Source organism: Trachinotus anak, unplaced genomic scaffold (assembly GCF_046630095.1).
Source record: "Trachinotus anak isolate AG129_WGS33_773 ecotype Australia unplaced genomic scaffold, CSIRO_AGI_Tana_v1 ptg000002l, whole genome shotgun sequence".
NCBI lineage: Eukaryota > Metazoa > Chordata > Actinopteri > Carangiformes > Carangidae > Trachinotus > Trachinotus anak.
This window is the reverse complement of record NW_027273853.1, coordinates 20793906-21074152: the sequence shown is the minus strand read 5'-3', so window position 1 is coordinate 21074152 and position 280247 is coordinate 20793906. Positions and strand designations below refer to the sequence as shown.

Here is a 280247-nt window from a genome sequence, read left to right as displayed (position 1 = left end):
GTTTATCTCCCTTAAAACCTCTTCCTGTCCCCTTCATCTTAGTGTGAAACAGAAATGTAAGTATTCAGATATTTTACTTTTTTACACGAAAGAACAAGTCCAAGTAATTATAATACCTACTTAATTAAGATTACGTTGATTACATTGTCTGTTGTGGCAATTGCCTCTTGGCCAAAAGGGGATAAATTACTGTTAAACATTGAAGGCCGTATTGGCAGGATGATTGACTGCATTCATACAAATGTCTGATAATGCTGTGGTCTTCATGTGGCTGTAGCAACAAGTTCAGAAGTAGATCATCAGACCCTGAGACCGACTAACAAGCTTTGCCTTCCTCTCAGTCTCCCCCTCGGTGTTATTTCGTCAAAAGGTTGACTTTGTAGTCAGCGAGAGGCACTGCGTCACTTGCTAGGGGATAAAACTGTAATGAGGATGGAGGAGATAATAGGGAACTGAGATGGTGGAGTCGAGAAAACAAGGTATTCAAGCTGCCACGTATACCAATAAGTTCACTGTGCACAGAGGACAATAGAAAGACATGTTTTGAAAATATGAATTTTTAATTGTTCTTTGAAGCAGTATTATACCCCAAATTAAATAGGAAACAAATCATGTAACACAAAAACCCCTTCTTTGGCAGAGAGGCAGGTTGTAAAACTTTTAATACAAAATAAAATTCCCAATCTAGGTTCAAACACACAATATTACAATTACTTGGTTTGCACATTGCACTGTTTGTAGTCTGCAACTTCTGGAAAATGAGCATTTTCACTTTCTGTCACAAATCCCTGGAGTCGGCAGTTTTGTAAGGTGGAGATCACCACTTTTTGCTTTTTGATTGTTGCTGTTTACCCTGGTGTGGGTGGAAAACAGTTTCTAGGTTACAGGGATGATGTCCTGACTATATGTTTCCCTGAAGCTAATCTGCGATTGCTCACAGTCGAGGATTGTGTCTTGACCTTCAGGGTGGTGCCGGTTAATCCCGTTAGCCCCAGGCAGACACTGTGGAAATCGCTGCACACCTGTGGTGGCTGTGCTGCACTCTGGATCTCTACACCACCGGTATGCAGAGCCACCTGTAGACGCACAGGTAAGGAAAACAACTCTATTATTCTGTACACAAAGAAATACACAATGTATGTGGATTATTTGAGTCGTAAAATCAGTGCCTGATCTGATCTGTGATTAGTGAAGCTGCAGCAGAAATGTGGTACTGGTAAAAGAAATGTAGATAAATTTCTAATAGCTTGTGGCTTTTGCAAGTGAGACTTTTTGGCCTTATTTGGTGGCAGTGGAATTTATGGATGCCTACAGCCTGAACCGATCAATCCTTCCAACTCTATCAGTAGATGAAGAATTATATCTTTATTTATGCTCTTTTGAAGACTGAAAATGATCTAGGCTGATGGGGACATGTCAGAAGTTGTTCCAGGCATTACATAGTGAGGAAGGCTGTAGGATAGTTGGGAGACAGAGCTGCACTATTGAATACAATGCTATGACAGTGAGATTAGGCCAGGGAAGAGGCCCCTGTGATCTCTGATTGGGACATCGTGTCGGGAATCACAGCGGGATCACAACAACAGATCAAACTGCTTTGTAAAGAAGCCTTGTATGTGGATTTTCCATGAATAGATTCTTCATAGAAAACCTATCCTATAGCTAAAAATGTGACAATTCAAACATCTTGTAGGCCTTCAGGTCATGAGCCACCAGGCAGACCCAAGGGTGGTCTTTTAGGCCCACCTGGTATTCCCTTGAATGAATATGATGTAGACTCAGATTTTTGTATTCAGTTAACAAGTTTTATGTGATGCCAACGAGCAATGCAAAAACAAAATATACTTTTAAACTGCAACAACAAAGGGGACTCACACATTTCCAAATTGTGATTATGATTGATTCTTACATTTAGAAACAATCATTGTATTTGTCTGCTGTCCTGGTTGGCTTGTGTTGGAGCTGTGTGCTGTGGTCCGTTACCAGGACATCTTGCAGGTTCAGTGGCTCTTTGTACTGTTGCTGAAGTGGATTAGCTCAACAGGCTGATAAACTCTCACAGTGGATAATATGCTCATTTGAGATTAGGTCAGATGAGTGGCACTCCTGCTGGCTCTGTAAATCTGTCTTGTATTTCTATTAGTTACATTTTCCTCTTTTTCTGCATTTGTGACAGGCTTTTCTCTGTAACTGATTTAACCCTCCGTCACCTGTGGCACCTGCTGGTAAAGCAGCTTATGTTGCCTATGCCCCTCTTCTGACTTTTGACCTGAGACAGTATCCTGATTTCAATCTCTTCTCTGAGTCACTAGATTGAGAAGTCAAGTCTACATTACACATTACAAAGCAATGTATTCAGTTATATATGACCCCATCTTTTACCTGACTTATGCTTGAATCAACAATTTTCTAACTCATACTACAGGCCCCACATACCACTGTGAATGTGTTTAAACCTCTCTGATGAGAACCTACAGACAATTTTCAAGATTTACATGGAAAAGTACAGTCGAGACCATGGAGAGAAATTTCTGGTTGGGCCAAAACTGTCCCGTTAGATAAAAGCAAAACTGAAGCAGGTCATCAGACCTCATTAGCTCCAGTTAAGGGCTCTCTGCCTGACAGATGAAGTGGCTCCTTTGATGAACCCACCAGAAAAGAGTTATTAGGAATTATCATCAGCATTATCAACAATGTTTGATGAAGGGCTTGTTAGGAGGCTTACTGTGTGTGTGTCCATGTGTGTGTGTGTTTTCAACAGGATGTTTAACTGGGTGGTGAAAGTGGTCCCCCAACCCCCTGAAGCTTCCGGGACAGATGACGCTGGCAACACTACTGCAGCTGTATGATAACATGCTCACACACACATTATCATCTGTAGAGTATATTTTCTGAATATTTTTTCTCACTGTTTTCTCTCTCTGTCTCTCTTTCATTTAAGGACCCCCCCAAAAACAGAGGAGGTGAGGATTATTTTCAACTTGTTTTCTACTTTTTATGCACTGTGGATTTGTTTACAGTAGTCATCTGCTCACTGTATGTGTAAGAATGTATCTAAAACATGAGTTTTTTTAAAACTTATCCTACAGTGAAGAGTCCTCCACTGAAAAACACAAATGAGGTTTCAGAGGACAGGTATGTTTCACTTTCCACCAGCTTCTTTGAATGTGTCGATGAGTGTGTGTTAATGAGTGTGTGTGTGTGTGTGTGTGTGTGTGTGTGTGTGTGTGTGTGTGTGTGTGTGCGTGCGTGCGTGCTTGTGCGTGTGCGTGTGCATGTGTGTGCTCGCGCGTGTGTGTGTGTGGACACACTGAATTCTTCCCATCTTTCTTGACCTCCTCTACAGTCAGGCCCAGGCTGGAGTATTGGGCTGGCTGTCTAATGGGTTCGTGAGCTCTCTGCCACAGCCCTCTGCCTCCCCTCGACTCAGCAGAGCCAACTCTGATGCCAGGGTGAGTGTATAGTGTACATGTTGTCCTCTAATAAAGAGGCCAAAGTGTATTTCTACTACAAATTAGAGTCTTTACAGAGACAACTGTAAATCATGGGAATTTCATAACCAGAGATATTTGCTTTATACAGCCTTCTTCCTTCACTTCCCACCAGCTTCTTTGAATGTGTTAATATCAGGCTGATATTTGGTTTTCATCAAATGTCAGATCTTAACCAGCTATGTCAATTGTGATGAGAATGCTTCTTGAGCATAGTTTAAATTGCCCTTGTACATTGCACAGTCATCCACATGTTTCCTGCCTTGATGAAATTAACAAGAGGAAAGCACTGAGACAATGGTGATTGCATTGTCACAAAACTATGCTATGAAGTACGTGGAGTGGCCTAATGTGGAATGCCGCAACATTTTCCATCATTTAATTTTGGTATCACATTTTAACACTTGTTTTCACTAAATTCAGCTCAGTATTTCTCATTTCTCTGTTGTATTTCTCATTTCCCCATCATTAAAGAGGCTGGTTCATCAAAAAGTTTATGTCAATGTTTAGAAAATGCTATGAATTCTTGTGAAAAGCAATTTTAACAAAGGAGTTCTTTCTGTGTATTAGTATTGTAGTTGTAAACAGTGGGGAGGAAAGAGTACAGTAATATGAGAAACAGAGAATTGCTAGAAATTAAGTGCATATTCTGTCCTGTGAAGCATTTGCTGCTTAATTTTTTCTGCTTTCTTTTTTCCTTTTTTCATCTTCTTGTCCACCCACCAGTCAGGAGAGGATGGAGAGAGGTACAGTATGACTGATTTTAAGAATAAAGAATATTTAAAGAAAATTATGAACTTGCAAAAGTTAATTAAAGGTCATTTCTCTTGCAGGTCTGGAGTGATCGGCTGGGTAGCTCAGGGTCTGACCAAGGTGCTGCCTCAGCCTGATGAAAAGTACAGAGAGACTAACGACATAAACAACGAGGAACACACTGAGGTGAGATGTAGAAGACTTAATTTATTAATCTCTCTCTTTTTTTTTTTATTTATAGTTTTCCTAATATGATTAAACACGCTTCATATGACATAATTAAAGGAGAGGTCTTCAATTGACCATGTAATAGCACTGTTCAGTATTTTCTCTTCAGACCTCATACATGAGTAAATAGATGAATCAAACCAAGTTATTCTGTGAACCAACACACGTCAAGACAATTGACGTCTTTGAACCCTGTGACACGTGACTCAAGCAACTTAATATTGTCCCACAGGCTTATAAGGCTAACCATGAGTAAGGAATAAGCTTCTAAAGGTATCCACGGGGGGTTTAGCCAGGTTAAACCTCTCCATTAACTTCACTGCTATTTAAACCAGGCTCTTAATTTCGAGCTGCAGTGATAAACATCCAGTCCACTATGTTTCTCAGACAAAATTATATTATATATTTAATGTTTTCTAGTGATTTTATGATTTATGTGATCCAGTAAAAGTAAAAAACACATAATCTATCTCTGCTTTAGGATTGAATTAAAGAAGGGTTTAATTGACATCTAAACTCTTCCTACGTGTGAAATCATCAAATGACTGTGGCAGATAACACTGTGCCGATAAAAAGCATTAACCTACATACTGTGAGAACAGCCTTAGCAACAGGTCAATGTGGGACCTGTGGATGACCTCTCACATTGGCTCCTTTTGTATCCTTGTTGATGGCTTAACTTTAAATGCATTTTCTCTCCTGTCCTAGGTCTATGATGTAGCAACAATGCCAGGTATGTTTTTCCTATTTCCAAAGCATGACGATTGACTGGTGATGAATGCATATTAATGTGTTTGAAAGTGCTGCATATATAGGGCAGACACTAATTTGAGAAAAAATTGATGAATATATATGTGTGAATAACATCTCTTTCTTTTGTAAACATTTAAAAAGTAATCAAGTTATGTTAAATTAGAGTAAATTCATCACAGGTCATGAATTTCTCAGTAATTTCTCAGCCTAACAGAGCTGTGTGATTGTCTGTCTGTGCAGATTATGATCCCCTCCCACACATCCCAGTGGTGGAGATGGTGTCAGATGACGAGGTTTCTGAGGTAGAGAGTCTGAACCCTCAGTTCCCTCCTAAGTGAGTGTGAATCGCCTCTTACCACACATTCACAGTTATTAAAGCTGAAACTTGACACACCAACATATGATCAAAGTTTCCAAAGTATAGTTTCGATAGTACAGTTTACTTGTGGTTAAAAGAACTAAAAATGTGTTTCAGGCTGACCTTTCTCTTTCTCTGTTGCAGCATGGTAAATTGGATAAAGCAGATCATCCCTCAGCCAGTTATACTGCCCCCTGGTGCTGTGCCCATAGAGCCATCAACCAAGTCCCCGCGCTCCTCTCTGGACAAAAGTACACTTACACAAACACTCGATCTGACACACTCTCAAAAATGTAAACATGCGTGCAAACACCCACGGAGACCAATAAAGTGGCATTTGAATTTATCCACAGCACAAACACATGTACTGTAAAGCACCTGAACTTTATGAGTCTGAAGATGTAAATCATAACAGACACTTGTTGACTTTGTGGGATTGATGATTGTTTTGTACAGTATTTTGTACAGTGACCATATGTCTCTCTCTACTCTACAGTTCTGTCTCCACCACCTGAGTCTCTCAGTGGGATCTCACTGGACACTGACAGCAAGGCCTCAGGGTATGTTTTGATCCGTCTCTGTCCTTTTTGATAAGAGGACGTCATTTTCTTCCCACAGGATAAAATGACAGTTGACTGATCTTCTGCATCTGATTGTGTCTTTAAAGTAGTGTTTTTATAGGCTGATGACAGTAATTGTTCTTGCCTAGAGAGTGCAAGTCCATAATAGACCATTTCACAGCAAACATTTTTGACTTGTCATAGTAGACAAAGCACAAGTGTAACTGATACCATCAATGATGGCTCTGTTATAGTCAGCACATGGAGTTTCAGATATGAGGGTTTTGAGTTAATTTGTCATCCCCAGACTGCACTTAAATGTGTAACAGGTTAAGTACACACAGTTAATTAGTTTGTCTCTTCACAGTGTGGTTGGCTGGTTCGTGTCAGGACTGGGCCTGAAGATGCCTCAGCCTGCCATTCAACCCAAAAATGATCCCGAGGTAAGTTTTTGCTTCTTACTTCCTTGAACTCTTCTTGCCTTTCAACCTGTCAACCTCTCCTTAACTATCCTTTTCCCAGAACTATATTAATAGCAATTCAACCCATACAACTGCTGTTTCTTTTTTTGTTTTTGCTCTCAGGATGCAGCTGAAGTTTTACAGAAAGGTGAGTTTAATCACTTCATTGTGCTTTCCTGACATTTTCTTGCCAGTACCACTGTGTTCACAAGTGCCACACTTCACAGTTCAATTAAGTGGATCTACATCAGGTGGCCTCAGAAGAGCATTAACCTGCTAAGTAACCGTATTTACAACAAGCATAAAGCAACTCTTGAACAACATGGGATGCTTTTTTTTTTACTGGTGAAATATGCTGCATTTTCTCCTTTTGAGTAACTCCTGTGGAGCTGTGTGTTCTCTGTTGAAGCACCCTCTTGTTTTTCCTCCCATAGTTTTTGAAGAGGTGTTTTGGTCGGGTGGTCGGAGCCTAACTCAGTCCCTCTTCTCCTTCTGTTTCAGGGGGGAAGGCGCTGCGAGCCCCTTAAACAGCAGGAGGAGACGACTGGGGGATGCTCTGATTCCCACAGACAGACACCAGTAGACATAATGAACTATTGGCATAGCCAGAGTGTGCAGCTCAGTACAGAAGCTCTTGGCAGCTGTAAAATACTACAAGAATATAGAGATATATTCAACTCACCTTACTGTACTCAATACAGTTTCATATGAATGTATGTATGTTCAAATGTGTGCAGTGATAAAACTGAAATGTGTACTGTATACTCGGTAGGTAATTAGATTTGTGTTTGTCTTCATTCTTTGTGATTTTGAATTTGCACATTTTCTGTTTGACACAGAAATATTTAGTAATTTCCATTTGTTTGAAATTACTGTAGGTTTCTTACGCAAAGGATTGCAAACATTATATTTTTCTGTTACTTTATTGAGCTATAGCCTGTGGCAATGCGCACTATATATTCATGTTGCCATCTTCATATCCAGCAAAAGAACATATCCAGAAAAAGAGTAAAAAGGTGATTTACTGGTCATACATTTAAACATAAATATAGTTTTTTCCCCAAATCTCTTTCCTTTCCCAACAGAAATCTGGAAATAACGATTAATTGGCAGCTATGTTAATTCATTATTGTGTTATATGTGGATAAAGTGTAATCTCTATCAGTATTTATACTTGACATTTTCTGTAGAGAAAAGTCTTATTCCTTAAAATCTGTACTTTCTGTGGTCAAAGAAAGTTGAGGTCAGTTTGGGTCCTGATCATGTTAGAGTATGTATAAGCTTTTCCAAGGGTTGAACTGAGATTGTACGAGTATTGCGTGCAGTATTAGGCCTGCTGTGATCCACTTGATAACTATGTTTGGCCTTGAACTGTGAAATGTGGCCTGGGTATGTGGCGTGGTGTTGTTTGAGGAGGTTTGGCTTGATTTGTAAGAAGAATACTTGCTTACATTCAAAATATTTTGACTGTCAAACAGACAGGTTGGTTCAATACATCAGTATAATGATATGCTGTAATGTAAGGACACTGCAGGAATAATAAAGACAAAGTGTGAAAAAATTATTTATATGGTGGTTTGTCTGACAATGTCTTTCCTCACAAACACCTTTATTTACCTCCTTGGGTCCTCAACACTATTTTTTTTGTCATAAGCAGACCAGTTCTGTCTGAATCCCCCTAAATACAGTAGATTTATTAATGATGGCTAACGTGTCCTCACATCTGGAGAATTAATGATTACTATAATTATTACCCTCTCATAGCGTCATCCAAACTCAAACCCGACATGGTACTAGAAGACTTGGAGACAGACGAGTGTCAGCAGAAGTGTGAGGATCATTCCAAAGCTGCAACACCTTCCACATCACTGACTCCACCGTCACCGACAACACACCACGAGCATGAGGCAACACAGCAGATAGAGTCCAATTCACTGGCCATGGCATCCATGCAGTCCCTGAAGTGCGGTGATGCCAGTCCAGTACCAGAACCGTCAGAGTGTTTGACAAAAATATCTCAGGAAGATGCTGAGACCCAGACAGGCCGCTGGACACCGTTTATTGAGAGCATCAAGAAGGAGGCTGAAGATGTAGCTTTGGCTACCATGGAGGAACGGTAAGAGAGGTGGAGAACAAGAGAGTGGAGGAGGCCAAAGCTGGAAGTCCAGTATCATATCAAATAATAATTTAAATAATTGCAAGTTAGTTAAGAGTATTTGTTGAATCCTTGATTTAAGTGCAAGCTGATATTACTCACTTGGCTGGAGCAGTAGATAAAGCTGTCACGCAGTAGTCAAAATGTACTGATAAGACTAATTGGATTGAATGGCTGGATTGACTAAATTGATTGCTGCAGGGCCTTAAGGTCTTGCTGTGGGATATAAAGTCTCTGCAATAGTGAAAAAGACATAAAACATTTAACTTATACATTTTAATGTAATAACCACATTGCAAACGTTGCTGCACAGCACGTGTGATATCATTGTGTCCTGTCTCTCTTTAGTCTTATGCAGGAGCGCTTGGAGATGGCACGTATGGCTGAAGAGGTGGCCAGGCACACAGCTGAGATGGCCATCAGGCAGATGGCCAGTGAGGGACAGTCCATCAAACTCTCACTGGGCAGTCAAGAACTGCTGGATGAGCCTGAAGCTGAGTAAGACCATGAGCCCTGTTAGAGAAAGACAGTGAAAGTTTGTGTTTTGTTTTTGTGTTTTGGTGTTTTTAGTCCTTGTGAAGTGATTTGATAATGTGTGTTCACTGTGAGCAGGCTGCCAGTGCCACAAGAAGACGAGAGTGAAATAGAGCACAGTAAAGTCACAGAGTAAGAATTAATTTCTCCTTAGTTAACCTCCTTGAAATCCCCCATAGGACCCTTAACCCACTTTGTCTTTCACCTAGAATTTGTATCCTACTTCTCTTGTGTTGTGCCTGTTAGATAAAATGTAGTATTCATTTCAAAATATTTGAAACAATGATTTTATTTTAAGTTGAAATTTCTGCATGTCACTGTCCCTGCCAGCATAAGATTTTTGATTTGGTGGTGAAACTAGCAAGACACCCTGTGATGGAAAAAGTAAAAATAGCAATGCTACAATGTAAAATACACAAGTAAAATTTTATTTCAAGTAAAAATACATTTGTACTACCATCAAGATGTTATTACAGTATCAGAAGCAAAAGTATTATGAAGCATAATGACTCCTTAATGTAATATTGTGGAACAAGATTATCACAGGTTTTCCATTTTAAATCCTCATATGCAAAATAAGAAACTCTCAGATAAATGCAGTGGAGTAAAACGTGCAATTTTTACGTTTAAATGTAAAAGTATAAAGTAGGCCAAAATAAAAGCACAACGCAGGTGTGCAGTTAAGTTCGGTACTTGAATAAATTTACTTAGTTACTCTCCACCCCTGGAGAGACCCTACAGCCCCAGCATCCCCAGTTCCACTTCAGCTCCCTCTCTCAGGCTGATCCAGCCATAGACGCACAGCTGAGTCTGCACCACAGTCATCTGGCTGTCAGGTCTCTCTGCAAATCCCGTGGGTTCTCGTTAAGTGATCTCTGCCTCAGCACAATACATAAAAGCATCACACCACCGTGCCATAGCAACCACAGCTTCCCTTGGCAACAGTCGCCCCCTCCCACTCTCTCTCTCGGCGGTTCCCCCGGTAACACCTGCTGCTGCTGCTGCTGCTGCTGCTTCACGTCCGGAGACGCAGGGGAGATGATGGACGGAGATGTGACGGAACATTTTCCCTCTGTTTTTCTAAAAATGTCAAACTCTTGATCTCCCCCCGCAGCCGAGTTTGCGTTACTTGTCGTGTCTCGGTGCTTGTGTACATTTTCAGTCGGGACTGTTGAGGATTAACGCAAGTGAATATTGACTGAGAAAGTGAGTATCGTGTGACAACGTCGCATTTAGGTAATGGATAACCACATGCCATGAAATGAATGCGTTGAACCTATTACTTATTATTAATTAACTTTATTACTATTCTGATTTAAACAGATATTATGTCAGCTGGTCTGTTACAGGTTGCCAGCGGTCACCGAGACAGTCGTTTTATGGTAACTAAAGAGAGAAAACACTAACTACTTAGTCTCACCGAGCAGAGTTCATACTTCCTCATTTTTCAGTATCCAGGTAAAAGTGTTCCAGTCTGGGTGGATGTTACATCTGTTCTTTGTTTCAGTGTCTGGTTACAGAATAAGTTAATAGAGAACCAATGTTAATGAATGGTCACATGTTTCATGCTATAACCATTGCAGTGGCAGTCTATAAAATGACCTGTCATTGTTATCACATCTGTGTGCCTCAATTGCAACATCAATTCAACACATTACATGTTAACTAAATGTTTTGAAACATACAATAAATGTGTTCTGAATACTGTCGATAAGTAGTGCTAAAATTATGCATTTTAATCTGTTTCTAACCTGCACAAATTCAGCCAAATCACCATTTTCAGAGGGGACAAACACGTCCATGCAAATAGAGACTAACTGAATTAATCAAGTGTTAATACTTTGTAAGAGTATTAAGATTTTCTGTATTTGATATATAGCCTTCCACGCTGCCAGACAGTCTGATTAAGGAACTGTCCAACTATTTTGTCCCCTGCCCTGTCCTGCAGGAGGGAGGAGAGCATTGCTGAGGAAGAACAGAGGGAGGAGGAAGAGGCTGAGGAACCTACCATCACAGAACCAGGTAGAGGTCAAGACATAAGAGTTGCAATTCCTTTTGAACTAAAGCAAAAGAATGAGGCTGGAAAACTCAGAAATTTTAAGTAGATAGCATAGTGCTCTGCAGTCCAAGTGCACACACTATATAGATTTTTGAAACTTGTGTATATTTCTATTTCGACAATAACTGTTATCAACATTGGACAATTGAGTATTCCATTATTTAAATGTTATGAAACCTACAATTGAAAAAAATCTAGAGCCAAAGGAGGAAGCAGAGCCACAGCGGACCTCCCCCTCTCCACCTCCAAGTCCTGAACCAGTTAAGTCCTCTGAACCAGAAGCAGAGTCTGAAGCGGAACCAGAACCAGAAGTGCAGTCTGAACCGGAACCAGAACCAAAACCAGAACCAGAGACTAAGACCGAGGAAGACAATTCTGAAGCTAAGCCTGTAACTCAGCAGCCGCAGAAAACAGAGGAAGGTCGAGGCACCAACAGTGACAAAGCTGCTGAAAAAGTAATGTCCAGGGGTTGAAGGTGTACTGTGATGAATGCATGTGACACTTAGTTTAACCCTCTGAACTGGCCGAACTTATTCATCAATATGCCTACTGTAAAATACCTTTACAATTTATTGTGTTGCATATTTATATTATCTTGCTGCCTTCATGCCAATTTCTCTCATTATTATCCTGTTCGGTCCTGCCCCACATTAAAAACGAGCTGGGATCAAAAGACTTTAAAACAAAGTAATGTTAAACTAAAGATACTATAAGTAAAGTAAAAAAAAACAAAAAACAAAACAGGCATACTACTACAACCTCTTTGGTAAAGAATTCCTTCCCTCCCTTTTGCTGAACAAAAAAAACAATTAAGACATTTTTATTTTTCAATTATTTATTATTTCTGTATTTAATTTTTACCACTATACCTGATGTTCATATACCACCGTTGTTCATCACTCCACTGCCATTCATTAACATGCTTTGTGTTTTTTGTAGGAGGAAGAAGCTACAGGGGATGAATGTGGTGGTATGTACCGTTTAATTTCATTATGTTTTTCTTTTTTTCATCAGGAAAATCTTTCTCGTTACAGATTCTGTATATGGCTGTGATTAGAGCTGTCCATATTACTGCGATAATTAGCAGTTTCCTGCCTGTATGTGTGACTGACTGGTTATGTTGTGTTGAACTCTCAAGTTTCTTAACTGACTGTCATTCTACATGCTTGTCACACACATACATCCACAGAACCACCACTGTATTTGATTTCATCACTGCATCTCTATGTCAGTTAGAATGGACGTCTGTCAGGCTCAGATTTTTACTGTACATGTCATCTGGTGATTGCAGGCATAATTGTTATCTATCTTCCTGTCTACTAGAAGTCTGACATTGTCATTCTGACTGACTACATTGCTGTTTGACTGTCAACAGTGCCCAACTCCCATCTTGCTTATATCCTGACTGTATTTCTGCCTATCCACCTGTCTCTTCTATAGCTCCAGTCAGCTGTGATGCATTTAAGAGTTGCCTGATGCGCATTCCTCACACCTCTGAGTGCCTCGGCAATATCAACGCATTCTTCAAAGAGAACGGCATCTCCCCCCCGAAAATACCCTCCATGCCAAAGCTACCCACCCGATTCTCTGACATAACCCAGTACTTACCCACCCTACCCCCTGAGTTACGCCAAGAGCTCTCCCAGATCAGACTCACACAGGTCCCCCGAGATTTTGCCCAGACTCTGACTGAGTTTTTGCCCAAAAACTCAGAGGGTTCAGTCAGCCCCAGTCTGTCTAGTCTTTCCCAGAGCTTTTCAAACATCCCGCAGAAACTCTCCCAGTTTCCCAGCCGAACGCAGCAGTACTTCCTCAACGTCCGGAACCGCCTCAACAGCCTTATGCCTCAAGATGCCTAAGAAACAGCAACAACAGCAAAAACAGAAGCAAGATGTAGAACTCAACCAGCTTGTCCGACACTCCCCTCTCCCTCCTCCTCACTATCCTCAGCTCCGGTCCCGCTCCCCTTCTCCGTCCTCCCCCAGTGGTAGTGCCCTCGAATTGCCCAATGTGCCATCCTATCCGCGTCTGCCGCCAATTGTCAGCCCCCCATCAAAGCAGCTCAACTCCCCATCCCACCAGCTGTCTGGTCTCTCTAACCCAGCGTTCTTCATTGAAGATGACTCAGACATTTCAGCAATAAGACCTGCAGGTGAATCTGCAAGCAGTGGAGAGTTAACTGTCCTTGTGTGATTCCTTTCATACTATGTACATTCATGAACTCAGTCATAATGCAGGGACAGTTGTCTCCTGATATGTGTAATCAGAAGAAACTGATTAATTATCTACCACTAAAGTTAAATTAACAGCTGATTGACACTAAACTGTATTTGAAAATGTTAATCGAAAAAGAAATGTACAAAAAGTAACTTATCAGCTGAGTTCAGATGTCATGGCAGATTCACTGACAACATGTTCTGGAGGATGAACATGCTGTCAGGAAAAACGGTAGCTGTTTTGTGCTGTGCTAGTGGATTTTTGTATGTTTTTGTGTTGGGTTGGTACTGTTTTTATTGAAAGAAGAAGTGTGCCAGTGTAACCTGAGCCAGATTAGCCAGACTGAATGTCTTGCTAGACGAGTAAACTAGTCCTCTCGGCTATCAGGGCTCTCTTATACATGTCCTAGTTCAGTGGTAGATCCTCTTGCATTAGTCCGATGTAGGTCCTGCTAAATCTTCCTGTCTCCCTGTCCTACCTTGCTTTCGCTTGTAACTGTGACCTGCTTTGCGTCTCGCAATGCTGCACATGTAACATTCATGTATTATTACAGTATATCACATCTTTGCAAGTGGACTTACCTCAGTTTTTTTCCAGCGTTACTGTACTGTTCATACCATTACTGGTGATGCCCTTGACTAAATGACAACAAACATAATGTGTCTGTCAACCTCTCCAGAGAGCTCCAGCCTCAGCCTCCGTCCGGCCGTCAATGTTGAGGACGTTGACTCGGACCATGATAGAAAAGAAGAAGGAGGAGCAGGAGGAGAAGGAGGGGATGTGGAACAGAGTACTATCCCCCAAATTCTCACCCCGCAGGATCCCAAACTTACAACCCTCACTGTCCCTGTGACCCCTTCTGGAGGTCGTCAGAGGTGAGAGATAGCTGCTTAGGCAACAAATGACATGAGTATGAAACATTTTACTCTTACTTTGGGGTAAGTATGTTATCTTTGACAATTATGCTTTGTGATATGTAAACACAACATAACATTATTAACAGGCTAATATATGTCACATTTGAAAGATGTTGACAGATGTTGTACTGAAGACACTGTCTCTGAAATGGAAATTCAAGAAATTTAAATCTGGGCGTGCACTAAAATGTTTCTCATCTTTTTCTTTGCCCTTATGCTCTGCATCTACAGTAAAGGAGATAAAGAGTAAGGAAACTTCATGGATTGTCTGGGTTGTAGTTGCCTTCAGTGGGGAGTGCTTTTCATTTTGTTTCAACAGTGACCAGTTCCACCAATAAAACAGATATACACATGCATATCTTATTTACGGCAAAATCTTTCATCATAGAGAAAAGGAAAGTAGCATTACTAGGATATATATTTTTTTGTCATGGTGCTAGCTTCTCTTATTGCAAGTGAAGCATTTTGATCCAAAAGGAGATAAAATCTAATATTTATAGCTGGAAAAATATAGCATTTGGTCACTAAAAAGATGACAATTTTAGTTACAGAATCACGTCCAATCATTAGTTATGGATTTAATAAGTCATTACATTTATTATTTTGGAATGAAATAGCTTCACAGTCTTCACTCTGTTGTGTTGTGCTGTTTGAAATGACTTCTATCGCCCTCTACTGTTCATCGTCTTGCTGTACAGTCTGTCCAGAGCCGCTAATATAGCACACACAAGCCGACCAGCACATTGTTTGTGCAGAACACGACAGTTTATTGTATGAATTATTGTTTGGAAAGGCACTGGGTGTTTCCTGTCCTGTGTTGTCCTCTGTTGTGCTGTTCTTTTGTGAAATGGGATGGTACTGTTCATTTTTGCATGACTTTTCCAGATGTGTGTGCTTTTGGCTGTTGTATGGATGTCAATAAACAGATGCATTTTAATCTTGCACTTGCATCTTCACTGTGTCACCTACCTGTAGAGTACTGTAGGTGATTTATCTTCACATGCTATGTGTTGGATTAACTTCATGCTTTCCCTGACACGCATGCACGCACACACACACACATACACACACAAACCCTCTCTCTCCCTGTCTTCCTGCCCTGACCATGCACAACAGTAGCGGAAGGAATCGTAGGACCATCTGGACGAAGATGTAAGATATCCAACCCTTATAAATATCCCCATATTAGTCATCCTTCATCCACATATTGTGCCTTGTCAATCCTTACATTTCATTCACGCATTACATTATCGTTTTCAGTGTTTGTTCATCTGTATTGCTCACAGTCACAAATACAGAGTGAGCATTAATGAAGCATGTGGTTTATTTTGTCTTGGACAAAATCTGTCATTTTTTTAGGGCGCACTTCTGCGAATATGAGAATAATGCGATTCTGTGTCCCTTTAACATTTACAAATACCACTTAACATGGTGCACATTAAAGCCACATCACAGTGGGTTTTAGTTTAAGATAACAAAAGCAGTATTGTCTTAAATATGAACTGATGATGTTGCTATTTCTACTTTAACAGTAGGAAGCTGCAGTCTCAAAGTGAAGATGATGATGATGAAGGAAGCATCCCTGTCAGAGCCTGGCCTAGCCAGTCTAGTCTGCACAGTACAGATGACGTGTGAGCGCTGTACACACACACGCGCACATACACACACAAACACACAGTGATGAATGTTCACAAAAATAAAATAATATTTTTGCATCATGTTACTTTTTTTTTAACTTTACTTCCAAGTCTGAAGGAACGTCCGGCATCTTCAGCCAGTCAGACCAGCACGGTGGTGAACGACCGTCTGCAGGAGCTGGTCAGGATGTTTAAAGAGAGAACAGAGAAGGCCAAGGAGAAACTCATTGACCCTGACAGCTCAGATGAAGACAGCGTCATCTCCTGTGAGTGAGAGTTTCTTCTTCTCTCTGTTACCTGCACACTGACACTGAGCTCACATGCAAAATAACTGTGAGATGTGAAACAAGTCGGAAACATATAATTAGATCAATCTTGTATAGACAGTAGCAGGTGTTACAATATATTTCAATTCCAGGTTAAGAGAGTTGGCCTTGTCCAGCCAGGAAGCCACCCACTCATACCCAAAGTCATACCCACACCTTGGACTACCATTTAGATACACAAAAAGCTTAATGAATAAGCTGAAACTGTCCACTCACAACTGTCCACTCACTCACACAGGTGAGTAGAAGCAGTAGTTGCTTGTGCCCAGCCATCATTCCCATCTTCCCCTCATTCTTCCCTAAAATTGTACCACCAGTGTCGCCCATTAATCCCTTAATGAATGCTTTAGTCCCATAAAAGCATCTTAGCATTACTGAGATCAGTGCTTCCCTCAGTAGGTGCCAAGGGTGCGTTCAGATTTGTTGATTGACATTTTGTACAGAACATTTTTAATATCCTTTCCCCATAGCAATCTAGGAAACACTTGTATGAACACATTTTTATATTTTTATTATACATACAACAACATGTTTCTTGCCATGAACCCCACCATGGGCTGTGTCCTTGATAAAGATTGGATTGAATTGAATGCAATAAACATTAAATTAAACAAATTAAAAATCAGCAGGTATGGGTTTCCAAGTGCAGAACAGTCAGAAATAGCAAATGTCACAGCAAATGATGGACTATCAAATAAATTCATATAACAGTTATCCGTGGTGTCATTTCTAGCTATGGAAGGCTGCATGTGTATGTGTGTTGTGGGGATTGGCATGAAAAAAAGACCCCCAAAACAATTTGAGAATCACTGATTTAGGGCAGGATAATCTTATAATAATTAATGATATGAATGACTTTTGTAAGTTACATATCATTCATAGAGTACTAAGAGTGCACATTTTGCTGTACGGATGGTGGACGATGTGCAGATCCAAGCTGGAGTGATTTTTGTGCAAACATTATCCAGTTGAAACACTTTTTTTATATATACTCTTGAAATTTTAAAATGTAATACTGCTCTTTTTCAAATGTAGTATTTGTGCCTGGTCTGTCATTTGCCAAGACAGAGTCAGCCTGTTGTTAGCTGCAGTGTACATTAGTAGGATATGATCCGTAGCACATTACTTGTTCCTGAATGTTTTTCAGAGTCATTTTTTTGTTTTGTGCTGTTTCTATACAGCTGAAAGACTATGGTTTGCTTACTAAGAGAATTCTGCAAATTAATTTATTTTTTGGACAGAGAACTTCATCACATGGGCAAATATCCTGCTGCATTTTTTTAGCATCCTATCTTTTAAACAAGGACTCCAGGTCTGCAACACGTTGTAATTTGGATTGCTAAACCTGGTCCTGTGTGCTTTCAAAATCTCTGTCATGGATTCATGTGACCTTTTGACCCCTTTGTTCCCTCACATGTCCCTTCAGCTCCTCCTCAGGCCTCAGCTCCTCAGCCTGCTCCTGGAGTGCAGCCGGAGGATGGGGGCGAGAGGGAGGCAAAAGCAGGTCCATCAGGAGGAGGAGGAGGAGGAGGAGGAAGAAGAGGAGGAGAGGAAGGCAAGGTGGAGAGTGAGGCAGAGGAGGAGCAGTCTAGCGGCTGCTGCAAGGTGAAAGCTCCTCGGTGGATACGAGCCTGTATGCACTACTGTTTCCCTGCCAGCATCGACCCTTTCACCAGTGAGAACCCAGCCGAATACGCCACCCCCTGCCACCTGCTCCACAACATACAGTGCAGTAGAATCTTCTTTACTCAAACTACTCAGATGATGTCTGTTCTCAGACATTGCTGACTTGCAGTTTTTAATCACCAAAAACAGAAACACTACACACATTATTAACTTCAAACTTTCTGCATAATCACTCAAAGAGTTGAACAGCTCATGCGTGAAAGGAGAGCTGTGTAACTCATCTCTTTCTACCCTCAGCCACAAACTTATCATTCACTCATTGTCATTTTTTATTCTAAGTATTATTAGGTTTGAGTGAAGGTGAATCTACTGTACTATTCTGTTGCAATACAGACACCCGCCTTATTATCTGTTTACCCTTTACCCTTTTCTCTTCCATTACTTTCTATCTTTTCTATTCTTTTTCCTTAAGCACAAATAACATACATTTTGCTTGATAATAATACAGATAAGATTCTGCTTATTTGTCACGCTCTTATTCCTGTCCAGCTCTAGTTGTAGCAGTGTGTAGTGTTAGTTGGTGCTTGCTTTGTGTATCACCTCTGTTCTGTGAATACAAAATGATTCAAGTTTGTCCTGACTGTAACTACACCTCTGCAAATTCTCCTGTCATTTAATTCTCTAATTCCTCTCTCCGCAGACCTAATGTATGTGCTGTGGATGTTTTTGGTTTCTCTTGCGTGGAACTGGAACGTATGGTTCATCCCGGTGCGCTGGGCCTTCCCCTATCAGACTCCAGACAATATTTACTACTGGCTGCTGACTGACTACCTGTGTGACCTCATTTACATCCTGGACATCACCGTCTTCCAGCCACGTCTGCAGTTTGTTCGTGGAGGGGACGTAGTGGTGAGTTGGACACAGGAAGCTTTTCCTGTAATCGAGCAACATGTCACGGTTGGACTAACAGAAATTCCCCTGTCAGAGAAATTGGTTCCTGAATTAATATTCCCTGAATTGTAATGAACAAAAAATAGTTATCAGCAGTTGATGAGACATTTACTGCATTAGTATACTTAATTTTAAGATTATAATTGGTGCAAAGGATAATTGGTCTGTAATTTTGTGACTTTGTTTTCATCACAGAGTGACAGAAAAGAGATGAGAAAGAATTATATGAAAACCAAACGCTTTAAAGTAAGTTAAGTCGATTTTATATTCTGCTTCCCTATGCTTCACATATTAATTGGTGAATCCATCGTTGAAGCAATTTAGCAATTTATTTTTTGTGAGGTGGTACCTTCCTGTTTTTCAGTTTGATGTAGCCAGCCTTGTTCCCCTGGAGCTCTTCTATTTTAAAACTGGCATCAACCCTCTGCTCCGACTTCCCAGGCTGCTGAAGGTGAGGCTTTATTACTGTATTTTCAACTGTATATTAAAAGCCATTAAAATCTGTTAAAGTATTAGCATTCAGGCAAGCAACACACAAAGAACCCTCCCACTTTTTCAGCAGTAACGTAGATCACATTTTCTGAACCACACACAACAGCATCACAAGGCCAATATCAAACACAGTGTCATGAAGTATGGCACCATTGTAAAGGAAATGTTTATTTCCAAGGCTTTATGTATTCATTATGGGAAATCACCTTTCAGTTACTTAGATTTCACTTTTCCAAATGTTTAAAAGCCCAATTTGAAACCGGACAATTTTTTTTTCTCTTCTCTCTCTGCATCCCAGATCAACTCCTTCTTTGAGTTCAATGAACGTCTTGAGGCCATCTTGACCAAAGCCTACATCTACAGGTTAGCTGCAACCTAATACTATCTAAATATGGTGGTTGCTGCCCTGTCCTGTTCTTCCTCCTCATTACATACTGGTAAAGTACTGGCAAGAACCATGAAGACTGAAAATAATACCTCTCTGTGTCCCCCATATTAAGCATCACAAGAGAGAGATCCCAAGCAGTGACACACTTGAACAAATAACTGGGCTCAGATATTCAGACTCTTCACAAGTATTGCTGTCTCACTCTCTTAGGGTGATCCGTACCACCACCTATCTTCTTTATTGTCTCCACTGTAATGCCTGTCTCTACTACTGGGGCTCTGCCTTTACAGGACTAGGATCTACCAAATGGGTGTACAACGGCGAAGGCAACAGGTTGGCAGGATAAACGCATGCACGCACACACATACACACACACACACACAAGGGGGGTTAACACAAAAGAGCAAAGTGCAGACAACAGTGCAGGATGTCTGTTTAAATAAAGTAGTAGTTGCAAAACTGTTCATTGAGTCACACGCACATTCCCACCTTGGTCTATTTTGGTTACATCTTCTGACTTTTGTTTTACATTTATCATTTAGTTAAAACCCCTGCCTATTGCATTGATTTGAAGCTATTTTCTTGTTCTGCCTCTTCCAATGCCTCCTGTCCCTCTCTCTGCTCAGCTACATTCGCTGTTACTACTTCGCGGTGAAGACCCTGATCACCATTGGCGGGCTGCCAGACCCCACCACCCTGTTTGAGATTGTCTTCCAACTCATCAACTACTTTGTGGGAGTCTTTGCCTTCTCTATCATGATTGGACAGGTAGATATATAAATATAAAGGAGACATTTGTGCCCTCCACATATACATATTTGACAGTAAAAGCTGCAGTGTTTTATTATTCAGCAAGGACACCAATACATCATAAATGTACAATAATGGTTTTGAATTAACCATAACTTTATCTTTTGATTGTCTAATTTTGACTCTCAGATGCGTGATGTGGTTGGTGCAGCTACAGCAGGTCAGACCTACTACCGCATGTGTATGGACAACACTATTAAATACATGTCCTCCTATCGCATCCCCAAAGATGTCCAGAACCGTGTCAAAACCTGGTACAACTACACGTGGCAATCTCAAGGCATGCTGGGTAAGGAGAACATACTGTGACATCCCTGTATATCCTGTACATCTGAGCTTTCAGTCATACTATGTTTATTGTTGTGTTTTAAATCCAGATGAGCAGGAGCTGCTGACTCAGTTGCCAGATAAAATGCGTCTGGACATTGCTGTAGACGTCAACTATTCCATCGTGAGCAAAGTCCCTCTTTTTCAGGTAAGAATTAATAAAAACAAATTAAAAAACGGCATAGCATACTTGCTAGAGAATGAATGAAAACAGTCTTTTTGCAAGATCCAGTTGTGATGGAACGCTGGTGTACTCGCCATATAAAGCTCAACCAGAGGTTTTCAGAAAGTGTAGCTTTAGAAGCACTATTTTCCCTCACTTGTCCGATTTCCCTCTTGACAGGGTTGTGACAGACAGATGATCTTTGATATGCTGAAGAGCCTGCGCTCTGTTGTCTACCTGCCAGGAGATTATGTCTGCAAAAAGGTACGTGCTGTATGCAAACTTGCCTGTATTTGGTTTGCAGAAGACTTGTATTGGTCTCCTCCTCTCATCATGTGACTCTGCCTCTTCTCCCTCTTTGCTGCTTAGGGCGAGGTGGGTCGGGAGATGTACATCATAAAGGCAGGGGAAGTTCAGGTGGTTGGAGGTCCTGATGGGAAGACGGTGTTTGTCACTCTCAGAGCAGGATCAGTGTTTGGAGAGATCAGGTAACAAGGTTTTTAACCCTTTAACCACACCCCCTGGTTTCAGCTGTATAATCTACTATACTATATTTGCTACTATATTTTGACAATGACCACACTGATCAAAACACATAAGGAGACCAAAAGAGTCTAATTTCTAATGTTCACATTCATGTAACTTTCACAATATTAGCAGTCTATGAATCCTGCGGGCAAGAAAAGGTATGATTAAAGGCAGGGCTGAAATGTGATTCATACATACTTCATACATATTTTCCATATTTCCAAAGCAGCAAATTTGGAATCCAAGCTGCCATTTCTAACATTTCTAATCTAAAAATGTGGCGAAGAATATGCATTTGTTTGACTTTCGCACACACAGAGTCTGTGTTTGTTGGTGTTGGTTTTAGATATCTTCCAATGAAATCACCAACTTACTGTATAGGTGATGTTTGTTGTCCTGAAGTTTTAAACCATGCATATCTCCTCTCTCTCTGATTGGCAGCTTGCTTTCAGTAGGTGGGGGAAATAGGCGCACAGCCAATGTGATTGCTCATGGTTTCGCCAATCTCTTCATCCTGGACAAGAAAGACCTGAATGAGATCCTGGTCCACTACCCAGAGTCCAAGAAACTCCTCCGCAAGAAGGCCAGGTTAAGAATTGCATTGCACATTACTATAACAATCACAATCATTAACTGTCTGTGCTCTGTATTTGTCCTGTACTGGTGCTGTTTGATTTCCCTAAATATTGCACTGCCTTGGAGACTGATAACAGCTTTGGCTGCATGTATGTAGTTATTAGAGTTTCCTTAAGTCTGATTGAAGCCGTTGTCTCAAACACAGGAAGATGCTTACCAAGGGGAAAAAGCCTGAGCCCAAAGAAGAGGCTAAGGAACCCCCTCAGGCACCGGCAGCCCCTGTCAGGCAGGAGACTCCCAAACTGCTGAGAGCTGCCCTGGAGATGACAGAGAAGTCCTCTGGACTTAAAGGAGCTCTGGCTAAAGTCAAAGAGAAGACCAACAAGTCCAGCATCTCACTGCAGGTAAATATACACAAAACCTGCGCAAACCGAGGAATAAACTTATGCACATGTGACAATAAAAAGGAGGGGGCAGGGAGTTCATCTCAGACACATATGCACAAAGCACTGACTCTTCTCTTCTTTCCTCTTCCAGCCCTCCATCTCTTCCTCCATCCCTCCCCCTTCTCCCACCTCCAGCTCCGGACCTGACAGAGACATGGACACGCCTTCACCCATCTCTGCCAGCTCCACAACATTTCGCTCTGCATCCCGCTGCCACAACAACAGCTCTGTGGATCACTCTGGATCACAGTGCCCAAGCGACGCAGACAAAACGCTCGCTGTGGACCAAAGAAAGGAAGATGTCAGTGAGGGTAAAGGGAACGAGAGCGGGAAGAGGAAAGAAAAGAAGTTGTGATATTTTTCTGCAACATGAGGTGAAGGGAGTGGTTGGAGAAGTTAGGAGGGAGACTACGCTTGGAAAGGGAGGGAGATAAAGACAAAGAATGAGGACATAAAAAGAAGAGAGTGGCAGGTGAGCGGAGAGGGAGAAAGTTAGAGTGAAGAAACTGCTTTTAAAGGGAAAATATAGGAATAAACAATGCTGAGTATATCCACTGGGCACTGGCTGGATGGTGGAATGAAAGACACAGGAGGTGTTGTACAAACACTGTAATGTCTTATTGTCAGACTGATCTGTTAAAGTTGTGTGGAGCAGCTTCACTGCAAAATATCAAAGTAGTACTGTATTCAATTATGACCCATGATGCACTTATCCATTTTGTACATTATAACCAACATATCTACAGCATGCCGTGCAGTTGTAAAATCCCTGTAAGTTAAACACTGATATATTTTGTGTCAGACAACAGCGATGCCCCTGCCTCTCCCTGGTTTTTCAAGTTGGAGCAAGCCATTCTTCGCCAGGTTACCTCTTCAGAATTCAGGCACATTTTCATCACTTACACTGAGTTTACACAATTGAATTTCCTGTAGCAATGACGAGTGGATTTTGTGTGGGATGGCTTAGTTAAGTCATAACAGTTAACTCAGATCTGCAATTTCTACAGAGCTGAACTACTTGGACAACATCCAAAATGAACAAAATGAGAAAATGTTTTTGCTGTTGTTGTCAGCTAAATGTTTACACATTCTTTTGTAAACTTCAAAGTAGAATGTGCCTTATATTTTTGTCATCTAATTTTGTGTTGTGTTGGTGTGAGTAGCTTGCTCTGCTGATGTTTTCACGAGTTGGTTTGAAAAACAGTACAGACCTACTAAAACTGTTTTTAAAGCTGTAACAACAGGATCAACTGCTTCTACCATAAAATATGTTAGGAATGTACGTTGACAGGTCAATGTAAAGTAATCTCAGATTATTTTATGCAGATTCTCAGTCTTTCTTTTTTTCATCATAGCAAGCTCAAAAATCATCTATCCTTTTATTGCCTCAACACTGAACTTTACATGCTAATGCATGCTTGAGTATATATAGGTCATCTCAGAGGGATCTATATATCACTCACGTAAAAATGTAGCCATCAATACATGTAATACCATTGCTTTACACATTTTACAACTACAGTTAAAATTTGTATCTTCATTTTTTTGTACAATAATGTAAATATATTTGTTTTTTAAAATGTAGATGATTTTCCTGCTAATGAAAAAAACACTTTACTGCTTTGCAGTGTCACAAGATGTACATGCATGAATGTTTAATTTGTGCTGTGAATTTGTTTATGACTTGTTTATGATGATTTTTGTATAGATGGTTTGATTATTGACACAGCCTCAAAAGATGCCCATAAACCAGCTAACCATACTGCCAGACAAGTTGTAGAAAGGAATACCAATGTTGTTTCTCCTGTATGGTTGTGTGTGTGTAGTGAGACAGAGAGAGATGGTTGCATATAATGGACTTTATATATATGTACATATATATATGTGTGTCCTCAAACTCTATTGTGTCATTGATGTAGCCCTGTCTTTTGTGAATTTTGTTTAAATAAATGACTATTTGCCGCATGTTTTATGTCTGACTGGCAATCATCAATTTGAGTCAAAAAGCCTGACAAACAACATGATAAACTTAAAACCAACCAACCACATTAAGAACTAAATAAAAATAGACTTGTGATACATGTGCTGCTGGCTAGTCGTTCTGAATTAAGATAGAATATGGTGACTGGTTTAACCATCTAACTGCCATATGAGCTATGTATAGACTAGGCTTTTTTCTAGTTAGTGCATTGATATTAACTAATTGCTTTCACAGTAATCCCACTAATTAATTAATATCAACATATAGTGGGACTGCTGTGAAAGCAGATGGCTTGGGGTTTAACGTCAGGCTGAGTGGGGGCAGGGATAGAAATACTCAGATGAGGATTGTGGTGTTTATTAGGCTCAAAAGTCGCGCAGGCATCATCATTGTTGAACACACTTAGCAAAATTTCCAAGCAGCATAGTGTACTAACTAATACAAATAGTAAACACCCCCCACCCAGTGTGGATTGCACTACAAATTAATTCTGTATTCAACAAATGTATGCAGAGGTCAGAAGCTCCCATGCCAGCAAACTCTGTGTATTTATGTCTGAATGTAATTTAGTCTGATCCCTTGCTCAGTTCCTTATTTTTTATTTGATTTTTTCTTCGGTTGCTCAACTTTCTCTGCTTGTGTATTCCCTTCAAGTTATCTTATTTCAAGATTTCAGTCCTGTATGTTTTTGTGGTTAGGAAAGGAATATATATATATATATATATATATATATATATATATATATATATATATATATATATATATATTGTCCTATAGTTATAAGGTTATAAATAAAGTTGGTTTAAAAAGAAAAAAGTCTAGTGTAAATACAGTCAGGTTTTCTAGTCTCTTTATGAATTTTCCTTCACATCATTCCTTGACTTCATGACGTTTTCAGTAGCGGTCAAGGAAAAGTGGTTGGGAAAGGAAATTATTCTACAGGCCAATTCTCACTGGACTGACCACATGGAGCCATTATAACTGGCAAAACGCTGAATATAATTCTGCAGACTGGTTAGAGATCAATCCCAGCTGATATTTAAAAGACCCTCCTCATCCACATGTCTACTCAGGCAGACTGCCTACATTTGTACTTAGAGTCAAATCCCTGAGTATGAAAAAGAAAGAGAATTGGACCTTTGAAGCCCATATCTTATCAATTAGTACAATTATGTCTGTAGGTATTATCAATCACCTTACCTAATGTGATTTTGAAATTAAGTGAAGTAATAATATTTAGGTTAGTGTATAAATAAAACTGAAAACCTACACATTTGTCTGTGTTAAAACATTGAAATATGCATTCGACATAATTAAACTGTATTTTTGTTTATTCAAAAGTGAAAATCGAACAGAACATGGATCCTTAGGTTTAAAAACAGACATGTAAATGACAAATATGGTGAAGATTACTGTCTGAGACTTAACAGACCAAAATATAGGATTTCTTTAGGTGACAGGAAATTATCAATTCAAAAGCATATTCATAATTAATTAATGAACAAGTGTTAGGTCTTGTATCCAGACGTACGTTATCCAGGCGCAAAGTAAAAATATAAATTTACGCCAAGCCACGCTGCCCCATAAACGCCTCATCCACTGGCTTGTATTTTGCCTTGCGTGTACGTCACTCATGGATGACGTCACTCCACCATAGACAGCTCAGACCACCACTGCCGGGAATACGTCGTTGACGTGCCGGTGTTTTGGCCCGTACGGTACGCCGTAGTCGGAAAGATGGCGACCGTAGCGCTGGTTAGCCGTCCTGCGAGTGTCCTTCCAAAGATTTCAAGTGAGTAACGTCAAAACAGTTGCTAGTACACATGCATATGTGTGTCTGATAGTATGATATATCAGATTTGTACACCTTTTCCATTTCAGCACACACTCTCATCAGACTGCACACAAGGGTTGAGTGACCTTGCTAACCGGCTCGGCTAATAACCTGCTAGCAAAGGCTTCAGCTAGCTAGTATCTAGCATTTTGGACCTTTAAAACATGTCAGTATAATTTGGTACCGAATATCCGAATCCCCGCATCACTTTGTGGAATAATAAATGAAGAATAACGCGTTAAATGTGTACTGAGCTTCGGCTATCTCCCTCTCCAGGCCACCGTGACGTGACGTCTGTTACAGAGACTCAAAACACCCTGTTTTTATCAATATGAATTAACATCACAGGAGATTGTTACTCTGCATTGCAACAGTTTTACATGTCGGACTGATCTACAAGTGGCGAGAGTTGTAAATGACTACGATGCTGACAGTGATATGTGTCTGCACAGTGACACATTTAGCGATAGTTGCTAACTACCGCTGTCATGTTCATGAAACCATTTGGAGAGACTTTGTGACATGTTGCATTGTCATGCTGGTAGTAGCCATTAGGGGATGATAAATTAATAATAAAGGGATACACGTGGTCAGCAACAATACCCAGATAGGCTGTGGCATTCAAATTGGGATTGATTGGTATTAAGGAGCTCAAATAATGCCCCATTCCCCACGCCATTACACCATCACCATCCTGGACAGTTTACACAAGGCTGGTTGGGTCCATGGATTCATGCTGATGCAAAATTTTGACCCTACCATCTGTATGTGTCAGCAGAAATCCAGACACATTAAGCCAGGCTACATTTTTCCAATCTTCAGCCGTCCAGTTTTGTTGAGCCTGTGTCCACTGCAGCCTCAGATTTCCGTTCTTGGCTGACAGGAGTGGAACCAGATGTGGTCTTCTGCTGTTGTAGTTCATCCAGCTCAAGGTTCAACACACTGTGCTTTCTGAGACGCTTTTCTGTAAAGAATGATTATCTGGGTTACCAAAGCCTTTCTTGTCAGTGCCAGCCAGTCTGGCCATTCTCCTCGGACCTCTCTCATCAACAACGTGTTTCCATCCATAGAACTGCCACTTACTGGCACATGTCTGAGTAAATCACTTTTTTTTAAAGAGTAAAAAAAGAGATTTCGATTCAATGTTATTGTCGTAATGGGGGCTGTAGTTTGTGCTCATGTCGAGTTGTATGGCGTTAAACTGAGAGGTGTTTTTAATATTTGTTCACCCCATTTGTATCAACAAGGGTAACTTACAAAAGGTATTAGGAATATCTCTTATTGTAGTGCCATACAGTTAAAGAACACCACATACAGTTTCATCAAAAACTGAACTTTGAACTGAACTTAACATGAAAGTGGGATTTATTTCAGGGCTGTTGTGTTAGACTGAATTCATTTTAAGTTACGTGTATCTAATTATTTGGCAACTGAAGATATCCTCCCTTTTGATGCTGAATGACTGAATGTTGCCTGTGTTCTTTTCCTTTCAATAGGCAGCTGCTCCCCTGCTGTGTTTTCAGCTGCCTCTGTCTCCACAGTTCAGCAGAGGAAGCTGCACCATGCCGTCATCCCCAAAGGGAAAGGAGGGCGCTCCTCTTCCAGTGGGATAGCGGCGACGGTGTTTGGTGCCACAGGTTTCCTGGGTCGTTATGTTGTCAATAGGCTGGGTGAGCTCAAAAACATAGCATAAATACTAATGGTAAACTATACTCACATTGATATTTACTTTATCTAGAGAAAACTTTGAGCTAGTGTTTGTAGACATCATATCCTGTGTCCATTATCCCAGATAACATATCATCTCAGCTAAAAGAAATACTATCTTTGATGCTGACAACTTGTTATTTTATAAAAGAGAGTTGTACTATATTACAGCAGGGATTTATGGAACATGGTTAGTATAAGTAGTTTAAAGATGATTTGGGTTCGATTTCTGCGGTTTCTTTATACGTTGGAGTTATGGTCTTTGATCAATTGTCTAAATAGAAGTGGTTGATCTGGATCAGACAATATATCAATCAACTTCTGTTCTGTTAAATTCTCTGGAGTTAGCTTTGGCAAAAGTTAATATTTTAATGATTTATTGCTATGAATGGCCAGTTAAACTGTTTATAGAAACAATTCAATTTCAAATTGATGATGCATAAACGTGATTGTATATGTTTATTTTCACTGATGATCTGCAGGTCGGATTGGCTCTCAGGTTATAATCCCTCACCGCTGTGATCAGTATGACCTGATGTACTTCAAGCCTATGGGTGATCTTGGACAGATCATGTTCATGGTAAGATGTCCACTTTGCATCTTGCAGACATATTGCAACACTCACTAATGGTGGAATCTTCAATTTGCGAGTACTTAAGGTGCTTAAATGCAGATGTATTGTCTCTGTTCTGTCATGTTGCAGGAGTGGGATGCCAGGAACCAAGACTCCATCAGGCGAGCTTTGGAGCACTCTAATGTGGTCATCAACTTGGTGGGCAGAGAATATGAGACAAGGTATATGGGGAAGACATCTCAAAGCATTTGATTTATATTATATTGTCTTTTTCACATGAGGAAGAATTTTAATCCTCTCCCACTATGGTACAGTGTGTGTCACTGTGTTGTTATGGTCTCACATGATCATAGAGTAACTTTAAATATTCTATTATAACATTTCTTGTGTATAGATTTTATTTTCACATAAGGTGACATTTGTTACCTGCAGTCGTGATATGAATGCACGGACACTGGATGTAGGTATAAGCTGACAGTTGGAGGACTTTGCTGCATTGGTCTGTAAATTGTAGGTAAGCATTCACATGCAAGCTTTGCTTTTTCCTGCTTTTTGGGTAAAGGAACTATCGCTTTGAGGACGTCTTCGTTTCCATCCCTCAGCAGATTGCCAAGGCAGCCAGAGAAGCCGGCATCACAAAGTTTGTCCATATGTCTCACCTCAACGCTGACATACGCAGCCCATCCAAGTATCTGAGGAACAAGGTAGTGGGCTGTTTCTCTACATACTGCACATCTCCCCCACTCAGTCAAACTGGTGTATCTCTATGTCTGTTGTAGTGTATTTACATGTCAAAGCCAGCGCTGGCTACATTTAAATGTAGGTGATGATTGTATACAATGTTCCTTTACCATAGGCTGTAGGAGAGACCGCGGTGAGAGACGAGTTTCCTGACGCTATCATCATGAAGCCCTCTGAGATCTTTGGGAGGGAGGACAGATTCTTCAACTATTACGCAAGTAAGAAGTTGTTTGTGTGTGTGTGTGTGTGTGTGTGTGTGTGTGTGTGTGTGTGTGTGTGTGTGTGTGTGTGTGTGTGTGTGTGTGTGTGTGTGTTTGTGTTTGTGTATGTATATTTGTGTTTGTGTTTGTGTGTTTGCGTGTGTCGGAAGGAGACCATGAGAGCAGTCGGAGACTGTGATTGACCAGTACACCAACATGTCAGTCTCTGTGTGGTGGGAATGAGTGTGAATATTGTTGTGCTCGCTGTCAGTGATTGTGGTTAGTTGCTGTGCATTTAGTGTTCCAGTGTCTGTACTAGCCTGCTAACCAGCTAGCCAGTGAAAATTTCATGTGTGGCTTTAATCCTCTTTCAGACATGCGCTGGTTTGGCAATGCTGTTCCACTTATTTCCCTGGGGAAGAAGACGGTGAAGCAGCCAGTATATGTAAGTTTGTTGAAAGGAAGGAGCTATTCCAAAATGTATTCTAGTTAAGCCATCTTTGCCTGTACAACAGTAAGTTAGTAGCTTCACAGGGCTGATTCAGTGTTAGGTGGCTAACTGGCGTTTGATGACAGGAATGTTGTATAAATTAATGTTGTGTGAGGAACAGGAGATTCACATCAGCATGCTCCCAGTTTGGAGAAGCAGCTGGGAGCACCAGCACAGAAGTTGAGCAATGTGCTGATGTGGACAGAGCCATCTGCAAACACATGTTTTAGCCACTGACAAAGCTAATATCAGTTTAAATGTATGCTATGTTTAGCGTATAAGCTATAAGGGCTAACTGAAGGTGCGCTTGTGCATAGGAACACAGTAATTCAACTGTGAAGAAAATGAGGTTCCAAAGTAAAGGCGGAAAGATTAAGTGGTGAAAATATTAAAAATAAAGTGTACATTTAAACTTGTATTAGCTTTTTTTGTGTGGGCATGTTTTTAAGTGGCTTAAATGCATTTTTTTTTTTTTTTGCTGTTCCCTTCCAGTGCTCCTGCTGCTTCTCAAAACTGGCAGTGCACTGATCTGAATCTACTACAAGTGATACTATCACTTTAAAGTAGTAAATACAGTGCTGGCATTTTTTTTTTTGCTACATGACTGCATAAAAACCTGTTCCTAATCATGGCACTTAATTGAGTAAGTTCACAGTTTTGTGAACTTTGTAACATCTTACAAGTTCTAGTGGTTATCAGCATTCTCACAGCTGCAATTATCAAATCACACTGTACTTGAAGTAAGCTGTCTAACTTGTGTTTCCAGTTTTTACATTTTCAGTCTGTGTTGATAAGTAGCATGTTTGCCCAAGGCTTAAGGAAATAAGACACTCTTAACAAAATCACATACCTCACTGCACTCACAGGAACCTGTGTAAACCTGCGAAACTGTCCCCTTCCTCCCTCAGGTGGTGGATGTGGCCAAGGCCATCATCAATGCTGTCAGAGACCCTGATGCTGATGGAAAGACATATGCCCTAGTTGGGTAGGTCGTCACCTCTCAGAAAATGTAGTTTGAAAACTTGTGCCTTCAGGTTCAGCAAATGCTATTGTTCAGGCACTTTAAGCAAATTAAATTAAATAAACATTGCACTTCAATGATAAATTTGTGGTTGTAATTTACATGTAATCTTCCGAATCACAGTGCTTGATTAACAGTCAGTGAAGTTTATATCTACCAGAAAGTGTAAAAAAGCCTTTCAAGAGCTTGAACAGTGCAATAAGAAGGCACACAAGGATGGACATTTAATACAATGCCTATGGAACACAGCAGAGCTAAAATACTCAGAAATCAAGCAGGAAGGTTCCCCCAGTAACCAAAACGATGCAGCTTACTGAAAACAGGTGTACCTTGTTACAAGCAGTGTTTGGTGGGTGGGGCGACTGGTCTAGCCTGTTAGTTTGAATTCGATGAAATCTATGGCACTGATGACTGTGCTCATATAAAGCTCATGTAAACATGTTGGTCCATGAACCATGTTCTTGTGAGCACAGACTGACACAGTGAGGATGTTCCTACACAGACTGGTTTACCTTGTCTTTTGTTGTTGCCTAGCCCCAACCGTTACCTCCTTCATGACCTGGTGGAGTACGTCTACGCTGTGGCACACAGACCTTTTGTGCCCTACCCCTTGCCTCGCCCGCTCTATCAGTAAGTTCCTCATGTTCATCAGCATTTTTCATCTTTTGTATGACTGTCTCAAGCATTCAGCCACACTGAAGGCATGTTGTTGAACTAAACAAAGAAGATGGTGGAAAGATTGAAAAGTACACTCCCATCAGTACGCAGTTTTTCCCGACAGGTCCTTTTTCTCATTAAACAGAAATGTTTGTGGTGTGCATGTGCTAATTGAACACGTTAAAACATTACAGGAACCCACTCATTTAAATATTCCCCCACAGAGCCACCAGTAATCAAACACTCTACAGGGGTTTCTAGGTTACAAATGTTGCTACACACTCATGGGATCACCTGTGTTTTAACTTTTCAGCCTTGCGGCTCGTATTTTTGCAATGAACCCATTTGAGCCCTGGACAACCCCAGACAAAGTGGACCGGGTAAGAAAACCAAGATTTTGGAATTGTGCCACCAGTTGTGGAGCCTCTACTGCACTATTTGTGCTTATTATAGGCAAGGAATGTACAACCTATAATTCTGTGCTGTGCTTTCACCTTCCAGTTTCACACAACAGACATGAAGTACCCAGGACTTCCTGGTCTGGAGGATCTCGGGATCACTCCTTCTAGCGTAGAACAAAAGGCAATTGAGATTCTGCGTCGTCACCGCCGATTCCGTTATCTGGAAGCTGATCTGGATGACACAAAACCAGCCAAGACAGTCAACTATTGATCTACCTGATAAAAAATTTCACCATCGCTAGGGCAGCCAGAGGATGTCAGTATCTCTGCTTTGTCCTTTTGTCTTTAACTGTATTCTGTACATAAATAAAAAAATTATCCTTTAGGGGTTTTCTTGTTTTGAGTGTTATATACTGTTCTCATTCGATATTAGAATGTTGTTGTTACAATCACGGTACCCCTAAAGAGTATTCACCTGTTTTTCATGTCATTCATCACTGTACTTTGATATTTTGTTTTACTTCACTTAAATTAAAGTTGTTATAATTAAACAGCAGTGACAATACCAAACCCTGCAGTGGTCTGCAGGAGAGTTGCTACCTGGGAGAGGAGCAGGTTTGCAAAGATGAATGAGGACAAACTAAAGTGTTTAGAGGTATAAAGCTAATATATTGAGTGATTTATGAAACTGAAAATGTTAATGTCAAGTCATAGAAATCACAATGGATTAATCAGATCAACAGCGACTATAGGACTGTAATCAAAACTAACTTCAATGCATACCCTACACAATGGTAATGAACTACTGATTGATATAGAATCTATTTATTTGGACCCTAATTACATGCACTGTGTAAGATGAAACATTCAGATCATCTGGGGGGAAGGTGAGCGAAATGAACAAGGTTTGCAAGCACAGTAAATATTCAAGTGTACTTTGAAACCTCTTTTATATTTCTGGTGTGATAGCGTCAAATGAGTCCATCCCTCCACCCTCAACCCAGTAAGGTAGTATTATTTGTAGGTATTGTGGAATCCTTTTAAAGCAGAGTATTTGCAGTCTGTTTGCGCAGCCTTGTTAAACTTTGAATTTTAACAAGCTAATAATTGTGAAGTGAAAGACTCACACAAAACAGTCCTTGAATGTGCATTTAGTGGGAAATGTTATCTTTGAGATAAGGTGAGTTATTGAACAGCTTGAGCTGTAAAGTCTGTGGAAAGAAGAATTGCTGGCATGGCACAGAAAACAGAATGACATTGATGGGACCCTTCATGAGAAGCCACAATGAAGCCATATATGAGAAGAACTTGGATAACTGGAGCTTTTTTACTTTTAATATATATCATCATCTACATGATCGGGAGTTGGGGAGCAGGTGAATCTTTTCCTGGAGGAGTTGCAGCAGGTGTTTCGGGGAAACTGGACCGGATTGAACAGAGTCTAAACAGGCTGGGTGAGTACCAACTCAGAGGTAACCTCAAAAAGATCTGGAGGCCTGTCCAGATTCTGTAGATTCAGAATGAAATTAACCTTATTTGTTGAGTATGTGATGCTCATGGGTAATGAGTAATTTAACAAGAAGAAACCTGCTTTCATTGATTACTTCCGCATAAACAAGAACTCTTAGGCCAAGAGATTGTTAGTCACTTAGATCCACATTGTGAAATCAACCAACCTGCAAGTGAATCCTCATTTAAATGTATTTTAGCTTTCTGCATCTGTTGATATCATGATCTTGTCTGATGACTCGGTGGGATATTTCTGTTCACAGCAAAGCTTTGATTGACAATTCAATGACATTCAGACACTGGGTGAACTCATTTAACTTTTGGTTGTAGTGGACCGGACATTACTGGGTTTTTACTGATAGTTGGCATCTGACTAGCTCCAGCACTCTTTCTAACATGTTTTTCCATTTCACCAAGTGCGGAATCAGAACAAGACTGTAGCTCACACATTTTTATCAACTTCTCTCATGTTTGATCCATGTCATTATTACTGATAATCATCACAGGCTCACTTGACATCCAATTTAACATGCTCTCAAACAATACCCCTAAAATGAAACAGCTGCTACATGTGTTGAGGTTGTTTACTTTAGTAACTTGAACAGTACTGCAAGAAAAATGTCTATGGCAAGTTAAAGTCCTGCATTCAAATCATCCTGTTATACTGTCCATTACAAACCTGAATGGACATCTTCCAGGCAAACAAAATAAAGAATTCCCAGTGTGCATGGTATAAACCTTAACGGTCTCTTCAAACTGGATACAAACTTTTAAAGACACAAATATATGTGTGTGTGTGGACACTGATATAAGTAACATCGCACTTGGCCAATTGAGGCAAAGACGTGTCTGCCTTGGCTCTACATGTCTCAATGTGAATGATAAATTTGCACATTTCCTGTGGCTTTATGATTCTACTTCTGTCAAATAACATGCGGAAACAAGAACAGAATAGGAAACACTGAAGGAAAACACAAAGAACTTTTGATGTCAGTCATAAACTGAAACAAGATGTAAATTAGCTGATTTGACTGAGGTAAGTATTAGATGAACATGCGGCTGTATTTCCAGACAGATCTGTACTTCTGCTGAGAGACTGTCAATAAAACTGAATTATGATCATAATTTCCATTGCCAACCTTCTCTGTCTTTTTGTGAACGCCATCAACTAAAGCAAAGCTAATAGAAGCATCCGGTCAAAAAGGCTCCACCAATGAACTTTTTCAAAATGTGAACCAAGAAAAACAGAAGATTGTGGTGCCTAAGTTATATCCAGACTCCTTCCTATTTGCCAAGTGGGGCGATGGCCTGTCAGAAGATGAACAGAAAGAGGCCGAAGCTCTGTTTCAAATTTATGGCTACAACGCCTTCCTTAGCAACCAGCTGCCACTTGACAGGAAGCTTCCAGATACAAGAGATAAAAGGTAACTTCTGGTCATGTGACATCCTAATATTTACGGGGAAGTTTGAGTATTTTGTGTCATTGAAAAGAAAAATCTACAAAGGGGTCAAAATGACAAACTTGCTTGATAACTGAGTGAGATATTAACTAGATTTATTCACATCTGTCACAACATCACATTTCACCATTTAGATGTCTGACAAAGACTTACCCCAAAGACCTGCCAAGCATCAGTGTGGTACTCATCTACATAGACGAAGCTCTTTCTATCATTAAGAGGGCAATACGAAGTATCATCACCCACACTCCTCAGCACCTGCTCAGGGAGATCATTCTGGTGGATGACTATAGCACTTACAGTAAGTTTGTCATACAGTATGCCAATGCTCCTCTCAAATGTCTGTCTCCTGATCTACATCAACTAGTGGTTGTAGTCATCCGTACTCCTTTATTTATACATTTGACTGTGGGCTACATTTTTAGATGACCTTCGAAAACCACTACAAGACTACATAGATCAGATTCACAAAGAGAGGCCCGGACTCATAAAAAAAGTGCGGCATAAGCGACAAATGGGTTTGTCACAGTCACGGAACTCAGGTTGGAAGCATGCCACAGCTGATGTTGTGGCTATTTTGGATGCCCATATTGAAGCTACAGAGGGATGGTAAGCACATGATTCAAATTTAGGGGTAAACTCCTTCATTGTCTTAATTTCTGATTATAATCCTACGCAAATGCTGTTCAAAAATGGTCAATTTCGCTACCTTCTCTTCTTGTGTGCTATTTTATTTTGGTGTCCTTTGCAGGGCAGAACCTTTGCTGGCCAGGATCAAAGCTGACAGGACGGTGGTAGTGTCCCCCGTCTTTGATAAGGTCCATTATGATGACCTACATGTAGAAAGATACTGGCCATCTTCTCATGGCTTTGACTGGGCTTTGTGGTGCATGTACGAATCCTTTAGCCCAGAGTGGTTGAAGATGGAGGATGAGTCACAGCCTGGGAAGTATGTGAACAAGCAATACTTTATTTTTACCAGAATACAATGAACAGGTTGATTATGTTAGACCTTGAGCTAGAACACCTGCCCAGTGGGGACAGTTCCTTTTACAAACCTTATCTCACTTAATGACCTTACAAGCTGTAAATCTGTGTGCATGTCATTTATGGGAATATTGTTTCTTTGTATAGTGTCATGTGCATAAACATGATGTAACATTGCAACCACATTTTAATCACTGCAATATTTTTTGGCACAATGCAAGTGGCACTGTAATGTTGGTTTGGGACAGGAGTCCCTCTGTTATGGGAATCTTTGCAGCAGACAGAGGCTTCCTTGGAGAAATTGGCGGGCTTGATGGTGGCATGACAGTTTATGGAGGAGAAAATGTTGAGCTTGGGATTCGAGTGAGTGGCCAGAACTATTATACTGTTATAAAAATTGCCACAGTTAAATCATTTATGGTTAAAGTTTTACAGAATTGACCATCTGGTGTGTATCTTGCCTGTTCAGGTGTGGCTGTGTGGAGGAAGTGTCGAGGTTGTGCCTTGCTCCAAGATAGCTCACATTGAGAGGGCACACAAACCGTACGCACTTGACCTCAACCCTACCATGAGGAGAAATGCCTTGAGGGTTGCTGATATCTGGTTGGATGATTACAAGAGGAATGTCATGATTGCCTGGAACATTCCTCTTGAGGTTGATGATTTATATCCCTGGAGCATATAGAAACGTTTTCATCAAATACATAACATTAACTAAATGCAGTTTTGTGAAGGATTCATTGTTTTAATACAATGAATAGAGATTTTTACCAAATTTCTGACACCTTCTGACATGACATGTGACACACAGGATCATGGAATTGATACTGGCGATGTGTCCGTGAGGAAGAGGCTCAGAGAGGAGCTTCAGTGTAAAACTTTCAAGTGGTACCTGGACAATGTTTATCCAAGTCTGGAAACATGGGATAACCTCTTGGGGTATGGCGTGGTAAGGGCCAATTTCAGTCGTCAGTTTGCCAATATAACAATTAATCTTATATGATATGGTATAAATTATATTATTCAGCAAATACAAGATCAGAAATCTGGTGTTCAAAGACCAACTGTGTTTATTGTGTATTATCTTCAGCAGTTAAATGTGCTGTGGGAAAACCGTAAAAATGAAGCCATGCAAAAGTTGAAAATTAATATTGCATTTTAAAAGATAAAAAAACACATAAATGAGTATTCACACTGTAGACAAACACAGAGGAAGTAAATAACTCCCTTACAATGACACCAACATTTACAGCTGAAGAACACATTTTTTGAGCAGTATTGTGTGGACCAGGGAGCCGTTCCAGGAAACATCCCCGTCTTGTATGAGTGCCACTCCCAGCAGCCGCAGGTATTATATAAGAAGACAGATAAAAAGGAAACTGATACAGAAGCAATTATAGTGAATCATCAAATCATGCCTTATCTTTCTCACCAGCACTGCTACTACAACACAGATGGCGAAATCATCATTGGCGGGATTAAAGCTCATAAATACAACCATAACCGTTGCCTGGTTGATCCAGGCTCTGACAGCACCCCCACCCTCCATGACTGTCAGTTGGCAAAGCTAAATCAACTATACATGCACTGGGACTTCAAACAAGTAAGATCTTAGCTGGGAGCAGTCAGACCAGTGACTTTTTGAACAATCCAGTTTACTTTACGTCATTTCAGATAGTATCAATAGAAAGCACCAACCTCAGAAAACTTACACATGAGGCGCTTTAAAATATTGTTTTAGAGGAACTTATGTAACCATTTTATTAATGCTCTCTATTGATCACACTTTGCAGGGCCAAGCAATCAGAAACAAAGCAACAAAGAGATGTCTCGAGGTCGCCCAGGGAGAAAACTCTTACTATGAGCTCATCATTCAGCAGTGCAGTGGACAGAGCTGGAGGATTCAGCATCTTGTAAAAAGTTTTTAGTTCAGTGCTTAATCTAAATGTATAATGTATTAAAGTAGGATCATTTCAAATTGGATCTTATTTTCCTTTTTTTGATTACTACAAATTAAAATCTAAACTCCCATGCTGTGTTTTTGCAGTAATTCCTTTGACTAACTTAAAAAAAAAACTTAAATTCCAACAAAGTATTTTTTACGGCACTGCAAATTCAAATGGCCGTAACAGGCATGAAAAAATCCAGGATGAATCGTATATGAGCAGACTGTGACCTTGCGGGAGGATAAATAGCTACGGGATGAACATTTGTAATCAAACATTAATCAAATCAGACAGTGCACTGTAGAAATAAGCCACAGTCATTTTCAACTCATATGTTTAGTCAGGTCATATGTTTTCTTGTGTGTTGTTTATATCTCATCACGTTAAAAATATTTTGTGCAATATTTGCCATAAGCATTCATTGGGACATTATGTCACAATGTCTACATACAAGAGGTTACAGGTGCCAGCATTTAAAGACGTCCACTTCATGTTGCACTGTCTGCGCCATGTTGTTTCTTGTGTCGTTTAATGCATGCAGGCACACCTAATATCAGCAGCACACAATGCACAACAAGCCAGACTTTCTTGAGGTGCCACACCCAGACACAACACCCACTGTGTGACACATCCATGAATGAGCAACTTCATTGTGCAGTGACCCAGTTTAGCTACAGCATTTAACTGCTTCTTCTGGATTATGGGAACATACTGTCTCTTTGAGCCAGCCTCTGTTTTATGTTTGTTGGATCAGGGCAAATAGAGGCATATTTTGATTGCTTTATTCATTTTGTGTGTGTGTGCCAGTCACCCTCTATATTTGATGTCTACAAAATATGTGCTGTGATAAAGATCTTTTTCAACACTTTCTCCAAAGATAATCTTTATTCGTAATGGTTTGTGAGCTTGTAAATAAATTTTGATTTCTTTATAACTAAGACTATAAATTAAATTAAATCAAATTAAATAACAGGGATTTAATATGAACAATCTTATGTGAGCAAGGAGTGGTTGTCCGATCCATTCGCTTCCTACTTACACATCAGCAGGACGACACCTGCATCAAAACCTGTAACACACAGGGAGGTATCTGGCTGCTTAATTAGTATATTTTTATTATTAGCAGAAGTTTGTATTGTCATGCATGTCAGGATGCTGATAGTCTTAATTATCATTAATTTCCTTTTCAGTTTGTGTGTCGAAGTGACGCTGTATTCAGCATTGTTATCAAAGCACATTAAAGTGCAAATGTCGAAGTCCAGTGAGAGGCTCAGACTGATTAAAATAAATAGATTAATACATATATTCAATTTAATACCTGCTCATATATAAAACAGGGGCAACACAGCTAAAATACAGTGTCTCACTCTCATACACATACACACACCTTCACAACTACAGACATATCTAAAGTAGATGTGACCTTCCTATCTCTGGACAGAACCTAAACAAACACAATCACAACATGCAAATGTCCATGGAAAGGACATGGCTTCCCGGTTAAACTGAAGAACATCCTGCAGTGAGGGGAAAACCCCTTTTAAAAATTACTGAAATATACTAAACATTAATTTACTAATACTAACAGGTTGCATGATTATGAAAATATTATTGGTTTATTGTAACAAGTTATGCAAATTTTGTGTAGTTTCCCACATGTACAGTTGTCACAAACCATACGTCATAACTGTCATAACCGCTGACATAAAACAAACCGTCTGTGTGATGTTGGTGCACAGAATAGAACTCACACGTTCAGGTCTATGATTTGTTCAGGCCCTACTTCAATCAAACTTTGAATGCAGGACTTTTTCCACTGTAGTACTGATGGGGTGTTGTTTTTCTCCATTGTTTGGATGCATTCCTAAAAACAATTATGCTGTGTTTTGGAATAGGAGATGAAATCAAAGTTTCAGTTTGAAATGCAGCAGATGCTCAGAACTGTGTTGTATTTTCAATATTCTAATAATTTAAAAAAAAACACATAATGTTATGTGACATAATAGCATAATTTTTGTCCACACCACACGTACAGTATTCCCACTATGCTGACACATTGGATTAAATCGAACACTAGGAAAGTCAATAATTTTCTACTTTTGCATAGATATTAAATGTGGGAGCATGTCATAAATGTTTAACAGCATTTTCTTAGAAACCATTATGTGATTTCGTTAAAAGAAACATTTTGAAAACACAAGTGCATGTCAGCATGCATTTTCTTTTTTCACAAGGTGGTTGTGCCACCTCTTATTGTTTGAAACAATGGACAACACACAAAGACAGACAAACACACACCAACAGTCTTCACTTCACCTGACTTCTCCACATCAAGGATGTATTCGATTCCTGTGATACATCCATCATCCATTTTATAGACCCCAGCTGGCAGTTTGAACCAAGGACATTTTTGCTGTGACACAATAGTGCTACCCGCTTACTAAACAATGACAGGTGTGATTCGATACACTGCTTTTACAGTCGTGTTTGAGGAGTTTTTTTAGAGGTTGCACATCTCTGGTGTTCCCAGATGTGAGCTCTATGCTGGTCTGTCGGTAAAGCCAGTACTTTGGTCTACTGAACAGATTGCCATGAAGTCTTTTAAGAACATTCACGATCCCCAGAGGATGAATCCCACTGACTTCTCCTATGACGCCATCAATAGGTTTCATACTTTTAGTGAAACCTCTGGACAACTATTGGATGGATTGCCATGAAAGTTGGTTCATAATAATCCATCTAACAGACACACTTGTGGATGAATCCTATAACTTCTTTTGTGTGCTAATTAGTAAATGTTGGCATATTAACTAGTCAGTTAACATCGTAAACATTAGTTGTTAAACATTGTCATTGTGAGAATGTTAAATCAAATCAAATCAAATCAAGTTTTATTTATGTAGCGCCAAATCACAACAGAAGTTATCTCAAGACACTTTCCAATTGGAGGAGGTCAAGACCTTCTCTATAAAGTATTGGAGAGAAAGAGACCCAACAATTCCCACCAAGAGCAAGCACTTGGTGACAGTGGCAAGGAAAAACTTCCTTTAAGAGGCAGAAACCTCAGGCAGAACCGGGCTCAGGGTAGGCGGCCATCTGCCTCCACCGGTTGTGAGAATGTTAGCATGCTGACATTAGCATTTAGCTCATGGCACTGATGAGGCTATGATGCCGTGATCAGATAAGAATGTCACTTATCTTGGTGTCTTTGCTGCACCAAAGTAGAGTTATTTTAGGCAATTGTTTAACAACCTTTATTACATATTGGAGAAAATACCATGGTCAGGACCTCAGTGACCTTTATGTGGGTATGGCCCATAGACTGACAATTGCATGAGAGTCAGCAGCCCTATGAGAAGACTGAGAGAAAGTGATGGAGATGAGAGAGGAACAGCGGGTACTGCCAATAGCCACTGTGCCCAGGATAGGATTATTATGTCCCCATTCTAGTCAACACAAACAGAAACTGACTGACCTGATCACATTCAAACAATGTAGGCCAAGGTCAGCAAAGTTATAGCAGCGCTGCAGCACTTATTTATTGTAAATAAATACCAGGGGAATCTCCAAGCAACCCCCAAGTTACTGTGGTGCAATGCAAGCAAGTCAGGTCGAGTCCTGTAAGTCAAGCAAGACATGTCAATTCATTGCTCAGATCAAACAAATCACCAAGCAAGTCAAATGATCAACCCCCCTTTCCACATTTAAATCAGTTAAAAGACAGTGGTCCTGAAAAGTTTAGTTTAATTTCCAACATTAACAAAAACTGTTGCAACCTGCTGACACCTTATAAATCTTACTGATATTCCACGCTTTGAGGCAATGTAGAGTCCGGATCTGTGACTGCAAGTCACCCACTGCTAAGTATTATTATTATTATTATTACCTCCACCAAGGAGGCTGTTTTCAGCTGTGTTTGTTTATTTTCAGCAGGGTTATCCAAAAAGTACTGAACCAATTTGCAATAAACATGGTGAAGGGATGTGGCGCCTGTCAGGGAAGAACCCATTCAATTTTGATATAGATCTGCTTAAAGGGGTGGATACAAGAATTTTGAGAAATTTTTTTTCCACTTTCTTTAATGTGTATAGGATTGTTTGAGGTATGCACGCTACTGAGTGTAGTCTAGTATATTTATTTATATTATTCATATATTTAAAAAAAATTTAACTTCTCAAGATCTAGAAAAATCAGTGTTGGTCATGTGAGTATCAAGTCCTCAAATTTGTGACTTTAAGTCTGACTGAGGTCAAGCCACTGTGCATGCAAGATATGCAGGTTATTTATGTCACCAGCAGCTCCTCAGACTGGTTTTCATAAAGGAATGAAAAAGGGTTCCCAAAGCCCATTCATAAATGGACATAAAATCTTAATTTACTCAATATTTTACAGTAAATCCCGTTAAACCGGTCATTGTAGTGATTTTACTTGGCTGTTATTTTTGCTAATTGTTTCACATTACCACATAATTACTACATAATTAACAGTCTGCTTAACTGTTTGGTCTATTTCTTGGTCATTTCCTTACATTAGTCCACTATATAATCACTACATAATTATTATTTTTTTATTTTTATTATTTTATATGGCCGTGTCAATTGAAGCCCAGTATGAATTTGTCGTCTCGTCAGTCCCCTGCAGCCCTGCAGTCAGGGTTAGGTGTGAAGGTGACGTTATCGTGACGTAGGGCACTAATCACAGGCACCTGCGCCTCGTATGGACGGGAGCCGCAGGTCTCACCTCATGTTCAACAACTCACAACCGAAAATATGCACATGTGCGCCTCTCCCGCTGTCTGGCTGAACCTGTCTGTCGAGTAACCCGAACCATCTCCGTGCGTGCGGGAATCCGAGGTTTTTATTCGCGTCCCTCGGCCCCGGCGGTGAGTGATCAGCATGAGAGCGGTGTGGCTGAAGCGGCCAGCCCTCATCCTGGTGGGCATTGGGATCGTCTTCTACGTGGGCACTTTTGTTAAGAATGGACATGAACTTACAGTGGGGACTGACAAAGCGGTGGACTCATCGCGAATGATCAGGAGTTTTTCGGACCTGGAGGCAAGCATCAATAATCTCCGTGAGTTGAGGCAATGATTAACCTTTATCCTGCAGTTCATGGACACACCTTACCCCTCGATTTCCCTTAGCGTCGAAGAGAAAATAAAAATAAATGAGATAAAACGGGTCAAACCTGAACGAACTTAACATTGATACTAGAAAGTTAAGTGGACGGAGTAAATGTCGGCAGCAACACTATAAAAGCTCCTTAGTTGTGTACTGTGCTTATATCATCTAAATGTTTCAAGACAAAATAACAAATTCAGAGAATATTAGTGTGAATGTCAACAATTTTATTTATTTAGACAAAGCAAAAATGCTTGGTCATGTATATGTCTATACACACACACACATACACACACACACACACACACACACACACAGGTTACTGTACTTGTACTGCTGGAACACCTTATTTTCCTCTGGGGACAAATACAATTTTATCAGTCAATAGAAGAGACAAGCGTTGAATCTCAGTGGAAATGCTTTATTTGATTTAATAAATTGACAAATAACAGCAAATGCAGCCTAGAATATATATTTAGCTACAAGTGATTTGTTTATTGAAATACATTATTTACATTTTCTCTCCCCTGTCTCCTTGATCTCTCATAATTTTTCAAGACAATGTACTCCGAGCTTTTGAGCAAAAGCAGGATGTCATGCAGAAAATGCTTGAAGAAGACAGAGACAGGACGAGACTCGCTGCAGAGGTCCAAAAGCCACCAGCCCAGAAACAGCCAGAACAGAAGGAGGCAAAAAAGTCCAGTAAACTGTTCCCTGACTCTGCCCTGTTCAAGGACTGGGGCGAGAATCTGTCTGAGGATGACCAAAGAGAGGCGCAGGGTCTGTTTGAGAACTATGGCTACAACGTTTTTCTCAGTGATCGCCTTCCTCTAGATCGAGTTCTTCCAGATACCAGGGATCCAAGGTACAAACGTCACAGTCATTTCATGTGATGTCAGATCTGTCATTGCACTTCTTACCCAGTGAAGGTTAAAGGAACCCTCCTCTGTGGAGACAGTTCCTTGTTTGCTATTTATACCCTTCAACTTTGTCTTAATGCCGTTTGTTGTTAGGGCATTTGCACAACTTTCTAATGTAAAAGACAGTTGTAATAATAAGAGTTTTAATTAAACATTATTCTGTTTCTGAATAGGTGTGCAACAAAGAGCTATCCAAAAGACCTGCCAAGTATTGGAGTGGTGCTTATCTACCTGAACGAAGCCCTGTCTGTCATCAAAAGAGCCCTGCGCAGCATCATCGACCGCACCCCTAAAAACCTACTGAAAGAGATAGTAATGGTGGATGACAATAGCTCCAATGGTTGGTTATGCAAAGGGTCAGACTGCGCAAACACACCTGTAATAACCGAAAGCTCATTTAGTATTTATAGGCTGCACAGAATATTGTGAGGCAAGAAAGGCTGAAAAAAACATGTTTCATGGTGCAGATATCACAGCGCTCATATTCCCATCTCAGTGTTTCAAATGTCTAACCACGTAAACAACCACAGTCACAGTTAGTGGTGGCACTTTACCATAGAAATGTTAAATTTAGCTTTAACACAGAATAAAGCCATTTTTTCTGTGAGATGTAGAGTACAGCTCTAAACACGCAGCAGCTACTGTGAATAGTTTGTGGTCAGATTTTTTATTTCAGTTTTATTTATTTATATATTTTTTAATCCTCTACTGTTGGGGATGTAATCTATGATGTCATAGCTATTCCAGATGTTGTTTTGTGATTATAAATGACATTTTTTTAATGTATGTACTTTTCTCAAGTAGTATGATAAATCTCCGTCTTTCAAATGAATGTGCAGTTTTAAAGTAATGGTTTGACATTTTGGAAAATATATTCGCCTTCAGTCCAGAGACTTTAAACTTCTTCATAATATAAGCAACAGTGGTCACATGAACATCAACCAGCTTGGACGTTGTCTTGTAGCCGTTATCTTAACAATGCTTGGTAAATATTTTCTTCCCTCAGACAATCTCTTCTCTCTTTTTCCTTTTGATGTACACATGAAAGAAAGTGAAGTAAAAGTTTGGCTTCAGGACAATTTTTTCTAATCCGTTAGATGGCGGATAAATCAAAGGCTAAGAAATTGATTGATAAAAATGCAACTGGCATTTACTTTACTGTTCATGTGTGGTACTGTGACCCACAGTCACATATAAGTGTTGGGCGCTTGGGCAAAAATATCATGACTATCTTTTTGGGTAGAATCACAATCGGTGATCTTAATCATGATCTGCATTCTGCTTCCGCTCTGATTTTGTTGTGAAAGTCGTGACTGGAAGTTGTAATTCGTAACTTTCCACCACTTTGTCGCTTCTTTCAGATGTTTGCTTGCCATTACTCTGCACACTTTTTGCTTAGTTCATGTGGAGTACCCATTTGGAAAGCACTGTTATTTTTGAGGGCTTCATTATATATTATTATTATTTATGAGGTGCTATATTTAAGTGTTGTGAAAGCCAGTTGAAAAGTAGATCATATACCAAAGTAAGATTGTCAACTCCTTCTCACATATGCGTTTGACTGATTCGCGGAACTGGTGTTAATTTCTCCATAACACACGTACTATGACTGCTATTTCAGAGGTTTGCCAGTAACAGAACTTTTCAGCATAATAGCTCACAATAGCTTGAAATAAAGCATTGCAAAAAAAAAAAAAGAAAAAAGAACTTTCTTGTGCTTTTATTTTGTAGGTAGAATCGCTTAAGAGGGCCAGTTTTGGCCCTGCCAGCAGTCAGTCGCCAACCTCTGGCGTAAGGTTACCACCAACACTATCAGCCACATGTGTATTTACCAGACACATGAGAATGGTACTGATCTCATCTTACTCTTGGCAAAAGAACAAATAAGCGTATTTCCAAAAATGTCAAATTATTTCTTTAAGAACACATAAACATCTGCACAATGTAATACAGTTACTCAAGTCTGTAAATGGTGGTGGTGGATTGCAATGCACAAATACACTGGTGTTAATCATTTGTTTGGACCAACCTAATTGAAATGTGTGGGTGAATGGAACTGTGGAATTCAACATGCCTTGTGTCTGCTTTGCATTCTGGTCAATAAGTAAAAACTATTTGTCCAGCCGGTTCTCCCCCATTCGGACAATATATAACCACATTCTCCTTTCAACTCAGAAAACCTGAAGGGGGACCTTGATGCGTACGTGAAGTCACTTGAACAAGAGAACCCAACTCTTCGTATCACTAGAGTGAGGCACAATGAGCAGCGAGGGCTTGCCTTCGCCAGGGCCTCTGGGTGGAGAGCTGCTACTGCTGATGTGGTTGCCATCCTGGACGCACACATAGAAGTTCATGAAATGTGGTAAGAATGTGACTTAAATACTGTATATTCTTCATTTTATATTTAGTTAACATTTTCAAACTTACCACCTGCACTGGCAATAATGTAATGTTGAGCACACATTGATTACATAATAATAATCTCACATTTTAGTTATTGTTTAACCAGGACAGTTTTGCTGAGAGCAACGCCGTGTTTACTCACTTTGCCTGTTTACACATTTGCAACTGCCCAGTACGACCACGCTGATGGAGCAACCAAGTGTAATAATGTGGCAAACTGATTTTTAAATTCACCTGTATCTCTGCATCACTACTAAACATTTTTCAGTCTCAAGCTCCCTGATGAAGGCCAAAACACAATAAAGTTGTTGTTTACTCTAAAGGTGTGTTTTAAACTCTCCACCTTATGTTTTGTAAAAGTTTATGATTGTTCCTTCCATAGAAAAAGCTCTGCCGGTTTTTAAAAAGCATAATCTCAAAATCCCTTGAGGTGGCTTCCACTGAGTTTGCACTGGTCCACAACATATTCCAGATACCACTAATTCCAATCACTGTAACTTTTGCAACTGCTTCACTGGAAAATATGCAGTGAGTGAGAATGACACATTGTAAATGGCATGTAACAAAAACCCTACTGTGTGCAGCTTTAAATTAAAGAAGCGTTTCTCTCTGTCCTTTCCCTCATGAAGGGCTGAGCCCCTGCTGACACAGATCAAAGCCGACCGAACAGTGGTGGTGTCCCCGGTGTTTGACAGAGTCAACTTCGATGACCTCAAGGTTATTCAGTACCTTCCAGCAGCACACGCCTTTGACTGGGCTTTGTGGTGCATGTATGAGAGCTTTATGCCCGAGTATTACAACCTCAGTGACAGCTCACTGCCTGGCAAGTAAGTTGAAGTGAGATCAATCACTGTTGTTCTGATTATGTGTCAAACAAATATAACCCCATGTTCTCATTAGCCGCATCTTGGATGATCCTATGGTTTCAGTTTTTTATTATCAGTGGTTGATATGTTTTTTTAAATGACGCAGTAGTAACAGTTTTCATCTTTCACTTCAGGAGTCCATCGGTCATGGGAATCCTGGTTGCTGATAGGGCGTTTCTAGGGGAAATTGGAGTCCTCGATGAAGGGATGAAAGTGTACGGTGGAGAAAATGTTGAGCTGGGAATTCGTGTGAGTAAACCTCTGTCTAACACCAAATCCTAAAGAGTACAGTTGTTGAGACAGAGGATAAAATGATTGCTGCTGTAAACTAGAGTTGTAAAATCCCGAGAAGAGCTGTGAGGTGTTTGCCATTTGCTAAATCTTGAAATCCATGCATTACTCTAATGGACCTCCCTGAATTCTGTTGTATCTCTTCTCGGGTGCCTGACTTGAAATGTTGCCTAATGTACGCATAACACAAACAAAACATGGTATCCTCTAACATCAGGTGGATTGAGTAGTACCACTGATGAGTGGGCCCATTGTCACTTTAGAAGTAGTAGGTCTACTCAATGAGAAGTAAAAGCACACAAAAAACAAGGTGTTCAGTAGTGAGTTACCACATTAGTAACTCTCACAAGTCAGTTCAGTCTCATAACTGACCAGTCTTAACTTATCAGCTTCTGTCTCTTTCTCTCTTACTCTGATGTATATGCTGAATGACCCACTGATGCCTATTTCAATGCAAAGTGTCACTTGGACATTTTCATTATATGGCCGAGAAGGAGAGACTGACCTTCTGATGTATATATAGTCTTACTGTCGTGGACAGACTTTTTACACTGTGTAAAAAGACTTAACTGCTGCCTGGCAGCTCAGAGTCAGCTTCTTAAACCAGTGTTTACAACTGGAGCTCATAATCAGAGCTTTCCTCTGTCAGTATTAGCATTTAGAGCCATACTCTGTGACAAAACAAAATGTGGGGCTGATAAGTTTCCTGCAATAGGTTTGTGTTTTTGAAAATATGCTTGCTGAGAGTTAGGTAATACAGCTCACAGCTAGTAGCCAGTTAGATTGCATTACTTAGTATACAGACCTACAGTTTACCTACAAGCACCTCTAAAGCTCACTAATTAACATTGTATGTCACTGAAGTGTAAAAAGGATAAGTTGTCTTTAACTTCCTGGAATCTCAGCTGGTTGCCTGGCAACATGGTGATGGTGGTGATGATGATGATGATGATGATGATGATGATGATGATGATGATGATTATGATTATAGGTGATGTTGCTGTTGTTTACTCACTTTTTTCAGAGATGGGTTTCCTACAAACAATATTTAAAATGCATAGGCTATATAAAGAGGCAGAACATCTAAACATCTAAATTAGCTTGTTTCAACTCTTGTTTTTACTCATGTTCTTACAGGTGTGGACATGCGGAGGCAGTATTGAAGTAGTTCCGTGCTCTAAGATCGCCCACATTGAGAGGTACCACAAGCCCTACCTGCCGGATCTGTCCCCAGCCATGAAGAGAAACGCCCTGAGGGTAGCGGAAGTCTGGATGGATGAATACAAACACAACATCAACCTGGCTTGGAACTTGCCATTTGAGGTACTTCAAAATGTCATACTGCGCGCTCCTAAAAATGCAAGATAACTGTTCATTCAAAAGAATTTCTCAGAAGGAGTTATGAGTGCACTGAATGTCTTTTAGCACTTAAACTAAAAGAAGTAATGAATATTTCTGCAGTTAAAATATCACAAACAAATCATGTCAAATTCTTCGCTTCTGCAGAATCATGGAATTGACATCGGGGATATATCTGAGAGGAAACAACTCAGAGAGAGGCTGAAGTGTAAACCTTTCAAATGGTACCTGGAAAATGTGTATCCTAAGTTGGATCCCTGGGACAACCTGCTTGCCTACGGAGGAGTAAGTTTAGTTTTATCCATTGCTTGTGAGTTTTCAAGACTTACCACCACCTGTTATGATGTTTGATAAAGTTGCACTGACAAAATGATTAATTCATCCTGACAGATGAAGAATCTTGATGCTGACATGTGCCTAGACCAAGGCCCAGTGCCAGGCCATACACCCATTGCCTTCCATTGCTACTACTATGGACCTCAAGTAAGTGAGGCAGCTAAGGGGTGTCTGTAATCAGTAACCTAGTCTCTCTGTCGTTGTTGGCTTATTTAATTGCACAGTCTGCTTTCTGACCATTTCCTCTTTTTAGTTCACTTATTTCCGCGCAACTGGTGAGCTCTACATCGGCGGCATCAAATCCCACAAGTACAATGACAACCGGTGTTTAACCGACATTGGCAAAAAAGAAACTGAGCCTGGACTTTACAACTGCAAAGAAGCTATGCAGAAAGGAATGGGCATATACTGGGACTTCAGTCAGGTACTGTTTGAATAAACAAGCATATGAATGTTACAGAGGATGTTGCACAATGATATCTGTGTAAGTGGGTGAGGCACAGTATAGCAGGATGAGTTTATTGGGGACTCATATATCTTAAAATATTTAAATATGGTTGCCTGAATATTATATGATTAAATCCTGTACATCAGTATTCTTGACACTTATTTTCTTTTCCAGGGCAAAGAACTGAAAAACAGACAAACAAAAAGATGTCTGGAGATTAAAGATGGCAAACTTCTAATACAGGAATGCACTGGCCAGAGATGGGAAATCCAAAACATAATCAAAGCCTTTTAAAGTGTCTGTGTGACAAACAAGAAGTGCACTTCTCTGCTCATCGGTCAGTGGATGATAACAGCTGAAAATATTATATAATATATAAAAAATCTAAAAGAAAGTCAATGAAATGCGGTTACCATTATGACTCTAATTATTTAAATAATCTCTTCATTATGGATTGAAAAAAAAAATTGACTTTGTCAATCTTAAGTGAAACGTATTGACTTTTCCCTAAAAACAGAATTTTGTAAATTTATTTAACATGATATGTGCCAACATTGAGGCTATAAATAATAATTCTTCACTATTAATCAATGACTTTTTTTTATCAACTGCTTAGTCTAAGTAATTAAAAAAAAGATTAATACTAACCATGAATTACTTTAATCCTAAATGATGTTATGATGATGATTAATGATGTTAATTTCTTTTTGTTGCAGGCGACTGTGAAAAATACCAAAGGTTATTTACAGTAGGAAAACTGAGATAAGTTAACAAATCCCATATTGTTTGGGTCCTCTTTCATGTTTTTGGGTCCAAAATTTTGACTAATGATTAAATGTGTCTGTGTGTTTTACCAGCTCTGTTGATCAGATAATTGTATGAAGAACAGCATTCAATGTTATATGATTGCCATATGACATGGGAAGAGCAAAGTCCAGGAGACTGCTACTCTTACATCACTAAAATAATCCAGGACAGTTAATGACTTAATGTCAACCAGTCATCTCACTAATTTTCATCTCGCAAACTAGGCACACAGCAACTTACCTCTTCCTGTTTATAAAGGCACATTATATTATCACTATTATTATTATTTATTAATGCAAATTAATTCTTTTTTCAGTCATTTAATCTTTCCACTTGAGGACACCAAGTATATATGATCCAAGAATAAATGTTAATGGACAATTTTTGGAAATCATTTATATCGAAGCCTGTAATGTCACAAAGCTATGGGTTTAAGCCTTGCCTTGTGTTGCCGTTTTAAATAAAGTTTTGGCAGTAGCGATCACATAAAACAATAAATGCTTTTAGTGAGATGTAGTTGATGACTGTTGTCAAGCATTCACAGGACCTTTGATTCAGTTCAGTATGAGCTGAGAGAAAAATTAAATTTAACTTACAGGTTTTAGTTTGGAACAAATAGCCAACTAATGGAACAAATGCAACATTTACAAGCATTTTTCCAAATTACTTGAAGTGCTTGGTGCTTGGGTGAATATCAGGTTTAAAAATTTAATGTTATTTTGTTATCTATTTCTACAAGACTGTGCATTACTGACCTACTCTACTACTCTGTTAGGGAAGTAGCTTTCGTGCAGAGAAAGCGAGTTTGTTGTAAAAATCACAGCAAGAGATTTGATAATTGATGGGTTATTCTTGTACAATAGACACATTTTTTGTTAAAAAAAAAACAAAAATAAAACAAAAAACATAATTGTACTTTAAGTCTTTAAATCATTTGTTATTGTTTGGCTTTCTGTTGTCTGTCTCCTGGATCTTGATTCTTTTATTTGAAAATGTAACATATTTATGGTAAAGGTGTGGTGTGGGTGGTTGTTATAACAATGTCCTATTGTTAATGTGAAATGAAAGTCCCACTTGAACTGACTCTGAGGCACTGTGTACATTTGAATATATACTATACTGTGTATTATTTAATTATTGAGTGTATATAGGATCTTGGTGTTTTATCAAAATTTGTTGGACTAAAATAACCTATGGCCTTAATGTCTCCTGGAGATCCCTGACATCTCTACTGTGAGGAAATGGGACAGGATCCATGGATTTACTGACTTGGCTGTTAGGTCTGGCCACAAGTCCTTTTATTTTGAGCACTGCTCAGTGGAGGCCAACATGGTTTTGTGTTGTGCTCGGACAAAAGCCATAAAAAAAAAAAAAATCTAATATTTAAATTTTCTTTTTGAATTTGAAAATAAAATTGATTTATGAACGTAGTTTATGTTTGAATTCTTTTTTTCTAATTAAGTGACAAGTGACAGTTCTGGCATAAACCTAATCTGGTGCAATAGGCCTATAAATTATAAGTATCCATTATCTTATACAGTAGTCAAAGCCATTAACTCCAAAATTCACAATGGTAAATGGCTGCATTTATGCATCACATGAATCCAGAGACAGGAGAAGGTGGCAATTAAGCCACCAACCCTGTGATGTGTGCATGACCAGTTCTACCGGCTGAGCCACAGCTGCCACCATTGACATCTCTAAAAGCTGCCCTTATGCTTAGTAAACTCAACATGCCTTTCACAGGTGCAGAGGTGTGTGGTTGGTATTGTCATAAGATGGACAGAGTGACAAATCAGTGCAGTAACTCATGCATTGTATAAGGTCATTCGTGCGGAGCTCAGTTGTGCAAATCATTGCTTGAATGAACTTCCTCATCACATCCATCAGTGTGCTTTTTCAAGACTAAGGGATTAACTGAAAAGTCTGTGTGATCAACTTTGTCAGAGAAACGAAAGCAACCAACACCATTTTTTTCAAACAGCTCATCAAAAAATCATGTTGCCTGAGTACAAGGGGCAACACGTGGGAGCATTTTGATAACCTTAATGATCTTGTTATGAATCTTCATCAAGAGAACAAGATCTGCGCTGCAGCCAACCACCTTAGGAAACAATGACTTCATATCCTGTGTTGTTTACCAACAGATTCAGTTCAGAGAAAACTGTTCTGGACCTTGTGGGAAAACTTTCTTATTCTTCAAACCAGTCATGCTTCTAAAAGAAAAAAACAACATTATGCTCTGAGGGTGGTGCTTAGGAAAAAGACACTGGGACAATGTAAATCACAAGAGTTTATCATATTGAGGACATGGTGTTATTATAATAGCATTGCAATCTAACTAGACCATCACATTAGGTAAAATTAGAGATATATATATCTTGAACCATTGTCTACAAATGTGTCTGCCAAAGAGTAACAAAAGGTTTGTTATTGTTATATGAGGTAACTTAAGGGACTGTGTTTCCATTACGTTGTCTATCCACCAGAGACCACTGGCAAGTCTGTAAAATCACTCTCACTAGATAAATATAAAACAAGGGACGCTTCACAGAAAATGATCTTATTTAAATGTTATGTATTCATATGATTCATTATTTTATTTCATGTATTTATTTAAGCCTCAAAGATCATTGAGGTTTCCCTAATTTGTAACGATGTCAAGATACACAGAAATACAGAGTTAAAAGAGGACAATACTCAGTGAAAGCATTTGCACACTGAGGTGAGGTGGTATGAGATCTTTAAGGTTTTCCACGTTCAGAGTAAAAAAAAAATATTTTAAGTAAGAGTAAGAAATATCTCTAGCATTAAATTTTAATTTCATGCTTTTAATTTAATAAAATGACAGTAATCTAGCAAGAATGATACATGCTGCCATGGTCTAAAGAGGCTTTCTTTCTTTTTTTTTTACTTTTAACCATCGACTGTATGACGTCGAACACCGCGGAAAAAGCCGACAACTTACGAAGACAGACGGAACTCTGGTTTCTTAGCAACCAGTGTGTTTGCAATTTAAGTTTGCAATTCAAGAAGTGCGGTCCATTTTAACGCAGAGCTGAACATACATAGTCCGTCAAAATGCTTCGGGGTGATGTGCAGAGGCGTCGCGACAGAGAGACAGAAAGACAAGAGCGGATTGTTAACGATAAAGTGAGAGCCGTCGGGGTAAGTGGCTAATCGTTTCGCACCCCAACCCGTCTGTGACTCTCGCAATTGATGCTAACATGTAGCGTGGCTCTAGCGTTAAAACCTCAAACAGACATTTTAACAGACATTTCTGCTGCTGTTTTACAGGTTGACAAGGAAGCCCTGGACATGCAGGTGACAGAGAAGAAGAAACGAGAAGAGGCAGAGAGAGAGAAACTAAACGCATGGGGTGAGTTAAAGGACGCTGCTAGTGTTACCTGGCCTCATTGTTTTTATCACTGAGCATCGTGTGTTGTATGAGGACAATTTATCACAGAGAAAAACAGCATAGCTTTAGTACAATAGGTAACTTGAATAATATCCTATCACTTAATGACAGAGAAGTGTCAGTACTTTGGACATCCCCATACTCATGCTGTGCCACTTATACTGTTGGACATTAATATTTTCTAATGTACCTTGTGATCTCTGTGTGTGGGGTTGTGTTTTTTCTCTATATAGATGCTGATATGCAACATAATAGCAAAGTAGCTTGCATTCTCCATAGCAGAGAAGTGAAGAAGAAGAGGGCCATGGAAAAGGCCATTGTCAACTACCGCCATCAGAACCAGCAGCCTTGGAGCCAGCGGGAGTATGACCTGAACGAGCCAGACCGCTGTAGAGAACCAGACAAAGAGGTTGCACAGATGATGCCCCCAGGCCTGGTGGGCGAGGACCCAGAAAGTAAGAACAGACTGCAGAGGCAGAGGGAGCAGCTCAGAGAGTGGCTCATCCAGCAGCAAAGTGAGCGGGCGGCAGAGAGGCATCAACAAAAGTTGGAGAGTAGGTTGGTCCGATCCCATACATGATATACCCCCTCAGGTCATACACACAAAACATAAGCTCACTTTCACCCTCTCTACTGGCCCTCAGAGCAGCGCTATGACCAAAGCAGAGTAGAGATGGACAACAAAGCTCTGCAGCTTCAGAGCCTTGAGATGGAGAGGAGAAAAGCAGAAGCCATTGCCACTAAAGAGTATAATCTGGCCAAGGTAAGTCATCCTGGTTATTGCTCAGACCAGTGCATGTTTTTTTTTTGTTAATGTCATGTGGTGTTAAAATGTATTAAGTTATTTTAAGTTTAGACTGAAAATTGAGAGAGAACCCAACTGACATATTCCATCACTCTCACCTTTTCATTGTGTATGTTTGGGCAAAGACTGAAGAGAAGCATCGTCAGGAGCACAACAGAGCAGACAACATGAACCAGCTGCAAGGACAGCTGACAAGTGCAGATGTCAATCCCACCCTGGGCGTGGTGGGATCTTCCAGCCTCTTTCCCAGCAATGATAGGAGAGCCTCTCTAGAGAGCCTGCAAGAGGTCATCCAGTTCCAGAAATATCAAATAGAGGAAAGAAAGGTAAAACAGGAACTGGTGGCACTCAAAACACAACCTCTTTTTGATAATTGAAAAAGCAGTCTGTAGGAACTTGTTTACTCGTTGCCTATCTGTCTGTGCGTCTGTAGAGGATAGAATTAGAGAAGAAGCAAGAAGAGAAGCTACATGATCACGTTCGCTTGGCCTCGGCTCGTACGGCTATGCTTATAGAGAGGCAGCAGGCAAAACTGAACAAGCAGCTGAGACGACACATGGACAGCACCAACATGAAACTGTCCGAAAAACGCAAACAACAGTCAGTAATGTTTTAAAACACATAAACTATTTTGTTAAATTCTACACAGAGTATATTCACTGTATATCTAACTGTGTTTCAAACTCATTTTATTTTAAGGAAACCAGACATTGAAAGAGGATGCATCGATGACAGCTTCTTCTCCAAGTTCAACACCTCCAGCAGATGACGGGCGACACACTGTACTGATGGTATGGTGCTACATGACAGAAACATGGAATAAACAGAACCACGGAGTCAATCAGTAGTTGTTTTTAATTATGTCAAATACAGTTTGGAAACTTCAAAACATTTAAATATGTCTGCGTGATGCCAACAATTGCAATATGAATCTTGGCTATTGCTTCAAAAATAGCAAGCAGATATTATATACTTTCTTTTTTCTTGTGCAGTTTTTTTCTTAGATTTCTTAAAGTGTGCCTGCATTAGCAAAGATCATGCCCATTTATACATTCATGACAGCTAGAAAAAAATTTAAAAATTCCATCGGAGTAAAAAACCCTATAAAACAATGTAAAACAAGAAAAAAATCTGTGTCCTTCAACAATAGTATTTCAAAGCCCACAGCATATAACACCCATTTCAACAAGCAACATATTACACTCTTACAAATGAAACCACAAACACACAACAAAGAGAAATCAAACAGCATTTAGCACCTCAACCAGTTAACAGTGGTGTCTGGAACTGTTACAGTCCACCAAAAGCCTAGGCAAACCTGAATCTTAAAGTGCAAATACACTGAATATTTTTAATCAAACTAGACATAACAAGATGCCTTTGATAGAAGCTATTTCATATGTGGAGCTCAAGTAATAACCCTAAATCTTATGGGACAAGGCTCAGGCCTATTTCACATTGGCCAAATCATCATTAATTTTATTATTTATCCCTGTGCTTTTCCTACTGTGACATATTGTGTCTTATGTCTTTTGTCATCCTATTTTTGTTCATACCACAAACCTGATCACCTTTGCAGCATTGTATTTGTTCTCCATTTCCATTTATAATCCACCTATGCCAAAAGGCATTTCCTTATCAAAGAAAGCATGAAGTCAAGCATGAAGACTGCCCTGCAGACAATATTTAAGAAATATATATCTAAAAGGCATTTTCAGAGACAAACTTATCCCATCTTCTCTGCCACAGAGCCAAGGCTTCCTCCTGCTGCTTTGGAGTCAAAGAACTATACCTGAAACATAGACAGAGAAATGTCAGAGAGCAGTTTGCTTAAAATTTGTATTTGCCAATATGTAAATTTGTAAATCACATCTCAGCTTAACCTCACCTAATAGAGTTCATGGCCAACTCTTTGAGGGAGCCTATGTTGGATCTGAGGCCACCAAAGCCCACAAAAGCTTCGTAGAAGTCATAAGAGAGGCCAGAGGAACCAAACATGGCAGGGTCATCAGAACTGATGACCATTGGGTGGTTCTCTGACATCAGAGCAGCTGCTGGATGGTTTCGCATATCATTTACCAGCTTCATCACCTGAATGGGAACATGAAAAGAGATATTTGTTTGTAAGATGCAGTATCAGTTCAATTACATTGAATAACACTTAGTAGCTGGAAAAGTATTTTTATTGTAGAGCAGTGTTCAGTAGGTGGCAGTGTACCTGGTTGGAGATGGGGCAAACTTCCACAGCCACCCCTCTCTTCCTGTATAGATCTTTGGCCACTGGGTGGCGAAGCAGAGCAAATCCATGGCCAATGCGTGTAGTGTTAAATAAAAGAGCATCCAACAAGTTCTGGTCGACCTCCGTGCCTTCAAGATCTGCATGTAGTAGAAAGAAAAGAAAAAACATTGTTCTGTAGATGTTATTATGAATAGAGATTTATGGTTGTTAAGTGTCTTATACTGGCTTTCCACTTGGTAAAGACTGCGTCTCTTTGATTTGGCTGCAGTTTGGGCTGCAGAAAAGAAAATTAGAGAAGAAAAAAAACCATTTTTTTCCCCAAGTTCAAACGTTTAATTTGTTTATTTAACTCTAAAACTGGTCATGGTAATCCTAAAAACAAAATGTGTTCTTTGAGTGTGTGATAAATAAAACATTTGAACAATCAAATGGAGCTTGTCCTTCTCCAAAATTTATCAGGAAAGTTTTTTTGATTGTAAAAAATGTTTCTTCAATGGTATATCTTTAAAATTATGCTTAAAATTTACACAGGGAAAAAAAATATTACTATTAGTTATTTCTGCTTTGGCCTCAAGATTCATTCCTGTGCTACATATACTATATGAAGTTACTCCACGCATCAGGTACTGATGAGCTCACCGGTCTCTCCAGCATGGAAAAAGAACGGGAGTGTGATCCCTCTCTCTGCTGGCAGTGACAAGGCATCTCTGAAGTACCACAGGGGCCTGCCTGTGTCCTCACGACCCACCTGTACATGCAGGGACAAAGTGAACACTTTTCTCAACAAATTATATCAGCCATGTTTAAATAATGTTTCAGCACGTTTTGTTTTCTGTAATTTAAAATGGTTGTGTTACATTTTCACCATTAGCATTGTAAGTGAAATGTTACCACCGCCTCCTAACGCTATAGATACAATAACTGTTGTTGCCTCTCACCAGGTCAAAACCAGCCATGATATCGGGGAAGTCTCTCTGTAGCTTCATGGCCTCCTCCACAACCCCAGTCATCATGGATATATTTACTCCCCTGAAGCATACAGTGTTTAAATGTGATCAGTGATCATATCAACACCCCCTGATGTCTGCTAGTGAGACAACAAGCAGTTTGGGATACTATGGCAAATTCATTTGAAAGGCACTCTAAGCAGTCACCTATGGACTGTGAAGATGATTCTCGCTCCATAGAAGTCTGGGTGGTCTGCTGTGAACTGTCTGGTGACCTCCTGGTAGGTCTTCAGAGTCCAGGCTTCGTCATGAGTGCTGCCGTCCAATTCATATATCTGAGTACCAAAACAAAAAGAACCTTAAAAACAATGATAAAATATACATACATATATATCTATGTGCTTTTTACTGGAATTGAAATAGTAATTGATTATACTATTCACTACTGGGAAAAGTAAGATTATTACTGTTAGCACTGGTCTCCATGTTATTATTCCTGACAAAATTAACCTCTTGATTGTGTGAGCAAATCATCAGCAATCATGAATATAAAAGGTGAGTGACAATAGAGCAATTTTCAAAGATTAGGTTGTGACACTAACAGTAAATTTTACGCTGCCCCAACAGTGACATTGTTTCCATAATGACTGATGGTATATCCATTCATTAGTCTACCAATGTTAGACCTACGCTAACAACACACTGAATGAGTGTGTTAAGTGTGTTAACTTTGAGTTTATGTAAGAAGGGCCACTTGGACAGAGCCTTCCATTTAAAAAACAAAGCCAAGTTTCAAAATAAAAGCAATTACAGCACCACCATCTGGCCGATTGGGTTCACATACAGTCATCCAGTTATTGTGCCAAACCCTTCTGGGTTAGAACCCTAATTTACAGATAGGTGAGTGCACTGAATACACCAGGCATGATATAAATTTACCTCTGGGAGTAAAGCCCGGAGTTCCAGATACATGATGTTGTCCAGATAGAACTCGGTGAGGCCTTGGTAGTAATAGTCTCTGAACACAGGAGCATATGTGACCAGACCCCACATTGCGAGGAAGGCCTGTTCAAACCTATCCCATACCACATCCTGACTGGGGTACACTGTTTCTGGATCCTGATCAGTGAAGAGCGTCAGGTTGCCCATGATGCTGAATGTGTAAATATGAAGACATAGAGGTTGCGATCAGATTATCAGTGTCACTTCTGGTCCATTTACTACTGCAGACAACATTTATTTCTTAACATTTCTTGTGTAGGTGGTCTTCAGCTCTGTGGAAAAAACACTACTTTCTTGAATGACAGTGCATCTGCAGTGATGACCTCATGTTAAACTAAAAAGTAAAACCAAATCAAGTCATCAATAAATGTTTTAACAGTCCTTCCTTTATCAAATCAAACAGCCTTTCTTTTTATAAGTAGTCCAACTGTTTACACTGAAGACCTCTCTTTTTGATATCCTGCCCCAACATCTTGTTTCAAAAGGAAATACATTACATCAAAGCAGTAATGACATAACTTCATGGGACCTACCAAACCAAATGTATCGTTTTAAATAAACTGGCAAACAAATAATAATGAATGTAACGACAAAAAGAGTCATTTGTTTAAGAGATTATTGCCTGGTAGAGACTTCCTCTGTTCTGTGTGGGATTCAGGTAAAGTGACAGAAGAAGCAGGGCGTGAAGATACACTGATCTAAAGCCACTCAGTTCCGACAACAAGATATATAAAAAACAGGAAATTAATTCACCTGTCGTCTAGATCTGTGGTGTTGATCATCTTGGCCCTGAGGTTTTCCAGTAGGGTCCAGGCAGAGCAATGTGGCACAGGTTTGGGCAATCCAGACGAGAAGATGAACCTGATGGACTGGTTGTCAGTGAAGCACATGTAGCAGTGGGGTCGATAGGTCACGTTCTTTACCAGCCACTCTACATCAACCATGGATAAGTCATGGACATGGAGAGCTCCCCCTGAAACAGTGAATTATAGAATTATTAAGAAACAAAACAATGGGGTCCTTAGTACAGTAATATGTACATATGCTGTATATCCTGAATGGGGAATTCCAGATTTTGTGAATGTCCAGCATCTTCTGAGAGCACTATTAAAGTAGGTCAGTGTCTCAAAGGCAACTGATTAATTGTTTATTTTCTAAAACGTCCAGCAGTGGTGAGACATTTTCATCCCAGAGTCCAAGGTGACATTAACTAGGAATTCATAGGAATTAATCATCAAAATAGTTGCCAATTTCTGTCTATTAACTTACCAGTTAATCAATTAATTGTTTCAGCCTGTAAAGACACATTTCTTTAATAAAAAGAAAGGAATTTTTAGTGATTAAAAAAAAACAAAAAACAGCATCTGTTGCTATCTGATAGTCAGACCAGGTCATTTTTAGTTTTGCAGATTATGCCTTGTGTTCTCAGAGATAAACACTGCGACCAGGTCTTTATGTTAAAATCCTAATGTATCTGTGCCAACTCAAATGTTGTAGCAAATGTTAAAGGCCAAATATTTTCATAAGCAATTTAAGAAGATAGTCACTGATTCAGAAGAAAACAACCAATACTATGCAAAGACGATGTATAAACCTGTTTTTAAATAGGCTCCGCTTCGAGGTGTGAGACTGAACATACCTTTGGGCATCTTCTGCAGCAGGCTGAAGATGGGACTGGTCTTGATGAGGCTTCTGGCCTTGAAGAAGTGCATGGCGGGAGGGCAGTCTGGTCCCACCATCTCCCTCTGTTTCATCTTAAGCAGCAGAGAGTCCAGCCTCTGTTCAGCCTCAGTCAACACCACCTGCCCACCTGTCTGCATCGAGGTCTCCAGCTGTATAAGGGCCTCTCTTAGCCTCGGGTCTGGGATGGACAGAGCACCGGTCAGGCACTGCAAGATGAGCAGGCCGACCGCAGCCGCCTGGGGGCGCTGCAGATCGACCGCCATGGTCCGGAGAGTGTGTGGACCTGGATGTAAGGAGAAACATAACAAGCGTTTATTGCCAAAACAGGGAAATCAGAAAGAGAACTGTTTTTAGAGAACTGAAAACAGCTGTTCCACACTATCTGGGGTAAAAAAAAAAAAAAAAAAAAAAAAATCATTCAGCCTCCAACATTAGCTGGAATAGAGTAAAAAAGGTGCCAGGTGTGTGTACAATGTTTACATATCCCTCCGCCCATAGCGAAGTTACCTTCAGTCTCAGCTTCGTGGCCCCTGATGAATGTGAAACACTGTGTTTCAGCAGTAAGACCACGATATGTAGCATCGACAGCTGACGACGGCGGTTTTGTAAACAGACTAGCAGACTGTTAAATAGCGGACCAAGACAAAACTTGCTGCACGGTGTCAGCTGTGAATACGTGTATATGCTTTTGTCAAGTAGCTTACTTTATCACGACAATGTCACGAAAGTAAACAAGCTAAGAATTGAAGATCGCTGGAGGGTTGAAGTGGTGATCTGCCCGGTCCATGTATTCAGTGTTTACTTCCCAGCTCCAAGCCTCTCAGACAGCCCCTTTTGTCATTGTGCGCCGATGTCCCGCCTCCTTTGCTATGATTGGCTGAAGCCGAGCCTGGTGACCAGCTGATTGGTGGATTGTGGAAATATAAAATAAAGATTAGGGGGAAACGCCCATATCCCCCGCTGCACGGCTATCTATCCAAGAAAATGTCCAGCTTGTTTACTTGTTTTTGGCAGAGACCCACACTTACGCATTTATCAATTAATCCAAAAAAAAAAAAAAAAAAAAAAAAAAGCTATAGTAATAATGAAAAGAATGAAATGCATTGCATGCTACAATCATCAAAAAATAATTAAGCATGTTTCTATTTGACATATGTACAAATATTAAACTAGAGAAATAAGATGAAGAGCAGAACAAATATCGCCAAGTGATATGAAGATGAGGCACTTCCTGTTGTTACAAACTTAACAACTGTTGTTGTCCTGCTGTTGAAATTTAGATCTTATGGAATAAAACTAATTCATATCAACAGACATTAAATATTTTAGATGGGATAATGAATAAGAAGTACTTGTTTGTTTTCAAAGAAAATCGAGAAGCATATAAAATGTCTTACAATATGAAAGTTGCATCAATTTTTTCCTTTGGAATTGTTTTTACATTGTTTGTTTACTGTTGTTCCCCCATTCTCAATTTAGTTTTACAACTGGCTTGATTAGGCTAAATTAAAGTACCTTAATTACATGCCTCATTTGCATGTTTCTACTGCCAATTGTGTCCTCATTAGGGTTGAACAAAAGAATAGATTACTTGTTAGCCCACAAGGAGCCCCTGAAGGAGGACTCAGGAGCCATGGTGCTTCTTCCTCTGCTGACGTCACATGACATCACAGACTCCTGCAGACATGAGAAGGGTCAGAGGAAGCAGCATACGATCTGTGGAGGGTGCTGTCAAGAGGATAAGCACTAATTGAAGGCGATGGTGTGAGCTGCTCCAATAGATTAATGCATTGTCTTGCACTGGCCCTCTGGTTCGGCTGTTTGCATTTCATTACTTTTGGCCTTTCAGTTTCTTTAACGGATTATACGTACATGCCACATTACTCTGGAATTGCGCAGCCTCTGTCTATTCATTCACAGCAGTAGTACTTAAAGAAGGACTGTTGCAAGTTTCAGATCAAATGAAGGGAGAAAAAAAAAAATCACTGATATGCTGTGATAATGAGATGATGTGAGTAGAAATGGAAAAAGTGTGTTTTTTCCACAAACAAAGGACTTCTTTTAGACAATGATAAAACAAACTCTTGTTCAAGAAAAGTTATTTATTTCTAAGAAATGTACAGTATAGAAAATACTCCATTCCATTTCCAAAATAATCTATGTCAGTCAGATAAGAACATGTAAACGTCACTTAAAAATGAAACGTACAGATCTTTTTTTCCGATACCACCGTGCTACTGAGGTAAAAGACATCCGCTTAAAAATAACATCAAGAAAAAAGGAAACACACACCACATTTATATTAAAACAAGTCCAAAAATGTACAAAAATTCTTAAAAGAGCAAATAAATATGATTCACATTTAATCACGTCTAAATGGTTTTCACTAGTGCAGAGGGCTGACAGCAGAATAAATGAAGAGTTGAACACAAATTTCCAATCATCTTCAAAACACCAGAAACACACACACACGCACACGCACACATGCCATATCTGTACACCATAAGACATCACAACCTCACAGATCTTTAAAAACAACACTGCCCTTCACACTTTAGATAGAGGGAGTGAACGCACTACCTCCAGAGTGGCCCTATTAGGCTCACTAAATATTGAGACAATTCCCTATTTTAACAAAATAGCAAGTCAACCATGACAAGTCTTGTGTGACACATTTATAAAATAGTCTCACAGTTTCTAGCATTTTTCCTCAAATATATTTCCTTACAATGCCTTATGTACCTATTACTAAGGCCATTATAATGCTGCCAAACTCTAAGAAGTCTATTAAAGACCCTAGACTGGAATACAGCCTACTCTGTCTAGTTTCAACAACCTGTAGGCGAGAAGGCATGCAATCTGTACAACTAAGTTCCAACTTCAGACATATGATGATATATTTGTCCATCATACTCCAACAATGACATTAAAAAACTCAGAGCCAAAGTACCCATTAAAAAGCGTACACTTTCAAGAATTGCTTTGTTTACAGAGCACCTGCACTCAATGACAAACTGACAGCTGAATAATCGCGACAGCTACTTGTTTGAAGATCAGTGAGCACCGCATTTGAGTCAAGTTGCACAGCAACAAGACACATAAGATTTTCTTCCAAGATGGAAAGGTATCGTAAGGCCTTCTCGATATCAGTTCTGTAAGCCTGTAAACTGAAGGTGGTGCTAAAACATCAGCTCATCATAAAATGTTGAATCACAGGAGTCTAACAAAGCAAGTGGAGGAGGCTCTGTAGATGCCACTGACTGGCTAGATGAGGTAGATTCATTTGCTGCCATCACTTAACTGCACAAGGGAGGTCTCACACGTGCAACTTTGATATGATAGGGTTAAGGATGCAGGAGAAACTAAATTGGTTGCTTAAGGCCAAAATAAATGTTGATGACAAACAGTATAACATCCAATCATGAGGAATGTAGAATAACTCAGATAAGATCTGTTTCACTTGCAATGAACTTTGACAAAAATGAAAAAACTAAACAAAAACAGGGATTTAACAGATTGGCAGTGAGCTAAATATTATTAAAGACAATGAGCACAGACCCTTAAAGGCCAAGTTCTTCACATGCAGTGGACTGATTTGCCACAGTCCCATTTTCCTTTTGCTGCTCCTCTTTCAAATAGAAATTCAGAAAAATACCCGTATATAGAAACTGTACACCCTGAGGATATGTTTAGTATGACATGGGGACAAGGAAGCACTCAAAGAAGCAACCATGCAAAGGGCAGGGCTATGAATAAACAAAGAACTTAAGCTACACATCTGTAGGTGGAATGCAAAAATGTCACACTTAAAAGATTAAAGATAAAATCACAACAGCAGGATTTGATGTGTCTGTATTTGTTCTGTGTATGTGCATAAACCAGCTCGGAGGATATGTCACTGTGAGAATTTTAGATTTGCCTCATCTGGGACAAGAGGTACATCTCTACAGTGAAGGGTTCATTAATATATATATTTTCATACATATATATGTCAACAGGCATTGACTAAAAATAAGACTATCCAAGGCCTCTCGATTCCAGAACGTCTCGACTAATGAAAACCATATAGTGCATAACAGAGTCAGGTATAGTCAGAGTAGCGCTATCCTTGTCGGTCCCTCTCCACTAGTCAAAGACATTCTTATCAATGAAGGCAGCTATGAAAGATGCATATACTGTGTGTTTGCTCCGCAAGTAGAGAAACACTGCTAAAGTTGGGCATGGAAATGGACAGTAACTGGGCCTTGTCAGGACAGTTTATGCTTCAGACAGATGACCAGTGTGATCATGTGCCCTCTCACATGCAGCTACTGTGCTGCATTTACACATTCACTCATACATTCACAGAGGAAACCAAGGCAGTTGTAAGGGGGCCTGTGAGTTGACTGGGTCAGGGTGACAGTCTCATAGTACCTCCTTTTCTACACCTGAGTTTTAAAGATATGGTTGCAGAAAATAGTAGTAAAAATAGTAGTAAAAACAACAATCCCTTTCCTCTTCATCAGAGTCCTCCTCAGTTCTGTCAGTGGATTTACAGTAAGTGAACAAGATAGGCAGCCTGTTCAGCCATCCATATTTTGACTCCTCAAAGAGGAAAAGGCTGTCCAGTGTTCTTGAAGGCAGCGTTCCCTGTATTTGGCAGGTTGGCCTAGTGGTTTCAAATGCTGCCCCTCTGCTGGAGGATCCAAGTTCAGATGCTTGTGACGGGAAGCAACAGTCCTGGTGAGGTGTCCTTGAGCAAGTCAGTGAATCCTCACTTGTTCCACACAGCTATTCTGTTCCTGTCCACTGAGAGCTCTGTGTAGAGAAGAGCAGGGAAATTGTCCTCCAGGGCTCAATAACCTTTCACATTATCATCTTAGTAATACCAGCTGCCTGGTCGGATCTTCAAGTCTAGTGGAGGGTAAAACAGAGCCAAAGGTTTTCGTCCAGTGTAAGTATATCACTAAAAGATGTATGTGGAGCAAAGCATCCTCTCTGTAGTCTCTGTCTGCCAGTCAGCATGTAAGTATCTTCTTCCTTTCAGTGCTGAAAGAAGAAGAACAATCAATTAAACATCTAGACTTTGAGTACATTTAGGACTAACATACATGGCTTGATAGTGTCATGGTAACAGATCTGTGTTTTGCTCCCTGCAGAGACGTATAAAGGCCTTTTGGCAGCATTGTCATGTTCTTAGAAATAGTTACCTAAGGTATAAAATAATTAAAGGAAGGATGATGAAATTGGAAATTGCTAAAAGCTGTGAGACCCATTTACATATAATGTAATGTATCAGAAGGTATTTTCACTCACTCTGATCACATGGTCCTTCTCACACTCCCTGTTTGTTGCTAGGTCCACCTGGGGCAGCCATCATTTGTTGCCTGTGAACACACACAGATTTAAAAAACAAAACAAAAAACAGTAAAAATCAATATCATCATCATCAATAACCTGACATATGCTTTAGCTGATTCATGTGGTCAACAGTTTAAAAATTACTGACTCTGGTGCTGAACAGAGAAAAGTAGCAAAACAAAAACAGTCACATGATAACTACAGGTCATTAGGTGGTTGTGAATGAGGCGTTTGTGACCTGCCTGTGTATCCCCTTGTAACTTAAGACAAATATGGTACTTAGTTTCTGTCACAAAGCCATCTTTTTGCACATTTTAGAGAAACAAATTTCATTTTATTGAGGGCATAAAGAAAGCCCAAGTTGCAGTCTCTGGAGTTCCAGCATATGTATAGAAACAATACTAGTTGCAAATGTTATGAATTTAATGATTAGGTATATACAGTATACAGGTAAAAGCAGAAAAAGCACAGATATGCTAAAATAGAATAAATTGGACTCAGACTAGGACTACAATTATAAAAGGTTTCAAACTATAAACTACACAAGAGCAGATTAACTATTTTACCCTGGGTGCAAAAAGTGTTCTGGTGCCAGGCCTCTCTGCTGAATCATCATGCCCTGGAAGTGCCCTGTAGGCCGGGGATGTCGGTACATGGCCATGCGTGTCTGACCCGGGGTGTAAGGCAGTTGCTGGGGCCGCTGAAGAGCCTCCATCAGGTGTGGGTGAGGTCTCTGGGCAGCATAGCGTCCTGGATCTGGGTATGGCTGGCCAGGGTAAGGGCCTCCGTTTCCAACACCTCGAGCCTGAGACATCATATGTGGTGGAGGAACACCGCCTTGCTGCATCCCAGGGTGCATAGCCCGAGGGTCGTACATGAAGCCAGATGCCATGTGTGCAACAGAGGCAGGTGGGTGTTGCTGCTGAAGTGGCAGGGTGCTACGGCGGCGGGCAGCAGCGTTATGACTATCGAGGTCTAGGATTTCTTTTGGGCTTTCAGGTTGCTCTGAGTTCTCAGCATGAGCCTGTTTTGCTGGACTGCCGCCACCACCACCACCGCTGCTGCTGCCTCCACCTGCCTGCACCCTACTTTCACGCTTCCTGTCCTCTAGGCCTCCAGGGTGTGGTCCTGCTTCCGACACAGGCCCAGGGGACACTAAACTAGCACTACTGGAGCCTTCAGAGCCCATCGGCGACACACTGCTCTCCTTTGACTGACTGTTGCCTCTGGCATTGGCTATAGGTTGGTAGGCATTAGGCGGCAATGGCAGACGAGGCTGATACTGAGGCCGATGCCACTCCTCTGGAGGATAACCTGCTCTACTGTTGGCTTGGTTATGGGGCTGAGCTTGTGGATGGGGCTGAGGGTAGTAGTGTTGCTGCTGGTACTGATGAGGTGGGTACATGTTGGGATGGGCCTGAGGGTGCTGTTGGCCTGGCATGTGGTAGGAGTACGCAGACCCTCCCTGCCCATGGTATGTGGGGTGGTTAACAGGATTGTGGAGGGAGTTCATGGCCTGGTTGTGGTAAGAGGGGTGAGCAGATGGAGGCATGGACCTGGTCACGTTGGTCTGGCTGTAGTGTGGATGTTGAGGGTTACCCATGCTGTATGGACCCATAGCTCCATTTACCTGGCCTTGGGAGTGAGGAGGCATGGCTGGATTGTAACCAGGTGAGGGCCCTCTCTGAGCTTGCATACCTGTGCTACTACCCACCAGCTGGGTTTGATGGTGGTTGGTGCTAAAATCCTGGTGTTTATAAATACCATTTGGAGGCCCTGATTTCATCACTGTGTGCTGTGGAGGAATGGCAGTACCATCTGTCTCCGCTCTACTCATAGGCTCACTTGGTCTTTGATTTCCATGGTCTGCTGGGCTAGGCTGGGAGGGTAATAGTGGGGTAGGATGACTGGGTGGCAAAGACGTAAGAGGAGCTGGTTGAAGAGGTCCAGGCTGGGCTCCTTGCGTGGCACTCTGTGGCATCCCATGCATGGGGCTGTTCTGTGGCAGACGTTGTGGAGAGATGTTTTGAGGAACGTGACGAGGAGGTCGCAGAGAACCATGCTGCTGTGCATTCTGGGTCATCAGCTGAGGAGAGCTAGGAGGGTGGCACTGAGGAGGGGTACACTGAGCTGCCTGAGGTTGCTGCTGCTGTTTTTGGTTGTTGGTGTCCTCTGATATTTGTTGAATGGGATTTTGAGATGCTGACACATGCAGTGGCAGTATATTATGGGGAGGAAGTGCAGGGCTTGGAGCATTCTGCTGTGGACTGTTCTGTGTATGCTGAGGGGGGTTGGGTGGAGTGGGATCAGTGGAGCTGTTGTTACTTGTGTTGACATGGGATGAAACAGTAGAGGCACTATTGTGTTGAGGAGGACAGTGGCTGGCAGATTGTCTCTGGTCATCTACCTCCTGCTTGTGGCTCTCTGTTGAACTCTGTGGGAGCTCTGGTCCAGACTGATTCTCCTGTGATCTGCACAAGTTAGGGGCCACGGGGCTCTGCTTTCCCTCTGCTGCCCCACTGTGGTGTCCTGTGGGACTAGGGTTGGATGGGTGCTCCTGATGAATTGAAACACTGTTTTTGTGTGATGAAGCCTCATCTGAAATGCTGTTGGCAGCCACTTTGTTCTCTGATGTTGTGCCTGTTAACATACAGAATGATGAAAGAGGGGTTATCATAAATGAATAACAGAAGGAAGGTTAGCATTAAAGATTAATTGACTATAATTACAAGAACAACGCTGTGTCAAACAATATAGAAAAATATCAAAACAACACAGAAACAACTGTCATTTTATGCTACTTGCTCATACCAAAAATGCAAATGATAATCCATGTCCTGTTCCGTTCCTTTACCGTGAAGACGCAAACACATATGTAAGATTGCTAGTGAAGCATAACTGATCACATGTCATCTCCTTTGTACCCTCACAGCAACCAGCAAAAAAAAAAAAAAAAAAAAAAAAAAAAAAAAAAATCACTAAACTAATGAATATTCAGTTCGCCACTTACTGTGAAAAATAATCTAAATCAAATTACAAAAACCACTTGACAGGGAGGACAAGAAACGATGTGTTCTCTGCTGATTAACAAACTGAGATACTTCAATCTAGAAAGAACATTTGCGTAGAAAAAGGTTAGATTGTGCTTGGGTTCCTTCATGCAGAATGTATATGGCTGGTGAAATACTACAAGAGAAGGTCAGGTCTACCTTTAGGCTGCATGTCTGTCTGTTGAGAAGGCTGGCTGTCTGGCCCATTGTCTCTAGCAGGATGCAGCAGCTGAACCTCAGGGGCAGGGGGAGGCTGCTGAGAGGGCTGAGCTGGGATGCTGCCAATTCCTGATGGGGGCCCAGGCTGCTGAAAGTTGCCCATGTGCTGATGAGGGGCACCAGCAGGGGGTCCAGAGGAGGCTGACAGCTGCTGCAGGGCCAGCATCTCTGGGCTTTCCAGCATGGAAGCCAAGCGTGTCCTGCTAGAGGAGTCTGGGTGGGGAGCAGGGGGACGTGAGGACATGGGCCCCTGAGAGCTGACCCCTGTAGACATGTGATACTGGGCATTTGGAGAAGGGTGGGGATATCCAGCAGCTTCTGGCCATGGTTTGTGCCCCACTGGAGGTGGGACTCCACCGTAACTATAGCTACGCTGGTTCACCATGTTGGGATCTTGCATGCCCATCCCATTGGGTCTCTCCTGGTGACTCATACCAGTCCACATGTTGGATAGGCCCATACCAGGAGGCCTTAAGCCTGGGTAGTTGTGCTGAGGTGGTCCATCTGGCCCTGAGAATCTGTTGCCCATGTGGTGCATGGTGTGCCCCTCTGGATGATGGTGGGATGGGTACATGCTGGCTTCAGGAGGAGGTCCAGGCTGTAGGGCCACGGGACGTGGGCCCAGAGATGGGCCATGAGTTGGACCCATGTAGGGGTGCTGCTGCTGGTGTGGAGGTGGCTGCTGGTTAGGATGTGGACCCATTGGATACCTGGGACCCATGTGATGTCCTTCAACCATGCGATGCTGAGAAAAACAGAAAAAAATGATCAGTATACCTGTACATCACTCTGTTTTACCACCATCAAGATACAAAGGTCCCTACTATAATATCCCTCTCTATGTAATTGTGGACAGACTGTTCTTGCTAACACATAAGTAAACATACAAGTCTATAATTTGTTGATGCTAAAGATAGTTAGTTAGTTAAAATACTAGGATAACTGAAAAGAACAGCTGATGATTCATTTCAATAGGAAGAGGGAGCTAATCTAGCAAACTTCTTTTTACTTGAAACAGTTTGTTAAGATGTGAGAAATTTGTACTTTCCCAAACAATATTGCAATAATTTATACCTGCATGTTAAAGTTGCGAGGCAAGCGATTCAAGTTGGGGTCTCCATGCCTCGGAATGTGAGCTGGGTAGGCGAAGCGGGGATCCATAGCCATTCTTTGAGCATACATGTGTGGACCATGAGAACCAAGGGGACCAGGAGGACCAGGGGGACCAGGGGGACGACGGAGCTGGTAAGATAACAGAGAAGATTCACTATTCAAATTTTTCTTGTACAGTTCAGACAGAAATACAAGAAAAAAGATTAAGGCAATACCTGTTGCCCTGGGTGGTACATGCCCCTAATGTCTCCTTCATGGATGCGTTGTTGGTTTGGAGGCAAGCCGTGGGGATGAGGGGGGCCATTAGCCCAATGAGTGGGATGAAGTGGTCGTGTCAGCCTATTGTCCTCTTCCTCTAACGGCGTGCTGCCCTTGCCCCCCTGGGAGTATCGCTTCCGTTGGACTTGCTCAGTGGCCTTGATCAGACTTTCAGGTCCCAAATGTTTACTGCCACGATGGCGCTTTTTGTCCTTGCGCTCCTTGTCTTCTCGACTGACGTGGAATTCCTCATCTGTGTCGCCATCCTCTGACGGAAAGTGTTTCAACAGGGCCCGACTAAAACACCGTTCTAGGGACTCTGCCATGATAGTGTACTCTGGAAACAGTGTGACATCAACATCAGGTATGCTCATATACAAAACATAAGTTCTTCCACACAAACATCTCCTGCACCCACATAATCACAAAAACACATACCTGTAGCACAACCCATCATATAATTTTTCATTCACTCCCTCCCTTTCACACATATGCCCCTCACTCATCTCTAAGTTACTCCCTACCACTCAAGCACTGCAGACCAATTTACATGGCATGTACCCATAGCCACACACTTGCTCCTCTGTTCTCGGCTCACACTGGCCGACTGACCAGGTCAGAGGGCGTAGGTTGACCCCTGCTCTTCCAACCCCTTCCTCCTCCTCCACCCGGGCCCCACGGACCACTCTCCTCCCCCCTGTCTCTAGGGAGAGTATTCAGTTGGATGGATGACTCCAGACAGGGGGCTTAGGGGCTGGAATGTTTCTCTGGCACTGCAAGGCTCAGATCCCCCTGAGCACTGCAGCACAGCTCAATCACTCCCCATTAATCACTGTCAAAGCTGCCCTGGCCCCGGCCCCAACACACCACTAAGTCCAGCCCTCTTTCTTTTGCTCTTTCTCCCACTCTCACCCCCTGCCTCTCACCCCCAAAAATGCATATATGCACTTCTTTGTTTTCTCACAACACACACCTACTAAAATTGATTTGGATGCATTAGTCTTAAACCGAGACAAACTGTTAATGGAAGGAAGTGGGGTTTTGGAGTGGATCTGGTTTGTGTTCATTTACCACTGTCTTCTCCATTGTACTCCATGCAGTTTTCAAACATGAGCTTCACGTCTGCAACAAACTCCTCCTTAGCAACATACTCCCCATCATTAAGCTTCTTCTCAATAGTGGACAGGTCCATGGGAGTCTGAGGGAATTGGAATAATTCAATTACAAACAATTAAAACCTCATGCAGTATATGTATTTGCAGTTGACTACATTAAGTAGGATGTGAACATAAACTTAGTAACACAAACACCTTTTATGAAAACAATGACAGTAATTTGTACCTGGATGATCTCATGGTAATTGGGGGCATAGGAGTCATCCACAGGCTCCAAGAAAGGCCAAGCATCTTTATGGGCTTTCAGGGCCTCAAGTACTGAAGAAGAGAGATTAGATCAGATCAGACATTAGAACAGACATTAATGTGGTTTGAGATAAAGAAATAGCCTTTGGTAACCATTCTGTGAGCATACCTTTGTATAGAGCAGTGTAGTCGTCATCAATTTCATAGCTGTCATGTGGAACATAGGACATGTCAATACACAACAATGAGTCATAGAAGTAGAAAGCAAACTGATGACAAATGTACAAAGCCACATACAACTCTTTATTCTTGCGTGTTCTGTGGACAGGGGAAGAAGGCTCCAGATTCAGGAGTTCAGGTGGCAGGTCTTTTCCTTGAGAGAGCAACCAGGCCCTTTCCTCTCGCATCTTCCGTCTCTTTGCTCGTTCTGGGAGTGAAGGATGAACACAGAGAAATTATAGGCACAAACAATAAAACACAGCAGTCTCAGGAGGCTTCAGGCAAACAATCTTTTAATTGCTGTTTCAGGCTCTTAAGTCACAGTTTAAATTGCACTTTCTGCCCATCGAGGCTGTCGGGGGAGTCAATGAAAACCAGGCCTTAGCCATCAGAGACAGCAGCAGCTCACATAAGTAAAACGAGAGACTCATCAGCCATCTTTTCTTAGGCCCAACCCATCAAAAGACTAGAACAGAGCAGAGAAAGTGCATATGTATTGCTGCTTTATCTTTTAACATGAAAGGCAGAGAGGCCTGCCAGTCCCCCTGCTGTGTGGATTAAAGATGTTTGAGGGAGGATTCCACATATGCAATCCACACAGAGAGCAGACCAGGTCCTGCTGTTCATCTATAATACATTAATGAGGCTCCTCCACTGAAGCACAATCAGCAGTTCATTAACCCTTGACAGATGACATCAGAGGGAGGGAGAAGAAGAGAAGTGATCCTGTGATTAAAGGCCCTGAACATTCCCTCTCACAGTCTCTGTGTACTATACATAAATCACAAGGCTTCAAGTGCTGCTATGCTACTGGAGATTTTTCAACCATTAAGAGCCAAACTATACAGCAATGGAAATGTGAAAGCCTGTACACGGGGTGCCCTTCACAATCCATTCTGCCCTTGATCCCAGAGTTGGAAGAAGAGCATGAAAGCCCCCTACCTGCTGCTGTCAGGTTGCTGATGAAAGAATATGAAATTATTGCTGCTCTTTTATATTTGACTTTTGGCATTTAGCTTCATTTTTCTTCTGTATGCTTTCTGCATATAATACCATGTCTTCAAGTATATGAGATTGCTACAATGTGGACCTGAACTGAAAATAGTGGGGTTTTTTTTGCACAAACAGATGTTGTACATATTTTCATTTGTGTTCCATCTGTCTGTGTATCCATCCATCTTACCCTCTACAGCTTTGATCTTCTCCATCTTCTCCCTCTGCCGTTCTTCCTGCAGAAGCCTCTCCTCTTCTCGTCGCTGCTCCGCCAGCAGGACCTGCCTGTCCAGCTCTTCATCTTTCCTCTTCTCCACCTCTGCCACAGCATTCTGATTGTCCTGAATACATACACACAAGCCTGTTCATCTGCTCTGGACTCATAGTAGGATAGCTTGTAATAACTATTGGAAGCTGAAAGATGGATCTCTCTATATCACAAAACAAACATCTTAGTGCATGGGGATGTATTGCACTAGCTAAAAACAAATAAAATCAATCCCTAAATTACTAAATAAACAAATAAATAAATCACTACAAATGATGTCTGCAAATATATTTATAATGCTACTGCAGTAGTATACCTACAATCTTCAATACAATACCAAAAACATGTACACAGACAAAAACAGACTTACCTCATCCTCTTGCTTCATGTGTTTTCCGGAGAACCGCTGTGATATGCGAACCGGGGTTGGGTCCAGTAGTTTCTGTTTCTGCTCCTTCTCCTTAGGAGGAAATAAAGAGAAAAGACAGATGAAGTGCAGCCCTACTCCTTATGACTGTTCTGTGATATTCTGTGGCCTTGTTCAGACCTGATCTCAACATCTGTCTCAGGTGATCTGATCACAAGTGGACAGCTCTAAGTACAGGTGTGAACACACCCAAGACGCACTGAGGACGCATTTGAGATCTTATCACTCAGACCTACTCAACTGACGTCCTAATTAGTCATGTCACAATTTCATAATGAACCCAAAATATTTCACAATTTCAATTTCAAAAAAATTGAAAAAGACCGGTCTGACTGAAAACAACAACACATACATGTCTATATGCATATAAAGCAGGGAAGTGAGGTGGGATCATTAGTGGTTACTCGAAACTAATGTGTAGAACTGACCACTTGTGACTGGATCACCCGCAACGCATGTTAATGCCAGCTCTAACATCTTGTTTCCTATTCGACTGATAGACTGGCTTTCAGTGAGCCAGATAAAAGCCGACAACTAAAATTATGTCTTTTAATGTAAAAGGTGATTTTGCATTGACACAAGTAAATTCATTTTATGTTTTCAATTCTCATTTTCCACCACAATCCCAACTTTTTAAATTTCTAAATTACATACTCTATGTGAAAATTCCTGTAATTCATATAGGCAACAAATTACTGATTGAGCCTTCAAGACAGATCGACAGACAACCACCACACAAGCAAACACACTGACAGGCCCTGGGGAGTTGTGGAGAAGCATTAAGTATTGAGAGGTCACTGACTCTGCTCTACCCTCCCCCTCCAGTCACCCTCTCTATTTTGCTGTCTACATTCCCTCACCTTTCCCTGGGGTGACAACCAAGCTTAGGGGAAAAAAAAAAGTTAAATCATGTGTGGCCCCTGTGACGCTACCAATCATATGTAATGATTAGAGAGGGTAGTGCATATAAATGCATGCTGTCCAGTTTGACAATTGCACCAAACAGTTGTGTAACACCCAACAGCAAACCATGGAACTTTTGATCAATATTTTTAATTCTTAAGGATGTATCCTGAAAATTAAATCTATAATCCTCATTTGAATCCACATTCATGGCATATCCGTGATGCAGGTCCAGTGCACACAGTAAAGGAGTGAAACAGCAGCCAACAGAGAACTCAAAGTAGATCCCTAGAAAGCCTGTCTATGTCAGGGACTGGGCTCTGCAGCTCATGTCAGAGTTCATCAGGGAGGCACGACTGTGAATAACTGTCAGCCCAGCACAGCTAACAACACTGAGAGGTGTCACAGTGTGGCTTCTGGCCATCCATAAAATAACTGTTGGAGGTCTAAAAAATGCATGTGCAGTTGTGCAAAGCTTGCATATGTGAGCAGGTGAAATGGCAGAGAGAAAGAAAGATGTGGGTGGGGAGTGAAAGGCAGAGAAAAAAAATAAGAGTGAGAGAAGAAAAAGGACAGATGTTCACATTGATTTATACTGCCCTCCACAACTCTTCTGTCCCCATTCTATCTCTGCCTTGTCTTACTGTGAAGCACTGGCATATCCTGGGGCTACACAATTCCTCTCTACATTACTACTAGCACTAAATCCCCCCCTCCAACCAGCACACACCAGATAGAGTGCCTCTGGTATCACCACTTAGAGAGGTCTAGAGAATCCTGCAGCACAGCAGAGCTGTCATTCAAGAGGCTCCATTCTGCCTCAAGGTGAGCTCCCGCCTGCTGTGTGCCTCGTGAAATGGCTGGCGACAGCAGCACGAGATATAAGGAAGGAAGGATTCAAAAGACCATACACACTGTGTATTGGACATGCTTGTATGCACACACCCACATAAAGACAGATATATTTATGGATAGTATATACACACACTGACCACAATACTGATATATAGGAAATATTTAAATCATTCAACAGGCAAAATGCTGAACATTTGCTGGTTCCAGCCGCTTAAATAGAGGGACTGGCTTTTCTCTTTATATATATATATATATATATATATATATCATTGTAAATTGAATAACTTTTCCTATTGAACTGTTCCTGACACAAAACCAACAATTTGAAGACATTACTTAGGGCTCTGAGAGAGGTGCCCTTGATCACTTCAAAGCAGAAGGGGATTATGGGAGGATTTAAGTAGTTTAAACATTACAATGTCTGTAGTCTTTCATTAGACACCACTCAATACCAAACAGAAAAAAAATATGACAAAAATATGAGCTCACTTTGTTGACTAAGATACATTTGTTCTTAAATCAAGGATGGACAGTACAGTGCTACAGTGAAATGTGTTGGTGTAATGAACATAATTAATTTAAATTACTTAATTGTGATCTCCTGCTACGCGACATCTGTGGAATTCATTTGCATATAAGGTGAACACAAGAGGAATGCACTTCCCTTTGAGTCTTTTCTTTGAGCAAAGATTAAGCAGCGCTTTTTTTCACACTGTAAAAATATTGTAGTCAGTTTTATATAAATCTGTATTTTCAAGCCTAATGTGGTGTAGTGGAAGATCATGCTATCAAATGAATCCAGATTAAATACAATAGCAAAGAACCACAAGAGTGCTTTGATCATAATCCTTATTGGGAGAAGCAACTGACAGAGGGCCGTCTGAAGGCCATATATAAAGTGAGAGTTGTAGAGTTAATGAAGGACAAGACCACATTCATCCACTGACCGTTTGTGATAAGTGAAGTGAGTGACCCCTCTGTCGCCACCAAACAGCCGGCAGGAGTCTTAACTTCCCTGCGGCTGATGATGGAGAAAGGCTAAGAGGGTTTCTATAGCAACAGTTGGTGCTGGGTATATATCACAGGAGTAGAAAGAACCCACCCATATTTACACAAAAGGTAGGATAAAAATCAGGGACCCACTCCAGCTTTGAATAACTGCACCACTCACTCACAGAAATGACTTCCATTGCAAACTATAGAAGTAAGTTGGAAGGAAAACTGGGTGGCTAGTGTTGCCTCTAACTCTTACTTGCTACAAACAAAGCAGAAAGTATGTCTATAATCTGCTCCTGAGGTACTTAACAGATTCCAAGGAAGATAATGATAGACAGAAGAGCATGACCAAATGTGTGGCCAACTACAGAACTTATGCACTCATTCTGCCAACGAACATAGTTCTCCACAGTCAGGCTTAAGTTAAAGGCCTGAGGCCAACCTCATCAGCAAGCAGGTGCGCAGAATTAAGAGCAAGCACAGACCAGCTTTCCTTCACTCCACCTGTCCTGCAACCATCCCAGCTAAGACTGCAGGATCCCAGAACAACTACTGGAGGAGGGCTGAACATTAAAGCAGCCAAATGGAGATTGTGTTCAATCTTTCCAGCTACATTACTCAATAGTTCAGAAACTATTTGTAATATCACAGAGTGACTTCGACCTCAAATAACAGTTCAGATAAAGTTAGGATTTGTGAATACAGTTGATAGCTACTGCTTTTGCCAGTAGTCAGAACAAATAAAACAGTGGCAAATAAACAGAAAGAAAACACAGTAAAGTCAGTAAGTGTAGGAAGAACAAATTCAATTTGCATTTTTAGATGTTAACTTATCTGTTAACATAGTTAGACTTGCTGTTTATCAATTGGTATTCGGACACACTGCTCTGGGTAGCAGCTGATAAAATGACATCAATGTTAAATTTGTGAAAAATGTAAACATAGATTTAAGAAGACAATATGAGCTGATGTAATGGGGACTAATGGTAATGTCTCTTCTATGTCTGACCTTGTGCTCAATCATGTTGCTGATCTCAGGCAGGAAGTTCTGGCTGATGACACGGTAGAGATGGCGGTCCTGTGGGGAGGTTTTGTCCTTGATGCTTTCTGCAAGTCTGACCCACTGTTCCTCTGTATCACAAACAAGGGACCAAGTGCCTCGCTTATGGCCTGGTAGAAGCAAAGTGGAGAAACATTGGTTTATTGATTCAAAAGAAGATGTGTAGAGACTAATAGGTCAGTGAATCTAGTGGTCAAAATGTAAATAAAGCACAAAAAGATTCCCTGATGTGGTCAACATCAAAATAAATTGATTATATTGCTGAGATCCTATCACCTTTGCTTGGGGGGGAGTTCTGCAGTCCATTTTCTGTCTTGACTTCTGACACTTCTCTTTCCACCTCACTGACAAGAAAATATAATTATTGGGTTAAATAGATCCACAACATAGCTACAAAGAACAAAACGATTAACCAATGCAATTGTTCTAATGAGATTCAGATAAGTCAGGAAACTATAGGTCAGTCAACAGTTTACTGAGGGCAAAGGAAATGATACCACAAGTCATCAAAAGCCTGATTGTGCATAATTTTCCAGGCCTTGAGAACAGTTCTTTTTTGTTCCAATTTTTGTTTTGTAATTTTAGATATGACTGTATGAAACCCTAACTAATGTCTGATATGATATCACTGAAAGACCGCATGGCAAAACAAACCAGCATGGCATCCGCTGTAACAGTTAAATGCATGTATTCTCTTAATGTAACCAGTACATCTGAGCAACACATGCACAACAAAATCATCAACATCTCTGCAATATGCTGTTGGCAATAACAACAAACAAAATAGGTTTTTACCTTAGCTGAGGGTCGTCCAACTTTCTCTTCTTTGGTGGTCTTCCCCTTTTCTTTTTCTCTGGTAATGTTAGTTCAGGGGGTTCAACGCTGAAAAAACAACAAAAGGTGGAAAGAACTCTTTAAAATTACAGCCTGTTAACAAGGGTAATTTGCAATGGGAGAACCTATAATTAACCCTTACAGGCCAGTAAACAAGTATTAAACTATCACTCTAATTACACACTCACCACATGCACTAGTTAACCACAGAAAACATGACCAGTGACATAACATTCATTCTTTGTGTACCGGACAGATAAACAACAGTGCCCAGTGGAATTTACCTGCTCCTGTCTGCTTTCCTCTTGACTGGCTCCTCTTTGTACATACGAGTGCCGTAGAAATACCAGTAGAGGGCTCCATTTCCATCTTGCCCCAGTGGTTCCACCCTCAGGCTGTCTGCATCCAGTCCCTGAGGGAAGAAAGGTTGGGGGTGGGGACATTACATTTCTTAAATCATGTGTAGGACTGTATTTCTAAATCTTAAGTCATTAGTGGGTGATGTCATTCAGTCCTTTCAGCCTACATGGCTGTGAATCATACACAGACATGAGGTGCTCTCAGTATCTTACTGAGTGCATTCATTAATTCAATCTAATACATTAATTAAAAAAAATGTTATCTCATGAGAAAACATGAAAATATATGAGAGGACAATTATAGACTGACAGAAAACATGGGGATAAAACTGTCAAGTTAATATTTATCACACCTTTGTTTATGCCAGTGCATACATTTGCCAATATTGTGCTACTGTACAGGAGGTTCTCTTTGTTACGCTGCTACATTCTATTATAAATCCAAGTTTCAATATACATAAAAAATAATAAACCTCCTTCTCATCCCACAGTAAAACACTCCCCTAGAGTTATTACATGATTAAAAAAAAAGAAAATTCTTACAGCACTTTACTACCACACGAAGTAAGGTGAAAACCTGTGGTTACGCATTAACTATGTAATCTCAGTAGAGTTTTTGCAAAGCCTTGAACCCCAGTATCATCACACACAACTACATGCTGTGATTTCAGTTCAGTTGTTACAAAAACAAAAACTCAACCATAATGTCTGGGGTCTTTTAGCTGATTGTCATGAGTTGTGTACCTTAAGCAGGTCAAAGACATCAGCAGCATCTAGACGGTAATCACAGAGCCGGTGTAGCAGTTCCACCTGAGTCCGAGGGGGGAGGTTCTCGAAGGGCCCCTCTCTGAGTGGGTTGGGCTTCCCCTCTTCCAGTTCCCACCTGTAGCTGATGATGTCGTCCAGGTAACTGCTAAATGCCTGAGGGCTAGAGAGCAGAGCAAAACAGCAGGAGAGATTGACAGGAAGTGAGCGCAGCATGTGCTGTGTTTCTCAAGACCACAAAAATACATGACTTCAAACAGTCCGAAAACATTTTCAAAAGTAGATAAAATATCTTAAAATAAAATTATTGACTTTTTTTGGTAGTTTAGTTTAGCAAATTCATTTGAAGTCTTTAAAAAAATGTATACTCTTAGTGCCATGACTAGTACTATATCTATAGAGGAAGCAGCCAGTGACATTCTTGTGGCTGATATACTTTTATATGATCACAACCTTTTGTTGTTGTTGTTTTTGAGGTTGCCGTTTCTCGCGTGTGCCTGTCAGTGTCTATTCTTCTTTTTCGTCTTTGCCAAATCTGCAGATTTCTCTCCACCTAAGATCCTTAATTTGTTACTTGCTGGTATGAAAAGTTGTGATGGATTAGTGTCCAGCTTTATGTGAGGGTCTCAGGTTTGGTGTGCTCTATAAATAACTTCTTTTATAATTTGGTGCTATGGAAATAAAATTGACCTAACTCAAAAATCTGACTGTTTAATGATCATGGATCATGAAGTTATAAGGAACATAATATATGAATGTATGAACCGTGAATTAGGATGTTTGAAAACTCTCCTATGATGTTTATTTGAACAAACAATGAAAAAGAATTCAGACAGAAGGTTTTTTTGGTCCATTGAATTCTGTCAGTGTGGATAAATGCAACCAATTCAATTGCAAATGCAGTGTGAACATTGCAAAGCCGAGACACCAAGTTTCAATATCTACTAGTGCACCATTGTAATAAATAGCTTAAGAAACAAAGTTCAAACTACCATAGTGGCTGTAGAGAGGGAAGAGGTGGGGCTGAAGGAAAAAAAAAAAGTTTCTTTGAATGGGAGTTGATTTGTATTTCTGCAAAGAGTGGGAGCTGGTGAATAAATGCTGTTTCCTGTTCAGGTCTACCCACTTAAACAGTAACCTTCACTTCCAAATCAGACTAACAGAACAACAGCTTGGGGCAGGAGTGAGCATCTATGCAACAGCAAAGAGAAAGTGGGACAGAAAATATGGCTTATCTTGAAAGAGCAGTGTGCACTTTCTACACAGCTGCAGCCCCCCCCCCCACTGCCCCATCCCTCTCCTCCTTTCTATCCTTCGTTCTCTCCAACATCCTCCCTCCCTTCTTTCCCCCGCTCCGGCAGAGCGTTTAACGCGTGCGGATGAAAAGGGCAGCTCTGTGAAAGGCCATTGCTGAGCAGCCACCCCCAGGATGCCAGCGCCTGTCCAGTCCAATAAAGCAGCTTGTCCTCCTGTTACCGGCTGCCTGGATGGAAAAACTGGATCACTCCTGCCGCTCTGCTTATCAGTTTACTTGTACCAGTATGCTACTTTCTAATGATGTGCTAGAGCAAGAGGTGTACACAGGGGAAAGCCCTGTGAGAGATAAAGCAGGTTTGTGGATTTGAATAACAACCTGTGCTACATACTCACTTTCTCCCATCACTTGAGCAGAGGGAGGATAAAGGTTTCAGTGGCTATGCTGTTCCCTTTCATCACAGCAGTAGTAGAGAATGATTTCACCACAGCCTTTAACTCATCATATGGTGAGTAAATTCTGACTTCTCAGTGAGTCATACTGCTGGTGACACACACTTCCTATGACGGTTCCTGCATGTTCTGACTAATTTGAAGTTGATGGAAATACTTTAACTTTGGCAGCTCCAAATAAAAATGAAAAAAAAAAGTTCCTTGAATCTGTCCCTGATGTTAAAAAAACTAACAATAGGGATCCAGCAGCATTTGCTGCTCAGAACCCTAAAAAAAAAACACCTGCAGGTAATGTTTTAGGCGCTGTGCTACTTCTGCCAGGATTAAGACCTAAACATAGGTCTGTTGCACCTAATTCAACAAGTCAGAGCAGGTTAACAACTGGTTTACGGACATTAAAACAGTAGGACATGTGTCGTCTTGTGCCATTTATCATTGCTCGTTCTCCCTCATGATACATTGGTAACCAGTAAACTTTCTCACAAAAACCATTCTCTTGTGAATGCACTTTAACAAGGCAGGGTATCAAAACTGTTATGTAACCAACGCTGGCATCATCCAACCCATCAGTTTCATAATTTACTTGTATTTGATTAGATACTTGTTTAACCTGACACATTTCTAATTTTAAATTATTCTTTATTTAGAATTTTGGATTCTTTTGTTCAATGAAAAATGATTTTGAAGAAAAACACTCTTATATTTCTTTAAGCAAGGTGCTAAAAAAGTATTGTTTTTGTATTGCTGCCCAAACTTATCAGTATTTTGCATAAAATTTCAAATGATTCCCAGCCATGACTCCTGTCCTACCGCATTTGACTCAATACCTACTCTGTCTGTTGGGGATGCCAAAACATATTGCAGTGAATATATTGACATTAGTATCAACAGACTTTGCCAATATACCAGATACTTACGTAATGTCAGTGCGCTGGTAGCATCCCTGCAACAGGCAGGCAATGAGGTCTCCAAGGAAGTCCAAGTCCTGCTCTGACAGGGCTTTCTCCAACTCCTGAACACAACAAAGGACATACTAGAGTCAATGCACCTAAGAATTGCTCTGCAAGTACTTTTATAGAGGCGTACAAAAAATCTCTACAGACTCAAATTCAAACATCAATTAACATTTCTTGTAACAGCTCTGTTTTTTTCCTGACATGAGTTGGCCTCGCCAGCCCTTTAGATGGCTCCATGTCGATTTGAGCAATGTAAAAAGTAAAGGAAAAAGTGATTTAACCTGCCCCATCTTCATTGAAGGCAAGCGTTTGGGCACATTTGGAGCTTGATGAGACCCAAGTTATGTGCAGGTTTTAGATACATTTTTAAATACTTGAAAACCCGATAATTAGTAAAGCGTACGTCATGCAAGGGAGCTAGTAAAAACGAAATAGTAATTTTGACATTAAGGTGTATTGACTGATTTCCAGACCTCAATCATGCATTAAGTAACCCGCAAGCAAACATTCCACCTTAAAAGTGTCCGGTAGCTGCCGGTAGCCTCTGAGCTGCACAGTAAATAGTAGTAAAGATGGAAAGGCAGAAAACATCCTTTCTTTCATCATTCACTCTTCTGACATTTCTTTATTTGTGGTGCATTTACAAAGAAACATGACAAAGGTAGCCTGTTACACTTGTACAGCTTGTGCTGCTTCCACACTGCTGCTGGAAATGAAAGCTAGTTTAGCTACATTCTGAATGGATGTGACCTCATTCGCTCTTCACAAGTACATGAAATTAAAACACCAACTACTTGCGTTCATTCACCTGCTGCTTAATGCCACGCTGATTACACCCTACTACATCTATGGTACAGTCTAATATTACTGAGCTGGATGTTTTCCTGTTGCATCATATTCTGACGTTAACAAACTGTTCATAAAGTCAGTCTAACATTTGATCACGTGGTCGTAGTTGACTGATGTATGTAAACTTGCCACCGTAGAACAGTGGCTGTAAGTTTATGCATCAGAAGAATAAGACATTTTATTAGTGAGGTCTCAGCATACGTGTTGGTACCAGTGTGAGGTAATCTGGCAGAGGCAGACGGCAGGAGGGAAGGTTGGAATTTGCAACTTGTCTGATTAGGGCTTCTTGGTTTGCCAGTGGTTGTTTGGCTGGAGCTGAGGTTCAAGTTCAGCCATGACCCCTCTCCTGCCTGGCATTGTGTTTCAGCCATTGAGGTTTTATGAAGCGGCAGTAACCAGCCGAGCAAACTCTAAAAGACCTGAAAGCACCAAGGAGAGATGGCAGGCAGCAGGGGCCTAGAGCTACAACACAGCCATGCCCCCTCCTCTCCTCTGCTGACCAACCCCACACAGCTTCCCAGCTACACTGCTCTCCTCAGTGATACCCACCCAAAGGCTTGGGTGTAGAAGAGGCGGGGGGAGAGACAGGGAACAGGAGGCTGAGAGGGCAGAAATGCTAATGCAAAGTGCTCCATCAGCCAAGTGTCCATTTCACTTAAAGCCCCCTTTTTTCAGGATGCAAAGCAGCCCCTTCAGGCTGAAGCCCGACCAGTCGCTCTTCAGAAAAAGAACATGGCTGCCTGCAGCTGACCACTCCTCACCCCTCTTGGTGACTGCTGTCTAACTAACAACAAATTCTAGTCTATAGTATCCTCTCCTCCCAGCTTCAAGAAGAAGAAAAAAGTGGACGCGGAGGCATGTTTAATTATTCTGCACTCACTCTTCTCTCCACTGTCTGCCTCTCTCTAGAGAAACCTGGGTGAGCTCAGAGGTCAACAAAGGTCAGCATACACACCTCCCGGCTATGGAGGACGACGGAAGCCAGGAGCCAACAAGTCAGCGCGATGAAAAACAGAAGAGGAGGAGGGGAGGGACAGAGAGGAGGTTGGGAAAGAAGTTGAAAAACAGGATAAGATAAATGTTTCTGCTTGAGATTAGAAGAGAAAACCATGAGGAAAACACTGGGGACAGCTTGCTCCTGCTCCTGACTCAAGCTACTGTAGAAACATACCAGGAAAACGAGTTTGATGACTCATGACTCAAAGGAAGAACAGTTCAAGTTTTATGAGCATATTCTAATGATTTTAAACAATTTAAAAGCCTACAGATCAACATGCTGACAAAGGCAAACAAGACAGACTCTAATGGATCTCAGAATAATTCAACAAGACTTTGACAGGATGTCCTAAGGTTATGGGATTGGTGCGTGCATGTGAGAGTAAAGCCAGGAGAACACCAAATGTTATTTAAAGTGTTATGGTAGCAAAACATTTCATATTTACTGACCATTCTTCCCGTTTTGCCATGGCAATGATGCATAATGACAAGACAACTCAAGCAACATTACAATTTGCAGTTAGACTGACATGGGATTTGAAGACAATTAAACTTTATAGGTAGTGAATGTATCCCTTATATTGGCTGCAAAAAAAACGAAAAGAAGGATTCATTTCCTGTCATGTCCTGTCAACCACAAGCTAAGAGATTAGTGCAGTCATACGTTCACAGAAAAAGACCAAAAGCCCAAATTTAGTGGTCAACACAATTTTACATACCCCTGAATTAGACTCTTAATACTGCTGCGGCATTGCTTGTGCACACACTGGCAAGTACGGAAAATCTAGATCTCACACCACAAGAGCAACAGTTAACACAACAAACACATTATGGTTCTGGACATGCTACACTAAAAAGAAAGGAGAGACAAGGTATGTGCTGCTGTTCTCACATTAACATAAGCAACAGTGCTTCTTACGACACATTGGAGGTTTTCCTCAAATCTTGACAATTTGATTGGCATACCTATCTAAACTACAAACTATTTACTGTACATCCAGTCTAAGACAAAGGAGGCAGAGCTTTAAGAGCAAAGAGGCACTGACTTGAGGTTTAAAAGAGTTACTTAAGCTAGCACATCTGTCATGACTTGTTCGCGCATATGTGGGTGATCCAGGGGCAGAGCTCTGTCATAATCATGAGCTCTGATCATCTGAGTCTATCTATCTATGCCTATCTCCGTGTGCACAGGATGGCGAGAGATCTTGTGTCACGCTCCCTTCCACTTCCCAGTCCCCTGTCAGGCAGCCTCTGGGCCAGAGTGAGCCCATCCATCAGACACAAACTGCACTTTGATCACAGTTCGAAAAAGCTGTGGGGCACATCTGGGGGAAGAGTGGAGAGTTGAGTACAGCACAGCAGAGTGGAGAGCTTGTTACAGCCCCTGGATTAACACCACCCTGCTCCACCTTTGAAGTGCCACACAACAGCTCAGATGGCAGAGGGAAGGGGAATTAATGTGGTATCCGTGCACTTTCTTCAGCCATCCATCCAGCCGGCCAATCCTTTTGGTGCTAACAAACACTCAGTTTAATGAAGGGCTGCAAGGGACGCGGCAGTGCAGCTGGATATGTCCTGTGGCAACCTTTCCCCTTGATAACCCCATACACACAAGAAGCAGCACCCAAACTAATACACTATGGGGACACGACTCACGACCTTTGACAAACATAGTCAACAACAGAAAAATACACACGTTTTTACTGACATTCATTCATACACGTGTCAACAGAGTGCATTGCCTTAGCTGCTTCACATTAATGATCAATGGGACTCAAAGATAAGAGAGCTGGATAAGTGATAAGCTACAAAGAGTAGAAATCATAGAGCCAAACTGTCGGATTTAACACTGAGCTACTGCTGTGAACAAAACAGGCTGTTCATATTCACACACTGAGACAAAGATTGAAGGGTGAGTCGAGGCTTAGTCAAAAGGTGTGTCATCACCACAGCCCCTCTGTAGGCCTGACTTGAGATCAGCAGTTCACCCCGAAGGTATTTGCCACTTCTCTCACCCGACTCCCCTGCTGTTTCTCTCTCTGCTTCTCTCACTGGCTTAACCTCTTATTCCTCTCTTCCACACCATTTTCCTCCCCCTGTGTTGCTGCCCAGTGTCTATGAGGGCCTCTGAGGCATTCTATTATTCCCCTGACAACACCCTCTCTCCACCCCATTCTTTCCCCTCTCTCCTTCTTCCTTATCTCTCTTCTCCCCACACACATATTGTCCTTACTCCGACCAGTTGTCGGCTCCACTGTAGCTGAGGACACTGCAGAGTCTTCATAGTAAAGGAGAATGTAATTGGCAGTGATTCTCCCAAACTCATTCCTTGGCAAGGTGGAACAAAATAAAGCTGCATCTAGCCTAGACATCTTTGGAAATCTCCAATGAAAACACCACAACATGAGGCACTGTCTCACATTTATTCAACAGAATAACAAATAGTGCTAGAAGCAACACCTGTGGAGTCTAAACAGCATGCCACCCTGTCTAAGGGGACCTTGTCACAAATAATACACCTTCACTAACTATAACAGAATAGAATGCATGTATTTTTCCAGTAAAGTTAGCTTTACTGAGTGTGTGAGGGGGACACACTCGTGCACCTCACGAATACCACTGTGTCCTGGTGTTGTTCATGTCCACTATATGTATGTAATACTTCAGAATGTATGCCGGTATGGAATTGAAGCACTTCTGTCATGTAATGGTCTGTCATGTTGCACCAACTACTGCTACCATTGTTTTTTCATCTCCCCATTTACACATGAACTACCGTAATTTCCGGACTATAAACCGCTACTTTTTTCACACGCTTTGAACCCTGCGGCTTAAACAACGATGCGGCTAATCTATGGATTTTTACGGGCTAACAGCCTCCAGGAGGCGAAAGTGACATTGAGAGCGACAACGAAAGAGAGACTGAGAAAGTGTGTGACGAAGTCATTCTGAGGCTGTTCAGTTCCGACACTGAAGACGACGACTTCAGTGGTTTTAGTGCGCAGGAGGAAGATGAAGATAGGGATCAGTGACTTTTCTGGTAGGCTAACGGCCTACGGCTGGTAGGCTGGTTATTTTTTTTTTAACCAGTCGTGTTACTGCTGTGACTGCTTGTTACTGCCGTGTTACAGGCACTGTTCGGAAAAAAGCACTTATTAAAATAAAAAATAAAAAATCTTTCTGTGTAAATATCTGATGTTACAACGTGGACACCTGCGGCTTATAAAGAGGTGCGGCCTATATATGTACAAATTCTTTTTTCTTTTTCAATTTAGTTGGTGCGGCTTATATTCAGGTGCGCTCAATAGTCCGGAAATTACGGTACTACCAGCACATTGTTGTAGAAACTCAAGCAAAGCCTGCATCGATTTAACCACACCTCTTCACTCTTTCTAAACCCCGATCATGTAATTTGCAAAAGGCTAAGTTATGTTATTAGTGTAGAGTCCAATAAAGATAGAATTTGAAAACCCATTGTTTTTCAGCCTTATTGAGCTGGTATTGCGTGAACCTAACTAGATATCCAAATGGCAGTCTAGTGGTATTGTATTGTGGATGGGAAAAACAAACCTTTGTAAAAAAAAAAAAAAGCATGACAGCTTACAACATTACCATCATGTGACTTCAAGTGTCTCAAGGTCAAGTGGAACCTTTTTTCCACTGGAGACAAATTAAAGCCACTCCTTCTTAGCTACGCTTAGGCTAAACCCATGGTAAATGTTACAGACCCACAGCACATGTGTGCAGTTTGTCAATGTCATGGAGGCTCGAAGCTGTCAAAAGAACTTAATAATGGAAGAGGCAATCTGCTTCTAATATCCTCAAACTTAATACGAACTCTCACAATTGAGAAGAGAAGCTAAAGATTTCACTTCATTGAAGTGAAAGAGAATCAGCATATGAAGTCAATAAGCAACAGCGCAGAGGATGGGTAGGATGCTGTTAGGGCTGGAAATTATTTAATGATATTGACTTTTAAATGTTATTTAACTGACTCTCTGAAAAAGCTAGAGAGAAAGAAAAAAGACAGAGAGGAGAGAGAAATAGAAAACATGCAGAGCAAACAAGAGAAGGAGCGTGCACGAGGACAAAAGATAAGACATGAAAGGAAACAAAACTTTTATTGCATACTGATCCAATACAATTCTGGATAGATGTAACAGTTGTTAAATAAAAATGGACCCAACACAAGTCAAACACACATTCCGTAAAACCACATCATGCATGCAGGGTTTAATAATACCAAGCTAAAGATGAGCATCACATGGAAAGCTAACCACCAGGTCTCCATCTGATTTGAGTACCCAGATGATAAATAAAGTGAGAGGAGGAGAAGGCCTGACTTAAAGAAATGAGACATCAAGGCTAAACTGATATTAAAAAAATTTTAAAAAAAACTCAGACATCCGGCAGAGCGGACCATCTGCATTCGCAGATAAAAGTGAAATGTGCTTTTCTCAGTGGACAATAGGGCCCCATCATGTGTCACAAACCATATCTGCAGAGACAGAGAGAGAGAAAGCAGAAATAAAATGTGTGTATTTGTGTCTGGCCCATGCAAGCTGCAAGAAAGAGAGCGAGAAGGGGTTGCGATAAGCAGTGCAGCAGCTCCAAGGCTGTGGCAGATCCACAAAGCCTGTAGTATCAGGGGGTTGGCCTCTGGCTATCCTCACAGCAAACACTTTCCATGCCACTGCTGTTAACAGCTCCTCCGGGGTCTATATCACCAACAGTTGGAGAACGTATGCACGGATAGCTGGAGGGGGAAGGGAGGCCTGTTTGTTGTGTAAAGGCTCCTCTCTTCCTCTCCTTTGCGTCTTTCTTTATTTCTTCCTCCCCCACTCCCCTCCCACTTTCTGCTCACACATGGTTCCTCCAGGAGCCATCATCTGACAACACCCTCCACCCCCACACGTAACCACCTCCTGCCACATGACAAACATGCATACACAGCCATAACACCACAGGAAAACGCCCTCGCATCCTCAGGATGTACTGTTCATCTGATCATCAGAGGAAAGCATCAGCATCTTTTGAGTTACTGCCAGATATATCTGACTGACTGCATCAAAACAAGAACCTGTTGGCAGATTTGCCTGCAAAGTCATTCATGATTAACAACACGTCTGTTTGTCATGTCCTTCACATCTGCCACAAACAGCATTTTGACGCATTAAAACAATTAGAGCCTGCAGGCAAAGGACACCATTTGCTCATGAAAACATGCAAAGAGGAAGAACGACTACAGGTTGTTCTAAACCAACCACAACACCAAGTGGGAACAGTGACAAACACCAAATATAGCTTATACACTACACAGCTGTAAGGTCAGTTTCAACTTTCAGTTGTGCTTTATTATAGTGTCAGTGTCAGGGCCAGGTGGGACAGGTGGCTGAGCTTTAGTGAGGACACGTATGGTGGACAGATCCCTACGGACCCAAGCTCTCTCCACACTGACGGAGACCCTTTGCCTTGGCCTGGCTCTCTGGCTATGTGGGTGAGGTTCATTAAGCACAGGAGATGGGAGGCCACCCACTGCAACAGCACGTCTCATGCTTCCAGCCAGCTCTCAGCCAGCTCTGAGGAAGTCCCATCATCAACTTCCTCATATAAAATGGAGCTTCCTGCTTCAGCCGACATCCCAGTGGTCCCATTGTCTGACTTTATAAACATGCTCCAGTATATATGTGCATTAACACACACAAACACAAACAAATAGACAGTTAAAATTCAGCCTGCTGGCAAGTGTGGTTGTGGAGTCTTAAAAAAGAAGAAACATGACATAGGTGACTTGCAGCCTTGGAGGTAAATAGCACAGGCATACATGAAGAGGAAAGGCTACTTCAGTCTTCAGACTTCAGTATTTCAGACAAAGACTGTGACATGTTGGGTGAACACCTCTTTGTAAAGCATTACAACAAAAACAGCTTGTTGTGTCTGCAAGTGGGAAAGCTGCACTAGTGTCTAATACTTTTTTCAGAATGTTTAATCGGCATCAGATAAAGACGGAGAGTGTGAGCTGTTTGACTAGCTGTCTATTCAATCAGTGATTTCAATGCGACGTGAAGCCAAACTTAACAATGCCAGTTGCATTTATTTTATCAGACATATTTTCAAATTGTATCCTGACCATGTCTGCAGCCAGCTGGCCATTGGCTATAGTATTTGCACTGTGTTTAAATGCAACATTTAACAGAAGACATGTGGTGACACAGCATTGAGGCTTGTTGGCTCTATTTCTTTGAAGTCAGCCTAGCGTGTCAAGGTCTTGACATTCCCAAACAACGTCGCAAAGCTCCCAAGGCGCTTTGGCCACATTCAGACCGACCTCTGTGAAAAAACCCAGCCCCCTAATTTAACTGAATGAGACCACTCCATGATGTAACAGGGGTGCCAATGCAGAGGGCTCCAGCAGAAAAGCAGGCTGAACCAGTAAAAAAGTTGAATCAGGCTCAGCTTTTCCTGGAGCACAGCGCTTTATCTAGCCAAGGTGCTGCGTTGGCCAATTAAATATGTGTAAACACACATTTCTGGAGGATTACTTAGTAACATCCGTGACATATTACTACTATTCACCTGGGAATCATCAGAATGAAATATAAAATGACTGTCACCGTGATAACTTGTTGTGCGGCAAATGATAAGCCTACAGACTCATGGGTGTATTACTAAAACCGGCTTTCCTACATTGTATTTCATCGTGTCACTGGTGAGAGGAACAACATGCCCCGACCTTTTTTTTTTTTTTTTTAAATGCTGAGCCGTTTGTGGTCTGAACACACATTCAGATGTAATATTTCCAAACTCCAGTGTCATGGGTCAGAGAGCAACAACAACAGGACAAGCCCACATATTTTAGCACTAGTTAATATTACTTTGCTAATCATGCTTCCACCATGACTGAATGGATGGACAGTCAATATTTTGAAAAGTGTAAAAAAGTGTGAAGAAATATGTTGGGTTTGAGAACACTCAGAGTGTGCTAACCAGAAAACTTTATTTCAGCCTGCGGCCTCCTGCAGTCCATGTATTCAGCAAACTGTGTGTCAGGCAGGACCCTGCTAAATCCTTGCAGATCAAGATCCTTCCTCTGCATCCCCTCGTTCCACCTCAGACAGATCTCATCAGCACTGCTCTGAATGTTTCAACATCTCAGTGCTTCCACCCTCTTTACGTTTTACTTTCTATGCCTACTCTCTATTCTCTATAGGAACAAACAGAAGCATGTTCCAGGATAGATCTCTTTATTACCCCCTCTTACTGTAATGTTGAGTCACGCAGATACAGACACACACCAACGCAACAGAAAACATTGTTTCTTGGCAGGCTGAGCACATACATTAACCAGTAAGCTTTCCAGGGCTCCCACTGGATGAGACCTGGTTTGGTGAAGTTGTCATCACTTAGGTTGTCTCACTCTACTCATCTCTGCTTCATAATAAGCTGCAAACACACAGAGGGAGAAAGCAACACTGGAGGGATGCCGCCCCAGACTGGAGACAGAGAGAGGGAACCATGGGGAGCTGCAACAATGGAGCTGGCTGAAACAAACCCCAGTGTATGTGCCCCCTCTACCTCCCCCTCTGTGCACACACTCCCCATGTGAAACCATCTGATGCATGTACTGCTGCTCTCACTTGTCAATCACAATTGGGGGAGGGGCAGCAGCCTCTTACAAAGCTCCCCTCACAGTGCATGCAAGGGAGGGTATTAAAAAAGACATGCAAAAAGGTTCTTGATCTTCGAGGGGTATTCACAGAGTGTGAAAAAGTTTTGAAGGCATTATGCGCAGCCCGATCTGGAAAGGAAAGTGTCAGAGGTTGGTGTCTGTGAGGCTGTAAGAAGGGCTGAGCTGGGGATGTGTCAGTGGGTGGGACAGAAGGAAAGAAAGGGAAGGGATGCGAGGGATGAGTGAGCAGTACAGATCTGGGATGAGAATGGATCATTGTTCCAGTGGGGGGGCTCCAATCTGGATTTGACAATGAAGGTAAAGCAGGCCAAGGTCATAGGTAAACATATTTTCTGTGATTTCAGTCACCAATCCCTGGTCTCTGATGATGATTGAGAAGATATCACAGCCCATATCTTCTCTAATGTAAAGAAAAATAACTAATTCCAAGCTCTACTTGCTTTTGCTGATGATATGCTGCCACGCATCTTCACCACAACCAACCTTGGCCCTCACATCAAAGCCCCCTAATTGAGGCCAAACTGGCAACACATATTAAGTGACTGCTATCTGCAGTTATAAACCACAAAAACTGGGGATCGGCAAGAGTGTGTGTCTGTCTGAAGTTGGGCCATGATGGAGCAACACTTAAGCCTTGATCCCATTCCTCTTGTTAATCCATTTGCTTTGTAGACAACAGAAACAAGGACGTGCTCACAGGCAGCCTGCTCTCGCTTATTTACCAGATCTAATAGGACTAAATCTTCTTTTACAATCACACTGGGGGCTTCACAACAAAATAGGAGTCCCCTCCCCAGAAGGGCTGCAGCAGCAGCAGCTAGCACCCAGTCACAGTGAAGAGCCTCCACCCTTCAGGGGGAAGGGAAAGAAAGAACCACCATCTGGGGTTTAGTCATGGTGATGCCAGGGGCTGAGGCTCAGGGACAGGGAGACTGCTGGGGCTAGAGAAGGGGATGGGGTAGAGGGACTGCTAATGGGTACGGGGTATTGGAACATGTGATGTCGATAAGGATGGGGCTTGGGGAGAGGTAGACAGAGAGACTAGTTGTTGGACATGCTGGGTTGTATTTTGATAGGTAATGATGATTGAGAGGATATTACACAATCAAACAACAGGAGTAGAAAAAAGAATAAATGTTAACTGAGATTGTAAAGGCTCTGCACACCCAAACAGGTGTTTTCAGTTACTCTGGCTGATCAAACATCTAGTTAGGTTGGTGTTATGTGTTCCTTTGAGGAGATTTATGTCATGAACTAATTACCATAATAATTATGTAAACTGTCCCACCCAAGCAGGTGCAATAAAACAAACTGCCTGTACACACCCACACCGTCCTGACAAGAGGACTAATCGGGCAACTTAAGTGAAAATACCTGTGTGGGTGGAATATGGGTGTGTGAGGACTTTAAAGGCACAGGAGATATTGAGAAAAAGAGTCTCAGCACAGCTTTAACTTTATCAAAACATGGGAATAGGAATAAAGGGATACATAAAAAAAACTACAACTGGCTTTTAAGATTGGCTGCCATAAAAAAATGATTCTCTGCCCAATTTGAAACAGCAGACATGGAGACAGAAGCTGGTTTTCATCTTAAAAGTTAGTGTCTGCTCACTCTTTGAAGTAGACACTAAAGAAGAATAACAAACAATGGGGGGAAAAAAACCTACTTTAATGGCTGAGCTCTTTGCCTGAGGCCATCATGAGCAGTACAACACACCAGTACACACCAACACAAAATAAAGAGTGATTCCAACATAGACCAACAAGCTCCAAATCCACCAATTACAAGGAGGAGGAGGTAAAGATGTAAAAAAGTGCCATTAAACAATTACAAGATCATCATTTGAAAAATTAATATTGCCATTATGTAATAAATCTACACCACACTGAAAATAAGTTATCCATTGGGGCTCCTGCAACCAAGTGTTTTTGAGAATAAATTTAACTTTGGGATGAGAATACCAAAAAAGAGAAATAATGAGATAATGTGAGATAAAGAGAGAGACAGAGATAATGATAATGAACAAGAAATTGAGAGTGACATTTAACTACTGTACATGTGATTCCTTTATTGTTCAGGCAACGGTGCTGACATCAGACACTGCTGAAATGTCACTGATCAGAGTGACACGATTTGCAAGATCCCTTATAAACATCAATTATGTTTGATATAGATGGAATTTGCACAGTTGCAGCATGTGGAAACAGCAGGTGTCATCCTTCTTACACCAGGGTGGCAATGACCCCCTGCCAAATGTGTCTTTTGTGACTTCAAGTCTTCTGGGACATGATTTAAACCAGACCTGATGTAAAAGAACAGCAGCTGTGACACAAATGGCCCACAACCTTCAAATTTAAGGTCAAACCTAGACCCACATTTTGATATTTCAACATTTGAACCCATTGCAGCCGAATAGACATTTTAAGTGTTTCACTAGATTTCTCTTGATCCACACCATGATGGCATCTCCTTAACAGAAACCATTGCTGTGATCTTGTGGGGAACAAGTGATCTCAAGACTGCTGGCTGGCTTTGTCAGCACACTGCTGTGTAATTTTCCTTTTTTCAAATTAAAAGTATATGAACTAAGCAATTAACAACTGAACAGTGTGTTTCCCAGAATATTGCAAATGGGAAGTGCAATGTTTGTAAACTGTACAGGAAAAACAACCAAAAACAAGCCACAGCTGAAAGGCTTATAAATTTCTCACGTGTCTTAGCTCATTGCCACTTTAATAATGAACATCTCCAAAAAGGAGCTCAGACAATATAGATGATGACAAGCAGATGATGAAGATACATGGAATAAATGCATGAGGATGTGCCAAACAGGCTGCCAGCAGAGCATGGAGTGGGAAGATGACAAGGACAAAGGTCCTTGGCATGAAGGGCTATGTCTGGCAATAAACAGCACATCGTTGAGGATCCAGCGACAGAGGCCTGTAGCGTCTGTTGGCTGTGGGATTTCAGGCATCATTTCACAGATACATAGCCAAGAAATCAAGCATACGCCACAGAGACTAAAAGCCAAGGGAAGGGGACAGCCATGTTGACCATGGGCCTCCTTCCTGGAGATCAGCCTCTCGCTCTTTCATACTAATGTCCTTTCGCTTCCTCACTCTCCATCTCTAGGACAATTTTCTCCACTTTCCCTCTTTTCCCTCCCTCCCACTCATTCTTTCTTTCCTCTCCATCTCACCCACTTCTGTCTGTCTGTCTCTGTCTCTGTCTCTGTCTCTGTGTGTCTCTCTGTGTGTCTCTCTGTGTGTCTCTCTGTGTGTCTCTCTGTCTCTGTCTCTCTGTCTCTGTCTCTCTGTCTCTGTCTGTCTCTGTCTCTCTCTGTCACTCACACACACACTCACACTCACACTTTCTAGCTCCATGCCCACAGCCTCAGGAAAGTGGAAACCAGTGACAGTGAAGTGTATCAGCCCAGGAACAATGTGCAGGGGGCTGTTTTGTAAGGCTAGCCAAGGAGATTGGGGGAGACTCCATTATCACTGACCAGGACCGTAGAATGAAAAGAGCTGCTCCAACAGTACCACAGCAGCACTGTCAGACTGGATCACTGACTTTGTCAATTTCCACCCTGGTAGCAGTTTCACAGGGTACAAAGCATTGTAGTCTCAAATGTGACATTTCTTACAAAAGTCTCCACTATCAGAAAAAACAGGTGTTTCAGTGACACTATTACAGTAGTCAGTAGTTTCTGACATCTTAAGCTTTCCATACTTGTTATTCCTTCACTGAAGGTCAAAACCACTAGTTCTTCATGTCTTCATTGTGAAGAAATATGCCAACAGACCCCAGACTAATTACAATTCCATGACAAACCACTCTCCCTTATGAATCTCCCAAAGCTGACACCAGAAGGAAAAAACAGCATAGACAACAGAAAGAAATACTTGACATGCAAAGTTGGTTGAGGCCTTCAGCAGCCACGACATTAACCTCTGCTGTGTATAATAAAGAGGCCAGGTGGAAAAGCCTGACAAAGGTCGACAGCAGCCAATATAAGACACTGTGTCCACAAGGATGGACTGATGGTATGTCAGAGAATGTTGACACTAAAGCCCCGACCAGAGTGAAATCACTCAACGCCCCTCACTCTGTCATGACCAATGACAGCCACTTCCTGCCCCCTTTCCCAAACTCCGATTCTTAGGTAATTTAACCTGTACATCCAGAGCCAGGATTGCCACTGGAGCTGACTGACATCACCCAACCATTCTCACACAAGCACAGCAAAAAGCATCTTGTGGAAGAAGACAAAAGAAAATTAACTTCAAGTTGAAAGACTTTGTCACTTTTCAAAAATTATTCTGATTGATAATTTTCATTAACCTAAACTATACAAATCAAGGCAAAAAGTGTAATAGTGCTTGACTCGTGACAGTGCCCAGGCCAGCTTGTCTTGTTGCTGGTATGTGGCATTAAGCAAAACAAACATGTCTCATGACAGTTTCCTCTTATTTCAACACAAAGTCCTCAGAAAGTAAACACATTGGATCCAAATGTCCAGACTCTGGAAAAAGCCATTGCTGACTACTGTTCTACCTCACTGGTGTACCAATAGTCAAACTGACTATTTGATTGCAGAGATCACAGTGCTACGAGACAACAAAAAACAAACTCATCAGAAAGGACAGTGTCAGCTTATTCCTTTTATATCGGTATATCCAAAGTGTAGTGACTTGTGGGAAGACTACCTGTTAGTATTGGCAGTGCAAAAAGACAGAAGGTCTGATTAAGGTAGCCTGTGTCTCCTAATTTTATAACACCCTAACACTGGCATCTGTCCAAAAGCATGCTTTACACAACAAATGGAAAAGTGCACACAGGTGTAAAAGCAGAGCTCTAAGCACTCTGTACACTTGTTGCCACAATGAGAGGTGGGGTGCTTTTCACAATAAGAGATGGGGGAGTGTGATCGGGACCGAGTTCCAAATAACAAAAGGGACAGATATCAGCCGAACAGTGAGACTCCACCTTTAGATGCATGTTACGTTTCCAGATTGCACAACAGATCAAATAGTACAACACAAGTGACAGAATTGGGCCTTCTATAAATAAGATCTGAACTCATGACTGAGCGCTTATCTTGATAATTAGTGGAACAAAAGCCTCCATATAGACACAGCCACTTTAGATTTAGTCAGATTTAAACTTACTGGTATAAAAAGAGACTGGATTTGTGCTTTCTGTAAAACTAACAACACGTACTTTAGTTTATGACAATTTATCACAAGTACATCAATTCAGATCTGTTAATGAAAGACACAAACTAGTTTGTTAAATTGTCGCTTTTGCTATTACATATCAATAACTTTGTCAAGAGCAAAAAAAAAGTACTAAACCGTAAGTCTGTGTTTTGAATATCAAACATGGTGTGTATGCTTAGAATATGTTTTTTTTTTAGGTTAATAGTTTGTTCTTTCATAGAGTTGCAGTTGTGGTTATTTATACTGGATTCTAGTGCTGTTTTTATTGCATAAAAAAATAATTCTTGGTAGTGCTTGGTATGTTTAACATGCTGATATGTTCATCGAAATATTGTGACTTTTAAAGCCCATGGGGGATGAGACTTTGACACTCAAAAGATATATTTTGTGTGGAGTATCACAACGTAGGATCCAAGAATGTCATGAGGCCAATTTGGTACCGTTCACAATCACCCCATGTCCCAGTGGACCAACGACAGGGCTTCCAAAATTCATTAAGTGATTCAGACTGAGTGCTGATACTACAAATGAGTGACAAGATGGGATCAATTCAATACCATGTGCTCTACTTGTAGTTTTTCCCACCCAAAATAGTTTTGTGTAAAGCGGAGGTTTCTGCATTGATACTTTGATCCACAGACACAATATTGCTTAATGGTTCTTAAATATAACATGTACTTTCCACTGGCTTTGCATCAAAAACCTAAAGCAGTCACTTCTATTACTGCTTACTATCTAGCCATTATTAAAACTACAACTATAGGTAATTTTATAGCGAATTAAAGGAGTTAAAGGAGACCTTTAACATGTGCATCTGATTAAGATGTCAAAGTAAAGGATTACAACATCAATCTCAATATTTCCTCGAAATCCAGCTGAAGAGCCGTATCCCCCGGTGATTCGCTTAGTGATGCGGATAAAGACGAATACATCATTTGCACTGACGAGCAGCTGAACGACCCTCGTTACAAACAAACGGCTCAAATAATGCTTGGCCTACAGAATCGTTTGCAAAGTCAAATTAAAGCAACTCAACCAATCAGCTATTTGCAACTGGATAACGCAATATTGGAATTAACAACTCGTATTTTACGTAAATCCAAGAGTAAAATAACATCATAAGACCCTCAACTTTCATGTAAACTAAGCGCAGCCCCCCCCCCCCCCCATCTGGCTTGCACCTCATTTAATAACAAAGCGATGCCTGCGCGTGTTTCTCTCTCGAAAGGGGGTGGGGATGAATGAATGATGGAGGCTGTTGATGCGTAATGTTGACCTTACCAATTTCTCTAAAGTGCAATCATTCTTCGGAGGACCGAACAATCTCAATTAATTATGATGTAACACTTGAAACGACGTGTGTTGAATTTAGCTGTTATATATTTCAAAGAGCGAAGGCGTCGAGTGATAAAGTTTATTTATGAAAGCGTGGTGTAATAAAATGTGTTTATTCGGTGGCACGACGAAGCGCCGGGGGACGGTTTTACCTCTGTAACTTCTTGTGGCCGAGTGATATCGAAAACTAACGTTTGAAACGTCGCTTCTTGCAACAAAACGGGACTTGGGTGAGCAAACAATGCCCGAACAGCATCTGCGTCCCTATGGCTACCCAAGCCAGATGGCTTGCAACTGCAAGACAATAAACTCGACCCACACGCCATGAACTTAACTTTATCTGACAGAAGAAGAAAAAACAATACAGCAGCAAAGTGCATCCAGTAAGTCCAGTCAGTGCACGACTTTTCGCTCTTTAAATCAATTTATACAGTCGCATAAATAAGATGATCTAAATGAGGTTACATGTAAACGTTCACACGTTTCGCATCTTTTCGTCACGTTTCTCCTGAATTATTATTTCGTCTCATTTACCTTTTGTTTAAACGACAATTGCTAAGGTCGCTCTTCAACACAAACATGAAACTCTAGCCAAATAAAAACAAACGAATGGCACATGGTTCTGAAGTTACTCAGGGACACCGAGCATCCTTAGATTCAGAAAAATCCGCAACGTTACTATGGACATCGGACCATAAAATTATATGACTGCTATATTCAGCTGGCGTCTCCTGTGACATTTTTTTCAACTTTGATGACCAGCGATTAGCTGATAAAGCTAGCTTTCGTTAGCTGTGCTAAAGAGCTGGCTAGCTCGTTACCTAACAGGATTGCCTTAGTAACGTTAACGTATGAGAAGTTCAGAGAACACTGTTAATCTGGTTTATCAAATAGCTAGTTGAACAAAATTCGCTCCACACATCGCGTAGAGAAAAAAGCTGACACAAACAACTTTTCATTTCCGTCATGAAAGACATTCATGTGACTGAAAGCAACCACAACATTAATTTACCTCTATTTCAAAGTCTGGAAGGTTGAACGCCGTCCTGAACAGCGAGCAGAAGTGGGCTATGGCGGGGACTTCCCACCAAGACTGGATCTCTTCCACAGACACTGTACATCCCTGGGACATTTTCGGACTGGAGAAGTTGTGTGACGTTTGAACCTCACATTAGAAAGTGGTTTCTTCAGCGACTTATAATGTCTCCTTAACATTACAAATACGACAAAACTTGCTGCTGCCGTCCTGTGCGGACAGTTGCCATTGCGACCCGGGGAGCACTACAATCTGTTTCAATCAGTCTCACCGGAGCTGAACAGATGGGGAGGGCGATACCACCGAGCGGCGCCGAGAGGGGAGCGATCACTTAGCTCTATACGTTAAGGCACATGTGAGCATAAGGGGACCTTATAGCGTCGAGTCTGTTCATCTCTTATGACATTAAAGTACAATTATCAAACATTTTTTTGCGATCGAATTGGTCTGTTCGTCATAATAACAAAAGTTTGTAGTCAGCGGGACCCCGTCGGGGTGATAGTGCGGCGTCCGTTTAAAGGGAATGATCGTGAACAACAACTGAAAGGTTGACCCAGGTGTGAGTCACACGGCGTCCATAAAGTTACGCCAGCGTGCTTTTCCTGTTTGATTGATTTTAGCTTTTCACCTAAATATGCTTCAAACATTTGGCATATTCTGCTGTAAGGTTCGTCAATTCCCTGTAGTTAATGTTTTTTATAACCATCCATTTATTTTTTATACCTTTAACTACAATTCTGAATCCCAAAGGCTCGTTCAGCTGATCATTGTTGAGTACAGTGACTTGTCAGGTACATGTTTAATTTTGTAAACAACATCCTTTTGAAAGTTTTGGGTGATACACTACACAGGGGCTCCCCCCATCGCATTATGTGAGAAGTGCATGCTATGAGACAGCGAGCGTCGAGGGCTGGTTATGCGCTCATGTCCATTATATCCTGTTTTAAGAGCATAAAATATGAGACTTGACACTTGTGTTTCCCATGCTAGTTCAGGTGCGTGGCATGGGGATAAAAAAAATCAAACACCATGACAATAGAAGTGTGCTCAGACAAGACCAGATTTCAGAGAAGAAAAATCGTAGTAGTGTTTCCGGACATGCCTCAAAAGTTAAGTTCCCCTTTTTATCTTTATGAAGCTCTTCCTCATGTAGCTTATATAAACACAACAACTTCATTTAATGTATACATTTATATACATAAATAAACCTAAATAAATAAATCATGCATGCATGCATACATGTGGGTGGCCATCTTTCCTGTGCAAATAAAGGAAATAAAATCCAAAACTAGAAGATCCCTAGTAGTTGCATAGTTATTAGCCCACATAATATTTGCTCTTACCCAACAGTTGTGCAAAAATTGTAATGTTTGCCCTGAGGGTGGCACTAGAGGAAAGGTAATGGTCCCCTTATAATCAAAACTTCACTGGCATGAAATTACACTACTAGATTTAGGAGAAGTGCAAGTAGACATTTTGTCCTAAAGGTGGTGCAAGAGTGAAGCTCATGAATTCTCCAAGATGCAAAGGGTTCACTATCTTTGGAGCATAACAGGAATATACATGCTGTAGCTATATGTTATAGTGAACCATATATATCATACAGTGTGTGCTGAGTAACCTCAGTGGCAAGCACTTAACTGACAACAATTCAACTTGGACCGAAGCTGTTTCTATAGTAACAGGTCCAAAGAAACATAATTGCCTTGTGAGTAAATGCGGCTTTGAAGTACAGCAGGGACGAAGGAAAAGAAAAACCTTGTATGTTGTCCAAGTAAATTGTTGAGCAACCACAAAGAGGATAGCTTCAATGCCCCTTGACATGGATTCTAAGTCTCTGAATGCTAATGGAGGGAAGAACACCATTCTTCCAAAGACATTCCTTCATTTGGTGTTTTGATGACAATGGTTGACAGTGGCGGAGCATGCTTTTATAGGTGTAAAGCTGGGTGGAGATGTGGCAACCAAGCAGACAGGGGCTGCTACAGCGGATGTGATGGCATGATAGTAGTGCTGGACGAAGGGTTAGTGCTGCACCGCTATAAGGCGATAGCAGCTGTCAGTGGGAAAGGGCATTAGTGGTCAGCCATCACAGTCCAGTCAGTGTAGTAAGAGCTTACTCTGGGTTATCAGTCCCAGGTTATTGATGTTGCTAGGCGACAGAGGAATCCAGTATCTCCTCAGAGTAAAACTGAGTGACTAAGACAAGCTTAATGGTCCAATTTAAAACTCAAAGTATTGATTTTCAAACCATCAACAGTGTCTTTGGAGGGAATTCTGGGATTCAGGGAGGCTGTTAAGAGTGCACTGTATCTTTAAATAAAAGTTTGTCTTAACCCTGTTTTGTGTCCCTGGATTCCCATGAACTTTATCAGAAGTCTCTTTAATGTATATAATTATTCATTAATCAATTTGATTACTTTGGTTTATTCTCATTTAGGATCACTGAGTTGATCTTATTATTAGTCACTGTAACCCTGGCAATGTTGGTGGCATGTCCTGGCCAGCAAACTACAAAACCCCAAAGAGGAGCTGTCCAATTGGATCATTAGTACAAGCTAGGGTGGCAGAAAGAGCTGTGGTTAAGCCTTTCTGTGAATGCAATTAACTGTCTATCTTTACAGAGTGTGCAGAATACAGGGAACCACCTTGGTCTGATTGCCAGTTATTCCCACTGATAATTACACTCATTTTTTGAGAGAAATCAAAAAGCACATTTATTCAAATATTGGTCATCAGTACAATTTTGAACTTTACTTAAGTATTTCTGTGTTATGCTACATTAATTACATTCTTCTGATGATACTTATGCACTTGTACTTAAGTAAAATTTTAAATGCACGACTTTTACTTGTAACAGAGCATGTTTATGCTGTGGTATTGTTACTTTTATTAAGTAAAGCATCTGAATACTTCTACCAATGCTTAAGGATACCAAACTTACCAAGCTTTAGTTTCCCTATTGGCCTTTTTCACAGCTGATATTTTGACATGTCATAGCAGGAAAATCCCAGTTTATTGTTGTAATTAAAATAATAATAATATATATAAAATATATAATGATAATAGTGGTGTATAACCAGTTCAAGGATCTTGGTGCTGATGTTGGCTCACTGCAGTAGTTTACTGGGAACTGAGCCATTGTTAATGTTATTACTACACCTGTGTGTTTCCTGCTATTAGAAGACAAACTGTCTACTGTGAATATGGTTCACAGAGCCACTCATGCCCTTTTGGTGTTGAAATAGTACATATATAGTTGGTCTGTCTTTTTTTGGTTTGTTTGTTTGTTTTTGCTTTTGCTTTTTGTGTTATATATCAGTTCTGGAGCTACGTTCTATCTGTTACAATAAAACTGACAATTGTTTCCTTACTTGGGATATTTCAGTGTGCTAAGATACTATATAATGAGAAGATATAACTAGTATCTCTGAACCTAATGCTACTGTGTAGTGTAGAAACCTTCATGTTTCATGCATTTATTATATAATTTTATAGAGTCAAAGTTTATTCTTATATATTCTTTTAGTCTACAGTTACAAACATCATTTTATACCTTAATAAAGATTTCTTTTCTTCATCCGCAGTCCAAACGTTAAGAATAGTTGTCTGTTGCAAAAGCGTAAGTGACTGTTACGTTTTTGGACAGCATTGGCCACAAGCAGTTTTCTAGTTTCATAACATAATCTTTTTTTTTTTTTTTTTACACTTTATGGCATAACCACATGATTTAAATGTTATTAGAAAATATCAACTTTAATGAAAGATTTTCACTGCTGATGAGTGACATGGTCACTGATAGTAATTGTTTTTCCATCAACAGGAATCAATGTATCAATCAATGCTCAAAAAAAAAGTCTAGGGGCAGGGAGCACTTGCTGTGGTGGTCACATGCTCTTATTGTTGATACCCTTACATAACTTTTTTTGTCCTTTAAGTATCTTCTTTTACATACTTTGCAATTGTAAAAAAAAAAAATCCCAAACAGTGATCATCACACTGTTACCTTAGTAGTAATTGTAAATCTGTGAACATTTGTGGTATTCAGTGTGTCCTGAGGTCTTATGTAATACCAGGGCTGTTGAATAGAGAGCTCATTAGGGATGGGCAGCCTTTTATGTTTCTGTTCATGTTGTCTATATATCCTTAAAGCAATACACACTGAGTTATAATAGTGGGTATTTGTCTCTGCTGTGTCTGTTGCATGTGTTGAGGCTGCAGCTCCACAGGCATGAGTTTATGTCGAGTTGTGTTAGTGCAGAGCAGTGTTGCTGTGGCTGTGTCACACAGGGAGTCACCACGAGAGGGAGGGACCACGAGAGGCAGCAGGACAATGCTGGTGTTTGTGCAACGGCCCCTGAGTGGCGGCTGGCTCTCTCATATCGCTCTCGCTTGACTACCATTGCTGCACGCATTGTTGAAGTCAAAGGAAAGTGGACAGCTTGATCCTGTCTGTGGGATGCACCGACAGAGGTAAGACCCCTGTTCCCTACTGCTATGTCTGTGTGATGGAAGAAAATGAAGGCTTTTTTGAAAGCTGTCTCGTGGGGCTATGCTGTGTGAACTGTGTGAGCAGGGTGTTCTAGTGCAATTTGGGGTTGGCTTGGGGTGAGGCACCCTTGTCAGTGTTTTGGCAGGGTCACTAGTGTGTGTGAATGGAGCTGAGCTGAAAGAAAGTTTCACAGAAAGAGGCTCAGTGAAAGGCATGTGTAGAATATGTGACTAGGATCGAGCATTGGAAAAGACAGAGCTTGAAGTGGGACATGGAGAGTAGAAATATTTGGAGATGGAAAAGTTGGAATGGTGACTGACAAACGACACAAATCAAGATGAGAAGATGAACAAACCAGAAAGTGACTGTTTCCGATGCTCCCACCACGGCAGACAGGCAAGGATAGAGTGAAGGTTTACAGTGGTAAAAATAGAGACAGAATGGAGGTGGAGAGATTAAGAGAGAGATTAATTAGGGAGCTGAGAGAAGGGGGAAGTCAGGAAGGGAAAAGGCAGAAAAAGAATGGAAGAAACTGAGACTGTAGTAAAAGAAAGCAAGAGCTGTGAAGAAAAGGTTTCAACAGCATTTGTATTACCTATAATACACAATTCTTAGGCTCGACCCCCAACTATTGTACTTCCACAAAGAAAAAGAAAAAAAAAAACTTGTCAAACAAATTTACCAACCTCCATTCAAATCTTCCTTACAGTCCTTTGTAAATGCTGGACTTCAAATGCAGTAAAAAGAATACCAGTAAGCCACTCATTTTCAGTTCTGCCCTCCTTCCTAGATCAAATACTCTTATCCCTTTTAGCTGGCAGATTAGAGAGACTCAAGATGTTCTGTCTCAGTGTGGTAGTCCAAGGATATGCCTCTATTCACATTTATGAATGACTAAGTCTGGATTTTATAGACTCTTATACTCAATGTGAAATGTGTCATTCTTCCATCACAATCATGCCCCCCCCATTTCCCTCTATCTTATAAAGCCATCACAAATGTCTATTCAACAAAAATAAAAATACCTATGTGGGATATAGGCTAGAGGCACACAGGTGTCACTTGCACTCTACTTAAGACGTATTTAAACCACATTAACTGCATGTGTTTCACTGTTCCAGGCAGTGGGAGGGGGCTTGGTTTTTGGTGTGAGGTACAAACAAAGCAGAAAGGCTGGCCAGAAGACACAAATCCAACAGCGGTGGTTTTGGCCACAACAGAAAAGAGGGCGTCCACCCCTTCCATACCAGGGAGGAGAAGAAGGCTTTTCACTGCTGCCGCATTACAGGAACCAGTGAGCTCCATTTGTGGCGTGGGTGGGCAGGTGAGGGTTAAGCTGTGGTGACAACTTTGGGCTGCGTGCCGAAGTGTGGTAGGGAAGAGGAAAAGGAAGAGGAAGGAGAAGAGGAGAAGTAAGCAGAGGAGGAGGAAGAGGAGGAGAGGAGTAGCAGATCTGGGCCTGGAGCCCAAACACGAGCAGGATGGCGGAGAAGAAAGTTAGGTGAGTATCTTCATTTTGTTTGTTTTTCTTGGTGAAGAGGTATTCACCAAGTAGAAGCAGCAGCTGGCTTAACGTCAGTGTTTTACATTCTCTGTGTATGTGTGTGTTTGTGTATATGAATTTTTGACTATGAATGGATGTGTCATTTGCATGGCTTGCATTGGTGCTTACTTGTAAATGGATCTGTGCATGTGTGTGTCCATGTTGATCCCTTTGCAGCCTCCCTGCTAAGCTGATTAATGGGGGCGTGGCAGGCCTGGTTGGTGTGACATGTGTATTTCCTATTGACCTGGCCAAGACCCGCCTTCAGAACCAGCAGGGCGTCCAAGTCTACAAAGGAATGTGAGTAGGGCTCCCCCTGGCCCAAGTTTACCCACTACTGTTATTGATCCGTGACATACAAAGACAGGACTTTCACATTACTACATATTTTTGTCTTAGCATCACTGAATGATGCTTTGATTGTTGCTTCTGCAAAAATGCAATAAATAATAAATAATCTTTATCTTTAATGTTGGGGAAGGGCTGCAGACAAATGTTTTCTCTGCATGGATATATGTGCAAAAACAATGTCTAAATGTCTGAATCTGTAAAATCTGTTAGAAAAATATCTGCATCCTTCATGTTGGTAAATGGTTTCACATGTGCTCTCTGGTTAACACCACTCTCTAATTTGAGCTACACACAAGACAATATTATTTAGATCACCACATCTTGCATAGTTTTCATCTGAATCCCAGAGGGTGAAGCAACAGAGCTAAACACTCCACATTCCCATATTTGGTCCAGGGTTTTGGTGAGACTGTACAAAAGTCATTCATGGGTTTATAATAGTGTACTGTGTGTGTTTTGATGGACTAGCAGTTCAGTTTGATCAGTTTGTGGTTACATTTGGATACAGCTAATTTGGGGCTGCAGAGAAAAACTGATTTCGTGTCCTTAAAAGACAGCCTGACCCTGAATTTTTAACAGCACACATCTGGGCATCAATATTACTGTCTGACTGGGTGTGGCCATCCTGTGTTTACCAGACTGCAGTTTTCCACTGTGAGTCAGAGATGGAAAAATTGAATAACTTACTCTCCGCAAGGCGAGTTACATTGCAAAGAAAAAAGAGATTTCCAACGTAACGGTTAACACAGTTCTTTAACACCATTGGCCCATTTTGATCAAGGGTCATGGTGTGTTTGGGTAGCAGCCAGGTCAATGGCAATTGTGAAGATGACAAATGAAGCATAATACTACTGATTTGACTTAAATAGATGTCAGTAGAGTTGATGGTGAAAGATTTGACCATTGTTATGTTGCATTTTAAGACTCAAACAAAAACAGACAAAAAGTCAGTTGTTTTCTTTTTGTCTTCAAAGGCTGGACTGTCTGGCAAAGACGGTACGCTCGGAGGGCTATTTTGGATGCTACAGAGGTATTCTTTGCATTTCCAATCCCTGTTACAAGCAATGATACAACTGTGCTTTACTATAAGCTTAATCTGGCCACCTACGCTGTTGTTTGCCTTCTGAGCCCTCAATCTTTTCATCATAATACCTGGTGTCTGCTGCCATTAGCCCATGGTGGTGAGCCATAAGCTGCTGTGTAGGTCTGTTCTATTTGTACACCTTAGCGGAAACTGTTGAGTGTCACAGCCATCAGCCTGTTTGTCTTCTCTAGGTGCAGCAGTGAACCTCACACTTGTTACACCAGAAAAAGCCATCAAGCTGGCTGCCAATGACGTCTTCAGACAGAAGCTGTCTAAGGATGGGTAATTTACCCTCACTGATCCATCACATGATGAAGCTCAAAATAATCCAAAAATACAGAATAGGTCAAACTAAAACACAGCCTACTGTTAAAATATTACATTACAGAGAATAATCCCAGAGTTCTGCCAAAAGCAAGCGTGATATTGAATTTATATTAAGTTAAATAAAATTAGATTTGAGTGGTCATTATGGGTTATTATAGTAAATTAAAACTACAATAAAAAGTTCAGTACAGAATTTGTTTTGTTTTGCCTTTGTGGCGTCTTTTGTTGAATGGTAACACCATGCTAACACCAATGCTAACTTGATGACTCCTGTTAAACCATTGAGAGAAAAAGACATACACGTGTTAATGTAGGATTCTTTTGGCTATTTGGTACAAATTAACACTGCTATTGTATTCCATTTGTGTAACATGCCTCAAATGTGGTAATCTTTAACCTAATCTTAAATAACTTAAAAGTGATGTTTTGACTGTATTACACCATTCCAGTACTTAGACCGAGAACTAAATCTAAAATACCAATTCTGAACTTTTCTTTATTATATAGTACTTTAAAGAAATAGTATTAATAGTCTAGTCATATTGTTTTATAGAGAAACTATAAAAGCTGAACTAAAACAACAATTTCTAAATCAAGTAATACATTGTTGTTGCTTTTTAAACAAAACAAAAGTTTAAAAAAGGTTAAAAACTTATTTAGGGGGGCAACTACAGAATCCCCACTATTACCCATTCTAAATTTCTTACACTTGTTTAGTTGCTCTCATAATTTAAGACACACTATATATGTCACCGTCATTGTGTTTCCAGGCATTTGCCCCTGTGGGGGGAGGTGCTGGCAGGGTGTGGGGCTGGGACCTGTCAGGTGGTCGTCACCACTCCTATGGAGATGCTTAAGATCCAGCTGCAGGATGCAGGAAGGCTTGGTGAGTTGGCCACTGGATTTGTGAACACTTTCTTTTTTTATTTGATAAAAGTTTAGTCATATAATGTGTTCAATAAGCCAAAGCTTCTATTGACTAAATGTTTTGTTATAAATTTGAAAACCAAACGGCTGGCATACCCTCCTGTGACAGAAACAAAAAGCACACTCAGTGATGGCTGCAGGGTTACATTAGTCTGTATGTGTTTCTAACCTGGGACAGTCTGTGTTTATCCATTAGCTGCACAAAGGCCTGTGCCAACTGCAGCTCAGGCTGCTGCTCCGGGTCCAGCTCCATCGCTGGTGGCCCCTCCATCACAACCCCGGCCGACCCCTCCACGGCCCTCAGCTACTGGCATCACTGTGGAGCTCCTGAAGACCCGTGGCCTGGCCGGCCTCTACAGGGGGGCAGGGGCCACCTTAATGAGGTCATACACACAAGACATAAACGCACACTCACCCCCACATACTCACAAATAGTTTTCTCCTTTGTACTTTTAATCTACATATATATTTAGTTACTATTTTATGACTAATGTAAAAAGCCAGACTGAGAGTTATATATTATTATTTATTATAAGTGTTTTGAACTATTCCACACATACTTCTTCCAGTCTGTTTCTGGTGTCCATTCTATGTCACTTTCACTTATTGTCACAGGTATCCCTTGTGTTGGGCTTGTGTTCTGCAGCTCTCTCTATCTCTTCATTCAACTCTATCGTCTCTGCTTTTATGAGTTGATTTTAGATGACATAATTCATGCTGCAGTTGGTGTATTTCCTGACACCTCCACCAATCGACAGTGATCAATAGATTCCTGCAGCTATGTCTGGCTGCTGTAGTGCAGTTGAGGCCATGTCTCTCAGTTTATCCCTACCTCTCTTCTGTGAATTCACCCCCTCCCACACATCTCTTTCCCCACTAATTCTCAGGCTATCCAATTTCTTTCTCCTTACCCAACCTGTATTGCAGCCTTTCTCCCGGGTTCTTTCCTTTCCATCTCATTTAATCTGACCATTTTTTCTGAAATCAGGGATGTCCCCTTCTCAATGATCTACTTCCCGCTGTTTGCCAACCTGAACGCGCTGGGCCAGGAAAGAGCAATTGGTCATGGTGATGTGCAGGCCCGGGCGCCATTCTGGCAGTCTTTTGTGGCGGGCTGCACCGCAGGCTCAGTGGCAGCTGTGGCTGTAACACCACTGGATGGTGAGTGGGAGAAAGAAACAGAGAGAAATGGAGGGCAGGGAGTCGCATGTGCATGGGGCCTTAAGTCTATACTACTCACGAAGACGGCAGGGTGTGTGCACCTACCAAGTGTTGCAATGCTTCATTACAATTTGGTGTGTTCCGGACAAATCAAACTTCCCTTTAATGTTATATCTTAAAATGAGATTTAACTTTTGAAAGATTGCATAACAAAATCTTTCTTTTACAAAGGAAAAGTTGAATTCATAAGCATTCAATTCAACACACAGCCTCACTTTGACTGGTAGCGTCTTGTTGCTAACATATAGAGTTCAATTCAATATAGGGTAAATAGGGAGTGGTTTCGCACACGGCCATTGCAATTTAACAGACATTATTGACTTCTCTACTTGTGCTACTATGTTAACATTTACAATGATCCTGTGATTGCCATCTGTGGCCACAGTGGCTGCTTTAACTGACATCTTTCAGCTTATGCAATGACGGTGCATCCTTCTTTTCAATACCCATACAGTAATAAAGACTCGTCTGCAGACCTTGCAAAAAGGAGAGGGGGAGGACACATACAGAGGAATTATTGACTGCACAAGGTATGAGTGTATGCTACAATAAAACATTTGCTGCCCTAATATTTGCAAGTATAAAGGCCCAAGTAACAACTGCTTGTCCCAATTTTTTTTCCTCCCATTGACCTCTCTGTATACTCTTGCAGGCGCATCCTGAGGCGAGAGGGCCCATCAGCATTCCTAAAGGGTGCAACATGTCGTGCTTTAGTCATCGCTCCTCTTTTTGGCATTGCACAGGGTGTCTACTTTCTTGGGGTAGGGGAGATGATGCTGGGTTTGCTGGGATAGCAGTGCTTGGCATTAGTGGTGGCAGTTGTGTTATCTCTGTACACACACAATCTGCAGTGAATGCATGACACCACTGAGTGAGCGGTGAATACAGAGAGGGGGAAAGGGCAGCAACAATCTGCTAACCAAAGGAGGAGGAATGGTCTGGGATATGAAGAGGCTCTATTTACTAATATGTGGACCAATCGGTTTACACTAATCAAGTTTCTGTAGGTTTTCACATGCTGTCAGCAGGGTTCTGTAGGCCAAACAGGGTCCTGTGTATGAGTGTGTGACGAATCTGAAGGTATGTGTCCCAAGTTGTGTGTTTTATCCCTGCGTGCTAGCTGCAATATGTCTGGGGCCCTTCCTTTGGTTGTTAAGAAAGGGCTGCTGCATGTTGTTTGAGGCTGCTAACTAAAATGCCTACCAATCTGACCATTTGTATGGTCGGGATGAAGAACTGTGCATCAACCAATATTAGTGACAAATTCCCCTTTCAGTCTTTATCAAACGCTACTACTGTCTAATGTTTGACCTCCGAGTCTGAACTGGGTATTTGGCTTGACCATCAAATGCCAGTCATTTAGACTTCAATGTTCAATGTGTTTCTCTGGAAGAGGAACTCGATCTCCTTCGGCCTACTCCGTTATGCATTCCTCCCACTCCATCCGTGAGGTCTGAGTTGTAATCTTGGATTCACTGGATTGGGAGATGGTGCCTGCTTGTGTCTCTAAGGTCATTTGTTAATCTGATGGTAATGCTTTAATCCCTGTATTAGCGTACAATATACCCTAACATTCAGCTCACTTCCTGCCCAAAGGCCACAGGTTAGACTGCTGGGCCACTGTCTCATAGCATTGATTTCCTCCCCTTCAGAGCTTGGAAGGGTTTAAATAAAACCTGTGAGAAGCCTAGGGCTGATTTGACTGCTTAGTTATACATAAAACAATATGTTGCTTCAAATGATGTGCGCACAATAACTTTAAAAGAAAGCAATTAAAGCCTTATCATTGCTGATAGTTCTAAAGCATCAAAACTGTAAGTCTGAAATGAATTCAGCAGAACTGGTGGTATTGAAATTGTTTTGGTACTTGAGTCCAATTTAGCGAGGACAATTATATTTGTTAGACCCATGGAGGTAGTATGGCCTGTCTTGCCAACTGTTTGCCATTACTTAAGTCCACTGGGTGGCACTAAAAGCGTTTTTTTTTTTTTTTACATTTTTAATGCAAGACAAATTTTGATGTGGCTAGTGTACCTAGGCTACTACATTTTCCTCATTGTAGAGTGAACATAGCCTGAGTAAACTGTTTGTTTACGAGCTGTAAATAAAGATATCTCATACATGCAGATTTCTCTGTGTCACATGCATTTATTTCTTTGGTTTTTGTGTTTAAGTGCTTCAGAACAATTATTAACATCCTCTCTCTGTCCACACACACTCACACAGTCAAACTGTTAAATTGTGTTCGGCAAACATACTAGATTAAAGGCTGTATTCAACAAAACATGTAGACTAGTAGGGGTAGTATGTGTAGGGGAAATATGTATCTTTGGTGACTTAAACATGTAGCTTTGATTATTTTAATCAGTTAGTTAACAACTAGGGGAATAGAATAAAGCAGTCCATCAGACAATAGAGGTAAAACAGAGGGCACTTAAATGCAAGTAAAAGTGCATGTTGAATTATCACTGTCCATTAGTACAAAAATAAAAAGATATATGAACACATCCATAGCACCTCATCAAGTAAAAGAGGCTTTTCTTTGACCCTGATGACAGGCAGGTGATTGTGCAGACTCTTGTGCACTATGATGATAGTCTGTGGTCACCTTACATATCCCATCTGTGTCCGCACCGCTCCCTTCAAATCCACTGTTAATCTGTGAACTTGCGGTTGGGGTTGGCACCAAACAAGTTCACTCTGATTTCAGGCATCATCTGTCAGGGGTAAAGTCAGGATAGAAATAAGAAACACTCACATAAGAAACTAAGAAGCCTAAAGAAACCCTGAAGAAGTAGAATTTCTTTCTTATTTCTTTTATGGACCTAGATACAAAGCTTTATTAAATAATAATATTTTCTATCATAAATATTATTAAAATATGTCTTACAAGGTGCCTATGTGTGTTGGTAGCAGAAAACATTTGGGATGCAGGCCCAAAACAAATTCCTCTAACCACACAAAGAGCATCTATTCTACACACAAAGCATGAAGGAATACACTGTAATGACACAGATGATGTGACTTGTACCCAATTGATTTCTTCCAGCCTTGAATCCAGCATCTCCCCATTATCAAAAAGATTACTCAATTAAGTAACTAATTTAGTTAAATTAGTGGTTAGCATGACAAACCACTAATCTTGTCTGAATTATCTAAATCTTTTTTTCATTTTCAACTCTTCCACCTTTAGATAATTAAGCTCACTGGGAACCTTTGCAGGCTCTGCTGCCCTCCACAGGCAAGCAGCAGAAAGCACTTGTAGTGTGTTCATATCAGAGATGATATATAGTCAAGGTTACTCTACCTGATGTGCCATAAGTTCTAGCCTGCTCTCCAAAGTGTTGGACACCTTGATCTTCCCATTATCATTATACACTTCTACGCCTCCACAGCTGGTAAAACAGAGAGGAGACATGACTGTAAGTATGAAAAACCAAACAAAAACCTTAAATATGTCTTTTCTTCACCCTTTTTAGTCATAGTCACAGTGAAAAACAGTCACAAAGAGTCACAATAAAAAATAAGGAATCTGACAATACATTTAAAAAATCATAGCATAACAGTTGATGTTTAAGTCCATTAATTCATCCTACATTTCTGCTGGAAGAAAACGTCCCTGGTCAATTCTGACGTCTATGTTGCTCTTCACTGCCTCTTTGTAGATAGGGATGTTCTTAATAACCGCAGCCTGTCAGGTAATAAAACAGAAAAACACAACAATATCAACTATCATGAAAGTAACAAAAGACACAAACACTCTTGACCCTGTGGTCTCCTCCATAACCTGGTAATGACAACATACATGTTGTCATTAACCTCACCTGCACCATTTCTACATCCTGCTGTCGGCAGCGAATGGTAACCTTAGGTTCCAGCAGTTGATAGAATCCCTGAAAAGTGGAAAAACACAAACTGAGGAAACATAGAGAACCAACAAATCAATCAATTGTTGGGGTGCAAGAGCAGTTGGAGAATTTACCTGAAGGACCAGGCCTTCCAATAGGGTGGAGTACCTGGCAGGGTCCTTTGCAATCTCTCCAAGTCTTTGACGGGCCTCGTTCAACAAATCCTAAGAAAAAGAACATGAGTACAAAACAGAGAAACGTCTGCAATTTCACAGGTTAACTTAGATCACTTTAAACATAAACATGTTGCTCATAAACACCGTTATTCAGATACTGTGGAATCAGACACAGGTTTTAAATAACATATATAAATAAGTATATGAGTAAAACTTATATAAATAGGAATCTGTGTTCAAATGTTGGTCTGTGGTGACAGGTAAATGTTTCTGTTTCTATGATCTGGGGACCATAAAATGAAAATCCATTCACTTCCATCATCCTGAGGAGGTGGACCCAACTGAAGTGTAGCAATTTAATTCAGACTTCAACAGGACCAAACAAAAGCACACATGCACACTAATGGCAGGCATAAATATGAGGACAAACCTAACCTGTGAATGACATGACAGTGATATGACAGGAACTGAAATTCAAGTATGGTTAGCACATGAGCATGATCTCTAACCTTGATCATGTCGTCACGGGCCTTCAGCACCTTCAGCCTCGCTTGGTTCATCAGGTTGGACATCTGACTGTGAGAGTGCAAGAAAAGGTGGATGAGTAAAATTGGCTGCACACATTTACATGTAATACGCAGTTCTTACATCACACTGCAACTGTGCCACCACCACTGCATTTTAAGAGGCAGATGTGAAAACATTAGTGAGTCTTTATGATAGGGGGTCAGGGCAGAGAGAGGTGATGTAGTGCCAGTTTATTAGGTTTATTCACACAGAATACCAAGGGCAACACTCTGAGACTTAAAAGTTGACCGTGACAGTGGGAGGAAAAGAAAATCTGGCGAGAACTGATTCAGTTTGCTGAAGCAGCTCAGATAATGCTTTGCTCTCTCGCCTCTGTGGACCACCCCTCTAAGCTGCCAAACTCCCAAGAAAGAGTAAGATTGTTCAATTTCAAATCTATAATCAACAATGCCTGACAGCCTGACAAAACAAGCCTGGTGTGGTGATGCATTATCTTGAGGAAACACTTTGTTTTTTGGAAATTCCAACACCACATGATCCTTGTCTCTCACTTCAAATCAATGTGCCTGTACGTAGGATGTGGTAATGCTTCTTCTGTTTGTCATTATTTAGTAAAGCCAAAGGTTTCAAAACACTGAAGCTACCTCTCCTCAATAATGACTCAAAAGGGGTGAAACAATTTTTTTTTTTTTTATAATTTCATTATAATTTTATAATTTCTTTTATTTCTTTGAAGATACTTTTTTTTTTTTTACATGCAAATGAAAAGTAAATAACTAAATGACCAGCAACTCACATTTTCTTATGTTGTTCAATCTGCTTTTCCTTCTTTTCATAGTATTCCATTATTTTCACCCTCTGAGTCTGCACCAGACGACCTTTCTCGATGTTGAACTCCTCCTCCGCCTGTAAACAGATGGGTATGACAAGGCTCATTACTAATCACTGGGTGTGATTATGTGCATAATAGTATCCTGGTTATGATCAGGTTTTTGGAGTATCTTTGTTATATTTTGTCCATATAAACAGCTTATTGCTGTTTCAGAAAACCTGGAGAAGACCTCAGTCCAGTTTTTAACTCTGACAGAAATCAGGATACTGTGGCACATGAACACCTTATCCAGGTTCTGAACCATCTCATCGTGACTGAGATGGTGAGATATCAAGACACACCTGCATGCAGAAAATCGGAAACATGGATACTGTCATGATCATGTATACAGGGAATTGAATTGTTCATTGAAGGTTGTTCATGCCACATATAAACATCATATCTCGAATATAATCAAAAACAAGATATGGGTCAAATCAGGATACATGTAAACACACTAAATTCAGCTAAAATCAGGAGAATGGCATATAGACAAAACAGATTTAAATTACCTTAGCATCAATCTCCTCAACTTTCTCATTGGCCTCTTGCTCAATGAAGGCCATCATGTGCTTGATCTGCCGCAATTAAGAGACACAAACATACGAGATGTCACACAAAGTTCAACCTGTACACATTACATTGTGTCAATTTTTCATATAAAAGCTCAAACCAATTCACAACAAACACACAAAAACACACATACATTATCTTGTTTACTCCTAAAAGATTCACATGGCTTGTACTCATACTGTGCGACAGGGAACGTTAACTTGTAGTTTTCCCCAGTAGTTTGTTTCAATTTTACACGTCAATAAAAGCATTTCTGTCAAATGACCGAAACCCAAACAAAGTGAGCTGTAATGTTGGAACCGTTAGAGAAGAAAATTTAACAGCCATAAGCACACGTAACTGCAGTTCAGAGCTTAGCCCATAGCTAACATTTGACATGTTTACCTAAATGTATAACTAAGTCACTGGGATAACGTTGGTTGAGTTTAACCTGAAATTTCCGAGCCTAACATTGTCTGCTTTTACCTGTTTCTGTACGTCAGCGTCGGTGAGCGCCATGTCTGTTATCACAAATATTTTGTTTATGTAAAATCTGTAAAAACAGTGACTTCTTCCCGACCACTCAAACAGCCCACAGTAAAAGTCCGTGGAGTTGTCGTTAGTTTCATGTCCAGTTAGCTACAGCAGACGAAACACAACTTCCGCTTGAAACTTTCAAAATAACACGCCTGTTCAATGGATCCCGTCATTGGTTTAGGGAACACTTCAGGTCACAAATAATTTTTCAAATAATTTTATACCAACATAATTATTCCACTTTTATTCAGTAAATGTGATATGCCCATTTTATGTAATTTTGTCATCCCCAAAACTTCATATTTGGTGCTTCATCTTTGAGGTTTATATAGTTATAGATATTTGCGGCAAATTTTTACTTTCTGCTAAGATAATTTAAGGTAATGTGGTTATCAATGTCATTTAGATGAATATTTTAACCCTTTTAAATCCACGGGATCACCGGTGACACCGCGGCGCATGCGCATTTCAAATTACCGTGGCTAGTTTGAATTAGATTTTTGCACTTTTCAAGAATTTATAAAAAGAAAGTTGAAGAAAATTAAATTCCGTTTTTGTCCTTTTCTTCTTATAACACACAGTTTTAGGCATTGAACTACATAAGAATGGTAAATACTTGACAGATTTTGAAAGTTCTACTTCTCCCGGAAAAAGGGTGTAAATTATTTACACATAGGGCATTTTTTTGACACAATTATTGACAAAAATAGACAAAAAAAGACCAGGCGTTTTAATAAATATATGTATTATTATGGCGCTAAAAGGGTTAAACACACCTGGTTGTTACGCATCACCTTGCTCAACTGACGTCACAAACTCGCCGTTGCTAGGATACGCTGGCTGAGTTTAATTAACGCTCGATTATTTAAACCATCACACGCTTTCACTTCACAGATTTTACTTTACAGCGTTATTTTATCGCTTTAAAAAAGTTTTGAAGACCGTCCGCAAACTCATGAGAGTGTTATTTTGAAGGCTCTGACAGGAAGGTCGGTGTTATATTCTGGCTAGCTTGTGTAATTTCCAAAGCACAGTGTGTACCAGTGCTGCTGCTGCCGCCTGCCAGTGGTGGTGTGCCCTCTACAGCTACTGCTGCAGGGGACTGTGTCGCATATTCCCCCCCAGCCTGTTGTCTGTCAGCACCCGGTTGCCTTTGGACAAGGACGGTAAGAAATCGACTCCTACTAGACTCAACAAATTAAGTTTTGCGTGTCCGAAATAGCGCCTAAAACGTGTACCGTTAAAGCTAGCAATAGCTTGCATGTGAGCTGAGGTTGTTCCAGCAACGACTCGTCTTTACCAAAAACGGACTTTTCATTGTAGTTAACCATTTTCTAATTTTACAGGTAATTAGATAATGAAATATATGTGTTATAATAAATGAGTGTGATTATATAACGTTGGTTATTGCGGCCCTGTTGTCACTTTGAGGAAATTGAACGATAATTGCATCAACTTGTGTTGTACAAACTAAACTCGTTATGATATTTTTATTTAAACTTTGGAACTTTAATATTAACAGTTTCGGAGCCCCGTTAGTCAGCAAGAGGTTTTATTTTGGCAGTTCAAGCCGGAAGTTTCTCTTTAATCTGGCAAACTTGTCATTAATCAAACTTTTGGTCCGCATGGTGGCACCTCACCTCTGGAGGACGATGTGTGATGATAAACTCAGACTTATCATTTGCTGAGTCAGTGGCAGCGTTGGCGGTTTTCACGTCCAGAAAACGCACATGAGACTAAATAGTAGAGTCCAGCAACATCTAAATTTCCAAGAAACATTTGCTCAGAGACTTCTCACGCCCATCTTCCCACCACGTGTGTCATGTAAGTTGAATTGTTGCATATCGCGGACACAAAACGTACAAACCGAGGGACCGTCGATTTGTGCCTTTGTCCCTCTGTGTCTTCAGGTAGAAGCCACATTGTTCCAAACGCACCAAAAAAGAAAAATAAAAAAATACAATGAATTATCAAGACTCATCACCCCTTTGCAGAGGAGCAAGTGAGAATGTCCTACTGACACAGTGGGCACAGGACATTGCGACACTGAGTGGGACACATGTTTTATGTCATACATGTAACAGCTGTTTTACAGTTAGACAACAAATATCATTGTGATTTATAGCCAGAGCCTGACAAGGATTTCTTTATTTTTTGTTAATGGGTTAATCAGCCAGAATCGACTGTACTATGGGCTGCATTGATTGTCACAGTGGTAGCTCATTATTCTTCCTCTGGCTGTCATTTCCCTCAGGTGAGACGTCCAGCTTCGACTGTGAGAATTAATGTGCCTGAGAGTCTGACACAAGTCCGTTCAATGGCTACCTCGGGCTCCACCGTTTCTGCCTCCCCCACTGCCGTTGTGCCTGAGGGTTTTCATTATGAAACCAAGTACGTTGTCCTCAACTACCTGAGAATGCTGCCTGTTGGTAGATCACACACACTAACTGCAGCTGAAGGTAAGAGGGACGACTTGAAACTTGTGGTTCTCTTCATGTTGTGCAGTCTGACATATATAGGGAAACATTTTTTGGATTTACACTGCACACAAATAGAGTTGTGTGCACATGCATACTTGGTAGTAACAGAAAATATTCTGGGTGTGTAGGAAGGTTGGCACCTGTTTACCAGCTTAATTTAGCTGCCTCTGCCATTGGCTTAGAAACTCACCCAAAGACTGCGCACATTTAAACATGACATTAATGAAGCAGCCAGTGCTTGTAAACAAAGACATCTAAGATTAGCTACAGTCATTCCAATATGTTTTTCAGAGTAGCTGTCTTTACAGAGGGTTTTATAGCAACCTTGTGCCATGACCTCAGGTTTGCAGCATTCCTGTTTTCAATCTTGTTCGCTGCGTGCCTGGCATGCAAAAAAACCAAAAATAAAACACACACAAAATGTCTTTTGAACTTATTTGTTATATGGAGTGTCACATATGTGCATGCCCTGACTCTTTCTATCAGGATTTTAGGCCAGGCACGCCACTCGCTCTGTCTCGGGTTGAAGAACAGAACCTTCTGTGCTTGGGCATGTTGAGAGAGAGAGGAAAAAAAAAAAAAAAAAAAAAAACAGAAGGAGGGAGGGGAAGTTCTTTATATTTCCTGTCCCTTTTATTGGTGTGTGCATGTTTAGAATGGGTGGAGAAGGGCAGATGAGTGGCTGATCCCTGCTTTCCGCTTGACCCGGTCCAATTTCTGACAGCCTGTCATGTGTAATCACCGTAGGATTACTCACACGCCAATGGACCAAAGCGAAATAGTTGGCCGGCTAGCTGTCTGGCTGAATGCTGAAACAGCACCAAGCCCAGGAAAAACCAACACTGGTCCTCAGGGTTTTCATGTATGAGCTGCAGTGTAGAGAGAGAGAGTGAGGAGGGGGTTCACTTAGTGTCCTCTTTGTGGAAAAAAAACTTCAGTATTTAATTTCCCATTTGTTAAATTCATGAAGAACGATATTTCAAGGTCATTTGTATTTCATTGCTATTGGCTGCTAGTCCCCAGTTCAGCTGTACTGTCTCAAACCAACAGAACTAGTGGAGTCCACATCCCATCCCAGTGGAAATAACCAATGTCTTTGAGTGTGTGAAGAGGCAAGAGTGTCACCCTTCCTTATCAAATGACTTCTGGACCTTTCCAGACTGAATGGTTCACATTCAGTGAATGTGAACGCTCGCGGTCATACACCCAAGCAGCCTTCTGCATAAGCTGTGCAATGGTGTCTTGCATGCATGTGATGACAGAGCACCGTTCTCAGTTTTTACTTTTGAGTTCAGAAACATCATGCTGAGGGGGACTAGAGGGAATGACTTGAAAGTAAAGGGTGTTAGTAGTAGTCTGCAAACATTTTCTACCCTCCAAGAATGTCTGAGTTTAAATATGCACAACTGGTCTGTTTGGCAAACTGTGTGTGTTTAATCATGCTAACTGTGTGAGCGCCATCAGCTCATCATAATGCATAAAGTCAAAGAATGGCACGTTTTACCTTTCGGACCTAATCCAAATCCTTTAATATTGGATGTCTGCTGATACCAAGTCAGATCCTATATTTATTCTTACTTACTTGGTTTTTTTTAAGGTCTAAATGACACAGCTCTACAATGCACACTTAAAGTCTGCAAATTTTCATTTCTATTTTCCTTTATTTAACCAGGTAATTAATTGGTTAGAGACTTAAAATCTTTTCCAAAAGGCCTGCATAAGAACATTTTTAAATTTAATAAAATAGCAATAGAGACAACATAAACAAACTAAAACACTGTCACACACTGCAGAAGAGCATACCAAATATCCAGTCATGATGCAGAAACAGAACCTATACCGGAAACAGATTTTCTTTACTGGTTTTTGTGTAATATCTTGTAAAATTCTGAGTGGTATTTGTGAAGAATCAGCTTGTGTGCATCTGCATGTGTGAGAGAGAGAGAGAGAGAGAGCGAGAGGGCGAGGGAGGGAGGGAGAGAGAGAGCGAGAGAGAGTTGGTTCATACGTCATGTGCCTATCTCTTTCAGGAGATGGCCAGAGTGAGAGAGAGAGGACTATAACAATAAAAAGGCAGATAGAGGAAGAGCTGAGGCAACTGGAAGATGAAATCACTGCCTGTAAGTGGACACACACACACACACACACACACACACACACACACACACACACACACACACACACACACACACACACACACACACACACACAATGTTTTGGTTACAAAATACAAGAAATATTCCTTCTCAAGTATTTACTTTATGGATTCAAGTCTCCACAATGGTTCAGAAATAACAGCAATGTGGCTTTGTGTGGACACTTAAGTACATAATGCAGATATATACACAGTTACAATAGTTGAAAGTACAGTGCTCTATAAATAAATGTAAGGAAACACAAACTCAAAAACCTCAATGCTTTAAAACTTTTTTTTGTCAGTTGTACATTTTCTGGCTTTTCTTTTTAATGCAGACAGTTGGCCTGTCTGTGCAAAGGAATCCAGAAGTCCATGTTCGTCAGTGTAAAACATGAGATATGATGAGTAAGAGAATGATGGTTTCTTATATAGTATAGCATTGCTTCAGACCACAGATGAGCTTTTTGAATGACTGATGGTTTGCTGTGAGCCAGATTTTTATAAGTAGATGATTTTCTTTCCTTCTTGACAACTTACATCCTTGATTTGTCACAGAAGGTGTTCCCAAAGTGAGACACTCAGTCTAATGCTAGTCAGTGAACCATAGTAAGTAACCCAAACTTTCAGAATAATCTTATAGAGTCTTTCAAACTCCTTGTGCAGTCGGAAAAATATATTTGCCTGAATTTAATGTTCTCACTAGTCTGTCTGAATGTTCATTAGATTTTATGAGAGTGTTCCACGGTACCATCTCAATAAAATTTGATTCAAATTTTTTATTTTTTTTGCTTTTCTCCACTGTTACCACCCTACATTTTTCTTCTCTGGCAAGGCAAATGATTCCTATAAATGAACTGCACTGCACTGTGTGAGATTCTTATGTCCTGTGGTGTGTGTGTGTCTGCAGCCGTTCCCACTACAGGCTTCGACCGCCACTCATCACTGGTGTTCAGTCCGGCCAACCCAGAGACCTCTATTGAAGACTGCCTCGCTGTGATAGGAGACCAGGTGGCCAGAGAGCTTGACAAAGACCTGGCAGAAGCTGTACACACACTACTCACAGGGTTAGTTTTGCAGAGCTGTGACCACGTTTGGGGGAAAAAAAAAATCATAGAATGGATTTCAGTTCTCAGGGCAATGCTGGTATAGATAAATTTGATGTTAAATTTTCACCCTCAGTTGTCTCTGCTTTGAGATCATTACCTCTACTTCTTACAAATGGGAAATCCAAAACATACATTTCACATGGAAACATTATTGTGGGTGTCAGTGGAGCAGCCACACTGTAATACTGATTGGATCCACAATCTCAAACTCACTGTTACTTTACTGCGGCTTTTGTTTATTTTCTTCTGAGTGAACTCTTGAACTTAAGAAGTTATACAGTCAAGTGAGGGAGTGTAAGCAAAGGAATGTAAACAAAACTATGAAAAAATGACACAGAAAATATAAAACTATAAACTAAAATATTACATGAGATACAGATAGAGTATAAACAGTGCCATCAGTTCATATCCCAGTCCTCCCTCATTAAAACAGTCCCATATGCAAACAGTTTCCTCCTGAATTTCTTCAGTTAACACACATTCTGTCACATGCGCACACACACACACACACACACACACACACACACACACACACACACACACACGCATATATACTCATTCATTCCTGCTTTTCAAAACCAGACAACTTTGGAAATCCAGGAGTCATTGGGAAAGGAATGGTCTCACAGTGCTCAGTCACAAGCTTAACCCAAATATCTTGGCTATTTGTACTGTATTGAAATATGTGCTAGTATTTGCCTTTGGTTGAGACTGCACATAGATAACAAAAATGACACCAAACTGTTGCAGATCTTATGCACTTAAGTGAGTATTGCAAATGTGCAATACGCTTAATCCCCAGATGCTTCAGTAGAGCAGCTTAGTGGCTGTATGTGGTTGGACTGGGCAACTTCCGACTGTGAATGAGTGGAACTTTGTGAGTGTGGAGTGGGACATGGTGGCAAAAGTGCATTCATAGATATCATAGAAATCCCTCAGAGAGTACATAGTGGGTTTTGCTGCTTGGTTATATAATAATATGCAGAAATGGAAAAGAATACAAGGCACACAGATTTGTGGTTAACATCCATGTTAAAAGACACACATTTACTCAACACAAATAAAATTCAGGTAAGTTCAACATACATCTGACTCCATGGAAGCAGATAATATGGTCTGGACGACAACAGCAACAAATTTTCTATCTGACTACATTTATAGGTCAAACCTCAGTATTTTCAGTCAGATAGGCATCCAGATATGTTTTTATCAGCTTTCAGTAGGTGAACAAAAATGTTGATGTTAGATACTGAATATGATGTCTGACAATTATTGTTGTGTTCTTTTTAATATGTCCTAAACAACTAAATGTTTAATACTAGTGATGGCGTCTCTGTGTGTTTCAGGCGTCTGGACTACCAGAGTTTCAGAGACACAACACTGACCCTCTCACACACACAGGCAGGCTGGAGCAAGGTGAGCCAGCCATGAGTTTTATTTCTCCTCTCTATACAAAAGCCTTTTAAAATTGCTCAACACATGCAAAAGGTGCAGCAATTGTTCTCTGCACAATTTTTATATATTTGCACCTAATGTCTCTTTACTTAAGTCTCCACTCCTTTGTCCGTTTTTTTGCCTCCCCCTTTACTTCTCTTTTCTTCCCTCTCTCCCAGGTGCTGGTGCCTTTGGTGCTGCTCCAGGCTTTGCAAAGCAAGGGCCAGTCCGTGACAACTCTGTTGCAACTGGGGGTGCGCTTGCTAGAGGAAGATGAAGCTGACTACATTATTCAGCAAGGGGGATGGGTGAGTTTTAAGCACGCAAGGGAGGACACCATAAATGCAAACCAGTACATTTTATTCTCAGTCACCCTTAAAACAAAAATAACTTCCTGTTCTTGTACCAAGCCCGTTCAGATGAGCAAGAATTTTAGTTTAGCACAAAAACAAAAAACACACACATTAACACTAACAAAACATTATTCATGAGAAGACTAGAGTAGAAATGTAACTAAAAAGCTGTGCAAATTAATGACTTTTACAATTATAAATATAGTGATATAATCTAAAGGGTCAAGTATAAGTTTAGCATAATCAAGAGCAGCAACCAGTTGCTGCTTCTTAGTTGCATTAATGACAAACTATTTTGCAAGATTCTGCAGATGCAGTAAGGATAAAACAGGAAGTTGGGATGTTGTGTAAAGTGAACAGGAAAAAAGCTTAATATAGATGTACGGGCTTCTAAATGGCCAGATGGGGGCATCAGTGTGCTACCTGTACAGTTGTTTCATACCTCAGAGTCCCTGCCCCTGTTGGGATCAACAACAACTCCATAACCATAAACATGAGATTAAAATGTACGTCATACTGGAATAAGTATGTATGATTACAATAAATCCTCAGCAGATAATGTACATAAATAACCTGATAATATTTCAGTCTTATCAACCTTATAATTCTTTATTAATCCTATTTTCATTCTTTAGTTGGTCCTCTCGTTGTGGAATAATGGCCTCATTGAAAAGTAAACCAGTGACTCCAGTCCAGTGCTCTAACTTTAATGTAACACTGCTGGTGATTATTTACAACATTAACCTTAATCTGTTGACAACATTCAGTCATGGTTTGCACCAAAAATGTACTTGTATTTCTGTGGCTTTTTTCTGTAAGAAAAAAAAGATTTGCATATTTAATGAAGATAATAAGCTTGTTCAAACATTGAGGTGGAGCTGAACAGTCATCTTGGCACTTGCAGATCACCTGTGCATGTTGCGACTGATACAGGTGAGAACACCCTGATATAAAGCAACTCCAGGGTGGAGTTTACTCAGGAGTATGTCTCCTTGTGGTTCTTACTGCTCTCTGTGCTCACACCTTTCTTGTTTTCATATTCTCCTACATATGTTACTTTTGCAACTACAACTTTTCTTGTAATTTAGAGTTGCATTTTTTTCAGTGATGATATTAGCGAAGCTTCTGCTCTCCAGCAATATAATAAGTGGAACACATGCGTCACAGATGTCTCCCCATGAACCAGGTCATACTGACGAGCAGTCACGTGACCTGACATGTTAACCACTGCCCTGGTCGCCATTACCTCATTGTCATGATGCTCGGCCTGGTTTTCATGCAATGTAACGTGTACACTGGCTCCAAACAAAGCCACATTCTTGCTCTGCGTTATGTCACAGGGGATGAACAGATGAGGGACAGGATCAGTAATGGAGGCATAAAGACAGAGGAGGAGGGAGAGACAGAGAGAGAGACAGAGAGAGAGAGAGTGCATGAAGAGACTGGCGATAGGATAGGAGGGAATACGAGGGAGAGGAGGGGCGAGAGATGAGGAAGAAAGGGGGTGGGCATGGTGAGAGAGCATAGTGAAATCTCCATTAGTTTGACAGCTGCCTCTATCCACACTTCTCTCCAACTGGCTTTCTACCTCCACTCCATCTCCCAGACTCTCTTGTCTTTTTGACTCTCTTGAGCTTTGTCTATTTGAGTGTGAACCAGGGGGTTTCAAGACTTCGCATTGAGGTAGGATGTTTTATTTTGGATGCTGAAGCAACTACAGAGTGCGCTCATTGAATCTGATGTGTATGTGTGAGTTTGTTCTGGGAGACAGAGTTACTGTGCAGTGGGATCAAACTCTCTACAGATGCTAATTGCTAATAAATGAGGAGAGCAGAGACATTTTTCTTTTATTCAGTCATTCATCCTTTACCACAGTTTGCTTTGAAGCGGCAGAAGAGAGATCTGCGCAGATTAGTACCGGTCACTTTTCTGTGTTGAATTGTCGAAAAGTGGATATTCTGTTCGCCTTGTCCTCTTCCACGACATTGTAACGGTAGTGCAAGTGACACACCACGCAAGGTTTGGGTGGCTCTCATCATTGCCCTTTGTTTAGTTACACCAGACTACAATAAGGACTGTTATGACCCTAATGTTATGTACACTTCATTTGGCAGGAACAAAACCAGCAGCCCTCAGACAGTGCACAGCCAGGGGCGGATAGGAGAAGGACACGATCGGGGAGGGACAAGAGAGGGGAAGGTGCAAAAAGAAAATGGCCTACATGGTGACAGAGATTCTAGTCTGTCTGTGTATTATTGTTGGCCTGTCCTCTTCAAGCATCAGACAGCTGTGCTTCTGATAGTGCAAACTGCTGCGTGAGGCCTGAGTGTGCACATCGGCCATTTCATATTACAGTCCTTGTGAGTGTGATGTAATATGACGCCAGAGGTTTGCAAGTGGCACGTTGACAATTGCACCTGACCTCCTGGCAAAGAGAAAGGGATAATGAAGACATACGTCATTTGACTATCAGTTTATTATCAAATAAGCTGCAGTAAAAGCAGCATATTTTAAAGGGCAATAAAGCAATTTCCATAAGCCCTTAGTTTTATGTTGGCAATAGCTGCTGCTGCAGCTTAGAAACAGTGAAGTTGCAGTGATGATATTTTAAGGACAAGGTGCTGTAAGGGTTGCAGCCTGGGCTGAGTCAGGGCGCATCAGACTGTACAGTGTAACATTGCTCCCCCCATGTTACGTAAGCACCCTCTCAGCAGCTCCAGGGTGAAAAAATGTGCATCACTGTGCCACTGCACTGACATGAGACTGGACTAGAGCAGAGTGCCTGAGCAGGCAGAGGAAGCCCCAAAAATAACTCTAATAATCCTCTAAAAACATCATCACCAGGGGCTTGACTGGCCCACTTGTAGCTTACTGAAAAACTTGCTACAGCAGCAACACACAGGCTGACTGCCAAGGTTTTAACAGGGCAGCCATCCATTTCTCTGTCCCTCTGTCTGTCCATGAGTCTCACTGCTGCCACAACACTGTTGATGATGACTGGCCAAAAACCAATATTTACTGATGCAAGTTGCATTGCTGCACGCACCAAGAGACTCAGTGTAAAAGGGAATTAGCTCAAGGCTCTCCCAGAGTCAGACTGCATCAGCAGAAACTCAAGTTGTCAAAATAACCATGCCTGGTGTTGGGCTATTTTATACTGCAGGCAACAATTAACAAGGGACAGTGATGTGCGGGTGTTTGTGAAACTTAAGGTGGTACAGTTTGCCTAAACATGACAATCAAATACAAATGATTGCTAAGAATGTATTTGCTTTTCCATCATTTATTGAAAATATGAGGAAGAGATTTTTGATGTGAGCCTGTATTTGTGGATTTTGGGTTAATGGAGATGTGAGAACTCACAAATGTAACTGTAAAGTACAAATTCTAGTGAGGTACATAAAACGTCTGTGTATGTGGTGATGAAAATTCTTCCCGTGGTCAGATATTTCTGATTTCTGTTTGGATAGCCAGTCTGTGCAATAATAAGTTAGTTTAATGACCAGAGGCCAGCTGATAGCCCTCTCTCAGTCCTGGGTCTCAGTCAGCTGCTATGTGACCTCTTGCAGTGCGTCTCCATTAGGAACAGTGATGACATAATCCTCAATAATGGCAAGCGCACATATGAGCCAGTGAACATTACATTGATCAAAATAATCACAAAATTGAAAACTGTCACTGGTTCATACTGGTTTGAGATACTACCAAACAGGTTGACATTTGTTTATGTGGAAACGGTGCTTCTTTGTAACAACCCAGATCTGAAGTTTTGATTTGCAAGTGGATGCAACATGTTGACCTTAAGTGGGAGTCATGTGCCAATGTAGCAAGTACTTGTAACAGTCACAAAAATGTCCCTTTTTTCAGGGTCTTTTGAGCAGGGGCTATGTTACCTGGCCCCTCTCAGTGACAGTGTTTTTATATCAGAGCAGTGTAAAGTTGTGTTTCAGTGAAGCACAACTCAGTGAGAGGGAAAAGGCAAAAAGCAATGAGGGACAGACTGTTCACCGTTGACTCCACCTCAGGAATGTGGACTTGTTTTATGTAGTTTGTATTTGCCTTGGGGTGAGGGTGGAGAACTGTGAAACACACCTGACAACAGAACACCTCTTAAAAGTTTAGTATGTTTCCCAGCTTCAGCAGTGCACAGGAACAACATGGAACATACAAGCAAGAACAGATATTTCAATTCAGAGTGGATTGTCTTCTCAGGTGTGTTTTTCTTTCAGTGTTTATTCTTTTTGTTAAATTATTGCTGCAGGTTTCAGGAGAGTGCAAGAATTGTTGTTAACATTAATCTTTTTGTGTTATTATTAGTAACAGTGTCTCTAATGTTGGTCTGCAGCTGGTGAAATGGTGCATTTTTCCTGTATAATTTTTATACTTTGAGTTTTGTTTGACAGCTACCATCAAACTCCTGAAAATTATAGAATAAGTGGTTTATAGTTGGTGCATGTATTCTACAGTTGGGAAACCCAGTTGGTATTATTCATTAATAACAGGGTCATTTTTACAGTGGCACCAACTCCCTTTTGAGGTTTAAACGTGAGAACTCTGTAGCGATAGAACCTTTAAAAGCAGGAGGAGGATTGATTGTAACTGTTCTCGAGTACCATCAGCAACCTTTGGCTGTGGATTTTCTACCACGTGGCATCCCTGTCCTGTCCTGTATCCTGAGGGTTTTGTGAAACACTCTTGCTCTCCCTCATGCAAATCAGCTTATGGAGAAAGCAAATGTTGGATAACGATGGAGCGCCGATTTAATCTCTCTCCTGCCTCCCAGGATGCAGCTGCTTTGCACCACACTGAGTGTCCTTGTAAGGAAAATAACCTTGACAGCTTAGCTGTGTCATTTAAAAATCACCTTAACATAGGTGATTACTAGTTTACATATGCTTCTTCAGGAGTTGAGTGGTGTGTTGATCAGATGCAAATTGAAGGTTATGGACGCTGTAAAGAACACAATGTCCTATTACCATGTTGTCAAATGAGAGAGTGTTGCCTGTGGAGCTGGCCTCTGCTGTCGGGATCTTTCCGTCTGCCGCTCACACAAACACACAAACTCTCACCCGCCCTGTTAGACAAACACATCTGTACCCACTGTCTGTTTGAATCTCATCTGCTCAGGTCACACCTATGTGACATACACAGCATGACAACAGAGAAGCCTGCTTGTGACGGACCCAAATTTAACATCAGCCTAGTCAAGCTCAGTTCAACATCTGTAAATGCAGATCAGTTATTTATCGCACATACAACCTTGTCTCAGCATTTTCCACATACTAGATGCAACTGCTCAGACAGATGTTGGCTGTGCTAATGTGGTTCTGTGTATGGCAGCCACTTCGGTACAGGTTGAAATACCTCGACTGCTATCGGATGGACTTCCATGAACGTTTGTACAGATATCCATGGTCCCCAGATGATAAACCTTAACTGACTTAAGTGCCACCATGAGGTTGACATTTGTGGTTCTGAGTGAAATATGTCAAATATTGGATGGATGACTGTGGAATTTGGTACACACACTCAAGTTCTCATTACTATGACTTGTGTTAAGTGCTGCTTATTCATTGCACAGCCAGATGTATGTCCTCAGCATTGTGTCAACCCTGGAGGATGTGCAGATGTTAGCATCATTCTAAGGCAGAAAAACAACTACTGAAGAGCAACGGCTGAGACTTACTGCGTCTTATTGTAACACATGAGATGGGAAGTCCAAAGCTGAGGCCTGTAAGCCAGGACTCACAGGGCCTGCTACTGTGCTAGATTTTACTGTTTGACAATGTGAGAGGAAGAAGAAGAAGGCAACTAACTCAACATTGTATTAACCTCTTGATTCATCCGGGAGCGTGCCCTCAAGGTAGTGAGCGTGTCATTATGTATCTTGTTCTTTAGTGCTCATTGTGCAAAGTCATTGGCCTGTTTTTGAGCCACATACTGTAGATTCTGCTCCACTTCTCCGCATGCTCAGCAAAACGGAAATATATGGCAGTTATGTCATGACAATCCAGCTTTAGAAATTAGTTTGACCTTTTTAATATTATAAGGTCGAACATGAATTCAGTTCAGGAGTCACTTCTGTTTGGTTCAATTAACTTACATGTGTTTTGCATGAGCAAACTGGCCTCTGTGTCAGTTACTCATACCCACATGATCATGATATACCTGTTACATAATAGGAAAACATTAGAGATGCTTGATCCAGTGTTGGGTAGCAGCTGCGTACCACTAGGTGGCACAAAAGGCTAACTTAGGGAATGAAGCAGCATAGTGAAAGTGTCAAAACACAGAAATATGATTAGTTGTTGGAAGTTTAGATGGCATAAGTTGATTTTATGATTTTAAACATAATTTTACCTGTATGACAGAGTTGGCATCAGTTTATGAACTTATTATAGTTTATTATTTTTTCTTGGGTGAAATTTGTCCTCCATAATGTCACAGCCAAAGAACGAGATCACAGTACAATACAAAATATAATTATATCATCTCTGCTCCTGGTCTGCCACAGGGTGAAATATTCAGGCTTCAGTCAGAGGAGGAGCGAGGTGTGACCATTGCTGAAGACAGTAACGACATTTACATCCTCTCCGGGGAGCAGCATCCTGACCAGCTCAGCCCTCCTTCGTCACTCCTCTGCACTGGAGACAACAGCAGTGAGCAGAGCTCCTGGCAGACAGAAAGCTTACCTGTGTCTCTGGCCGGCCACGAGTCTTGGGCACAGGTTGGTGCGATGGACCCTGAAGACATCAAGAGCCTGGACAGCAATGAGGGCATGGCTCTGGCCGAGGAGCGCAGTGAAAACAACTCCTCAAACTCAGACATTGTCCACGTAGAGCGTGAGGAGGCTGAGCTGCTGGAGGAAGGCGGTGAAGTCGGAGCAATAGAGGAGAGCATGATGAGCGTGTTAGGCACAGAGAGTGAGCTGGCCGAGCTCAGGGAGGAATTCAGGGACCAGACTCCGTCTGTTCCCGTGTCAACCGAGGCAGACTCCACAGCTCCAGCATCCCTGATTTCATTAGAGGAGCCAGTTGTGATAGAGACGCCTGCGAGTTTGTCCGCAGAACCTTCCCTCATCTCCTCAGAACCAGAGCTGCTTTCCCCCGCCCCTGAAGTTGCTGCCCCCACTCCTGCTGAGCCAGAACCTACGGAACCTTTACCTGTTCCTGCTGTGGAACCAGAGCCTGAGCCAGAACCAGCTGCTGCCACTACACCAGTGCCTACTGAGGTGGCACCCCCATCTCTAGACAAGGAAACCCTTTCGGCACCAGCAGGGCCTGAAGCCACACCTGAACCAGCCCCTGAACCAGAACAGGACCCGGAGCCCGTTGCAGTGCCTCCCCAGCCAGAGGAGCCCCAGCCAGAGCCAAAGACTGTGGCAGAGCCAGCTCTGGCCCCGCCGGCTGCACCCCTGGTCCCTGAGGCTGCAGAGGCCCCTGTAGAAGCCCCAACTGAGGAGCCGCCAGTGCAGCCTGAGCCGGTGCCGGAGTTCCCAGCACTGCTTTATGGAGGTGCTGCACTGGTGGCCCTCGCTGCTGTAATGGCATACGGTGTGCTAAGCTACAGGAGGAAGTAGAATAGATAAGTATCTGTCTCAGATGTTATGGTAGAAATAAATGTATTAGTAAGCACATGGTGGGACTCTCCTTACAAATTGTGTAGGCTTTATCAAATGAGGCAGATTTTTTTTTTTTTTTTTTTTTTTTAACCTATTCTGCTTTCACCTCATCCACAACCTTACTGCTGGGAGTCCTCACTGCTTAACTCCAGGTACAAACATAAAGGTGGGGGGGGACAATGCACTCCAGTGTATTCCTTATTTTCTTCCTCGCGTGGAACTTTATGTTTACTCTTCAGACTCCAGCCCTTCATCACCTAGATTTTTAAGTGTGTGACTTTTATCCCTGTCCTTTCAGTTTGTTTTGTCTGTGGCTTTACTGTTTGGATTGTGGTGTGTCATTTGAGTCAGTGTTAGCTACATGGAAAATTCACTGACTCTCTTAGCTGGAGAAAACCTCATAGTCCACATTTGCTCTTGCTGTGTGAATTCAGGTTTTCTTGCCCTCTCTCTTTCTATGCATTGAAGTACAATCTCTTTACATTTTTCCCCTCCAACTATGATGAGTTACTCTGACACTTTCTCTGATAACCAAATGTATGTTATGGTGAGGATATGGAAATTAAACGAGTAATTTGAAACCACTTCTGAAAGCAACAACAAATCAGGCATATTAGATCATATTTATGTTCCTTCTTTCTGTGTTGCACAAAGGATTTGTATGTGTTTACGTGCAGCATGTTTTTAGTTTTTGTGAATTGCAACATTAAAAAATTTTGTCCAAGGATGGATTAAAGTGTTTGAATGTTTCCTAAGGTACAGTACTGCTGCTGGGCTGCACACTCCAGGGTCTTAAGTTATGCTTATGCCACCATTAGTGTGTAAATCTGAATATATTGAGAAGGCCCAAGAACCTGTTGATGGATTTTACAATTTTATTCATACAGTATCTTTTAAATATACCTTCTTTTTTTTTTTTGGAGTGGCTATATCCTTGTGTAAACTGCACTACAACTTGTTTGCATTGAAGAGGAACATGTCAGCCACTGCTTATGATTACCATGCCAAAGTGAGCAGTATTACTCCAGATCAGGAGTGAAGAAGGAATGTAACTGCATGCGTGAATTCACTCTTCCCTTTAATGAAAATCTATTTCATGGTTTCATTTACTGGATGGGCAACTTCCCCACTCAAATCACCTTTTCTAACTGGTGCCTTTAGCCGTCAGTATTTCGCCCAGTACCCTATCTATTGCTGACTCATGCCACAGCTTTCCAACGACTTGTGAACCTGTCGCTGTTTTTCTTATTAGGATATCAACTCCATACCCTCCCTGAGTAGAATATGAGGGTGAAGTCCACTGTGAGTGTTGAAGGTAAAAATAAAAACAGCATCAACCTTTCACATTAAGAAGGCCGTTACAAAGATTTAAAGTACTTTAAACAAAAAGGTTTATACACAGACATTTGACCTATGAGATAATGTGTTTGCACGTGTTTATCACCAAGCTGATTAAATCTACTCAGTCACTACTAAGCCAACAAATGGTAAAGAAGAAGTTCCTTAACAGGAAATGTGAACTGATATGGTGGAATGTCCCCTGGTTTACGAACTTGAATGGAAAGTTAGTTACCCTTCCGTCTGGGAGCTTTGTGTCATTTAGTTAGTCGTGTCACACATGATTAAAAAGATATCAAACCATGTTTCACCCTCGCTGCTGCTGCTGCCGCCGCCACAATCTAAATATTTCATCTTTGAGGACTTGGGGGGTTATTGTAAGTTGTCTCACCATGAGAATTTATGAATGGCTGTTAGACTATAGCACTGGACAGACACCATCTTCTTTAATGCAAAAAGGATTTTTCCATGTATGTCTCAGTATTACACATTGTAATACCCACAGACTCACACTATGAAATGTAAAAGGGAAACTGTTAAAGTAACAGAGCAGGATGGATGTCAAAAGGTCCCGACCCCAACACTTTGTACCTTTCCTACAGTACACTGTTTGAAATGAGAATAATAAAAACATTCAACTATTTGAGCAGCTTTCTGTGGTGGTTTGTGAAAATGCTTGAGTGTGTAAATTTCAATTTTACAAACTTAATGTTTATGGGATATAAAATACAATCTAAATTTATTTTAAGGTTGAAAGTAAATTTAAATTCCAGGGACAATACTGTTTATTTGTTCAAGTTACAACATAATGGCAATATTCATATGCCAGAAGGAAAATAACTGAATGCAAAAAAAAAAAAATCATGTAATTCAAGTATGGAACAAAAAGATACACTTTAACGCAAGAGTAAACGGAAGAATTACGATGCAGAGTGCATAAAGTAATCAAAAAATTCAAGTGTCACCACCTCAATCTTCAATTTCCCTTTTACAAAATATGAAAATCAAATGATTCATTATCACTTTCCTTTAGTATGAAAAGTGTTAAGTGAAAACAGCTCCTTTCACAGTGGACTGGTCATGAGGAGCAGGTGCCAGTTTCAGATTCAGCTGTCTTCCACCACACATTTCTCTACTATTTCCTCTCAGCCTGCAGTTCTCAAGTCACCTGGCACTTCTGAGGATGATGTACTGCAACGCAGTGTTGAAGAGGTTCTTCAGAAATCTCGGAGCCTGCTGACACACTCCTTTCACCAGGGTGAGAGTGAGGGCCATAATGACTTGCTCCTGGGGTAGATGCTGTGGAATCGTGATGTGCCTCATAACCCACTCCACCTCCCGGGAGAGGTAGTTATTCCACTGCTGAGATACAAATAACATAAAGCAGAGCTTAAAATACACCATTCACATCATCACACTCCACGTGTTTTATAGTGGACGTGGGTAGCCTTGCCTCAAAAAGACCACCTCACTGTTATGAAACCAAATTAACATTTAATTAAACTTTACCTTCAAATAAAAAAAAGGGCAGAGGCATCATTTAACACAGCAAGTGTCATATAGACATTTTATGAGTGTGTGGCTATTATTTGGACCATCATCTACTCACTGAATTGATCACAAGACATTGTGTCAGTACCTCAGACAAATTTAATGACAGATTAATAGTTTTATCAAGCCAAAAAGCGAAACATTTGCAGATTATTGTTTGAGATATCAGTTTAAGATATTGTCATTTGTGATGGGACATTGCTCATGGCAATATTCTTGACAGTTAACTATTTTTTTAAATTGTCTATTGAATATGATACATCATAGGTTTCAGAAAAATTTGGTTATGACATAGCAAATTCTTGCAAGGATGACTACTGAGTGAGTACTGGCCGAGTCATTCCAGATAATGACTATCGTATCATCTACAATTCATATTTGCCTATGCTCTGAGCATACTCACTTCACAGAGGGAGCTTGATATGTTCCCTCTCAAGTTCCTGGTAGCCTGAGCCACGACACTGCGTTCAAGTTGGTCCGCGATTACTCTCAGCTCCTCTGCAACCTGCTGAGGGACTGCTGCAGCTTCATGGTTTCCTTCAGGAAAATGAGATTGCCCAAACATCAGTACACTTGAGTCAATATAGTGTTTAATGCCTCTGGATTCAACAGGAAGGGAAGTGGAAGAAAAGGGGGCTCCCATAAGTAGACATACAGCAACAAGAGTCCATCTATAATTAATTCTCTGAAATGGTTGACAGGAGTCTCTTCCTGCTTTCACTTTGAGTCACACATTGATAAGCTGTTTTCAGTCACAGTAAGAAATCAGAGCGCTCTGATTGCAATAAACAAGTGTATTAAAATACTAATTTGAGTCTGTTTATTTTAGGTAAATCCAGCCAGCGACGTTAGTTTTGCTTTGAGAACAATCAGCCACAAAAAGAGAAACGCGAAACAGCTGATCTAAGTTTGTTTTGCTGCTATGAAACTAGTTGTTAAGTCACAGTTTGAAGCTGGTTTAGTTTCTGTTACTCACTAGGCCACTGCAGATCCACCACAGGATGAATGTCGCTGAAAGAGCTTGAGACAGAGCTGATCGGGTGACCATCGGTCTCAAGGTCCCCATCGTCCAGGGTCTCTATCCTGGGGCCATTGCAGTTGATGTCCCGGGTGAGATTTAATCCTGTGCCCAGGGCAAGAAGCTCCTTGCTGTACTCGACGTTGCTACAGTCCGCTTGAAGAAAGGCCAAAATGACCAGGGCAGTGTTTTGACCACCGCTCATATTCAGCAGGTCGTCCATCGATGAACACTGTTGGCCTGTTTTAAATTAGACAACAACGATGAGTGTCTGTTCACTTGAGTAGTTACCCCCGCAAGTCAAATGTTTCGGAAACTCACTGAAGTGATGAAACAAACATTTCCAACCTCCTCAAGAAGTTACACCAAGGAGAAAACTGAGTTAAGTAGCAAACTCATTTCAACTCATTTAAACATTAATGTCATTCAACATTCACAACGACGAACCATGTGAACCGAGATAATGGATTTATTATTAATTATTTCACGGTTGGCTGTCCAGTTAGCTAGAAAGCTAAGCTAGCCTTAACCTTAGTTAACTGCATTAGCTCTAGACGTTAGCTTTCGAGCATCAGTTATCGTTAATGTAATGAAAAAGCAAAAAAAAAAAGATCCTAATTTCACTCACATTCGTTTTCTTAAGCCGGATACGTTAGCTCTTCACTTCATACAACCAACTGAACTCGATGCGCCATAGATCCACCGCCCACGGTGCACACAAGGAGCGGGTCTAAACAACAACCCACGGCTCTACAACCTCTGTCGGACTATCTTTAGCTGTGTTGGCGGGGGGTTCGAGCTCCGCGATGCATTCACAAACCGTCGGACATTCCAACTTCCTGCTCATTATTGCCATTTGATTGGATATTGACAATGGTTAGCCGGTGCATTATATAAACCTCAAGACATCAGAGAACCACACTGTAGACGGAAACAAGTCCCCAGTTGGAAGAGGGATGTAAAATTTAAATTTTCCTGTAGTTGCCAATGCATAAGAGAAAGCCTGCAGTATGCCCAGCTCATCTTTGCTTTACCTAGTTATGGCTTCAACATTTCCTTTTTATATAAATTGCATGGACCAAACTGATAAGTGACTTATGTGACTGATGGTCATGTTACATTGGGTAATATAATACAATATATAAATTGATATGACACGTTTAAAATACCAAAATCACTTAAAGAACTGGGACTATAAATGCACCACAGTAATAATTGACAGTAATCACGTGACCTGCAGTATTAAAAAAAAAAAAAAAAAAAAAAAAATACACAATCGTGTACACAATATGTTGGTCCATCCTTCTTGAGTTCATTCCTAGTTGCAGTTTCACATTCACACAGTCACAGTTCACTGTGGTTATAGATAACACCACTCCACTGGAAAGTTGCTGGAAAGTCCCTGCTTTGGCTTGTTTGTCAAACAACATGCACTTTTTTAGATTACACGCAACACCACATAGACAAGTTAAGACAACAATTAATAAATAATCCAAAGTTTTATAAAAAAAATAAAAAAATAAATAAAAAAAAGAACCCGATGTGATAAAATGCTTAAAAACTTTTATTTACAGTTAAAAAGAAAAAAAAAGAAAAAAGAAAAAAAAAGTACACACATAACGAGCTCTTGACAAGGTAAGTACAATGGTCTGCAGCAGCTCCAAGATGTTCAGAAATGCATTCAAGTCAGATTAATCCTTTCAAACCAATGCTGTCCAGGGCTCCCCAGTCTTTCAGTCGGTCCTCTCAGAAGGCCCACACAAGATTGTCCATCCAGTCATTCCCAGTACAAGTCCTACATAGAGAAGCTTGCCATAAGGACGTGTTGCGTTTTTACCACAATTTTGTTTCAAGAGTCACATTGTGCAGTGCCAATGACATACAGTGCCCATCAAACTCCATATCCGGGGCAACCAAAGCTCATGGATCGGGTTGTCTTCCTACCAACAAGCCTCCTCCCTGTTCTGGGTAGAGACCCCATATTGGCAGGAGGTTTCAGCACAGGAGAGAGGTTCTGCTTGGGTGACAATGCTGCCTGACGAGCCTCCTGGAGCTCTCTGAGGAGAGGGAAATGAAAATGGAGATTTTAACACGTTATTTAAATGACCAATATATCAACTTAATAAAATGAAGTTAGATCAAATGGAAACTGTAGGAGTTTGCAGTCATACAGCTTTACAGAACAGTCTTCAGGTTGTTTTCAATTAAATATGAAATTGCACCACCTGCTGGATAATTTTATGTATTTCAGGGTCTTAACACAGCTTCAGAAATAAGAGGATTTCACTAATCATGCATCATAGATATCATGAGAGATTTTTTAGCACTATAAAGTATTTTATAATTACTCCAACACACTATGTAGAGGAAGTGTCTCGCACAAACTTATTCATATGCAAACAGTAAAGCTTTGACTGGTTATCACAGTTTACATTTTGTGGTCTAACACTATAAAGCTCTAGGAGTCAAACCCTAAAGATGGAATACATGCGTCTTCTGATGGCTGAAAACATTAAGTTTATGTGGCCTGGAGCCCAGAATTAGTGATGCAGCTTTAATTATCTTTTCATTAACCCTTCTTACTTTTCAAGCATGGCTGTCCTGAACTTCTCTACATTGAGCTCTCTGCGTAGCTGAGCAGCAAGCCTCCCAGTCCTCTCCTCCCTTAAGACTGTGTGCTTGCAAAGCTCCCTGGCAGATGGCCGTTTTGTCGGGTCTGGATCAAGCAACAACTGACAAAGAAGAAAAAAAAAAAAAAAAAAATTCAACAAGCTACTGTTTGCCTGTGAGGACTGAATTTAAGTGCTTTTGTTATTACCTGAAAATTGACATTCATGGGTGGCAGCTCAAAATCAAATTTCTTAAATTAAGAATACCTGAAGCAGGGCTCTGAAGGGAGGTGAGAGCTCCTGTGGCAGCTTGGGGAGCTTCCCCTCTCTAAGGCTGTGCCACTCATCTCCATTTTGAGGCAGAGGAGGAGCCCCAGCTGCCAGCAGCACCGTAAGACCCAGAGCAAAGATGTCTGCCTTGGGAAGGTGGCTGTAATCCTGGGGAGCAGAGAGACTGCTTACACAGATGCTAGAAAAAAAAAAATGCAAATAAAGACTGGAGCTATGAATTTTGTAACCGGCTCAGACTCCATAAACTACTTTTTTTGGGTCAATGATCAAGTTAACACAGCACACATTTTCACCTCATGCAGGACCTCAATGGCAAGAAAGCGGCTGTCCCCTTCCTCAACTTGAGGACTGCTGGTCGATGTCACGTGACCCAGATCCCCTGCAGAAAACAACAGCAATCAGAACTAACAGCAAACAGACATTTAAGGTAGTAATTTAACATCAAATGCAATACCAATTTTATAAATGACTCCTGCTGAAGTGCTTCCATCATCCTCCTCCTCACTCTCCCCCTCAACCGCTGCTGTTGCGCTGGGACGCTGGCAAATGAATATGTTACCTACAGAGAGTTGAATTTAAAAAATGTACAAGGGATGTTAGGTTTAGACGGAACAAAACAAGAAATGCAAGGTGAAAACTGCTCCGTAAGACATACTTGGTTTGATGTCCAAGTGCACTAGGCCTGAGCTGTGGATGTATTTTAGACCCATTGACACTTGTAAGAGGAGATCTTTCAATTCTGCCCCTGAAAACAGCTCACACTGCACCTGCCTCTTCACAATGGCATCACTGAGACTTCCACCTGTCACAGACACACACACGACCATATGAAACCACAATTCAGTGCCTTACTCAAAGATATTTACAATTAATAATTTTAGGTCTTTTTACCCTGTGCTTTCGATTTTAATGTTAAACATACCATCACAGTATTCATTCTGAATAATCATGTGATCATCCTCTGCCCATGCTGAATAATAGCGAACAACATGTGGGTGATGCCCAAGAACAGCATGTGCATACACTTCCTTTAGGGCCAGCTGCCTGAAAGGACATAGAACACGGTCAGGGATAAATTCAGGAACATAATTTTAAAAAAGTGGACTGATCTATGCCCGACAGAGAGTGGTATGCTGCTGACTCACTCATTGGCAGAGCCTGCGAGGGGTCGCCGAGAGCGTTTTATGGCATACAAGCAACCATCCAGCCTCTTCACACACTTATAAACTGCCCCAAACTCGCCCACGCCGATGCACTCCAGCTCCAGGAACTCACTCTCATAGCGTGACAGCATGAAAGCTTGGACAGCTCGCCTCTGCCAGATAAACAGACGGAGGGCCTTGTGGTAAAACCAAAGACATTGCTAAAGAAAGAACACACGTCACAGCCCTCAGTCTTTAGTTTACAGCCAGGAGAACCAGGGTGTTTCTATGATGCGTCACCAAATATGGTAGCACTTCCACAATGAAAGCGTTTTGCGAAGATTCTGACAGCTTTTTTTTTTTTTTTTTTCCCTCTTTCTCCCTCTTTGGTGGAGATTCCTTTGAGAAATCCCGGAAGTAGAGTTGGCAGCATGTAATTTTGGATGAATAAAGAAGTGAGGAGGCAGCAGAAGATGACAAAGCCCGATGATGAAATCATATCAGAAGCATCTGAGAGGGAGGGTAACATCCACCAGAAAGCACAGATAAAAATAGTTGTACCTTTGGTGGGAGAAAGGCTTCGTCATCCTCCTCAGATGACGTTAGGCTGTGTTTCAACCTGTGAGATGAAAAGATCCTTTAGACAGTTATATACTTTGAACAAAATGGCATTAGTAAGGGATTTATAGTCAGGCCCACAGTATGTGTCAGGGCACTTAATCAGAAACTATTTCAATCTCCCACCACATGTCATAAAATCAATTTCCCCCATAGTGGATTGTGGTAGGAATCTACATGCTAGTAAAGAAAGAGAAAAAAAAAAAAAAAGCTCTTATCGTGACACGTCACCATAATACAAACAGACTAATTTCCCTGTGATGTGAGATGTACTAAATAAATAATGTGGAAAATTTTCTGAACGTCAGGAATCCTCATCTGAGATTGAAAATGCTGAAAAACACTAATGTTTTGCAATTCATACCTTTACAGACCTACGATATCACAACACGTAGTAGTTACCTGCGTCCGTAGTCGTCGTCATCATCACTCCTACAGCTGTTCCTCCACTGCTGCTCACTATTCCTGCGTACCGTGTCAGGGGTGAAAGGGTTCACGTTGACAGAAGGTGCCTGGATGAGGTTTGCAGCAGCTGAGACGAGACGCAGGGTCCTCCGATTGCAACCTATCTTAGAGGTGGAGCAAGGGTGGGACGACTTTGAGAGCAGACTCTGCAGATAAAAAAAAAAAAAAAAAGAGGAAGACACACTTTGATAAGCCATCCAAGATCACAGTGGCACACTTAAGGCAATCAGTCTAAATTACACCCCACCTTGGGTGTGCTGGGAGAGTCACAGAGCCTCAGTTTCCTCCAGGAAGCATAAGGTATGGGGCTGGTGCACTCTAAAGGGGAAGATAAAGTGTTGCTTCTGCTGCGGTGGCGCTGCACCCTGGGTGTCCTGCATGCAGAGCTGGGACTTTGGATCCTGGGACTTCGAATCCTGGAGGTGCAGTCATCGGAGCTGTTGTCACTGCTGTTCCCCTCCTCTCCACAGCTAGAGAAGTCCAGCTGCTGGCTGATCCCGTCAAACAACATCGCCATGCTTGAAATTTAGAGCAAAACCGAAATGCTGAGGATAATGACAATGTTGATTGTTGTTATGCATTAGATTATTATAGGTGCTAAAGGAGATAATAGGAAATTAACAACATGTATGTTGCGAATCAAACTCTGAATGTCTAAAAAAAAAGTATGACTACATATATCCAGTAGGTCATTACTATTTGCTCCTTGTTGACTTCCACTACCACAACACAAGACGCATAATTCAAATCAATAAGTGAATATTACTTACCGATTTATTGTCTAGGCCATTCTCCCAACCAAATCGTGCTGGACAACTGAAAAGCAGCAAGTCGAGCTGTGATGGTATTTTCAGACTTATTTGAAAGTTCAACAGATGCTGCACATGGCGGTCATGAGCATATACATCAATGTGTGATGTGACTTTGAGTGATTCGTGCATGTTTATCATGTACATACTCACAAACTTGTGGCCTCCCGCAACACCACCATCACCACGCTTGAATTTCGCGCCTTGTATGTAAATAACTTCCTGTTTAAATAAACTATGCCGCTCGGTTAACACACCGAGCTCTCTGATTGGCTGAATTGCTCCTAAACAACACACCTGACCTTCAAGTGGCTGTTAATTGCATAAACAATTTTATGCAGAGTTACCATAACAATATAATAATATATGTATGTAATGTTATATACGCGTACTGTGGAATTGTCATGAGAAAACTACGTTTATATTAAGGTAAAATAAAATATGAAAGTACAGTGAGGGAGGTTGAAATAGACAAAATGTCGATTTACACAGATTATTCGGTAAAACTTGTGCACTGTGGATTCAATTAAATGTTAATTTCGCAATCATAATTATTGATAAAATAACAACCCATGATCCAAAATTAGGTCACCGTATTAAATAGTAATATAGACACGTGGGCGGAAGTCACCGACGTCATCACAACAGTGAGACAGGAGGAGGAAAAGCAGCCCGTCAGTGGATGTGACACGCTTACAGATCCACGGAAAACAACCCAGCGAGCAGCAGGAAATCATGATCCAGCTCCAGCAGCGTCTCTAGCCTGCTCGATTCAACCGGCACTTCGGACTTTTCGGTGTTATTTCTCTTCCTGCCCATCATCGTCGGAGGTGGGAGAGCCATGGTGGAGCAGTCGGATCGAGCCCCTCTGCTGGACTGGGAGGAGATCCCACCGCCCGATCCGAACCAGGCGGGCCCACCGCAGCCTGCGCCGCCGCGGGAGGAGGACGCCCCGGCGGAGAAAAGTTCGCAGTCAGCCGGGCGTTGCACACCGATTGGCACTGCGGCTGGTACTGGGTGGAGCAGCAGCAGCACCACCACCACCACCGTCACCTGCAGCCCGTCTAAGAGTGTAACAGCTGTTGTTGCCAGCGGGGACGGAAGCCCGGGTCGGCCGCTGACAGATATCCGTAACCACGGGTGGAATCGCCCGGAGCCTCTCGGCACTGATCGCAGTGTTCCCTTCCCCGGCCTCTCGTTAAGGGATCAGTGGGAGGAGAAGGACCAGATCGTGGCAGTGTTTGTGGTTACCTTTGATACAAGATCGGGTAAGTATGCAGACGGCAGCAGGAGCGTGTGATCTCTAATCTTTCATATTTAAAATTCTCAGAGGTGGACTAGATAACTTCAATTACTGAAATGACATATTGTTCTTTTGTAATGTCATTCTCCTCTGTCTGACCTATAGTAAGCCATGGGGCTTAAGGATATACAGTTAGGGTGGTCAAAAACATCAAACGTCAAGACCCACCTAAACACTGTAGAGTCACAATCCACTGTGGTGAAATAACTGTAATTCTGATGGGGCAACCCTAACAAGAGAACTCAACTTCCTTGGGACGGTTTTTCAGTTTTTGCAATCTGTCAAACACACTTAAAAGCTCATGCAAGAGCCAGGGTAGAGCAACTAAAGCCCCAGCTGTTGTAAAGGGGAAATCCATCTCTTTAGATTTAGTGTAGAATTTTATATAAATGTGTAATTTTCATCCATATAATTGAAAATAGACCAGATATAAAATCAATAGTCAGTCAAATAAAACGGAGCACAAGGCCTAGATGTCAGTGGTTCAGCTTCATATGGTACAGGTCAGTGTTTAGAAAGTTATAGTAGCTGAGTCAGTGCTTTCTTACTGTCCCATGTTCTCTTGGCATCATAAGACAGATTTAGAGAATTAGAGGAAGTGGTTAGAATGAAAGTAAGGGAAGAAGGGAAGTAATACCATGATTTATTTTGTGTGTGTGTGTGTGTGTGTGTGTGTGTGTGTGTGTGTGTGTGAACGGCAGGGAATATGGTAGAATGGTGCCTGCCTCACGACATCAACCTAGACGGAGTTGAATTCAAGTCAATGGCCAGCGGTTCCCATCGGATCACCAGTGACTTCATGTACGTGCTCCCTCCCACCAGTCAAACACCATGAAATCCAGTACTTTTAGAGGAGCGGGTTTGTTAAATCCCTGTCAGAAATCTGTCACTCTGTGTTTACTCCCGCTCTTTGTTTTGCCTTTGGCTAGATATTTCCGTAAAGGCTGTTACTTTGGGCTGGCCTGTTTCGCTAACATGCCTGTGGAGAGTGAGCTGGAGCGAGGAGCGAGGATGAAGTCTGTGGGAATCCTGTCCCCCTCCTACACTGTGCTCTACCGCTACATGCACTTCCTCGAGAACCAAGTCAGGTGAGATGCCTGTGTGTGCGAGTTACTCGCCTGCCTTTCAGTCTTTTGTTGTGTTTTTCCTGATTTTGTCACCCTGCCTTTCATTTTTTGTGTTCCGTTAACCTTATTTATCTCCCACACAACTGTGTTTACAAGTTTCTCTTTATATGCCTACGTCCTGTCTTTGCTTCTTTGTTTAAAATGTTCTCATCTATTAAACATGAACCCAGAGTCCTAGTTACAGCTATCGTCACAGGAGCCCATTTACATGCAGTTTTTTTGTATGACGTCTTAAGCACAGAAGTGGAAGAAACCTTGAGTTGCGTCTTTTCTCCTCAGTAGCTCAGCGCTTCTGCCTCAGTCCTCTCACGAAACCTAATCTCCTCATTGACTATGTATAAATATATAACACAGCCACCAGTAGAGGTTACAAATACAAAGGGACAAGGATACCATCTAATACAAATGCATCTGGAGTGTGATTATCCAGCCTTCCGTTTATGTGAGGTTCCTGTGGCTCTACAGTCACTCTGCAGTAGAAAGAAAGCATCAGTGGTCGATGTGGTTGAACCTTGGTTGAAAAGAGGTATTTACGTAGTGCAAGTGGTCTCACATGATCCCACAATACAATTTCAGAACTAGTGATAGACACTAATGGAGCACAGTCTGTAATCCTGCGTTATGAATGATCCAAATAGCCTCTGGTACTGAATGCACAATTCTTCCACATAGACTTACGTTACGCTTACAGTGTGTAGCAAATAGTGCGTGAGATTACATGCAAGTCTAAAACTCTACATGAGCTGGGAGCATGGTAGAGCAGTACTGACAGATGATGAATATGCAGAAAACTCAAAATTGAACAGAAAACAACATGTGAATTCATTAGATACACTTTAGCAAACTTAATCTGCTTCGTGATACAAATCTGAAAATGCTCAGATGGCTCACACTTGATAAACTCCTCTTCCTGTTTTTCTTGTCTCATAGACACCAGTTGCAGTGTCCAGGCCAGTATTCTCCTCTGGAGGCCTTTTATGAGGATAAGAAGGCTGTTCTTCCACCTGCAGGAAACGGCCTGGTCACTGCTTGTCCAACCTGGAGCGTTACCACCATCAACCGCTGCATGCACCCAGAAATGAAGGTCTGAAATCTGCTGGAGCACACATACACTGTTGCATGTTTTCTCAGTCTTGAGTGCCATAAAACAACAACAACGACAAAAACATCAACAAAAATCTTTTCTGTCACTATGTGCTCCCTGCAGATCACCCACCCAGCTGGCTGCATGTCCCAGTTCATCCAGTTTTTCGGGGAGCAGATAATGGTGCTGTGGAAGTTTGCACTGCTTAGGAAACGTCTGCTCATCTTCTCCCCTCCACCTGTAGGTGTGGTCTGCTACAGGGGTGAGCAGCTTAAACACACAGGCTTACACACACACACACACACACACACACACACACACACACAGTTACACAGTCTGCCATGTAATCTGGTGGTTGTAACACAGATTCTCTCGTGGGGCTTTGTTTTTTTTATATCTCCATTGAGATGTTTCATTGAATATACACTTGTGCTCCTTTAGTGTATTGCTGTTGCTGCCTGGCCAATGTGTCTCTGCCTGGAATCGGCGTGTCCGTGCCTGAGTTACGGCCTTTCTTCTACGTCAACATAGCCGACATCAGCGCCCTGGAAACGGAGATGTCATACGTGGCCTGTGAGTGAGGCTTTACAGCTGATTTCATTTACCACCATTATTCATTCATTTATATAACGTTCCTTTCTTATTTGTGGGTAGCATAAAGGGACGACTTCTGTATTTTCTTTATACAATCTTGAGTTGCATAATGATAATTAAACTGAATGTTCACTTTTGAATTTTGACTTTCTAATCTATGGAAATAATTCATTATATATGAGCACATGTTCACATGTTTTTAAGGTACCACAGAGAAGATTTTTGAGGAGAAGAAGGAGCTGTACGATGTCTACGTTGATAATCAGAATGTGAAAACGCACAGGAGCCATTTGCAGCCGCTGCTCCGACTGAATGCGGCAGATAAAGAGAAGTACAGGAAACTGAGCGAACAGAGGTACACCAAGAATTGTAAAATACTGCTGAAATAGCATTACATTTTAAATCAGTTCACTGAGTTTGTTGATTTAAAATGCACAATGTGATTGGTTTAAGAGTCCATTTTTTTCAGATTTCTTAATGATGGACGATGACTTTTTTCCCCCAGGCAATTGTTGCTGTACTCTCAGGAGGTGGATGGAGACTGCACGTCAAATGAAGAGGATCTTTTCATTCTGTGAGTCCTTGACAGGTGTATTCATAAGCATCAGTGTACTTGAGTCATAACCGCAGTTTGTTTAAGGAGAGTATTTGTTTTATTATTTTAATGATGATGCAGAGGACCACAGCATGACGCAGTTGTCTTTTATCCTGTCCCAGGTTCTTCATGGAGCTGAACAACCGCATCTTCCAGACCCTGTCAGAGGTAGCAGGGAGCACTGACCCCACCCTAACCACTGAGCATGTGAGAGCCATGGGGCTGGATCCCCAGGGTGATCGCTCCTTCCTGGCTGACCTGCTGGAGGTGTATGGCATCGACGTCACCCTGGTCATAGACAACCTCTGTTGCCCCTGAGCCCCCCCCCCCCCCCCCTCCATTCACCCACCCAACCACCACCACCCAGCCTGGGAAACTTGGGATGTCACTGGATTATCTGTGCCTTCAAGGCTCACACACACCAAGACACTGAAGACACTGCCACCACCCTGGGGCGTCATCTGTAGCCTGCTGTCCCCTCCTGGGTGTCTGTTTCCCCTCTGTGTGTGTCTCATCTGACCTGTGGAGACTGTTTCCTGCCAGTGTGGGTGATAAGGACACTAAACGTTGGTGCACTGGTCCACGGTGGCTGATAAACACCTGCCTAGCAGACAGTACCGCTTGGCGGCTTTGCGCTCTTATAGCCATTCACATCTTATGTCACACTGTAACTTTTTCTTTGGCAGAAATACTGTTTTCTCGTGTGCGCTTGAACACTGGATGAAAGCTTAAAATTCTTTATCAGGTGTGGTCATCGCAGCAGGACGACCGCTCCTTCTCCATTGCACTCAACTCGATGAAGAAAATCTGTGAAACATTCACAATCCTGCAGCTCCTGTGATCACTTACTTTTTTTTTTTTTTTTGAAGAAAGATTTGTATGATTTGGAATAGTCTTTAGTTTTGAGATGAATTAATGTGCTTCAAATTCCATTTATTAGACATAGGATCCATAATATGTGACAAATTCACCGCTGTAATACCATACTTAATGCGTCTTGCTCTCATAAAGCTACTTCTGGAGTTAGAAAAATCAAAGCTTTTTGACCACTTTATTTGCCTTTCAAAAAGATAGCAATATGAGTCTGTGCTGGTTGAAAACGTCGGCCTTTTTATGTATATTCAACCTCGCAGTCATATGCTTAGTATTTCTTTCACAACCCAGAGTGAGAGGAGAGTTAAAACTGAAATATGTTGAGTGTGATAACCTGTTTTTATACTGCGTAGGGTTAATTATTCTGACGGGAAAAGCTGTTTTAAGTACTTACTTCACCTTTATGCACTTTCAGCACAAAGTAGATCTGATAGTGTGTCTCCGTTTGATCACAGTTTAAGTGCAAGTGATTGGTGGGGGGAGGGGAGGGGAGGAGTGGGGTCGTACTGGAACAGAAAAAGGAAGTTCTGGAAACTTTTTGTCATGTTATGTGTCTAATTTGTCGTAATTGGCTGAGGATTTATGGATGAATGTGACTCTACTGTATAACACTAACTTATCATGAATGCTGCACCATGTCCACCGCTGGACTGTTTCCCGATGCACTCAGTGATCATGCTTAACTATAATGTTTTTTTTTTTTTTGTATGCTATGTTTATGACTGAGCCAGCAAGTTGTTGTGAAGTGGAGGGATTTTGTGTGTGTGCTGTTTGCAATACTGTATAGAGGCTTTCATAGATTTTTTTTTTTTTTTTTTCACTCAAACCAGCAGCTGGTTTTTCAGTGGAAGCTAATATATCTCTTGTGATCCTGTTGAATGAAGAGTCCGTTTGTAGTTTACTAGTTGATCAGCTTCAAAGAGATCCTCTCCAGTTGTCTGTGTCCACGACAAAGATCTCTTTGTGTTTTTGAAGATCTGGTAATGTCATGGTTAGGGCTGGAGCAGGAGCTTTAACTCCTCCTCTTTGGGCAAATTCACAGACGACCCCCCCCTCCCCCCTCGTCTGTCCCAGCCGAGGGTTTCTCTCGTTCTTTTCATCACGGTCCCATTCAGTGAATCCAGCTCTGCAGATGGGCCAACTCTGTCTTTGAATACTGCTGGCAGACTGGTTCAGTTCATCCATCACATTGCCAATCAGAGTGATAATTTGTTCCATGTTGGAACACATGAGGCTGATGTTTGCCTTGTATAAATTTGTAGTGGTTCTCAGCCTCCTCGTTGGCTCCCTGATGCAACCTAAAACACCAAGTCATTTTTGAAACATGTCTTTATCTCCCTCTCCCTGCGCATTGTTATTGGAGTCAAATTCCTTGTATGCACAAACCGTACTTGGTCAACAAAGCAGATTCTGATTCTGATAAATTACTGGTAAACACTGAGTCAAGAATTGTTAGTTTTTTTTTCATTGTCACATTCCAATAGTGCTCTTTCAGGGGCCTGATGCCCAGGCTGAGAACTGCTGGTTTTAAAGCCTGTGTTGTACCTTGACTTGACACCCGAGCAAGTCAGGATGTTTCCTGGGCTGGTTAAAAAAATAAAGTGCATTAAGTGTTGCTTATGAAAGAAAAGGGCACTTAAGCTTTGTTGTTTAAATGAGGCCTTAAGGAAATGTGACATTCTCACTGACTTCAGCAAAGTGACCGACTCATTACTGTATGTGCGTCAACATTATTTGCTAAAAAGATTAAGTCCATTGTTCTTAGCAACTCTGAATGACCTTACTGTCTCCAGAGAAACCTGATGACTCTGTTTGCTTTTCAGCAGATGTGTTTTCTTGCCTTTGACGGTGTTTGCTTTACAGCTGTATGTTAAATGTAAAAGGGAATGTACACAACACATACCACTGCATAAAATGCCTTCTTTGTGGGGTCGTTCACAGATGTGTACCAGCATTAGCTAAATGAATTGTCTGTACAGCGTTTGTCACTCTACTGAATGTCAAAGACAGCAAAACTATTGCACACATGCAGCAACACATCCAAATAGTGTAACTGATTTCTTCTTCTTGATTGTAATGTAATTCAAGATTATTCACAGAGTAACAGTTAAGTCTTCACCTTTACTAATGTGAAACACTGTAAGAGATGTCAGTAATGTACACATGAACTCAATAGCATGAGCAACTGTTAATTTCACTGTACTGCCATTGTAAAACAATAAAACATTGATACTGGTTAAGTGCTATCTAATCTTTTGCTAACTATGCATAACTGTTTTCTACCTACACCCCCTCTATTACAACGACACACTTGAAGCACAAAACAGTTTACAGAATGATCCGGACAAGACAGAGCTGTTCATCTTCCCTCTGCATTCCCCAGTGGTGCAAGCAGTATTTAGATCCATTAAGTTAAAGTAGCAACACAACATAAAAACACAGAATTGTACTTGTCAGCAATATACGATATTAGTATCAAAAGTTCTCATTTGCAGGGAAATGCCCCCGATGGTTGTTATACACTATGTATTTTATTATTTCATCATTATTACAGAGGCTTCATGTGGGAGTAACATTTTACTGTCGTAGTTGGTTATGGGTGGAACTAATTTTAACTACTTATTATACTAGTAATTTTGAACAGATTTTATTATTTTTAACAGATTTAGTTCAGTTTACTTATCACGAGGACTTGGCTTGTGAAAACACTGGTATGACGTCTTCTGTGGCTCTGGCAACAGAAAGCCTGTGTTACCAACTGGAGGTGTGGGGTCTGGAAGAGGTCACCATTTAGGGAAAAAATGGGGTCTACTTAAGGATGGTATCCAGTTGCATTATGGGAAATATAGGATTATGTAGCATTTTGGAACTTGACCTATATTATGGACCACCGATTCTGTTATTTTTTGTAAACTCCTCAATTTCAATACTCAACTACTGGAGTTCCCCTTTAATCTCCAACAATGCATCATATTTATTGTTTAAACTGAAATTAAATGTATCTCTTTATAAGAAGTCTTATTCAAAGTGACTAGTAACTAAAGCTGTAAATTACATGTAGTAGAGTAAAAAGTACCAGTATGGTAGTAAAAAGTACAGTAAATCTATGTTCCACCAAAAATCCCTTTTTAGATTTATCCTCCACAATTGATGCAACCAAAATAAAACAGAGTGCATCCCTTACTGTTTTCCTAAAGAACCAAATATGATAAGAGGGCTGCAATGCAGCCACCAGCTTAATCCTGCAGATTTCCTTTCCACACCATCTGTCAGATCAGATGCAGACTCACACAGCAGGGTGCCAAACTCCTGCTCCAAGCTCCTACAACACACACTCTGTTCGCTGCGGCATCGCCTTATTCTTTCATGTTCATCCACGTAGCCTACTTTCCCCCCTATCCATACTCTTTTAAGCCCCAGCAGTTAGTCACATCTCACTACTTTGATTAACCGTTCTGTCTCTATGACAACTGGTCAGTCACACCAGTCCTTTCTGTGCTCTCTTAAGGTCACATCAGTGGTGGAATGAGCTTCCCAGCTCAGTCAAAACAGCGGGCGCTTTTCATTTTCTAACACAGCTTCAGCTTTTACTTCAAGCCCTCACCAGCAACCTTGCAGCAAAAGCCTGTGTCCCTTATCTGAACTGAATGTGTACGAACTAAATGCCATGCTGGTATAAAAATACTTTGCACTGAATTGGACAGACATTATTTTTATTGACCAAGTTCAGATATGATGGCAACAGTAAACAATTCAGTAAACATAAAGTCCTTTTGTAAGATAGCCTGTACATGAGTTACAAGCTCAGAGAATCAAAGTCTTGGTCCTTTCAACATACAACAACCTGTAATGTAATTCTCTCCAGAATTGTTAAAAATAACAACAACTGACTGTTGGGTGACTTTCATGGCATGTGGTTCTGTTGTGTTTCTCTTGGAATCCAGTTTTTGTCCTGCTGTTCTTGTCTTCTTTCTGGTTTTATGTTTTCTCATCACTGCATCTGTGAGAGGAGCTGCTCCTTGCGCTCTGCACTCATGAAGAAGCGTAGTTTCCGTGGCAACAGCCTTACCTCCACAGGCATGGCCTCATACTCCTCGTTGTCGATGTTGAAGAAGCCACTGCCACCCTTTGAAGTCAGGACACAAAGTTAAATGTCAAGTCTAAGGCCAGAGCACTGAGCTTTGAGCAGATTGACTAATAAAATAAAACTAATAAAATGAATCAGATAAAATCACTTCAAGCGTTTCTGACCTCTGGCAGCTGCAGCTGGCAAGCACTGGCTTCCAGTTTTGTGGCGTTCTCAGTGAATACAGTTGAGTCCTCTTCTTTTTTATTTCTAGAATGAAGAACATTTACATTCTGTTACTGAAATTTGCATAAACATGAACTTTTGTGTGTATTTTATTTTCATGTGTATTATCTCATCTTCTGTTACTGTAGACTTTAAAAAAAAAAAAACTACAGCTACTGACCCGACGGTGATGAACTCGCCCACAGTTAAGTCGCTGGACTCTGCACAGATCATCAGGGAGTCATTTATCCGCTGCAGGTTCAAATAAATAGAAACATTTTAATGGAATCATGTCAACATTCATGTGCTTGGGCTTTTATGAGAACAGAAGATACAAGGTTTACAAGGTTACAATGATTTTTGGACTGACCCTCTCCACTGGGTTTTTGTTGTGTGTTTGGATAAACAGCTCTAACGTTGACAACTGCTGCTCCTCCCACTTCTCGGGCTCTTCTACTTTTGGAGGCTCTGAGCAAACACAGACACACAGCCCAAAAGCGTTCCTGTCAAAATCACAGTATTGTTGGGATCCATGTATCAACACAGTCACAGTCACAAACACACAAACACAGACACACAGACACACAAACACACAAACACAGACACACACACCTTCAACAGGTGGGTTCCAGTAGTTTTTCAGTCTGCGCATGATGCGGTTAAGCAGATTTGGCCTGGGGGGCTTCTGTGTAGGGAGGTCAGGGGGGCGAAGGCTGGGAGCCAAGTAGGACACTGAGACATCCCGGACCTGGGGCCACTCCTGAGATACATTTTACCACAATGTTTGATTGAAATACATCAGGAGCTACAGATTTATGTAACAGTCACACATTTGAAATACATAACAACTACTCTACGTTGTAAACTACAGATATAATGAGATGTTGATATGTTCTACTGAAACTTCTAATGAAAAACATTTTATTTTGAAATTAAATATTTTAAACTTTGTCCAAAACAACAAGCATATATTTTAAGTATTCAGTATGCCCCAGTATGCCAGTTTTATCGTACTTTTCTAATTCTCTCTTGTGTGAGTTGCCATCAAATAGGCCACTGGAATACAAAAGAATACAATTGTTTGACGTGACAATTATAGTGTCTTAATTTGAGTTTAATTAGGATACCAAATTGATTTAATTTTAAAAAATATTTGTAACATTTTTGTTTGCTGATTTCTGACATCAGACTTGTAGCACCACAGAGTGAAATTCTTCTTTTTCCTCTTATATAACATTTTTGTTAATATAACTTTCCCACAAATAAGGCAGAACAGGTAGCCTTACATGGCAATTATAGAGCAGGAGTCCAACTTGGAACATTTGCATGGGCAAGCCTCACTGAGAAACTGACTGAATTTGAGAACAAGAATATGAAAATATTCTTTCAGGAGCTCAAAGTCTTTAAGAAATAGAGAATATATATTGTCAGATTGTGTAATTAATGAAGTAGCATTTACATCATTGTGGGACACTTAAAGACTCCATGGAAACATGGACAACAACAAGTAGAGTGCCTCAATATGCTGGAATGGCTATCCAATTTTAGACAGTTGATAGCTTGACATATTGCCTTACCCTCAGAGTACTAAACCAGTGTGCTGCATTTGTCTTCAGTGGCCCAAGGTACCAATATCTGTGGGGAAATATGAGGGTTAATAAGGCTTACATATGTGTGGAGGTTTATATAATCATCGTTTACCCAAGGTTACAGTCTGAATGAAGTCGTCTTACTTGCTGATTGTTGCAGCTACATCTCTAAAAGCTCCCCAACGCAGTCCCATCAGAGCGAAGACTGGCTGATCTTTCTCGCCCTACACACACACACACACACACACACACACACAAAGAAAGGTGTATCATACAATTTGACATGAAAAGAAAATCTGACATAAGTAAGTATCTGCATTCACAACAAACATTAAGTTCATAACTTTGAGAACAGAGCCAGTTTCTTACTTTAATTTGCAGCACATCTAGAGGTACAGTTTCTCCCTTCAGAATAGACAGTGTTGCAGATGTAATGTCTCTGGAAAATTGTAAAGGTGTAAAAATGAATGCAAGTTAATTACAAGGAAATCCACGGTGTATACATACTCATGGAAGCAGATTCAATAAATAGCTCATCGTGGGGTTGTGTGATGATAGAATTTGGATCTTTAAGGATGAGATTACTTACTTGACCTTGTTGTCACTGAGGAGGTGAAGACTTGGACTCAGGGAATTGTGAGAACCCAGTGGAATGAATCCAATTGGTGTGTTACTGAATGCGTCCTGCAATTAGAAAAACAAGAGAGAAAAAGATGAATTTCTCCCTGTCTCATTTAGCTGTTAACCGCATTAGAACTGTATCACACCTACTTGATCTGGCCTTCGCAGTAACCCCGTGACGACCTCCTGCAAAGTGCCATCCCCTCCGGCCACGATCAGCATGTCAGTCTGTTCCATGAGCTCAATCAGCTTTTTTGCCTGGCCTTCATAGTCTGTCTGCAGAGGAGGCAGTATATAATCATGGTGTCACACTATGGAAATTCCACTGGAGCCACTAAAAATGGATTCCAAAGTAAAAACAAACCAAACAAACAAACAAAAAGCAAATGATACCTTTACGACTGTAATCTCCACACCAGCCAGGTTTAAAATAGGAGCAGCATTCTTTTCGAACAAGTTGTTGGCTTTCCTGGGGGGAGATTTAGAAACAAAGTTGGGAAGAAAAAAAATCACAGAAAAACTGGTGTTTGAAATCCAAACAAGAATGTCAAAAGTGAGAACTTTTGAGAATTTGTGCCTTCTTACCCACTACAAGCTGCAGGGTTCAAGATCACTGTTGCTTTCCTCAGCCGCTCCTGTGGTGCTATCTGTTGACGCCCATATTCCTAGGAGAGATCATGATGAGTGGGACTATGAGCACTTGAGTCTTTGCTTATACAGCTGACAAATGATGAGTAAAAATAAGTGATGTCTTACCCTGGCCACTAGACAAGCTTCTCTCCGCAGAACACTGTCACTAATAGAATAAAAGACACAAAATACAGGAGGCGTGAACAACCCTGTGATTTTCCAATCCATGTAAATGCCATTAGTTAAGATACCCACCAGTGTTTACCGTACAGCCAGTAACCCCCGTACGACAGAACGCACACAGCAAATGTGGATTTCTTCCAATGATTCCGCAGAGTCCGAAACACTTTCACAACCCGAGCCATTCTTCTGATTAAAATGTCCCCAAACCCTCTGTTTTAATGCGGTGCCACATTTACGGCGGCGCCTACACTCAAAAATCACAAATGACAATTTTTCATCACAGCGGTCACAGACTCACAACTGTCAGACGGGCATGGACATTTTGGTGTAACGTCAAAACAGTTCGGACCAGCACAGGGCGGAACCAATTGTGGTGCCATATGTTGTCCTCAAACTTGTTTCAGCGAAACGCGAGTATTGGTTTATATGTTTTTCGTATAAATTATAATTGACAGAGTACTGAATTTCTAAAATAGAAAATAACATAAAAATCCACCGTAAACATAGTTAAATTACCAGTTGAGTTAATTTTCGCTTGTAAACTACAATTCCCATCTGGCTAGACGGCTTCAATGGTCCGAGGACCTCGCCTGTAAAGATTTACAGAAATACAGCAATGTTTAAAATATCTAACCGACTTCATTACCCAGGATGCAAATTTAATTATAAGTAATTGCTTTTTCGTTCAGGAAATTATATCAAATTGTCTTTACAGAATTGATCATTTTAAATTTCACACTGGCACAAGCCAAGAAGTTTCTGTCCAATTTTCCGAGTGTATCATGGCGGCACAGATGGCGGTAAATTCGGGTATGAAATATATTTCTTTCATTGAGTAACTTAAATGCGTTTATTTCTAGTAGTTGCTGTTAATTGTTCATTTGTAGACAAGCACGTACATATTCGGTTTTTTTGGCTCAGATTTATAAGAATGTCGTGTTTTGACCACATGGTTATGGATCCGTCAAGTTCAGGCTCCGGCTGCTAAGCTAACTTAGCTTAGCCTGCAAGTAAACGTTTAGTTAGCTAACGTTGAGTAAGCAGGCATTAAGTGGGCAAAGAGATTCTCACTTAAAACTAAAGCCAGACGGGCAATGTGACTCCTGAAGCAATGTCCGTCAAGCGGTCTGCAGACCAGCTGACTTCCTTGGAAATAAAACTGAAACAGACTGACTTGGAAGAAGCAAAGACGTGTTTGGCATCACCACCTGCCATAAAATACTGTACTTTTGGGGGTTTGTTTTGTTGTGCCACGCCTCACTCTTTTGCAAGTTCGTAAATTAGCTTCTGGCTTGTTATACTCCTGTCAGTCGTTTACGAGTGAAGTTACTCACATTTGTACAGACGTGATTGATATTTCTTAACTTCGTGGTAACTCTGCCTCCTTGAGGCTTTGTAGAAAATAATACACAAAACAATGAATACAAAGTCAAATTGAATAAGGAATAAAAGGTTATTCAGTTATAGTGTAATGCCAGAATAAAATGCAACTTTTCCTGAAATTGAGTCCATGTATGACAGTCATGATATGTATCACATATGGGATACACAAAAGGCAAAAGGCAAGAGATGTCAATGCCAAGGATGGTTGGAAGAAAGTAGCACAATAGGAGTGGTAGAAATCAGTTTTGTGCATGTGTGATGGGATAAGACCATTGAAATGATGATTTTTTTTCACCCAGGCGCCAGTCTGTGGGGGCCGCTGAAGGAGCTGTGGGAGACAGTAGATGGGGCTGTGTTGAGGAGACAGCCAGAGAGCGTCCACCTTCTGGACCTGCAGCTGAAGAAACACAAACCACACTTTTTATCACTCTTTAAGAACCCGGTGAGATTCTGTGCAAACAACACAGCCTTTGTAATGACTGTCATTTCACATGTGAATGCGTAATTGGTATTCCTCCATTTTCCTGATACATTTTTGACAATATAATTTTTGTGTGTCTGAGACTGTAATATCAATAACCTCTGTCCTTTCATCATTTTTAGCCAAAGAGTGCAGAGCAGAGAGAGAAGGTGCGGAAAGCCAGCACAGAAGGCATCGCCATCCAGGGTCAACAGGGGTCTCGGCTCCTTCCAGAGCAGCTTCTGACAGAAGCCTTCATCCTCAGTGACTTGTTTGATATTGGAGAGTTGGCAGCTTTGGAGCTTCTGTTGGCAGGTGAAGTGAACATAAGAAAAAAGCTTGACTTTTAAGAAAATTTATAAGTAAAGGTATGTGTTAAATTTGCTGAACATGTATTACAGTGTCTTTTTGTTATAGGTACAGATATATTATGACTGGTTTGTTTTAGGTTTGTCCTGATGAAATCCATGAGTTGGAGACAAAGCCTTGCATGAATTCCAGTCGCATCGGCATTAACATTTCACACAACTGATTTGCTGAATATGCTTGTCTTCCTCCAGGTGAGCAGCAGCAGCCCCATTTTCCAGGTCTGACACGAGGACTTGTAGCTGTGCTGCTCTACTGGGATGGAAAGCTTTGTGTGGCTAACTCTCTGCGCACACTCATCCAGTCACGCCATGGCAAGACCTTCACCCTGGATCTAAGGTAATACTGTTATATAAAAGTAGTGCATGTAAGAAATTACAGGGCCCACATGATGAGCATATTCTCGTCCTGTGGTAGATTTTTTTTTCTTTAATTCATTTATAATTGTTGTTGAACTGTACTTTCATTTTTTTCCCTACTCAGTGGAGAGCTGGTGGCTTTGACGACACGTTTTACAGATGAATTGATGAGCCAGGGCCTGACCAAACGCATCCTCACCTTGGTGTCAGAGATCAGCGTGACGCGTGAGTTTGAACGGCTGCAGAAGGAGCGTGGCCTGGGCAACGAAAAGCACAGGAAGGAGGTGGGAGCAAATCCTTAGTGTAGATTTAAAACAAAAATCATCATCTTCTCATTAGATTTGCTTTCACTATAGTGGGTTTGTGCAAAGTGAGTAGCTTTCTGTTTGCAACAGAAAGATGTGGTGGAGGAATATGGACACCATTAACTCCCACTCTTGTCACCAGGTTTCTGACCTGATCAAAGAATGCCGACAGGCCCTGGCTGATAGCCTGTTTTCATGGACCTGCCAATCACCCTTGACTAAAGATGACACCCTCGCTCTCATCGGCCACCTGGAGACAGTGACAGCTCAAGCCGACGGCTCACTGGACAGTGTGAACATGGCTCTGGTCATGGCACTGCTCTACTGCTTGGATGTCAGCTTTGTAGAGCAGGGGACTGAAGATAGAGAAGGTGGGAGCGTGTTAAAAAAATAGAATGTGTTCAATTTTAACCATAATTTAGGTCACCAGTTAAATCCGAAAAAAAAAAAAAAACTTGACTGCTTGTAGCTTTGCATAACAGTGCTTTTGATTTCGCTGTTTTGCTTCTACAGCCATTGAAGGTTTTGTCCCCGTGTTCTTTTAGATCTGCTCCAGGCACTGCCGCTGCTGACAGAGAGGCAGTATGTATCTGCAGTGCACAGTCGTCTGATGGATGGCCAGCCGTGGAAACTTCCAGGCCTGCAGGCCGTGTGTCGGCTGGCCTGGGCTCTGTCTCTGAGGGTCCTCTCCCAGCTACCACAGGGCTCTGGTAAGGCCTCTGTTTCTGGGACACACATTAAATATGCCTAAATCATCTTACTTGCAGGAATATGAGCTCTCAGAGATAATTGCCATTTAAATATAGTGTATTTGTATGTGTGTGTTGTGCAGCCCTGGTTGAGTTCACTGAGGCAGACGAGGCTCTAGCTGACCAGGCTCTACTGGGAGATGTCTTCCTATTTATGAAGGAGGGCATACTAGGATGTGAGAGCTTTGCCCACGAAGAGTTTTACATCCGCCGCCTCCATTCACTCATCACAGACTTCTTGGCGCTCATGCCAATGAAGGTGAGAGATGCCAAAGATGTCCCCTACCAAAACTACGTAAAGGATCGATGTGTTTGTGTGTCATGTCACAGTGGCAGCTTGTGAGGATTGGACACTGGACATCGATTAGTCATCGGGCTGTATTTTTGTTATTTTGTAAACTAATTGAATGGTGCTGTCTTTGCAGGTGAAACAGCTTCGTAACCGCGCTGATGAGGACGCCCGCCTGGTGCACATGTCCCTACAGATGGACAGCGAGCTTCCATCATCGTTGCGCAAGGACTTAGACCACCTCATGATCCTTGTCAGTCTTTTTTACACACACACACACACACACACACACACAGTCTTACAGCTTACATCACCTTTTACATTTTAGGGGTTAAACTGATAATGTTATCCAAAATGGAAGTTGTAATAGCAGTTTGTCACAATGTTGGTTGCTGTATTGTTTTTTCAGATTGGGGAGTTTTACAGTAAGGACCTGTTTGGGCTGGAGCTGGGTCTGGAGTTCTGGTGTCCCACAGAGTCTCTCCAGCACACTTCCCTGCAGGGATCCTACCTGGGAATGGCACTGCAAAGGCCTCCACATAAACAGGTAAAGGCCATATTATCTGGACCATGGTTGCACTAAAACTCTGATTCTCGAGTTGCCAACAACAGTATAGAAAAATTCCCAAATTTTGTCTTCTCTCTGTTCAAAGTCTTTAAAAATTTTCTGTGATTTGATGCAGGTGGTTCTGTCCAAGTTTGTGCGTCAGATGGGAGACCTTCTGCCCTCTACCCTCTATATGTCCTATCTGCGTATGCTAAAAGGCCTCGCTAATGGTCCTCAATGTGCCCACTACTGCTTCAGCCTACTCAAAACCAACGGAGCCACGCACAGTAAGAGCAGGTTTTTGGTATAACACGAAAAACTTCATCAATTAATTTTCAGGGATTGAAAAAGAATATATGTATTTTCAGCCTGAACATTTGATGTGCTGTTGCTCTTTTGGCCCAGACTAATCGATTCTTCTGTAATAAGCAGGAAATTAATGATGTAGGAGCTTTCAAATCCAAATGAATTATTCTTCAAATTTAGGAGACATGAACATCATACGTTTTAGTTTAATGCATATTCAAATGAATGCCAACTAACTTCATGTACTTGTGTGTAGGTGACAACATTCAGGGAGTTTCAGGCAGCCCAGTGTCTTGGGAACATTTCTTTCACTCCCTCATGCTCTACCACGAGAACCTGCGACGAGACCTTCCAAATCCAGATGCTGCACACTACCGCCACCCGCCACTGAGGGGCATCACCCAAAGGGAGCTGGAAGGACTCACCTCATTTTTGCAGTTGCTGACCACCATCATTACATGGGTACGGTACAACATTCACCGCAAACTTGAGCATATTACACGGATTATCAGACAACTTTAAGATCAAGGTTGACCTTTGATCAGCTTATTTTGAATTCCTCATGTTTACTTTGTGTCTTGGAAATTTCTGTACGTTTTTAACTAACTGTATTGGGGTCTTTTGTGTGTGATGTTTTTTGTCCCTCCAGAGTGAAAATGCTCGACTGGCGTTGTGTGAGCATCCCCAGTGGACCCCAGTTGTAGTGATGCTGGGGCTGCTACAGTGCAGCGTTCCACCTGTCCTGAAAGGGGAGCTCCTGCACTGCCTGGCTGCCTTTGGAAAGTCACCAGAGATCGCTGCTTCACTCTGGCAGTCGCTGGAGTACACACAGGTCAGCCTTTAAAAATGACCACAGCTGCATTTTAACATTTGTCATCACATGATTTATTAACTTTATTAAAAGTGTAATATTTAACATCTGTAAAATGCTGAAGATCTGGTCAGTTAAGTGCAATCATTCTGGAGATAAAGGGCTGAAGTGGCTTACTAATCTTTTTGTGTATCAACTTCCTCCAATGGTGGAATTGTGTCAGGCCGTTGCTTATCTTGTCTCTCTTGTTCTTGTCTAAAACAGTGTTGTTACATGGTTTTGAGTTTTGCAGCTTCTGTTGTTACATATGTTTTTATGTCAGATCTTCTAAATCTTTGAAACTTGTTTTTCTACCGCAGATCCTTCAGACTGTTCGAGCCCCAGGACAGAGGCAGGCAGCTGGAATTGAGGTGAGTGAATGTGAATCTGGATTTTCCCTACAAAACCCAGTTTGTTACTGTCTATCTTTCCCCATCAGTTTCAAGACAGGCAAATAAGAAGGTTTACTAGTTGCTAAAGAGACCAATTAGACTACTTGGAGCTGCCACGATTGTTTTTAATTTGTGTGCAACACTTAAATAAAGGCCAAAGGGAGAAATTTGAGTTTGATTTTTAAGACTCAGACATCTTGTTGTGATACAGACAGTAAATACTATAAGAAAGTTGTTGTCTTAAAATGTTATGTTGTGGTAAAATTTGCACTTTTTCAAGATTCTGTTGCCAATAATAGATGATTCATGTTTAATGTGAAGGAAAAAAACACTTTTTGTAACAACTGACTTTAAACTGTCATCGCTGTGAAAACCTTTGTGTTTGAAGTTCTATGAGCAGTAAGGAGATGTAAATTTTCTAATTTATTTTCTTGGCTCTCAGGTGGAGCTGAATGAGATTGAGTCGAGCTGTGAGGAGTACCCTCTGACACGAAGCTTCTGTCATCTGATCAGCACATTGGTGGAGAGCAGCCTGCCTGTTAATTTGGGGGCTGGGCTACGCGTGCCAGGCTTCCAGCCCTACCTCAACTTCTTGCGAGACTCTGTGTTCCTCCCTTTCCCCACCAGAGCCTATCGCCGCCCAGCTGAGAAGGTAAAGAGCTCCTCCACTCTCTTTAGAAGGTGTAGACGTATAGCTGCGGCATGCATGTGTTCTCTTTTCACTACACATACATCTTATCATTTTTCATTTAGCCTTTTTTTCCCCCTTTTCTATCTCTCAGTGGGAGGTAGCAGACTCTGTCCTGGAGGTGTTCCACAAGCTGTTGCGGGACTACGAGCCCCAGCCGTCAGACTTTGTGCAGGAGATGGTGGAGCTGCAGGGTGAGCAGGTCCCGGCCCACAAGCCTCCCGGCCACAGCATCATGTTCCATCTGCTCAACGACTCGCCCATGCTGGCGCTCTGCCTTAGCCTGCTGGAGGAGGGTGTCCGCCAGCTGGACACTTACGCCCCCTTCCCTGGTGAGAGAACATACGCTGCTGCTGTCTGAGAGAGATAGCTTGTGTGTGTGTGTTCTGACCACATGCTCCATTACTGCCCCGCCTACAGGTAAGAAGCACTTGGAGTCGGCAGTGCTGCACTGCCTGTGCCTGCTGGACCTGGCTCTGCAGAAGGAGGTGGTGTTCATGGATCTCCTCAGGGAGAGCCAGGCCTCCCTGCTGGTTTCCCCCTTGGAGCAACTCCTCCAGGGCGTCAGTCCTCAAACCCGTAGGGCCGATCACATTGTCAGTATTGCCAGGTAAGCGCATCCAGGTGGTAGTACGAACTGTGGTTGAGATTTTTGTTGAGTTACTCTTGTTTGTCATGCCGATCCACTCCGTCCTAATTAATAGAGTTGGTCACCAGAAGTCATTGTAGGTTATGTATCAAATAATTATACTCTTTGAAGAATGTGTGTAACTAAGTGGGGAGCCTTGTTTTTCCTCTGCAGGTATCTGTATCACAGCAGCTCCAACCCAGAGGCTGCTTTCCAAAGTGCCAAGATCCTGCGTCGTATCTCCAACTACCCCAACATTCAGATGAGGCTGGTGGGAGATTTCACACATGACCAGGTATATATGTATAAATGTGAAGCTTGCCTTTCCCACAAAGCTGCAAGATATTTCTCAAAATAAGCTTAGGAAAGGGTCATGGTACTTTGTGGTTATTGTGACCTTCACTACAATGACGTGTTGGTCCTTCTGGTGTAAACTTGAGAACAATTTTTGTCTCTGTCCCTCAGGGAGTGAGTGACAAACTGATGGCAGGCTTTGTGGAATGTCTGGACAATGAGGAGGCAGAGGAGGGGACAGAGAAAGGAGATGGTGAGAGAGAGACATTCCTTCTCTATTGTTTGTTATCTATAAAACTTCTCATCAGCCTACAAACTGTATCATCTTCTGCATTGCATTTAATTCTTGTGGTTTTAATACTTTGAGAGCTAAACTTGTGTTTTAGAACTGTCACACTTCACACTTCAGCTACCTCATTTACCACTGAACTATTTCTAGAGTCAGACCAACAAAAGAAGGTGGCAAGAATCCGACATGAAACCCAGATCCATATTCTGAACCTGCTCATCACCTCCTTGGAGCTGAAGACGCCCAATCTGGCTCTTTATCTTTTGGGCTACGAAGTCAAGAAGCCTGTGTCCTCCACCAACCTCCAGGACCCAGGTCAGACCACAACCTCAGCCACTGACATGTTGGTTTTGGTGGCTGTGGTGATTTTTGTATTATATGTGGGATTCTGGTTTGTAGGGAAAATTGTCAGATGTTCAAAATGTTATTTCTTAGCTCTTTCTGTCCTACAGGTGTGTTGGGATGTCCACGGAGCTGCCTGCACGCCATCCTGAGTCTGCTGCAGAGAGGCACTGAGAAGAGATCAGGACCTGTACTCACACAGCAGGCCCCACACCTGGCCGAGCTCTGCTACCAGGTACTCTGCTCAAAAAGCCCATAGAGTGGGCAATTTGACATGGAGATCAGTCTCAGCAGCGAGACATGTAGCACAAGTAGCACTTTCATTTAGCATTTTATGCCCAGTAGGTTAAAAAAAATAAAAATATTAATATGATTTTGTTTTTGTGTGTTTCTGTCATTGTCTCCCTCTCTCAGGTGATCTACCAGCTGTGTGCCTGCCCAGACACATCTGGACCTACCATGCGCTATTTGAGGACCAGCCAGGACTTCCTGTTCTCTCACCTGCAGCACCTGCCTTTCATCCTGTCCAGTGAGTACAAGATCCCTGCTGATTTCTTAGGTCCTGTAAAAATGCAATAACAGAAGCATTAGAGATGTGTTGAAGGAAAAGCATGAAACAAAAGAAGCAGGAAATAGGAAAGAAGGAAAGGCAGAACAATTAATTGAAATTAGTGGTTGTATTGTGTCCCCGCAGACAGGAAATAATGACTGGAAAAATTGAAACCCAGAGACATAAATGAAGAAACATAAAACAAAGCCAGGAAACAACAGCAGCAACAATGAACCACTTAAATATTACAAAGCTGTGTATGTCACTGCTCAAATGTAAATGTGTGACTTTTTGATGGAAACACAATGACAGTAATTGTGGTTTCATTTCATTGCCTTGACTCTGCTTTATCCACTCCTCAGCTAACCAGATCGCGGCCCTTTCCCAGATGTCTTGGCTCATGAAAACAGCTGCAATTGAGCTGAGAGTGACCTCACTGAACCGCCAGCGTTCACACACACAGCGCCTCGTCAGCCTCCTGCTAGATGACCAGCCACACACTCAGCATACAGGTACAGGTGTCTGTAAATGTTTGTGTTTGATATCTTAAAATTATACGAAATTCCCCAAACATAAGGTTGTAATAGTTGTAATAGTTTTAGTTGATAAGTACAAATAATTTAGTGGTTTTTTTTTTTTTTTGTTTTTTTTTTTTTTTTACAAAATCTTAAAATAGTTTAACATGTAAATTTATCTAGGCCTGTGGATGCTATGCTGCATATAGAAAAAAGAATTGCCTTACACTACCTCATTGGGACTCAATCACCATAATCGCACAACACAGCTCATTAATGTATGAACTTAGAACCTCATCATTTTTCTTTCAGCTGATGGGGAGTCAGGGATGGAGGAAGAGACCAGATCAGTCAGCGGTTTCCTGCATTTTGACACAGTTTCTAAAGGTTTGTGGCGTTTTAGTACAGAAATCAAATAATAATAGCCAAACATAATTAGCATTGACTCACCTGATGTGTGAGTTGTTCCCATCAGCCTTAATTTAAAGCTCTTGTTTCTTAAGAGTCATACAAGATTGTTTTTGATTTTTTCTCTCATGGTGTCCTTGTTTGATGCCATCAGTGCGCAGGAAGTTACTGAGTGTTCTGGACGCCATCGATTTCAGTCAGGACATGCCTGAGCTGCTGCAGCTGGACTTCTTCGAGCGCACTCAGATAGAGCAGGTGATCTCCAACTGTGAGCATGTCAATGAGCAAGGACACACCGTGTGCAATGTTAAGGTGGGTATCCAGGTTGAACATGTGATTTTCTCTTTCTCTGTTGTGTTTTCAAATGTTTTTGTCAGATCACATCATATAATCATATCAAAATGTTTTAATTTTCCTCACAGTTGCTTCACAGAGTGCTGGTTGCTGAGGTAAATGCCCTGCAAGGAATGGCAGCCATTGGACAGAGGCCCCTTTTAATGGAGGTGAGTGAATTTAAACTAATGAGACTTAAAAACACTACAGCACAGCCCATCTCTAATGCTGTGAGTTCTTTTGAGCTAAAAATTTTGAGCAAAAATAGTTTTTCCCGTTGTCATATCCGTCTCTGGGTGTTTTCTGTTAGGAGGTGAACTCCATCCTGCAGCAGGTGGTGGAACGCAACCGTGTCCGTCGAAGTCTGAGTGCAAAGCGACATGCGCTGCAGTCCTGGAGGAGCCTGGTGGAGACGCTGCTGACTGCCTGCCCTGCAGATCTCATACCTGCTGATGACCGACAGCTCATCATCAGAGACCTGCTGCTAGACCTGCATGATAAGGTCAGTGTCTCATGGAGGGTGAAACTATTATACAGCACTTTGTTAAAAGGTGTGATAAGGCACAATTGAAATCACTCCATTATTATAATGAGAGCATTTTCAAGGGTGTTATGGCTTTCATTCAGTGATCATCAGTAGATTTGTGCTGAATTAATCAAAGCAAGAGTCTGACTCTGATGCAATGCAAACACCTCAAATCCAAAGACTGTCATATCAACTAAATTAAAATGTTGTCCTGCATTGTCCAGGTGTTATCTGAGGATGCTGCAGGAGAACTGATGCCCATTGTTGCCGGAGCAGTCTTCACTCTGACAGCCCACCTCAGCCAATCAGTGCTGTCTGAGCAGCAGCAGGGGTTGGGATTAGAAGCATCCTCAGGCTTTGCCTCCATTGCCAACTCCGCTCTACATCTGATCCTCCGCAAGCTGCTGGATTTCATCCTTTGTACTGGTTAGTGGTGACTTGAAATGCCTTTCACCCATAAACCCACACTTCTCCCATGGGATAGGTTGCGAAGATAAATCTTGGTTAGATTAGATTTTATAACATTGTCTTTTACACCTTAAGGAGGTGGATACCAGCGTCTGCGTGCTCACCTGTATGGCTCTCTGCTGTACTACCTGCAAATCGCCCAGAAACCTGAAGAGCCAGACACTCTGCAGACAGGTACACTGTTATTTCACAATTTGATATGTGCATATTGTATTTGTATAAGATTTTTACAGACAAGTCTCTTAGAATCATTTTCCTAAGATCTCTCTGTCCATCCCTCCTCCAGCTGGAAAGGCAATGTGGGAACGACTCACAGCCCCAGAAGATGGTTTCTCCAAACTGCAGAGAGAGAACCTCGCTATCATTGAGAGTTATGGCAAGTCGCTCATGGAGGTTGTGTGTAGAGACGCTTGTGACGGCCATGAAATTAGCAGGGTAAGAGCCAAACCATAAACTTTCTAAAACAATGACTCCTAAGCTTACTCTGTCAGATCCAGCCTCATACTGACAGGATGTTTTATGATGTCTCCAATTGTGAATGAATATGTACTGATACCTAAGTCTGATTATTATTATTTTTTATTATGCTGTATATAGACAATTTAGAATATCATAAAAGATGCATAAATTCTCTAATATTTTTATATATATATTTTTCATTTTGTCTCGTCTCACCTAGCCTGACTCTTTATTAGAAAGTGTCTCTTTTGTCGTCCTTGTCAGATGCTGGCCCTGGCAGTGCTGGATCGGATCCTGTCAATAGACCGTCAGAATCAGTGGCTGGTCTATATCTGCAACAGTGGCTACCTGCGCTCATTAGTAGAGAGCCTGAGACAGGATGACGTTGCCCTGCAGAGCCTGCTCACGCCTCAGCCACCCCTCCTCAAACCACTTTACATCTATGAGAGCAAGATGGTGAGGAGACTAGACTGCTGACATACTACTTAAGAGACATACTATGTTTTGTACCGCTTGTTGTAAAGTCTGACCTCAAAAAGCCCCATTCAGACAGTGTCTAGCTAAGAGTACAATATTATGACACTGGTGTCTGTGTGTTTTCAGGCTCTGCTGACCCGCGTGGCTAAGACAGGCCAGGGAGCTGTGGAGCTGCTGCGCTGTGGGCTGGTTGCGCAGCTGACGGAGTGTCAGGTGTTTGACATGGTACCTGACAGTGATGCACACAGGTATGGGTCTGCGAAGAGAAGGAGAAAGTGTTTTTTTTTTTTTTTTTAATTGTTTTATCATTATAATCTGTATTGGAAGAAAATATCTATGGAGGAAAAGATCCTTAGATCTAACTTCTCAGTTAAAAGATTTTTTCCCAGATGGGTTTATGAAGTATGTCCTGTAATAATAATTCACCACATGTTCCCGTGTGGTCAACAGGGGGATGAGGGACCCATCGGGCTTCATCCCCAGTCCTATGGATCGCTACAGGCAGATTCTTTTACCGACCTTGAGGCTCTTTCAAGTGATCCTGACCTCTACCACCATGAATCACCAGCAGGGGGCAGCACAGGTAAACACAGAGGAGGCTATCTTACAAAGACAACTCTGTTTTGTTTTTTGTTTTTTGAAAATCCCAATAATATGTTATTAAGGAATCCATTGCAGCTGGGGTTAATGTTCAGGTATTTATCTGTGATCTGCTGGCTAGCAAAGAGAAGGTAGGATTTGAGAATAACTGTATATTGGATTACTTGAATTTACACAGCATCTGAGTATGGAGAAAGACTTGAGTGTGATTTTGTTACTGTAAAAAATCTTATTGTTGATGTTTAACAATAAATTTATAAAATGTTACACTCACAATCTAACTATGCTTCAATGCTGTGTGTGTGTGTGTCTGTGTGTGTGTGTGTAGGTTCTCCAGTGGCTAATAGTCCATGCAGACACCATTCAGTCCCTGTTACGCTGTCAGGAGCTCAGCATGGGAGCTTTGCAGGAGCTCTCTTTGCTCACAGGCATCATCAGTAAGACGGCCCTGCCAGGTACAAGGATACACACCAACCTCAACGCGACTCTACTCTTTTTATTCACTTTGCTCTGTGCTGCAAACCACATGTTCACATGTCAGTGATTCAGTGAATGGTGATGTTGATTTTCTGCCCGGTCTCTCAGGTGTCCTTGAGATGGGTGGGGAGGTGAACAGTGCCGTTCTTATGGAGTTCCAGGGTCACATCAACAGATTCCAGGTTAGTTGCTTTGGCTTAGACTTATATCTTAGTTACCTCTGCTAATGCACCTCCTCTTTAGTGTGTCACCTGCACAGTTGTAATGCATTTCATCTTTTTTTAGCGTCTGTGTCTGTCTCTGCTTGGCTGTCTGGTGGGGAGCGAGCGGGAGAGGTTGCTAAAGCAGGCTGAGATCGCTGCACCTGGAGATTCAGCAGAAAGACGAGAGGAGATGGAGGTGGCCATGCAACAGGTTTGACAATAAGTGCTCTATAAGAGATATATGTGTGAGGGAGGGGACAGTAGTGTAGTTTCTAAAAGCTGTTAAGGTGTATTCTCAGGGACTGACTTCCTTTAAGCAGTAGGGAGTTACCCAGTATTCACATTTCAGGTTGTCAAACAGTATAATGGTGTGGAGTCTTATATCCATAGTCATGATTATTCATCAGTTCTGCCTTGTCAGTGACCTGAGAAGTTTTGTCCTCTGTCCCCAGGTGTGTGCTAATATCATGGAGTACTGCCAAACGCTGCTGCTGCAGAGTTCAACACAGGCTCAGTTCAGCATCTGCCTCTTCAGCCCGTCAGGCAGCGAGCCAGCTGGCAGGGACGGAGGACGCACAGGTCAGTGATATTCTACCCATACTGAAGAAGAGGAAAAGGAATTTGACTTATGTCACTGTGAACTGTATAAGTAAGCCATACCTGTTCATACAAACAGTATTAGTCTTCCATTTGTGAAAAGCCCCTTTTCAGTGTCTGAAAGCTGGCATCAGCTTAAATATCCGGAACATCTGGTGGCATTTCAGTAAGTATAAGACTAAACTGTGGCTCTTATGATTTTCTTTTTTTTTTAAGATCTCTCATCCACTCTGCCATCGATGTCTTACTCCCGAGCACCCAGCCTCGGCCTGGTCCTGTACCTGCTGAAGAACAGCGCTGCAGATTTCTTCAGGTTCCACCAGAGTCACAGACAGAGCCTTGGCAAGCTGCAGAGTCTGGATCAGCTGCCTCCTGAGGAGCTCAAGGAGGTAATGATAGACTTACGCACTAATTCAATCTGTCTCACAGACACCACACTGCTGTACACACTGAGCAAACACTGTTTTTCCCTCATAAATTGTGAATTTTGTAAGAGTTAAGTCAACAAAGGAATAAATAAAAAAGTAACTGTGGTTTATTTTATGCATCTTGTTGGCTTCAACACGCTTTGTCTCGAGTTCTAAGCAGACATCTTCTCTTTAGTTGTGCCAGGGCCTGGTGTCAGGCCCAGGGGGGGTGGAGAAAATCTCATCAGTCCAGAGGAGCCTGCTCGCCAAGAGACGACTGGTCCAGCTTATCAACAACAGAGCCAAGCTGCTGGCTCTGTGCTCCTGTATCCTTTGGCCCCTCACAGGCACAGTTGTAGTGACAGGACTAACAGCACACCAGAGTGCAAGTTGTTGTGTGTTTGTCTTTCAGAGTTTTCTTTACTAAGCTGGAATAGCACCTTGTAGAAATGTGACAGCAGGAGTTGTTGTGAAATGCCTTGACCTGCCTGTTACTCAGATGTTATCGAGACGTGTTTGTTTGTGTTGTGGCGCCACCTGGAGTACTACCTGTTGCACTGTACCCCTACTGATCCCAAGGACTCCCTGATGCCTGGGGCCAGCTTATTTAGATCACGCCTCACAGATGGTAAGAAAATATATCAAAAATACTGTATATGCTCATATGAGCTGCTGGTGGGCTGAGTTCACTTTATCACAGTCTTTTTAAAGCATTTAAAAAACTGCAAGAATGAAGTGGAAATTATTATTAGACCTGACGTAGAGAGCAGTTTGCAGACCTACTTAGGAAAGCACACCTTCTGAATTTCGCTTGTGTGTTTTTTTTTTTTTAAATTTATTTTCTTCCTTTAAATTTATTGTCTTCATTTTCTTCAGATTCATTTGGCGGGTTGCAGGCAAGTGTAGGCCGTGGACTCAGTCTGTCCCGCGTCAGCCAGCAAGACCTAGACCTGGTAAGAAATGGCTATTTACGTCTTGCACACTTGGTCAAGAAGGTGACATTGGTTTCTAGTGTTGGATGCGAGCTCTGCCAAACATATTGTGTCAGTATTTGTTGTACCTCTTGACATATGTATCGCTACACCTACATTATTATTAATCCCCTCGCTTGTCTCCTGGTTGTGTGGGTGCAGCTGAAGAGCGACATGGCTGCAGGTTTCGGAGAAGCCCTGCAGAGGAAGCTGCTGGATGTGGAGGGCTTGTACAGCCAAGTCCGCTCCCGATACACCTTCATCCAGGCCCTGGTTCGCCGGATCCGTGGCCTCCTCCGACAGCCCAAAAGCTGAGACAGACACACTAACACAAAGACTGGCCAAGACCCAACTTTCCCTTTCTTACTCAATCAAAACCTCTGCCCAGCATAAAGATGAGCAACACCAGGAAGCTACCAAGAACTCTGACTTTCTGTCTGTTGGCTTTTCCAGGCAACATCACTCCTTTTTACTGATCTGTTCCAGCTCCTCTCTTGAGTATTGTGGGATGTTACTGCCATCACAACACGTGGTGCATTGTGTGTGACCAATCCTAATTATGTTTGACTAGCGCTGTGCAAGGAGCGTTGTTTGATGAAGTGAGACCCGTAACTTGCAGAACACACGTATGAAAGTTTTACCCTTAAAGAAGAATTTGATATTCTTTTGTTTGATCTGATTTTTTTTCTTTTGTGAAAATAAACATTTTCTATCTCTGTTAAATACTTGTCTATTTCACACAGATCACACAACAAACCAACCACCTGAATTGAACCAGTAATTACCAAGAGGTTTTTGTTGGTAATGGCAAGGCAGTGGAGTTAGTATCTACCTAGTATACACTGAAAAACTAAAAAAGCTCCTTCCTGTTTATGATTCGTACTCTTCAGTTTTTCGAACTAGCTACAGATGTCACTTTTCAGAGCTTCACTTCATCACGTACAGCAACTACTGACTTCACTTATTTTTAAAATTAAGTCTGTCTGTGGTGACTCATTGTGAAAATCTTCTCGTCAGGAGAAGCAAAACAAGGAACCAAAAACATTTTTCTTAGCGAAAGTAACATCACATTGACAAAGTCACCAGAAGTGCCAGACACATTGTTGGCCAAGTTACTCAAGCAGTAAAAAAATGTTACAAACAGGCTAGAGCCACACAAGTCATATTTAACTTTATTTTATTTCTTTGTAATCTTGTTTCTTTGAAGGTACACTTTATAGGACTTTAAAGTGCGTAGATTCTCAAACCTCTGGGGATGCGAGGACACATTAAAATCTGGATATACATTCAGATCTTACACACAGGAAAGGTTTGTGCTCTTTGAGTTTTTTTTATTTGAATACTAAGGAGGTGGGGAAGAGTTCAGAGGGGTGAGACTCAGGTGAGCACCAGCATTGAGTACAGGGGGAACCATGTGAATGAAGACGCTCACTGTGGAGAGTATAGGCACGTTCCCCCCCCACAGTCCATCCAGTCACACTCAAGAACTGAGGTGATGTATTTGATGGGTTAGTGGAAAAAACATCTGCTCTCAGAAAAAATAAGATCTACCAACTGCACTTCTTAGTGGACAGTGAGGGAACAAATTTGTGCTACCTTTAACAGATCATGCTCATCATAAATTACCTTTAAATAATAATTACAGCATTAAAAACACATTTACATGTCTTGCGCCAGCTTGCTATATCTGATTGTGCTGCATTTGCGTCTAAGTAGAAAACTGCCACACAAAGATAATAAGGATCCCGCTCATCTCTCTCTACTTGAATTGAGGCCCATCACTGTGGGGGAGTTAGATTAACATTTGATAGTCATCCTCAGTTATGCAGATGAAGGACTATATCCATCATTTACGAAGCCAGATTAGAATATAGATTGTAATATGGCATTTTAACACAAACTGCACTGTGAAGGCCATAGGGTTGGGCGATGTGTGACAAAACATACCATAAGACCAATGAGATTTGTCAGCCTGCTACACTTCCTACTAAGGCAGCCATAACTTTAAAGGGGCTCTCCACAAATTTTACACATTAAGTTTACTTGCCTTGCAGAGTAATGCTCAAGCTGTGCTGTAAAAACAGTTGTCTAATATCTTCTGTGGCTTTCTAAAGTCTGAGAAAATAACCCTGATGATGTCATAGTGATGTCATCAGGGTCATCCTAAGTTAGACTTCAGCCTTCAAATATTTGACGGAAAACCTGCGATATAAACTGGGTAATGCAGTGTCAAAGATGATGGGATTTAAAAGTCAGGGAAGTATAATGAAAGAGGCTAATGATTTGCATTATGGGAATCGTAGGATCGATGATTTTTCAAAGATTGAGGGGTTTGGCCTCTGCTGCTTCGATTTTCACCACTTTTTAAAATCTGTCTCGTGCAGTTTTCCCAACTTTATGGGAGTTCAAAGACAAATCACAGGCAAACCCAATTTTCAACGAGGAGGACTGACTTACTTGGGTTTACAGGATCAGTGGTGCAGTAATGGAGTGAAGCATGCTGATTTGTCAGGTATGTGATAAACAAGATGATCTTGATTTTGTTATTTTATCTATAAATGGTTTCTCAGTTGCATTTCTGCAAATTTTACCATTTCACGATATGGTAAACTGCTTTAACAGTATATACCTGAGAGGAGATTTTATCCGTATCGCCCATCACTATAGGATCCAGAGTTTGATTAGACTTATTTTTCACTGAGGGATGAGAGAGGGAGATGAGACCATCATTATTCCAACAACAAGATCATTTTCTCACTTTTGGGATCATCTCAAGCAAAGAAAAGGGGGAATACTGTAAATACTTAATATCATACTTAGATGATCTTCTGTGTCATAGAAACAACATTTGGGACTGATTTCTGTACATTAAAAACACAACTGTTCCTTTTCAAAAAGAAAAAGAAAAACATTTATACTGTACAAATACACAGAGCTGAGCTACAGCACCAGCAGACTTAGTCTGAACTGTCTTTTTGCTTTGATTCACATCCTGTACAGAGCGCTGTGCAAGTCTGTCCACTGGCTCAAAAGGAGTTGACAGGTCCATGGAGACTGAGTTTGAGCTGTCCTTAGTAGCCTGTTTGAGGGTGGTCAATCAGTCCTGAGGCCCCTCTGCTCTAGTGTTGATTGTACCAGAGATATCCTTTAGTAATCCAGCACAGCTCTAGCAGTGAATCAAAAGCTGGGTTTATGAGAAAATCCAGGAGGAAACCGGGGAACAGGAGAGTGACAAGAAAAGGCAGCTTATCCAGCACTGATTTTTCCACTTTAGCTTGAAGATTCAGATTCAAGGGCATCATGGAGAATGTGACTTTGTATTCTGTTTGTGCAGCACACATCCGCACATCCTGTCTTTCTTGAGCAACCCAACAGCAGTTTGCTTGTAGAAAACAAGGCCTTATGAGCTATCAGCAGCCGCCTCTTGTGTGTTGTTGTTGTCCATCATGTTTGTATTGCTGCCGTCGGTCTGAGGGCATTCGGGCATCTCTCCTGTCACTGCCACTCGAATGACTTTCAGCCAGCGTTGCTTAAGCTCCTCAGTTTCAGCAGCAAAGTTGTGGACAGACTTTGACTGAGAGAGACGGAAGCTGGCTGGAGCGTCTGTGGGCCGGGTGCTGTCATCCACGGAATAACCCAGGAGGGGGATTGTACACTGGGCCTTCACATCCTGAGGAGAGTAGTCAAAGATGGAGAGACTGTTATCTGTATGGATAGATTTTAAATCAATACGGGTGATCAGATTTTTGGTTTGTGTTCTTGCCGTTTTACCTGCGGAGCTCCGTAGAGGTAGAGCACCAGACATTCCTTCTCAGGGATGACGCACCACATCTTCTGCAAGGGTTTGTTCTTCTCACAGTACTGCAGGAAGCCACACATGATGCTGCTGCCTGTGAACTGAGCTGCCTCGATCTGCGCAGAGAGGACGACCGCAAATTAGTCCAAGGTCATTAAAGCAATACTTGTATATCAGTTATCTCTTTATTCAGAAATGATGCATCCAAGCACCCTCTTTACCTCCAGGATGCCCTTCTTCTTGCCCTCGGTTACTCGTTCTCCCGTCAGGATGGAGAAGCATTCTCTGCAGACTTTGCTCATCTTGTTCCCATCATATTCTAGCTGCACCTTATAGTCTGAACATTTCCAGCACACCACCTGGAAGAAACAGGAGGAGAAGACCTCTGTCAGTCTCCCACATAACATCGCAACACGCCACGTGCGATGAAGACAGTCACACTCAGACCTCGTGAATGTGTAAAACTGCTTGTTGTGTTTACAGTTGCACTCATGAGGTTTTTTTTTTTCCACTGCAGTGCTCTCTCATCTCACCTACTCCACATGCATTATGCATAACACCACAGTGTCAGGATTACTTACATAGCCGCAGGCTCTGCAGTGGTGTCTCCGCCGTGTCAGAGCATTGAAAGGCTCTTTACACGTCATGCACATTGTCACTTCATTGTCGCGTATCCAACGAGGGGCGCGCTTCCCCAGCTCTGCTTTCTATGTTAGACATAAAAACATAACAATATGACAGTGCAGAAACGGTGCCAGCAGTTTAACTCTGAGTTGCGCAATGTTGATGTGACACTGACCGATACTTCCTCCACATCTTTTAATGCATTCTTGAATGTCTCGTTCTTTTGCTGGAAGATCTCAATGGTCATCTGGAAAGCCTGAAGGATGAAAACGAAATCAAACTCATGTGGAACTCATTCTAAATTACATCCAGTCTCATATGATTATATAAGAAGTGGTCTGAGGATCATTGTGACTGTATTGCATGTACCTTAATCCAGTCTGCTTTGTCTTGCTCTGAGCTGAGAAGGAAAAACAAAGCCAGAATAAGCATTAAAAACAGCAAAAATAATCTTCACGTTCCTCCTATAACCCAGAGTTATACCAACATAGCAATTAGCTCCGGTCAAAGAGGTTTACAAGATTGAAAAATGAACCTTGGCTGTGCTCATTTAGGTGGTCTTCCAAATATAAGTGAAATTATACTGTTTGGGGTTCAAATTACATACAATTATATTCTTCAGTGTGGGAGGGGGTGGGGGCTTTTTGCACCCTTTACAGGGTTTGCAATAAAAAAAAAAAAGGTTTAATTACTGCCAAGCCTCTTTCTGTATTTGTCTACCTGGCCTGTAGCTCTAGCGTCCTCTCCTTCCCTGACACCTGGAAGGTGTGAGGGTAGTCCTCATTGGTCGTTTCCAGGACCTTCATGCCGTCGATGCCGATTCGTGTCCTCACTGTGTACTTAGGGCCTCCCAGGCTAAATTTAGGCACGCAGTACAGCAGCATGTTGTTGAACTAGCAGAGAAAAAAGAAGACACAAAATTTTGTACTTTGTGGCTGAACATAGTTTAGGTTTCTGGTACGGGGGGGCTGTCCTAAACTCTGCAGGTAACCTGAATAACACCAATGGGAGATATTCAGCCTGAAGCTAATAAGAAATGGCCAAAACATAATCACATCATCTGGCAATCTCAGTAATTGAGAGATTTTTTCATGTGCCCCTGATGAATTCTTACACAGAGATGGTCCTAGTATTAAATGATTCACTTGTTTCAATTGACTTGTGCATATGGAGTCTCAGCATATTTCCCTGCAGTGCCCTTTACTCGACAAGAAAATTTTATTTATTTTTTTTTTGTGGTCTGCAGTTTCTCTCACCAGGAAGAGGTATCTCTCCATGGCCGAGGTGTTCCTGGCTGCCAGCTTCAGGATGTGGCCCTCTTTGATGAACTCGTTAGAGGGGTGAACAATGTCCTCCTCCTCACCCAGCATCTCGTATATCTCCAGCAGTTTCTTCAGATTCTCCTAAACGAGGACAGGACATTTACTTAAGTCACATGTTGATGTGTTGTTGAGATTCTGTCTTATGGTAAATAAATAAATATAATATAAATAAAATAAATGGTTCAAAACATCTGTACTTACAGATTTTCGTATGGCGCTGTTGGAGTGAGTCGCTGCTGTGCCAATGATTTCTAATGATTCTGAAAAAAAAAGGAAGGGTTACCTAAATATAGCGTACATGAAATAAAAACGACACCTTTCAGTGAGACATTGAGGAACCACTTCTACTCACTTTCAGCGTCTCGTCGGTCGGGGTCGTCCTGAGGCAGCTTCTTCAGATAGTCTTTAAGCAACATCTCATATCGAGGGACTCTCTGCACAGGCTCCAGCATGTGATGCTGAAGGGTCAGGCAGCCACAGACCTCTTGACACTGTCCAGAAATAACCAAAAAAACACACATGACATCCACTTATTAAACCCAAAACCTACTCAATATTTTTACAAAAGCAACACAAGAATGGTGCTTTTAACATTAGTACTACACCTGAATCTCCTTCTAAAATAAAAGAGATTCTGGTCCACAGTACCTGTATCTCCTGAATGATGGCCTTGAATTGAGGCGAACGGTCAGTCCACTGTTTCAGCAGCTCCATGGCCTTGTCGAAATTCTTCACATACTCTGCGTACATCTTGAGGAAGGGTGTGAGTTTCTGCAGGATGTCTCCAATGCGAGGGGTGGACGACCTGCAGGGAGGGAGGATTTTTAAACATTTTTAATTATAATGTTCTGGATTTTAAAAAAAAGCTCCAGAACTAATAAAATTGATGCCATCACGATCAACGACAGCAGCTTTATCATCACAGCTGTTTGAGCGTTGAACCCTATAACATCTCTGACTATTTCTATTTCTATTTCTATTTATATAAGCTCACCATTCTCCCATGCGTTTCTCTAGATCTGGAAGCAGAAACTGGCTGTGGAAGGCGTGGATGGAGGAGATGTTGGAGAAGATGTTCTTCACTACATCCACAGGAAATGTTCCCTTATTGGCCTCCTCCATTAGCTTAGCACAGAAAACCTGAAGAGCCGTACACAACATGAAACACATTAGTGAAAAGTGACAGGCAAGTTGCATTTTCCAATAAAAAGACCTTAATGCACTTAAACCTGCCTTGCTGGTTTCACATCAAAGTTTCTCTACTGTGTAATATAAACCATGTACTATATAATATAGTCCAAATAGAGAAGTGAGCCACTGAGTTCCTCACCTGGTCCAGCAGGTTAAGTCTTGCAACATAGGCCTTCTCTGTGTGCAAGAGCTCGCTGGCAATCTTAAACAGCTTCTGTTCATTCGTCTCCTGAAAAAAAAAAGAGTGGGAGTTTTTATAGGTGTGTAAAGAGGAATCCTGAATAACTTCCGCTCATTAATGATTTAGTGAGGTGTGAATGTGATCGCATTCTGTTAGCAGTAGGGTCATACAGTTCGCAGGCACCATAATGACCGTTTCAGTCCAATACTTCTCTAATGATGAGGAATTGCTATTGTCAGCTAAAGCTTAAAGGAGAATGGGGCCACAGAAGTTTTTTCAACACAGAGAACGGAGTTCATCAGAGCGGAAAATAACAATGCAGAAGTGTGGAATAAACTGTAGAGAGCTGATGATTTCGGTTCAACTCAGTTTTCATTCCCACATCACTGTCATTGTCGCGCATAGCTTCCTGTCCCCCTGCAAGTTCCTGCTTGGTTCAGGTCTCGTTTTAAGATTACATTCTTAAAATTCTTTTTAAACAGCCATCAAAGGGTGAATAGTGGTTGAACAACATGTTGCACTTCATAGAAAATGTTAGCATGTATTGATACAGGTTCAACACCTCACTGACTCCTCCACTGCTTGCGTGCAGCCTTGCGTTAAATGCTGTTTCGCTGTTGATGCATAGCACAGATTGTAACACTGGTGTGTGTGTGTGTGTGTGTGTGTGTCATTAACACTGGGCTGATGGTGGGCTGGGCTGTGGTGTTGCAGGAGGCCCTCAGAACAGGAAATGAAAATATGGAAGAAGGGAAATGACACCAAATCAAACAAAGACACAACAATGTCTAACTCTGTGTGGTAGGTCAATTAGTGTGGCCGACAATCACTGAAGCCTCAGAATTATCACACAAACACGCCGATATGATGAAGTGTGATGTTTTTGTTGCGTGTCAGGACAGTTTACTGCCACAGCGACCATGGCAGTGGGATATTGCACACTATGGAACCAAAAGGAAGCAATATGTTCCTCTGAAATGTTGGTCTGAGTGGCCTGAGAGCAACCAGCCTTACATTTCCACATAGTTCATTTGTCAATACACCCATAGTTCTCTGGTGAGTGTCTGAGAGATGAGGCATACTATGTTTTAGAAGAAGAAAAAATGCATTTCATCATGTTTTTCCTGATGGACACTGGTCGATGGAGAATTACGTTGCGTAGTTTCACATGAAAAGTACGAAAAATACATGGAAAGTACAAAAATCAAGTACATTTACTGTGAGGTGATTTACTTTACTTGACTATTTCCAGTTTATACCACTTTATACTTCTGCTCCACTACAGTTCAGATGGGATGGAAATGTGCTTCTTACTCCACTATATTTATCAGTGGTTTATCGGTGTTGTCAGAAATTACTTTTCAGATTAAGATTTTACATTTAAAGAAAAGCAAAGATAAGCTTTGCAGACTTCATTTCATTTTTTTTTTCATTTAAAAATCTTTCCAATATCACCAAATCCCAAATAATGAATATAAATCTGTGTAGCAGACCTTTTTTGTTTTTACTTCTTTCCTACCCTACAGTGACCTTCTGGAGGTGACCTTAGGTTGGGAACCTTGACTACACTACCCACGTGACTAAAAAGTAGTTAAAACAAGTCCCCCCCCCCCTTCAAAATAAAATTCTGCATCTTGACAATCTAATAATATAATAATAATATTTCCCATTTGATATTTTAAAGCTGCAGTAACTGATTATTGTAGTCACTCGGGGGCAGAGGAGACAAGTTGTGAACACAACATTAACTATATTTTCAGATTTTATGTTGACATTGCAAATTTGTTTGCAAACTGTCTCTTATTTCCACAACCAGCAGTTATGAAACAACATTTCCATTCATTGGAGTCATGGTTTTGGACCAGTAAGCTGAGACTTAATGTAAGGCTCTGTAAAGCAGAGGGAGCAACACATTTCACTTTGTCTGATACAATTTGACATATTATGATAAAAATATCAATTATAGACACTTTAAGTACATTTTCCTTATGATACTTCACTGCTTTTACGCAAGTAGGATTTTGAATACTTTTATAATCACTTTTACTAGTAATGGAGTATGGCACATATGAAAACCTCTAACCTGGCTGAATAGAAATGTTAAAAAAGTTGTTTAGAACCCTCCAACACAAAGAGAAGCAGTAAAAATGTGAGAAATGATGAGAAATCCACAAACTGGAGCAAAGCCAATCAAACCTTATTCAGACTAATTGATCACATGCTTTAACTCGCTACTAGATTTGACTTTGTTGAGAACAAGCGCTGGCTCTGAATCAAGTTCATCACCAAAGTTAAGTTTCAAAGCTCCCTCTCAGGCCGACAACACCAGAAAAAAAAACGTGTTGTTTTGAGTGAACATTTCACCATGGAGACAGGTGACTGTAATTTTGTTGGCTCTGCTCGTGGCTCTTCTGCTCCCATTCCACTGAGACTGCGCGCTTGTTTTCAGCACTGAGAAAACAGAGATTGATCACAACCTGAGATATTTATAATCCGTAGACAACAGCAGGCACCACAGGCACCAAGAGGAGGGGGTGGGGGTGGGGGTGGGGGTGGGGGTGGAGGGGGGTGGGGGTTTAATACACGAACTCAGCTGCTCAAACGTTTGACATCTGTTCAGACCTCGCAGAAAATAACCCCTCTTAGACACACACCAGTGAGGAATGACATACACACTTCTCCCCTTGTAACTCTATCCTTACAACATTAGAGTGACCCAGAACTAAAGTAGTTCACATGATTTAATTGTGCTGAAAGCCCAGAGCATAAATAAGTGCTGACGATTAGTTTATCAGAGACTGCAGAGCCAGAGCAACGAGACGCCTCAGTCAGGCTGCAAATACATTACACAAACAAAAAAGACGTGAAAAATCCACCAGCACGTACCTTTTGGTCTGTGCTCCCTTCTTCATTCCTGTCCTCATTCTCGGTGTGGCTTTCTGTATCAGTCTGTGCAGGTGAATGATCCTCATCCTGTTCTGCGCTCCCGATCCCCATATCTCCATTTACCAGCCCAGCAGTCTCTGTCCTCACACTTTCATTCGCAGACCCCTCTTTCTCCTCCTTCTCCTTGTCCTGCTCCATCTGCGCTAGCACCCCATTAGCCGCCGGCTTGTGTTCATCCTGGTGTGGCGCGGCCGGTGTGGAAGTGTGGTTCTCCTGATTCCTGCCGGTCTCCGTCTGCCTCTGGTGGGGGCGGTGGGCTGGGCTGCAGTTGTTCGACTTGCTGATAGGTTTGAGTGGCGAGAGGTCTCTCTTGTTCTCTGTGCTGCTGCAGGAACAGAGGAAAAGGCAAAGGGGAAGTCGGTCAGCACAGCAAGAGCACAGAAAGAGGTAACTAATAACCCTCAGTGACGGAGAGGAAAAGGGTGAAAAAAAAAAAAGATCTACAGGAGGCTGTTTAGCAGGAGGTCTAGCCGACACGGGGGCTGATCGGGGAGTGTGGGACAGGGGTGAGAGCTTTTGCATGTGAGTGTGAGAGTTAAAAATAAAACTGTGGAGATGCAGAAACTTCACTCTTTCTTATGAGGCTGCAGAGAGCTGCTGTACTGCAGAGGAAGGGTGGTGTGTGCAGAGAAAGAATGGAGGGAGAGTAATGAGGAGGACAGGAGGAGGAGGAGGAGAGGTACAACTCTACTCCCAGGAGATCGATGCTGTCCTACTTCCTACTGCACACACACACACACACACAGACACACACACACACACACACACACACACAGAACCTGTTTTATATATTGTGCTGTAACATCACTTTCATTCTTTCCTTGAACATGATTGAAATTGAAATGGTAAAAGCAGCCTGCACAAGACAATATGAAATACAGCACAGGAATGGAAACCAAATTAACACACACACACACACACACACACGCACATATGCACGTACAATGTCACCATTCAGCTGCTCTACATCCTCTACCAGCAGTCAGTCCAGCTGTTTCCCTGTAAACGACCCTCCAGGCTTGCGGTGTTGTAGCTAGTAGCTACTGTATCTCGGCTCAGTGTTGCTGATCTTGTGTTTTAAAACCGGCCTCGTATCAGATCTAAGCTAAACATCCAGCACTGAGAACATCACCAGTTCCACCGGAAAAGAAACACAAGATGCAACATCTGTAATCCAAACCTTTACTGCGCAAAAAAAAAAAAAAAAAAAAAAGCAGTCAAACAGGTGATTTTTTAGCTTCAGCAACATTCACTGTTGCGTTGAATGTCACCGTCCGGTAGAAACAGGAAGTATGTATAAATAGAGGAACAACAACAGGCTGGTGAAACACTCAACAGATGAATCACTTCTGGGCTGTCGGCCACCTGATCATCTCCACTGATCATCTCCACTTCTCAGAGAAAGACGGAGTGATACCATGATAAGCTGGGGAAGATTTTTCAGAAGATTAAAAAAAATCATCCACCCGACCACACACACACACACACACACACACACACACACACACACACACACACACACACACACACACACACACACACACACACACACACACACACACACAGCTTTGCACTGTGTAGGTGCACACAGCAGTTCCTCTTTGCATGTAAAGTCTTCCAGTACATGACTGTTTCAAAACAGGCAGAACTAGACAAGATTTAAGGACAGCTTCATTAGCATGTGTCAGTCTAGGTACCTTTAAGCCAGCCAAGTGCCATGTGAACCAGATTAGTATATTAGTAGGCTAATTCTGTTCTCGGAAGCTGTGGGCCTTTCTCCTCTTTCTGTTCCAGGAGCACTAGAGGGCTAATCCCCGCAGCCCTGCAGAATCTGAATGGAAAGGTTACACCAGATCGTTCTGATTTACCTCATTTGACACTTGAAAATGTGACGAAAGGCGTGGCGAAAGCTTTGGATCCTGCCTCGATTTTCCAATTCTCTTTTCAGAGATCCAAGCCAGAGATGAGTTAGAATATGAGGCTACAGGCTGAAGAGATCAGAGTGAAACTTTAGTGGGCTGCCCCTGCTGCGGACTGAATATTTTTGGGCTCTACTGTATGAGCAGTCGGGACAAGGGCACCATTGTTGTGCCTCTCACCACCATCAATGGGCCTCTCTCACATATCTGAGGCTGCAGCTACAATCAAAACTTATATGACACGCAATAAAACAAGGATGTAACGCACAAGAAAGGGGGGAATACATCAGTAGACAGTGGTAAGCCTTGCACAAATGTCTCACTTATGCCTACATTGGAATTAGACTCAACCTTACACAGTTAGTGTAAAAGTACAGAGAACACAATACTTAAATCTCCATGTAACTGTCAGACAACAAGATCAAAGTGTGGACATTTAAGTTAGTCGTAGAGCTCCTACCTCGCTCTCCTGGGCTTCATCTCGCAACACTGAGTCCTGTCCCACAACTGAATGAGGAGCTGTGTTTCCCCATGCCTGTACAAATCTCCTTTCATCCCCCCTCCCCTCGCTAACGCTTGGCTTGTGAAGCACGGGCTAATCTCAGCTTGTTCCATCTACAGCGCTCATCTGAGCTACTATCAATGAGTCAAGGCTGAAGACTTAAATTGTGGGGACTTCTGCTTTTCCTCCTTGAAATAGCCCTGTGTAGGAAATATTAGGAAAGACAAAGTTTTCCGTCGCTGTGATTACAACAGCTTGAATGGGGTCACTTTATTACAAAAGCTATTAAATGACATAGATGGAGTGATCCAACCAGAACTGATATACCGTGACAGAAACGGCTAGGCCGGTCACAGAGGGTGCGATAATGTTTGAGTCAGTGAAATTTCTCAAGTGAAAGCCACTTTTACTGAATAATATTAGAGAGTGGAGAAAATGGGCTGTCCCAGTCAACTCCTCTTTACAGAATACTCTTCCCTTACTGCTCCTCTCTGTGAGGGGACATCCCACACGCCAGCTGAGAGTGAAGAGACCCCTACCTGTTCTCCTCAAAGCGGCTGATCAGGTCCGAGACTTTGGAGTGTTTCTCCCTGGCTCTCTCCCGGTTCGCAGCCCCTCTTCCTCCTCCTCCTCCTCCACCTCCACCTCCTTCTTCCATAATAAATCTAAGCGGAGGTTTCTGGCTGCGGCCCAATGGGGATGAGAGCTCCGTCACCGGGCTCTGAAGATGCAGTGGCTTTGGAGGCACTGGAGAGAAGACAAGAGGGAATATTGAACTGTAATTTTATTTCAGAGCTGAAGGAGGCAGTATAAGCTACCCAAGCTGACGTTGGTTGAAGAAACACACTCCAGTTGAAAATACCCAGCTCTGTGTAGAGAAATCAGTTTTACTTTTCTCTCACATCATGTGTTAGGAATCACATTTTTGTATAATTCACAGCAGCAGACAGAAATGACCTGTGTTGTGTCCTGTCTGTGTAGAATGATTTACTCGGGGCAAATAAAAGAGGAACAAAGGCTCAAGGTTCACCTTACATAAGTCTTTTCCTATTTTCACTGTTTCCTGAGCATGTGCACAGCCATACAGTAAACTGTAAGTCCTCAGGCATGGCTGAATTATTGAATACACAGTGTTTCTAGAGAATTAGGCAGTAAACAAGCAAAGAGCGACAATATAAAAGCAGGAGAAAGGTCACTCTGAGACTGAACAATAAGTCAGTGCATGTCACTACTGTCACGCATGACTCACAGACCGTTACATTATCACGGTTGTGTTTTCTGACCCGCCCACTATGCAGTTTTTGGCTGAGGACATAATGACTCGTCATTACCTACCTTGTGGTTTAGACTGCAGCCAAGACCTGTTGCCAGGGCCTCTTCCATTGACGCCTCCTCCCCTGCTCTTGTCAGTCGTCCCACGGCTTGCCCGATTCAGACACGCCTGGACGCTGTGCTTGCTCGCTGGACTACTGCCTAGAGCTGAAGAGAAAAGAGAGAGAGCATGACCATTACAACAAAATCTATAGAACAGAATTCAGTCTGTTTTTTCACAGTCAGTGAAAGGAGAGTGATGATACAACAGTATAGAAATGACAGAAAATGACTGACAAGCAACCAAAGTCACAAAAACTCTTGGCAAGTCCATTGTTATAACCTGCTGTACAAATGACAGGAGGCCAAATTATCACAATAGCGCAATACCACTATTACTGTAGCAAATTCTCAGATGATACAGAGGCAAAAATTGTTCAAAAATGCTGTACCTTGTTAGAAAATGTTTAATGTTTGTTTCCACGTTAGAATTATTTATTTATTCAGAATTATTATCGTCCTCAGTTAGACATGATGCATCATAGATGATCAGATAATCACTCCTCAAACCCACTGTTCCCAAAAGTCTAACTCCAGCAGGTGCAAACGGATATACCGCATTTATACCTCATTCTTCAGAAATTTTCAAATGGATTAAATAGTGCATCCGTCTTGTATTTGAATCATTATAATCTTGATTCATTTTTAATTTCATTTCCGAGGTTTCACACAAATTTTCAAAAAGCTTCACAACTTTGTTTTGCTTTATCCAAATTCACAACAAATTAAAGATTTTCATGCCCTGGAGGATCCCTGTGGCTTTCTAGAACCAACTTCACTTTACCATTAGCCAGAGTGTGTCCCATACAGGGAGACGTACTTCCTTCTATAACTCCTCCCACTGATGATCACAGGATATTCATATATAGCACATATTGTATTCATTGCTGTAAATATGCTTGTGATAAACAGCTGCGGTTTAAATATTAGAGAATGTCAGACAGTCCGGTTGATGATCGAGCTAACGATCCAGCACCAGGGAGGCTTTTACCCAACCAGCTGGCCACAGATGGTTCAGCATCAGTGTTTAGATAGAGCAGACAGACTGATCTCATTCAGCGACAGACACAAAACGGCAGTGTTTACAGTAGCCTAAATCTACCTCTCTCTGACCTCACAGCACGCGCACACGCACACACACGCAGCCCAGTAAGGCAATATACCCATATATGGAACTACATTGCCAGGAGCCAGTAGGTGCTCTCATTAGTTTACAAGCTATTAGTCCATTAGTTTCCATTTATGGTGGTCACTTAACCGGGTGTGTGTGATTTAACAAGTGGCACTGATGTATAGGTTGGATGCAGAAATCAATGTCGCTTTTGTGCTTGACTAACTTGTATAGATAAACGCTGTGTGCAGTGAATAGCATAATCCATTGCTGAAGTTGCAGAGTGGAGCGTAAAGCCTACAGACGTACACTTTTGTAAAAATGCTAGAGCGACTTTCACTTGTGTCTGCTCAGTTTCCACTCATGAAGGACTGTTATGTCACATGTCACCGAAAGAGAAGTCCTGTCCTCTTCCCGGCACTCATTGATGCTAATATGGAAAGAGAAACTTTCCATCTTTTCCACCATAAATAATTGAGAAGAGGTCTAAATTTCCTGATAGGCTGACTCTTCTTGTCCAAAAATAGCTAAGAGCATCTGCACTTTTGAGAGAATACATCATCGAGTAAGCTCACTTCATTTCAGAAAATTATCTTCCATCCTGCTGACATTACACCAAGCATTGAGGGATTTTTTTGCCCACTTGGAGGCAGCGTAAAAACCTGTAGACATAATATTGACATTTCATCTTACCGTCTAAAGTGTAAGACCAAGTTTTGCTGGTTCTTTATGTGCTAAATGCTGTTCCCACGAGTGACTAGCTGTTCACCAGCTAGTTGCTCATTTTTCCCGCCTCCTGCTGGGTGCGAGGCAAGGAGCGTAAAGTGATTTATTACAGATTTATCGCTGAAAACATCTGCATGTCACTGGAGAGGTTGATGAGGACTGTGAACCAAAACATTAAAGCTGCGGGCCCTTTAACCAAAACAGTGAGCTGAAAGACACTTAAATGCTTTGTAGAGCTGAGGAGAACTGCAGTGAGGTGTGAGGTGATAATTCTCTGTGGGTTCATTGCTTTCACATGACATATAATCATTTGTTTTGTTGTTATCATAATATTGAGTGCAGCTTTAAGTATAGAAACGACTAGCACTATAGTGAAAAAAATAGGCTACTGCCTGTGTTATACACTGTATGTGGCGTACCCTTCCAGATGCCACATGTTTATAACAAATGTATTACTATCTGCCAAAACTGTGCCTGGGGCCCCATATTCATTTACTCTACAGTGATCTTTATCTTACCGATCCTGAAACAGAAAGAGAAAAAAATGACCACAGAATCATCTAGTCGCAGCTTCTATTTTTGACAATATAACCGTAATTAAAGACAGAAGAAGAACAGCTCTAGCAACTGTCTGACTGGAAACGGTCTCACGCTGTGCTTGGGAGGGCAGACTTTCTAAACATGGCACCAAAATTACCAATCAATTCTGAAGGCAGCCTCAGGAATGTCTCTTGATTGTGTGCTTGGCTTCCCATCACGGCCACATTAAGAGATTATAAGAAAACATCCAGCAACGAGTTATAGACCATATCATACATATATATATGGCTCAGAATGAAGTCTCCGCCTGCAGCTTGTACTTTTTGCATGGCATTTTTCCTGGAAGATTGCAGGGGGTCAACTCTCCACTGCCTTGCTCTGTCTCCAAGGGTTGTTAGTATGTAAGTAGATACATGGAAATATATTTGGCTTGGACCTGCATATTGCAATTGTGCAGAAAAAGAGGTTTGAGTTAGGATCTTAAAGCTTCTATCTTCACCATGTTACAGTAAAAACAGCATGAACTCTACTACCTCTCTCAGAGTATGGGGGGGGGCTGGCAGGAACTACAGCTCCTGGTAACACACTCTTTCTGGCATCGTGTCATTAAAACTGACTTGGCACAAGTGGCAGACCGCAGTGTACAGTAAATTAAAAGCAGCCAGCCACCACACTGATGAAACACTTCGACTCTCCTCCTCCATCCCTGCGACGGGAAAGGAGCACTGTTGTCTGGAGCTGAGACTTGTTGACAAAACAGGAGCTTCTGATGGTCAAGGACAAGCATGGACAGGCACAATTCATGTCCAATGTGATGTCTTACCATTAGTTATATCCTAACTGATGGTGTGACAAGTGTGTTCACTGTACACAGCTCGTCGTGCTACTGCACAGAAACTGAAACACTGTTGGAGGCTGCAGCATTCCAGGAAATGAAGAGTTGACAAGTCAAACCGAGACTCAACCTTTGCCTTTGTCCTCTGTTTGAGGATGGTGAGACATGCTGTCATGGCAACCGGCCTGTTACCTTCTGAAGATGCTAAATTTATTCCTCTGCTGAGTGGACAGAGCCTGAAGGCATCTGCTTCTATCTCAATAAATCCAAAACTGTGCAGCAGTGAGTGCGAAGAAATGCTCCTGTAAAGGTCAGGCGTCATTCACACTGTAGATAAGCAACACTGGTGCAAAATTCTGGTTTGCAGAGCATCCAAATTCTTCTGACTTCCCAAATATCCTCTACACTTATCTAACACCATGGACAGCGTCTTCCCGTACTGTGTGAGACAGAGCTGTGCCAAATCTCTCCAAAAACATCCATCTTCTTCTCAAAGACAGTGAGAAGGTAGAGTCTACTTTCTGTACGTTGCCTGGGTGATAGGAAGTTATATGCATATGTATGTGTGGTACTACAGCATTAAAACAGCCGCCCCCCCACCACATAAACAACCCTGTAGCTCTGCCATATCCCAGCAGTAGAGGAGTGAGTTTACTGCAACCCGGCAAACAGGGCTGAAGGAATGTATCACTTTGGCACAAATATCTTTCCCTGCAACAAAAAAACAAACAGTGTCAGAAAATAGTGAATCAGTCCAACTAGTGCCTAAAATAGTTTGGCTCCAGGCATAGCAAGGTCTGTTAGTTAAACACTTTGATGCTAAGCAAAATAACTATTGCAATTTTGTACAATCATGGCCCACTTCAGCTCCTGCTGTATGGTAATAAGGCTCTTCTCTGCACTCTGCATCATCTCCTGGGAACCCACGCGTATCTGTACAAAACTTCATGGCAATCATCTCAGTCAGGTCCAAAGCGGTGGGCGAACTGCCACACTGACATCACCAACCTTGAGCCATGCAGCTAGCCTGGCTAAAAACATTTTTCAACAGCTTTTCAACAATACAGCTAAAAAAAAAAACACACAGAAACAAACAGTCCTCATGGCTTTGCAGGTGGGCAGGTGCGCCCTTCCATTAATCTCCACTCAGCCTCTCAGCCAAACACTATAAACTGCATATTCAGGACATTTCTACCACATGCTCATGACATCACCACCTCCCTGAAGCATTTTCACCTGACAGCAAGAATAACCTGTCTCTTACGTGTTTCTCTCATCACACTCTCTCTGCCCCTCCTCCAAAACCCCCTCTGGCAGACTGTGAGCCAATACTTTGGTGTGAGATCACCAGGTTAAAAAAAAAAAAAAAAAAAAAAAGAAAGAAAAAAAAAAAAGGAAAAAAAAAGAAAAAAGAAAGGACACACCTGTCTGTGCGGTGCAGTGTGTCCCCACCCTGCCAGCAGCTGAAGACACCAGGCAGAGGAGTGTCTGACACAGTTTCAAACTAAGGCTTTGTCCTCTCGCCTCTTGGGCACGACACTCAGATCACAAGGAATGTCTGAGAGGGCTTTTTACAAATTCTGCTTCTTCTTAATAACTGGGTTGGCATATTAATGATCGTCTGAGTGTCTTCTGCACAGCCACAGCAACGTTGGGGAACACGAGACAATGAATTTCGTTTCAAAAATTCTCCCTGCTTCCCTTTTCAGATGGACATATATCAGTTTGCAACTGTTACGCCACATCTTAAGTATAAAAGGGAAGAAATTATGGGGTGCAGCGACCTGCCTGAGCCTGTTTACATGCATCGGCTATTCATTATATTAAAGGCTCAGCCAGTGTTGGAGTGTAAACATTGCAACACTCACAGATTCTCATTAATCAACAGATAAAAGAGCAGGTCAACATGAAAGCCTGCGAGCTTGTTTTAGCCATTACCAAAGCATGACTGTGTGCTCTTGCTTGTGGTCTGTATCGATTAAAATAAGCACATAACAGAGAGTGAAGACAACGCTTCAGAGAGAAAATCTGAGGCGAAGCATCAGAGCAACAGAGAGAGGAGAAATGTGAGAAAAAGTGTTTTGTGAAGTTGAAAATCCCAGTGAATGAACTCACCCTGTGCAGACAGGAAAGCAGCTGTGGAGAGTATCCTCAGCGAGCGACCACAGTATATATGTGTGTGTGAGAGAGAGAGAGAGAGAGAGAGAGAGAGAGAGAGAGAGAGAGAGAGAGAGAGAGAGAGAGTGTATGTGTGTGTCCCAGAAGAGCGCTGAGTTTAGGCTCCCTGCGATCTTCCCAGGCAGCACCACCACTGAGTGAGTCAGCCCAGCATGGAGACTCACAGAGCTGCACAAGGCTCCTCCCTCACTCTCGCTCACACACCCCCCATTTAAGTGGCTTTTAAACATACACACACATCCAGAGGTTCACACAGAACTCTGCAGCTCCGAGCTGACAGGATCCCTAAGATGCAGAATTTACAAGCTGCACACAGCACCGATATTTCTCTCTTGATTGGTCACATGTAGAAATGAAAAGCAGTAAATCAATCAGGCAATATGGAATTTGCCACATTCAATTCTGCCATACGTGTGCAACCCTCCCAGGTACAAAACGATCTCTAGCTTCCTTTAACTTGTTGATCTCACTTGTTTTAATAGGATCACAAAAGAAGCAGAGTGTTGGTGTGAAACAGGACCACTAATAGAGGACAGACCCGTTTGTGTTAACAGCCACATCACTTGTTCTGTCTGCCTCTGGCATCAGTTAGTTTGATCAATGATTAACATACCCCAGACTAAAGCAGCCTGGCGCACCACACACCAGTTCTCTCATCTAGAATCTAAATGAAGCCCAGCGGCTATAATCTATTATTTCAAACCAACTTCTCCTCCTCAGGCACTTTGCTCGTCCAAATATTTAAAGTCCTGAAAATAAAACGACTAAGAAAAACCAGTTGAGTAATGAAGTGAGTTCACACAAACAAGTTGAAACTAATGTGCCTCTGGTAAAATGACTTTTAATCTATATTAACATACATGAAAATGAAACAAAGATTCCAGGAACATGAACAAGATGTACCTTTTGCAGAAGTCTGCACAGAGAACTTCTCCATGTTCTGTATCTATCCTGTGCTGCACCGCTGCTCCCTGTTGTCTGTGACAGTCAAGCTCGGAGGTGTTTGCTCTTTTGAGTAATTGTTGCTGATCTACAAACTTTATATAAACTTTGAACCATCACATGGGTGCAAAAAAAAAAAAAAGAAAAAAAAGAAAAAAGAAAAGTGAACCACAACAGGAAGACGTTTACTACCGCTAAGATATAACATATATGGCTATTTCACCTCCTATTTGTGAATATGTCAACGGTGTGTGTTTGTGTGTGTGTGTGTGTGTGTCTATGTTGCGCATACACATTCACACGTGTGTTCGAACAGTGCACACACAGCCAAACACCTACATGGTCACTGATGTGTGCTGCATGTCCGCAGAGCAGGGTTAGGAGGAATGACAGTAAACCAGTTTGACCAGTATAGATCCCATTGCCTTTCAATTCTCTTTACTTACTGGACTGAAAAGCTAAGTTTCAAATGGGATTCAAATCATTCCAGATAAATGACACAAACATCTGTGTTTTAAGCACTGAAGATGAATCTTCCCATAGTGAAAAAAACACACTAAATGATTGCGCAACGGTGACCAGGAGTGCACTCTCATGCTCCTGTGTCAGTGGTGCAGCTGTGGTACAGCCACTTTATCAACTTCTGCAGATGCCTGCAGTCTTGTTGTGAGAAGAATGACTCCGGATTCAGAGAGGACTGACTGGTGTCATCCAAGCACACTGTCAGTGACATCTGACCTCCGACCTCAGTGTGGTTGGGTTGCACAGATGTGTTTTTGAATAATTTTGTTCACTGACTTCGTCATTCATGTGTAAAAACACGTACACATAAGAAATCAGGTTATTCCAGCAGAAACTGAAATTTTTAACCTGGTTTTTGCACCTGAGTTAAGGAAACCTGAATTCTCATGTATACTAAGTTTAAATGAAATATAAGACTAACTAGATTTAAGTGCAATGTTGACCGTTTTTTAAAAAATATTTTCATGTTAATGTTTTATGCTTCCATGGTGTTGATTTGTCCAAAGATATTTAGTCTTTAAGAAAAAGAAAAAGAAAATCACGTTTCTGTGGTGATTTAAATGCTCTGTTAACACAGTAAAATGTAAAAGGAAACAATACTTTAAGAGGCAGATGAATGACACCAAGACAAAGTGACATTAACTGCTGTACCCACTGCATACTCTCTCATAAAGCTACACAAAAACTGACACACAAACACACACAAAACCCAGAGTCTAACTGTTTTCTGGCGCCCTACATCACTCAATGAGATTAGAGAGAGTGTAGTTACAGTGCATGTCTGAAGCCTTCATTGTGTCCATCACGCTGGCACACACACACTGTGAGTGTGTGTGTAACAGACAGGGTGACAGATAACCATCACCACCACACATTGGAGGATTAGCAGCTTGTGTTCAACGACCCAGACTTTCTTCAGATTAACCGTGCCTCGCTCCCTAATCCAAGGGCCAGAGTGAGATTAGAACCCTGCTCTAAACCAGGAGGCACGCGGGGACGAGAGGATCGGAGGTGGAGCGATGGGATACTGGGAAATGGAGGGAGAACTGGGCAGTTTATTTTGAAGGATACAGATAATAAAAGAAAAAGGGATAAAACAGACAGGGAGGAAGGAAAAGTGAGGCCATAATGAAAATAGATAAGCAACAAGAAAGAGAGGAGAGTGAGATGGTAGAAACAAAGAGGAGACTAAATGAGAAAAGTGAAAAATAGGAAGACACTGGGGACTGGAGGACCCATTCATCACCAAGGTGCCAACTATGAACCCCACACACACACACACACACACACACACACACACACTTTGATATAAAAATAGCGCAGAGACCAGCAGCCTTCTTCACCCCCCTGCATGGTGGTGATTAGCAGGGAGGTGTGTTCACTCTGCCGTTAGAAGAAGTAGGAAGAAGATTTGCACTAGACTAGAAGTTTACAAAAGTCTCAAACTCTTGTCGTGCTATTGATTTCAAACACAAACATGTGCAGCCCTCCTGCTGTCAATCAGAGGTGGAAACATGTCACAAAGATCTTCTCATCTGAACAGGGCTTGTGGCAGAGCTACCTCCCCACACATCACGAGATGAGAATGGACAAGACGTACAAAAACACCAACATCAACACCAGCACAAGTACAGACAGGAAACCACAGGACCTAAACAACCTCTGCACATCAACAGACGTATGATCTGTAAAAAGCTACACATCTCTTAACTGAGGGGCAGGAGAGCTTTTTTGATGCTGATACAGATGATTAAAAAAAAAAAGTTGCACATGAGATAAGGGGATGGAGAAGTGAGGTGAGTGAAAGTGAAGTTTCTTACCTGTGGACTGTTCGATTTTCACGGCCACGCAGGCCTCCTCATTGGACTGGAAACAGGCAGCTTTGCTCTTCCTCTCTGCAACCACAGAACACAAGACTCACTATGAAAAGAAGCCGACACACAAGCAACTTGTTGTAGCGAACGAGCACACTAGAGAACGGGAGGATATTTTAATACTCAACCCACATGTGAGGCAGGAACTTCAAGCAGTTCGAGGCAACCCCATGTTTAATTTAAGAGGGGCACCAACTCGGTTGGACAGAGAGAGAGAAAGAGAGAGAGAGAGAGAGAGAGAGAGAGAGAGAGAGAGAGAGAGAGGAGATGAAAATGAGAGATGGAGGAAAGAGGAGCAAGAATCTGCATTTCTTATTTTCCAATAAGCGCACATTGTGATGGACATGCATGAAGCTGGAGATATTCAAAGCTGCTAGAGCTGTGGAGCGCTCCTCTGGCAGCTGCGTTTATCAAGATCAGGGGAAAAGTTCTGTTTGTTTTGAGAATGAAAAGGAATATACCATCCCCTGGAGATGGAAACCCTAATTAGTCTGTCTGTGATTTGTAGGGCATCATCTGTGGGGAGAGCTACCACTCTTTCAACACAGCAGTTTAATATGCACATAAAAGATTAAAGAGAAAATAGCAACGGTCGTAACAACACTGATGGGCTCGCACGTGCACACACACACACACACACACACACACACATGCATATAACTCAGACACAGTTAAAAAGACTGATGCGCACACACACATGCAAACCTGTGCTCTCACAGTATGATCCAATTTAAAGCATCAAAGCAGACGCAGGGTGATCAGTGCAGCTGTTGGAATGTGCGAGCGACACACGGCGCGGTATAACAGCTGTACAGCAGCACAAATGAAAGTTGAACAAATGAAAGTTGACCTGACTTAATTCAGCTTCACACCAACCAATCACAGTGAGAAGATTATTTCATTCTTTTTTATTTTAATTGTTTCTGAAGGTAACGACTGATTTCATTTCAAAACATAACATCCATTCATGTTTTGTAGGACAATATAGTCAGCTAATACTGATGATCACAGCCGCAAACTGCAGTAATAAATGTTTAATTTTCATTTTTATCAAAGTTTTATGTTTGTTTTTAATAAATTTATTATCTAAAATATTACTGTTATGTATTTTGTACACCTTAAAATGCACAGGACAGCAATTAAGACAATACTTTTTTTTTCTTTTTTTCCCTTAACTGTGGACCTCATTGTTGTACTGAAATATCTTTTCCCAACGTGCCATATTTTTCAATAAAAATATCTTTAAAAAATTAAAAATGAATTGGTCTGGAGTGAAATGCCTAAATTATTAGAAGAATTGCCATGAAATTTAATACGAGTGTTAATGTTCCCCAAAGGATGAATCATAAAGACTCAGAACAAAAGTCTTTTGTGGTTGGCAGATGATTATAATTAATCATTTAGATTTTCTTTCATCACCACCATGAGGTTGACATTTGTGGTTCAGAGTGAAACACTGAAGCAACTGTTGGAGGGAAGTTGTTCATCTCGCATCAAATATTTGTCCAGTACTCTGGTTTTCTACCAAATCTGCAAAACTAATGAGATTCCCATCAGCCTCAGCTGCTCTTTGTGTTTGGTGCTAATATGTGAATGTTACCAAACCAACACACTGAGACGGTGAACGTGGTAAACCTCACTGCTGAACATCATGTTTATCATTCCACTGTACAATATCTTTACTCTGACATATCTTCATCGCACAACGTGTTTATTTGTGTAATATAAGAATTTTTCGGTTTTTATTACAGAATTTGTAACTATTCTCAACAACAGTCATGCTTTGATATTGTAATAATGTAATGAAATAATATGCAAAGAACAGGTCGCTCTAAAATATACTATGGAGAAGACAGGATGCCAGGGTGTCAAAATGAGTCTAGACACATTTTGTCATTGAATGAACCTTTCAGTAGATTGTCACCACTTGACGATACCTCTCATAACACACAGATTTATGATTTGCACAAAGAACGTGGCACAGTATCAGTTGGGATATGACAACACAGCAGCACTGAGCTGAGAGTGACTTAATGGAGTGTGGATAATGCCATGTAAAAGAAAAGTGGACAGACTCAGCGTGGGGCTGTGCAAACAGTCGAGAGGAGGTACAAATGACTCTGTGTGTGTGTGTGTGTGTGTGTATGTGTTGTGTGTGTGTGTGAAGAGGGGGGGGGTCTAATATCCTGGCTCAGGGATTAAAGGAGGGCTTTCTCCACCCACCATCTGGACCTGTCATGACAGGCCTGCCTGCTGTTCACACACATGCACACAAACACACACATGTACTTACTTCACAGTACATAAGGTGAACCCCAATCTGTTATATAAGTTCCCTTTTCAGAGCATAAATGTAAGAAGCTTATCAAAAGCATCATGTTCACATCAGACTCTTCTCTATAGAGGAAACACACTAACTTGCTTGAACTGAAACTGACCCCCCCCCCTCTCCTGCAGACTCTCAGCCATGTGATTAGAGTCATCATACACCTATTGTTTCCTGAAGTGGGGGATTTGTTCCTATGTCAGCACTGAAAACACACATACACTCAGAAAAACAACACGCTGCCAGAACATAAGTGACAACATCCATAAAGGATGTAAAGGTTGAATGAGCGGGTTTCTCAGATGTGGGTGTGGGGGGGGGGACCTACTGATCTGATGATGTATGAGGGGGAAGAGTCTACTGATCCAGCTACTGGCCTGACCCCAAACTTCCTCTTCCTGTCGGTCAACTTCCTGTTTTTCATCTTCATACAGTCTTATCTGGAGGTCTCAACTCATAGCATACCAAGACTGATCTGACCTATGAAAATGAAACGCAAAGAAAAGTCAGTAAAATTAAAGTCTGACTGGAAACAGTGAAAATGACAATTTGGTGAGAGGACCACAAGAATCTTCAGATCCACAATAACTGTAACTGAAACTGAGGAATTGAGAGAGCTGAGTCGATTTTTTCCATTGATGTCTGTGTTGCTTGCAGTTTACTGTCAATTACAGTAAACACAAACTGCAGCGTATTGATAGATTTATGTCATATCATGTCAGATTTGTATTGAACACAGCAAGTCAGCTGGGAAAGAAATCTCCCATCTCCTGTTCGCCTTTGGGCCTCAGTTTTTCTCTACTTAGCTTAATGAATTAGACAGTCATCAACACAGCTGGCAAACTGCAGCAAACGCTCCAATGATGGCAGTCAGGGAAATAAAAAACTAGTTTAGCAGTTACATTACAATCAGTTGCCAAATGAACGCCTTTGCTTCTCCTGAAATAACCTGAAGTGAAGACACCTCCACCTCTATTCCAACAGCGCTGTGCTTTATCTACAGTATATAAAGCTGGAGCTGATCAAAAGCACAGTGGTGATGATCTGCTCATGTGGGACAGTCAATGAGCTGTGACATTATCAGATCTTCACAACTGCTAACCTTTTATCACATAGATCGATCCCCCAGCTGCTGCTTTTACCTGCTCTACAGCAGCAGGACGAGTCTGACACACAGCAGACGGCTGTCGAGTCAAACACCAAATGAGTTATGACCCGAGTCTGACTTTCAGTCAACACATGAAGTGAAGTGAATCTTAGTCTCTTCACTGCCACCACCACTTTATCCATCCGTCACCACCTCTACCTGCTTTGTACACTTCAGAAAACATGGAGTTGGGAACAAATCAACAAAACAAAACAAAAACAATTTATTGATCCCACTAACAATTACTGCCTGACATTGTTTAATATTTATATTTTCAATAGGAACCAATGGGCAATACCTGTTAGGTTGATCAGTTCATTGATGGTTTTGGTCTTTAGTTGACAATAAATAAAAAATGGGAAAAGCCTCATCCTTTAATTAACTTAACAGAAAAATAACATAACTATGAAAAAACAAAACAATGCATTTTCAAAATGTAGAGATTAAACATCACATCCTGCCCCCCTGAAATATCTTCCATGTCTACACAAGCTTTTGTTGAACTTGACTCAAAATAGAAAAAATCTCATCCATGCCGACCAAAAGATAATTTCCCCCAAATTTAGAAAGTGCTCTATGTGCAGACAATGTCTTCAAACCAGATTACATTCACCTTTACACTCATATTGACACATGATACATGAGCATGTCACAGAGTCTGACAACTTTATTATCATTATTATTTTCCTTTCCTTGAAACCGTGAGCAGGAAAAACCGCCTGACCTTTAATACAGACGTCTAGTTTAATTCACCGTTCACCATACAAAGTCATGACAAATTATCTACATGGTTTCCCCTCTACAGACAAGCTGCATGTTTTGAATGTTTTGAAGGTGACTGCACCCACACTGATGGACACGCTTGTCTAGCAGCACCTGTGTGTGTGGGTTTCTGCGATAAAACCAGGGCTTCCCCCAGTGGTTCACCGACAGTGCACACCTCTAAAACTCTCTTCTGAAACCAAAACAAAGTGTGTTTTCTTGATGTTCTTGAGCTGCCTGGCTGCTTAAGAAAAGAAATCATTTCTACAGTACCTGTGAGCACTCCTCTCCAGTACAGCTGGTTTCCCCCCATCACACGGTGTCTATTCATCTCAGAGCCTCTCTTCAACTCAGTATTATCGGCATAAAAGAGAAACTGTCACTCCTGTCTTCAGACACAACCTTCCCTGTTGTCTAGGTACTTCATCTCTGGATTAACTCATCCAACCCTTTGAGTACCTGCTCCGTCACTGTACAAACCGGTTCCCTGGAAACCAGAGTCACCAGGTGAGGGAGGGAATAGCAGGAGGGGAGGAGGGAGAAGTTGTCCTTCAAGATATTGTTTCACGGTCACTTTTAACTATTTCCATAATAATGCCAGCACTCAAGGACAAAGCCACCCCAAGGTGGGAGGAGAGAAAAGAAGAGGAGGAGAGAATCTAAAGGAGGGGGTGGAAACACTGTAAATCGCTGATGAGGAAAGGACTGAAGGAGAGTACGCAGAGAAGAGAGAGAATGCAGAAGTCAGATAGATGAAAATTAACCAGCCATAACAGTTAATATTTAACCATCTGCAGCTCTGCCAAATGATCTACCAGGCCATTATTAAACACAGTTTTTTTTTTTGCCCATTTTCTGCTCCCGAGCCAGTGCATCCCGACTGTATTTCCTCACATGGAAACTGTGTTACACAAATCCAACTGCACAAGCCCCCTCCCTAAAGCCCAATTTTGTACTAATCTGAATCCTGATATATGGCAGCAGAAAATGAAATTTAAAAAGCCTAAATCACAGAGGGGAATCTGCACTTATCATCCTATAATGATGAGAAATAGATACCGTTAAATCTATAAAAAAGGACCGTTTCTGCCCATAAGGACACAAGAATGCAAAGTAACCTCATTTGCATGGCTGCTCTAGATTGAGATAACTACCATTCAAATGTAACTCATAAATAATGGAAAGGGGAGATGTATTAATATGCCAAGTCACACCCCCTTTAATCATACTGAGTGATAATGTGTGTGTCTGTCTGGGTGTGTGTGAGCACATGTCTGAGGTTTTCATGCTTGACACAGAAGAGATTGGCTACTGAAAGAGACCAGCTGCGTCTGTCTCCCTTGTCTCTCTCTCTCCTGTCCTTTCATAATGGACAATTACCCCAGAGTTATGGTTTTCTGCCACAAACATAATAGAGTGAAAATTAAAAGGCCTTGTAAAGCCCTTTATGTGGTCAGAGGTAACCAGATGAGACCCCCGCCTCCAGCTCATGCAGCAAACATGGACATATCATGTTGCTGACTCTCCATCTAATAATTCAATTCTGGGATGAATGTCCAATGTATGTCCAATATTCACTTTCCTTTCAGCTTTGCTTTAATCTCCGCTATGTTTCCCATTAAGTTGCTATAACTGTGTCTGTCTAGTGCTCGTTCTTCTGTAAACACAGTTGTCTGCTCCTGCTGCTAAACATTAGAGTTTAGCCTGTAAAACTAAAACAATGAGCTAAAAGATGCTAAAATGCGCTTTAGAATTGAGAAGAAGTGCAGAGTTGGGTGACAATTGGGTTCATCATGACAGCGAGCTCTTTCAATGAAAATATTGATTAGCGCTGCCTTCACTTTTGAATATTACTGTGAAATATTGGATACTTTTACTTTTCAGGCCTCTAAAACATTTGAAAAATGATGAGGTGCTGTTTTAACTGCAGACTTTGAGCAGTGGACTGTGGGTCCTCCTTAGTAAAAGCAGCTAAGCTTCTTCAGAAAACTGTCCTTTTTTTCATGCTTTGCTCACATTCCAGTAACTTAAACATGTGCCTCATAAAATGTGTACGTCTTGTGCTGACGCTGTCCATCTCCCCACTGGTTCCCAGCGTCCTCCCTACAGAGCCGCAGCATGTGAAGATAAGCTTTTAGCATGATCTGAACATGCTCTATGGCCCATGTCTAATGAGGGCACTCCAAGTGGGGTGTGCTGTGAACCCCCCCCCCCCCCCCCCCCCCCTTTAAACGCTTCCTGTTTGTACTTCAAAGAAAGAGGGAGAGGGAAAGAAAAGTTCTGTTCTTCTAATAAAGAACAACCACCTAATGAAATACTTAAATGTTCTTTGGATTTGAGATACAGATTTAGTTTCATATCTGATCTAAGCAGGTATGAAATCTTAGGTTGATGTGTTTAAAAAAGAGAGAGGTTAGTAGCAGAGAGAGAGAAACAGCGAGAGAGAGAGAGAGTGGTAAAAGCCCTATAACTGAGATCCAAACAGCAGTGCTGCGACAGTGGACTCTACCACCACTGGTCACTGAAAAAGGGATCGAATGTTAGAGTGAGAGTATGCGATAACATCGACAGGCAACAGTCATTCTTTCTTCCTCTATCTCTCTAACGCCCCCCCCCACCCCATCCCGCCCCCCATCTTTTTTTTTATCATGCCTTTGCTTTCCTTCCCTATCACCTTCTTTCTTATGGTCTCCCTTCACCCCCCCCCCCCCCGCCCCGTGACCTGCCCCAGCTACCTTAGAAAACAGATCACAGCTGCTGGGCAGGAGCTCCCAAATGTGTCAATCAATACCCTGTCCGCTCAATCAGCACATCTGACTGGGCCCCAGCAGACCCGTCTGTTCACAAATGAACAACAGTGTTTATTCACAGCGTGGTCTTTTAAGATAAGACTGAACCAAATGGATTTGAAATGCCTCACAAATGAAGTGCAGATATGTGAAAGTGACCTACATCAGGCATAAAAGACCAATACTCTGTAAACAGAAAAGCAATCACAACGTGTCTATAAAAAGCAATAAACTACAGTAAACCCTCGCAAACCAGCTGCACTCACATATTTGTGTAAAACAGTGAAGTTGAACCCTGCAGAGCCACATGCCCCGAGGGTATTTCTCCTACAATGTAGCTATGTTTCTATTCAATGTCCGTGCAGCCCCATTTATGACCAAAATGTTTACAAAAATAACCTTTGAAATTTCCATCGTCTCTGCAAAAGTAAATGACTTTGTAAAGTGAAAATGTAGCCCCATCTCTAAAAATAACTCCATGAGAAACTCTCACAAACTGGTGCTCAGAAGTTGTTATTACTCATCTACAACACATGCTGTCTGACACTGAAAATACTGTCTACTCCAATCCTGCTAATATTCAGACGCAACATGAGGCAAAAAGCCACAACAGGCGCCTTGTCAACAAGACGAGTGACAGCACATGACATTTGTGAAAGGACATGGTGGACGGATATTTTGTCGACAACATTTCAGAGGCTGTTATGCAATGAGTGGCCTTTGAATTGACTATTTGACTGTTTACCCTGAAAATACAGCAAAAACTTCCTGCCCATGTTGAAGAGGTATGCATGGTGCATAATAAGGGCAATACTCTAATATACTCTAATACCATATAAATCTTGGAGGTTTGCATGCAAAACCAATAAATACAAGAGCTAAAGTGTATAAGAAAGTGATTCAGTTTTATCTGCTCCAATGTAAACTACAAACGTTAGCATCTCTTGCTAATTTGCTTATCATTATCTTATTATCTAATCTAGCTTTACTTCCAAGGCCAAAGAGCATTTTTTGTGGGGTTACGTAAAAAAAAAAAAAAACCCAAAAAACCCATAAAAAACACACACACACACACACACACACACACACACACACACACACACACACACAAACGCTCAGTTGACAATATCACATTCATTAAGTAGAAATAGCCTCTCTGATCGGAAACTGCTGCTACGTTAGAGTGTGCAACACTGTCCTGCACTTTATTAGATTTGGGGAAGTGCACAATTCAGCGACTGCAGCAGAACTTGTTAACCAAGGCAGTGTTATATTTGCCAAAAACACATTGTTTCTATGGTCCTTATCCTAAAATTACATTTTAAACTTACTGTCTGAAAATACAAAGAATGAAGGATACATCAAATCTGTTTGTGACATCCAAACAGGGTTATGTTTAGAGATAGGTTAGAGATCTCACATTTTCCTTGATTCTTTATTCCTTGTCATAACACTACTAACTAGTTCCACATCACAAAACAAGAACAATGCTCTTTCTTTATTGCCATGTTCTCTACATGGATCATGGTTCATGAAATCATGGTGAGGATGCTGACGTTTTGCCAGGGACATGTAGCTTTAGCTTCAGCTTTAGCACACTACCACATTTGCAGTTTTTTACAAGGTTCTCATTCACTCATCCTCGGTGCACTGTAAACGTTAAAAAGTCGGCCAGCAGCTTTTTTTTCAAGCAACTCACTGAGCTGCTGTTAGCTTAATTAGCTAGCTAGTGACAGCTGAGAATTTACTCATGACAGTTGTATAGATACATGGCTAGAAACTACTGTTGAAAAAATATATAATAAATATAAAGTGGTAAGTCTGCCAACCTTGTCTTTGTAAATGACGTGTGCTGTGCAACAATGGAAACTTTTACAGACTAAATGGGCACAGCTTAGAGAACAGTCAATGAATTCAACAGATTATAGTTTGATTTAAAATACATCTGATGAATTCTTCATTTAGATGTGTCTTAACTGTCTCTTTGTTTATCTCCTATTGAGCCTCAAACATTTAGGAAAGAGTAAGCAACAGAGATTCATTAATGCTAAACAGATTTGACTCAATGCATTATGGATGAAGTAAATAGATGCTGAATATAATGCCAATCAAACAGCGTGGGTAAAGACTTATGTCTCAAACAGGATCATTGTGCTCAGTATGAATGAGCCCCTCTGACTGGAGGCACAGGAGACCATGTTCACAGCACAGAGCTGGAATGCACAGAAAACCCTGCAATCCTGAAAGCAAGCCTGCAGGCGAGCCTGTAGCCGCGGCTGGGGCACTAATGAGGCAAAAAGGGAAAAAGAATTAGCATGAACCAAAACTTCCTGTTTCAATCATCATGCTTGGACTAAAATTATTTCCTGTGTTCCTCATTTTGGACACTATGCTTGTCAAAAATGTTCTCTTAAAGTGGGTCTGCATGCTCCATATTCAAACTCACATTGCTCATAAACTCAGTCTGCTTTCCTGTAAACCTGCATTCACATGCTTACATACATGTAGCTACACAGCACGTCCTTGTGGAAGAGGGTCAAACAGCATCAGCATTTCTGGTCTGTCTCAAGGGAAGCTCAGCAGAAAGATAAACCACTATACACGGAGAGAACAAAATGACAAGATGATCGGCCGCCACGAACAGAACCAATGAAGCCTGTGCAGGGCCATGACACAGCATTTTTTACTTGAGCGTTTCGAAAAAGAGAAGAAGAAATACACGGACACCCACCGCAAACATTACAAAATGCAAGAGCAAGCCATAATGTGAATAAATGAGGCTTCTGAGAAGCAGACTCGCTGTTGCTATCATTGTATGTACATTAGTATTCATTGTGAAGAGGCTCTTAGTACTCCTTCCTCATTTCAGCTTCTCTTTAGAAAGAACATGCTCTTCACAGTTTTTTTTTGCCACATCATGTACCTGGCCCCTGCTGCCTTTACGCTTCATAAGACAACATAAGGTAGAAGGTGACAGGAGAGACGAGAGAAAAGAGAAAGGTGTAAGTTATCAGACCTACAAATCTACATATGCTTTTGCTCACTGATCCACAAGAGTCTGTTTATTTAATTATGTTAGGGGAAGAACCATGATCCAGCTGCACTGGCTAACATTTTGGCACTTCATTACTTAACACCAGAAAGTCAGATTTTCTCTGAGGATAGCTATTAATGTGACAGATACAGGGGTCTAGTGAGCAATCAGATACTTCCATCTCCACAATGCAACACCAAATCCCAGCACTTCATGACAACTTTTACACCTAAAACAGAAGGTGTCATCTTAAAACCCCCCTTACTGATTCATCTTTAAGCCAAGGAAGCATCACCAGTAATAGATAAGAAGCTCCTAACCTCCATTTGTTTCAACCTGAGCTCTTGGATTTGTTGCAGAGACCTCCTTGAGCCTGGGGGGATCTCATCAGTGGGATCACACATGGTGAATGGTTGCCTCCACTGCAACGCAAACAGCGGGAACTGATAACACCCCTGCCGCTGCCTGCCTGTATGGGAAGCCTTGAAAAGTGGAGGCAGCTCTACAGAAAATATATTGCTGCAGATAAACTGCGGAGATAGCCAGCCAAATGAGTTACATACACAGCAGGGAGATGGAGTGGGGCGATCTGAGCCCCAAGACAGAGAGCACGAGGCGTATTTTGTCTTTTATTTGCTGAGTAATTAAAAAAAAAAGTCATTATTGCAACGATTTATTATAAATATTTACTAACTCATTTTTCTTTGTTGGTATTATGAATCAGGATAGAGTACAGCAGCTACACACAGTTATGATTACATCTATAATCAAGAGATTGTATTACAGCTGTAATGACAAGGTGACTTAAAATTATAGTTTTGTTTGTATATGATTCAGTAGCAGCAGGCCACAGTATACACACACATACAAGCATACACACACAGGCACAGACTTGCATATTTTCCCACGGCTCACTGAAGACAGCTGAGGCCGATTACACCAAATCATGGCAAACAGAGTTAACTGAAATCAGCAGCAGCAGCCTCTACGTGCACAAGCATGTGTGTGTTTGAATGCGTGTGCGTGTGTATGTGTGTGTGAGTTGCAGCTCCGTAGTGCATATCTTGAGACAGCCTGCAGCTGAGATGCTCAGTCAACAACGCCTTAAAGAAAATTAATTGTCCCCTCCAGCCAATACAGCTCCCACTGCTTAGAGTACCCCCAGAGCTCACACACACACACACACACACACACACACACGAACACAACCACACTTACTTACAGCAACCGCCAGAGAAACATCCTGTGGTGAGATCTAGGGTTTGTCGTTTGTGATGTGAACTCCTCCCTTTGTTAACCATCACTCTCAGCAGGCGACGTGTCTGTGTGTGTGTGTGTGTGTGTGTATGTGTCGAATAGCAAACAGTATTTTAGTGTCTATGTGGTCATGAACCACCCACATTTTGTCTGTCAGCTCTCTTAACCCAACGCCCCATGGCTGCATTGTGCACACGGTGGATAAAACAAGCCGGTGCTGGTTGGTTTAAAAAGAGAAGAGGCACTAACCTGAGTCCAGCGAAGTGAGTCCAGTGACGAAATAAAAATCCACACTGCTAGACTGAAGTGAAAAGACCTCTCCCCTCCCCTCTCTCTGCTCTGTCCCTCGCACTGGCAGGTTCAGGCTCGTGTTAAACTGCTGCCTCGCTGCATTGGTTGCATCCTCCCTTCCTTCCCTCTCTCTCTCTCTCTCTCTCTCTCTCTCGCTCTCTCTCTCGCTCTCACACATACACACACGCGCACACACACACTTGGACGCTCAGTGACAGACTGACTCGCCCTTTCATTCAACCTCCTCTTTTGCGCTCTCTGATGCTGCTCTCTTTTTTTTTTTACCCTTTCCTCATCGCTCTGTCTTCCTCTCCACGCCGAGGAAAGATAATCACATTCCAGCGGAGACGGGGCATATGGCGGGGGAGCGACACTCAGCCCCAGAGTAAAGCCCCCTCAGTGTGTGTGCGTGTGTGTCTGCGTATGCCTGTGTGTGTCGCATGGACAATCAGTCCCATTGTGTTGGACGAGGGGAGGGCCAGTGAGAGGGGAAGAAGCCAATGGCCGCACTCTTCTGCCACCCCTGCTGCTGCTGCTGCTGGTGGCTGTAGCAGATATAGGTGACACCCCCCCAGGAAGAGAAAGATGTGGGGGTGGGGGTGGTAGTGGTGGTGGAGGGGGGAGGCATGGCATCTGGACAGAGAGTAGATGAAGAATTGATCTGGTCTGTTAAAGAGTAGAGGCCTGAAGTAGAGGTTTATAGAACCTCTGTTATTATTTATCATCTTCAGTGTCTCTCGGTGTCTGGTCCTTCCAGGGTTCACACTGAGTAGCACAGTGTAGGATGGAGGTAGTGGGGAAAAAACCACCCACTCTTTTCCCATGTCTATGGTGACAAACTCCGAAGAGGAACTGCATGGAGAAATATTTTCCAAAAGAACAAAAAATTTGGATACTCTTGAAACAGAAAAAACAATATTGTGTGAAAGCCAGAGATTTCTATTGATCTTTTTTCTCTCGAAGTCGATCAAGACAAGTCTGAGTTAGTCTTTTTAGGTCAGTAGCAGTTTCAAAGCTGAAATTATGTCCTGTAATGACAGAATCTGAAGCAGACGTCTATAATAAGAGCTGCAGCCACTCGTGTTTCAAAATAAAGCACGTTTTCATAGAAAATAGTTTTTACTGACACTATAACTGTGTTGCAGATCTAATCAATCCTGCCTCAGATGTTCTGTCTGTTAAGGTTTGAGCCTCCAGTTGGCTAACCTCCTTTGTTTGGATGGAAACTTGACTATTGTGAGCATGTCGTCATGCTAATGCTAGTGGCATGGCTACACACTCACTCTTGTCTATAGTCTAAAATGTACAGCTCTTGTGAAAGCCTGTTAAGTGTCTACGTTTCAGGAACTAACTTTTTTAGCTTGATGACACCGCATGTTTTTATTTAACATTTTGGGTTTGGAGACGATTTCATGAGCCCAGTAGAGCACCTCTCAAGTGTCTCGCTGAAGTGGGAAAAAAAAAACAAAAATGAGAATGCATTTTGCAGGAGAGTATTATCATATCAAAAAATATACCCTGTGCTATGTAGCTGTACTGTACAGTAGCTGTACTGCTATTTGTGTCTTCTTCCTCGCAGTCCATTGTCACAACGGTGCTGAACACCGACTGCAGAGCGGCGAGATCTCTGCTGTGGTTGGCTGAACTGGCTGAAGTGTTGACATGGCGAGAAAGAGTGCTCAGTTGTTCTCGAACTGTAAAACCTCTCTGTGGAAATGACCTACAGGCACCGATAAATGTTAAAGTGACACAGAGAAGTGTTGCTTTCACAACTTGTGTGCTGAAACATGCTTTTGGTTAGTTGAGCGCGATGCACACACAAACGCACACGCAGTAACACCTCAGGCACTCAGATGAAAGGAGACTGTCTTTATGTCAAGAGGTGTCATCTCTTCTCTAATTCAGACAGGCAGCCATCAACAGTCCTAACCTCCTTTCTATTCTCCTCTCTGTCACCGCAGCCATCTTTCTCTTTGTCTTCTTCCAACTTTATCTCACACTTTAATCCTTTCTTTTTCAACCTGTTCCCCCTCACTGACCTCCTCCTCTCCCCCTTTTCATCTCACTTCTCAATTTATAATGTTTTACAACAGCTGCAAATTGGGCATGGGGCCAGTAATTATCTGTATAATGATTTAACACACCCTTTATTGTTAACCCTTCAAAACCAGTGCCAGACATGAACGCCCATTAAACTGAAATCCTTCCAGCGGTTACATGAACCGACCAGCTCACAGTCTACATATAGACCTGCATATAGACATATAGATTCTCTTAATCTCCCACATGCCTCGTACAGTCTATGAGTCTGTGCAGGCCTCTTAACACTGTAATTAGTGACCGGAAAGCTGAGAGAGTAATAACTATATCCAGACCTCACCATTAGCAGTATGCGTGCTGTGCTGCCTGCATGTCACTGTGCATGTAAACCAAATGCAGGAAATCAGGGTGTTACAGAAATAACTGTTTGCTCTGTTTCTTCCTGGTCATGCACTGCAGAGCCATTACCACCTACAGGCCAGTACTGTTGTTCATGGGTCACACAGCCTGCAGCCACGCACAGAGACAGACACGCACAAAAAACACACAAAGACACACACAGAGGTGAGAGGTCCATACTCCTAGTTCAAGGTTTAGGACTCATAAAACAGCAACAGTTAAAAATCTGCCACTAATAAGCAACAGGAGAGTAAAGAAATTTAAACAAAGATTGAGTTAAACATTCAGTCTTAGAATACAAGGTAAAACCATCAGTTTGATCCATTGTAAGCACAGACATGACATGATGCATGTCTGTTGTGTTTTAATTAGTGTAAAATGTAAAATACAATCAATTCTCATTAAATAGGCTATTCATACTCCTCATTTCACTAATTACTAAACTTGTACTAACTGAATGTATAGTCATGGAAAAGTACAAATATGACAAATTACAAGGCTGATTTCTTATTTTTAGTCGAGGCTAACCAGCAAATTACAGCTAACATGTCCCACAGTAGTCTGTCTTCAAACGAAATTGATATCAACCCTCATTTAAACTCCTGGTAGGGCAGCAAACAGAACTGCAAATTGCTCAAAGGAATTACATTAGGGTTACAAATTACTATGTCTATGTGTGTTATGTTACTGTCCATCACTTGTACTGGTACACAGATCCGTCATGTTGCTAATCAACCACAGGAATCTTGAAGAGCTTGTGTTATTGTTTAGATGCACTGTGTGGGATAATATGGTTTCTCTGTAAGTCATAGGAACACTAGATGGGAAAATGTAACTTCTGGCGCAACATATGCCCGAGTCCTTGGCCCAAGTCTGGCCCATGCACTTCCACATCTGGGCAGATTCCAGTTATTATCTACCATACAGCAAGATGTTTTTCTCTGTGTGCATCAGAATCGACCCAGATGTGGAAGTAGCATCTGTATATGGGCCAGTTTCGAGCCGTGCACCCGGCTGTATACTGGGCCAGAAGAAAACATGCATGTGGCTGGATTCATTTTGTTTTCTGGAGGAGTAGGGGATCAGAGAAAAACATCAACACCCTTTAATCAAAAAGCATCTCTTGAAATGGAAACATCACACAGGCTGACATTTTCAACAACATCACATGAGTTATTATATGCTAAAAAAAACACTGAGGTTTCAAGTCCTTTATGTGGCCTAAGGCTGGGGCAAGAAAACAACTAACATGTATATATCGCTGCAGATATCTGACCACAATCATTCATCGAGAATAAAGTGCTGAAGCTATGTTTCTTTATGCAGAAGCAGTTTCATTATAAAGCTTAAGCAGAAGTAATACTTCCATTTGTTTATACTTACTGGCTTTATGCAAATATTTGACTGCCTTGATTTTTTACAGAACTGCCAATAACCTACCTACAGTAGATTGTGTTTGTGCTTCTTTTACATGGTGGTTTGCTTGCATTGAACTTTGCAAACTATATAGAAAATGAAATCTATGAATCTACCATGAATCTAATATGGTGCAGTTGTTTGCATCTAAGGCTAGACATAGTGATTCGATCTACTGTCCCTGTCAGCTTTCAGCCTACTATGTGCCGATATTGTTAGAATCCTACAGGATTTGTTTAACATTAATGACACTGTTGCACAGAAGGTGTTGAGACTAACTGTGACTACATGTGAACCAGCAACATTCAGCTTCATTTGGCTATGTCACTATTAGTATAAAAAATAATGTTAAACAGAAAAAAAAAATTATATTTGGCTTTTTCATCAGAGCCAGTGGACAGCTGAGCACCATTTTACCAGGAAATGACTTTGAGAAGAATGTCAGGCATCTTGGTTGGGGTGAACATTTGAATATTATGTTAGGAAATCTTACCTCTTGTGAGCCAATATGTTCATTGATTATTATCAGAAGAATGGCTTATTGTTTCGATGGCAACACCTGACAGAAGTATTGGTTTTCAGACAGTGAGTAACAGGCCTGTTTTAGTATTCATTGTACAATATGCATTTTGTGAAGTGAGCACATGGGCATATATACGCAGGCATTACTGTCATGCAGATACATGTGCATGAAGACAGTCCATAAATCCATAAATCTTATTCATCCTGGGTTCATGCACAGAGCGTGCACAAAGCACACACACACAAACTACAGAAAACGCACCACTTGGAATGAGAAATGCAGTGAAACACTTGATGCACACACTCCTTGCTGATAAGCCCTTCCTCACTGTTTTGCAACCACTGATCAATCTGTTGTCGCACACTGTGGATGGTAGCTTAAAGAATCCTGTCTGAATCTCTCCACACAGGCTCAAACTTTGTCTATTTTAAACTCCCTTGGTTGGTGTCCATTTAAAACTGCTTCTTTCCTTATTTCTGCCATGATCAAACTCTCCCTTTCACACTTGGGTGACCCTGAAGCTCTCACATGCCCCGATGCACTGACAACATCACACCTCTGAAGTGTGGAGGCACTGGCTGTAGAAAGGATAGTTACCAGCAGCAGTCTGAACTCAGACTAAGAGTAAAAATTGAGCCAATCTGGCTGCAAGGACCAGCACTCACAAGGAAAACTAACAAAACAGACTTGCAGTATTGTATAATTAAATACATGAATACATTTGGTCTCTAGTTTAATCTCATGTTTATCAAATTTAAATAAGAATTAAGAGTCATACAGTCAGTTAATTGTTGGGAATTCTGTCCTTCACACAGACAAGTCTGATCCTCTTCGAGGATGCGAGGAGATTTGGAAATCTGCATAAATTCTATCTTCAGACAATTTATTGCCTTTAATTAGAAATGTTTTGGGCAATGGGTATTTCCTGGACATGGATTAAGCCTATTAAACCCTCTATTGTAATCCTCATTGAATTTATGAAATGATTAAAATTTTTCAGATCACCCTTCAGCAAACTATCAAGAGCATGTTAAATGAGAAACAGTTCAATAAACTGTGAGGGTTCTCTCGCATTGTAGGATCAAGCTTCAGGCAAAACATCAGCACTTACTTCATTTAGGACTTTGGTCTCTTTTCTACCAGACAAGTTTCTTTTTCATTGATTCAACCTACTGGGGGAAACAGAACAAGCTATCATGGAAACACTGTTTTTTTTCTAATCTTCACAAGATAATATGATGGCAAATTGCCTAATTAAATACCCAGGAAATAGAGGGCAAAATTAGCTCGCATTTGGAGTTTTTGGCTGCCTCATGAACTAAGCCCAATTTTCATTCTCTTTTAAGCTGTGGTCCGGTCTCCCCCAACTCTAAATGCCCCACTGTGTTCACCAGCTAATCACTAACCTTTACTGTTCAGTGTTTAGTGGTTAGAGTTGCACAGGGAGTTTACAGTGGGTTCATCACTACAAGTGACCCCTGACCTTCACATTACACAAAATAATTTGATCCATTGTCAACATAAAAATATTGATTAGTGCAGCTTTAAGGTAAAAAAAGTTCAAAGAATGACTTCTATTTTGAGACTTTCCTCCCATAGAAAATAACCCAATAAGGAATTTATTTCTTTTCAGAAGGAACATTTTCTATATTCAACCTGTCTTAACCAGATAAGCGATGTTTCAATAAAAAAATTTCCAAATTGATCCAGTTGGCTTTGTGTATCACAAATGATCACAATAAGTGTATCACAATTGGTCTTGTACTTTCAAGCATAAAACAAGACAATATATGTGCATATATTTTCTTCTGTCCTTTGCTTCCTTAAGCCTCACTTCCTTCCTCCCACGCATCACAGACACACACACACACTGTCCACCTCACATTTTTTTCCTACCTCCTTGCCGCTGCAGCTGGTATTTCCTTCCCCACCTCCCTTGTCTCTCTATCACATCCACCTACCACTCCGTTATTCTAGTCCATCTCTCGCCACCATCCATCTCTCTCTTCTTTCTTTGGCCTGAGAGCAGAGGAGTGGGGAGGAGAGGAGAGCAGCATGGCCCCAGGCCATTACCCACCACATCTCTATAAGCTTAGAACCATGGGCCTCCCACACACACACACGCACACACATCATTAATTAAACCCACATCACTTAAAATGCATGCAAACGTGCATGCTTGCCGGCACACACGCACACACACACACACACCCACATGGCAGGCATGCACTGCATTTGAGCCCTTGCTCTTTTCATTGAGTCCCCCCTCCTGCCGGTGCATTAGCACATTATGAAGGTCAATGATGAATGATGGGTATTGTCTGCAGACACACACGTGTTTATAGACACACACACACAAGAACAAAAGCTACACAGCACGACACAGCAAACAAGGTACAAAAGCTAGTTTTCTGTCTCTACCGCAGCAGTGCACATCTGTCATGAAGGGACATCAGACCACGGCTCGGGATCTGCCCCCGCAACACAGCTAAGACCCATCTTGGATTGATTCCCAAAATCCAGCCTGGCACGCACACACACACACACACACACACACATAACCATCATCATGGCATCAATGCTGTCAACTGCCTCTGAGAAAGAAAAAAACAACAACAACCTGCTACAATCAATGCTGTGTCAGTCCTGAGCAGCGCTGTGAGATGCATAATACCCCAGCCAGACAATAGCGTTTATCTAGACACCATATTGATTAAACTATTAGTTTACTGAGAGTGTTTGAAAACCATCTCAGCACCAAAGACGCTTGGATGCTTTCATTATCCACCTTATCATTCTCAGGTTCCCTCGCAGTAAACACACAGTATAAATCCCACTATAATCCACCCTGAATTAACAGCAAGAGTTGAAAGGGATCACTGAGAGCAATAAGTACTTCACTATTTTCATGTTTGAGTGCATCAGTAACAGTGTGTGTGCATGTGTGAGCATGAGTGCGCACTGAACACATAGGAAGGAATTTAGCAAGATGAAATGTTTCACTGACCTTTAAAAAACGGTTTATCAAGTGAAGTGCCATTTTCACATTTTGATCATCTGACGTCCAGTATTGATTCTTGGTCAAATGGTCTTTGTATGTGACCTCAGACAGAGTAGAGGTAAAATACTGCGAGTGCAGCGTGGAAGAATTGCATGGACTTCTAACCCTTGAAGAATGTACCCACCTTTCTAGTCTGCCTGATTGAATTACTATTCTGCAGGCTTTAGAAAACACATCCTGGCTGACAGGATTGACTACGTTCCCCTTTACATCGTTTAACAGGGCAGTCACATTACATCAGACCGGGTGCTCTGTTCTAACTGATGACTGGCAAGGTGGGAGGCTTACATTTCATCTACATACTGATTGAATTATTATTAAAAAACCACAGGTGTAAATAACATTTACGAAGGCTGAATTTAAATGAGCTGCTTCAGTTCCAGGGTCCTGCTATTGTCCCTGCTGGCTCACTGTCCTGCTGCCGTGACTTACTGGGACTCCTGTAGCCCCTGTGCTTCTCCTACTATGACATGTTGAAATGTTCAACATAATAGTCAATAGCAAGAACTTTACTCAATGGTGCCTTGAATCAGCTGATGAGATTGTTGACAGCCAGCCCCCAGGTGGACACAGTCCAGATTGCGGGTTGCATATTAGCCTCCCATTCAATAATTAATGCATCAACAAACAGTAAATTCTCTTCACACTAAATAAATCCAGTAAATAAAATGCCTGAGAGATAAAGGTACTTCATCACATTAATGCTCTCCAAAATGGCCACATACACCCTGAGATATTACAGGAATAGCTACCTTAGTATAAATGGTAGAAACAGAGAGAGAGTTTAGATGCTGAGAATTTTAATGCCTCATGAATCAAGAATATGGAGGGCTAATAATCATTTTGGGTGAGCAAGTTTTATTGGTTTTATTTTCACAATACAACCGAAAAACAACCAAAATTTTGATCACTCGTCTTTGTAGGAAATGTAAAAGCACTTGTCCTGTCACTGCTGATGTTTGAAACATCTTGAGGGAGAGACTTGAGGGACAGAAAAAATAAAAGGCAACAGAGAAAAAACAGATGATGCAAGAAGCTTCCAGGAAGCACCTACCGACAGAAAAGGCTGACAACCACCACAACACTCACTGAGTGGAAACAAACAACGATACTAAATTTAGCTCATCATCATTTTCTTCACCTGACTTCATAGTTTCCTCTAGACTCACTAGGCATCCACACACCAGTTTTATCTAGTTAGAAGATACTGTGCTGATCATCCTCGATAAATCTGAAGCTTAAGCTCCATTCAGAGCCTTAGGGATCACATAAGGGAGCAACAGGGAAAATAATAGGCAATAATAAGTCAATACCAGTCATGCCACTCAAGGCTACAGTGTTCAATACAATGCTAAAAGGGTGGATGGAACAAATGAAGCTAAAAATAGAAGCCATGTTCTAAGTTTGGTGCTCACTGAGAAATGAAAAGAGTGTATCCCTTCATTTGATTAGGGGAGATATACTGTGTACAAAGTTTTTGCCTGGATTAAGAAGGAAAGCTCAGTGAATATCCAAAACAGAAATGGATTTTTCCTCTGGGGAGCAGTCATCTGTTTTACACATTCCATGTCAGTGTTCTTACATATTTTGATATTTATCATGTACAAGTGAAAATGTTGGCCTGATGGTGGTGCTGCAGCTTTCTATTGTTGAGCTGTTGGTCATTATGCCTCGCTCACACACACATCCTTCATCACGCCGGACAGCTGACACTGATCACATGACCTTCATTAGAACAAAACACACAGAGCAGTAGGAGAGGCCCTGGGGTCACCACTAACACATTACAGCTGTCATCGCCCTTCATCAGTTAAACATGATTAATTGATCCATGTTTTTTTTTTTTGAGTAGCCAAGAAGCAAATGAGACTCAGTCTGAAGCTCATTAATTGAAATATTGCTTCACATGATTGTTACATGTACTATAAATCTTCCATATTAGAATTAATATCTTGATGAACTAAATGCCTCTAATCACTGGGCCTTTGTAGCCACACTCCTAATAATAAACAGACAATAACATCATCCAAAGTACCCACAGTCATTGTTAAAATAATGTTGGTGTGTCAGTGTCAGGTATTGGAAAATACTGTGATTATAAACCAACAAATACAGGAGTTTCATATTTTGGCAAGACTCCCCAAATTTATTTTTTATTTTTATTTTTTCAAAAGATTTCAAATCGATATATGTGCCGAGTGGGACATTTCGCAGTTGAAAAATAAACTTGTCAGTGCTCTCTGGTGGACAACCTAAGTAATGGTGATACTGTTAGACCAGTCATTTTGATATTTCTGCACTGCAATTAGTTGTTATTTATCAGCTGACATGTAGTGTATGCTGCTCACATACCAATATTTCTGCAATAAGCTAATATTGACCGATTATTAGTATAATTCTGATTGTGACCTTCTCTTTTGTCAATATCACCGTATTACTGCTTATTACTACTTACAGAAGCCATTCACCCCCTCACTACTCACCATAATCCATCAGGAACAGTTCACAATTGTGTGATTATCTTTAAGACCAAACACTCTCAACCTTTTCCCTGTTTGGACTGCGATTTGAAGGCTCCAGTATAAATAGACAGACACCTAACGCACATATTCGACTGTATACACAGTGATATCAACATGTTGTGTTACCACTGCTTGTGACACCCTCTCCCATGCTGAAACAATGAGCGTGGTGAAAGGACCTGGGCCTGCTGGTGTTCCCAGCCTTTTCCTTCCTGCCAATGAGAATGAAAGCAGAATGCCTCACACTGTTTCCTCTCCTCTGCTATTAAATAAGGGTGACTCACCCTCGATCACCACCCTAAGAAAGGTGCACAGTTGAAGGGTGGCAATGTAACCAACACACGCACGCACACACACATGTACACTGGCGTACTACGCTGCATAAAGACACACACACACAACTCAAATGCAGTTGGGTAATGGGCCACTGGGGATGTTGCCAAAAGGCCAGAGTGGTTGGAAGAGGGTCTTAAGAGGGGGAAATGGTTCCCAGGGCTCTGAGAACAAAACTGTCTTTTTTTCCAGCATGGTGGATTTAAATGCTCCCTCACACTCGCAGCAGACTGGTCCACATGGAGGCCAATGCTGCAGCTCAGTGAATCAACACAAGCCCTCCAAGTTTGTTCACTGTAGATGACAAGAAATACTGCAGCAAATGCCTTTATCAAACATTCATTCTGGTTAAGCACTGACTGCTGACAAGACCTAATAAAAACTAAGAATTACAGATACTGCAGAGAGGAGGAACCCTTTTAAGATAATTTGCTCTTGTTTTGTGCATTCCTGGCACTTCCATTAAACCACATGGTCAGAGGAAACAGCAAAACACCAGCAGAATGAAAAATAAATGGTCTATGTGGGAGAGCAGCCAGATGATGATAGCATTAGAAAATGGATCCTGCTCGCTGGTAGAAAATACAGATTAGCTGAGATCCAGTCAAACGAGGATAACAGAGCAGCAGGGATGGAACAAGTAGGGGAATGTCAAGATGAGTCACAGCTGATGTTTACAAAAGGATGGGCAGAAAAAAAAACATTTGTTCAGTCATTAATACTTTTCATCATTTAACATTAACTTAAAATAAAATATGGAGTCTCCAAATCTTACCATAACAGCAGAGCAGACAGATCTTTGAGTTTTTACCTTTCCGGCTCCAAAACCAGTATTTGCGCCGTCGTTTCATTGTCAGTCCAGTGTCTTATATTTTGTAAAAGACAACAGAAAAAAAAAAAAAAGGAATACCAACCCAAGATCTCCTCCTAACATATATATTCAACTACTGACAGTGTTCATCCGCACTGTGTTGTCCAGGCTGTAAGGATCACCTACCAGAGGCAAAATGTCTCACACGGGACCTCCTGTAACCAGCAGCCGGGCAGTCCATGCTGCGTCCAAGCTGGTGGGCAGAGTGTGGTGGAAACAGTGGAGAGAGAAACTGAGGTGTATGCGAAGATGAGGTCAAGAAAAAAGAACTAACAACTAGTGCTAAAGTTTCACTTTCTTCATGCAAACGGTGGCTTTGAACACACATCTGTTTAGTCCTTTCTCCCCTTCCTTCCTCCACCTCAGCCTGTGAACAAAGAGGTAGATGAGACCCCCCCCCGACAGCTGTACTATGCTCTGCTGCACAAGAGAAGAGAGACAGCACTGAAGAGAAAGACGAGTCTTCCAACCATCAACACCTCCACATCTTTATGTCCTCTTGCAAATGGGATGTCCACAATTTCGCAAAGGTGAAAAAAAAAAGGTTGGTTTATGTAACAGCTCCATATGTTCCTCTCTGTGAAGTTACTTCCTCTTCATTTAGCTTGTAAGGTAAAATAAAGTACAGTAGCTTTCTTAGAAGAACCTCACACACTAACAATGCCAGTAAGGAGGGGGAAACGACACACACTGCAGTCAGGAAGCCCAAGCTGGTGCATGGAAAGAAAAACAGTGTTTCCTGCCAAAAAAAAAAAAAACTGTACAGGACAAACTGGGATTCAGACTGACAGCATTTATGATTTCTCCTGAGTTAGCGAATCAAACCCAGCTCATAAGGTTTGGAGGTAAAATAAAAATAGATTCAGAGTCAATTAAAGATCCCATCAGAGAACAATCTGGCCTTTAATACTGTGTGACGCATAAAGGTGTACACGCACAAACACGGGGTTACCAATACGTGGTGTGAGGAAACTTTATTTTTAACACCCCTCCCCCCCATTTTTGTTCTAGAGAAATTTGACACATTTCTTAACAAACAGTCTAAAAGTAGCTCATTGTTAGCTTCCTCTCTCCACCTCATTGTTTTTCCTGTAGGCATCTGTGAGAAATGTCCCCCCCGTCTTACCAGAATCATGATAATAGTGTGTTTGTGTGTGTGTGTGTGTGTGTGTGTGTGTGTGTGTGTGTGTTTGTGTGTGTGTGTGTGTGTGTGTATGTGTGTGTGTGTGTGTGTTTGTGTGTACTCAAGAGTCAAAATGAAATGGTTAAAGAGCAAAAGTATAATAATCTGCTCTCATGTGGGAGGAACTCTTGGTTTTGTTTAGACAGTTTGACAACATGAGAAACATAGTGATTACTTTCCTAATTGATAAGGGAGCAGCTGCACAGTATCGTGCCAGGCTGTAATGTAAGCGGATGGCTGCTTTGCCGTAGAGGAGTACTTCACTCTGTGTGCGTCCTCATCACACACTGAGCACCTTGGTCCAGCTGCAGGTTGGTGTGTGACACATATCTGAGCATTTACCTCCACCTACTGGCGCATCTGAAAACGTCAACCTGTTTTTGTGTGGCGTGAGCATGTGTGTGCAACTGCTGAGCGATATTACAAGACACACACACATGTATTAGCCACTACCAGCCCAGGAAGTGTGCAGTCCACACCCGCTGAGACTTTCAAGTGAGCAAAACAATAACTTCCTCCACACCTTCATGCACAGCCACGTCCAGTCTGAGATATCTCTGCTAGACACTGAGTCAACTCAGGGGAGAGATTCAAATAAGGAAATGAAGTAACTCTGCATTCCTTGGTGCAATAAGAAATTGAACAAAAATTAACAGCCATTCATGTGAGGTGCTCAGTTATTTTTTTATGACCTTTGAACTGAATAATTATGCAAAACACAATAACTGATAAAGTGATAAAATACAAGTGAAGACTGAGAGCTTCAACTGTAACATATTGATAGCCTCTATCAGGACGAGACTCCCTAATGAAATGGATGTCGTTTCCTCTGTGAAGCACTTTGAACTGCCCTGTATATGAATGACGCCATATAAATAAGCCCGCCTTGCCTTGCCTTATCACAGTCTCATGACCTGATCAATGTACAGGGAACAAAGACAAAGCAGGACATTGTAGGAACACAAAGATAACACCAGGATCAACAAAAATTGAATTCCTGAGCCACAATTAAACACAGAATAAAAAAATAAATCTTAAATCTGAATGCAATTCTGTATTAAAAGCTGCAAACACAAGTGATTAATTACACCATACAAAGTCAAATGTGTAAAAAAAACAAAAAACAAAACAAGAAGCAAACTGCTTTTTACACATCCAGCAGCGACTGAGCCACATAAGCATTTACAGTCATAATGGAGTGGTGTTTCCAGTCACCAATGAACGTAGGTCCAATATTCATTATCATTTTACCTCAGGTTTGGTCCCTACCAACTCCTCTGGAAAATATCTGACTCTGTAGCTGCTCAGTGCTTCACTTTCTCCACCAGCTAGAGATTGGCTCATAAAACCAAAACAATGAGTTGAAAGATGCTAAAACGCACTACACAGCTGAAGGGAACTGAAAAGCTGGGTAATAATTCATCACTAAAAGCGACACCAAGCAACTTCCCCTGTTGAATATAAATATATTGATTAGTGGCATCATTGACATAATTTGTTTTTTCTGTGAGATTCATAATATACAGCACAAACAGTTTATAGAATAATGAAAACTAAGTTTCTCAGCATGGTGTCTGTTCTAAGAGGATGAGACTTTCCTGTCATGGCTTATTTACAAGACCACAACTTTGATATAACCACAAAGCAGAGGGAAAGAAAATTATTTCTAATTGACCTTTTAGAATTCAAATACCAAACACACACAAAAGTGTACAGCAATACACAGCATATAAAAAGAAGTCATCCCTAAGCCATCATGAACTGAGCCGCACAAGGAAAGCACTATTGCCTGAAGTGAGCTGAAACCAGTAGAGGACAGTGAGAAGGTTCAGTTGGGGCTGAATGGGCATCAGTATAGCAAAACAATACCAACAACAGTAGGCTAGCGGGCCACACAGCTTCTGATTCATACAGTCCCACTGCTGCTGTCTTCGCACACAGAAAACAAACAGCTCCTTTGTTGAAGACTGACACAGCTGTCCTCACCATCTACAAGCAACACCATCTCAGACTGACATGACCCCAAGCTGTTTGGACTTAAAACACTAAATACATTTCATTCTACACGTGACTTATAATAAGATAAGGTACTTAGCCTGTGGGATGTTTTGTGTATAAAGCAATAGGGGAGATTTTATCCAGAGAAAGCTAATTGTTTCTGCTTACTGCAAACCTGTCATCACACATGAGAGGCAGGCACTGTTGTGTTGATAATTAGATTTCACATGTGTGTAAATGCAACTCTGTTACACAAGAGCTATAACAGGATAACAGTGTAATATGTTAGAAATGTACATTCAAAGATGACCCACCATGAAAGGATATGAGACTGACGCACACGTAACCATTTGTCCAAGAAGACGAGATCAAAACAGACAGAAATGGTAATAAAGCACTTTTTTTCAGCAAAAAATAATGGACTTCAAATGTGGCCTACAAGCCAATTTTAAACCGATGCAGTGACCTAGAAATATGAAGTCAAAATGACAGTGCATCATTATAAGTCTGATCCCTGGTCCAAGAAAAGCAGGATCAGCCAGGCATAATAAAAACACTGGATCATTAAGAGTCATAATGAACCAAGTCAAGAAGGAATTACTGTCTAACTGTATCAGGGACAATGAAGTTATACTTATTAGTTTTATTAGGTGCTTTGTAGAATCAACCACGGTTCAAGAACAGGCTAGTTTTACATTTACAGAAACAGCATGACATATGTTTACAGTGGCTCCGTAATGAAACAGTGAGACTAGAACTAGAAAGACGGAGGCTGTTCATCTATGAGAGAAAAACACAGATCTGCAATACTGGCGGCAGCTATGGTGATAAAACTATATGAATTTGACACAGTATTGCTGACACACAGTGATTCACTTACAGATAATATCTCTGGGTATTCTTGTATTTACCTCACTTCCTGACTCACAGCTAATCACCCGCAGACGTGAGTGACTGGGCCGGAGAGCTGACAGACACATTTGCGCCTTGTTAGCTGAAGCCACCTTTTCTGATCATAACAGTGGCACCTTCAACCACAGACCAAAGTTCATATTAAACTGCAACAGTACAGTAATCCTTAGCTGCATGTTTGCACAAGCACCCTACAGATTTGCAAGATAAGAGTAAGTCATGCAAGTGCCTCCTATCTACTGTGTTCGTATCCAGACAGACAGTGTTTGTATTTGGAGACTTATAGACAGACTGGTCCGATTAAAGCCTGGGTAAACTTTAAGTTACAGGCTAAGATCCATCTGAGAACCTGGACAGAGACAGATCCCAAGGCTGTTTTCGATCACATTTAAAAACCAAGGCTGAAATACAAAATGCAAGGGTACACGTTCCTTGATGGGAGATGAGAGTTGAAAGTTTTTGGACTTCCTACAGAAGTGCTCAACAGAATGAAGGAAAAAAAAGTGCCCTCAAGCATGGAGATGGTTACACAACAGGCTGGGGCTTGCCTCTGAAACCTTCATACCTGCTGAGCAGCCAGTAAGTCACCATTGGTGTGTAAACAAGGGCTTTCATGTAGGTGTGTAGGTGTGTTACAGCCTGGTCATTCCATGCTTTCTCAACCAGACTGCCGATAACAAATGATGGCTAATACAAGACAGCCAACAAGTCATAGCACTGAGTCACCATGAGGCCAGGTAAAGCGTTACAGCCAGAAATAATTCCTCAGACTTGTAGGTTTCCTGTCAGGTGGATCTCCAGGGGAGTGCACAAAAATTTGTTTTCAAAAACAGCCCGTGCAATATGTAACAAATGGGCTTGATCATTATCATAGTCATAAGGACTACCTTGCAGTACCCCTGGGACAGTACACCTCTTTCTCCCAGCATTCCTTGAAAACCTCACCTGCCTCTTCTGGCTCCTCAGTTTCCAGACTCCGCGGTTTCCTGCGAAAGGCGACTCTGTTAAATCCGTCCATTCTTCTATGAGAAACCGAACGCTCCAGCATCGAGACGTGTTGGTAAGACGCGTTCAAAAACGATCAGAAGCAAACTCTAAAAGTTGAAGAAACGCGGCCCGCTGCTTGCAACAATCTCAGCACCGCGCCAAGCTGCGCGGCGGCAGCGCGTAAACGCCCGCGGGGAAAAAGACATGTGAACTGCCTGTGCAGGTAAATAAGTAACGTCAAAGTAGTGAAGACACGTCAGATTCCGGTAAACAGCTGTATACATGTGACAGCTGAGTCCGCTTCATCCACTAGTCCCCCCTGCAATGTCACCTTGCTGGGGGGGTGTTTCCCTCGCCACTCCCCTCTCTCCCCCCACATGCTTACGAGTGGTGCAGACCTCCTCATTGTTCTGTCCTCACTGTCTCCTCACTGTTGGCCACGGTGCCACACACACATACACTCAATAACACATGATAGTAACCCAGTTTTACAGTTCCCCAAAGTCAGTATTTAATTCTCAAAATGTAGTAGGTATTAAACTATACTCTGTTAATAATTTATTATTCATTTTGTTATCATTATTAATGTTGTCGTTAATAAGCTAGTGGAGTAGAAGGATGAAGTAGCCTTAAATCAAAATACTCAAGTAAAGTAAAGGTGGGCTACATTAAAATTACATGTAGGCCTACTCCTGTAAATGTTGCATACTTAGTTACATTCCACCACTGAATATTTAAAAATCTGTCTTAAAAAGTCTTAAATATGACAAATTCAGTCTCAGACTGATGAGATAGTGAGTCTTAATTATATTATCTTTTCCTTATTGGAAACTACATTAGTCATGAGATAATTTATCAAATTTGCTGCATATTAACACACATGTAAGTCACATATATATATCTATATCTATATACAAGGTATAAAAACATGTTTATATATATATATATATATATATATATATATATATATATATATAATTTTTTTATACCTGTGTGTGTATGTGTGTGTGTGTGTGAGTGTATACACACATGTATACACACATGTAAGTCACATATATATATCTATATATATATATGAGGTATAAAAACATGTTTATATATATATCATGTTTTTATTACTTATATATATATATATATATATATATATGTGACTTACATGTGTGTATACATGTGTGTATACATTCACACACACACACACATACACACACACAAACACACACACACACACATATATATAGACATATTAGGCATAAAACATAAAAATGGGTTTGCTGTGTCACATGTACTGCTCATTCAGTTTCAATGTGACTAAAATATCATCAAGTCATAAAATTATGGTTTTTAATATTATTATTTTTTAAAACAACATATTACATTGGCCATTTGATTAGAAAAATCATTTAAAAAGAAGAGTTTGTGTATGTTCCTTAAATGATCCAAATGGTCCACCCTGTCGTATTGAGGAGTCTGCCCCTTTAAGAAAAGGCCATCCATCCATCTAGTGGGGGCAACAGTTTTTTCTCTCTTGCTCTGCCCAAGCTTAACATGTCCACCCTGGCATAAAATATGTGATTAAAATACAATATTTTCAAAATATGTAAGTTTAAGTATATCAAATTTTCTTCAACAACCAGACTAGCTAGTGGCAATTTGTTGCCCACTGATATGCTAACTGAAGCTGAAAATGTCCACCCTATTGTCCCAAAATGTCCAGCCTGTCTGCAACTTTAATTAATTAATTAATTTATAGTTTGAAAGCAAACAAATAAACCTGTTTAGAAAAGGGACATCATACCTTTCAGAAAATGTAGGCTATGTTTTATTTTAATATTGTATTGAAAAATTATTTAACAGTAATGTCCCTGACAGGGTGCTGTTTATAATGATACATAAAGGGAATGGGAAATTGAGATCAAAATGTATGCGTATTGTGAGGGTTAAAAGGTACTTTATGGTGATCTTGGCCCAGTTATACAATACTAAGAAAAAAATCTTATAATTTGGGATTTAGATACACAGTCCAATAGTGAGAGGCATACATCTTAAAAAATGTGAACTCACCATATGCAATAATGCAATTGATAGCTGAGACTGAAATCAATTTAATACAAATGTCTAGCCATTTTCATTTGCTTCTATTGTGACAGAGAGCTTTACCAGGACTTAACATATTTACAATACACTCTGTACCAAAACACACTGACGGCCTTCTTCCTATCAGATGAGCTGAGCTTCTCTGCTGATGTATCCGCCCCTGTCTCAAATCATTGCTCAAATTACCTCATCCAGTCTGCAACAAATTCATCTGCTGTGTGTGTATGTGTGTTGTCTGCATGGATACATGGATAATTTATGAATAATAGAGATTCAGACACAAACACAAAGTCACATACAAATCCAAGGACAGATCTTTAATTTACTTGTGAAACCAATTAAACACAGTTTTAAATGGAGGAGAAACTGTAAAACCCACTGTAGTACAGCATATAGCTATCATTCCTTTTAAACCTTTTATTTTTTTTTCTCCATTGGATTAGTCTCTCTCCATCCACTGCTATATTGTGCAAACAAACCAAGAGAGTTAGCTCACCAATGAGCCTGCATGGGTTCAGAAGCTACTTTTGGACCACGAATATTTTCATCACTCTGTAGTTGCAAAAGTAACAATGTACACTGTTAACAAAGACAAATCCAACAAATGTACACACACAGAGAACATAAAGAGTCCACTCATTCTCCGCAGTTGTAACAGGAAATGTCTGTCATTACATTACGATACTGGCTATGTATGTATGTTTTAGTCTATTTGTTTCATATCCGTGTGGCAGAAGTATGTGTTCAGTGCAGTGAGGACAACACCGACATTAAAGACGTTATGAGGGCATAACAATAGAGAGAGGGGACTTCAATTATGCAACAAATGTCACAAAATACATCCATCTCAGTCACACTTAGCCCAACTCCTCTGTGATCAAAACTGTTTCGAAAAGAAACAACATCTCGATTGTGTCAAAGGGAAGTGACAGTAGTGCTGTAACTGTGCCCCCAGTGTTTTAAGAAAGTTGGGGACACTCTTGTTGTCTATACATCTTGTCAACCTGCTGGTTAGTTCATTGTGACAGAAATGGTTGAAGGATTACGTAAATCTTATCCAGATCTGTCTACGACCGGTGCTACTGTATTGCTATAATGCATACTGCATAATTGTGCTTGGACAGTACTGCTTACTGTTTGGACAAAGCATGTGGAGACAGCTCAACAAGGAGATGCTACGATGACAGTCAAGGGTAGCTTCGATTGTCAATTGATTGACAATTCTATCATTGTCATGGTATGGGAAATAATAACAGCTGATATGGGAAATAATAACAGGTGATAAAGGTTTTAACACTTTTCTGGAGTCGTGACAAACAGAGAAAAAGCTCACAGAGAATACTTTGTGGTGATGAAGTTGACGGTAACTCAACAAGAGGCACACCATTGGGGAATCCTCAGTTCATAGCTAATGTTAAAAAGCAAGAGGTCAGATCACTCCATGGTCACCTACACCTGTGCAATTCAAAAGGCAAACCCAGGCCAACAGCCCTAGTCCTGATCTCAAACTTCCTCTCATCTATCTCAGTCTCTAAAGAGATCCGAGCTATGTAACAGACAGAGCCACGTCACCAGAGTCTGCTGTAAAAATAAATAAAAATAAAAGGAGGTACAAAATAGTCTTTATGCACATGATTTGCAAAACAAAAGCTGTATAAAAAAACACAGGCATTCCAAGAAAGACTAGTGGCATTAGAAAGGTAGTTGAAATCCACCCATCACCACCACAAGAAACAATTTTCTTAAAAATGCTTACCTTCATTAGTCTGTTTGCAATGTCAAACCCAATGTACTCTCACACCACTATGTAAAAATGGCATATACTGTATATTTTTTTATTATTGTACTGACAAAATCTAACATCTTAATTGCAGTATAATAAGGTTAGGCAAGTTTTAAACCTGCTCATTAGACCAGTAAGAACATTTGCAATGAGGAAATTCTGTTTTTGGTTGCATACAGTCGTCTGTGATCACTGAAGTCTTCACCACACGCAGTAAAACACATCTTGATTTCCATCCTGAAAAATGACCAACAAACACAGAAATAACACATTCCAGTAATAAATATATCAGAAACTTGTCACAAATCAATATGTAAATAAATAATCAATAAATTATAAATAAATACTGGTGGGAAAAAGGTAAGAGATTCCCCTTGATTTGTCACTCTGGCATTTGTGCCTCAGTCCAGTCTTTTCCAGGACAGGATGTCACTTCCAGAGAAGATGAGAGCGCTCTGCTCTTCTTCTGCGACCAAGGTAACCAAGAATCCTGCCAGGGGCTGGGCCATGTAGTGCTTGGGGTTGGGGGGGTGGGAATCCACTAAGCACCAGGTTGGACTGTGGGGTTGGGGGAACCCCCTTACAGAGTGTCTCTGTCTCTGCATGACTCCTACCAGACCCAGGCCAGGGTCTGGGCTGGAGCAGTGAGGTTAGGTGCTGGGGGGGTTGGGTTGGTGGACCAGACAGTTACGAGGGTCGCAGGGAGAGAGAAGGCTACTTCTGCGGGACAGGACTGCATGGTGATCCTGGAGGTCTGCCACAAATTTAGGACTACAAGAATGAAGAGACACAGGAGAAAAGAATAAATAAGACTGTGTGAAAAATATATTTCCAGGGCTGTAGAAGAGGGGAAACAGTGGTTAGAAAAACAAGGTTACACCAAATAAACAAAAAAGCAACATATGATAAAGGCCAAAAGACTGGTGTGGTTTAAAGGAAAAATGTGACATTTTGGGAAAAAACATCATTTGCTTTCATGCCAACATTTAGATGAGAAGATTAATACTACTCATGTCTGTATAGTAAATATGTTGCCACCTGCAGCCAGTTAGCTTAGCTTAGCACAAAGACCTGAAACAGCTAGCCAATAACTTGTTGTTTTACACTTTTTTTCCGTTTTGTACAGATTAAACAAAAAAGACATAACCTGTTAAACAGTGAACCTTAGAACTTAAACATATCTCCCAAAAAGCCAAAGTATACCTTTAAAACCACCCCAGATACAAGGGAAGGGCTGCTCATACTTCAGGACAAAGTATTTGGTGAATACATCGACAGAACAAAACAGGGTTAGAGAGAAAGGCTAACCAGCACAACACCTGAACCAATCACAGCCTCGGATGTCAGCAGTTTCCTAGTTGCCTTGTATGAATGTTTTAAGTTCATAAAATAAAGATGGACACAGTTTGTTTTCCAGTCTGTTGGTGAACTCAAACATTAGCCAAACATTAGCCTACTAGTTAGTGACTGAAGTGCTTAGGCTAACAGAAGTCCTTCACAGTGGGCAGCTTGTCAAACACATATAACATGTAACTAATGATGCTACTTATAGCTACTGGCTAACTTGTATGTGACACTTCCATTGACACTGGTATTAATCACACCTGTGCTTTCCAGCTATGGAAAGTCGAAATGTCTACTGAGCATTGGTGGGAGACATTCACAGAAGTTTTACTTACATAACAGCAATACCACCGTGGAAATTTACTCCATTACAAGTAAGACTCCTGCAATTTGACTTCAGTAAAAATACATAAGTATTTGCATCACATATCCATCTATACAATCAAGTAAAAGTATTCATTACGCAGAACGGCTGCATTCCGAATAAGATTATATAGCTGGACTATAATTATCTGTGAATTTATGTGTATGTCACAAATTTTGCTGTTGCTAAAGATGGAATTATTATTATTATTGTTGAATTCTAATTTCTTTAAATGCTGCTGGGCAGCTTAATCTACAATAATATGGGATTATTTAATATCATGATTTTGACTTGAAAGTAGGAATATGAGTGTTGACATTAAATAGAGTAATAGCATGTATATAAAACTGCCATAAAACTGCCATGCAAAACTGCACATGCAAAGTGAAGAAAGCCCTCGCCCAGTGAGAAGTGTTATATTATGCAATATAAGGGTTTCAGCCATAACCCATTCATAACTTATCTTATACATATGCAGATGTGCCACTATAAAAAGATGTGAAGAAAATCTATATCTACATATAGAGTGATGTGTAACAGGCTACAACTACGATTTTGTGGCATGTACAAGATAGATAGATAGATAGATGGATGGATGGATGGATGGATGGATGGATAGATAGATAGATAGATAGATAGATAGATAGATAGATAGATAGATAGATAGATAGATAGATTGATGGATTGATGGATGGATGGATGGATGGATGATGGATAGATAGATAGATAGATAGATAGATAGATAGATAGATAGATAGATAGATAGATAGATAGACAGATAGAGGTTGGTTATCCTACTACTAGCAGGTTCTCCAGCTTGTTACCTGCGGGCTAGGGAGGCTCTCCCTCGCCTTAGTTGTGGGGAGTGTGACGGTACTGAGGCAGCAGGCTGCTGACAATCTACAAGAGACTGATAAATTAGACAGATATACAGAGTGGTGACACTCAGGGTTAGACAATAGAACAGAGAAAACAGGGAGGACAGGACAGGGGAAGGCCTTGTCAGAGACAAAGAGACTGACTGGTTGCCCATAATGTAGCAACAGGCTGATCCTCATCTGTAAACATTTGTTCTGATGGCACAGCTAAACCATGGGGCTAGTTGTCATTTCACATAATAACTGTGATGATCTTCCTTTTGTATTTTTGCTTGGCTTGGTTTCTCTTGAGCGAGAAACTTGATTTCTTCTGGAAATCAGTGTTTCACTTTGTAGAGAGAAAAGACAGAACAAGAAGAGCAAGATGAGAAAAAGATCATAAGAGTGAAATACTTGGAGTCAGACTGAGTATAACCTGACTGCTTCTACAACATGTCACTTGTGTGACTGTAACTAATAATGTAGCAATAATGCAAACCAGTCTCATCTGACCACACTGATAGGAACAGTCTCTGCACAGCTACACAATCAGCACTAGAGGTGGACAACACAAAGCACCGTAGGAGTCAGAAACATGGACACATTTACACACACAGAGACACACACACACAAACACCAATATTGTATTGATTTGTAAAGCACAAAAGGAGAAGGATAAACACTTGGGACTAATGCTGAACAATCCATTCCTGCTCAACTCCACAACACCTGCTCCTCGTTTCCACTATCTTTTCAAACTTCACAAGTCAAGGTTGTCAGTTCCACTTAAAAGCTGTTGCTGTAGGTTATTAGAGAGCACATGAAGGATGTCTTGTTCTGTAAATGTTTAATGTGTTTTATTAATGACAATAGATTATCTGAGGTGGGATAAGCGAGGAAGAAAGTCCAACAGCATTTGACAGGAAAGAGAATGGAAATGTGTTCAGACACTTCCATCTAGTGGTAAGAATTGGCAACAATGTAAGAGTGGTTTGTCAGGGAATTGGTCATCGGTGTGGGTGTAGATGGATTTAGTCTTTTGTTTTTTTATACTACATGCAGGGTAGGAGACGAAAAATCAAAGAGGAGGTTGAGGCACAGAGAGGAGGTGTGACTGGTTTCCATACTACCGGTACTCACTATACAACACATTAACCATGTAACACACTCTAATCCTGTCAAATGCTTCCTGACAGAACTTTAGATGTGACAAAATAAGGCATGCAAAGATGAACAGGAGGAAATATCATTTTACAACACAATAACTGAGAAATAATATCATAGGCTTAATAAAATAGGTTAATAAACATTTTAATAAAAATATAAAGACAAATTCTAACATGTAATGTACTGAGTCTGCCACAGGGAGGTGCTGTGAGTCACTGTATGTTGACAGAGATGCTGCAACCATTCCCAGTACTGTGGGAGAGTGATGCATGATGTAATATGTTATGGTAGCTGGTAGAAAATGTCAAATTTGTAATGGTGTTCATCATTAAATTCTATGCTGACCAACTTTCAGTCAACCTTTACAATAGCAAATACTTTGTGGATGGAGATTGCTGTCATGGGCTCCTTCTTCCTGAGTGTTGCTGCATGTTCAAACCATAGACATATGAAACCAATTTTTCCTCCTCTCTGTATCCCACCTAATTCCGAGGCTTCTGGGAACTGTGTACACAGTGGATACTAGTGTACAGATGATGATGAATCATCGCCTTCGACGAAGGTGAGGAGATACTGAGGCGGGGCTAACAGTGCTGGGCTTGTGTGATGGGGAGAGTTGATCTATGTTTTGTCTTGAATAAATGAGTCGTTTGAACTCTAAGGTTAGCCACTCAGGGTCTATCATGATGGGCTGGCTGTCCAGCGACAAACTGGAGTACTTAAAGTCAGGTAGAGTTGAAGCTGAGGTCTGGATTGTTTCAGAAAGTGTGTCTGGAATCCACGCAGACATGGACGGACAGGTGGGAGGATTACCGAGGGTCAGGGAGGTGTTTAGGGTGGGGGTGGTGATGATGGAGTGGCTGTACAGCCTGTTAGGGCTGGGTGGAGCCGTGACGGCGCCTCTGCGACTTACTTTGGGCGGGCTGCTTTTTATCTTGGGCACTTTAGCGCCACGGCCACGGTAGGTCTGCTCATGGTCAAACTCCAGATCCTCCAGGCGTTGGGTCAAGGCCAGTTTCTGCTGGATAGCCATACGGAGGAGGGAGTTCAGTGTCTTTTTCTCATCCTCTGCTGCTGCCAGCTGCCTCTGCATCTCATCCAGCTGGGTAACATACTCATCACACCTATGAAGAGAGAGAGGCAAAAGGACAGATGTCTGTCAAGAGATAATTTATTACCTGTATTAACACATCCTCTTTCCCTTTTTACACACATTTCTGCACCTTAGCAGCTCAACTTTTCCAGACCCTCTCTCACCTTGTGGCAAACATGGCCCTGAGAGATGAGAAGGTGGCAGCATCTTCTTTCAGAGCTTTAAGCTCGTTCCTCAGCTTCATCATGGTCTCTGTCACCATTGCCTTTTCATTCTCGTACTTGCTCTTCAAATTAGCCAGCGCAACCTCTGCTGTCTGCAAAGGAGGAGATTTGGATGTAACTCTTCAGTTTCCAATGAAAACACATCTTTTCATGATGCATTAAGAGCAAAGAAAAACCTTCACCTGTTTATTGGCCTTGAGCACCAGCCTGAGTGTGGCTATCTGCTCTCTCTTGGTACTGAGCAGGGACTTGAGCTTAAGAAGTTCCTCCATGCACGACTCCTTGTCCTTGTCAAGCATAGGCGCCAGCTCCCTGGCTGCAGCCCTCTGCCTGGACAGCTGCAGTGAGCGGTCAACAGCCCTCTGGAGGTGTTTGATCTGGTCTCTGATGATGGCGTTCAAGTTGTAGATATTCATGGGCTCCTTCCGCAGGTCCCCACCTGCCTCTGAGGGAAGTGGAGATGGGCAAGGAGAGATGCTGATGACTGGGGAGCCGGTGGGGTTGCGGGTGGGGCTGCTATGGCAGGATGAAGAGTCCACTGAAGAAGAGTTGGTTGTTGTTTCATTGTGATGGGCATCTTTGGATGGGGAGTCCATGGGACTGCGTGGGGACTCAGAGGAGCAAGCTGCAGATGCTGCAGCAAGGCGTCGCGCCAAGCGAGGTGAGAGCAAAGCCCGAGGATCGTCTGAGCCTTTCAGGCTGCCGCTGCGTGTGACCCGGCTCTGGCGGTAGTAGTCCAGCATGACGCGGTTGGGTGTCTCGTTGTTGCACAGACAGACGTGGTGATAGAGTTGTGCTAGTTCTTCACTGAAGGTTACCAGCTCATCCTGTGCTGCGTTCAGCATGCCCTGGCTTTCTGTGGCTGTGCTTGTGGCCACTCGGAGCTCTGCCTCCAGGCTCGCTGTCTTCTCCCGGCCCTCTCGACAGCTGCGCTCCAAATGAGTTACCTGTTTGAAAGAAATCATTTGGACAGCTAGGATGTTATAGGATGCAAAACCTATAGTGAGTGAGATTAATACGCTCCAATAAAAAAGATATTACAACTGATGCAGCAATAAAAACAAATCTACAAACCTGTTCATTCAGTGCCTGGACTCTGTCATCACTGTGGCTGTCTCCCTGCCCCTCCACAGCCTGGTTATACTTCTCCTTCAGGGCCTTAAGCTCTGCTTTCAGATCGATCACCTCTGTCACCGCCACCTTGTACTTACACTCCAGGATCTCAAACCCGTGGATATCAGGATCATGGTGACCATTGGCTGGTGGTGATACATCAGGCTTCTCACTTTCTTGTGGGTCATCAAGCTCTTTGTCTCCATTGAGACTTTTTATGGCATTGACGCGTTCGGTGAGGCGATGGACCCGTTCGTTCTGCTCGGTCAGGGCGCCCTGTGTGTGCTGCAGTTGGGTCTGTGACTCCTGCAGGTTCATGAGCAGCGCTGCCTTCTCACGCTCCACCTGTAGGACGGGCGGATACACACCAACATGAGAGTCAGACAAGACAAGAGCCTTTATTTTTTATCATTTACACATTACATCATTACATGTTGTGTCTTTCATTCACAATATTCACTGTATCTACATCGTTGTGTTCAATATAAATGCACCTATTCAATAATAAAATGAAGATCAAAACAGCTGCTAAAAAGAAGCCATAGCAAGACTCACTATGACCTGCCTGAACTCATTATTAGGCAGCAAATGAACAAACACAAAGGAATTGTATCATATGACCTGTGTTACTGACTTGTACAAAAGTGTGCAGTGACATATGGTTGCTGTTTAATTGCCTCTTGATGAGGGGAGTGAGCCGACTGTGCTTCCCCGGCTTTGAAAGGGTGACACTTTACTGATCCAACAACAGTGTCTATAGTGAGAAAGACAAAACTGATTTTGCTACATTCAGCTAGAAATTAGAAGCCCCGATGCTGCTGGCCGTTACGTCCTTTCCAGAATAATCAACTGGAAAGTGAAAATTGATTAAGGAGTAATTGTGTTTACAGAGAAAGGCACACTGCTAATATAGCAGCCACAAATCTAATTTTCTATCCCCAATGGGGCTCAGCCAGGGGAAAATGTATAGTAATGATTTAATTAGATTTTAGCATGAATCTCATTTATCTATGATTTCTATATCGTTTAACGTGTAACCCTCCTGTATCGTGTGCCTGTTTATGAATATTTGATGCACTCGGAGAAGCCAGTTCCTACACTATGTTATATAATCATTATATTTATAGTCTTTGTTTACGTGGGTGTAGCTTATCACAGTGCAAGCTTAGAAGTAATTGTGGTATAAATGTAAGTGTACAGTGGACAAACAGTTATTATTATTAACTATGACATTTTCCCTTCCTGTTGATGTCTCTATTTCTGTCCCCCTGTCTCTAAAGTGAAAGCAGAAGTAGTCAGTTTCTGTCTGGATCTGCTCCTCCTGCTTATCGGACGCTAATCACCCTGACAGGGCTCCCTATGGTCCACGCATATGTACACGCAGCTACTACTGGATTCTGTGTTCTGCTATGGCTTGGCTGTAGTTTTTATTACTCCATACTCCCACCTTTGTACATTTAAAAACATACATGATACGTGATATATGACATATGATATATGAAAAATGCTGCATCAAATGCACGTTTACAAATATTTCTGCTATATCTTGACAGGTGATGTGGGTCACTGACAAAAGAATGTCATTATTTTGGATTTCAGAGGAAAGTGTATTTTGTGCTATAATAATCTTTTGAAAACTAACATTCAGACCTTCAGTAAAGCCTGTGGTGTTATATGGCGTTTTTCCTGAGTTGCTCTTGTTTGCAAAATGTCATCACTTTGTCATTTCCTCGCTGTTACCATCGGCAAACAGTGACTGCTTTCATCAGTGGAGCAATGAACACTTACAAATGCACTGTGGGAGAGTGAGTCAGAATAGACATTTGCTTATGTGCTGTGAGTTTCTGGCTCTGTCCCTCAGCAGTAAACTATCTTAGATGGAGTGTCAATGGCAGATAGTAGCTCTACAAACAACCAAAGTGACGTTCAAGTGGCGTCACAACTGTCCTTGAAAATGAACAGATGCAAAAGGTCTGAGGAAAGAATATGTGGGAATTTACTCAGGCTTTTATGGGTAATTTAATTTACAGCCCTCCTTTAAGGCCCTTTCTTATTACCCACCTGTAGCAGCTGCTGTTTGAGCTTCTGGATCTCTGACAGGTTGAGTTCACTGAACAGGTCTGGCACAGGGTGCAGGACTTCCCCTTTCCGGCCCGGGCGGTACTCCCCATTCATCTTAGCCATCCCTGTGCCTGCATGGAGGTGACCGTTTTGGCACCGGTTGCTGTCCTCATTGTTGCCATTAGCAGCAGGGATGGTGCTGCCATTGGTGCCGTTGCTTCCGTTTGTCTCCTCTGGGAACTTGAGGCCCTCAACGCCAGTGACAGTCAGCGCCAGGTGGGCCCCTGCTCCATAGACGCTGTCACTCAGGCTGATGTGGTGGGCCAGTTCCTTTCTCAGGTTGTTCTTCTGCTCACGCTCACTCTTCAGGGCATCCAGGGCTTCTTCTAACTGACCCTCGGAGATTTCCTTTAGACGTAAAGCATCTTCAAGCTGGCTGTTGAGAAGAACAGTCTCCTCCTCTAGCACCTTGATTTCATGTTTTAGTCCCTCATATTCCACCTGGGGGGAAACAGAGATGACAGGAAAGGAGTAGAAAACTTTTCATTTAATTACTTAGATTCTAAAACATAAAGATGATGTTTGTTAATAATTGCGGGCCCAATGTAAGGCTAAAATAAAGGGGACATAAAGGCAATCAGGTTAAAAAAGCACATTTCAGACAGTGGACAATATTCAAACGCTGATTCAAATTTGAAACTAAAAAATGCAATTTGGATTAATGCATTTTCATTTAAATGTCATTTAAATTTTTACTTAAATAAAACCATAAGACACCAACATACATGGAAAATTACAATGCTATTGTATAATTCAATTTTCATTTTCAAGTTTATATTATCATTTTAATATAGTCCTCTTTAGACTTCCATGCGGAATACTGCTTTCATGTAATACTTAATCTAAAAATTGTATTTGGTTACAAAGCAGGTAAAAAAAATATTTTTTAATTCAGTTCAAAAAAACTGCAGCTTACTGTGACATAAGCCTTCCGGTAAGACCAGCAGAATTACATCACAAAACAGATTTTATGGTGCTATATGGCCTTAATCTACTGCAGCACAGAACGGGCACTAGAACTGACTACAAACAATACAGACACTGGATGACTCTGTGTAATTGGATAGGGGATCATGTAACCCCTTACGGCAAATAAAGGGTGATGACCAACTAGATGAGAGCACTGTTTGATCCAGTGAATACCAGAACTGACACTAAGACATAAAGAGGACCACTTAGTTTTTGAAGTGACTCTGGGAAATGGAGTGTGAGTCATTCAGGGGTTGGTTTGTCATCATTAAAAGAGATGACAGATCTTTATGGGGCAAAATTTTCTCTGAGTGAGTGGTGTAATTGAGAAATGAGTCAGATGAGTAAACCAGTGAGTGACAGGGTCTTCATACTGACCTGGTTCTGCTTGAGTGTAGAGACCAGTTTCTGCAGTGTGATGTTCTCCTCCTCCAGCTCTGTGTAATCCTGAAGAAGCCTGGTCTCCCTGAACTTGTACTCCTTGATCTCCTCCCTCATCCTGCTCCTCTGTAGCTCCAGCATCTCATTACTCTGGAGCCCAGAAAAGAGGGATGACAAGAGAGGAGCAGGAGGACAAAAAATGGGTACAATGAGGAGACAGGGGAGGACAGACAGGGAGAAAAGATGGAGAAAAAGAACAGAATTCAGTGCTTCTTCATAATGTAAATGATACTTCTCCTCTCTGATAGCATGAGGATGAGAAAGTTTATGAAACATTATCATTGTCAGTATCTTAGATTCAATGAGTCAGCTGCCTCACACTCCCAGAAAGATCATTCTTTTTAGCTTTGCAGAGACAGAAACATAAGTATATGCCGGACCAGATAAAATGTCAATGGGAGAAATGCACAGACCACAAAAGGCATAAATCTACGTACAGTAGGCGGCAGCAGTGGGAATATATTGAGAGCTCAGCAAAATCGCCTGAGCTCATATAGCTCACATAATTACTAATGTTACCTGAAGGAACAGGGAAATGGATGAAGCTCTCCCCTGTTAGCTTAAAAACTCAGACTCAGTCAACTTTTACTAACTTTTAAGGTCTACTTATTGATAGGTAATATCATACTTTTTGTTTAATATTATCTGACAGTCAGAAATGACAAGAAGAACTTAAATGACGTTCTTATTTTTACACACTAAATGTGTACAGTACAATGAAACTACTGGGCAGATGGCTTATGTGAAGTATAGAATAGCTAATGATGAAAGTCTGTGTGCGCATGTGGGTACTTGTCTCACTGCAGAGCTCCCTGCAGCTCCCTGTACATATGGCAGAAGTGCTGACCCAGAGACAGTGTCAGGAGTGGGTACACACTCAGGAGGTAGGCACTCATGTAGAGCACAGACACGTACAGCCTCCAGAATCTGGATATTTGTGTGTGTGTTTCGGGGTGAATGGCAATTTTAGAACTGGCAACTGGACTGAAACTAAAGACCATTATGATCCACTGAATCTTTTGATTTGTACAGTGGCTGACAGCAGCTCCAATACTCATGAAACTAATGGAGTCTAAGCTGCAAAGTCCACATAAGTACAGCAGGGCTGCTTCGCTGGCTGCACTGAAAAACACTTTTATACTGATCCGGGAAAAGAAAAAAGAAACCAAACATGACATGATAAGAAACAATTGAATCATACAATAACATGTTGTCAAATTACTTATTCACGCTAATGTGGGGAATTAGCACTGAGCTGTTTATTAAGTGCACAGGATTAGAGGCCAATTATCAGGCAGTGAGGCTCTATAGAAGCGCAGCTGAGCGGGGGCCACAGCGGCTGGGGTCAGGGACAGTGCGGCACACAACACTGGCACTGGGCCCGCCACGGGGCAGAGCTGGGCAAACCCACCCCCTGACCTGGAGTTCACAGCACTGACTGAGACAGCTTAGACAGATTCATGATACACTGGCAGCCGTGGCAGAAGTCCAGCCATGTTGTATTCACTGTAGCTGCGGCAACGGGGAATAAAGACAAAATTCCCCTCAGTCCTGACGAGGTCGTGAATAAATATACAGGAAGGTGGTCACATAAATACATGTTCATCGGTTATTGCAGCTTCTGATGCTCTGATGTACGCCTGCTGACTACAAACAGCAGAAGCAAACTTTCTCTGATCGAGTGAAACTTTCCCCAGATGTTCTTTTCTTGATGAATCTGCATATGCTAATGGTGTTTGTGAAGGGTTGTTTGGAACTTGCAAAAGTCTTTTGATTAGATGTGATTGGTGACAAATGAACCCACCTGTGTGACTGCAACACCTGCTTCCCACGATGAAAAAGGCGACTCCTTCTCATTAACAGGCGTCACACAAGCCAAATGAGGATTTCAAAGACAGGAGGCATTTGATGAACACATCATCAAAGAGCTGTGATCATGATGCAAACAGGTGACAGGTGCACCATGAATATTTCAGCTAGGCTCACCAGGTAATTCGTTTCCAAACTGAAAATATTGATTTTGGTCAATATGCTGAAAAATCTGGGGAGATGAGAGTATGACACACACACCCAGAGCAACAGTCCCTGATGAGTTTAGTGAATGGGGAGTGTGTGTCCTGTGGGTGTAGTGTTGGTTGTTGTGTGATGAGAGCAGCTTGGCACACTCTGTCCCCACACATGTGCCGAGCTCAGGGCATTTCACTTATTCCCCAGCTTAGCACCGGATTTGCCCCCCACAATGGGGTCGTGGCCGCGGTGTCTGACCCCGGCTCGAACTTCTGCACTGCCCGACACAGTGGCTGCAGACGTGTAGTGTATGCATGCATAAACACATGCTTGCACGTACTCACACCTCTCTGTGTGAGGGTTGCCCCTGTTCTGCCTGTCACTGTGACCTTTGGCCTTTATCAGACACGTGGGTTCATGTACTGCAAATAAGACTAGACATGTTTTTCTTGACAAAGTTATTACAACCATGGACTGAGCTGCAGATTTAACACACCACAAAATGAAGGCAGACAGTTACTGCATTTGTAAAGTGCACCACTGAAACAATATTAATACATATTCAAACTAAATATTCTCTAAATAAATAATAAATGCTTCCAACCACAGCTGTCCTGTTGTAGAAGCTCACCTCTCGTAGCTCCTGCACGAGCGTGTTGAGCCTCTCGTTTTCCGCCTGGGCGTTGGATGCCACAGAGCGGCTTAGCGTCACCTCCGTCTGCAGCTCCAACAGACGGCCAGTGTAGTAGGCTTCCTTAGAGGCTGATTCCTGCAACAGCGTCTCCTCATTGGTCTCCCCATCCTCTGCCACCTTACGCTGGTTGGTGTAGGCCTGGCCAAATGCCTGGGGAGGAAGCAAAAGGAGGGATGGTTAGAAGATAGGTTACAGAGTAAAATGCAACAACCACAAGTGATCCAAATCCTGTCATGAGAGTAATTTGCATCCACCGGCATGTAGGGTAAATCAAGCCCATCTTTCACAGTTGGCCACTAGGTGTTCTCCTGCTGTTCTTTTGACCACCCACTGAACCAACAGCACATTAGGCACAGAGGCTGTGCCTCAAGGATACCTGCTTTGTGTGTATGGGATGGTGTTTCACTGTGATCAATAGACACACTGTTCCCATTTTCCTGACACAGGTTTTCACGGCACTGAGCGCTGACTTGTCATGATAAAGGACCCGAGGCCTGATTGAGAAAATCAAAGCAGGCATCAACAGCAAAACAGGCGTCCCGCACTGGACCTACTGCACCACACTAGTGCAGGAGCAAATGCATAAAAACTCAGTAGACCACAATACTTTTGCACTTACTTATCATTTATATTGTATGAACCTGCAGTGGTGCGCTATCTTCCTGCCTGATGCCGCAGACACAAATTCGTGAGTTGTAACCGCTCCTCGACATCCATGCGGCAGGAAAAAATGGGTATGGTGCCCGAGGTGCCCTCTGTGAGAGACAATCAATATTGCCTTGTCTGAAAAATATTTTATGGATTAAAATTGAAACTGTAAACAGCACAGCATGTACAGTTATTACAGCCTTCAGGATGCAGTTCCTGGACAGAGTCACTTGACCAAATTGACCATGACGCCTAAATCATAAGGGAGCTGTATATTTTGGACCAGATGTATCAATAATTCACACACAGTCTTCCCAGTCCCACCTCGCCATAACAACATTTTCTCTGTTTGGGATGAATCATTTATAAGCTATAAACATCTGTTATTTGGAGAAGACATGAGCTCCAGAGTGCAGCTGCTTTTTCTACCCACTGCATGAGCCATCTTTCAATTTTCTATTTACTGTTGATTCATGAGCTAACAGGTTAAGTCAGCAGTGTGCTGTTAGATAGGGGGAATTTATTACAGTCAGAAATCTACTTCAGTACAGATCTTGGAGTATATAGCACTGGCACAGAGAGAGCTGCTTGTCTTGTGGCCGTTTAGCCACTATGAAACAATGTTATGAGGTCAAGCCACTGTGTTAAAGGCTAAATGAATTACGTGTGAGTGAATGTGATGAGGCGATTTACCAGTAGAGAGATTTGAACGCCAAATAATGAGCTTCATTGATCACCTCCTGTCTGTCACATCTGACCTGCTGCAGGAACACAAAATGCCTGTAAAACAATAGATCACACTTTTCCATTCTGTCAATAAAAACTCACCGTTCATCTACATGCTGTAAACCAGGTAAATGAAGTATCATTCACTCACAAAGGCACTGATTCCCCCAGGAGACATATTTATTCTTATTCAATGGACTCTTTTGTTTTCCCCTTGAATTACAAATGTAACAGTTAGCATATGAATAAGAGCCAGCAATAATCAGTCCAGCAAAACCTCTGTAAATACACCGAACGTTTAGCCATTCAACCACAAAACTGTCCTCAAGGACTTGCTTTGTAATGACTAGAAAACACTCATGCAAAAAAAAAGAAAAAAAAAAGAGTATTATTATTTTTTCCTCCCTCTCAGTCTCTCTCTGCATGTCTTTTATCACTCCCTCTCTTTCACACTCTCTTGTTCTCTCTCCCTCACGCCCTCTCTCTCGCTCTCTGGGGGGAGGCACAATGTGATTGTAGTGAATGATTAAGTATGTGTTGGCGGGAGGAAAGGGGGGGGGGGGGTGATCTGGAACAAAACAGCTGATTAATTCCAAGCACAGTGTGACTGAATGGGCTCAAACTCTCACTTCAGATGAGAGGCTGTCGACGTCTAGAAAGGACCAACAGCAACAGCTGAGCCCTGCAGGATGGCGAGCGAGAGTCTGTCCTCGCAGGGCACCGCTGCTGGACTTCTGGTGCAGAGAGGTCGAAGAAGAGACAGCAAAGTGTGTGAACAGAGCATATGTTACCTTTACTGTACTCTATGTGCCATAACTGGGGGCCAGGTATTGGCACTTTTCAGTTTTTTCTGTTACTTAGTCTGAAGAATAAAAATCTGTATTATATTCAGCAGAATATGCTAAACTTTTGAATGCATAATTGTTATATGTCTCATAGCACTAGTATTAGCGTTGTTTACTTTCATTGATACCACTCTCATGGGTGTAGCTAAATATGAGGCTAGCAGGTAGCTTAGCTGATTAGCATGAAGACTGGAAACAGGGGAAAACAAATAAGTGAATTGTAGCACTAATGCAGCTGCACAAAAATGTAAAAAAATAGAAAAATATGTTTTAAATTAAACTTAAACTAAAGAGATGAACCTTAATTGTCAGGGAATAAATTATGAGGAAGAATGAGTAATGAATAAGTATCTGACTAAACTCTCTATGCCAACTTGTACAGGTTTTAACACTCCACACACACATTTTGTCCAATATTCAGGATTGATATCCAGCCCTATTGATACACAGGCCAACTGAAAATGTAGACCCACACAGTGACACACACACAGAAAGGCTGCCCCAGTTGCAGGTGGTGATTCAGCAGCTACTCAGCCACGGAGAATCGGTGGGTCTCGGATGTGCAGCGAGAGGCAGATGCTTTTATAACAACCCTCCTTCATGGGCTGAGCCAGACTCCTCAAAGTCCGCTCGCTCCATCTGCTTACTGCTCCTCTTCAGGGAAATCACAGTGAGTGACACTGATGACTGAGCTTCAACGTTTGCACATAAAAGAGCCCAGTACGCTCCGGCCCTCCTGTTGCTCATGCACTGTATAGCTTCTGGTGGGCTAAAAATAACACTGTGGCAGCTCTGTGTTTTTCAGGCTAATTACTTGTACAGGAACTGACAATACTGCATGCTGTATTATTATAGTGATGGATCTGCAGTGTTCCTGTATCTGTGTCCAAACTAACAAATAGAACACGGTTATTCAAGCCAGATAACATGTGAAGAACAGCGTGGAAGATGAAAGTTTAATATCATTTCCTGAGGATGATATTAATATGGAGTCACCGACTGGCACCCTTTTTGGTTTTGTGTACTGAAAAAACCCATAATGCATTCAACCTTGAGGCTCCTCAGCCTTCTGTGCCTCAGTGGATAAAGTCCAGACAATAGCGTCCCCTTCTATAGATATTCATCCCTGAGGCCATGGAAAGAGGAGCAGACAGAGGGAGCAAACCAACTGCTGCACCAGGCTGAGAGGAGGAGAGAGAGAGAGAGAGAGAGAGAGAGAGAGAGAGTGTGTGTAACCCTGAAATCCTTCCCTGTCTGCTGCAGTCCATAATGAGGAGTCAGGGGAGGGCCCATGGGTGTGTGATCTTGTATGTGTGTGTGTGTATATACAGCAAGAGTGAATTTTTACACCCAAAAGGGAGGAAAAGAGTGAACTATTTCTGCAACAGCAATTCATCTCCACCAAACTTTCATTATTACAGTGATGTGGTATGTGGTCTACCCACCAGCAAAGACTGCAAAAACAAGTTTATTTATAGATAGCAATATAAAGCTAGCTAAGAGTCCAGACTTGATTAAAATTTCAAGGTTAGAGAGCAAAGCTTAGAGCAAAATGCACATGCCCCGAAGCTGGAGTTTATCTTCAAATACTGCAGAAATATTGACACAGGCAGCAACTATCAACCCTGTTTTTATTTATTTGTAGCCTTATGTATTCAAGTGTTAATTAATATGGATCTTAATTAGATGCTCTGGATAATTAATATTTTAATACTATATAATACTTAATACTTAATTTAATACTATGACAGTCAGAACACACTTAATTAATTGTTAATCACTGCACAGTCAGAGATTAATTGATGGCTAATGTGACAGGGAGAAAATTAAGTGAGGTCGAGGTTTTAAATGTTGCCATGATAGATGTGGATTGAATCAACTGTAATGCATTGTAGCAACCCATTTATATTTCATGAGCGTACAGGATGAGAAATGCACCGTCTTTATGTCTGGATTTGAAAAAAGGAGAATGGCTCTGAATCTCGATCATGAAGTGATTTAAATATCAATCAAAAGACAGCTTGTTCAGCCCAAATCTCTGCTACTGCCATGTTTTGATTAGTTATGGGGAAGCAGAAATCATGGTATTAGTCAACTCATAAGAAGCAAAATTCTCATGGCTGAAACAAACACACACACACATACACACACACACACGCACACAGTCCTGTCCAGATGGTCAGGCCAGCCAACCACGTCAGGGATTTCAGTACCATGGAGAGAGACATGCGCGACTGCTGCTGTTGTGAAGCCATGCAGCTGTCAGCGTCATGAAGGGAGCTCTGTGTGTGTGTGTGTGTGTGTGTGTGTGTTCACTTTGTTATTCTTTCTTGATGATCAGTTGTAAAGTGTGCAACACCACTGTCATGAGTGTTTGAGGCCAAGCAAAATAATCAAAAAAAAGGATAAAAAGAAACATCGTGTGTCTCTTCCATCAGTAAAAGAACAGCATTGAGTTCAAAACAAATGTAGAGACATAAGTCAGAGGGTACCGTGAGATGTGTCAACCTCCAGTCACAACAAGACAACACACAAACACAAATCATCCTGCAGTGCGGGAATAAAATACAAGATTGCTTCCTGACTCACTCGCTGTTTTTGACGAGCACACGGTTTGACTGCAGTCTGGGGAGGTAAACAGAATGAGAGGAGAAGCTGAGTTTGTAATTCAGAGATTGCAAGCTCACAAGCTCTCTGTGGTTTCTCATGTTAAATTTCAAATGAAATAGATGAGACAGTTTTCCTACTTTGGTTAGCGAATAAACTTCACATAACTTTGTAAACTCTCAGTGCAGTATGTGCTTTGTCTATGCCTCTAAATAATACTTCAGTTTTTCTCTTGGTCTGAATAAGAACACATTTACCTTTTATCTTAAATGGAGACTCCAGGAGTTTAATATTGCATGTCCAAAGTTGGGGGACTCACACAAGACAAAGGAGATAAAAGGTCTAAATCAAAGCAGCAGAGCCCGAGATATTCTGACCTGCCACTAGATTTCCCATAATGCAACTCAACAGTGTCTTTCATTAGACCCTCCCTGCCTCCTTAATGTCCACTTCTTTCAAATCCCACACCTCTACTTTCCTATGAGGCTTCTCCTTTAAGCCTCAAGCCCAAATTGAGATAACCCTGATGACATCATAATGACATCATCTGGGTTATTCATTTTTTAAATTTTAGAAAGCTCCTTCCAGAGCAACAGACGACATTATAAAACTGCTTCACAGGTTGAGCAGAACTCTTTGAGATGAGTTAACTGAACTTCATGTGTAAAATCAGTGGAGAGCCCCTTTAAATGGAAAGGTTAGACTTTCTTTAACACCAAGTCTGAGTGAGATTAAAGGATGTTTAAAGGATGTTTAATATCCTAAAGTTACTCCAATGTACTTAAAAGCCGTATCCATGATGAGCCAGGAAATGTTGCTCTGGCATATTTTGCCCTTTAACAAGGGCACAGAAATGTCCCCATGTGCTTCTCAGCCACAGGGAAAAGTGCCAAGTCAAGAGATCTGTCATCTATAAAAACACACAATCACATTTCCACAACCGAGGGGGAGCTGGGTAATCACAGACCAGCAAAAGTGGAGGTCAATCACACCAATAGAATTAACAAATCAAACAGAAGATTAACAGTAATTACATCATTAAAAATACATTTAGCAACGTAAGTTTAAAATCTGAAGTTTGCATTCATATGAAATGTATTTGTGTGCGTATCCATGTGCTTTAAGCCCCCAGGAGTCCTCTACTGAACCAGCAGGGATGTTTAGAGTTTATTATTGTAATGCTGAGAGCCCAGACATGCCCTGCTGCACCATTTAAATCCTGTACTTTAATTTCCTCACCTGATTGAAAGCTCTTCTGTTCATGAATTATTGTCTACACAAGCACTGAGCTAGTCTGATATGAATGTTTCATAGATAGCAAGGAGGCTGAATGTGAATTGCCCTGCTTTCTGTTCCTCCTTACTGAAATGCTATTTAGTGCACGGAAGCCTATTATTCCTCTGATAATAACATACTATAATGCTGACACTCAGGAAATCTACAGTGCAGGATAATAGCAGAAAAACGCCTTAATGAGCTTTGTATTGGAAAATCCATGGCAGTTTCAAGAAATCCACAATAGTGTCGCAGCTGTCGCTTTCTACCCAACACGATGTTTACAGGACGTGTTGCTGAAAGGTCTGCCGGGGGACAGGCTGTGTTTTGTTAAAAAGATGTGGCTTGTTAAAATGATTCAATTTGGCTCAAGTGTGCTCATGATAAGAAAGATGCTTGGACTCTCTCCCAGAATGACTGTCACTAATGTGTGCTCAGTCTACAGTATGTCTGGCTGAATGGACATTGGGTTGGGAGACAGAGAGGCAGCTGGGCATAACATTAGTTTGCTGAATCCCAAATGAACCCTTATTTCCTCTCTTTTCTCTTCAAATTCATCCTTACATTCTTCTCTTTTTCATCAGTTTATCATCTACGAACATAAGGAACACACAGTTTTAAGCTTTGCTATTAAATAAGTAGGCCGCGATCAGTGCGAGCGGACAGGAAGAAAACCCATTAGAGCGCTAACAAACCGTACCAGCTGAAACTGTGTCATATGTAGCTTTCTCTCTGCTTGGTAATGTAGCCCCAAGGAAACCACGAGCAAGTCGGCCGCAAGAACACATGGGCTGCCCCTCAAGGCTTTTCAGCACACAAATACATATTCAAAAATACACATGTCTACAGGCACACTCCAACATGCACTACTTCACTGGTATTCGTCCCTGACACCTGCCATTCATCGTCGTCCGGCTGCAACGGAAAATAAAAAAGCGAGAAGAGTGGGAGGGATGAGAGGACGCTTTAGGTCAGAGCGCCTTCAACAGGGAAATATGTCCTTACTTTAGAATGAACTATGAGGGATTAGGGCTGACACAAACTATTATTCTCATTATTGATTAATACTGATAATAATTAAGCCAATTATTTCCTTGAATCGTTGATTGAGTTGTTTAGTCTATAAAAAACTGCATTTTGCAGTTTCCCAAAGTTGACATATCTAAATGTCTTGTTTGTTGGACTAACATATATAAAGCAAACATCTGAGCTGCTGGAACTAAATGACTTAAACAAGTAACTGCTTATCTACATTGTTGCAAATGTATTTTCAGGTGATGAACTAGTCAACTAAATGATTTGGCTCAACAAGGAATGAGAGCACTTTTTTTTACATGCGCTAAGAGGGAAAAACAGCTGACAAAAATTAGACCAAACTTGTGCGTCTGCCTGTACTTCACGCTCTCGGCCACACAGTCTTAACCGTTTAATGTCAGTGTGTCCTCAGTGTTACAGCTTTTCCAGCTAACTCATGTGTACGGCAGCTAAATACCATTTTAGAGAGACACACTGCCGCTTTGTGCGTCTAGTTTGTGTGTGCAGGTGTGTAACTATGTGAGTGAGTGAATGTGAGCGTCCCAGACAAATCCTGGCCCTCGGGGTACAGCCTGACAAACACAGTGATTCACAGAGGCTCAGAAGTTCATGAACGGCGAGGGAACAGAATAAACAAGGCTAACTGAAAGGTTTCTATTATGAAGATCTTCTGCTCGAACATAACTGTACAAATGGCCTATTTTATTACACTGAATCCTTTCCTATGTCTTTTCGGCTCCTAATCTCTCCAAGGACAAATTATTTTTAATACTTTTATCCATTCTTGTCCAGAAGCCTTTAAGTGGTTTCTCCCTCCATCGTAATCCTCGTAAATGACAACAGACCATTTTCATTTTGATCCCTTACTAAGTAACAAGTCTCCTCAGTCATTTGACTTTTTTCAGGGAACTTGCCTGGGGTAAAGAAAAATTAGAGCAATAATGTAGGGAGAGTGGAGATTGATCCGCCCTGTCTCCTCTTTCCCACACACCACCTCCCTCCCTCCCTCCTATGGTCCTTTATTCTTTCTTTGACTAAGTGGTGGGAATATAATGAGTAATGAGGATGGCTTTGAGAAATAAAAAGACGGAGGTGTTTGAAAACTCGCAGGCTGATTGGTATTCTGCGTCGGTGCCAGCAGACAGAGAGAGGGAGAGACGAAGCGATAGGAGACAGAATAAAGAGATAAGATTGTCTGCAGTGGGTCTCTCCTGATGAAGAGGACTCAGCCAAGCCAGACAAACACAGGCTACAGGGGAGAGGCCAGCCTGCACCACACATGGGGCCTCTGGGTGACTCAGTGCTTTTGTGCGACCTAAGGAAAGCATCCACGCCAAGCCTGCAGACCTGTGGGGACCCTTGTACAGTAAATTACCGGGCACACTGCCGCTGAAACACGGTAATGTTAGCGGTGGCACTTCATCAGGCACGTGTAAAACAAAAATTCTGTTTTTGTCTGTCATTTTTGTCTTTCTAATCACCTTTTCTCCAGCTATAATATCACATCTTAAGAAATTTAGACAGCTCCTACAGACAAGATTTTATTCATGGATCATGACATGAAATGAGCTGTGACTTACTGAAGTGTTACAATACTAAAACTTCTGCCTGATAACTGTCTGTTTACAGTCTGTAACCATGCTAACAGCTCCTTGAGACCATACTGTGGTGCTTCGAGCCTGCAAGAAAAATCTCAGGCCCCTTGGTCTATTTAAGTCTCCGGTCTATTACCTCCAACATTATTATGAAGCGTATAGGATAAAATGTAGCATAAAAGCATGTATACAGTAATGCTCCTTCCTCTTAGCTCTTTCAGTTTCATGGCCTAACTTGACACCAGCTCTCTCGTGTCCCTTGTGATGGAGGACGGGGTCAATTAAACGGCTTAACTAGGGGATGATTTAATACCTGTCTAAGCCTATACATCCCCTAACAGGGTAAAAGTGACAAAGACGGATCCTCTGACCCTGATTCTGTGTCACACACCCATTATGTGTGCGCAAGTGCTCATGCATGCCAGTGTATATGTACGCTGTAATTGCGATGAGGAAGAGGCTTGTCCTTGTTCTGTGTCATTGCTGGACATAATGGCCTCTGGTCATCTAGATAGGAGGCTTCTCTTCTCTCTGCATGCAGAGATGATAATTGTGAAAGAAGCTGAAACTAAGTCGCTGTGTCTAGACACAACCAAGGCAGAACAACTGAAGTCACCTATGCTTTAAAGAACCAATTTTTTTTATTGACCAGTGACAATAAATACAGACAACATATGGCTCAAGCACAGCTCTTAACTTCACACAATGGGGACCTTTGGTTGCTAATACAAAAGTTTTCCTTGTGAGAGGATGGACTGCGTTTTTGCTACGCTTTCAGAGTTTGCAGCGCACACAGCTAAAGTAGACGACTAATCAATACAGCAGCCTGCAGGCAGGGGAGTCCTGTTCCCTCTTCCTTCTCACCCACTACTGTATTTCACTGCAGCAAAAAGGAGCTTTCTGAAAAACATAATCTGGGCAGGCCTGAAGGGTCTCTGCAGAGGGAACAGCTTCATTAAGTCATTTTCTCCCTCATGTGAGGATAATGAGATTTCAAACGTGGGGACAAAACAAAAGAATAAGGGACAGACTGAAATAAAAGAGAAAAATCATGTCCTTGTTTTAGTTTTGCTGACATATTCTATATTATTCTACACACAGCGACCAGTCCTCACTTTCTCTCCCCTCATCTCCCTTAAGTCAACACAGCCATAAAACGCTGAAACAACAAAGAGAACCAACTGATTGGAGTCACTCACCACCACCACTCTATCCTGCCGCCCCTCCCTCTCTGGTCTCAATCACAACATCCGCACCCAAAGCCCCCGCCTCTACACATACAGGCACAGGAGAGGAAAAAAAAACACAAAGGAGAGCCACACACACATGTAGGAAAAGTGGTTGTAATGTGTGACTCAACTACAAAGACAAATGACCTTCCCTTCAGGTCCTGACAAAACACACACACAACCACCCCCATGTAAAAACACCAGAGGCCAAACACAAGGACAGACAGGTCCTTATCTCTATGCTCAACTGCATCCCTGAGCCTGTTGCAGGGGTCACAGGTCAACGCCACCAAACCTGCAGCATTCACAACACAGCAGAACCTTCCTCCCTGAAAACATCAATGCCGTTAAAACTGAATGACCAATACAATAATATGTTAATGAGTACATTCAGAGAGCTGCAATCGCTGTGAAAGACAACATCGAGTGAGCTATTCATTTATTAAATGTTGAAACAGGTTTGGCTGGCTGATTACTGTCCAGCAGACACCACTTGGTGCCAAAACACAATTTCCTTTCTTGCAAAAGCTTTGTAAGTGATTGATTTACCAGCTGTTCTCTGTGCTATGATAGTAGAAACTACATGAAACCTGTCAGATGTGTGTCACCAACATGCACCGATGTCCACAATGCATGCTACGTTACACACAATAGAGCGCAGCTTAGCTCAGACATGATACATCTTCACCACACAGAGCAGAAATCGATGCATAATTCCCACTTCACTCCAGGGGGTTGGGGGGGGCGGGGGGCTTAGGGGAGAGTGCGAGAACAGAGGAGGAGAGCCATGGGAAATGAGGAGGGGGATGGTGGACTGTTGGTGTAGAGAAAAAGTGAAGGAGGGGAACAGCACCATCTCATAAGGTATTGATTCATCCCCTCCATCCATGTTTACTGCCCTGCTACGGAGCCCTGCTAATGTAAAAGAGGAGCAGAGAGGAGGAGGAGAGGGGGCAGGATCCTGTAATGCATCCTCTCTCCCCAGTCAGGGCAGATAGATTTACAACCACAGCGGCTGTCATGCCTGACTGTTGTCCCAGAATTGGAGGCCCGGTCAAGCACACCAGGATGTATGGAAAAAAAGTTAAGAGGTGTTAATGAGTATTCATTCAGTGTCTCTTTTTTCTATATATTCAGACACCATCTAGTATAAACACAGATAGATGTGCAAAGCAGGTTCAAATGTCCTGCTTAACACCTAACATTACCAGAGACTTGTCTGCTACATTTCCCCAGTTAACTGTTAACAGTTGGTGAGTGAAATATTTTAAACACCTCTGGAAATGTCACTCCTGATCTCTAATATATTAAGGCTGTGCTGTTCCTTGCTGCACAGGACACAGAAGGTTTGTGGACCAGTGTGACTTTGCGCAGGTCATTCACTGGGCTTTATTATTCACTCTGAGGGAGATTAAGACAAGCAACAGTTTCACGCCCTCATCAGTAGTCCCTGATGATCGAGCTGTCGCATGATATTAACTTGACTAATGCAGATACACTGTGGACTACAGAGGGAAAGGAGAGACAGCTAATCAATCACTACAGTATACTCTCATACTGGCGGGTATTTCTTTATTGACAGATAACCCAAATGCACTATTATAACTTTGTCCAAATATATTTTTTACCTACACACCATGATGAGACTGAGCTTTCCAAAAACAAAGGCCAAATCTGGCGTCTGTTTGCTGATCATCAATTTTGTAAAAATCTTTTTTAAAGCATGACATTTGTGTCGTTGACACCATCTTTAAATTAGCTGTTGCCCTGGCTAGGAAAATTCCCTTCAGGAAATATTTTCACATTTTCAGAAAAATACTTATTTGCTTTATTATTCAGAGTTAGATAAGTAGATTGAAACCACTCACATGTCTGTATGTTAAATAGGAAGCTATAGCCAGCAGGTGGTTAGCTTAGCTTAGCCTAATGGAAGCAGGGGAACAGCATATAGCTAACCTGGTTTTGTTAAAAAAAAAAAAAAGTTGTCTACTTGAGCCTCTAAGACTCAGCCAAAAGCATATTATATCTCGTTTAATTTGTTAAAGTGACACGGACTGAGAAAGAGTCTTTTTGCTAAGCTAAGCTAAGATGAGCCAAGCCAATCATCTCTTGGCTCTAGCTTCATTTAGCATACAGATAGAAAGCGGTATAAATCTTTTCAGTCTGTCAGAAACAAAAGAGAATGGGCAAATTTTCTAAAATGTCGAACTTTTCCTTTTTCATAGACACTGACAAAAATTACAATATCTGTAAAACAACTCACTCTGGGGGATTTAAAATGTCAAAATTTTCAAAAAAAAATAAAAAATAAAAAAATTAATTAATTAAAAAAAAAAAATCTTGAACCCAGTCTTGAACCCCAGTGCACAGCCTGTTAGTATTATGTTCTTTAGATTTCATGCTGAGCTGATGAGTCATGACTGAATCTTCCTTTTTATATTTTCAAGTTACCATGTGAAGAATTTGATGCAGATCTCATTTGGCATTTTTCTCAGCCTAAAGCCTTGAGAACAGAACTGACCTGTGAACTGCCAGCTCTCAACATATCACAAATGTCAATTCTTCAGTAGACTTGTAATTCGAAAGAGCTTGTCAACAATACAGTGAATCTGAAAAGATGAGTTCTGACAGTATCTGAAATAACTAATTCTTCATCCTCCTCTTTAGACTTTTATATTGCACACATGTTAAAAGTGTGGACGACTCATGAGATTAACCTCCAAATCAGTGAGTGCAGGGTCATTTTCAGATAAAAAAGTCAAGGGGTTAAGTCAACAAAGGAAACATTCCCATGTGATTTTTTATGACTGGAAGGCTGCTCTGCAAATGCACTCAATCTTCAGATGATATTAAGCCATAACAGTGTAATGAAAACACTGTAAGTTGCATGAATACACTGCTCTTCCTACTCTGCAGTGATGGCATCTTACTCTTCCGGGCCTCTTACTGTGTCCTATCTGAGGTTGATCTGCCCGGAGACAGCACTAACAAGCCAGAACCAAGGGGAAATGGTGTCTCCGTCACTGCTTAGGCAGCTATCCAGAGACTTACGGCACACACACACACACACACACACACACACACACACATGACACGGCGATACAAGAAATGGGAGAGTGATCAGGCTGGGAGGCAGAGAGAAAGACGGAGCGGGAGGCTGAGTGAAAGAGCTGGGTGAAAGGAAAATGTACAGGAGAGGAGAGCAAGAAAACACTTTTCTGTCGTCAGCTTCCAAAACACACTCTTAGCATCCTATTTCTGTTTGGGCCCTGCAGACAGCATAGATAGCCATGCAGCTTTTTCTGAAGAATATAGAGTGCAAATAGTAAGAGATGATGAACAGCATTAGGTTGAATCAACTAAAAGGTCTAAGATCAGGATCTCATGTTGGGGAAATATTAGTTTGAAGACAGCCAAAGAGGCAAAGATGACTTTTTAGACTTTTTGTGTCTATATCACAATGTGGCTGCATTTCCGCTACAAGTGAAACAATTGGTTGATTATTTTCTAAGTTGGTTAACAGAAAATTGTTCACCTACTATTTAGGTAAATGATTTATCATTTAATGGAGCCAAAATACATCTCAAATGTGAGAATCTCTCAAACAAAGAAAACAAGCTATCTGAAGATGTCACCTTGGACTCTGGGAAATCATGAGGGGCACTTTTATTTTTTCATTTCATTTTCTGACACTTCTAGGCCAAATGCTTGCTTAATTGAAAAAAAAACAAACAAACTGGTAGATTAATTGATAGTGAAAAAAATTGTTAGATCCTTTCAAGATGATTCCTATGATCATGGTAACCTGTTGTCATTTTCCTTATATTTTCTATGAAATATAACCAGATACAGCTGAGGCATGAGCACATGCAGTATGTGGGTGGTAAATGTATGTGTCGACATGAGTGTAGGACGAGAAGTGTTGCAGCGAGTTGTTCCGCACCAGCTGGGACCTGGACTGGGAGCAGAGGACCAGAGCATGCATGACATACTGTATGTGTGACACAACATATGCAAAAACAGTAGGAACACACATGCAAATCTGGCCACACTTGCCCACACAATAGACTACACTATTGTGGGACATCTACAGTACAGTATATGGATAAGATGCCAATAACAAATACAAGCTTAGACCTGTTATTTTTATGATACATTTGATACATGCGTATGATTTTATGATACAATAGTCTGTTTGTCAGTTTTGAGGGCGTCTTGTTACACAATGTCTTTGAAAGCTTTTGAAAAATTAATACTGACTGGATGAAACAGAAGATAGAATCCATTCTCAAATAAAAGAAAAAGGCTGGGGAGACTGTGTAATGGATTTATGATTTTTCATGCGAATAACCAACAGTCATGAGATAGGCCACTGTGTCCCAGAAGCAATCCCAATTTCTATCTGCTACGTCCCTGCCCTTTTATGATGCACCTCTCCGCAGTACAGGGAGAGCAGACATGATGTTATTGTTGTGGCAGGTTTGCACTCTGCCATGCGGACTCATATTTATAGAAGTGTGCGACAGACAGACAGGGTCCAGGAGGTGTTTTTCTGTGGAAGTAATATCGCCTCCGGAAATTGTTTTCCTCTGTCTGACTAGTGCAAAGAAAGGGAGACAGACAGACAGGTGGGGAAGTGACAGCTGACTTATAGCTGATATTATTTCTGAATGATAAAAATCAAATTTTCACTACACAATCCACAATCCTTTTCCTCATCCTGTCACCACTCCTCCTCTCCTACTCAAACATCCTTATATTTCCACTTCTGTCTCTTTTCTGTGTTATCATGTCCTCAGCCCATCATCCGCCACATTACCCATCATCCAATAATCCATACGTTTGAGATATCAGTAGGACAGTGTTCTGCTGCCGCCGGTGTCAGGCTGTCTCTTTGTCTTAACTTGCTGCTGTGAGCTGCACAAAGAGAACTCTGATTCTGCATGTCAGTCAAAATAAAATGTTCAACTAGTCAGGCAGTGGGAAGAAAAAAGGTGGGAGATGTAAATATATAACCATAAATGTATAATTTAACATGGTGAGTGCTAGCCATATACAGAAGCTTGAGCATGTGATGTCATTATTTTTTTATTTGGCCCCATATATGCTGAGCCAACTGAGCAAGAAACGCCCACCGATGGAGTCCATTTTAGTCCGACATGACTATGTTTGTGATGTTTTCTCGCATCTCACTTTTTAATGTTTTTTTCCCCATCTTTTGTAGAGGACATTGCATTACCTCTTTTTGTATGAAATGTGTTACATAAGTGATAGAGTAAAGACTTATAAAGTTAAATAAATTGTTTCCCTGTTTTGTCACTATTAAATTTGTATTTTGCACAAAAACAATCTTGTTTTCATGCAGATGTAGTGTACATTTTAATATAAAAGTATGGGGAAATGTAGCTTAGCTTGCTCATGTGTCTGTGGTTCATTAAGTCGAGAAGGTCTTACATGTTAAAGGGCAACATTTAACTAATTTAGGAAGAGTGAAAAGAATGAATGAAGACAGGTACTTGGCCCAGCTGGGGCTTTCTGAGGTGGCAGTGGAGAGCTTCACAGCCCCTTCTGTCACACACACACATACAAAAAAAACAAAACACCCTTTGGCTCTGACATCTCTATATGTGACCTTGGGCTATGAAGCCCTGTCAGCATCCACCTCTTGTTTCTATATGCATGTATGCATTAATGAATGAATATATAAACAGCCAATTCATTATTCAGGCTGAGTCCCACAGCACTTCTCTCAACTTTGAAGCTTTTGAATGTGGACTTTGTCACCCCCAAATGATGTGAACAATATCAACACATTGTTTTGGAATGTGGATAAACGAGTGTGTGTAATTCACAGCAAGTCTCGATGCCCTTATATCCTTGCACAGTCTTTATGTAAATCCTTGTTTTGGCATTTAGATCAATGGGGGAACTATAGTGAATAACTCTGAAGATCCAATTACTGGGAGGTTCTTGAGAAAAAAAAAAAACATCTTGGCAAAACACCAAAAGGCTCAGTCCCAACAGAGTTGCCTGGAAGTAATGAGTGGCGCCATACACACACTTGGGAATGAGTCTTAAAACACTGAAATACACTGGTGTGGGAGGTGGAGAAGGGTGTTACTGTGTGCTTGCAGAATCCTGAGCTTGCAATACAGATATTATGATGCCCAGTGCTGCTGTCTGTAGCTTCACTGTACAGAAAAAGCATGAATAATTCACGGTTTTTTTTTTTTAGAATTATAACTTATTCATGCGTGATGAAACCTATACCATCATAAGAATAGACATTGTTATGCAAACCCCTATTTGAAGGATTTTCAACTGAATTACATTTAAGTGATATTAAACAGTTAAGGACCATGGAGACCACCCAAAAAAAAAAAAAAAAAACAAACCCTGCTAATCCCCACTTCCCACTCTGGCCCTGCTCCGGATGGCACAGGTTTACAGATGCCCGCTGAGAGCACAGTAACACAACAAGAAACACATCAGTCACAGTGGGTGGACACCCGCTGGGCTGCTGCAGCTGATCCCACACACCTGACTGCAGTGCCTTTCCCTCAGCACGCTGTCAAAAAAAAAAAAAGGCAACACAACCCCGTCCAGCCTACCTCCTGTAATTGCTCCAACTCCTTCCTGAGAGTCTCTTGCTCGGTCTCTAGCTCTGCATACTTCTGCTTCAGCGCCTGGTTCTCCTCCAGCACCACCAGCCCGCACTCTGCAGCCCTGATCTTCTCCCGGTTCGCCTCGGCCAGCTCCTGGGTGAGCCGTTCCACCTCGGCCCGGTACTGATCCACCGATTCCCCGCATCCTGCACCGGCGGCCATCGCCCCTCTTTCTCTCTGTGCCTCTGTCTGTCCCCCTGTCGGTCTGCGGTTCCCTCTGTCTCTCCACCGCTTTGGACAGAGCCACAGAGGCGGGCGGAGGCTGAGGGATACTGAATATCCGCCCCCCTCTTCTGAGAAATATGGAAATATAAAACGGAAACAGAGATTATTTTATTGTGCCATTAATAGCACCTACTAACATATGAATAGCATTAAAACGGCCATCGCAACAGTTGGATGAAACCTTGCGATTCAGAATTAGGTCAGTGTTGTTTGCATGACACTCAGCAAAATACAGAGCATCATTTCTGCTTATTCATGGGAGCAAGGGCGCCACCTGTCCGCCACTTCGAGGTATCTATCTATCCGTCTATCCATCTATCCATCCATCACTGTGATTATATGTGAAACATAGGCCCACAGGCTTAGATTTTACATAATTATAGGCTACGTAAAATCATGTCCGCTTTATTTGGTACACACATATGCTCTGCCATGAATGACCTTTACAACGTTTAGAAAAGGTGTTTCTAACTTTTTGTTACACACACCTCTGAATATAACCAGTACATCAAAGGCATCATAGAATGAGACTTTATCTATTTACTTTTGTGTTTTATGTTGTCGCAGCAGGACCAGACTGTCCTACTTGTTTGCAACCTCAGTCTGACTGTGCGCTCAAAGATGAGCCTACATCCATGGCAAAAACTGGAGTATCAAAATGGACCCTCCCGCCTGTCAATCAAAAACGAAAAACTGAGTTTCCTCTGCTTCCAGTTCAGTTCTGAATGTTCAAACATTAACACTGAAATAAAAAAAAAGTGCTCTGAGATTATTTGGCCGCCATATTGTTATGGAGGCGTATGTAGGCTGCTGACATTTCTGAGATTTTCAACTGGGCCATGAGTTGGAAAAGGGAATGGGAACCACTGATCTAGGTGGACCCACCTCCTACTTCAAAAATGTTACAGTTAAAAACAAAATTTATTACTGGCCACTATAAATACAGACATTATAATAATCACACAGCAAATACCCAAAGTAAACAACTTTAAATTCACTCTTGGTTTACTAAGTTCCCTGAATCCGAGAGCTACCAACACTGTGTGCTTCAAAGAAGGCTGCTGTGCAAAATAATACAAGACAGGCAGTATTGACGAATCCCTTCAATAACCAGGTGTGGATTGATTTGTGGCACTTTTGACTAGTAATGCTATTGAGAATTTTACAATAACTGTCTGCTACCATCTTAGAACACAATCACCACGCATCTGGTGCCAAAACATTTACAGGCGCTATAATTTATGTCAGATATGTTACATCATTCTCCTGAATAAGTAGGCTACCATTCAGGACAACAACAATGAATGTACAGTCTACCCTTCCTATGCGATGCAAAGCATTTTTTGCTGTAATCATCTAAGTGAACTGTGGAGTTTTTGTGAGTGATATTAAACCAGAACATAATGTAGGCTGTTATCCAGATCAACGTCATATCATGTGTTCATCTTAAATAAAGTACAAAAGATACCAATTTGTAATCACCCACTTTATGAGAAAATTATAGTTACACGAGCATAGATAAGTTTTTTTTTTTTTTGATGCAGTCCACCAACAAACAACCTCTTTAACCCCACCCCTGCAGCCAGGAGTACAGTTAATCTTGCGGCATACACATGCAATAAAGGGAGATATAACCGGGGGTGAAAAGTTTAGCCACACTCAGAGGCTTGTCAAATATAATCAGTCATGGCACTGTCATGTTGGTTATGGCATAGATAGTGAAGGCGTTGCTGTGTTATCATCCTAATAATTGGTAATTATTTGAAAAATGGCCTATGTAACACTTCTGGGAAGGAAGGGGATGTGAGCAGTTCATGTCACTGCTGGAGCCTTCTCTCAGAAGAATAGCACTCTCACAAGAAGCAGGTTTCATGGTAAATGGAAGACAGATACATTATTACTGGGCAGGTTGTGAAATACATTTACAGTAGCCTTATCTGTAATATTGATTTAACAAGTCTGTGGACTCTGCTGGATGGGTGAACGCCGTTCTCCAAAAATATTTTCCCTCATTTGGAGTTGGAGAACTGTCTGGTGGAGCCTGAGAACTGTCTCCCACGTCGGTCAAAAATCTTGCATAGGTATTCAACTCTTGAGCTCTGCACACTGCAAAGATTCACACCATTTTCATATTCATCAAACCGTTCAGTGACCCCTCGTGTCCAGGATGGGCTCATTGTCATCCTGTTTCTCTACTCATTTTCCAGGTTTTTCCTTTGGTTTGTCATCCATCCATATCTCTACAGCCCCAATACACAGTAATACCAGGAATAATAACTTTCCCTTTGATCCTATTTGACAAGCTCTATAAATTCCCCAGCTGACCTGCCAATAACCTCCATTTACAAGCCAAAATTAAGATAAGAGCAGGTTGTCAGAAAGTCAAACAGATGAACATTTTATGGCTGTGCTGTATCTTATCTCTGACAAGGAAGTGTGGTGTCATGAAAAAACCTGAATACTCTCCCACACAATAACACAGCTCTCTACCAAGAAGCATGTCCCAGTATAGCAACTGCCCTCAAACCCTGATCATGTACAAATACATTAGTACAGAGTTATCACCAGGTCTTTTATTACAAAGAACCCCAGATGAATGCTTTCAGTAGCCTTGTAGAATATGACACTTTATTACTAAATGAAAACAAATGCACAGTTTACTTGCAAACTTTATTCCAGGTGGAAATCACGGTATATACAACGCATTTTGGCAACTGAAGCTAAATATGCAAATAAACAGTTATCACAGTTTACAGATCACATTCTACAGTCATTTTGTGTGCCACTGGAAATTCATTATAATCTTTGTACCACATGTAATCAAAGAAACAGAACAGTGTGACCATTATAGGAATACTGAAGGTGCTATCTCTCTGTCCCCAGATGATCAAAATATAGACTCCTGTAATCTGTGGAATGTGTGTTGGTCAGCATGGTCGATGTCGATGTTGATCGGAGGAACAGCCTCGACTGAAGAGGTTTAGGTAAGCAGCATGGCCGCCAGCACAATGCCTGCAGCTGGGGATTCTGTATGAGTGGATACAGTGCACACTAATGAGAAACAATCCTTGAGAAATAACAAAGAAATCACTACGTCACCCTGTCATAGCCGTACACTGTGATTAGATAACTGCTTTAAGTCAATTTCCCACTTGTGTTATTTTTGTGCAGTCAGCTGATTCCCACATTTCAGCTAGATAATTTTATATTATATGGACCTCACACTATGATTGGTAGAGTTTTGTTACCTCATAATAAAGCAGCTCATGACTGGCTGGCTGTACGCGCTGTCTGGACATCAGCTCTAAGTCCTTCAGTGTTTCGGCCTTCCTCCATTTGGCTCTGCGGTTCTGGAACCAAATCTGAGGCGCAAACAATGATGAAAATAATGAGAATAATATTTATGCTCTTCTTAGCCATAGCAGAGTAAAGAAAGACCCAGTTTCTACTGAGAAGAAATCATCCTTCATACTAAAAATAACTGGCTTAAAAATTCACCTGATTTGGGTTAATGTGTTGTTTTGAAATCAGTGTAAAATGTATTGCTAGTTGTACAAAACAAAACAATGTGCATGTAACATTAAAACTGCAAAGGAAAGACGTATCATTATCAATCATTAACACATAGTGATGTGTAAGGTTAAATAGAGCAAGAGTAGGTTGTAACAGTTCATGTCTATATTTCAGTCTTGGTAAATAACCTGACAGTAATACAAGACTAACTCAAAACACCATCTCTGCTCGGACAGTTTTATAACTGAGATAGACAACAAACCGGGTCAATTTTGACCCAGTCATTTTCAGTGTGTGCGTCAGGTTTTAGTAACATGTGTACCATGTCATTAATCATTTTGAAGGTTAATACCTTATGTAAGCAGCTGCCCAAAGAACACAACTATTGTTCCGCTGATGACATTTGAGTACAAAATAAAAACAATGTTTGTGGTTAATGTTTGGGGACAGGACCAAACTTAATAAAAAAAGTAATAAATTTGAGACGATGACATGGGTTTGATACAAAGACTAATTCATTGCTGTTGTGCATATTTGAGTTCTATCTGCATCATTTCCTATTATTAAATATTGCCAGATTATATGTTGAGTTTTGTGACATTTAAACAAAAATATGACTGAATATTGCTTTGATGGTTCAGACACATACAAAAAGTGTATCGGCACTGGCAAAAAAATAATAATATGTATAATGTATGAAACTAACAAATGCACTCAGTCTGCCCCTTAACTATCACAAATGATGGGCTGTGTGTGTCGTACCTGTATTCGGCCCTCTGTCAGGTGCAGGTGAGAGGCCAGCTGCTCTCTGTTGTTGACGTCTGGGTAGTGAGTCTGCTGGAAGACTTTCTCCAGCTCCTGCACCTGGAACGGTGTGAAAGTGATCCTTGTCTGCCTCTTTTTCCTCTGACCTGGAAACAAACGATCGTCTCCGTCATCTTCATCATCAGCATCATTTACACACGTATCTAAACATGCAGCGCAGTGTTTCTTAATCTGTCTTACTCTTATATACTCACTCATGCAGTCTGTGGAGGCCTTCGGAAACTCTTCATGTAGTCCAATTTGTGGAGTTTCTATAGACAGAGACGTATTTTCAACATTAAAACTTTAACATTTTTTGGAATCATATTTCAGTGAGAGCCATGGTATGACAAACCCTGCTGAGAGAGTTAATAAAAGGTTAGGGAAAAAAAAACCATACCTGTGCTTGAGTGTTGGTTAGATTCTCTGGTGTTCTCCTTGATTACAGACCAGTTACGATGAACTCTTTTTTCTTGTCTGACACATGTGGGGCTCCTCAGTATCTCTTCAATGGAATGGGATAATTTTTTACACGGCAGAATTTCCCTTTCTTGATCCATGCAGGAGTCTTTCTTTGTATCGCCTTTATTCCACATTTCCAGTATTTTATCCCCTGCCATCAGCACCTTGGTCATCAGATGTCCCTTTAAAGTAGATACTTTTATTCACTGGTTTTCAGAAGCCTTCCATTACAAAGGCCTCTCAGGCTCAGGAAATAAACTCCTGTTCTTTGACTTCTCCTCCTCTCTGGCCTCTACTATGTGTGGAGGTGACGACGGTGAGCTTGTCCTCCCTCTCCTGTCAGCCTGTGTTTGACCTGCATCACATGGTCATCATTAGGGAGGAGCGACTGGCAGTATATAACAGTATACCTCCAGGAAAACCTAGTAATCATCATTCATTTGCGTCAAAGTTATTTTTTCTCCAGTGTCCCTAAAGCTGCCAATTTAAGGTGTGCTCACTGTAAATATGTAAACGTATACTCTTGATAATATTATCTGCCCTTATCGGTCCTTCACATACACAGTTTAATAGAATTGAGTTTGCTCTGTAACAAGCATGAGAACAAATTGTTGCATTTGTAAAGCCAATCTTAAACACAATCTCTGTGGCTTTGTAGCTTGATTAACAGCCTAGACAACATTCAACTATGGAACATATTCAAATTGTTGCTTCTCTTTCTTATCACCTGATTTATTGGAAGTCTAATCTTTATCACCTTGGCCTCAGTATACCCTCTCACACTTTAGTTCACCTTTCAGAGACAGTCTGAGCACACACTGTTAGCGACTCCCGGTGGTGTGCAGGAGAGAATGTCTCATGTGTTCAGTATGTCTCCATCTAGTGATTTTGGTTCTTCAGTGCAGTCGGTTGATTTTCATCCCCAGTTTGACAATCAGGCTTTCTGTTACGGGAAGCTGACCATGTGAAAAATCACATGGTGAGACTACATCATTGCAACATTTTTAGTGACAATGATATAGTAATATATAAAATTATTAGTTGCAAGTCTGCATAACTGTACACTATGACAGTTGTTAGATGCTTATCCAAATACAGGGTCAATCTTTTGAGTACAATACACTGTAACGTTTATTCAGCAGCTATGATTCATTTTTAGATATAATCAAAATTATGTATTATTTTATGCTATCCCACATAATGCACAGAAAGCAATAGGTTATGATGTAAATACAACAACAGATTTTCAGTGCAACTTCAGTCTCTTGTGGTCTGTAGATTATCGAGCATGGAGAGTGTGAAACCATGAGTGGACTTTGAACAAAGAGAACAAAAATATACTTACCTATACATATACAAAGGGAAGCTTGCAGCTAATCCATGAAAACAATCCTACATGTTATCCTGTATATGGTGCTGAAAGAATACAGTTTATGAATAAAAAATGTTTCTGTCACTGACCAGTGTGGAAATATAGGTTAAGCTGAATGCACCGAAAGCTCCACTCTGTAGAATAAGCAAGGTGACAGGATGCAGTGACACACTGGATCAGGACAAACATCTTGACTCAGGCACTTTTTATCGATGATATTACAGTCTCCCAGGTTTCCTCTCCTCAGGACTTCCCTGCATGCTAAGGACCAGATAATGACTTCAATGTTTTTGAACTTAGTGTCGTTCAAGTACTTTTTAAAAATTCATTTAGTTTATTTTCAGTGATATGATGTCATTTGGTGGCACGGCAGTGTAGTGGTTAGCACTATGGCCTCACAGCGAGAAGATTCTGGGTTCTAACCCTGTTAGACATCAGGTAAATTGGTGACTCTCTTTCCTGATGGTGTGAATGTGAGCATGTCTGTTTGTTTTGTTTAAGCCCTGTGACAGACTGGTGACCTGTCCAGGGTGTACCCTACCCTCACCTAATGTCAGCAGGGATTGACTCCAGCCCCCTGCGATCCTATAAGGATAAGCAGTATAGATAATGGATGGACCAAACAAAGTAAGTTGGTATATTGTATTAATCTAACATGAAACATGTAAAAATGTGTCATGAAAGTATCTTTTTATATTGAGAAAACAAACGAGCAAAAACACACAAACAAAATAAAACAGCAACTTTCTAAGCATCATTTCCAAAATATTATTCCAAATGTTAGTTTTTTTGTGCAGCTTCTGTTCAACTTTTTCTTTTACATTAGACCTTTAAAATGAAATCAACATTCATTTTGGCCACTTAACTACTACATCTGTAACACATTAATCTCCTGGGCCACTCAGCGATTGGTTGCACACTGTGAGGTATAGACTCTGGACTTAAAGTGATCATGCGTGTCTGAGTTACAGTCTGACGCAAAACCTGATGTGAATGACATGATAAACAAGAAAGACAGATCATACTTTTTTTCTTCACAAATGTGGCTCTGCTTTGGTGATTGGACACACGTTGATAAGGATGAGTCATCCAAGGATAGCCAGAGCTTTGATTAGCCAGCTTTATTAATGAGCAGATGACAACTATGGTTTAGCTGCTTATTACTGACAGCACAACCACTCATTGTGACCGTAAAATACATTTAAACTATTGCTAACATTACCATATACATACATAGTAATTATAATATGAGTCTGGCTTAATTCAACATTCATTAATAATTTAAAAGAATATTGGCTCTAATCCCAGTCTATCAATACCTAACATGTGATGGACCCTTACATACTGCACACAGTCACATGCACACAGTACAGATAACCTCATGATGTCCCAGCAGTGCTTCTCTCCTTGCTTTCCAAGTCTCATGTGAGCTAATTTTCTCTAACTACTCCATTTAGTGCATTTTCTTTCAAGCTTCCATTCCCACAATCTGAACAGTCCACAAGAATCAAGACAAACGTTTCCTCATAGGACTCAGTAATTTAAAGCTGCTTTTTCAACCCTCCAGGCTGTTGAGTTAATATTTACCTGGAGTAGTTGCTGGAATAATAGAGAACATTAAACAAGCTAATGCTACAGATGATAATCAGCCTCTTTTTAAAAAATTCCTTACTGTATGACAATTCCACATGCACATTAACTGTGTTTGCTTTGTGAGAGTTGCAGCATTGCCAGCAGCTTAGCTTTAGGTATGGCAATGTCGGTTTAGTTGGTAATTTGGTCCACCACCTCGGTGTATGCTGAAATATCTATAACCACTGTATATAACTATTTGATTGGTTTATTACAGACAATCATGGTTTTGACCACTGACACCTTTAAATTGACATCCATGAAATTGTACAGACATTCATGTCACATTCAGGATGAATTGTAATAACCTTGGCAATCCCTTCACTTTCCATCCGGCCCCATCATCAGGTCAGTTTTTTTTTATTTGTCTACTACTTTGGTTTATGACTAAATACATTTCCATCTGCCTCAGCTGAACTTTGTATTTAGTGCTAATTAGCAAATGTTAGCATGCTAAAATGCTAAACTAAGATGGTGAGCATTATTAACATTACACCTGCTTTACATGAGCATGTCAGCAGTGACATTGTGAGCATGTTAGCATGTTGTCGTTAGCATTTAGCTCAGCCTCATAGAGCTGTCAGAGACTCTAGTCTTGTTTAAGACACGTGCAAACAAAATCTCAGAAGTCTTGCCAGGTGTGATGTTGCTAGATTTTTACATGTTTTACCTTTATGTAAAGTAAGTGGGTAAAGATGTTGCTAAAGAAGGCTGAAGCTTATTAACGTACTAGCCCTTTTATTTTTCATTTTTAAGTTTTCTTTGTGTCGTTTTAAAGATTATAGCATTATGATTGCATGACCTTAGGACCTAAGGCCAGGCCAGTTGAAATACTGTGTGCTGTACAAGGACTGGCAGCAGATGGAAAAACAGCTAAATTCATGATGAAATGTGTATCACATGATAATGAGCTACATTTCTTGAAACTCCAGAGGCTGAAAAGAGGAGTGCAATGTGAGCACTTTAATGTCTAAACGTATCGTATAAAAAAGTATCTGATAAAGTGCAGGAGTAATAGTTAAAGAAACTCTAGTTGGTTGTGTTCAAAAGCAGTTGAAGTTGATGTGCCTGTGTGTGGAAAGCTGTTAAAATCTTTTGATTAGTTTTGCCTTTCAGAGCCTGTTGCTTGTTGCCTGTTGTTGCCTTTTCCGGCTCCTGGTGTTATGCAGCTGTCAGTTTGGGACCTGGAGTGGATCTTGACTTTGGGAAGAGGAGAGATGCAGATTAACAATTCTGTGACAGAGGATGTGAAAAGACACCCAGATATGGATGCCAACAATGTATGACTCTGAACTTCCTCTGCAGCAGTAGGAATGCCGTTTGGATCCTCTTAATTAAGTAGATGTGGCCTGCTATCAAACTCTTTAGACAAATAATCTAATTTAATCTAACAACATTTGAGGGTTAATAGAGCTGTACGGTAAATTAGGAAATGAAGTTAACATTTACTGAACATTTACCCATCATCAATAACAGCTTTGTGCCATGTGATAGTCTTTCAACACTGTGCTAGTTATGAAAGCTAGCCCTCACAAAACAAACATTTGGTGTTAAAATTAGTGGGAAAGTAGGCCAGAAAGAAGTAACTGAGCTATGCCCTGAAGACCAGATTTTATCAACTCAGTACCTCTGAGTCTGACTCGCCAGTGGCTGAAACAACAGGCCAGAGCAAACAAGTACTGCCTTAAAGATCTCCGCGATAGAAACCTATAGACCACTCTCAGTGACTCAAATGTTTTTTTTTTAAATGCTTTTTCAGATTCTGAAAAAGATGAGTGTGCTGGAGAGAGACAGAGAGAAAAGAGTTGCCTGAGAGGATATCTCCTGCCTGCCAGATGCTGGATGGTCAGCTGCTGTTACTGTTGTAATTGAGTTCACATGAGCTGCTGGGTAACAAGCACAGAAATCTCTTGTCTGAATTCTGCTCCTTCCTACCATGCTGCCCTCCGCGCCCCCACCAAAACTCCCCCTTCCCAGCTCTCTCCCTTCTGTATCAGACTCCCTCTCCAGATCTCCTCCCCTCTGACTGATGTTTTTTCACTTTCCTGTTTTGTTTCCGGGCTCAGAAGTCCACCACCTGAGTCTCTAGGCTGAAGCTGACATGGCTCCAGAGAAGGAAAGTAATGGTCTTGACAACTATGCATTTGCAGTGAGTATAACTTTTTATTTAATTTTCTACAAGAAATGTTTTCATCCTTTACATTTTCTTGTGAAGTGATTCACAGTTATTGAAAAATGTTAAATGTTAAATGTTAAATCCAGCGAAACTAGATGTTGTGGTCAGTTACTAAGTGACACCACATAGTATATCTAGCATAGAATTGGATGCACATGAATGTACTTGTTTACATTCTAGCTCCTCTCTGCTTAACATCACAATGTTTAGTCAGAGTCACACTGTTTTCTTTTGTGGTTTCAGTCCAAATCTTAAGTATATCCAAAAAGAATGAGGCATTGTCTGGACTTATAAATAGATAGAAAGAAATCTTTAGCATCAATCTTCTAATCAATAACTGTTTTAGGACATAATTATTGCCTTGAACCTGACAAGAAACAAGTAATGCTACAATTGAAAATTTGTTACTTGGCTAAAACTACCCTGTAATGTCTTGGATGTGATGAAAGGGAACGAATGTCTTGTGCAAATCATTTACTTTTATGGCTGCTCTGCTTGAAGTCATGAGCTGAGAGGCATTTGATTACATTCCCTCACAATGAATTCTTCAGTCAGAGAGCAAAGTGCATTGATATTATAAAGCTGTGCTGGATGAATGAGGGTTTAAACACATTAGGCAGTCTGTTGTTGTTTTTCTGCTTTGAGATTTGATCCATATCACAAAATTACAGATGGCCACAATGCAAAAAAGAGATATGCAGCACGCATACGAATCTTTATTTGACCTCTGTCTGCCTGTCTGTCTGATTCATTGAAGCTTGACGGACGCTTCTGTGATATACCTGACACAAAACATGAAGAAGAACTGGACTCCTTTGTGGATAGAGACAGCAACAAGCTTGCATATTGCGTAACAGATGTTCCTCCTTGGTACCTGTGCATCATTCTAGGCATCCAGGTACGTCAGCAAAGGGGTTTTGACAATGAGTCTCCACTAATTTCCTGATAAAGATGTAGCAGAGTTCCTGATGTTATATGACAATGCATTCATGACCACAGTGTCACATGAGAGCTCCGGCTTGACGCTTCCTTCACAGTTGTTTTATTCATGTAGGCCTGACTGTGAAATTTGCCTTGGATACGGTTGACATGGTGGAGTCGGTGGGAGTTTGTTTTACGTATTTGGGGGCTGTCATCACTCATAAATCCTGACTATGATATTTGCACATAAAAACAACTCTTTTACATCATCGTATCATTCTTACAGCTTCTACTACGGCTCATTATGCATGCGGCTCACAGCACTTACGCAGTAATGTCCAGTGTTGTCCAGAAATTGAAAGATCAGTTTATGTTTAGATTATTCCCCCAAAGCACCTAAAATGTCATGTTACTTTTTCCACATGTACATCAACCATTACATAAATGTATCTCTCGAAATGTTTCCTGTCTTTGCCCTCTCAGCACTGTTTGACTGCATTTGGAGGTATCATCGCCATCCCGTTAATCTTGTCTCAGGGGTTGTGTCTACAACATGACAGCCTCACACAAAGCCACCTCATCAGTACCATCTTCTTCACCTCTGGCATTTGCACTCTGTTGCAAGTCACCTTCGGCGTTAGGTAAGAAAGAAAAGGAGAAGTTGTTAATGAGCAGGAAGGTGCTTGGGGGTTGCTGGGGTGATAAATGTTTCGGTTTTGTTTAATTGAAGGTGGTTGTAGTCAGTTATTTCTCCACCTAAGGTTAATTTACATTAATTCACTAGATAAGCTTTTGTCATGTTGTGTTGATTCATGCTTTACCACAAGTCCAGGAGTACAGCATGGTGCAATAAGGAGGAATTAACTATGCTGCTCCTTCTAATTCAACGAGCAGAACAGAACAACCGCTCAGATTTCCTTCTTAATCTCCTTTGAACTTCTAAAGTCCGTATGCAGCCTTAACCATGAACAATAGAAAATTTTCCTGTGTTAGAGGGAAAAGCCTCTATTTAACAGATTATCAGAGAGTATCAAATAGCTGAACTTCAACATAAAGATGCTTTCAAATGTTAAGGTATTCTGCGCCACGATTAAGCCATGATGGCTTCAACAGTGCTTTGTACTGTACCCTACGTTGATACCTTAATGTCAAGATATTAGGGCTTTTCTAAATGTACATTAATGGGATATTTTTCTAGTTTTTAATACTCTTTTCAACATGGGAGTGGACAAATGCTTGCTTTATGCAAATGTATGTTTGGTATTGCAACAATCCAAAACAATGGGAAATACTGTCCAGAATATTCTCCAGAATAACCTCAAAGGTACTGCATGCAGGCTTTGAAGCTTAAGGTTTGTTTCTGCTTGCCATCCATAACGTTATTGCTGCTTCTGCGCTTCCTGGTTTCCCAAACTATGGGGGTGGGCCAATGGTCATAATCAAAGAATGTGCGTCAATCGCGTTAATCACGCGTCAAAACAATTAGTGGCATTAAAATTAATTTGCGTTAACTCGTTATTATTCCGTTAATTTTGACAGCCCTACAAGACAATTATTATTTTGTAGTCTTTTTATGCATGTCCAGTATGACATGCAATATAAAGAACGACACAATGCGATATGATACGAAGAAGTCCAATGTGAAATGTCAAAACAGAAACGAGCATCAGTCTGCTCACACAGTGTTTATAAAGGTTCCTCTTGTTAGTAGTGACATACCCAAAGGAGAATCTGCATGATGTAATAGCTGTTTTGAAGTACCACAAACTGAAACCATGTTTTGGAGCTCTGAACTTGCACTAGGCTTGTGTAGAATCAGCCTGGCTGAATATTGGTGTCACAGTAGGATTAGGGAAAGAATTTCCGTCTTATTATGTTTGGAATCTGGTTCTTGCTAAATCCACATTCCCCTGGCTTAGCACCACTGATGCTTTCTTGTCTCTCTCCAAATACCTGGAGGTCAGCTGTAAGGAAAACATTCGGTATGTTTAATGGCATAGGGTAAACTAAAAGAAAAACAAAACTAATTACTTGTGTCCCTTAGGATGAAAACATTTTAAACTCCCATCAAAAGATATTTTCTGGCTGTGTCTTTACTATTCTGTTGAGTCTTCCATGTTTTCCTTAAAAAATGCTTGTCCTGTTACGATTCTGATTGGCTGTTAGAGATGCATGTTGCACTGGAAATTGTAAATTCTGCGAATTGCTGATGGTGACCAGCATTGCCTGGGGATTATTACATAGCAGATGATATGATGATTTTAACTCACTTAACCTCTCACAGTCCTGCAGTTTGTCTAATTAGAGAGTCACTCTCTACCATCACATGATTTTAATTGACAATTTTATCATGTGCAATTGAAAGAAATAGGCCCTGTTTTTTTTAGATAATCATGAATGGCTATAGTAATTCAGTTTAATTTTACCTGTCACCCCAAACTATCTTTTGCAACATCTGATATCTGATGATGTACGACCTGTTAAGAAAGGCTCTTATCCTAATGCCATATCTCTCTGACTCCCTTATGTTAATTGCCAAATTAATTAATTAATTACTGATGTATCTTGACCATCTTTATTTGCAGGCTGCCCATCCTCCAAGGTGGCACATTCACATTGTTGGCTCCCTCAATGGCAATGCTGTCCATGCCAGAGTGGACATGCCCTGCTTGGACCCAAAATGCAAGCCTCGTCAACACCACCTCCACAGAATTCAAAGACGTGTGGCAGAGTCGAATGAGAGCTGTATGTAAACCACCCGAACTTTCTAACCACAGCTTAAAGCATAACTCACTAAACCTTGGTTAACAGCTGGATCAAAATCATTTTCTGTAAATGATATTTTTTTGTAACATTTAAAGGGCCACACACCAGTTTTGACCCTGAAACGCCAGGTGAAAAAAATCTCAAGATAATTCCCATTTCTGGTTGTGTCCAATTCACCACTGCTACATCTCAAATGAGGTAAAATGCATCATCCAGCAGATGTGGAGACCTCAGCAGCTTTGTAGACCCCTCTCCAAAATCAGACAACTGAGCTGTGCTTCTTTGATAAATTGTTGCTGATGAAAGGACGTGTGAAGGTTGTTGCTTGTAGTGACATACACACAGAGAATCATCATCCACCTCACCAGTCCCCCTCTGCTGAGAGTTTTATTGTCTTTAAGCTTATTGTTTTGGTTTACTGCCCGCAACTTTAATATTTTGGTTCAGTGTCATAGCTCTTATCGACCTTGTTTTCACACAGTTATTTTCAGTGGAAAAAGCAACTGTTTGTTACCGGCCCTGCAGCAAAACAGCAGGCATACAAAGGTTAAAATTAGCTGGTTAGCATAGTGCAGCATATAAAGGTCAAACAGCTATATACATTGTATTTATCAGTAACTGGCAGAGACCCACACTGAGCTAAAATGACTTGTTTTAGCTCACAACAACAACAACAACAACAAAACCAGAACAAAACAACTTATTATTTCTACTTTCACTTGTTTGTTTGTTTGTCAGCAGGATTATGCAAAAGGTACTGAACCGATTTGGGAAGGGGTATGGGCCAGGGAAGAACCCATTAAATTTTGGTGTGGATTTGGTTAAAGGTGCAGAACCAGGATTGTTTTTTATATCACTTTATTTACAATTGGGAGAAAAGGATTTTTCAACACTTTCAACAATTTCAATTTCTCAGGAAATAAAATATACATCTTGATGCAAATCAGACATATTTATGGTGATGAGATCTATGAGTATGAGTATCTTGCCATTGGCAGATGTATGTGCTCATATTCTAGTTTCCTATTATTTTTCCATTGTGCCTGTCACCAATTTCCTGTTACCCGTTTCTACTTGATTGCCTGGAAGCTCAGCTACTCACTTTCATACACCCATCTGCCTTTAAGCTTATCTTTATTGAAGATGGCTCCACTGAATCTGCCTTCCTCTGTGTGTCTGAATTTGGGTTCTTTCCAATGGGTCCTGCATTGTCACAGGAAACATCTTTGCCTTGCCAGCTGTTTGCTACTGGTAGTTAATGTTACTTACATCTATAGTGGACAACATTTCTACATTTCCAAGCATTCATTTATTATTTGATTTGAAAATATGCTCTATAGTTTTCCTGTTGGGGTTTTATACATTCAGCTGGCTGGCTGGTTTGAGATCCAAGGTAGCTCAGCTGCTTAAAAATGGCAGACTCATAGTAGTCAGTGCCAACAGATGGAGTAAGTACAGAGTAGGTTCATAGTTACAGTATGTATTATTGTTAGCCAACCTCTAGCAGCAGTAGTAATCATGATGGGAGCAGAGGAGGAAGTCAGCTGACATAGCAAAGTGTGCTGTAGGAGGAGGTTGGGGCGAACAGATGAGTCGACAAAACTGCAAGTGCAAACTGCAGTCCTTGTACCAGTGTGTTATGACATTAGCCATGCAGAACTAGGCCTAATGTTGTTGCTGGAGCTGAGGCTGTGGTTGTGGTAATTATTGAAAAACAGTCTGAACTCCAAGAAATGGATTTTTCTCTGTCAGTGTTGGACGTAGCTCATATCTACTCGGAATGTCCACAATAATAAGAGTGGAACTGCTCTGTAATTCAATATACCATGTTACTTTTGAAACATTAGTGTAACTTATCAGTGTAAATATAGGAGAAAGGAACACCCCAGTGCCTCTACAATCCTATAATGTGCTTTAGATTGTATGCAAGTGGATGGGCTAAGCACAAGATGGAACTGTTTTTTTTTTCACAGCCAAAAGAAATGGGATTACTACTCCTCCAATGCCAAGTCTTTTATCGTTTTGTGCAATCAGAGGTGGGATTATTGCTATCACATATGATAGGTCGTCCTCAGCAGACCCACGAGTACTCAGTAGTCATTACTACATATACCTGTATAGTTTTGTGACCATAGCTTGCACAGTTGTGATGCTATACACCTGCCAAAGTAATGAAAACCACTTCTGTGGTAGTTCCTGCTACAGTAGATGTCTTCTGGACAACATTTTGCCACAATGACACACACATACACACACACTGAAAACTATACCAGTCACGCTGTTGCGGCAGATAACAATGGGAACCACAATAATATAAAAGAAATGTGGTCTCCATTGTGAAAGCAGCCTAACAACTGGCCTTACCATTAGCATGGTAGACATATGCTTCAACCAAGTTGTAATTTGCATGCAAATACCTTTGTGATAATTTTAACATTTGTCATCTGTCTTTCTTCTGTCTGTCTCCAGCTCCAGGGGTCCATTATGGTGGGCTCACTCTTCCAGGTGTTTGTTGGTTTTTCCGGCCTCATCGGCCTCTTCATGCGCTTCATTGGACCTCTCACCATCGCTCCCACCATCTCTCTCATTGGACTGTCCCTGTTTGACTCAGCTGGCGTGAGTGCTGGGAACCACTGGGGCATCTCTGCCATGTGGGTAAAATATCTTTTTAGAGACTGGGATCATTGTGCTACAGAGCACAGAAAGTGGTAGTCTAATTAATATAATCACTTTATAAAATGTAATATAACTTAATTTTTTCAGAATTTCTGATAATGTTACGATTAACACAACCCTTGTCGGTTGTACACGGCAGTTAAAAGAGTTCTTAAACAGAGTACATTTAATACAGTACAGTTTAATTCATTTTTCTCAACTGAACATGTTTTATGGGTTATATTAAATCTGCTTCCTCCTTTGCCCCAGAGTACAGCCAAGGTTTTAAAAATACTAACCGACTTGAAAACTGTGTAAAGCTTTAATCTCTTGGCAGGGAAGGGAAGCCTGGTAAAAGTTCTTGCCAAAAACCTGAGCTGCTCCACTACAGCTTCAGCTAAATTGTATTGCAGTCCTACCTTCTATATATGTAATACCCCTCCCTCTCACACAGGACCACGGCACTGATCATCCTGTTCTCGCAGTACCTCCGGCACATACCTGTGCCTTTTCCTAAATACAGCAAGGAAAAAAAACTGCACACCTCCCGTGTCTACATCTTTCAGATTCTCCCAGTATGTATCAAACAAATTGTCTGTATTGTTCGGGATCATTATTTAGAAAATGAATGATGCATTTCGTTTTTAGACCTCTTGACAAGATGACAAAAGTGATTTTTTTTCTCTACGTATCCCCAGGTTTTACTTGGAATCACTTTATCTTGGCTCATCTGTTATATTTTGACAACCTATAATGTATTACCTGCTGAACCAGACCAGTATGGTTATCTGGCTCGGACTGATCTAAAGGGAGATGTTATGAGCCAAGCTCCCTGGTTCAGTTTCCCATACCCAGGTAAGAGGATGTGAGAATCACCTGAACCTGAATGTATTACAGGCTATAAATGTTCTGTGACATTCTCTGTTCTCCTGTGTTCGAACTTAGGTCAGTGGGGGATGCCGACTGTGAGCCTGGCAGGAGTGGTTGGCATTCTCGCTGGTGTGATTTCCTCCATGATAGAGTCGGTAGGGGACTACCATGCTTGTGCCAGGCTTTCTGGGGCTCCACCTCCCCCTAAACATGCCATCAACAGGGGTATTGGTATTGAGGGAATAGGTTGCCTGCTGGCTGGAGCCTGGGGCACAGGCAATGGCACCACCTCATACAGCGAGAATGTTGGAGCTCTTGGTATCACAAAGGTAAAGCAGAATGGCCCATTTCACATTGTATATTATATTATTGGATTATAATTATTTGGGCACTAATGTTTACAATACTTGATGTTGCTGTTGTAAGATGAGTAAAATTATTCACTATAGCAACTTTGTACATAAGATTTCTCTTACTCTATACTCATTATATATTTTTCTCTTAGCAAACAGCAACATATAATATTTTTACTATTGCCTTTAAAAGCACAGTTTTAAGAGAAGGTGTCTCTTCCTCTTGCAGGTTGGCAGTCGCATGGTGATAGTAGCAAGTGGCGTGTTGATGATTGTCATGGGTGTGTTTGGAAAAGTGGGCGCTATATTCACCACTATCCCATCACCTGTGATAGGAGGGATGTTCATGGTTATGTTTGGTGTCATCTCCGCTGCTGGGGTTTCTAATCTGCAGGTACACACAGCAAAATCTTTTTAGTAAAATACATAAAAATACATATTGCATCGAAATAGTACAGTTTTCTCATGTGTTTTTTTCCTCACTTTTTTCCAGTATGCAGATATGAATTCGTCTCGAAACATCTTTATTTTTGGCTTCTCCATGTTCTCTGGTCTGGTCATTCCCAACTGGATATTAAAAAACCAAGGAGCTATTGCTACAGGTGATAAAGATGATAAGGTTTCACTATATAATCTGTATTTATCAAAAGAAGCACTATACTATTACTTGATTATTGGAACAGAGGTGTAACTGCTTGCATTGCATTGTGCTCAGGTGTGGTGGAACTTGACCAGATGCTGCAGGTACTTCTGACAACCAGTATGTTTGTAGGAGGCTTCTTTGGCTTCATACTGGACAACACTATTCCAGGTATCTCTCTGTTTTTATTGAATTATACATGTATTTATTTATTGGTATTTTTATGTGTAATAGTTATAGATAATCTGTCAACTCTGACTAGAAGCCACAATAACCATCGGTCTGCAATAGCATGTAAGTGTAAAACTTTACATCTCAGTGGTGGAGTCAAAACCATTATATTACAGGGCAAAGCACTGAAGGGTCATAGCTTATTTCAGTGTTGATGGTCATCTTCTGTCAAGTGACTGCAAGTGATTGCCTGCTGAGTGTCAGGAGGCCATGGTTAATTATTTAGTGTTGGTTCAATTAAGAAAGGAGAAGGAAGAAATTGGCCATTGAAATGGGGTGAAGGTTTATAATGGTGTGCATAGATTCAAGAAGGCAAGAACCATCACCTGATACTTAAACCTCAACAATGGACTGTTACCAAATATTAATATGTTGCTTTCCTATCTTTTCCGAAAACAACCATTTTTTAGGGTTTTGTAGTTTTAGGTCTGGTGACATCTTACTTCATTGTTGAGTAGCAGTGGTGAAAAAAGCACACTGTTGTTAAGTAAAATTACCAGTACCACAGTGTAAAAGTGAGAGAATTTTACTTAATAAAAGTACAGAAGCATTAACATTGAAATATATTTAAATATACTGAACATAATAAAAATAGTCATTAAGCAGAATGGCCCATTTCGCTTTGTATGTTATATCATTGGATTGTAATTATTTGTGCACTAATGTTTACATTACTTGATGTTGCAGTTTGTAAAGTTAGGGCTAATTTTAATTACTTTACTGAATATACTGCAAAGTAGCTGGTGAATTTCCCTCCTGGGGTCAATAAAACTGCTGATTATTTTTTGTTATTAACCTGAATTGGAAAAAATTACCTACTAACTCAATTTATTAAATAAATGTAGTTGAGCGTAAAGTGTCAGAAAATGGAAATACTCAAGTACACATATGTACCTCAAAATTGTACTTATGTACTTGATTTAGTAGAGGACATGAAACTGAATTTCCACTCAATGTTGAACTTTTGTTCCAAAACAGCTTTGAAACGACTGTTTTTAATTAAAATAATTTAATTTAAGAAAGGAATATTATGTGTAGCTGGAAAGGAAAACTGTCTGCACACAGCATTCCCAAACTTTATGAAAAAAAGAACAAGCAAGTCAGAAAATGACTTGAGAACAGAGTCAGTGATCTCATTCGTTTCCTAAGCTGCACTAATATGATTTAACACATTTAACACACGTCCAACAGGATCAAAGCATGAGCGAGGTATCCTCGCCTGGAACAAGGCTCACGAGGATGACTCCAGCAACACTCTGGAGAGCGGAGAAGTCTATAACCTTCCCTTTGGCATCAGCTCTTACTTGTCTTCCTCTTCCTGGCTCCGGTACATTCCATTCTGCCCTCCTGGTGAGCCCAACTCTCAGGATGGATGTGGAGTAGATACAAAATCCATGGAGCCTAAGCAGCCACCGGGACAACCAGAGCCTGCACAGATCATTGTCGGAGTCGCTCTGTGAGTTGTGTACTCACTCACTACTCCCATGTCATTTTGGGGATTGTCCGAAAACAATACCATCAGAGGCAGCTCCGTTTGGACTTGGTGTCCTCTGTTAAAGACACTGTACTGTGACAACATGATGCAAAGAATTTCACATGACCTTTTGGAGTGACATTTGCAGAGGACATCTTGCATAAGAATGGCTGACATGTGGACTTCCTATTTTTCATAGGCTTTTTGTAAATTGTTGATCATAGAAAGCTGACATTTACACACTGATCAGCCACAACATTGAAACCAGATCGTTGTGTGTGTGTGTGTGTGTGTGTGTGTGTACAATCTTGAAGACATTTGTACTGCGTGGTAATTTGCATTCACAAAGCATAATGCTGTTGAGTATAAACAGTGATTTCTTTGGTTTAAACCTTGATGTTTTCTTAGTTTTAGAGTGTGATCACACCCAGGTGCTAGAGAACAAACACTGAAAAGACAGGTGAATGTAAGTGAATCCATGATGTTCAGTGCCACATTCAACCTATAGATCCAGTGTGTATTTATACAATACCTCATGTTTGGATCAGCTTTTTCTGTCACAGTCAATATTTTAAAATATATATTTCATTATCAGTCCATGCACTTTACCAATTTTCGGCGATGTTTTCTGACAGGATTTTTCTCTCAGGCTCTTTACACATATGATGATACACAAGATGATATTTCTTCAATGCACAAAGCAGGTCTACCCACTAATCTCAAAGGATATTTCTTTTCCAAAAAAAAGTTGTTTTTTTTCCTTTATGCATAATAAACTATAAAACTGTGTGGCAGACAGTACCTGTGTCCATTTAGTTTATCCCTGTCAGATCCTGCTTGATGGCCTTGTACAAGCTAACAAAAGACTCTGCCCAGACTTCTCGTTGGTGTTCAGTAGTGGCACTGACCATCTGCTGGCTGATGTATACCAAGGTCATCAAAGTGCGCTCAAAATCGTCCTGATGCAGGTGACCGGTATGATTTGAAAGGTCAGAGATGAGCCTCAAAATGTCTGATAGATTACGGGGAATGATCTCCTCACAGATCAGCTCCAGGTTTCGTGTCTTGCGGAGGGAAGCCAGCTCAGCGTCTTTCACTGAAAACTGTCCGTTGGCATCAAAGTGTACACCAGTTAGTAGGATCTATTTGGACAAACAAAAAAAGAGGAAATTGTTATCAGTGATCTTTCATTCTTGAGGTTTTGCTGTGTTTTATAATATGTTTGTCTGACCTCAAATAGTAGATGGACATCATCGAAGGAGTTGTGGAAAGAGGGCTTCGCCACATTTGCCACATCTCTTTTTATTCTGCTTGCAGCTGGGAACAGGGCTAGCAGGTAAAGAGACACAGACTGTGAGAATGGAGGGGGGGTTGTCTTGTGATTTATTACGGTGGACCCTAAAGGCCTCTTGAAGTTGGGTTCTCTTTGACAAGCAAATAACAAACTCAAAACTGTTAGGTACAATGAAATGCAGATTGTACTGGGGTGCTGACTTCCCAGCACATGTGAAACCCAGGTTCACTGGTCCCACACCAACACATACAGCGGTTGATCTGTGATGTACACGCTGTGCGTTCCAAAACCCCGCGATCTCTGACCTTACAGATGACTTCTATCTGCAGGCGATGAGACATGACCTCCAACTTCAAAGGCAGCAGAGGAATCAAAGGCGGGGTAACACACGGCTCCAGATGATTTCAACATGCAGTGTACGGGCTTAGCATTTCAGCCTCTTTTTCACAGCAGTCCTTAAACTCACAATTTAGACCAGGGTGTTAGCCGCAACAGATCTTGTGCAGTCAATGAAAGCTCACAGACAAAAGTAACCATTGTGAATTTCCAAAACCACATGTGGGCACTAGAGGGAGTGGGAGTGATCCTGTGGAGAACATGAATAGCAATTGATTTAATAGTTGTTTTGATCTATTTCAGTCTGGTGGGTCCAAAGTGGTGGACCCTCCATCTTAAATACTGACATTGTCATCCCTAGAGCCATGCTAGTATGGCTAAAAGATGAAGACAGACAAAAAGAAATTCTGGCCAAGAATAGATTTAAAGCACTGCTTTGACTCACTGTCCTTTATGTCCAACAGTCTTTGCTGGCTGGTTTTGTTAATGGGTGTAAAATGTGGGCCTCAGGTAGAAATTGAGATGGTGGTAGAATGACTGATATCAGTGCTGACTTGAGCTACACTTTGATGTCTGATGTTGTCAAATGGACCTGCAGCACTGGAGTCAAAACCACTGAACCTGAACAGTTTTGTCTGAAGTCTTCTGAAGTCTAGTCTGGTTTAAAGATGCTGTGACCGGCTCATAAACTATGTGTTATTCATGCAGCGCATCTTGTAACAATTAAAAGTCACAAACAGTCTAATTCAAAAATGAGTGAGATAAAAGAAAAGTGGGTGAGAAATGTGGAAACACACTTAAGAAACCCATTAAATGTCTAAGCCAGACTCAGTCATCCCACTGCCATGTCTTTTACTCCTTTCTGTCCACCAGACTCAACAAATGTAACAGGATGATGATATCTTAACAGGCTTCTGTCAGAGCAAATCATCTACATAAGTAGGTCGTAATGTTTATATAATGATCTCCATTAATCTAAATTTGTTAAAGTTTAAATCAGCATGATTAAACAAATCTCAATTTCTGTAAAACATGCTGATCAAATACTACTTCTATCAATATCTGGCCCACAACATCTAACCACTTCAACATTTTTGTGTTTACCCTCACAAGGAATCCAGCCGTGTCCACTGAAACCTTTTGTTTGTTTTCTTATGTTTGGGAGCAAATAGGTTGAACCAGGCTGTAATCACACACTATTTACTGCTATTGACGGCCAATGGTCTGCTGATGTAAGTGGTAAATACTAATGAAGATTATGAGCTTTCTGGGCTTAGATCACATGGTGCTTTTCAATCTGTGCCCAGCAACTTCACATGCTTGGCAGCTCCAGCTGGAACTTGGACATACCCAGAGATCACGCAACATCACATCAGTAAACTCTGCTGCTAAACACAGAAGATGTTTGAACTTTGAATCAAAGACATGGCAGAGGCCAAATATGTTCTTTTAATGATTCCAGCTTTTTATGATGAAGTGCTCCTAACTGCTGCTTGGATTTCAGTCTTTCATTTCATGACTTGGAACTTCCTGTCAGTGGAACGTGCCCATAACCCAAACCAGAAATTTTAGCCATCACAGTAGTGATGGCGCAGTTTATCACTGCATTTTGAGTTCTGTTTCTGTGTGTAGTGTCAGTCTGAGTGAGTGATAGAACCAGAAACACTCAAGGAATTCCCTGAGCTGGTCCAAATACCTCAGCAGTATGCTTTTCATTCACCAGTTTCCTCTCTCAGATCAGCCTTGGACCCCTGCCATCATTTTCTCATCAGAAACATGTTCAGATGACACATGAACTTACATCAGTCTCTACATTATAAAAAAAGTGAAATGTGCTGTTATCTGAAAGACATTTAAAGTACAAATCAAAAAATGGTGGTTATTTTCTATTAAATAGTTTTAGTATTGTGCTATGTTCTGTTAAAACTATGTGTTATTGTACAGCTTGTTTGTTTTGAAGGGTGGTGCTCCTCAAGACAGAGCAGTGTTAATACAGCAGGAATCCTTCTGCTCTGCCTTGTAACAACAATAGCAAAAAGATAAGTATATATTCATGTCCAATATACATAATGATTCATTCTACTGGCAAAGCTATGGTTGGACAATATTTATTTAATCTGTTTTCAGTGAAAACACTTAAGTTTGGGAACAAGTTAAACGATGAGGATCACTCTTTCCCTGGTTTAAAATTACAGAGCAGCTAAACCAAGGAACACTCAGTGTTCAGCCAAGATGAATTTAATCACTGTTCTATAAAAAGCTAGCAGCTTTTGAATCTGCATTGACTGTAATTTTATTTATTGGAAGAGCTAACACAGAATAAACAATTCACCTGCAGCCAAGACACATAAAAAAGTTAAGTCAGTTAATCCATCATAAAGATTAATTCACCATCATCCACTGCTGCTAAAAATTCTCCTTGTTCTGTCAAAAAAAAAAATCAACCACATACAGAAAATGAACTTTTTTCCATTTGGCATTTAATATAAGTCTTACCTTTAGTCCGACAGTTTGTGACACCTGTTTTCATGTAGCAGTAGAAAAGACCAACAACGACCATCCTCCAGGGCAGCATGGTGGCCAGGTCCCTTGTACGATGTTAGAGTCTCGTAAGCAGGGCTGAACAGAGGTCAGCTCAATTAGCACACACGGTGCCGCTCTTTTGCATTTCTCGCCCTCTCTTTACTCTGCATCTGCAGCCTCACATAACATCGCACTGAACGCTTTCTTCATCATTTGTGTTCTCTGACTCCGTCTGTCCTCAGGACTGTGTTCTCTCTCTCCCCCTCCCATCCACATCTGATCTCTCTCTCTTTCTCTCTCTCTCTGCCCCTCAGACAACCAGCTGAAAGCCTTTTTAGTCTTTCATCTGGTTGTCATCAGGTTTCTTTTGAACAACACTCTTCTGCCCCTGCCTTTTACTGGCTTATGTTGATGACACCTTGTTGTCCTTATTAGTTCCATCATTATTAGCATCATCGTCATCACTAGCAGCAGCATTTTTTTCTTTTACTTTAATCTTCCTGATCTGATTACTGAAAAACATTATGTGCCTGTAACATTTAGTCAGAGCCTCAAATCCCTGCCGATTTAATGCCTTTCATCAGTGTATCCAGTCATATTCCTTTTAAATTTGAATATTTATATGCCGTAGTTCAGTTGCAAACAGCAAACCATGTCAGTGTTACTTACAGTCAGTTCAGCCTTGCTAGCAGCTTGTCAGATGATTTTCTGTCTGTTGAACATATTTGTTATTGCTGACTTTTAAAATAATCTTGTAGAACAAAGCCTGATTTGTCTTGGCTTCTTCTTGTGGGTGGAGGAATTGAAAGTGAGAGAGACCATGTTTAAATGTTTGATTTCCCTATGGGAGCTGTGTTTATGTACCTCTAAGATCAAAGTTAGTTCTGTTTTTACCAACGGCATGCTCCCTCACTGTGTGATGGTGCCAGGATGACCACCGGTAACAGCTCGGTTGGTGTGGGTCCAGGAGGACACCTATGGAAAGTTCACACTCTGTGAACATGCAACTAGTTATTGTTTCTAATTATAGAAACCATGCACCCCAAGCGTTGGGCACAAAAAAAAAAAAAAAAAAAACATATACACAAACCACAAAGAAAAACTTTGTTCACTGCTTGGCACCATTCACCTTCTCCATAAGCCTGAGGAACACTTAGCAGAAGTGCACCCATATAAAATAAGTTTTATTTGTTTTAACACGATTTTCTCAATAATTTCTTCCATTCGGGCGTACAAACTGCCAACATGTGAGCGCAGCACATGTTAGGTTTTTTAGATGTTACTTCCTCGCATCTGCCTCTCAGGATGTGTTTCTGTGGCAGTCAGACTCAGAGAGATGTGGCAGTCGCGCTGCTGCTGCAGAAGAATGCAGACACAGGCTGTGCTACAGCTGGCAAGAGAGCTGTGGCCTTAAATGATTTACTTTCTGAAAATGCTTGTGAGTGGCTCAGAGTTAAGCTTTGTCTTTCTGACAATGGATATTCACCCAGTAATAATCAATCAGTCACTGAGGCTTGATGTATCTAATGACGCACTTGAACTCGTTCCCAAACGAAAACAAATTGGCAGCACTGAAGGGAATTAAAATTTAAGACAGAAGGACAGGACATGCCTGTGGACTAACTGTTACACAACAAAAAAAAGAAAGTGTCCACATAGTTATGACTCTTATATCCTGCTGCACTCAATGACCCTGCTTATCACTCTGTGGCATAATATGTCCACGTTTTCTGTCAAATCTCCCTGATGAAATGTGCAAAGTAATAAAGTCAGTAATGATATAAAAAAAAAAAAAAAAAACTCAACATGAAATTTATGTGCTATGCAGTTTCAAAAATTGATCTTTCTCTGCTAAAAATCCCACAGTATTATGGTATAGTCACTGATGACCCAAATGATGATGATTTATTAGAACTTTACTGCTCATCATGGACTAAACTACTGAATGTATGACTATGTAGGACACAGTGAACAGTGGTGAAGTGTAACTATTTACTCAAGTAGAATGCTTTAATAAGATTTCTATATATTTATTTTAAACATTTCCACTTTATGTCACTCCCTACGTTCACTCCACTACATCATAGAGGGAAATGTTATCTTTTTTTTTTACTCCTATAGTTTATATTTTACATACAATCTAATGGTCATCTAAAATATAAAATATGATACATGGCTGAAGATTCAACAACCAAATAATAACCTATGTCAAGTAGATAAGATCAGCTCCACCTTGACCAACATTAAAATGTTCCATACATGTTATAATAAATCCATAATCCACAATTAGTACTTTTACTTCTTACTACTGCTTTTACTACTTTTGATACTTCAAGTACCTTTTGCTGAAAATAATTTCCTACTGTTGTTGTATTCAGGTAACCCTGAAAAGAAGGACTTTGGAGTATTTGGAGTTACATAGTGGTTTTCAGTAAAGGATGCAAATAGGCTGCTTCTTCCAACGCTGACAGAGAACGAATGAACAAGTCGGCCCAGACCTTTCTCATGTCAGGCACTTTAGCGTGTCACACCACAGGTGTAACTAATAATGTTGATTCTGGTTGCATTCCGCTTGGTGTGCCAGTGTCAGGGCCCCATGTGCGTGCTGCACTCAAACAGAACAGAGCCGCCATCGCTCTTATTAGTTACATCTGTCTGTTTTTCCTGCTGTGACAAGTCAGAACGCCTGATGCCAAAATCACAGAATAACAAACGTAACCACAAAGAGTCACTTTGACACGTAAGACACAATTACAACAACACATGAATAAAAGAGAAATGTATGATGGGATAGTGTGTGATATTATATGTCACAAGAGCGTTATTTTGTCTAGATACTTCACAGAAAAGCACAATGCGGGTGTCGAGGTTCAATTTTCTGATCATGAGGAGACACATGCAGCCTGTGAAAAAAGTTGTGTTATGATTTCTGTGGCTCTGGAGAGAGTTTGTCAAGTCTGAGGAAATATCCCTGATGATGTCATCAGGGGTTTCTCAGTTACAGTGTGTGAATATCAGGCAGGAAGGGCCCAATGTAAGATGATATCAATTGGGAAACGGGAATAATGGGAAATGTAGGATCCAGGCTTCATGTGTCTATGCTAGGGACTAAAAGTCAGGTTATCTTGGCCTCAAACTTTGATAAAAACATATAAAGCGTCATGTAGAATAAAACAATATGCCTTGACAACTGCAATCCTCCTAAAATCTTTAATAATATTGGTAATAGCTATACATTTCCACTAGATGGAAGCATTTCTCTGTATCTGTGGGCAGCCTCAGCTGAAATGTTCAGTTCAGTTTCATCTACTTTCTTATCAATGATAAGATAACCTGGGAAATGTAAATTTAATGTGAATATAAATCATACTTCTACCTGTATTACATTTTGGGT

At 41.3% G+C, this 280247-nt stretch overlaps 20 protein-coding genes across 41 annotated transcripts; 10 read left to right on the top strand and 10 right to left on the bottom strand.

Moving 5' to 3' along the window:
* Window positions 1–855: 855 nt before the first annotated feature.
* On the top strand, window positions 856–24723 carry LOC139637030 (cyclic nucleotide-gated channel beta-1-like). Its single transcript, XM_071505503.1, has 38 exons — window positions 856–1090; window positions 2762–2843; window positions 2942–2963; window positions 3090–3135; window positions 3347–3452; window positions 4218–4237; window positions 4325–4430; window positions 5181–5205; window positions 5466–5559; window positions 5728–5834; window positions 6080–6143; window positions 6511–6586; window positions 6728–6752; window positions 8369–8720; window positions 9108–9257; window positions 9372–9425; window positions 11242–11315; window positions 11551–11807; window positions 12292–12322; window positions 14249–14444; window positions 14718–14732; window positions 15603–15638; window positions 16019–16117; window positions 16235–16389; window positions 17876–18124; window positions 18776–18984; window positions 19222–19272; window positions 19391–19477; window positions 19817–19881; window positions 20117–20239; window positions 20533–20674; window positions 20846–21005; window positions 21094–21191; window positions 21387–21470; window positions 21576–21694; window positions 22176–22322; window positions 22516–22714; window positions 22848–24723. The coding sequence occupies exons 2-38, from the start codon at window positions 2763–2765 to the stop codon at window positions 23109–23111; spliced, it is 4188 nt and encodes a 1395-aa protein (XP_071361604.1). The 5' UTR covers window positions 856–1090; window position 2762; the 3' UTR covers window positions 23112–24723.
* A 1650-nt stretch (window positions 24724–26373) lies between these two features.
* On the top strand, window positions 26374–32747 carry ndufa9a (NADH:ubiquinone oxidoreductase subunit A9a). 2 transcript variants are annotated; one of them, XM_071505484.1, is made up of 11 exons: window positions 26374–26529; window positions 28068–28241; window positions 28761–28858; window positions 28982–29073; window positions 29415–29556; window positions 29709–29811; window positions 30168–30238; window positions 31192–31268; window positions 31839–31934; window positions 32275–32341; window positions 32463–32747. In XM_071505484.1, exons 1-11 carry the CDS (start codon window positions 26475–26477, stop codon window positions 32631–32633), a joined length of 1146 nt encoding a protein of 381 aa, XP_071361585.1. In that variant the 5' UTR covers window positions 26374–26474; the 3' UTR covers window positions 32634–32747. The 2 variants fall into 2 exon arrangements, with proteins under 2 accessions (XP_071361585.1, XP_071361593.1); XM_071505492.1 differs by lacking the exon at window positions 26374–26529 and adding an exon at window positions 27452–27503.
* A 636-nt stretch (window positions 32748–33383) lies between these two features.
* Window positions 33384–38349, top strand: LOC139637003 (probable polypeptide N-acetylgalactosaminyltransferase 8). The gene is made up of 11 exons (XM_071505473.1): window positions 33384–33816; window positions 35046–35295; window positions 35466–35632; window positions 35757–35940; window positions 36083–36280; window positions 36567–36681; window positions 36788–36973; window positions 37130–37267; window positions 37571–37666; window positions 37754–37921; window positions 38112–38349. The coding sequence occupies exons 1-11, from the start codon at window positions 33648–33650 to the stop codon at window positions 38244–38246; spliced, it is 1806 nt and encodes a 601-aa protein (XP_071361574.1). The 5' UTR covers window positions 33384–33647; the 3' UTR covers window positions 38247–38349.
* Window positions 38350–42944: 4595 nt separating this feature from the next.
* On the top strand, window positions 42945–52244 carry LOC139636977 (probable polypeptide N-acetylgalactosaminyltransferase 8). Its single transcript, XM_071505433.1, has 12 exons — window positions 42945–43337; window positions 43943–44249; window positions 44478–44644; window positions 46480–46666; window positions 47337–47534; window positions 47708–47822; window positions 49002–49187; window positions 49371–49508; window positions 49614–49706; window positions 49813–49983; window positions 50182–50344; window positions 50724–52244. Exons 1-11 carry the CDS (start codon window positions 43160–43162, stop codon window positions 50299–50301), a joined length of 1860 nt encoding a protein of 619 aa, XP_071361534.1. The 5' UTR covers window positions 42945–43159; the 3' UTR covers window positions 50302–50344; window positions 50724–52244.
* Window positions 52245–53769: 1525 nt separating this feature from the next.
* ribc2 (RIB43A domain with coiled-coils 2) lies at window positions 53770–55878 on the top strand. The gene is made up of 7 exons (XM_071505458.1): window positions 53770–53982; window positions 54112–54193; window positions 54466–54786; window positions 54877–54995; window positions 55163–55363; window positions 55471–55637; window positions 55737–55878. The coding sequence occupies exons 1-7, from the start codon at window positions 53896–53898 to the stop codon at window positions 55804–55806; spliced, it is 1047 nt and encodes a 348-aa protein (XP_071361559.1). The 5' UTR covers window positions 53770–53895; the 3' UTR covers window positions 55807–55878.
* ada2a (adenosine deaminase 2a) lies at window positions 55706–61747 on the bottom strand. 2 transcript variants are annotated; one of them, XM_071505449.1, is made up of 10 exons: window positions 61613–61747; window positions 60865–61191; window positions 59979–60198; window positions 59163–59376; window positions 58431–58558; window positions 58215–58305; window positions 57916–58024; window positions 57256–57413; window positions 56926–57128; window positions 55706–56829 (listed from the first exon to the last, which is right to left on the bottom strand). In XM_071505449.1, exons 2-10 carry the CDS (start codon window positions 61169–61171, stop codon window positions 56739–56741), a joined length of 1521 nt encoding a protein of 506 aa, XP_071361550.1. In that variant the 5' UTR covers window positions 61172–61191; window positions 61613–61747; the 3' UTR covers window positions 55706–56738. The 2 variants fall into 2 exon arrangements, with proteins under 2 accessions (XP_071361550.1, XP_071361542.1); XM_071505441.1 differs by having other exon boundaries at window positions 61416–61733.
* A 1245-nt stretch (window positions 61748–62992) lies between these two features.
* cecr2 (CECR2 histone acetyl-lysine reader) lies at window positions 62993–99986 on the bottom strand. Its single transcript, XM_071505420.1, has 19 exons — window positions 99699–99986; window positions 82553–82647; window positions 79908–80091; window positions 79089–79216; window positions 78766–78852; window positions 78247–78314; window positions 77920–78080; window positions 74100–74189; window positions 73652–73802; window positions 72547–72676; window positions 72419–72456; window positions 72230–72321; window positions 71960–72086; window positions 70846–71225; window positions 70592–70759; window positions 69458–70262; window positions 66815–68888; window positions 66204–66274; window positions 62993–65936 (listed from the first exon to the last, which is right to left on the bottom strand). Exons 1-18 carry the CDS (start codon window positions 99816–99818, stop codon window positions 66223–66225), a joined length of 4950 nt encoding a protein of 1649 aa, XP_071361521.1. The 5' UTR covers window positions 99819–99986; the 3' UTR covers window positions 62993–65936; window positions 66204–66222.
* Window positions 99987–104060: 4074 nt separating this feature from the next.
* slc25a18 (solute carrier family 25 member 18) lies at window positions 104061–111795 on the top strand. Its single transcript, XM_071505405.1, has 10 exons — window positions 104061–104195; window positions 105336–105715; window positions 105935–106057; window positions 107083–107138; window positions 107384–107474; window positions 108290–108405; window positions 108643–108829; window positions 109435–109607; window positions 110122–110197; window positions 110320–111795. Exons 2-10 carry the CDS (start codon window positions 105696–105698, stop codon window positions 110459–110461), a joined length of 984 nt encoding a protein of 327 aa, XP_071361506.1. The 5' UTR covers window positions 104061–104195; window positions 105336–105695; the 3' UTR covers window positions 110462–111795.
* On the bottom strand, window positions 111796–116289 carry atp6v1e1a (ATPase H+ transporting V1 subunit E1a). Its single transcript, XM_071505415.1, has 9 exons — window positions 116129–116289; window positions 115603–115668; window positions 115016–115125; window positions 114201–114267; window positions 113650–113739; window positions 113492–113560; window positions 113264–113358; window positions 112975–113062; window positions 111796–112384 (listed from the first exon to the last, which is right to left on the bottom strand). Exons 1-9 carry the CDS (start codon window positions 116159–116161, stop codon window positions 112322–112324), a joined length of 681 nt encoding a protein of 226 aa, XP_071361516.1. The 5' UTR covers window positions 116162–116289; the 3' UTR covers window positions 111796–112321.
* A 731-nt stretch (window positions 116290–117020) lies between these two features.
* On the top strand, window positions 117021–133291 carry bcl2l13 (BCL2 like 13). 3 transcript variants are annotated; one of them, XM_071505283.1, is made up of 7 exons: window positions 117021–117345; window positions 118434–118638; window positions 120690–120779; window positions 121704–121860; window positions 123249–123318; window positions 123516–123644; window positions 130204–133291. In XM_071505283.1, exons 2-7 carry the CDS (start codon window positions 118497–118499, stop codon window positions 131266–131268), a joined length of 1653 nt encoding a protein of 550 aa, XP_071361384.1. In that variant the 5' UTR covers window positions 117021–117345; window positions 118434–118496; the 3' UTR covers window positions 131269–133291. The 3 variants fall into 3 exon arrangements, with proteins under 3 accessions (XP_071361384.1, XP_071361402.1, XP_071361393.1); XM_071505301.1 differs by having other exon boundaries at window positions 117333–117345; window positions 118434–118570; XM_071505292.1 differs by lacking the exon at window positions 117021–117345 and adding an exon at window positions 117779–118003.
* A 124-nt stretch (window positions 133292–133415) lies between these two features.
* On the bottom strand, window positions 133416–136004 carry bida (BH3 interacting domain death agonist). Its single transcript, XM_071505394.1, has 4 exons — window positions 135846–136004; window positions 135176–135457; window positions 134603–134736; window positions 133416–134010 (listed from the first exon to the last, which is right to left on the bottom strand). The coding sequence occupies exons 2-4, from the start codon at window positions 135438–135440 to the stop codon at window positions 133813–133815; spliced, it is 597 nt and encodes a 198-aa protein (XP_071361495.1). The 5' UTR covers window positions 135441–135457; window positions 135846–136004; the 3' UTR covers window positions 133416–133812.
* A 725-nt stretch (window positions 136005–136729) lies between these two features.
* wee2 (WEE2 oocyte meiosis inhibiting kinase) lies at window positions 136730–141410 on the bottom strand. 7 transcript variants are annotated; one of them, XM_071505315.1, is made up of 13 exons: window positions 141301–141410; window positions 141113–141158; window positions 140590–140860; window positions 140280–140488; window positions 139821–139878; window positions 139263–139432; window positions 139040–139161; window positions 138773–138919; window positions 138572–138676; window positions 138411–138496; window positions 138094–138264; window positions 137801–137949; window positions 136730–137274 (listed from the first exon to the last, which is right to left on the bottom strand). In XM_071505315.1, the coding sequence occupies exons 3-13, from the start codon at window positions 140857–140859 to the stop codon at window positions 137109–137111; spliced, it is 1653 nt and encodes a 550-aa protein (XP_071361416.1). In that variant the 5' UTR covers window position 140860; window positions 141113–141158; window positions 141301–141410; the 3' UTR covers window positions 136730–137108. The 7 variants fall into 7 exon arrangements, with proteins under 7 accessions (XP_071361416.1, XP_071361452.1, XP_071361425.1 ...); XM_071505351.1 differs by having other exon boundaries at window positions 140590–140887; window positions 141301–141398; XM_071505324.1 differs by having other exon boundaries at window positions 141305–141393.
* A 379-nt stretch (window positions 141411–141789) lies between these two features.
* dennd11 (DENN domain containing 11) lies at window positions 141790–148967 on the top strand. Its single transcript, XM_071505370.1, has 9 exons — window positions 141790–142419; window positions 143156–143255; window positions 143384–143542; window positions 144512–144665; window positions 144789–144927; window positions 145107–145238; window positions 145464–145614; window positions 145765–145833; window positions 145977–148967. The coding sequence occupies exons 1-9, from the start codon at window positions 141993–141995 to the stop codon at window positions 146170–146172; spliced, it is 1527 nt and encodes a 508-aa protein (XP_071361471.1). The 5' UTR covers window positions 141790–141992; the 3' UTR covers window positions 146173–148967.
* Window positions 148968–150423: 1456 nt separating this feature from the next.
* On the bottom strand, window positions 150424–154383 carry agk (acylglycerol kinase). Its single transcript, XM_071505383.1, has 14 exons — window positions 154114–154383; window positions 153985–154024; window positions 153814–153893; window positions 153622–153697; window positions 153379–153504; window positions 153197–153291; window positions 152977–153046; window positions 152752–152831; window positions 152596–152653; window positions 151631–151778; window positions 151389–151486; window positions 151200–151270; window positions 150979–151063; window positions 150424–150853 (listed from the first exon to the last, which is right to left on the bottom strand). Exons 1-14 carry the CDS (start codon window positions 154221–154223, stop codon window positions 150719–150721), a joined length of 1272 nt encoding a protein of 423 aa, XP_071361484.1. The 5' UTR covers window positions 154224–154383; the 3' UTR covers window positions 150424–150718.
* Window positions 154384–154695: 312 nt separating this feature from the next.
* Window positions 154696–170002, top strand: nup205 (nucleoporin 205). The gene is made up of 42 exons (XM_071505206.1): window positions 154696–154851; window positions 155724–155866; window positions 156028–156199; window positions 156445–156589; window positions 156734–156893; window positions 157057–157285; window positions 157460–157624; window positions 157747–157922; window positions 158089–158205; window positions 158362–158499; window positions 158636–158786; window positions 159062–159267; window positions 159455–159637; window positions 159976–160026; window positions 160490–160699; window positions 160830–161067; window positions 161156–161345; window positions 161538–161658; window positions 161829–161910; window positions 162097–162261; window positions 162399–162523; window positions 162703–162817; window positions 163201–163350; window positions 163666–163740; window positions 163916–164073; window positions 164184–164264; window positions 164405–164596; window positions 164845–165046; window positions 165164–165262; window positions 165375–165523; window positions 165812–166003; window positions 166151–166272; window positions 166475–166607; window positions 166953–167079; window positions 167210–167283; window positions 167387–167515; window positions 167757–167883; window positions 168118–168290; window positions 168505–168634; window positions 168808–168936; window positions 169185–169261; window positions 169442–170002. The coding sequence occupies exons 1-42, from the start codon at window positions 154824–154826 to the stop codon at window positions 169592–169594; spliced, it is 5982 nt and encodes a 1993-aa protein (XP_071361307.1). The 5' UTR covers window positions 154696–154823; the 3' UTR covers window positions 169595–170002.
* Window positions 170003–170439: 437 nt separating this feature from the next.
* Window positions 170440–220006, bottom strand: fgd4a (FYVE, RhoGEF and PH domain containing 4a). Of its 8 annotated transcripts, none has more exons than XM_071505239.1 (18): window positions 219669–220006; window positions 191806–191880; window positions 183096–183239; window positions 182300–182507; window positions 179280–179664; window positions 176352–176441; window positions 176016–176161; window positions 175670–175826; window positions 175374–175512; window positions 175223–175281; window positions 174956–175102; window positions 174420–174592; window positions 174069–174099; window positions 173875–173955; window positions 173657–173782; window positions 173297–173434; window positions 173051–173191; window positions 170440–172949 (listed from the first exon to the last, which is right to left on the bottom strand). In XM_071505239.1, the coding sequence occupies exons 1-18, from the start codon at window positions 219769–219771 to the stop codon at window positions 172680–172682; spliced, it is 2613 nt and encodes an 870-aa protein (XP_071361340.1). In that variant the 5' UTR covers window positions 219772–220006; the 3' UTR covers window positions 170440–172679. The 8 variants fall into 8 exon arrangements, with proteins under 8 accessions (XP_071361340.1, XP_071361331.1, XP_071361348.1 ...); XM_071505230.1 differs by lacking the exon at window positions 219669–220006 and adding an exon at window positions 214757–215198; XM_071505247.1 differs by lacking the exon at window positions 219669–220006 and adding an exon at window positions 214535–214708.
* Window positions 220007–222095: 2089 nt separating this feature from the next.
* Window positions 222096–252958, bottom strand: bicd1a (bicaudal D homolog 1a). 5 transcript variants are annotated; one of them, XM_071505183.1, is made up of 10 exons: window positions 252553–252958; window positions 235919–236131; window positions 233218–233370; window positions 231811–232311; window positions 229711–230094; window positions 228819–229583; window positions 228577–228728; window positions 228233–228443; window positions 226120–226205; window positions 222096–224358 (listed from the first exon to the last, which is right to left on the bottom strand). In XM_071505183.1, the coding sequence occupies exons 1-10, from the start codon at window positions 252766–252768 to the stop codon at window positions 224238–224240; spliced, it is 2802 nt and encodes a 933-aa protein (XP_071361284.1). In that variant the 5' UTR covers window positions 252769–252958; the 3' UTR covers window positions 222096–224237. The 5 variants fall into 5 exon arrangements, with proteins under 5 accessions (XP_071361284.1, XP_071361258.1, XP_071361266.1 ...); XM_071505157.1 differs by having other exon boundaries at window positions 226120–226195; XM_071505165.1 differs by lacking the exon at window positions 226120–226205 and having other exon boundaries at window positions 224223–224358.
* A 2529-nt stretch (window positions 252959–255487) lies between these two features.
* On the bottom strand, window positions 255488–258251 carry LOC139636830 (ALX homeobox protein 1-like). The gene is made up of 5 exons (XM_071505195.1): window positions 257549–258251; window positions 257364–257420; window positions 257107–257255; window positions 256080–256193; window positions 255488–255858 (listed from the first exon to the last, which is right to left on the bottom strand). The coding sequence occupies exons 1-5, from the start codon at window positions 257781–257783 to the stop codon at window positions 255697–255699; spliced, it is 717 nt and encodes a 238-aa protein (XP_071361296.1). The 5' UTR covers window positions 257784–258251; the 3' UTR covers window positions 255488–255696.
* A 4118-nt stretch (window positions 258252–262369) lies between these two features.
* Window positions 262370–272686, top strand: slc23a4 (solute carrier family 23 member 4). Its single transcript, XM_071505131.1, has 13 exons — window positions 262370–262504; window positions 262681–262763; window positions 263548–263688; window positions 264195–264352; window positions 266297–266456; window positions 268947–269128; window positions 269587–269707; window positions 269831–269987; window positions 270078–270331; window positions 270585–270749; window positions 270849–270957; window positions 271071–271166; window positions 272418–272686. Exons 2-13 carry the CDS (start codon window positions 262716–262718, stop codon window positions 272684–272686), a joined length of 1860 nt encoding a protein of 619 aa, XP_071361232.1. The 5' UTR covers window positions 262370–262504; window positions 262681–262715.
* LOC139636797 (protein FAM180A-like) lies at window positions 272183–277131 on the bottom strand. The gene is made up of 3 exons (XM_071505146.1): window positions 276827–277131; window positions 273932–274029; window positions 272183–273842 (listed from the first exon to the last, which is right to left on the bottom strand). Exons 1-3 carry the CDS (start codon window positions 276903–276905, stop codon window positions 273513–273515), a joined length of 507 nt encoding a protein of 168 aa, XP_071361247.1. The 5' UTR covers window positions 276906–277131; the 3' UTR covers window positions 272183–273512.
* Window positions 277132–280247: the final 3116 nt, after the last annotated feature.

Bases quoted from the DNA above. Each gene is read 5' to 3' on its own strand.
- bicd1a (XM_071505153.1), bottom strand. From the start codon at position 252,768: ATGGCCGCCGGTGCAGGATGCGGGGAATCGGTGGATCAGTACCGGGCC. The intron at 236,132-252,552 runs GTAGGCTGGACG...CTTCCTCCCCAG, and splicing joins AGTTGGAGCAATTACAGGAG to GCATTTGGCCAGGCCTACAC. The intron at 232,312-233,217 runs GTCAGTATGAAG...GTTTCCCCCCAG, and splicing joins CTACACTCAAGCAGAACCAG to GTGGAATATGAGGGACTAAA.
- LOC139637003 (XM_071505473.1), top strand. From the start codon at position 33,648: ATGAAGCCATATATGAGAAGAACTTGGATAACTGGAGCTTTTTTACTT. The intron at 35,633-35,756 runs GTAAGTTTGTCA...CTACATTTTTAG, and splicing joins GGATGACTATAGCACTTACA to ATGACCTTCGAAAACCACTA. The intron at 35,941-36,082 runs GTAAGCACATGA...TGTCCTTTGCAG, and splicing joins ATTGAAGCTACAGAGGGATG to GGCAGAACCTTTGCTGGCCA.
- slc25a18 (XM_071505405.1), top strand. From the start codon at position 105,696: ATGGCGGAGAAGAAAGTTAG. The intron at 105,716-105,934 runs GTGAGTATCTTC...ATCCCTTTGCAG, and splicing joins ATGGCGGAGAAGAAAGTTAG to CCTCCCTGCTAAGCTGATTA. The intron at 107,475-108,289 runs GTAATTTACCCT...TTGTGTTTCCAG, and splicing joins CAGAAGCTGTCTAAGGATGG to GCATTTGCCCCTGTGGGGGG.
- LOC139636830 (XM_071505195.1), bottom strand. From the start codon at position 257,783: ATGACCAAGGTGCTGATGGCAGGGGATAAAATACTGGAAATGTGGAAT. The intron at 257,421-257,548 runs GTATGGTTTTTT...CTCTGTCTATAG, and splicing joins TAACCAACACTCAAGCACAG to AAACTCCACAAATTGGACTA. The intron at 257,256-257,363 runs GTGAGTATATAA...GTTTGTTTCCAG, and splicing joins GGCCTCCACAGACTGCATGA to GTCAGAGGAAAAAGAGGCAG.
- ndufa9a (XM_071505484.1), top strand. From the start codon at position 26,475: ATGGCGACCGTAGCGCTGGTTAGCCGTCCTGCGAGTGTCCTTCCAAAG. The intron at 29,074-29,414 runs GTATATGGGGAA...TTTTGGGTAAAG, and splicing joins GGCAGAGAATATGAGACAAG to GAACTATCGCTTTGAGGACG. The intron at 32,342-32,462 runs GTAAGAAAACCA...TTCACCTTCCAG, and splicing joins CCCCAGACAAAGTGGACCGG to TTTCACACAACAGACATGAA.
- agk (XM_071505383.1), bottom strand. From the start codon at position 154,223: ATGGCTCGGGTTGTGAAAGTGTTTCGGACTCTGCGGAATCATTGGAAG. The intron at 153,047-153,196 runs GTAAGTAATCTC...ACAATTTTCCAG, and splicing joins CTCAGTGACAACAAGGTCAA to AGACATTACATCTGCAACAC. The intron at 151,064-151,199 runs GTCAGTAGCTGT...TCTTCATTCTAG, and splicing joins GGCGAGTTCATCACCGTCGG to AAATAAAAAAGAAGAGGACT.
- dennd11 (XM_071505370.1), top strand. From the start codon at position 141,993: ATGGTGGAGCAGTCGGATCGAGCCCCTCTGCTGGACTGGGAGGAGATC. The intron at 143,256-143,383 runs GTACGTGCTCCC...GCCTTTGGCTAG, and splicing joins CGGATCACCAGTGACTTCAT to ATATTTCCGTAAAGGCTGTT. The intron at 145,239-145,463 runs GTGAGTGAGGCT...CATGTTTTTAAG, and splicing joins GGAGATGTCATACGTGGCCT to GTACCACAGAGAAGATTTTT.
- ada2a (XM_071505449.1), bottom strand. From the start codon at position 61,171: ATGGCGGTCGATCTGCAGCGCCCCCAGGCGGCTGCGGTCGGCCTGCTC. The intron at 58,306-58,430 runs GTGACTGCTTAG...TGTATGCTTCAG, and splicing joins ATCATCTTCACAGTCCATAG to GGGAGTAAATATATCCATGA. The intron at 58,025-58,214 runs GTGAGAGGCAAC...CTGCATGTACAG, and splicing joins TCATGGCTGGTTTTGACCTG to GTGGGTCGTGAGGACACAGG.
- LOC139636977 (XM_071505433.1), top strand. From the start codon at position 43,160: ATGAGAGCGGTGTGGCTGAAGCGGCCAGCCCTCATCCTGGTGGGCATT. The intron at 49,188-49,370 runs GTACTTCAAAAT...TCGCTTCTGCAG, and splicing joins CTTGGAACTTGCCATTTGAG to AATCATGGAATTGACATCGG. The intron at 49,509-49,613 runs GTAAGTTTAGTT...TCATCCTGACAG, and splicing joins ACCTGCTTGCCTACGGAGGA to ATGAAGAATCTTGATGCTGA.
- wee2 (XM_071505315.1), bottom strand. From the start codon at position 140,859: ATGGCGATGTTGTTTGACGGGATCAGCCAGCAGCTGGACTTCTCTAGC. The intron at 140,489-140,589 runs GTGGGGTGTAAT...TTTTATCTGCAG, and splicing joins ACTCTCCCAGCACACCCAAG to AGTCTGCTCTCAAAGTCGTC. The intron at 138,265-138,410 runs GTGAAAATGTGT...TCTGCTCCCCAG, and splicing joins CCATTGAGGTCCTGCATGAG to GATTACAGCCACCTTCCCAA.
- cecr2 (XM_071505420.1), bottom strand. From the start codon at position 99,818: ATGTCCCAGGGATGTACAGTGTCTGTGGAAGAGATCCAGTCTTGGTGG. The intron at 72,457-72,546 runs GTATGTGGCTTT...TCCACATGACAG, and splicing joins ACACGCAAGAATAAAGAGTT to CTATGAAATTGATGACGACT. The intron at 66,275-66,814 runs GTAAAATAGTTA...GTGTGTTCACAG, and splicing joins GAACACTTTTTGCACCCAGG to GCAACAAATGATGGCTGCCC.
- bida (XM_071505394.1), bottom strand. From the start codon at position 135,440: ATGGACGACCTGCTGAATATGAGCGGTGGTCAAAACACTGCCCTGGTC. The intron at 134,737-135,175 runs GTGAGTAACAGA...ATTTTCCTGAAG, and splicing joins GGTGGATCTGCAGTGGCCTA to GAAACCATGAAGCTGCAGCA. The intron at 134,011-134,602 runs GTGAGTATGCTC...TTTGTATCTCAG, and splicing joins TATCAAGCTCCCTCTGTGAA to CAGTGGAATAACTACCTCTC.
- nup205 (XM_071505206.1), top strand. From the start codon at position 154,824: ATGGCGGCACAGATGGCGGTAAATTCGG. The intron at 162,524-162,702 runs GTACTCTGCTCA...TCCCTCTCTCAG, and splicing joins TGGCCGAGCTCTGCTACCAG to GTGATCTACCAGCTGTGTGC. The intron at 168,291-168,504 runs GTAATGATAGAC...TCTTCTCTTTAG, and splicing joins CTCCTGAGGAGCTCAAGGAG to TTGTGCCAGGGCCTGGTGTC.
- fgd4a (XM_071505215.1), bottom strand. From the start codon at position 203,643: ATGTGTGAGAGCGAGAGAGAGAGCGAGAGAGAGAGAGAGAGAGAGAGA. The intron at 175,827-176,015 runs GTGAGCTTATAT...CCCTCCCTGCAG, and splicing joins GAGAAACGCATGGGAGAATG to GTCGTCCACCCCTCGCATTG. The intron at 173,956-174,068 runs GTACATGCAATA...TTCATCCTTCAG, and splicing joins ACAAAGCAGACTGGATTAAG to GCTTTCCAGATGACCATTGA.
- slc23a4 (XM_071505131.1), top strand. From the start codon at position 262,716: ATGGCTCCAGAGAAGGAAAGTAATGGTCTTGACAACTATGCATTTGCA. The intron at 262,764-263,547 runs GTGAGTATAACT...GATTCATTGAAG, and splicing joins TTGACAACTATGCATTTGCA to CTTGACGGACGCTTCTGTGA. The intron at 269,708-269,830 runs GTATGTATCAAA...ACGTATCCCCAG, and splicing joins ACATCTTTCAGATTCTCCCA to GTTTTACTTGGAATCACTTT.
- LOC139637030 (XM_071505503.1), top strand. From the start codon at position 2,763: ATGTTTAACTGGGTGGTGAAAGTGGTCCCCCAACCCCCTGAAGCTTCC. The intron at 16,118-16,234 runs GTGAGCGCTGTA...TTTACTTCCAAG, and splicing joins CTGCACAGTACAGATGACGT to TCTGAAGGAACGTCCGGCAT. The intron at 22,715-22,847 runs GTAAATATACAC...TTCCTCTTCCAG, and splicing joins AGTCCAGCATCTCACTGCAG to CCCTCCATCTCTTCCTCCAT.
- atp6v1e1a (XM_071505415.1), bottom strand. From the start codon at position 116,161: ATGGCGCTCACCGACGCTGACGTACAGAAACAG. The intron at 113,359-113,491 runs GTGAGGTTAATG...ATTACCTGACAG, and splicing joins AGGATGTAGAAATGGTGCAG to GCTGCGGTTATTAAGAACAT. The intron at 112,385-112,974 runs GTAGAGTAACCT...TACCCCTGACAG, and splicing joins TAGAACTTATGGCACATCAG to ATGATGCCTGAAATCAGAGT.
- bcl2l13 (XM_071505283.1), top strand. From the start codon at position 118,497: ATGGCTACCTCGGGCTCCACCGTTTCTGCCTCCCCCACTGCCGTTGTG. The intron at 120,780-121,703 runs GTAAGTGGACAC...GTGTGTCTGCAG, and splicing joins GGAAGATGAAATCACTGCCT to CCGTTCCCACTACAGGCTTC. The intron at 123,319-123,515 runs GTGAGCCAGCCA...CCTCTCTCCCAG, and splicing joins CACAGGCAGGCTGGAGCAAG to GTGCTGGTGCCTTTGGTGCT.
- LOC139636797 (XM_071505146.1), bottom strand. From the start codon at position 276,905: ATGCTGCCCTGGAGGATGGTCGTTGTTGGTCTTTTCTACTGCTACATG. The intron at 274,030-276,826 runs GTAAGACTTATA...TTTACCTGCTAG, and splicing joins CACAAACTGTCGGACTAAAG to CCCTGTTCCCAGCTGCAAGC. The intron at 273,843-273,931 runs GTCAGACAAACA...TTGTCCAAATAG, and splicing joins ATGTCCATCTACTATTTGAG to ATCCTACTAACTGGTGTACA.
- ribc2 (XM_071505458.1), top strand. From the start codon at position 53,896: ATGCTTCGGGGTGATGTGCAGAGGCGTCGCGACAGAGAGACAGAAAGA. The intron at 53,983-54,111 runs GTAAGTGGCTAA...GCTGTTTTACAG, and splicing joins ATAAAGTGAGAGCCGTCGGG to GTTGACAAGGAAGCCCTGGA. The intron at 54,194-54,465 runs GTGAGTTAAAGG...TTCTCTATATAG, and splicing joins AGAGAAACTAAACGCATGGG to ATGCTGATATGCAACATAAT.